The following is a 267,623-nucleotide window of genomic DNA, read 5'->3' as shown; positions in this document are numbered from 1 at the left end:
GGGTCCAGACCCACAGGTTGAGAACCACTGATCTACACACTCATCTAAGCATTCGGTTCCACTTGGCTGCAAATCCGCTGTAATCACCTGCCATCTTGATGTGGATGAAAACTGAAAGGCTTTGAACAAAATGGAAATGAATATATCTCTGAGCGAGCTGTAATGTTAGTTAACACTGCATATTTGGTGCGTTATTGTATCGTTAATCCCTACGCCTTTTCACCTCGATGTTGAAGCCAGATACGTAAAACCGAAAGTGGTTTAATTAAAAGTTTTATGTCAGCCTCCACTATTAAAGCCAGTGGTTTCCAACCTTTGTTGGATCAGGGCCCTCCTGAAAATCTCAAAATGTTTGATGGGTGGCCCGCGAGCATTTTCATGAATGGAACATAAAGTTCCTGTTTAATGGTTTCAAAGAAAACTAGAAGCAGTGCTCTTCCGAGCACAGGTCTCCACCAAGTCATGTAGATTATTGTGGCCTCCTGGTGGCTCTGTAATAGGCCAATGTGAAAAGGGTGGCATTTGTTCCTCGACCCACTGGGAATGTGTGTGAAACATTTCACGGAAATCACATGTTGCGTTTATGATTTGAGGCATTTTGGTCAAAACGGACCAATCCTGCCAAATTTGGAAGCCAATGTTAGCCAATCAGGACGGAATATGAAATATTGGACCCATCACATGAATAGAGATATAGAGATACTGTGTACCGATTTGTGTGATTTTTGGACACAATTTGGAGGAGTAATATGAAAAAATGATTTTAAGTCGGCCTCCTGGTGGCGCTAGAACAGGCCCATGTGAAAAGTGTGGGACAGAGAGAGGTTCTGAATTAGCGGGAGCGTGTCGCAGTTACTACAGTACATGTCATCTTTTCGACACCCGACACTAACCCTCACCCTAACCTTAACCTCCGTGGAGTGAGTCGCTAACCCTCCGGTCGAAATGATGGGCGTTCGCAAAAGCGAGATTTCCCCTGAATTAGCATCCAGGGAGTGTGTGTGCACAGTTTGGCAGCAACTGGGCCAACGGTGCCAGAGATGAGCTGGTAATACTGACAGACAGACGGAAGGACAGACGGACGGACACATGGACGGACGGACGGACGGACGGACGGACGGACGGACGGACAGGGTGCAAAACTTAGTCTCGGCCATGCCTTTCGGCCTGGCGGAGACAAACATGTTAAATAATTATTTTATCTTCTTACTGTAACATCAACATTAAAACTCCTTGAGCAAGTGTTACCCCAACTTCATGTCTTGGCAATTATGTGCCTATCCTCACTGCCAACCAGTGAGCCCCACAGATGGATTTGTGTCTCCATCCGGAATCAATGGGTGTACATTTATTATAATGAAATTATTGTCTTAAGAATGCAAAAAAAAATATATATATTATTGAACCATTATTGAAAAAAAGTCATTTTGTGGTGAACTACTCCTTTAAGCCCTAGTGTCTATTCCGTATAGTATGAGTGTTGCTTAATACTGAAAATCTGTTATTTTCTGGAAGCAACCGTAATGAACTGGAGTAAGTTTCATTAATCTGTTTATTAGTGTTTGGTCTATGGCCTGTTAATTGAACTCTGGAAGTGTTACAATGCAACCACACTTTACTTTATACTGTAGTCTATATGTGTACAGTACTGTATGTGTGCCGGTGGCGTAGCTAGAAGCTTATTCTTGGGAGAGACCTGGTTTAAGCCAGACACCTGTTTCAGAGACACCTGCTGTAATGAGGGTGAGAACTGAGAACACACACTTAAAGCCTTTATTTCCTTAAATTTCTACCTCAACGCACGGCCGCCTCACTCGACAACATTTCTAGGGCGACAGTTAAAATGAGTAATGATGCTGTTGTAGGCCAGTGACACTGCTAGTTCACGCTCAAATGACATCCAGGACAATATTCAGATGCACCGTTGATGAGGTGCGACTTTGGTTCTGGGGTAGGTAAACTTTGGTGATCACTTGACCATCACCCAGTGCCAGACAGTGAAAACATCTCATTAAAGGCAATAGAATAAATCTAAATTTCATGACAAAACCTAACCAAGAATGTATCGATTTAAATCTAACATTAAGGGTGAGAATCATTAAGTGTGCCACGCTTTCCTCCTTTGAGGAAAACATAGGTGGAAAGCCTCTGCGTTGTGCCATTTCCTACAGAGGAGGAAAATTTGGTGGATTTTTTTCAACTCGGTCAAGTTTTTATTTATTTATATTTTTTATTTTCTTTAATAAATCTTTATTCAAAAGTCATGACATACAAGACAGACAGTAAGACAGAAATGCTTTTCACTGGTCTTGAACCACCAACCTTTGGTTCTTTAGGCAAAATTATTTCCTCTGTTCTATAGAGCCATAGAAAGTCTACAGTGGCTAAAATTCATGTCCGGACACCATTATGAACATTTTCTGTCTTTCACTGTCCACCTAAATGAATAAAAAAAAAAAAAAAAAAACTTTTAAATTATGAAAAGAATGCTTAGGCTTCTGAATCCTATGAGATTAATAACTTTGTTGTCCCCTATAGACTTTCTATGACTCTAAAGCACAGAGGAAAGTACTTAGACCAGAGAACTAACGGTTGGTGGTTCAAGACCAGTGAAAAGCATGTTTTGTTTTGTATTGTCTTGTATGACATGACTTTTGAATAAAGATTTATTAAAAAATAAAAAATAAAAAAATAAACTTGACCAAGTTGAAAAAATCAAACCTCGGTTCGAAGTGGAGTGGTGAATCTGAGCAGCGTGCGTGCGTACATGCGTGCGTGCGTGCGTGCGTGCGTGCGTGTATGTGTGTGTGTGTGTGTTGAGTGTGCCTGGCCTGCACAAAACAGCGCCCCTCCTTTAACTAGTGTGTTGTGTGTGGCCACTCAAGGTATTGCCAGGCTACGGACACGGCCAGCCAGCCACCCAGCCACCCACCCACCCACGGACATACCCACGGACATACCTGTCTATTGGGAGTGCTTTCACCACTCCAAAAATCCACAAAACTTTCATCAATTTGATGTGCATATTTAGAATTAATCTCACCTTTAATGTTCAATGTTAATTGACACATTCTTTGTTAGGTTTGTCATCAAACAATAATGGTTAATAAAGTTGTGGTTTCCAACCCCTGGTTTAGATTAAGAACTGTATTAATTTAATTAATTACATGATAAATAATTAATGACATGCCTAAAATAGGTATGCCAGGGTTAATGTGGCTAAATGAAGCTTCACTACCCCCCTTCCCCAGCTGCAACAACATGGTAGCAAAGCTGTTTACTGAAGTTTGAACCAACTTCATTCCATTGCAATGTTATCTGTGCGATCAATAAACCTGTCAGTCACACAAATTGGCAGACAACAAATGTTCATTCCATTGTTTATTAAACAATAAGATGTCTGTTGTCACTGCGCCAAAACCAATTTAGAAACAAAAGCTAACATAAACATAAAAACCATGTGCTCCTCATAAGTTGTCATAACCTAAAGCAGGTGTCAAGAGGGTGTATGTTTAGTTTGTCTATTTGTTTGTTCGTTTGTTTCCGGGTTGTTACACTACATTAAAAAAATCTGGTGTCGAGTGTGTACGCTCAGTTTGTTTGATAGTTTTGTTGTTTGCTTTTGCATGAGTGTGCGACTGTGCGTGCATGCAACCGTGCACACCTGTGTTTTCCCGGGTATTCTCAATAGACGGGCACAATTTCAGGACAAACTAAATTAACTCAATAACTGTACACAAACTAAAGTAACACAAGAATGAAGACCTGGTCAAACATTAACAACATGGCATGTCCTCCAAATAATAAGGGTTTATGTTAGTTTGTGTGTTGGGCACATGCGCATACGACCGTGCGTATATGCAAGCATATTCGTGGGTGTGTGTGTGTGGGTGAAAGAGATCTATAGCCCCTTTCACATACAGTAGCCTGTTCAAGGTGTTCATATTGCGCCATCATTCTGCCTCTCTATTCAGTGCCACCTTTGAACTGCCAGCGGAACTGCCAGCGGATGTTGTCACAGGTGATAGGCCAACTCCCAGTGGGCGGGACTAACAAGGAAATAGGAAACAAGTGAAGGAAATAGGAATTATTTAAGGACTTGAGACGCAGCTATAGAGCCCAATCGATGTCTGTGTAAAAAGGGACAGCTGGCAGGGTGGGACAGCGATCTAAGGTCTCAAACGGCTCCCTCCTTTTCTTCTATTTCTCCTCCAGTGTATGTCTGATCACACAGACACTTTTTATCTTCATGACCCGACCCGATCCGACCCGCTATCATTATCCACGTTAACACTAGCATCCCTATTCTGGGGGTGTACATTCGGCGAAATTAGCTGATACTGATACTTAAAGGGGAGTTTCGGTCAAAAACGACTTTCCTACCTTTGAAATGATGATCCAGGAAGGCTCTGGGCTGATCCAGGTGTTGTTTTACCCAAAGCAGCATTTTGTTCATTTTTCGATTTTCTCCCCTGCACCCCACGGCTCCAAAACGGCACCTTTTGGGTCTACCCGTAATCCGGTTATTATTCTCGCTCAAAATTCACTTTTCTCGCTCGGTCTCAGTCCCTCATACTGTAGTTAGCATATCCGAGCTACATCAGCTCCTGGTCGCCGCCATGTTTGTTTACAACAAGCTCAACTCTGAACTCCCAGCCCAGGAGAGAAACACTGGGAAATCCCTAACCCGTTGGGAAACGCGCGTTCACGAGCTGCTGCTGCTGCTGCTGCTGCTCTCACAGCTCCACCTCCCTCCCCCCACAGCCTGTTACCTGTTGAGGCAGACAAGAGGCTACACCATACATCACTCTGCAGACTTTGTCGACATAGTTACATCTTTTTTCTTTGGCTAAGAGCATTTTTGTGTTTTATTGTTCGTCGCGCGTCGGGGAGTCACGCGATACAAAACGGGATTTCCCAGTGTTCTCTCCTGGGCTGGGAGTTCAGAGTTGAGCTTGTTGTAAACAAACATGGCGGCGACCAGGAGCTGATGTAGCTCGGATATGCTAACTACAGTATGAGGGACTGAGACCGAGCGAGAAAAGTGAATTTTGAGCGAGAATAATAACCAGATTACGGGTAGACCCAAAAGGTGCCGTTTTGGAGCCGTGGGGTGCAGGGGAGAAAATCGAAAAATGAACAAAATGCTGCTTTGGGTAAAACAACACCTGGATCAGCCCAGAGCCTTCCTGGATCATCATTTCAAAGGTAGGAAAGTCGTTTTTGACCGAAACTCCCCTTTAAGTTCACAACAGCCCCTGTAGCTATTCTCGACAGACAGCCTATATTTAGTGTAGACTAGAGTGATAACAGGAGAGGGCCTATAGAGGGTATGACAAAGTGAATGGCAAATTGAGTGGCAAAGTGAGTTTAACGTCGTTTAATGCAATCAGATAGGAGATGTACTGTATGGGCTGTCAAGGCCAGAAAGTAGTTTTTTTGACACAGTAGGCGTTTGACTCAGTAGGCGTTCCCGCATAACTTCTGGGTATGACGATGATGTCATTTGTGCCGGTCAACAAAGAAGAAGGTTTAAGTGGGGAAAACTAGTATTTTCGGTGGAAAAATACAAACTTTTATTTCGTGAGAAAATGTACAAGCTTCTGTGGCAACAAGAACAGTTTTAAGTAATTTAACCTAAATGAAAATACCAAGTCTAAATAAACAATACATACATATTTTGTTAAACCAAAGAAATGTGCTCTTATAAGATTTAACAATATTTATTGTTAAATCTTTAATGCTGACCTTTAATGCTGTCCTGCACCCCACCCCACCACCAGCTTGTCCTATAAAAGACAGAAAAAAGCATCCAATGGCAGAATGTCACATACACGTCTGCCACTGATTGACAGCGGTCAATTCTGGGTGTTTCTACGTGAGGTATTGATCCCTGGGTGAGATTAGTATCATTGGCTATAGGACTATAGGAGCCTCCCTGCCCTGTAGGTCCTGTGACATGCTTTGACCCCGCCACGGATACAAATGGCACATACGTCTCCTGCACCACCTCAAATGTCACCTGTCAGGACAAGAGCACGGGGAATGGGGGCAGACATACACGCAGACACACACACGCACGCACACACACACACACACACACACACACACACACACACACGCACACGCACGCACGCACGCACGCACGCACATGACCTTAAATATACAGGATCATGAGCTAGAGAACTGGGTCTTGTTAGAGAATGTTGTTTGACAGGATTCCTATTACTGCAGCATCACTGTCGTATCACTGTCTTTGTTGTGGGTTTACTCTATAATGCCCACTGCTTACAAACAATAGTGGAAGGAACTAAGTAGGCTACAATTATTCAAGTATTGTACTTTTTACACTTTTACTTTGCGCTCTGTACTCAGAGAACAAAGTGCTAAATAAACTGCCCTTACGCAAAACAAACAGCAGAGAATTAGAATAGCCGAGACGAATAATCACTTGTCAGAGTGCAGATTCAAAGACGTGGGGGGGTGGGGGGGGTCTTAAAGGAACGTACAGCAAGTACCGTAGGCTGGCAGGTACCGGTGGGAGTCTGGATGCCAAGTTGAGGATTGCGAGCGTCCCCTCTGTCTGCAGTCAGGTGGGATGACAGCGGGAGCGTGCTGCCGGGTGCAGTAGGTGGCTCTCCGGTGGCTCCGTCTGACAGCCTGTCACGGGGAGATCACTGCCACATGCCTGTCTGTCTGCAGCGCTGACGTGGCTGACCCGTCCAACATGGCCCGGGCCTGCCGGTCATGCCATCCCTGTCTGCTGACGGGACGTCCCTGACAGGTGACAAGACGCCAGAGACGTGTGCCAGACAGGGGCCAGAGCGCCCCCGCTAACGCACCTGTATAGACATCAAGATTTACTGCTGAAAGGAAGAGAGAGAGAGAGAGAGAGAGTAAAGACAGGAGAAACAAGGAGAAACAAGAGAGAGAGAGAGAGAGAGAGAGAGAGAGAGAGAGAGAGAGCGTGTGAGGGGGAGTGAGAGGGAGGGAGGGAGTGGGTGAGAGATACAGAGAGAGAGAGATAGAGAAAGGGTTGGTGGGTGAGAGAGAGTGGGAGAGAGAGGGAAACAGAGAGAGAGAGAGAGGGAGGGACTGTGTGTGAGAGAAAGAGAGAAAGATTGCATGCACAGTGTGCTAAAAGGATCACGTTTGCAAAACTCTAATGAAACAAGACAGGCTCTAATAACAGCGTTGCTTCCCTGTCCAGTCAGCTGCTGTGTGGATCTCCATATTTGTGCAAGACTGACATCATATTGGTATTGAACTCAGTACTAGGGAAAAACAACCCTTTTGGGCAAATTTGGGAGGGCCATACATGCATAAATACATGGAGGACATACTATACAGACATGATCATGCTGTTCTATACAGCTGACCCCAAGGGGTCACACTGTACAAATATGACATTCCCCTTCCAATCAGACATATCTGTCATCAATGCTTGTTTGAACTTTGAACTTAGGTGCACGCCACAGTCGATGCTCGCTACAATACCCTTTCTCAGCTCTTCCTGGCCTTTGGCTTGCGGGTGTTTGAGCGTCTGCATATGTCTCTGTGCGTGTGTGTGTGTGTGTGTGTGAGTGAGTGTCTGTGTGTGTGTTTTGTCTCTCAGTGTGTGTGTGCGCACGTACAGTAGTCACGTACACATGCGTTGTTCTTTCACAGCGTAACTCCCCTTAGATGTAGAGACAAAGGAGGCTGGCGGCTAGAGTCTGGGCTGCTGGAACATATGGGCCACGTCGTTTATCAAGTCCTCTGCTGAAGGAATGAGAGCCCGTCATCAGTGCCCGACCATTGATCCCTGTATGGACCCAGCCATTGTTTCACACGGCACCTGGTGGATGTTCTGACTGCACTTAATGGGGAAGAGGGACGAGACACAATGAGGAGACAGGCCTGATTTGGAGAGCGAGAGGGAGAGAGCGAGAGAGAGAGGGAGAGAGAAAGAGAGAGAGAGAGAGAGAGATTCAAACTTCTAGCTTACTTTTTGTTTTCTGGAGCACAAAATTTGAATGAGACATCTAAAAAAAGATCTAAGTACACAGAACCAATTTAACTCTGAGAGTGTTGACATGTTACATTTGTACACTCTGAGTTACAGGTCGACAAATTAAGGACTGAAGCCAGGATTCGTGTTTTGATTTGCTTCAGACACACGCATCCATAATTTTCCCATCTTATTTTTGTATTTCTCTTCTCGCTCATGAACAAATGTGTCAAGGCAGGAGTCGGACGAGCCCCCAAAGAAAACTGCCTTCATATAGACGTGCAGATTAAAAGCATCAAGCATGAAGCGCTGTGTCCTAAGCATGCACAAGTACAAAACAGTTACAGTTAGACGTTAAATGAAGCTCTCTCTCTCTCTCTCTCTCTCTCAAAAAAAAAGAAAGCTCTAATTTTTTTCCTCTTTTTTTGCCTGACTTTGTTAAAAGCACATTTGCTTGCTCAGCATTGTTTGTCTGCAGCAATTCATCACAGAGGCTTTGAGCTATTGATGGGCGCAGCATCCGTTAGCAGGCTCCTGTCAATGATTCACTCACTAAGCCCATCTGTCAGGCGCCCTCTGCCTCTCTCCTCCCTCCTTCCTCTCCTCCACTGCTGTTCTGCTTCATCCTCCTCTTCCTCAATGATGGATGGATCACACCCGTTGATGGCCACAAATGGCAAACATTGGACATGGGGAAGATCTGGCAGGTCAGGTGGGGATGTTGTACCGTCCTAAATTCATTCCATAATTATCGCCTCATCATCGCCAGCAACATAACCGTAAAGCCATTTACAACTGACGAGGAAGAGTGACTGTGTTTTAACTGTGGTTTCTGGTGGGGGGTGATTGGTAACTATTTGAGTATTCACTGCTTAGCCAAGGACGCTGATCAATAAATCAACTTCTCACAGGATCCATCACGTTTGTGCCATTAAAAGCTCCCAATAATGCCAATGATAAAGTGCGGCCAGCGGCTCGGTGGTGCATCGTTGCAGAGCAGAGGCGGCTGAACCGCACAGGAAGGGAATGAAGTGTCTAACTGTCCGTGTCTGGGAACAAACTTAAGGACATTGATGTGAGCACAGTTTAGTGGTGTGTGTGTTGGGGCTTCAGCGTGGAGAAGAGCTCCATCTGTAGACTGATGGGGAGAAATTCACATGGCCAGTGTACTGTAGCAATGATATTCTGGGTGGTTTTCAAAGGAGCACACTGGTGGTCTGGCATGTTTAGTACATTGATTACTGCGCACAAGTTACTGACGGAACATTTTCCAAAGCATAACGATGGTTCGATTTCCGAGGAAGCCACTGCGCAGTAAGAAAATCAGAATTCAAACGTCCTTTTGATTGATTCCAAATATTTGCCAACATAAGTTTGGAAACGTTGTAATTGCTAAGTGAAATCGAGAATTTTGTTGGGTAAATTGCTATGAATAGCCACAGCGAACCATCTGTTTCCATCTTGTTCTGTTTTCTGCATCTTTCCCTGTGACTCCTGCTGATCGATATATTATTATTAAACAACAACACCTTCTTATTCCCATATGAGATACAATAATCCATCACACAGAAATAAGACAGGAGAGTGATTCAGAGTGAGAATGGAATGTTTACTATGGAGAGAGAGTATTCAAGACAGGTACAGTACAGAATAATCAATGGTTCGTGCTCTCTCTGACAAATTATGTTTTGACATGAGTATAAGTATGGTCATTTCATCAGTCAATGGATGACGTTTCAACACAAGACAAAGAGTCCATATACAGGGTTCCTGGGAGGAGAGATGTCCTTGCTCGTGTCTGGATGACACTGAGCCTTATAAACCAAAACAATTCTCATTGTTTTCGGTACAGGCTCCAGGCAGTTGATAAGGTCTGATTTCAACCAGACGGAGACCTTGTGTTGTACTGTACATGACATTTTATGACACAGTCACTGTGCCTTCAACTTCAGGTGGTCATCAATATGTATTGATAAAAAGATGATATGAACCATAACAAAATACCTATCAATTCCACCGGCTGGTTAATATTGATCTTTTTATCAAATAGATCAACAAAAGAAAACAAAATAGGCACACAGTGGGATGAAAAATGGTTAGGGTTAGGGTTAGGGTTAAAACATTTCTTCAATAGTAAAAGGACTGTAATTATCGTTAGGGTTAGAGTTGACATGACATTAATGACAAAAATGTTATCATGTTTACACATAAATGAAATAACCCCTTGTAATCAGATTGATACGTCAAGATTAGTTGATCAGTCTTCCCCTGCAACCTGTCAGGACAGAATAAAAATAAAAAGGGGTCCATAAGTCCATAAGTCCTCGATATGATGAGGGCTAGAGACAGAGCAAAGTCCAGGGATCGAGTTGAGGTTTTGTTGGAGATGGGTTGTAGATGGGCGGAGACGGGTCGGAGATGGGTTGTAGAAGGGCGGAGACGGGTCGGAGATGGGTTGTAGAAGGGCGGAGACGGGTCGGAGATGGGCGGAGACGGGTCGAAGAGTGGAAGAGGGTTCTTTAGGTGGGTTTCAGACAGCTCAGGCCCGGGAGGCTGCAATAGCCCCCCGCTGTGATGATGGCGCGTTCGCACTGCCCTCTGGCCTCTGGTGGTTCCTTGGCACCGCCTGGCGTCCATCGGGCCTAGAGGATGACAGTGCTTGGCGGCAGATCACTTGTATTTCAACAATTTACAATCATAATTTCTCCACCTAAATGTTTTTCTTCACAGTGCATTTCCGTTACCCACCGACAACCAGAGCATAGCTCTGGTCCTGCGGTTGATTGGCTCGTGCACTGGTGACCCATCGTCTGTTGGTGGTGCCCCTTTTCACTCTCCGCCCTCTGTATTTTTTTTCTCCGCGAGTGGTGTTGTCATGGTTAGCCCTTATAGGTGTTGAGTGGCTGTAAGCCGTTCTGATAGTCTGTTTGTGTTGGGCAGAAGGATTAATGCACACAACACAAACATACTCAAAACATACAAAGTTTTAAAATCAAAAGTTTCAAAATCAAAATTAAACGTTAAACAATGAAAATCAAAGCCTAATCCAAACAATCAAGCATACTCCCCCCTCTTGACACAAGGTGTGGCAAAAATGATGTTGTTGATGTTTGGGGCTAAATGGTTAAAATAATAAAAATAAAAATACATTTTCAGACCACAGATTTATAATCTGTTCACAGTTCTTCAATTATTCAAAACTTTCAAAACAAATTAAAAATGACTTAAAATCATAAAATAGTTAAATCAGTGTCAAATGTTTCTTAATAGGCCTACCAGTAAGTCACCCAAAGAGGACCTGGGAACAGGAAGTTCCACAATCAGAATGTTGATGAAATCAGTAGAAAGGAAGACAAAACATATCTAACACTTTCTCACACATACCCGCCATGGCCATGGCACACAGTCACACGCACGCTCACGCACGCAGAGGCAGAGAGGGAGTAAAGTGTCCGAGCCTCTTCTGTAACATAGGCACTGTATGAACAGGGCCCCTTTGACATCAGAACACAGACAGAAGGTTTAAATACAAATAAAAGATAATAATAACAAAATAAATAAAATATAATTAAATGGACACCAGCCCCTAGGGAAGCAAAAAACAAAATGAACGGCTCCACCGGACATGGTGCCCCTTTCTCAACAAGACAGGAGGACAGAGAAAAACGGACAAAATCAAATGTAAATAAAACATGAGGTCAAATCCGTCCAGTCCAACCAAAATAAATAAACCTGTCATAAACCTGGAAAAACAAAACAAAATGAAATGAACAGTTGACATGAATTTATATAGTTACTGTAAGACATGATGTAATATCATGTCAAGTGGTCACCTCATGGGCTGGGTTGACCTTAATCAGTGGACAGAACACAACTGAGTTGTTGACATGATGGTGAATCTTGTTGTTGACAGCTCTTGCCGTCACCCCATGAGGATAAAGATTGTTTACTGAAATATGGTTTACCAGTGAAATATCAGACACTTGTTGCAGTGTCAAGGCTGTCGGAATCACAATGTTAGAATACCAGGATGTGTTATTAAGGAACATAGAGTGGCAAACATCCCTTTTAGGAGAAACACATAGAAACAGATTCACACAATAAGACCCATTTTGAGAGAAACAGTATGTAACAAGTCACTTGAAGTTTATAACGATCCCCACAGTTTCTCCAAATAAAATAAAACATAGGCAGAGCTAGCGCAAGCAGCAAGCGTTAAGCAGCAAGCCTAAATGCGAGCCAGCGACTCACACATACCGTACAGTACTGCACGGCCGGACAAACACACATGCACCACTGCTCATGTTCATACTGGGTTTGATTTTTCCCTTTTCTTTCACAAGGTTATCACCAGGGGAGAAAAATAGGATTAAAACACACATACATACAGTACATGTATCCATGTAGACAATTTCTCATACATTTACACACATGGGTCAGTCAGTTTAGAGGTCATCATTCAGAAGGGGGCTTCTTAGTTCTCAACACCTCAGCTGGCCTGAGATGGAATTAAAAATAATAATAAGACTAAAACAAAGACATGTAAGCATAACATAACCATAACTTCTCTCAGTAATCTGGTTAAATAAGATAGCTGAAAACCAGCTGTGTCGGTCTTATGCACTGGCCAAAACTTCCTACAGAACCAGGAAACACAATGCTGGTCTGGCGGTGAAATCCTGACTTGACTTAATTCACAACAGAAGGAGTAAGAACAACTTCTGTTGGAGTGCAACTCAGGAGACTTGACTAACTTCAGGATGAATGCAAATCTTAATAAAATGAAGTTTTGTGCTGCCAACGTAAGACCCACAGTTCCGGACCAACGGCTGTGAGGTCTTCAAAAAGCGACGAAAACAATAGACTAAAAACAACATTAAACAATAAAACTGCAGCTGTGTTAAGAGCTAGCTAGACTCTCAAGACAGCAGGTATTAATCTTTAAGTACTGGACACCTCTGTGATTTACAGTGCAAAAAGGCATGAATAGCCTATAATCAAAACTGAGAAATAGATTTAGAAAGTAAAGGTGTAGAAAACCACCTTGGAACTTTAAAGACTTAAAAAGAATAACACGACCGATTTAATGTCTGTTTTTAACAGGGCCGCAGATAAAAAGTAATTTGTAAGGCAAACCGGAACGACGAAACAACGGAATTTGGAACACATTATTTAGGACACAGGGGCCTCATGGACAAGGTTAAATCATGGATAAAAAATACGATTTATAACAACTTAAGCAAGTTTTTGTCTCATAACTATCGAAGGAAGGGTTATGAGTGTAATGAGAGACATACAGGTTTTCTTTAGTGGACAAAGGCCTGTAGTAGTAGTGAGAGCAGAGAGACTGATAAGAGATAGATTCAGGCTACTCAAGGCAATCTGTTCTGTAGCAAGTTGGATTATTTTGAAAATATTCTAGACAAATATTAGACTGTTATTTCCACTAAATTATTAGACTTTGAGACTACATTATATGAGCTTGTAGAGCTGCTATTTTCTTTCACATGGCGAGAGAGAGGGAGATAGAGAAAGACAGGAAGTAACAATATTGATTTATTTTAGGTTAATTGAGAGACAGAGAGCATATTAGAGAAAGAGAAGAGTATAAATGTTGAATTGTATAAATTCAACATTTATACAAGTTTTTGTCTCTGAGCCTTTAACTTCCTGGGCCATATTAACCTAGTCTGACAGTGTGTGAGTTGTATTAGGGTACCTGGGTGGTGTCCTGCTGTCGGCTTGCCCCTTTGCCAATTTGAGTGACATGTATGATAAAACAGTGAGCTCACGTGCCATGGTGGGGAGAAAAAAAATCCTGGGGGTTCCACCGACAGCAGGTCCAACCGTCCAATCGGTCCACTCCTTGAGAAAGTGGAGAAGGAGACATTTTAGTTCTGTCTTAACTTAAATTGTCAGATACATTTTAAACATTTGAATATTATTAGAGGCCTTCATGCCAATTATTTTACCAGAACAGAAATGGTCAAAATACGGTCTAAGAAATAACATATTGCCTCTGACTCCCCCACTCTGCTTCGCGAGGGCAAGCGGGGGAGTGAGGAGGCGTAGAGTAAACGGAGCGAATTCGGTACCAAAACAGACTCAGCTGGCCTGAGACGAAAATTAAAAAATAAAATAAAATAAGACATGTAAGCGTAAAGCATGAAGATTTCGGTCAGAACGTTCTGTTCTGGAACATAAAGGAAATCTACCAATTAAAATAACCACGCTATTTCTTATGTGATTAAGTGGCTCTAATCAGCCGTTGTTGGGTTATCGTACTGGCCGAAGAGACATTCCTTCAGAACAAAATATGTTCTGGCCCCAAATAAAAAGATTTCCGTCAGAACGTCTTGAAACAGCCGTTCTGGAGCATAAAATGAAATCTATATTGAAGTCTCGTACTGATACAAACCCAACTTGGACAAGCATTCTCCGTGGCCAAACGGCTGCTATGTCCTCAAAACATTTAACAATAAAAAGCAAACAACAAAAAGACAACAAAAAGGTACCGAATAAACGACCGATAAAATGACCATCTACTGTTATCCAAACGCAGATAGATAAGGGTTAATTTACGACGCGTGTCAAACCAAAACATAATTAGGAGTTATCTGACTCTGAACAATCATTCATTATTAATTCCAAAATTCAAAGACACGACACGTAAATGTTATAATTTAAAAGAATGTTATAAATCTGGTCCTACTGTATTTCCCCTATGTTGGGCTGGCACAGACAATAGCCTATGATAGGATGTGTCCGAGCATTTTATGTGTTTAAACAAGTGAAGGTAAAATAGACTGAGCGATACTAAAACATTATTTAGCCTTGTCCGACTCCCTGAAATATCAAAAATCAAAACAATAATTCAAACTGAGAAGCGACTCATCGCGCACAGATAACTGAAGAAAACAGTATACTTATCTTAAAATATTATTCCGGTCACCAGTGGTGCATAAAGATCCGTCCTCGGACCGTGGAGCATGCAATCAGAAAACCATGTGTCCAGCGGTCCAGTGGCGGATGTCCAAGCAGGGAATGTTATAAAATAAATTGTACTGTTGTCAAAATAATAACCTTGTCTGAAAACACAGTAAACTTCCAAACTCACAGCTGGTTCTTTTATACGTGTTGTAAAACCGACCCACCGGGGGAGAGAAAGTGCACCCACGGTCACTTGTCCATCCATCGGTCGGCCAAGATTACATCTGTATGCGGCGACGTAGGACCATTTTGATCGATATATTATTATTAAACAACAACACCTTCTTATTCCCATATGAGATACAATAATCCATCACACAGAAATAAGACAGGAGAGTGATTCAGAGTGAGAATGGAATGTTTACTATGGAGAGAGAGTATTCAAGACAGGTACAGTACAGAATGATCAATGGTTCGTGCTCTCTCTGACAAATTATGTTTTGACATGAGTATAAGTATGGTCATTTCATCAGTCAATGGATGACGTTTCAACACAAGACAAAGAGTCCATATACAGGGTTCCTGGGAGGAGAGATGTCCTTGCTCGTGTCTGGATGACACTGAGCCTTATAAACCAAAACAATTCTCATTGTTTTCGGTACAGGCTCCAGGCAGTTGATAAGGTCTGATTTCAACCAGACGGAGACCTTGTGTTGTACTGTACATGACATTTTATGACACAGTCACTGTGCCTTCAACTTCAGGTGGTCATCAATATGTATTGATAAAAAGATGATATGAACCATAACAAAATACCTATCACCTGCCACTTCCAAATCATCTCTTAGCGCATCCATAAACCTCCTCTTTGGCCTTCCTCTTCTCTTAAAATGCTCTGGATAGACAATAACATTTATTGACGGAGGTGTGCCTAAGTTCTGTGAAATGTCTCAAAAGAGCAAGGGTATAGCAACTTTAACTTTTAATTTAGACCCTTGTGTTAACTCACCCAGGGCTTTTTTTTAGCCCTGGGTGCCAATGACGTCTTTGACGTCTTTTGTGTTTTTTGTATAGAAAAAAAAAAAAAAAACATTTCAAAAAAATTCAAAAATAAATCAAAATTCATGGGTGGCACATGAACCTTGGAGCCATTTTGGCATTGCAGGCCTTTTCAATGTCAAGTGCCAAACCTCAATGTCGGGCTGGAAAGGTGTAGTCAAACATGATTGTGCCTCCTGAAATACAATTGGAGGAGTAGGGCAATGGAGGTTCACGCTACCTTCACCAGTTCCCCACCCCAGTAGGCACCCGCAAACACTGACAATTATGTTTGTTGGAGTGCCTGGCCAAGATGGAGGCACCGCTGCCAGGAAATTAACCCGGGTCTCCACCGTGGTAGGTGGGTTTTACACCTACACCACCTAGAAGGCCTACTTTTTAAAACTGGGCCAGGTGGTCTATCCTAGCCTGATACTGTATGTATGCAAAAAAGAAAAAGAAAAGATTGCATCAATCAATTTCTTCTTTGTCTGCTCTAAAGATACATCAGGAACAAGTGAAATAAGATACAGAGGGCGGACTGCCCACACAATTTGTTAAGGGTCGTCATACCCAGGGGCGTCACACTGGGGGGGAAAGTGGGACTGAGTTACTAGGGCCCAAGGTGGAGGGGCCTTAGTTATTTTATACTTTAGCTATTGAAAAATAGCAGATATTCAAGCTCACAGCTGTGAGCTTGTAGATCTTCTATTTTTGAAAAGATGTGTGCAAATCTTTGAATATACTGTATGTATTTTCTAAGCGAAAAACTAAACTAAAATGTTGCTTCTGGGGGTCCCTGGAACTAAATATTTTGAGATGGGGGAAACATAGGTTTAAAAAAAAAAAAAAACCTTAGAAGGATTTAGAAGTCGTTTATAGAATCGTGTCAAAAATATTTAAAGACCTGCACAAATGTTCACGATTTAAAAAAAATAGCAGATCTACAAGCTCGCAGCGCAGCACTCGGTGCCGCGTTGTGAGCTTGTAGATCTTCTATTTTTCAATGGTTAAAGGGGAAGACCACCCATTTTCAATATTGAACTATGTCATTAATATACCTTAGAGGAGTTGTGTGGAAATAGAAAAAAAGTTCCCCCCCTTCTGTGTTGCCTAGAACAGGAAGATTGATTTTGGGGTTTGTATTGTAAAGTACAACGGTGTGATGTCATCACGTTGTACTTTACAATACAAACCCCAAAATGGGTGGTCTTCTCCCTTCAAAGCACAAAATAATGCATAATGCGTTCCCATTCATGGAGGGCCCACAGTGAATCCTTGTACCCCAGAATTTGGAGTGACACCCCTGGTCATACCGTATCTGGTCATACCGTATCACTATTCCATCTCTACGACAGATGGGCACTTCTAGTCGTACCGAAGCCACTTGGAAACAAAGGACTATAAAGTGAGGGTGTGTGTGTGTGCGGGCGCCGCGTCTCCAGCTGTGCAGAGATCACTTCGGCTTTCACTCAGAGTGGGAGAGCGCCGGGGCCTCGTCCGTGACCCCGCTCACATCAGAGTCGACTGCTCGTGTCCTCTGTGTGCGCTGACTTGTCGCGTAGGCTGCGTCGCTCTGTCACAAGACATGTCCTGCATTTGCAGCCGCCATCGCGGGCAGCGGAGACGCGAGCGTTTGTCAGTGGATCTGACACGCATGCCACTTCAGCGGGCGACTGACAGAGGGCCACGCCACACTGTCACTTCCATGGATCTACCGCCTGAGGATAAACATGGAGGCACACACATGAACACACACACACACACACGTACACACACTGACAAACACATACACGCAACCACTCAGGGACATTTGGGTAAACAGGGGCAGAGTCTCGGCTCCGAGCAGGACGATTGACTGGCAGACTCGCTGACTGACGGACCGGTCTGCGGAGGCCGGGGCTCCGTGTCACCGCCGCTCATTGAGACGATCACCAACTGTCACATCAAACATCCAGCACTCCTCACAGGAAGGCCCGCCCTCCTCTGCTGACATGATTCTTCACAAAGATATAACTGACTGACTGGCTCAAGTACATCTGTCCAAATTATATAAATTATACTGTACAGATACAAATAAATATATATATATATATATATATATATATATATATATTAATATATATATATATATATATATATATGAAAAAACTATTCCAAATATAACATAACATATATGCCTACTGTGGGGGGTGTGTGTGTGTGTGTGTGTGTGTGTGTGTGTGTGTGTGTGTGTGTATTAACAAGAAAATAATTAAATGTTGGGGGAAGTGCTGTAAATCCTTACAGATGATGTAACACAGCATCCAAATTACCTTTCAGGTTCTTTAGGTTTCCTTCCAGTACAAACCATGCTGGTTATGGACTTACAGTGACCTCTAAAGGCTAAATGGAGAAACTACATCCACAGAAATGGCTTTATAATGTTTTTGTATTGTTGGCATCCATGGCTATCTCAAGATTTGTTTCACATACTAAAGCAGTGGTCTCAACCTGTGGGTCGGGGTCCCAACATGATTTTTTTCTTTTTTTCACAAAATAACAGTAGACAATGTTACACTGATACACCAGTATGTGCGTGCAGGCCGGCACCAGATGAACCAGACTTCTCATAAGATGCCATGGAAAAGTGGTCACAGTGGACACAAAATGCTTGCCTCTTTCTTAATCTATTTGACAATTTGGCCAATGACCAGTTATGTTATAGTTTGTCAAAGCTTCCTATACCTTGAACACCAGTCTTCACTGCTCAACAAAGCAGCTCTGCATAGCAGCAGCATAGAGTTCCTAACTTAATAGGCTTACGTCTTGAGACTCGTCTTCTCTTGCGACTTTCTTGTGACTTCTGAAAAGACAAAAGATAAATTAAGTGTAGGTAGGCCTGCCGCCTACATATGGTCACATTTAGGAGAACATGTATGGGCCCTTGCCCTTGGCTGTATAGTAGCCCTACCCTTCACCAGAATCACCACCCAAACAGTCCATGTGGTTCCCTGCTTTGTACACTGTCAAAAGTTAAGGGGAAACCTTGAAAAGTAAACGTTTGAAAACCTGTGGTTTAAAGGACTGTATGAGCCATGATTAGAACAACCTATAGATTGAAAGAGTTTCACTCTGTTACAAAATATTATTCCACATGTTGTCCTTTCCAATATTATTACTGAATTTTAAAACAAAACGTTTAAATGTTCATAGTTAATAATGTTTACATACCTGCTGGCTACTGCAGTGTGGAGAGCTGGAGTTCCATCCGAAATGAACTAAACTGTGTGGTGTGGTGGATCCGTGATGACGTGTTCTTATGTTTGAATCATGTAGCCTACATCGGCCAGACATGTCCGTCAAACAGACCGGGCGGGTATGGCACCGTGTAGTTTCTTGAGCACTTCCTCTTTTTGCATTCTTCATATGGAATGGAAATGAAATAACGTTCAGCACATTGTCATACCTGCCACCCCTCCTGTTTTAGGAAGAATTCTCCTGTTATTTGACCATGTCTCCTGTTCCATAATGTACCCCAAAACAGGAGATTTTCACCCTTTTTCATATTTGTAAGTAGCCTTAGTAGGGCTAGTAGTTTTTTCTTACCATTTCTCATTTCACACTTTTTGTGTGACAAGTAGGCTAATGTGTCAAATACCCACTGATATGCAGCCACGGCCATTATAGTCCTACTGTAGTTCCTTGGCTATTTGATATGGGGGGGGGGGGGGGGGGGGTATTTGTTCTTTTTGTTGAAAGGTGTGAGATCTATCTCTCTCTCTAAAATAAAGGCGAAACACCTGAAAAAAGTGAGTCCCATCAAGGCGAAACACCCGGAGGGGGGAAAAAAACTCATGCAAATGAGGTCCAAGTCAGCCTAGAATCTCTCGATTACAGACAGATTGGCCTTCTAGAGGTCTGACTTGGATCTCATTTGCATGAGTTTTTTTTCCTCCGGGTGTTTCACCTTGATGGGACTCACTTTTCTCCAGGTGTTTCACCTTGATGGGACTCACTTTTCTCCGGGTGTTTCGCCTTGATGGGACTCACTTTTCTCCGGGTGTTTCGTCTTGATGGGACTCACTTTTCTCCGGGTGTTTCGCCTTGATGGGACTCACTTTTCTCCGGGTGTTTCGTCTTGATGGGACTCACTTTTCTCCGGGTGTTTCGTCTTGATGGGACTCACCTTTTTCCAGGTGTTCCGCCTTGATTTTGGGACTCACTTTCTGGGGATTTTTTGGTATTTTGGGACTCACTTTTCTCCGGGTGTTTCACCTTGATGGGACTCACTTTTCTCCGGGTGTTTCGCCTTGATTTGGGACTCACTTTTTGGGGGATTTTTGGGGATTTTGGGACTCACTTTTTTCCAGGTGTTTCGCCTTGATTTTGGGACTCACTTTTTGGGGGATTTTTGGGGATTTTGGGACTCACTTTTCTCCGGGTGTTTCACCTTGATGGGACTCACTTTTCTCAGGGTGTTTTGGGACTCACCTTTTTCCAGGTGTTTTGCCTTGATTTTGGGACTCACTTTTTGGGGGATTTTGGGACTCAGTTTTCTCCGGGTGTTTCGCTTGATGGGACTCACTTTTTTCCAGGTGTTTCGCCTTGATTTTGTGACTCACTTTTTTGGGGATTTTGGGATTCACTTTTCTCCGGGTGTTTCGCCTTGATGGGACTCACTTTTTTCCAGTTTTTTCGCCTTGATTTTGGGACATACTTTTTTGGGTCGGTGGGGGTGCACGGAACTCCACAACGAGGGTCTGGGGTTCCCCCCAAAACTTCTTAACAGAAATATAATATTTACCTGTGTTCTGTTACTTTTCTTTTTACATGTTTGATACTTTTATCAGGCTTGCTTTAGCGTGGGTACAATTTCAGCCTTAAAATGCCAAATGGTGTACAGATTTGATGCAAAGTAAGACATCTGACTTCTCACCTTTAAGTCATTACTTAAGTGAATATCTGTATGATCTTGCATGCATTGCCCACACACCCCGCCTTGACCATGGCCAGATTTGAACAAACAAGGTATTCTACTTCACAGACCTCATTACTAGTCCGCTGCGCCAGCACGGCGAGGTCATCTCACAATGCTTTCTGAACTGGTTTTGAAGTTATTCTGCTGGAAATCAGTCTTTAAAGTAAGATCTTCAATGGGGCTTGAACCCACAGCCTCTGTATCATTAGCTCAGTATCCTAACTCATTAAGCTACTTGTTGCTTGAAACATAATTGTCTTTTTTCATATTAGACGAACAACAAACAAATTGTGGGAATTTCTCCTGGAGGTGTCAAACTCCCAAAATTAACCACTGGAAATTACATCTACTATGTAAAGATTTTTCTGGGGTAGGACCCCCAGACCCCCCCTTAAAGGGTGGGGCCATTGCATGCCGTCATATACGCGTGATTCCTAAACCCACCAGGATTGAGTTAAAACCCGCCTCGCGGAAACGCGAGGACTTCCAGGAGTGGCTGAAATCCCTGCCTGACACATGGAGGGTGGATAATGTCAGAGGCATGAAGACTTGTACTTGAGAAAAGCCTGCATTTGCACAATGCACAACTATTAATTTCTCACTACAGTGCTCAAAATAAACTGTGCTAAAAAAAACTTGAAACTGACTGTGCTTAATAAAGTGAAAACTTTGTAACTTTGCTAAAGAGAAAAGCGTACTGAGAAAGCTATTAATTTGTCACTACTGTGCTCAAAATAAAAACTCTTACTGATTATCAGTTAAATTGTTGGTTTGGATATGGCTTTGGGCCTATTATGCTGCGTGTATTATTGTAATGGATCAGTAGGTAGTAGGTAGACTACTTTGCACTTGAGCGAGCAGCACTAACGTTCATGGGCACTTTCCACAAGCGTAGATTGGACGGGTTTTTGGGTTTTAATAACCCAAGGGCCCCCCCTAGTGTCGAAAATAAAAATTGTTTTTAATAGGCCTAAATAAAAGAATGGGCCCATATCTACATAAATTCATACTAGGATATTATATGTATTTTGTCATTTCCAATATATTAGGGGTCCCAGGGCCCTACTTTCCTAATCTGTGGGCGGTGGGCCCCCTCACAACAGTACAAATGCTTTTATTTTAGCATTATTGACTTGAGGAAGCGCCAGCTTTTTTTCCTCCCCTGCGCTGCAAGCTGGCTATCATCAACACAAACGCGTAGTAGGGGCTATGGCTACTTATATTTCCAGGACAATTTCAAAATAAACATGTTGAATGATCGATTGTATATGAAAAAAATAAAATAAAGGCTTTTGTTTTGAAATGCGCTTCTGTGCAGAGAGGAAATGGCTTTCATAGGAAGTCCCTTTACCTCTCTGTCTTCCGTGCGTATTATGGACTCATGGTGAAATGAACAACACACTACAGGCATAAGGAATAACACCAAGACAAGACCTTGAAGACCATGTAGGCTATAAAGGCATTACACATCGTCCTCTGCTCCTCTCATCCTAACTCAACACTTGACAATGGTGAGTCGTGACTCGTGGCTATATTATATTAGAGTTAGAGTAATGATGATGGAATGGATGCTAATGCTATGCTGCCTGCTGGCTAATGTACACTGTTGTGGCTAAGTGGCTTTATTGTTTATGTCGGACTTGAGTTTTGGTGCTATAATCAAATGGTTTGCGGATTCAGAATCACAAGAATCTTAGCTTTCAAATGGTATACAGCTTGCAAAGAAATAAACCGCGGAAACCCGAATAAAACGCGATCAAATCCGCGAAAAACCGCTTCGCGCGCGTGCGTGACCCCCCCCCCCCCCCCCCGCTTCGCGCGCGTGCGTGACCTGAACTTTATTTAAACCTAATTAATCACTGCTTGTTTTCCTCATGCTTTAACTAACAACAAACAACGATACAAACAAAATATATCAAGATGCAGTTGAATTTATTGCGACCGTCGCAGTTACTATCAAAACCTCCACCGGCTATCAGTCATTCAGTCAGTCAGTCTATCCGTCACGTCACGTCACGCCACGTCACGTCACACTTTTGCCCTGCTCATATCTCCGCCACTGTTGCCCCCATCCATGACACATTTTGCACACACACTCCTTTCTCACATGGCCCTCTTCTAGCAACACCAGGAGGCCGATTCTTGCAAAACACATTTTTGGACACTGCTCCTACAGATTTTGCCCTAAAATCATGCAAGGCGGAACATAGTAAAGTCATGTCATCAACATGGATCTGTCCCATTTCCCATATTCCCTCCTGATTGGCTACCATTGCCTTCTAAAGTTTGTGTATGCGACCTGACGGACACTTATCTCCCAATTAGGGAGTCTTACTGGTTTTAGTTTTTATATATATACCGTTTGTTATGCTGTTGCTTGTCTGGATTGTTTATATGGAGTAGTTAAGAGCACAATGGAAACAAGCCTCTGGCCATTTGGCTTCTGATGAATAAATAACAAGTTAAATAGCTCACTGTGTAAATACACCTACATGATCCGAAGGTCTTTCACAGAAATCGGACACTGTGTTCATGATTTCAGGCATTATGTTCAAAACGGAGCACTCCTGCAAACTTTGGAAGTCAATCTTATTAGCCAATCATTTCGTTTAATGACCATAGAAATACTGCCTACCGATTAGTGTGATGTTTGGAAAAAATCTGTAGGATTACAGTAAAAAAAAAAAAAAGAAAAAAAAAAACACCTGTGCAAAGTGAGCAGTGCTCAATTCGCATGGTATCAAACATGACGCACGTGCATATCTCCTTGTATGGGCCGTTCTGTCCGTGACATCAGCTGTGGTGTTGTCGGTCTCTGCGTAGTTTCTATGATGTCGGTCTTGTGTGATGTTAGTCTCGTACTACGGATATAGGGACATAGGGACAGACAAAGCCAGACGTAGGAGCGGTTAGCACCACTCTAAAATGGTCACCATAACAGGCCCAAGTGGAAAGTGTGGGGCAGAAGTTCTGTGTCTGAGTATTTTCGCTTCCATCAAGCCAACGGTTTTAGCTGTTCACAGACCTACAGACTAACGGTCTAACTAATAGTCTCGGCCATGCCATTGGCCTGGTGGAGACAATGAATGAACATGGTACTGTAGATCTAATGTATCTACAAGCTCACTACACAAATATTTTTTTACAGATCTACAATTGACATATCCTTTTTTTGGTTAATCTTTTTTTATATCTAAAATTATCCACAGACAAATGGAACCATTTCCACTTCTCAATATACTCCTTTGTTGCCTCTTTTGCTGGACAATATATATGATGAAATGCATCATTTATAAAATAATATAAAGTACATTGTCAGAAATGAGAGACTTAGCCCTTTACTGTTACAGAGTTACAGAGAACAACTGTCTTAGAATAGCTGATGATGGGGTGGCCATAACTGAATGATTATAAGATAACTGAATTATTACAGATTAGAGAGCCTTGGAAGTCGCAGGTTCGATCCCTGCAATGTGCAAGACACTTAATCCCTAAATCTTCCCAGGGATGCTGCCCAATGCCAAAATATTAGGAAAACATTTATGAAAATGCCAAAATGTTTACATTTTTCTTTTTTACAAATTAAAACTCACAGAGACATGAGATACAGATATCTTGTCTTCAATACATAATATTGAGTTAAGGCCCTTTTCCACCGGCAGCGATAACGATGACGATAGCCATAAAATATCACAGCGATAATTATGCCTTCACATTGATGTCCGATAAAGTTATCGGACATCAATGTGAAGAGGCGCCAATTAACAGCCGCTCGCGCAGAGCGCACCTTGAGCTGTTTGTCAGAGACCCAGTTCCATATCACTGTGAGTGTGATCTGAGTCATCTGACCACATCGTTGTTGATCCTAACGATGTAGTTGTCGGCTATCGTTGTCTTTATCGGTGTTGGGTGGATGCTGCCGATCCACTTCAATTGAAAACCCACTTTTTTTAAATTGTTATCGTCATCGTTATCGTTGCCGGTGGAAAAGAGCCTTTACACATGATTCAATGAATATTCACATTTAGATATTCTGTTTGATTGATTTTCTTTTTTATTCAATGACACATTGAATGAATGAATTACAATCTCCATGTCAACATCTGTAGGTAAACTCCTGCTGCATTTTAACTTAGCTGTTCTATGTCAATACTGAGGAAATGGTTTATTACAAAACCAACTTGATCTCTACAACTCTATGTGGACCATTATGGTGCTTCTTATGGTGCTACAGTAGGCCTACCTGTCATTTAGGGTGCTTCCTATGGTGCTTCCCTGTCATCTATGGCAGTGGTTCCCAAACCTTTTAGCTCGAGACCCAAAAGAGAAATTAGACACTTGCCCAGGAACCAAACTAGTGAAAACAGCAGATCACAAACCCAAGTAAACCGTCTGTTTTCAGTATTTGTTTTCTAATTTATGGATTTTTTTTTCAAACATTTTGTACTTTTACTTTTGGTACTTTAAGTATATTTTGATGCCAATACTTTCGTACTTTTACTCAATTCCAGACTTTTACTTTTACCAGAATATTTCTACATTGCAGTATTGATACTTTTACTTAAGTAAAACATTTGAGTACTTTTTCCACCACTGCTCAGTGCTCACCTGTCTCTCCTCTGCAGTGCTGGCAATACTCCTGTTAGCCTGGGATCAGTAGCATTTGGGGTTATTGATCCGGTCTGGAGTGGAAACAACCTACGTTACGTCATGTTGTAGTCATACCAGACGGACTACACTTTAGCCCAGGGGTCTTCAATGTTTTCAGTCCAAGGACCCCTTAGTTGAGAGAGAGATGAAGCAAGGACCCCCACAACCTGTTAATAGATTCCATATACTGTAGTTTCATCTTTTAACAGCACAATCATCTTTGTATTTTGGATTCTTGAACCGTCAATACTTAATAAACTTGACCTTTCACTCTGTACTTAGTCTCCCCCTTTTCCCCTCTACACCAAAGCTCTTTGCCGAAAATAGCCGATCTACAAGCTCACAATGCCTCGTGCTGCGGGGCGTTGTGAGCTTGTAGATCTGCTATTTTTGGCTAAAGTTCTCAGAATATGGACGCTAGGTTTCAAGTGGTTAATATAAAATTGTGGAAAAAAGTTTCTATCACACAAAGATTTGGAGGACCCCCTATAGTAACTCTGAGGACCCCCTAGGGGTCCCGGACCCCCTGTTGAAGACCCCTGCTTTAGCCGGAACTACCAAACCGGAAACAGTTTTAAACCAAAACAATTCCCTGCGCTCAAGGGCATAATTTTAGGGCCTACCCAATAATACCCTTGATGCAGTGTAGTTTGGCTTATTTTTTGAAGAGTTTGTTTATTGGTATATCGATCTTTTAGTCCAACTCGTAGCGACTGGCAAGACTTCACTTCTCGAGCATTTAAATAGGGATTGGGGAAACAAACAGGGGGGATCAAAACAAAGCGGCGCCGCTTCTTCTGCCTGTTGCCGGTTTAGGCCACGCCTAGACCGGATCACACGGCACGTTTAAAACGAATACCAGGCCTGGTGACGCGTGGTTAAGTGGTGCCAGTCAGAAATATAAAGTTAATGAAATGGAATGAATGTAAGTAATTGTATAGTTTGCCTTTAAGTTCATGTATACAAATGACTGTGAATATTCTTGGTATTAACCAACACTGTATAAAAATGGTACTGTAGCTGCAACTACAGAAAGCTAGTTCGTAGTTTGGGCAGGCCAGTGGACAGCCAGAGGAAGAGAGAGGGTGTAGCCCATATGTTACTTACCTCTTACCTGTTCGTTTAGACCTTTGCCTGTTGTTCTTGAAAGTATTATTTTGATTTGCCGATTTATTTGGACAGTTCGTTACAGTGAATATTATTGCACTGCCTGGTTGGTGTTAGGAGAGTATTTGGTGAGAAAAAAAAACAAAAGAAAAAAAACAATTGGTTCCATTTGTACATGCTGTGATTTAAAGTAAGGAGGAAGGAGGGAGGACTGGAGTAGAGACACTACACCAGTGGTTCTCAAACGTTTTTGTCACCCCTCTAAATAACTGTTTCATCCACGGCACCCCTGAATTACATTGATACTTTATAGTGCCTTACATTCATGTTATATTATGCTACAGTACGTAAATATGTAAACCTTTTCCCCCTATATACAGTATGTCACGAGATGAACTTGAGGGATTAGGACAGTTTTAAATAAGGTTATTTAACAGTGGTTAACCACTTGAACCCAGCATCCCTATTCTGGGTGGAACATTCCCCAAAAATAGCTGATCTAGAAGCTCATCAATGCGTCCCAGCTATTTTTGGTGAAGAGATTTGATTTAGATCAAATAGGAATGCACAAAGTACAGTGAAATTCAGGTCTGTTTAATTAAGTATAGAGGGTCAAAGTAGTGATAAAAGATAAATTCCAAATATTATCAACGGTTTTCTCCGAGGCACCCCTGGCCTCACGTCACAGCACCTACTTTCACAACCCTGCTCAAGACACAGGGAAAAGGAGAGTTTTAACATATCGAGCCCCAGATATGCAGTGCACTGTGCTCTGATCACTCAGCCTGGGATGTCTGAATTATAAACATGACATCGTACAGGTTTAAATTATGTAAATGGTTACGTAATGCAAACCCTTAAAAGGGAGTGAGGATGGGGTCGAGGACTGTTAGATAATAGAAGTGTTTTTACAGGAATACTTTTTGGCAAAACGGTGCTCTGTTGAAACAAGGAGACTTGACTGACTGCAGACCTCAGCTCACCTGTAGCAAAACATGTCCTTGAAGCAAAAAAGTCACTTAAATGTATACAGACTTAGAATCTCTGTAGGAAGAAGGGGAAACATTGTTAACACTGACATATTCTTCTATGACATATACTGTAGAGGTATGACTGCATAGTTTCAGCCCTATCCAAACACCTCTGACATCCATTATGAATTTAAGTTAAATAAAAAATAGGTACTTTGTTTGGTCTAGGCTACTGGCAGTGTGTACAAGAAATGTGGCACTGATCGGTCCAGCGCTTTGCAACATTGTGAAATATAGTATTCAAGGCAGCAATTCATTATAGTCTTTCTTTTTCTAAAGTTGTATTAGGGGTTTTTATGCCTTCATTTATTGGACAGCTTGTTGACAGGAAATGGGGAGCAAAGGCTGACGGGATCGGGACTCAAACCCGCGACTCGCTGACAGGCTACACTGAGCCTGCCCGCACCGCACCGCTACGTCTGTCTGTCTGTCGGTCTGCAGACCGACAGACAGACACTCACTCCAGGAGAAAGCTGATATATAATCTCACAACGTGTTGCTTCACAATGTATTGTGAGCTGGTAGATCTGCTAGGGACAGGGGGAGCAGTTTCCTTGAGCAGGCTAAATAAAAAAAACTGTTACTGTCATACTTAGTTTATAATAATGCAGTCTAAACATAAACAAACCGAAATACCGGTAAACAAAAACCTAATCGAGCAATTTAAACAACCGGTGGCAAGCAGTGTAAGGTTCAAAGACAATGCAGTGTAGGATAATTGCTGTAAATACTGTTTCTACCATAATTCTGTGGCCTGCGACAAATAATTATATACATACATGAATATAATGGTATAATTTTGTGCACTGTCAGTTATTGAGGTCCTTGAAAAGGGGGAAATAAATGTAAATATAAATGTCATACCGGTACACATTCCAAGGAAACATAAAATAAATTGTCCAGAACATTAGCTAATATGTTTAGTTTATCAATCTGTGGTAACCAGTTTCGCTGAGCTGGTTGAGTCATCACTGTGATGTCAGAACTGGTCAGCTATATCCATATATGGAATCAGTGAGGTCAGATGTAGAGGTACAGTTTTGACCAGCTCCATATAGAGATCTAGGTGATGATCCAGTCGTCTCCATGTATGGATATCCAGGATGTGATGAGGTCAGTGTTGTGATCTTCATATCCGGAGATCCAGGTGATGATAGTCAGCAGTCTTGATTTGCAAATTAATTCTGTCTTGGCCATTGGACATCAGGGATCTCCATATACTGTATGATTGCCAGATTATGCTGTCTTGTTCAACAATGTCAGAACAGGTTCAGCTAGTAGCCAGAGGCGTTACACACTGACTTACTGACGGACAGGATGTGTCGGTTTTCATATAAACTGCGACCTACGGTCAAAACAACAATAATCATAAGTGTCCTGTTCCTCCAGAAATAAGGTTAATGAATAAAACTGTTTCAATGCGACACCGTTGTGGTGATGTCAGGGTGACCTTCTGTTTGTTCTTCTTTGCGCCGTTTCTTCAAAACTGCGGGGCGGGATCAATCCAGCCAGAGAGCGATCAATCCAGCCAGAGACCTATGGGTTCATTGAGTTCCATTTCTAGAGTTGAATGAATACAGAGGGTTTGACAACAACAACAAAAAAGGTAACGGGCGTCTTTGAAAAATTGAAAAATAATAAATAAATAAAATCACTTTGTTAGACCAGTGGTTCTCAATATGTGGGTAAGGGCCGACAGTGAAGTGGCAATTTAAGGACTTTTAACTCATACTCTGCGATCCCCGTTGAAACCGGAGATTTCCCGCTGTACCACTCTGCGATGCCCGAGGAGCCCGAAGATTTAATTAGCTTTAATCATTATGAAACGATTAAAAGTATGATCGCTGTATATAGCCGCTTCAGAGACTTTAGGCCCGCCCCCTAACTGTATCCGGTCGTATTTCCCGTTTGGACCGGATCTAGGTTTCCATATCCGGTCTGACGTCCAATCGCAGCTCCGTTCGCATAGCTTTTCATTGTAAACAAGTGAGCTGACTGCATGGCCATAGAATGGTATTTTTTCACACGTTTTATTGTCTCCACCAGCCGAAGGCTGAGGGAGAGTATGTTTTCCCCTCCGTCCGTGCGTGCGTCCGTCCGTCCGTCCGTCCGTCCGTCCGTCCGTCCGTCCGTCCGTCCGTTGGCCCGATCGCTGCCAAAGTGAGCACACACATTCCCTGGATGCCAATCTAGAACCTCTGCCCTAAATTTTTTAAATGGGCCTTTTCTAGCGCCACCTAGTGGCCGATGTTCGCAAAACACATTTCTGTGCACTACTCTTACAGATTTTGTCCAAAAATCATACAAATCGGTAGGCAGTATCTCGACAGTCATGTGATCGACACGGATCTGTCCGATTTTGCATATTCCATCCTGATTGGCTAAGATTGGCTTCCAAAGTTTGTAGGATCGAGCCGTTTGGAACAAAATGCCTCAAATCACAAACGCAAAGTGCGATTATCATGAAATCGCGCACACACGTTCCCACTAGGCCGAGGAAGAAATGCCACTTATTTTTTTTTAAATCAGCCTCATGGTGGCGCTATAACAGGCCGATTTGTGGTTTTACCTATAACTCCACCGATCAGTTTCAAACTTTGCAAGCACACTCCCTAGAAGCTAAGGATAAACCTTTGCCCTGCATTTTTCACATAAGCCTTTTATAGCGCCACCTTTGGGCCGACTTATGTAAAACACATTTTTGGATATTACTCCTTGAGATTTTATCCAAAAATCACGCAAATCGGTACACAGTATCTCTATAGTCATGTGATCAAGTCCGATCCGTCTGATATTTCATATGCCATCCTGATTGGCTAATATTAGCTTCCAAAGTTTGCCTGGTGGAGACCTGTGCTCGGAAGAGCACTGCTTCTAGTTTTTATTTTGTAGCTGTTTGATTCCTCTACCCGCCTGGCATATGATCTGCGCACATATCGTCTGCTATGTGCGCGAACGTGTCCACGTGTTACCATAGCGCACAGCTGGCTTTTTCCAATGTTTTTTCATGTAAACACTGGCGGATAAGCAGGGATACAGCGTGGCAACGGATATGTCTATTTCAATGGGGGTTTTTTTATTCGAAAGCTGTCACCGAGTCTACACGTCTACTAGATGAGTCGCGCACATATTGTGCACGATGCGTGCGCGTGCCCACGTTAAAAGGTAAGGACAATTTGGCAGCTGCTTAGTACAGCTATGTTTAAAATGGCAACAAATGGCTTCTAGCGGAAGTGCTGCGTTTAGCGGACGTTACGTTCATGGGGTGCTAGTCTGTTTACATTCCCAAGTGAAAAAACTAAAATAGATTGTAGCTCTTAACACATCTACTGCCTTTTAATCTGAAGGGATGCTTGGTGCCGCGCCGTTTCCTCCGTAGGCCTCCGCTATTATTTTGAAGGGCCGGAAGGGGGTTGTTTTTGTTTTTTTGGATTATCACTTGACGGCAACGATTACGTCATCTAGTCACATGACAGTGTGGGTCCAGAAGGGAAACATGGCTGCGCCCAGCCGAGTCTATTGTTTACAGTATGCAGACCACCCTTTGTATAAAAATGTCTCTTTTGAGTAAATTAAGTCTCTTTATGGGCCTCTCAATGGATTTACTATGGAGGACGTTCACTTTGCATGCACGCCCGATGTGCGTTGTAAACAAATCGCGGACATTACCGATGTGGGCGGGACCGGAGCGACGTACAGTAAGTAATTATACTTTTACTGTAAATACAGTAAGATTCACAGTCCTCACCGTCAACGGCACCATGATTTTAACCCTTTCAATGACGGTGAGGATTGTCAACGGCAGCAGAACTGTTAATAGGTGTAATCGCCTGAATCAATGTTTTTGTTTGTATATTATTTATTGCGAGCGCAACCGACGGAACAGGAGACGTAGACCCGATTTTTTTCCAGCGGGGAATACTTTTGCAGGGACACCCCACTGTGAAAAAAATACAACTTCCGGGAAAATTCAGCCCCACCTCCTAGAACGGTCTCTGCCTCATATCCTGACCAGGCTTTTCTCCTCACAGATGAGTAAGCCTGGCTACGCGAGGCTAGAGAAGACCAGACGAGGGCCCTGACTTACTGAAAGAAAAAAAGTCCCGCACACTGTCTTCAAATGCAAATGCATCAGGTTATCTTAAGATAACCCCCAGGTTATCAAATGAACGGTTATGCTAATACACAGAAAAGTTGTTGTATACCCATGACATATTTTTCTGTGACAGTGTGCGGGTGTTCAAGTCATTCTGCCAGAGGTTCAAACATTTCCATATACAAATATATACTATTTATTCTGCAGAACTGCACGGTTAGGGGATATCTCGGGGTCTTCTCAAATGATTGTATTTAGAAAGACTTCTCATGAATCTGGGCCAAGATTTCTTAACAATAACTGCTTTATATGGGGTTCACTTCACTCTTAGGCATACTGTAGTTCTTATGACCCAATCTGATATAATTGGGTGTTGTACCACTATATTGCCAATAGGTGGCAATATGGCTTCATGCTTAGCATGGTGACAATTTAAGCATTCATCTGACTTCATCAGCTGATATGTTAATAAAGAATAAGCAATGCTAACCACCTGCTTCAACTGTTATCAGCCAATTAAATAGCCTGTATCGTATCGAGCCAGGTGATATTAATTCAGTCAAACAGTGTGAGGAGAGCCTTCCACAGGACCTTGGTTGAGGACCAGCTTGCTGTGTTATTTCCAGCTGCTCGTTAAATATATTTATACAGCATGAGGCCTTATAAATGTGAAATGTGATAACTCCTTATGAAGCTACAGGGAATTGTAGCCATCCACTCACTCCTATCTCTTAACATGATGTATAATGCAAGCGGTAATGCCTAATTTATGTTCCGTCACAGGACAGTGTTGCGCACCGGGAATAGCCGATCTACAAGCGCACAGTGACGTGCTGTGCGCTTGTAGATCGGCTATTTCCGGCGCGCGACACCACCATACAACCAAGTATAAATCGTGCTAGTATAAAGTATAGGCAGGCTACCCATATTTCAAGTCAAGAGCATCAAGTCCACAGTGCATGCCACTCCGTCTTACGCCCCTGGTGGCTCAGTCCAATGTCACAGCTGTTTAACTCCAGTAATGCTGGCCAATTAAGCATAGCCTTCTGGGAGTGACAAGCTTTGGAGAGCATGTTGGAGACTCCCAGTAGCTCTGGTTAGAGTTTTATTTTTTTTCTTCTTCATTTTTTGGCACTAGACATGAATGATTCATCTCCTTGAGATGGACCTCTTCTCAGCACCAGCTCGTTATGCTGTGTGCTGGTAATAGCTCACTGTACGAGACAAGAACATGTGTCACAGCTCCTAACGTATGCTTTTAATCATCATACGCACTGTCAGGTGTAAGTGTAGCCAAATTAATGGTTAATATACTGTACCGTATATGTATATACAGTATATATGCCTGTCATACTGTTTATGTATTTGAGGCATATTCACGTGCCCGTTACTGTAAGTATGCTTTTAATCCTCATACGCACTGTCAGGTGTAAGTGTAGACAAATTAATGGTTAATATACTGTATCTATGTATGTCTGTCGTACTGTGTGTATTTGAGGCGTATTCACGTGTCTGTTACTGTAAATAAACTGGATTTATTCAGTCTGTGGCGGCATTAAGTCGACTACTTGATCGTGTAAATAAAGAGCAGCCTCAGCTATTTGCATTTGATGATGAAAGATAGTGTGAACTTTAAAGACGGGAGATCTGTCGATTGCAAACACGGACTCATGCAGGATGCATTTGAACAAGATTGGATCCCAGCTATTATCAAAGATATTCATTTTATTCAAAAGCAAATAGATAAAATACAAATGAAGCAAGTCGTCTTTTCTTCACATAAATTATTTCATGATGACGGTCATTGATGACAAAAGGAGAAAAATAAGAAACCAGCTCTTTCAGAGGAATTACATGAGCACTCTGTCTTATGAATGTTTTCAGATAATGAATAGTTTTGACAGAGGGCGCTTCCAAAAGTGCATCGTGTGGAATATATACTATACAGTGCAATGTCAGGTAAACACATCACATCAGTTCATTCATTGGTAAACATCTTTTATATCAAAGAGCTGAAAAGTCCCATCGATACAGAACATTTAGAGCAAACTTTAGAGCGCACGCACACACGCACAAACACACACACACACACACACACACACACACACACACACACACACACACACACACACACACACACACACACTCAGCGAGTTCAGCAAGCTCAGAGTATTTCCCATTTAATTGTCTCCCTTTGGATTTCTCAGCCATGTGATCAATGTTGCTTTTCCATAACTGTCCATGAGCAGCAGTCTTATAAGCATGATTTATACTTTTTCCTACGACGGCGTGGCGCACTGTATACCTACAAGCTCACACCGCATCGCTGATGCCACGCGTCGTGAGGTTGTACATTGTCTATTTCCGCTGCGCACTGCGGCCGTACGAGGGAGCATAAATCGCGGCCTTACCCACTCTTCTCGCAGTTGGGCTGCCCGCGGCTCTCCTTCAGTTTGTCCCGCTGGCCCTCTGCAGTATTGGAGTGGCTCGCGGGTTCTCCCCTCAGCTCGCTAACGACAGCCCGGAGGGTTCTGAACCGGTCCAGTCGGGGGCTCTCCTGCTCACCCCGTAGCCTGACCTCCGACCCCTGGGCCTCGGCGGCAGTGAGGGAGCTGAGGGAGCGCACGGCCGCCAGGCCGCCGCACCGCTGCTTCCCGGAGTGGCGCTGCCGCGGCGTGGTCATGGTGCCGGCGGCCTGCCCCTCCCCCGGCTGCTCCGTGTCCCTGATGACCTCGCACAGGTAGCGGGCCAGGTCCTGGCTGGAGAAGGACAGGCTCTTGTGGGAGCGGCGGAAGGTCAGAGGGGAGGGCAGGCTGTCCGTCTGCGAGGGGGGCCGGGCCAGCCGCAGGGCGATGGCCGCGCTGCCCGCCCCGTTGCTGCCGGCCGCCCCGCCCTTCTGGCTGCGCTCCTGCGGCGGCTTGGCCTGGGGGCAGGAGATGATGCATTGTGGGTAGCTGTAGCGAAGCGACTGCGCCGGGCTGGGCTGGAGGGAGCGCTGGAGTTCCACCATGTTGAAGGCATTCTGGAGAGAGAGAGAGAGAGAGAGAGAGAGAGAGAGAGAGAGAGAGAGAGAGAGAGAGAGAGAGAGAGAGAGAACACAGGAAGATAGAGACGGTGGTGAAGGTGTTTCCATGGATGATTGCTCTATTGAACATACTGTAATAGATTAACAGGCACACAGCCATATGTGCTAGAACAATATGTTCTCAGCTTTCGTCTTTGACATGGAATGAGGCTCATTGTCTGATGAAGAGCCACTGGAGGAAGATATGTTGGCAACAACATTGCCATTGATTGAACAAGTAATTAATTATCTGATTGTAGGTGAGGGAAACTGCTATTAGCAGCACTATTAAAGCAAATAGAGGCATTAACTAGCTATTGGTTAATTTCCAGTATTGACTCCCATCCCAGATCTCCTGGGAACCTACTTTTGATTTCAAGGCCATTTTCCTGTTTGGCAGCTGCATGAGCATTATCAAATGACTAATCAACTAATTCTGACAAAAACAAATATATGAATAGATACAAGTTGTCATATGACAGGATACTGTGGCAGAGATATCAGCTCACAACCTGAGTCGATGAAACGTGTTATGGGCTTGTAGATGTACATTGTTTTGTTCATATTGACAAAACAGCAGGCACGTGCAGAGGCTTTAGGTGCTTGGGCACCTTCCCTTTTGCCTGAAATTGCCTTTTTGCCAAAAAATGGCCTGCCCAACGTCCGTGGCCCATATCAGGACGAACATTTGACAAAATGATTATAGTTTCACTATAATAATTATTATATTTATAATTATAACTTAAATGAGCTGGCTGACATTAGTCAGTTTTAGTTTCACCTGATGCAGAGATTTCAAGTGCCCTCCCACAAACAACCTTCTTTGAGACGGCAAGAATTTCTAACAACATTTCTGGTGTGAAATGGCACGAGGGACCCCCACAAAAAGACCACCAAACGCAGAAGTGCCCTTTAGTGAGGTTTGAGCACCTGCCCACTCAGTGCTCTCTGCACTGCCCTGCAAAACAGGGACGCCAGGTTGAAAGTGGTTATGTTCTAATATAGCCTATGTGAAATAGAATGTATGACTTAGTGGACAATGTTTTCAGTTTTATCTTCACATGACAGCATATACTGTATATATGTGTGTGTGTGTGTGTGTGTGTGTGTGTGTGTGTGTGTGTGTGTGTGTGTGTGTGTGTGTGTGTGTGTGTGTGTGTGTGTGTGTGTGTGTGTGTGTGCGTGTGCGCATGGCTGCAAATGTGACAGTGAAAAGTGAATGCGCACACCGCACATCATTTTTGCACTCTGAGTGCGTGGAGTTAAAAGGGTCATTTATTTACACTCTGGAGGTTAAACTGGCTGCTGTGTGTTGGTACCTGGTCCTGCTCGCCTCCTCCCTCTTCATCATAGTTGAGCACATTTTCTCGGATGTCCTCCCACTCGCCGTGGTGCGCCGACACGTGGTACACGCCCTCCTTCAGGCCCTTGTGTCTCCTCCAGCAGGAGTACAAGAACAGGCCCAGCATCAGCACTGGGGGGCGCCAGAGAGCAGGTTAGCACAGGGGTTAGGTGAGGGGTTCAAAGCTATAAATGTATTTTCTCTTTTCTTTCTCCACTTGGGAGTGAATTAATCACAAAGTGTGAGTAGAGCGTAATGTCATGGATAATGACATATAGGTACAACCACTGTAGCTTTTTTTTGGTTGCTGTCTTTTCCTTTTACAATTTAATAATCCACCCCCATAGATCCAGTACTGTGACAAGAATAATACCCTTTGAAGTACTTCAACCCGGCATGATAATAGCTAACGGTGCCGTATGGGAGCTTCCGCCAGACTGCTCTACCTCTCCCCCCTGCCCCTGCAAGAGCCATTAGTACCACCGGCTGCACAGTTAGGACATACTAATGGAACATAGACTGAAACAAAGGCGCAACCTTTTGCACCTATTCCCTTTGATGCCGGGCTCTCCATTTCCTGTCCTATACCGAAAGACCACGGTTCCTCTGAAACCTATTAACCGGATGTGCACTTCTCCCCGGCTTAAACACAAAGCCTCTGGGTGGTGGGGGAGCCGCCGGCAGAGGGATGGCGCGCCAAGCAAAGCAGTAGCACAGAGGAATGCTCCTTAAAGCATCCACATCAATCACAGCTATTGTGTGCTAAATTATACAACATGCTGGACTGACCTTTAAAGTCCATTAATCTCAACCAATATTTTTCTCCCATCTGCCATCCCTCTATCGCTCGCTCTCGCTCTCTCTCTCTCTCTCTCTCTCTCTCTCTCTCTCTCTCTCTTTCCCATCCCTTTCTCTCTCTCTTCTTGTTCTCACTTTGCTTTCATTCTCGTTATCTCTTTAATTTGGAATTCCTCTGTCTTCCTCGTTCTGTTGCATTGGACGATCTGGGCCTCTCTCCCCCAGCTCCCCTCCCTGGCTCCGGTTCGCTCTCTCTTTTTCTGCAACCTAGTTAAGTCTCCTCGTCTGTTTCTGAGTCCCCGCCTGGCCCCTGGTTTCTGCTTTGGCTTTAGTTTTTAGTTTTTTTTTTATCATCTCTCCTGCTAGATGAGATCTATTATGCATCTCCTTAGTATCCGATTCTTTGGTAACACTTGGCACACGCATAATTGAAGAGATTTCATAGCAGCAGATGGAAAAACAACTCTTTGAGACTGAAACACACGTCAAACTGTTACAGCGATGTAAATTTTCTGATAATAATCAGTGGAGCTATTTTAGGGTGTGACTTTGCAAGAGTCTCACTCTCTCTGTGTATGTGTCTGTCTGTCTGTCTGTCTGTCACAGAAGTACCTCCACTAATTAAGTACATTTACTTAAGTACAGTTTTGAGGTATTTGTAAAACTTTAGTTACTAGTTACTTTGCAGATATAAATTGTAATATTGCAAAACATACATAAACCACTTTACCCCTATTTTATACCAAGGCTATTTGAAAATACCCAATCGTGATGTGACGCGTTGTGAGCTTGTAGATCTGCTATTTTCAAAATGTCTTTTTACTTATTTTGATGCCAACACTTTCATACTTTTACTCAAGTACATTTTGAATTCCGGACTTGTACTTGTAACAGAGTACTTCTACATTGCGGTATTGATACTGTTACTTGCATGCCCCCTGTAATCACCCCTGTCACTCATGCAAAACACGACTTGTAGATTTCGAGAACCACGTGGGAGTGGTGTGGCTTGGGTGCATCTCTCCATTCCGACATGTCTCCTTTCCGACAGACACTAACCCTATCTCTTACCCTAACCTTAACCTCTGTGGAAGTGTTGCCACTCTGACAATAAGAAGTCACTGTCAGAGTGGCGACATGTCAGAATGGAGAGAGCCCCCCCTGTGGCTTCAATGTGGATCTGGGACTGCATGTAACCAGCCTGTTTACTGCAGTCACCTAGAAAAGTGGTTTTCAACCTGTGACCCAGGGGGGGTCCCCAAATTATTTTGGGGGTCCCCAGAATCTGGGGCCCAGATGATTAACTTAAAGTGCAACGCTGTTTTCTCACTCAACAGTAAACAAACCAACATGAAGTGTAAGTGTATAGAAGGTATATGCACATTTCCTAAGTGACAATTTAAGGACTTTTTTTAACACCTCTAAAATGACAAATTAAACATTGGCCAAATTGTGAAATATTAGAGGTAGAATTTTGAAAATAGCCGATCTACATGATCACAACACCTCGCAGCGTTGAGAGCATGTAGATCTGCTATTTTCACAATGGAACCGTGTTATACAAAATGTAATACCTCAACTCTTAGTGCTCGCCAGGAAGGGGGGGTCGCGGCATGAAAAGGTTGAGAACCACTGATCTATAACAAATGATGCACGATTCCAAATTTGAACCAGTGGTGGAAAAATTAATGTGTTACGTATGTAAAAGTATCAATACTGCAATGTAGAAACACTGTTAGGGCACGGTCACACCAAAGTATGGTTGCCAGCTGATAGCGGATTCTTCCAATGCATTTCAATGGGAACAGAGCTGACTTTTTGAATCCGCTCCATTCCTGTTGAAATGCATTGGCAGAATCCGCTTATCAGCTATCATTTTAGCATAAATGTGTATTATCTTATGCTGTTCACATTAATGACTAATAAAGTATTCAATCAATGTCCACACATGCATACACACACCCACAACCACAACAATTCTCTTATAGACAACCAGCCTCCTGCAGAGCCACGGTTAAAAACCACACATTCAAAATAAATGGTTATGAAACAGCATGTTATTTCCCATAACAAAATACACAAGGCTGCAACAACAGCTGTCAGGGTATGTGTGCCACAAGGCATGCTGGGAAGCCCATCCTCTGTCCAATGCCACCCTGCTGCGATGCTACTATAATGTCTATTTACCCCTGAGGAATGCTGCACAGTAACTGCTGTTTACTAACGTTTGATTTTTCTCTCTCTTTTTCTTTCTTTTTTTCTGTCTTCCTTTCTTTCTTTCTGTCCTCTCTTAAGCCTGACTTACACTTATTTTCCTGCCGGTGTTGCATGCCTTAAATATCAGATATACAAGCTCACAACGCATCACATTCGCGGCGCATTGTGAGCTTGCAGATCTGCTATTTGCTGTGCAAGGCACCGGCACGCAACCAAGAATAACTGAGGCCTTTTAAGCAGAGAGGAGAGCGAGACTCAAAGCGTTCCTCTTGCCTCCTCATCATGGGGTCGAGACAGAGCTGTATCGATCAGCTGACCTGAACCCAGATCCCCACTGAGCCGCAGCGACTCGGCAAAAACGTCAAAAAGAATGGTGGATGAGGCGAGTGCCGGTGCCAGCCAGCGGTGGGCCGGCCCTCCCGCTCGCCTCCAGTATTACCTGCTACTGAGCGCCGTCTGCCTCCACTCACCTCCTCCGCCCATGACGCCACCCGAGCTCCTGTCAAACACAGACAGCTCTATACTCTAGTCTAGCTCCATACACAGTGCAGAGAGGGCCGTAGCGGAGATTTTTATCATTGATTTAACCTTACCTCAATACACAACCACGTAGAGATAGACACTCTACTCCTTGGGGTGTTTGTCACTGTATACTTGAACTTAACATTTACCTAGGCTATAACTACTAGCAGCATTGAGCGCCACTCTACGCTCGGGGAGCAATTAGGAGTGAAGAGAGTCTTAGGGTTAAGAGTCTTGTCTCAGGGACAAACATGGACACATTGCTGGCCTGGCCTGGAATCCTACCTGGGACAACCAGGGCCTCTGGCTTCCCAGGCGGGCTCACTAACCACTCAGTAATGGCTGCTCCCATATATGACATGTATGTATGTATCATACACCACTGGTTCTCCATGGCATCCTTACAGGTGGTCCATGGTAAAATGTTTTAAAAATAATTTCCCTTTTTTTTTGGGGGGGAAAAAGCTTGAAATCAAATGTTGACTGTTAAGAGCTTGATATACTTCATTGTGAACAGACTAGTGGCACTTACCGAAAATAACCGATCTACACGCTCAGATCGTGTTGCTGCTCATCATGTCGTGGGCTTGTAGGTCGTTTATTTTAGGTGCGCAACCATGTATGAATATAGATTTAAGATCATTAATGTTAAATCTTAAGAAGTGTTAATAAAAGCAAATGATTGTTATAACTCCTTAATATTATTCTAAAAAGATATATATTGTTGTGGGAGGTGGGGTGGGGCGGTACTTCAGGATTGTTTAACATATGATAGTAGTTCAAAAAAGTTTGAGAACCACTAAAATACACAAGTTGAAGACAAGTCCATGCAACTGGGAAAAAACTCGACAGAAGCGCATTCACACTCATGGTACGCAGCTCACCCCTACATCCTAAAACCCATGGTTCATCTAACTCAGAGAGCGTACAAATGTAACCAAATGGATCCGTACGGGTCCATTTGGTTACATTCGCACGCTCTCTGGAGTTAGATTAGCACTCACATGGGCCCTATTATGATCCAGGTCTTATGCCTTAACTTCTTTACCTTTTTTTCACTATTTTGAAAAACATTTTTAAATACTTCAAATGCTGATCTACATCTGCACGTTGTGAACTTGCAGATCAGCTATTTGAAATATTTAAAAAACAAAAACAAAATAGTAAAAGAAGGCAAAGAAGTTAAGGCATAAGGCATAAGACCTGGATCATAATAGGGCCCACAGTTTCACTGCGTAGGAGCTGTGCACTATAGCGCCTGCCGCCTGCAGCAGCTGTTGACTGGTGTTGCGTGTGCAGCCGCGTGCAGCTGGATATTAGATCAATATCAATCATGGCGGAGAACAAACATTGCACTCATTCATCAATCCATAACGCTGCCACCTTGCAGCGCTCCTGCCCACCGTGATGAGCAGGGTGTTATGGGGTTAACCCATTTAGGCCTAAAGTGCCGCGCTGCGAGCTTGTAGATCTGCTATTTTTGAAAAATCGTGAAAATTAGAATTTTTGACCCGATTCTATAAGTGTCTTTTGAATCCTTCTAAGATTTTTGGAAAAAAACCTATGTTTCTATGTCAGCAATCTGGCCAGCCATCGTCAAAGAAATGGTCCTTTTCACTTTAATGGAGCTCAGTTAGTCTGTTCTTGAGAGACTACTATGTCAGTGGTTCTCAAACTTTTTCATGTGAAGGACCCCCAAAATGATATGTATTTGGCCACGGACCCCCATCTCAAAATATCTAGTTCCAGGGACCACCCAGAAGCAAGATTTGAGTTACAAACGTTCGCTTTGAAAATACATTATATTCAAAGATTTGCACACATTTTCACGACTTTTTCAAAAATAGCAGATCTACAAGCTCGCAGCGCGGCACTCGGTGCCGCGCTGTGAGCTTGTATATCTGCTATTTTTCACTGGTTAAAGCAGTCAATAAGTCTAGGCCTAAATGGGTTTTAAGACAGCCCTGGAACAGACTGGGCACGCAGCGAGAATGGACACGCAGGGAATAGCTTTCAGGATAGCTTTGGGAGAAAGTCACATTAGCATTGAGCGGAGGTTAATTGCTACGGTAAAGCGAGATTGGAGGGAGTGAAATGTCAAGCAGAGAAATGGCATGAAATATTGAGAGGTGTCGGAGGGACAAAGACACAAGGAGAACGGCACATGATGATGATGAGACACAGACGAGACATTTGAGGAATGATTTATTTATCGTCCTTTTTTTCCAAAACAAAACAAAGATAGGCACTTCAAATGATCTGTATACAAAAAAAAAATGTACCCCCCACCCCCGTAATTGGAAAATGGATACCACAATCCAATGTCATAATAAACAGTGTGACCCTTCAGACATATTCAAGAGGACTAATGATGCACAGTCACACGTCATCTCGTGCTGAACTGGCACAATCTGGCTGCTCTGTGATGGCTTGTGTAAAACTCAATAATGGATGATCATTTTAACTTTTAATGGAGGCTGAGCCCGAGTACGAGTCCCATTTTAATTTAGCGCCCAGCCGGCAGTCCTGCACAATGCAATGTGTGAGCAGTGTGTGTGTGTGTGTGTGTGTGTGTGTGTGTGTGTGTGTGTGTGTGTGTGTGTGTGTGTGTGTGTGTGTGTGTGTGTGTGTGTGTGTGTGTGTGTGTGTGTGTGTGTGTGTGTGTGTGTGTGTGTGTGTGTGTGTGTGTGTGTGTGTGTGTGTGCGTGCGTGCGTGCGTGCGTGCGTGCGTGCGTGCGTGCGTGCGTGCGTGCGTGCGTGCGTGCGTGTGTGAGAGAGAGAGAGAGTGTGAGAGAATGAGAGAAGTGAAAGAGAGAGAGAGACCGAGTGTGTATTAATAGTAGAACAAAATGATATCTCATCACAACAACAATAAATAAATAATTGACTGTTCATTAGAATCCACAGAGTCGGAGTGATGTTAGTTCGAGGGCCAGCCATTCATCACATCAAAGTTCTGGTTTGTAAAGTTCTCCCACCTTGTTAGAAGTTGGAGGGAAGTCATTTCATGAGCTGTGAAAATGTAATAACAGTCTGCAAGAGGCCTCCATTTCCAATCCGAATTATATAACAGATTAGTTGGTGACTCTTCGTAAAAAAGGTGAAAAGCTTGAGCCTTGAATATATACCACCTCATCAGCGACAGTGGGCAAACCAGTACAGCACCTCGGATGACTGTGGCCTCCTTTTATTTTGCATGCGACGACACATGAATTTTCATGAATGATGCCCCTGCCACAAGCTTTATCATCTTTGAATTCATTATCAAATATTGAAGACCGCTTTATCAGTTTCACTCAGGGACCCAAAGTGTCAGAATAACTGATGTCGCAATACTAGCCACACACCCGGGGGGAATGTTGAGTCAGTTATGGAGGCAGGGACAGTGCAGTATTGAATCGCCCAAGCGTTTTATAAGCCTGCCTGTGACAGAGAGACTCATAAAGGCTAGCGTGGCCCCACGGAGGGAAGGTGGGAGCTTCAGACTTTACAACGCGCAAGACGCAAACACTCATGTAAGGTGAAAAGCGCGGGCGCACACACACACACACACACACGCGTGCGCACACACACGTGCGCACACACGCACGCACACACACACACACACACACACACACACACACACACGTGTGTTGGCGTGTGTGTGTTTGTGTGGGTTTCGCATCGTCAGCAGCGATACCGACACATTTAGGTTAGTTGAGGCAAAAAAAAAAAAGAATCTGGCATGGAAATAAAGATGGAAAGACAAAGGCAGACACTAGGGGCGTGAATTCAGCAGACTGTGGCATATATAAAACATATATAAAACATGTCAGAGACACATGGTGAATTAAGGCAGTGGGACAAAAAAATATTTGTGAAGCCACAACGGAACATCGCGTGTGACAGTAGTTGGGGAAGTTGGGGAACGCTGGGACGACCAAAGAAATATAAAGGATAGTATAAAGAGAGTCAACGTGGCTCGCGGGGCGCCTTAAACCTGCCTGTGAATCTTCTTCCCTTCACTCACACAGGCTTGTTCCTTGTTACCACATGAATACAGGGGTACAGAGACCACGACGCCGATGCCCCGTGGCTTGAGCCCACCGTGGCACAAGGCGAGGGATCATTAAAGCATTTCACAACGACCACACGTGATGCAGATAAAAGGGGTTAGGAATACAGAACGTAATTAAAATTAATAACAAAACAAAGCAGAGATGCCTGGAGAGAGTGAAAAATAAAAAAGAATCACAGATGAAACATCAATAGCAAAACAAAGAGGTTTTAAAGAATTTAAACATGCAGCGGCCGGAGGGGGGGACGACAAAAACCCGAAACAGAACACATGCAGGCGTGAGAGAAAGATGAAAGGAGCAAGGCTGCAGAACGTGGTCACCACAAGTAGAAGAGAACGTAGTCCACATAGCTACCTAGGAAGGCCATCACGCAGATGCTGATGGCAAACATGGAGCTGACGCTGAGGCTGCCGCCGTCCTCGTTGTGAAACATGGCCAGGGCCACCTCGCAGTGGCGTCCCCGGTAGCCCTCGCTGCAGTGACACGTGTACCTGGAGGGCGAGTGCGCCACGCACGTCCCGTGGCGGCAAGGTCTGCTAACGCACAGCGTGTACACGCACACCTTGCCCGAGGGGGTCTCTTTGGTCATGTGGCCTGGGGGACACCTGTAGCAAACAGATAGCAGAGAGATGGAGGTAGTATTGAGAAAGACAATATATGGCTGCATATCGTCACTGTCAGTCAGAAACCTCGTATCTCCAAGTTTCAAATTTGTATGTTTTTAAAGCCCTGCTTCATCATACAAGACTGTCGCACAAAGCTAGTGAAAATAGCCGATCTACAAGCACACAACGCCTCGCTATGCGAGCCATTGTGTGCTTGTAGATTGGCTATTCTCACTATTTTAGATAATTTTTAAAATGAAAGATACAAAACCTTTTTGGACATACACGGTTTCCACACAACAACAACGATATATAGAACTTTTATATTTGACCATCACTTGTAATACTTCTACAATACATTATGATATTTGGCAGCTTAGATATCCTAGATAGCAAAGATCGCCTCTAGGCCTGATAGCTATTGTTTTACAGTCTATCTTGTTATGGTTCAGTTTGTACTTGAAGCAGCTACAGTGAAACTATGATCTCTGCGCTGTGCTCTTGGCAGAACTACTGTACCACTGACCTTAGTGTTATTGTACTTCTCCCCATGATATCATGTTACATAAAGAATAGTCTCGTGTGGCCAGACTGTTGACTCCCACAATTTGCAAATGCTCCCGTCATACAGTCTGGGAGACGGAAGTTCTATTCATGAGTATACGATAAAGCAGATGTGACGCACCCGCTCCCTTGGTGCAGTAGCGGTAACAAGTCCTACTGGAAGCGTTATGTCTTCTTTCAATATTTTTTGGGCGTTATTTCGTCTTTCACTGCACTGGTGTTGTTGGTGTTACTTTCATGATGTTTTCAAATGTTTTCTTAAACTATACACGCATAACAAGAATATGCCACTCGAATGACTGTCTGTGCTTGTGCTTCTGTTATGTTTCCTATGGGACTACAGTCCCGTGCAGCAGTCACTACTTCCGTTAGGTGTAGTTCCAGACTATATATACTGTAGCATTCAGAAATTGTGGAATAGTTGTCTGGCTTCGCCAGAAAGCATAACCATTCACCACCATTGTCTCGACTCATGATCCAGAATTCCACAACCGTACTGTATGAAAACAAAAAGTTAATGAACCCCCACTGATTACAGGGCTGCACAAGCTGAGCGGAGAACTTATACAAATACCAGTAAGTGTGTGTTGTGTGTTGAACAACTTAAACCCTATTTTATACTCCATCATACAAATTGCCGATCTGTAAAAGATCATGTATTGCATATCCACTTTGAACGTTTGAGAAAATCTTAGGGGAAAGTTTTCTTTAAAAGTTTTTTTTAAAGAACCTTTGGGACACTTTTGCCTATAATGACACTCCCAAAAGAGGGACGGCAGGTTGAAAATGTGTCACTTCTTGGGGCTGTGTCACACCAGGACATAAAAGTGGAAAAATAACTGAACTGATTTCAAAGGCACTACTATATATATATGTATATAAATGTATGTATATATATATATATATATATATATATATATATATATATATATATATAAAATGCTTCTTTTTGTACAACCCAGAATATCATTCACACCTGTTGGTGCGCTTCTCTAGAGAACTTCGCCCCTCAGGCTGTGCTGTGGGCACAGAATGTGAACATCCCTGTGCGCTGAGAGAAGACAACCTGGTTCAGAGGCTTACAGTACATCTCAGTCAGGGAGGACTACATTGTAAATACTCAGTGGCCCTGTGGAGTTTAAAGAGGTAGGACAAGTGACACTTGCTGTCACTGCTCCTATACTGTGGCATGTACTGTATTCGCACAGGTTGACACCAAAGTGTATCCATTGTAACAATTAAGTTGACCTGGAAAGCAAAAATAAAATGAACATTTTGTCTGGAAAAATCTCTAATCCTAATCAGTGTGAAAGGATCCCCTGCCTGCATTGGCATTTTGTTTCCTAAACTATTAACATAATGTAAAATGATGATGTTTTAGTAACAATGGGTCTGATTCGTCAAGCACTTTACAGCCAAATTACACCCATCTGACCACTTCAAATATAGGAATACAAATTATACTATCTATAATCTCACAGCACGTTGCAGACGCATTGTGAGCTTATACTGTAGATTATTTTCACGCGTAACATTCTTTCATAGAAAACATGTTGTTTTCTATAGAAAACAACATGAATCTGAGAACATTAATCCATGTGAACTTTGGCAGAAGTTCACATTCAAGTATATCTCTATCAGAAACCATAACAGATAGAGCTATAGTACCACGTTTGGTAGGTTCAAAGTCCAAGGCCCTATACTGTATGAGGGAAAAGAATCATACTGTAGATTATTTTCAGGTGCAACATTCTTTCATAGAAGACATGTTGTTTTCTGTGGAAAAAAAATGCCTGAGAATCTGAGAACTTTAATCCATGTGACCTTTGGCATAAGTTCCCATTCAAGTATGTTTCTCTCAGAAACCATAACAGATACAGCTACATACAGTACCAGGTTTGGTAGGTTCAAAGTCCAAGGCCCTATACTGTATGAGGGAAAAGAATAATAAGACCAATAGCCTGTGCAGATGGTGGGTGGACCTGCTTTGGGGCGACTGTGTACACACACAGACAATGCCAGCGGGAAAGCCAGCAGAGAATGCCAGTGGATAGAGAGTGCTGGCTCAATGTGCGATGTTATGAAGGACTATGATTTAAGCGCATGGCAAGAAAGCAGCATACTGTACCCAGACAGGCTTTTGTTGTTGTTGTGTGTAGTCAATATAAAGCACAGAAGCTGTAATCATGTGGGAAGGAACCCTCGGTAGCACTCAGCATGCAACAGTGACAATAAGGGGGCATTTATACATGTGGCCTGACCTCTAGCCTCGATGGACAGAAGCCTCCAACACTACAGCTTGTAAAAAGGAAAGGAAAGGAAAGGAAAGGAAAGGAAAGGAAAGGAAAGGAAAGGAAGACATGATACTTTTACTTAATTGGTAGTGTAAATATTCTTTTTTTTTAAGGTTCGGGTTTTACTTGATCCTGGGCTGCCCCTGAGTGTCGAAGCGTCCTTGAGAAAGACGCTGAACCCCCTTAATTGCCCCGGATGTACAGGTTGGTGCCCTGCATGGTGTATGAATGTGTGTGTGAATGCGTCAGTGGTGGGAAAAGTACTAAAATGTCTTACTTAATTAAAAGTATCTATACTGCGACATAGATATACTCTGTTATAAGTAAAAATCCGGAATACACTTGAATAAAAGTGCTAAAGTATTGGTATCAAAATGTACAAAAGTAGAAAGTACTCATTATGCAGAATGTTTCAAAATCTCTGGAAAATAGTAGATCTGCAAGCTCACAATGTGTTGCAATGCCGAAATGGCCGAAATGAATATAGGTCTGAAGTGGTTAATGTGTGTTTTGTAATAATAATCAAAATCTACAAAGTAGAACTAATGTTTTCGAATAAGTGGTCTAGTAGTCTAGTAAATAGTACAATATTTGCCTCTGAGATGTAGTGGAGTACTCCAGTAAAGTAAAAATACCTCAAAATTGTACTTAAGTACGTTACACCACTGGCCTTGCATGAAGGCACTATGTACTAAATGCACCATTTACCATTTATAATGAATACATTTGCATAGCGAGAACTTCTTCCACCCCTGCATGAATCAAATAAAACAAAAGGCCACCCAGGTTAACATCTGCGACTGCGTGCATCAACAACTCTCTCTACAATGATATAAAGGCCAGAGATATTATAGTGTGGTACTGAACCATTACAGAAAACACAGTGAAACAATTAATAACTAATGATACACAATAGAAACAAAGGTCATCCTTGTTATGTTTCTCAAAGCCTGGACCTCATGAATATACCGTATCTATTTGAACCTCATGTTTTGGTATGATAACTGCTGTCACGTTGACTCCCTCAGTCTAAACATGTACCCACAGTATTCATTCATATTATTGCACTCAGAAATACGTGGACTCATTTTATTGCCACCGCAGGTCGCAGTTTAGTATGTGAACGGTCACAGCTTGACCGTATCTCTGTCTGTATGTCTGTCTGTCTCTAATGCCTGACTGACACTGTGGTCTATGGGTTTGTCACTCTAACATCACGCTCTGGCTTCACTGTGATGTCACACAAACAGAATCCCTTTTATGCCCATATGGAGTTCCCTGATGTCATCAATATTAAGCCCATATCTAACAGGACTTCATATGGGAATGCCCATAAATGGAGGCCACATCGGCCACATACCACATCAACAGAATCCATATATGGCCAAGACAGATGGCCAAGACAGCCCATATCTGTGTGGCTGGTTCTACAGACAGGGATATCCATGTATGGGCATAAAAGCCCAGCCAGCCCTAGGGTATGAAGTCAGATGTCATAGACATTATAGGACTTTCACATAACAAATAACTGAGTAAGCATGTTTGGGCTCTCACCGCATATCTCCATATACAGTATATGGATCTCCATATATGGGTACCAGGGGTCTCCATATATGGGTAACTTATCCGATATACATCACTGGCCAGATGCAAGGGTGAGGTCGCATGTCGCCCTGAAGCGTCTTACTAGTATGTACAGTATATTTTCACTCTACTCATATCAGGAACATACTGTATAACTCTTTCTCTCCCCCTTGTTCTGTTCTCTCTTCTATCTTTATTCTTGATTGATTGATATATTTATTGATCATTCGAAAAAACATGTGTCACACCCACCATAATCAAAAGGATAATGCAAAAAAGCTTACAACTTATTTCCATTGTGGTCCTTAGTATAATAAGGTGTGTATGAGTCATGATGTATAGTGTTGGTGAGTACATGAATGTATCTTGTAATGTATATAACGCTTTGTATGTGCTAATGTGGCCCTGGGCACATAATGAAGACGTCTCTGATGGATGCGTGCGTGCGTGCGTGCGTGCGTGCGTGCGTGCGTGCGTGTGTGCATGTGTGTACCTGGCACTCAAAGTGTGTGTGGGGAGGGGGATACATACTGTAGGTTACATCAAATGGAAATAGACTGCAATATACCATCTACAATATCGATTAATAAAATACAATTTTTCACTACCTAAACAACCTTATCTCAGCAACCTCAATACCTACTACCTACTCAGTTCCCTATTTAGAAACAGCTTCTAGTGCTGCTGAGCTAACTATTTATGGAGGACTTAAAGGTGACATATAAGCCAATAGACTTTAGGTTCTCCTAACCTTTCCTGAAAACTACAAAGGGAGCTTGTACAAAACAAAAAAAGAAAGAAAGAAAGAAAGAAAGAAAGAAAGAAACAGGAAAAATTACCCACTTTTTTATTTATTTTGTCTATCTACTATTCCTAAAACTAGTTCAGAATCTTTATTGCAGAAATTGGCTATTATTCACGTTGGATTATCTCACAAGTGATACTGTTGTGTTGAAAATGCTGGTTTGAAAGCTTGGCAGGGCGTTGAGGAAGAAATTATATGGCTGCTTATGTCTAACCTTTATATATTATTTACCATCACTTATAATGCTTCTACGTTACATAATCATATTTGGAAGCTTGTAAGAGCCTAGATGTCTCCACTATGCCTGTTAGCTATTGTTTTGGTTCAGCCCGTCTTGTTATGGTAGAGCTCGGCTAGAGTATAACTATGATCTCATCATCACTGACAGAAGTGTTATTGTACTTCTCCCCATGATATCATGTTACATAAAGCATACCATTCACCAGCTAGAATATTGTCTCCACTCCTATTTGCCTCATCGATTACTGATTGATCAAGAATTCCACAACAGCATATAGACTGATTTGCTGAGCAACACCCTGTAGAGGGCTCTGTCGCCATTAGCTGCGGTGCAAACAGTAGTGTAAAGTAACTTGTAGTCTACATTTACTTAAGTGCAATTTTAAGAATTTGTATATTTTTATAGTATACTTGAGTATTTCCCCATTTTCAATAATTTTACTTCTACTCCACCACTGGCTGCGGTTTACACTGCGGCAATGGCAGCGACATTCTGTAAAGGGGAGCGCTCAGGAAATTGGTCTATAGCCACAGTAACCAGTAATCTTGGACATGTGATGCATCTCCAGGTCGTAAACTCTGGGGACGACAGGCACGTGCACACATACTGTAGACATCAAAGGGGGCTTGAGCCCCTGCCCTTTTATCCGTCTGTAAAAAGTGCCTCCCCCGACCATGAATGCATTATTTTACTATGGTAAACAAAATGCAAATGACCCCTCTTTCCATGCCATACCTGAAGGCAGCATTCAAGAGAATTGCCTTGTCCAAACTCTTCTGAACTTGAATGCAGCATCTGATGCTGAAATAATTGCCCTCTCTGTGTAGAAATCCATGCCGTTACGCCACATCTCCAGTATTAGCCTTTATTATGCTTATAGTTTAGTGTGGTATCAAGTACCGAAAATAGCCGACCTCCAAGCTCACGATGAGTTGCAGCGCGACGCGTTGTGAGCTTGGAGGTCTGCTATTTTCTATATTTCCACTAAAAGGCCCTTTTTTAAATTGCCTCTCTAACATTCTCCATTAGCGGCGTGATCTTTAAAGCAAAAATGATACTTTCCTAGAGGTTTGGGTTGTATAGTTTCAGTTCGGGGGTTGTATCAGAGCAAAAACAACTACACTTACAGTAAACTCACCAGGTTCAGGCTCACGGTGCATGATGACACATCGTGTCCTCTGATTCTGTAAACATTTTCCCTGCCTGCATAGCGCTAACGTGTGGCTTTATCGAGGGGAAGCTCAAGAGAGGCGTTTGAAGGACATTCTTTACATACTGTGGTGCAGGTGCTGTGGGCTACAGTATATGTTACAGTACCTGCATTCAGAGTGCCTCCACAGGTCGGCACAGACGAAGGGAGGGGAGCAGTGGTGGTCTCGGCAGGCCTCTGAAGAGCAGCCCAGGGAGACTCCCTGAGAGCTGACCACCTGAAGGCCCTCGGAGGACGGCTGCCTGTCCAGGGGAACGGAGCCACCGTTCAGCCTCAGATCCCGCAGACAGCCTGAGGATGGACGAGGAGGTGTTTGTGGGTCGCCAGGGAGCGATGGAGAGAGAGAGAGAGACGGAGAGAGAGCGAGAGAGAAAAGAACAAGAGAGTGGAGAAACAGTGGTAAAAAACATCAGTGAATGTTTAATGGGGAGAGACACTTAAAGACACCAGTCCACAGGCGAGAAGTTTTATAACGTCTCTGTCGGGTGGAAACCTCATTATGTCCAAGAACTGTTACTTTTCAGGATTCAAATTCGAAAGCATCAAAAGTAGCAGATCTACAAGCTCGAACACGAGCTTGTGGATCTGCTACTTTTGCTACTCGTGTGTGATGCTTGCGACTGTAGTATGATATAGGGAGTTAATTTACAATAAAACACAAAAGGTTAGAATGTGGAGATAAGAGGTTTATGCCTGACAGCAACGATATACAGTACACACATTTACTCAATAGCAATGGTATACAAAGAAACACGCGCGCACGCACGCACACACGCTCACTGTAACAAACAAACACTCTCATACATAAGCAGCCCAAGGCTAAGACATCAGCACCGAGTTCTTTTCTCTGCAGGTTGCATTGTTAGCTGCAGTGCTTGGAGACGATGAGGTGTAACTTGTTATGTATACACTGACCGTCAGAGATGGAAGAAATACTCAAGTCTGTACAGCAGTGGTTCTCAGAGTGGGGTCCGGGGACCCCCAGGGATCCTTGAATGAATTCCAGGGGGTCCACAGCTAAATTAATCAAGTAATCCCTTAAAAAAACCCTGGTCTATACTGTATTTGTATACCTCTGTGATTTGAAAATAGCTGATCTACAGGCTCTCAACTCGTCTAAAACAATTCAGAATGAAGGAATGTGGAATATGTTTTCTCTTCATCTTCAGATGGGGGGTCCCTGGCCAAATACAGTACATCTATAGTATTGGTTCTCAAAGTTGGGTCTGTGAACCCCCAGGTCCTTAGGGGTTTCCAGGTGGTCCCTAGAACAAAAGTGGTTAACATAGCATCACAACATCTTAAACACTTTTATCTTTTATCCCTTGCACAAAACCTTTTCAGGAGGGGGTCCTCGGCCAAAGATATATCAATTTGGAGGTCCTTGGCACGAAAACGTTTGAGAACTACAGATCCACAGTATGCTACGGATCAGATCAGAGTGCCCCCCCCCCCCCCTAACCGACCCCCCCTATCCATCCCCCCCACCCCCGCAGTCCGCTGGAGACACAGGATTCACAAAAATATCTCGGGGCCACGTTGTGAACCATAAAGATGAGTGGGCGAGGGGAGCCGATGAATCATTTATCAGTCTATGAATTATGACAGGGGTGCATGTGTCAAGCTGTGAAGGTCAGGGTGATACCCATCTATCCATCCATCCATCCATCCATCCATCCATCCATCCATCCATCCATCCATCCATCCATCCCTCCCTCCATCCATCCATCCATCCATCCATCCATCCATTCACATTCACTCAAGTCATCCTTCACGCCTTCATTCAATTCTTCCATCCACTTGAGCATCGGTGTCATTTGTACACTCTCTGGAGTTTAACACGTAAAGGAGCACTTATCCCATTCAAAACCTTTACCTTATCGTCAATATAATTGGTCTTCATTAATTCTCCTTAATAAGATGCCACCATTTCACTCACTCTGGGCCTCATTGGCTATGGGCAGTGCATAAACCTGCCTATGCCCACCTGGTGTGTTGAAAGAGAAGCCATACTTGCATCAACCAAAAAACTGTTCGGATGCAGAGTGGAGGAGGAAATGTTATGAGAATGAGTGGGGACAATTACAGTATGTAAGATAAGGTTGCCCTATATACAGTAATTACTCATACAACAAATAGTGAACATACTGTAGCTGATCTACAAGCTCACAACATGTAGATTATTATTGTTTTTAGTTTTTATATTTCGAAATGTTTGCCTATAATGTCATGCTCAAAAACAGGGCAACCGGGTTGGAAGTGGTGAAATGAACATTGTATTTTCAGAGGCGTCACAGGGGGGAAAGTGGGACAGAGTTACTAGGGCCCTAGGTGGATGGGCCTTAATTATTTTATACTTTAGCTATTGAAAAATAGCAGATCTATAAGCTCACAGCGCGGCACTCGGTGCCTGCGAGCTTGTAGATCTGCTATTTTTCAACAGTTAAAGCACAAAATAATGCGTAATAATGCGTTCATGGGGGGCCCGCAGTGAATCCTTGTACCCACGGGCCGAGAATTGGGTGCGACACCCCTGGTTATTTTACCCAGGAAGCTGTGGTTGAGTCCGGCAGGGAAGGCGTTGCCGAGCATCACAACCAGTGGGTCGACGATGATCTCCTGACTCCGCCCCGGGGAGGCGGTGACCTCCCGCCTCCCGCCCCCACCGTCCAAACGCAGCGTGAACTCTCTGCCGAAGCGCTCCAGCTCCACCTCGTGCCAGTCTCCGTTGTCCAGGCGATGGCGGGGCAACGTGAGGTTGTAGTCCCCGTCTCCCAGGTTGTAGAAGACCGCCAGCACACCTCGGAACACCTGGGGACGCAAGACACACACCGTAAGCAGGACTGCAACTAGGAGATTATTTTCTGACTGTATTCTCTTGATTGCTTATTCGATGAATCATATAATCGAGAAGCTTTTCGTTTTATACCGGAGTGCCCTGGCGAGCTTGTAGGTCGGCTATTTTCAAATAGCCAACGTTTATATATTTACAGATTTAATAGGGACACAATACAGTCATTGGTCATGGAAGTGGACTTTCCAAGGAATATGGAGACGTTTTCATTTTTAAAATCGCTTCATAAGAAGGAATCAAGAATCAAAGAATCAAACTGTGGTATCTTTCTTTGCTTCCTAGATCCTATAGATGCGCCACACCAAAAAAACAAAAAACAAAACAGACTTACAAGCTATCAACCCACTGCGTCATGGCGTGTCGACAGCTTATACATCTGTTATTTTGGACACATTTATGGAGACAGCTGTGCATCAATTTCATTTCATTTTATCGAATTAATCCAGAAAACAAAGTTAAAGTTCTCAACAACCAGCAATATGTGAGTGATCATTCTCTATATCAATATAAATGTATTTCAAGGCAACACCGCTCTTTCATGCGTAGAGAGGGAAAGGGCTCAAGATTTAGGGTTTAGGAGATCCGAAATCCTCAATTAACAGGTTGCAGGTCTTCTCTTAAAGGCAATGGCATCTGGCACAGTGATTGGTTATATTATTGTAATGCCCAAACCACACCTATGCATAATTTAACGCAGGTGTTTTTAGTGATATAACAGGTGCCCAAAATAGCAACTTTTGCGCAGGAACGCCCCTTCCTAAATACTAAACCCCAAAATTGAGGATTTAGGATCCCCTAAATCCTCATTTGCGAAAATAGACCCCAATGTGTGATTGGCGTGATGTTTGGACAAAATCTGTAAGAGCAACGATATGCAACACTCGCCAACCCCCCGGGAATCACTCAGATCTAAAGGTAAATCAATATTTAGAACAGCCAATATTTGTGTACTGTACACATCAACCTTCTCCTTGCCCCCATGGCCAAGCTCCACACCATGGGCGATCGCCGACTGGGCTTTCTGCTCCACTGCCCCACTCCTGTGAAATGCCCTCCCCGACCACTTCAAAGCACCACAATCTATCCATGCTTTTAAAAATGGGCTCAAAACATACCTTTTTATCAAAGCTTTTGCTTAGTGTTTAAGTCTTTTACTCTATGCCTTGATTAGATTTGAATCTACTTTTTACCCCAAGAAGGATCTTATGATGTTGCAGAATGTGTTTTTTGTTTTTTTTGTCTTCCCTTGGTTATTTTTATGCCATTGTTTTTAAACCCTGCAGTGATTTGAAGAAAGAAAAAGAAAAAAGGTAAACTTAAAACCAATAATCTTTATTTTTATTTTATTTTGGACAACCCCAGAAGATGTGGGTATGATCTTCCACTTGTACAGTCCCTCCAGCACAGTTAGTTCTGATTTACTCCCATCAAATGTGGATACCATGAAAGATGTTTAAGTATCTTCCTGCTCATTTCTTTCCATAATGGACTATTAATGCACTCCTTCACACACTTCCTCCCACACCACATCTCTTATAATAACATTCATCTCCAACTCCCACTTCTCTTTTACATCTAGGCGTAATCCTAGTTTGAGAGACTGCAAACAAGCATTGTATCACGCACCGCATGTGTGATTTTTACACCTCTCTTTTCTTTCGTCATCTTAATTAAAAAAAGTTCCAATGGGGTCATCGGTTATTTCAAAATATCCCATTCCTTAGATAATCTCCCAATTAAAAAATCTCAGTTCAAACCAAATCTATGTTGTACTTGTGTCAGTGATTTGACAAAGTCAAAAGACAAAGTCCTTTCTCTGTTCACCTTTTGAACCTAGAATCCAATTTACTTGGTAAAAACATTGCTTGGTTAAGGTTTATGGATGAGGAGTTATGATTGGTTAAGGTTGGGTAAACTACCAGGGTAAGCCAGTCAAAAGCAGGGTTGTCTTGCCTTCGACTGTGGAAACAAGTCCACATGCATGCAAGCACACCTGCACACACACACATGTTTTTTTATTTTGCCCAAAACGCCTCCACAGCCACTTCAGTGAAGTTTACAGTGATATTTCATGCAGCAAAAATAATACTGGCCAAAAAATACAAACCTAGAGCAATGCAGAAAAATAAATAAACACTCAGGAAAACACTAATAAAACAATAACTGGTTAAAAACTCTCTTTAGGCTAAACCTTGATCACACAAGGCCCTGTAGCTCTTCCTCAGGGATGCCATGTGTTCCAGTCTGTCCCTGCAGCCTCCCTCATAAACAGGGAGTGGATCCTACCAGAGTCATCTAATCAGAGAGTTCTGCCATTGCGGGGTCAGAACTCAGAAGCAGCGCTGGTCACGTGGTTCATTGTCACTTAACCCCTCATAGACTTCAATGCATTCTGTAAACTTCCGGTTCACGGTTTGTCACTATACACCAATAGATGTGTGCATAGAAGACCTGGCCCCATGAAGTGAACAGGAGTGACGCAATGTAGGTAGGAGGCTCTGGATCCTACCACAGGACACAACACCTCGCACCTACTGTACTTCAATACCAGTAAGACTCCCTAATCGGGAGATAAGCGACCGTTGGTCGCTTATCTCCACAAATAGGCCAAAAGTTTGTTTTACCAATTATCAAGACATACGGGCAGTTGACAGTTTGCCATGGTTACTCATTGAAGTTGAATCTCCATATATGGAGATAACCTACGCATCACACTAAGTCTGACCTCACCAGTCCATATTTGGGCATGAGCAACTTATGTCTCCATATATAGAGATATGATGACATCACACAGTCCTCAGCCGATGATGTGGCGTGATGTCATACAATGCACAAACGAGCCCTACATTATAAAGGGGCAATTCTTGCCAGGAAAGAAGCATTTCTTCGACTCAGACCTTATCGCCAGGGTTGGCTTATAGCAGCTGTCGGTAGGACCATATATGGATTCTGTTAGTGTGGATCTCCTAACAGGGCATCATCTGGGATACAATCCCTTTTATGCCCATATATGGAGATCCCTAACAGAATCCCTTTCATGCCCATATATGGAGATCCCTAACAGAATCCCTTTTATGCCCATATATGGAGATCCCTAACAGCATCCCTTTTATGCCCATATATGGAGATCACTAACAGAATCCCTTTTATGCCCATATATGGAGATCCCTAACAGAATCCCTTTTATGCCCATATATGGAGATCCCTAACAGAATCCCTTGTATGCCCATATATGGAGATCCCTAACAGAATCCCTTTTATGCCCATATATGGAGATCCCTAACAGAATCCCTTTTATGCCCATATATTATGGAGAAATCCCTGCTCTGAGTATCTGACATCAGTGTGATGTCACCTGTTTATGCCCATATGGAGATCCCTGCTCTGCGTATCTGGTTGCTATGGTAAACAGTTGGTTGCTAGGGTAAAAAACATGGTTGCTATGGTAAACAGTTGGTTGCTAGGGTAAACAGTTGGTTGCTAGGGTAAAACCATGGTTGCTAAGGTGGTTGCTAACGTACACTAACAGACCAGCAACAACAGACTGTTGCCACAGCAACGTACACAAAGGTTTGTGTACACATGTGGTGTGATGTCATACTGATGCGGAGATATGAGCAGGGCAAAGGTGTGACGTGTGACGTGTGACCGACGGACGGACGGACGGACGGACGGACGGACGGCCGGTGGAGGTTTTCATAGTAAACTGCTCCCTGACGGTCGCAATAAATATTTCCAAAAATTACCCATCGCTTAAAAGTAACCTAAACATTCCTAAAATGCATTACAATTAAACAAGTACAAATTGGGGTGAAAACTCAAGGATTTAAATAATGCACCTTCCCAATCAAGGGGACTGCCATCAGCAGTGCAGTAGAGACAACTAGCAAACAATAAGTGAATACAGTCGAATGCAGCAAGTTTAAAACCATTAGTCCATTTCATGTTATAGAAAGCAGTCAGGTGTATACAGTACATGTATATAGGGCACGGACACGGCTGCCCCGTGACACTTCCTATATCAACAGAAGAGTCTGTAGTATGTATGACTACTACTGCTGTTCATCATAGTGTTACTAACTTTACATAAAGCCATAGATGAAAGTGGAGTTGTGAGTCATGTCTCTCATTGCGCCGCAGCAACACAATTTCTTTTTTTATTTATTTTAATATAGTTTTTATTGGGGGTAAGTAGCAAAGTACAACACAGGTCAAAAAGTCAGTTACCCCTTTTACATAGGAAACACAAGAAAAAACAGACAAAAAGACAAAGACAGAACAAAACAAAAAGACAAAAAAATCAGCCAAAGAGAGAACAATAAAAGTAAAAGTAGTTGTTGACAGCATCCAGGAAAGAAAACCTTAGCTAATAATATAAGCGGGATTCAGGGAAATAAAACCCAGACTGTTCTCAGGCATTTGAGGGGACACCCCGGTCACGGGCTCTGTCACAGGAGACTGACCACCTATCCAGCAGAGGCTGCCATATTTTCATAAAGAGATCGTCCTTCTTAATAATTGAGTACCGAATTCTCTCCATATGGAGCACGTTGCCCAGGTCTCTGAGCCATTGCTTGAATGAAGGGCTAGATTCAGATTTCCATTGTTGTAAAATTAGACGTTTAGCCAACAATGTGCAAAGGGAGATCGCTCGGCCTTCGGATGATTTAATAGAAGGATTGAAGGTAACATGTCCAAACATAGCCAATAGTGGATCAGGGTCAATGGTTTTTTTAAGGGCTTTTGATAGGTAATCAAAAATGAGGGACCAGTAGGAATTCAGTTTTGGGCAGAACCAGAACTGATGGGCAAGTGTGCCTGTCTCAAGTTTACATTTATCACACAAGGGAGAGGTATTAGGGTATATGGCGTGTAACCTTGACTTTGAGTAGTGTAGTCTGTGGACTACTTTGAATTGAACCAAAGTGTGTCTAGCGTTTATGGAGCTGGAGTGTATATTGCTCAGGATTGACTCCCATACATCCTCTGGAATTGGAATGTTCAAATCCTTCTCCCAGTCGATCCTAGATTTATCACTGGATGTTGGCACAGAAGCATGGAGGATGTCGTAAAAGAAGGAGACCGAGCCCTTAATGCCAGGTGTATGCAGAAGAATACTGTCTAATGTGTTATGTCTTGTTACAATTTCTTTTTTTAAGCAGAGAAGGTTAATTCTCCTGGGGGTAATTCTCCCCCTAATTAAAATGTATTCATTACATTTAGATTATCCCAGATAGTAACTCAGTTACTGAAGCAGTAACTAGTACAGTAACTATATAAAGAATTATCTTAATGCCCTACATTGCTGAGGAGTTTCCATTAGCGCTGCTAAAAAAAGAAAAACATTTCTCGAAAGAGTACATGACTGAAGCCCGACGCATTGGTTGTGGGTTACTCACGCCGAAAACAGCAGATCTACAAGCTCAAAACGCAACATGTTGTGAGCTTACAGATCGGCTACATTTGCACCGTAATTTCACAGTAAATTCACTCTGGGCTTTGCTTTGATCTGAATACAAACAACGTCAACGCAAAAGTAGGCCGGGATCCCCCGCTGAGACGGTATCCCACAGGTGACTGACATCGGTATTATTTAGTATGAACAAAAAAACACTGTGAAATTTGGGGTATTTACAGAAGATAGTGGGCGTCAAAGCTTGGCGGAAAGCTTGAAGTGTGCGGCGTGGAAACGTTAATTCATGCAGCCTATTCGGATTTGCAGCAGGGATGTTTAGCAAAGCTGCCAGACATATAACTACAGTAGTACATGGCAGACGTAGTGAGGCGCCCAGAAGGCAGGTTGTAAAAGGAACAACAATTATCTTCAGCGGGTTTAAGGATGAGCGAACACAATGGGAGGGGCTCCTAACGGCAGCTTGTACATGTCGACGCCTTAATTGGAAAGTGGGGCAGCTAGGATAATGCAATACACAGTGGAACACACTCCGTCCACCCTGCATTAACTACTAACCCCCCCATCAGTGTGTGTGTGTGTAGCTCCCGCTAGTGCACACAAACACACACACGCAAGCATGTGAGAATGCATGCACACGCGTGTATTATCGCATTATTATTGGCATTAATTACACCTTGTCATAATAACAGTGTCCTGCAGAGAAAATAGTCAGTCTACTACAAGCTCACATCAAGTCCCATCCTAACATGTTGTGAGCTTGTAGATCTGCAAACTTTGTATGTTTTTCCTCCCGCATTTTTGTCAAATCTTCGCCTATAATCACATGCCCAGCCCAGGCAGGTTCAAAGTGGTCAAGTTTGACTGGGTTTTAAATGTTAGGTCGATGCCCATTGGGAACGATTCCCATTGGGAACGATTCCCATTGGGAACGATGCCTGTTAGGAATGATGCCCGTTGGGAACGCATGCCCCTCCAGTTACTGTATACAATACCAATTGTACCCATTGTCAAACACACACCCACACACGCATGCACACATTATGTAGTGTAAATATCATTAGGTTAATGAAAATCCTACAACTGGGACTTCAGCAAATCAAATCAGATTGAAATCAAATTATGATTTTACAGATAAACCGCAGTTAAGACAATTAACTTTTGAAATGAAGCGCTCCAATGCAGCGGCATCCGTATACAAATAAAAATAAAAATAAAACACGCCTCGTTAGATAAATCGGCTCTTTCATGCAGACACCTTCCTCCGTCAAGGAGCTGTGCTATTCTTTTCACCTAATCCCTGCAAACCTTTTGTGTGAGTGGATGTGTGTGCTTATTTATTCAGCATGCACTCTAGCCCATTTCCACACTTTAAGGAAAAGCAGGGATGTGAGACAGCCCTTTAAATTAGGGTTTGTTGTTGTCTGCAGACGCACCAGGGCTGCCGCGGCGCTCAAGTGTTTCCGAGAGCTCCGAGACAGGCCGCCTGCCTGAGAACATTTCAGCGGCGAGGAGGCGAGGGTGGGAGACAGACATCAGACATTTTTCCCCCCCCACCGATTCATTCAGCTCTGGAGAGAGAGAGAGAGGCTTTCACATGAGATGCTCAGGGGTGTCACGAGGGGGGGAAAAGTGGAACTGTGTTACTAGGGCCCAAGGTGGAGGGGGCCTTAATTATGTTATACTTTAACTATTGAAAAATAGCAGATATACAAGCTCACAGCGCGGCACCGAGTGCCGCGCTGCGAGCTTGTAGATCTGCTATTTTTGAAAAGTTGTGAAATTGTGTGCAAATCTTATTTAAGCGAACATTTGTAACTCAAATTTTGCACCTGGGGGGTCCCTGGAACTAAATATTTTGAGATGGGGGTCCGTGGCCGAATACATATCATTTTGGGTTTGATCACCACTGACATAAACATAGGTTTTTCAAAAAAACCTTAGAAGGATTTGAAATATTCAAAGATTTTCACGATTTTTCAAAAATAGCAGATCTACAAGCTCGGAGCGCGGCACATATCAGCTATTTTTCAATAGTTGAAGCACAGGGGACCCACAGTGAATCCTTGTACCCAGGGCCCAGAATGTGGTGTGACACCCCTGTTCACAGCCCTCTATTTTGTACTCAATGTTACAAGACAGGCTGCTAAAGCACGTTTTCCCTGCTACAGTGCAGACTGTCATATCAGTGATGATGGAAGAAGTACTCAAGTGTTTTACTTAATGAAAAGAATCAATACTGCAATGTAGATTAATATGCTCTGTTACAAGTAGATGTCTCGTATTCAAAATGTACTTGATTGTGCAGAATGTGTACAACCGATCTACAAGCTCACAACGTGTCGCGATGCAACGAGCTGTGAGCCTGTAGAGCTGCTATTTCCACTATTTCTGAAAAGATTTCCCTTTTCAACATGGAAAACGGTTATGAAGATTATGCAAAAATAATTGTCATTATCTCAAATTATGTAATAACTGTCTAACAGGCCTACTGTAGTTCAAATATGGTTTTGGCTGGACAGCTGGCAGTTGGCTGGTTCACTGCAAAAAGAGCTTGCTGCTGAGCCATTTAGCAAGCTGGCATTCAGCCTGTCAGTCAGTCCGCCAGATGAAATATTTCATAAGCTTTCAGGAATGTGTCAGGAGGTAATGTATTCCATAGGAAAGTGGTGTTGATTGGGTGCCAACTAGCCTCGGTACACAGGCTTTTATTTTTGTTCACAGGCGCTAACAATATTGATGGAAGAAGTACTCTTTTTTTTTATTTTTACTTAACCCATTAAGACCTGAGGCCGATTCAAAATCAGTAGTTCTCACTTTTTCAAAACATATTGCTGCTGCTATGATGTGTTTTCTTTACTTGATGTTCTGTGTAAAGCACATTGAATTGCCTTTTAAATATACTATACCAGGGGTCTTCAATGTTTTCAGGCCAAGGACCCCTTAGTTGAGAGAGAGATGAAGCAGGGACCCCCCAATACCTTATCATAGATTCCTTTGACAGCACAATCATCAGTGCATTTTGGAATCATGTTAATGTGTGTTTTCAGATATTTCACCACTTGAACCGTCAATACTTAATAAACCTGACCTTTGACTCTGTACTTAGTGTGCTCTTTTTCCCCTCTACACCAAACATCTTTGCCGAAAATAGCCTGTAAATCTGCTATTTTTGGCTAAAGTTCTCAGAATATGGACTATAGGGTTCAAGTGGTTAATAGAAAGATTTGGCTGCCCCCTGTAGTAACTCTGAGGACCCCCTAAGGGTCCCAGACCCCTTGTTGAAGACCCCTGTACTATACAAATAAACTTGCCTTGCCTTGCTAAAGGAAGGTCTGATTTATTTATTATTTGTGCTACGGGTACTTACTACTTACCTGTATAATACATCATCATTTATCACTTAAAGAGATAATCTAAATCTGTAAAATAGCTAGAGTAACTAAAGCGGTCAAATAATTGTATAGTGGAGTAAAACGTTCAATTTCAAGTTCAATCAGTTTCAATTAGTATGAAAATAAAATCATAACGTTTTTAAAAATAAAATAAAGGTAAAGAAAGTTTGAGTTTGCAGATGATGCCGGCCTCCGGTCTCATAAACAACACCATAGACAGTCGAGGCTAACACGACTCTCCCAAGAGGCAGAGAAGACCGTCCTAAAGATTCATGTGAGGAAGACAGAAGCTATGATGATATGAGAAAAAACAACAAACAGAAACTCCCAATGCATCCACAGGGAGTGAACATCAAAGAAATGAACCGCTTCACATATCTGGGAAGCATACTTAGCAAAGATGGTGGATCAGACGATGACGATGGTGTCCAAAGCAGGATCAACAAGGCCAGACACGCTTTTAACAAGCTGCGACCATCTGAAACTCCAAGGAAATGAGACATGGAGAGTGATCAACATCACCACCAACAAATGTGTCAACAGATGCTTAAGACACTTCCGGGACATCAGTGGCCAATAGAATCTCAAACACCAGCCTGCTGGAGAACCAACCGAAACCACATCAGCCAGGATTTTACGTGGGGTCGGAATTGTGGATACACCCTCCGCAAACCAGCTGACAACTGAGGGAGAGCGGATACATTTTCTGGCAACGGCACCTGCCGCGACGCTGCCGTGTGGCGGCCTCCGGTCCTATTGCCAGCGTTGCAGCGCGACTGCCGGTCGTGCGGCGTTGCCTGCCGCAGCAGTTCCGCGGCAGGTGCCGTTGCCGGTGAATGCATTCGCTCCTTCACAGAGAGACTATATTTGCGGTCTCTCACCCTATCTAACCAATAGGACTAATGAGATGTCGGACTTATGGGCAGTCCCAGATCTACAAACCTGCAATGTGCTCATAGATCATAGATCTGCCATTTTCAGTATAAAAACACATAAAAAACATTTCTCTACATGCCCAAAATAGGGATGCCAGGTTGGAAGCGGTTAAGCTACAGTGTCAAAGCATGTAGCTTGAGTGAATTCCTTTTTATTAGTCTGGTTGCCCTAACAGACTATAGTCCGACTTTCTTTCTTTCCGGATAAACTTTATTTTGCCGCGCTACTCCTCCCACAGTTTTGGTGACACACATAATGTCAAATCGACCGGCTTCATCGGGACTCGTCTCCTTGCATTTTGCTATGAGATATGTTATATATAGTTTAATTTATATTAATATTCTCCATTGACTTGAATGGAAAAATGCAAAACATTTACTTTTCCCATATAAGGAGATACTGTAGCCACATGAGACTGAGACAGTCACATATCCATATATGGGCATTCCAAGATATGGGCTTAACGTTGACGACATCTCCATATATGGGCATAAAAGGGACAAGGACTGAATGGTTAGCACCACTCAAATAGGGACAAGGACTGACAAATACAGATATCCATATACGGGCAAATCCGTAAGACGGTATACATCCTCGCAGATTCCTTGTGACTCGCGTCAACCACACTTGCAATTTCCCAGAATTGCATCTTTCTAGTCTTGAAATGTGATTTTTAAATGGCTTGACACACCGGAGTTATGACCTTCGAAACTTTGGGGAGCAATCACTAGAACAACAACAACAAATACCACTAATTACTTACTCCCTTAATGGAAATGTTCTTGCAACTTTATGCAGAGTCAGAGAAACGGAGAGCCTGAAGGCTTTCTCTTACTGTCAGCTTTTCGACAGTAGAAAACAGAAACCGTTCTCCTGAAGTACCTCAACTGTCAGAGAGCGTACAGTATAGGAGTCACTCGTCACGTCTCCAAGTCTTCCAATAGTCAGTCCGTCAACTCAGCATGACTTCAAAACAGTACTGGGGGTACTAGTAGTACTACTCAATATGTTCAGGCTGTCTAAACTTCACAATGGCAGCAACAAGTCAACATGAAGATACAAACTGATGCCTGAGACTTCACTATACAAGCGCTCCAATGACATTTCCACTCCCCTTCTCTCTCCCCGCTCTCTCCTGCTGCTTGCAGTGGGGGAAAATGAATTCTTGCCATCGGCCTGTTCCCTGTTCTTTTTAACTCAAGCCTTTGTATTTCGTTGAGCAGCACTTCAAAGGCGACTCAGCGACAGCGTAGCTGGTCGTTTTGTAGCATTTGTCGCTGCTGGTGTGAACGCAGCATTAAAGGAATAGTTCACCCAAGAAAGAAATGATGTCTTTCAGTCACGGGTAGTTCTCCTTTGTAAAATATTCCTTAAAGGTAAATCCCAAATTAATACAATTGCTGTTCTAAAATGTTGATGTCATAAGTAGAGTAATACAAACGCATATTACGTCTGTCTGTGTGTGTGTGTGTGTGTGTGTGTGTGTGTGTGTGTGTGTGTGTGTGTGTGTGTGTGTGTGTGTGTGTGTGTGTGTGTGTGTGTGTGCGCGCGCGCGTGAGCGTCAGGTCATTATTATAACTCACCTCTACGCGTAGGTATTCACTCTGTGAAAGCAGGCTGAGGATGACACCAGAGGCGCCGCGCGTCCGAACTCCCACCTGGACACGAAGCTGTCGCGCCGGCAGCGACCACGGCAGCTGCAGCTGAACGTGGCTTCGCCCGTCGAAGGAAAACTCTGGGGCCGCTTGTCCATCAGAACACACACACACACACACACACACACACACACACACACACACACACACACACACACACACACACACACACACACACACACACACACACACACACACACACACACACACACACACACAGCAAATTTAATTAATGACAGTGTTCGCATGGGAAAACATGCAGAGATTGCGGATCGTGCTCGCTGTTCTGTAAAGGCAATTTATAAAAGGCATGGGTTATCCTCCTAGAAAAGGTGTAGGGACTGGAAGCACTGAGGGCGAGGCATGACAGGATTGCCTTACATCTCCCACTTGGATTGGAAGCTTAATTTGTGAGGTCCACAATAATACTAAAATATAATAACAAGTACAGTAACTCCCTGAGTTTGAATTAGTTTTCACCAAAGACTCCTTAGACATTTAAAAACATGAGCCCTTTGGCAAACATATGAGATCTACATGCTCACAAAAACACAGGATTTGAGCTTGTAGATCGGCTATTTTTGGTATAGAGATTTGGTGTAGAGTACTAGCAGATCTCGTAATGAGCCAACAAAGTATAATAGGGTTTAAGTGTTTAAAAAGTGCTGCTGTATACTTAATACAACAAATAGCCAAAATAGCCAATCTACAAGCTAAAAACTTGTCATATTGACATGTTGTGAGCTATATTTCTGCTAGGGGGCCCAGGGATCCTCAGGGTTCCTTGGGGAGTTGAGGGGTTACAGGTCTGTAACTCTGAGAGTGTACAAATAGAACCTAATGAACTGTCACAGGTCCATTTGGTTCCATTTGTACACTCTCAGAGTTATTATGGGGGTCCTTGAGAACCACCGTGTTAAACCCTTTGCAGATGTTTTTATTTCAGAAAAAAATGCCCAAAACAGGCCCACCTTGGTCACACCGCGGCCCGGTGAATCCATGCTCGCACCGGCAGCCGATGGAGCCGCGCTCCGCCAAACAGCGCCCCCTGTCGCCACAGAACGGAAGTTGCTCCCCATGGGCACAGAGGCCATCATCAAAGAGAGAGCACCCACTGGCGCTGTTGAAGGCCTCCGCTGGAGAGCCAAGGTCGTAGAGCTGGAACGCATGAATGGAGACATGAAAGCTTGAGTGGAGGAGAGGGGAAGAAACGGCACAGAGGAGCAGAGAGAGGGCGAGAGACTTTAATCACACCAGATGAAAGTGAGAGTGAATTAATCGCTAAGAAATCAACCAAAGTGCCTTTAGTTCAGACAGAGAGAGAAAGAGAGAGAGAGAAACACTGAGAATGATTGCATAATTACTTTTTGCAATCAACTTGTTTAACCTTTGAGCAACCAATACATCAATGGCAATGTCTATTCGTATGAACTTGCATTGATCAGTTCATTGTTATTTTCTTATTGTGTTTTCTTTTATTTGACACTACTTTGAACCCGAAGAACAATATAGAAATGTAATTTCTATCATGGTTAACTTAAAATAATGAATATAACAATTTGACGCTTCGATCCAATATATAATCCATAATTCATAACTTGTATTCCTCTATTGAGAAATCTATATCCTCCTGGGCTTTCTGTATTAGCTCAGCAATAGACATTTCGCCACTACTACTGTGCGTGAGACCGGGGCAGATCATGGCAGGTTGTGGTTTGCGGCTTTAACACATAATGCAGGTCCCAGCAGGTGCAGTTGACTGAGACAGAGAACAGAATGAGGTGCAGACAGGACTTAAAAGAAATAGCTGGAAGTTTTCTTGCATCAGTTGTACTGTAGCCTCAGAGAGAGAGAGAGAGAGAGAGAGAGAGAGAGAGAGAGAGAGAGAGAGAGAGAGAGAGAGAGAGAGAGAGAGAGACACTCAGGTTTTGGACCAAAGTAAAAGTAGCAACACTGTAAAAAATACTTTGTTGCAAGTAAAAGTTCCGCATTCATAATTTGACTTAAGGCAAAGTACAAAAGGTATTATTATTAGCATAAATTAGTAGGAAGCTTAAATGTGCTCATTTCAGAATCACACAGTGTATCATGTTAGAATTATTTATCATTAACTACTTAAGCCCCATTTTATACTTCACCTATTTGATATAGCATTTTAAAGGCTCACAACACGTTGCAACAGAGCTTGCTGATAGGCATTTTGAATGATCAAAATTGAAATTGGACAGAGAGAGAGAGAGAGAGAGAAAGAAAGAGAGAAATTGAGAGAAAGAGACGAGAGACAAAGAGAGTAAGAGACAGACATACAGACAGACAGACAGACAGAGACAAAGAGAAGACCGACAGAGAGAGAGAGAGAGAGAGACAGAGCCAGAGATAAAGAGAGAGACAGACAAAGAGAGAGAGAGAGAGAGGGCATGAAGCAGTGAGGGAGAGAGAGAGACATCAGCATTCAGCAGATCTTCCAGCGGCCTACGGCCTTGAGTGTGCATTTACATTCCTATTGAAGAGCAGAGCCCCTACAGCACACACTCTTCTATCCAAACAGGTCAGTGGTGAGAGAAGCTCTTACACACAACACGACACAACACAACACAACACAACACAACACAACACAACACAACACAACACAACACTCTGCTCCTGCTTCATCTGAACCCACAATGGAGCTCACAAACAGGTGTTACCCTGGCAACCTTTGTGCAGCATTCAGCTCAATACCCAAGTTGAGACAAACGTTACAAGGCTACTCCTGGTCAGGTACTGTATCACTCAGCTGCTGCAATCTGAGAACCAGGCTAATTTGTGCTTCAGGTACAGCACTGGAGAGTACATTGACACTTACAGCAGAGTGCATGCAAGGACACTTTGGTAGAGTTTCTTTCTTTCTTTCTTTCTTTCTTTCTTTCTTTCCGCAAGCATCCAAAACTACAAGTAGAAATGACAGATTGCGTTTTCTTTTTTAATCTCAATGTGTAAAAAAAGTTACAATAAAATAAATCTATAAAAAAGTCTAAAATAGTGAAAGTAGCTGATCTATATATGCTCACAAGAGTTTGCATCACAAGGCAAATCAGCTATTTTCAAAATGTAGCTTAAGTGGTTCATTTATGTTTGCGAGTTTGGGTCCCAGTTTGACAAAAACAAGTCTCTATTGGGTGCAGAGTAATCAATACCAAAAAAAAAACATTTTGGGGGGTGAACTATCCCTTTAAGCCCTGGAAATGCACTCTCCTGTCTCCGTACCTTGCTGTCCACGACCAGGTTGCGCATGCATCCGGTGAAGTGCTTGTGCTGCAGCTGTGGATATTGGTAGGATATGTTCTGCTTGACCCCGCCCAGCTGCAACACGTGACTTCCATTCAGGTGCCTGCAAGAAACCACACTCTCAGCTAGGGATGGTTCGATATGAAAATGTCATATCGCGGTTATCGTGACAAAAGAAATCGCGATTTACGATATTATCACGATAATCAAAATCCATTATCATGGGGCTGGAACATTTGCCAAAAAATAGCAGATCTACAAGCTCACAACGCGTCACAACACGTCACAACGTTGTGAGCTTGTAGATCGGCTATTTTTTGGCAAAGACTGATAGAGAGTGAAAAAAGACTGTATCAAGTACTTATAAGTACCTTTTACCAATTCTAGAGGGTTTAAATGGTACCGGATATGCAGCTTGGCAAATAAAAGGTGAATTGATCCCAGTGCATGACGGAGGACGATATCACATTATATTAAATCTCCCCGATACGATTATCGTGAGTGTTTTTTATCACGATAAACGATAATATCGCTTATCGTCTCATTCCTACTCTCAACTTCTGCACAGCAACGCTGGGGCATAGCAGTGGTGCCACTATGTATCTCCCATAGAGGTTTACACAAAGATTTACATCAATTATTTTAAGCCTAGAATCAAGCCATCCAGGATCCTGGTGAATCATGACAATAAAACCTTTGATTCTACGAAGAGGAAGAAAATAAAAACAGTTAGACGCCTGAAGGGCGAGAAGCAACCTGTCGCGCTGAAACAACAGAGACTGACAAAATATGTCCATATATGGGCATTCCAAGATATGGGCTTAATATTGATGACATCAGGGATCTCCAGATATGGGCATAAAAGGGACAAGGACAGAATTCATTTGCAAGTGTGACTCACTGGTTATCATGAGACTGACACAATATGTCCATATAGGGGCCTTGCCAGATATGGGCTTAATATTGATGACATCAGGGATCTTGGGGTCCATTTATTGTGACCGTAGGTCGCATTTAGTATAAAAACCTCCAGATCCTGTGCGTGCGTCACAGTGCACGACACCTCATCCTAGCAGAAGGGATATAGCTGACCTGTTCTGACATCACAATGATGTTGCAAATTAATTCCGTCCTTGTCTGACATCATAGAAACTATGACGTCTATGATGTTTGACATCATGCAATCCCTTTTATGCCCATATGGAGATCCTGGATGTCATCAATATTAAGCCCCTATATGGGAATTGTGTCAGTCTCTGTGGTCTATGAAGTCTAACATCTATGATGTCAGACGTCAGTCATCTCCATATTTGGAAAAATATGGCCACGTTTTGGACACATTTTGGCCAACTTAAACAACCAACCAGGTCTGTACATTTTTTTGGTCTAAGTTGATACCATGCCAAAGCGCCAGGCGGATGCGTGCACGTGCATGTGCATGTGCCCATGCAAGTTCGCCCATGTGCACGACCTGGCAAGGTCGAAGATTTACAAGCTCACAGCGTGTCACCTCGTGCCGTGCTCCGAGCTTGAACATCTGCTATCTTGGAACATTTTTGAAAATGTTTAACTCGTCCAAAACCTTCAGATGGGGGTGTGTGTCCAAATATACATTTCAACGTGGGGTTCCTTGACTTGAAATAGTTAGAGAACCACTGCTATGCTGTAGATCACTCTTCCTCAAATGTGGCTGCGTGGAGGTACTACAGGTGAGATAAATAATGATTGAATAATGTATTACGCTGATATTTGATGTTTAATAAAACATTGACAAACTTTGTGTGAACCCGCTGATGGATGTGTAAAGCTGACTAGCACAACTGGTCTGTTACTGAATAGAAAGCGCAGGCTCGGCTGCAATTGAAAATGGTGAGGGGGCACATCTCATTTTTATATATTAAAACAATATAAATTATATTTTGTTGTTGTCGAGTGGAAACCTTCTATGTCCAATACCGTTGGTTTTGTATTTATCATTTTAAAAATGATTTAAACTAGTGAAAATAGCCGATCTACAAGCACTGTAGATCTGCTATTTTCACTAGTTTTGTGCTATAGTCTTGGAAGATAAAGCAGGGCTTTACTTTACGATAAAACATGGAAATTTGAAACTCGGAGATACAAGGTTTCTGCCCGACAGTGACGATATAAAACTTAAACTGAGGGGGCAGGCTTTGCAACTGAGGGTGAAAGGCCCCCTCTGCCACCCCCATGGCGCTGGGCCTGAGAAAGCGGTAGGCGGACTTATTATGCTGTTTTGTATTGAACATAGTGACATGAAAGAAAAAACTCCCGCACACTGTCTTCGAATGCAATTAAAAGGATTTAATAGGATTGGAATAACAACGTTTCGGTCTGTTAGACTTTCATCTGGTTATTCTAAGGAACATGTTAACGTAAAATTGGACTTTTGATGTAAATATTTTCCAAGCAAAGTGTAGTTTGCATTCTGAAATCAGGAAAAAAGTTTCTGAAGACAAACGCGATTGACAAAACCTGCTGCAATAGATTCCTATGTAGCCTGAGGCTCTCAAGGTTGGTTTGGTCTACTCCTAGTTTTAAGTCATCCCTGAAGAGTTTTCAAAATACCACATGGACCTGATTTTTAACTACATTTTATATATATTTTTTTCCACTGTTTTTATGGGACCACGATGGAAATAAGACTCTGGGCTTTCTTGTGTCATCGTTTTGACTTAAATGTGAATCTTTGTTTTGTATGAAATGGAACCAAATGGACCCTAACAGATCTTTTTGGTTACATTTGTACATTCTAGCTCAGTGTCATGGTAACACTGATCATTTTACAGTGTAGATTAGGGACCCAATAGTTGTTTACTATCAGAACCGAATCCCCTGACAAACACATCACTGTGACATCACAGGTGACATCATAGTGATGTCAGATACTCAGAGCAGGGATCTCCATATATGGGCATAAAAGGGATTGTATTCCAGATGATGCCCTTTTAGGAAAACCACACTAACAGAATCCATATATGGCCAAGACAGATGGTGCAAGGGTTGCTTTTCTCCCTTAGGCGTCTTACTGGTTTTAAATGTGTAGCAATCCATGGTGAGTCATAGTTGGATATTAGACGTCTAAAACCGGGTTAGAACTGGTCTAAAAGTGTTTTTTTTTTTGTTTTTTTTGTAATGTCTATGCTAAGCTTGATTATCAGTTTTTTAAGTGTCTATATATACCATCTATATCAGGGGTGAGCAATGATGGAGAGGGACACTATATATTTCCACACTCACTCCAGAGGGCCACATTGCATTGCTGTCGGGCAGAAACCTCTTATCTCCATATTTAAGCATTTTTCGTAAATGGATGCCAGCTACTTCCTCCTTCTATGTCACACAAAAGTAGCAAAAATAGCCAAACTGCGCCTAACATTGTTATTTAACTTCAAATGTAATTAGTTATACTTATCTTTATGAACTTATATAATACATACATAATGCAAATACATTGGACATAAAAAAGACAATAACATTTTAATACAAGTCATTAAGCTACTAATATAGACTGAAGTAATTAAAGCAGGTCATGTTTGAATGTTTGGAATTGTAACAGCTGAAATCAATATACCACCAGTATTCCAATATTAAATTGCGGGCCACACTGAGTGAAGGTGGGGGCCGCATGTGGCGTCTCTGCAAAAAGCTCACTTTTAGACCAGTTATAACCCGGTTTTAGCCTAGCCGTTTAGACATATTTTAAACGTCTAATTCATGGGTTGCATTTGTAGTCATAAATGGCCATGTTGAGCACCAACACAGGTGTTTCAATTTGTCTGATTGGCATCGAACTAATGTTCTACGCCAATCAGAACACATGGCCCCTGTAGGACTACAAATGCAACTCATGAATAGCCCGAAAAATGCTCAGTGGGAAATGGGGGTCCGTGTCCTAACGCATATCAAACTGGGGGTCCTTGAAATAATAAAAAAAAAGGTTTAAAATCAGGTGTCCAGAAGGTCCAAAGATCACGCCTAGCTACCAACACTAGGAACCCACCAAAAAAGGCGTTTTTAGTTTGAGCAGAAGTTTGTCCGTGTCTGTTATCTGAAACCTGGCCAAAGTGGGATGTCTGGTCAATGAGGATGCGTCCGTGCGCAGCCTGTTATTCATTAATAACATGGAAGTGGGAAAAAGCAGTGTCAGCGTGCTTGTGGGTTTCAAGCATAAGGGTGAGGGTGTGTGAAGGTCCCCCCACGGATCCCTGTGCAAGACACTGAACCCTCAACTGCCCACCCCCACTCATCATGACTAAGCAGCCATCAGCCGAGCGAAGCTGAAACTGAATTGCTAAAGGTCTAGCTTTAACAAGACAGATTAGCATGTCTACCATGCTGGTTTGTTTGTTTGCTTTTTTGCGTGAAAACAATGTTTATAACAGGGGTCTTCAACAGGGGGTCCGGGACCCCTAGGGGCTCCTCAGAGTTACTACCTCCAAATCTTTGTGTGATAGAAGCTTTTTTTCTGCTTTTTTATATTAACCACTTGAACCCTAGCGTCCATATTCTGAGAAATTTAGCCAAAAATAGCAGATCTACAAGCTGCGAGGCGTTGTAAGCTTGTAGATCGGCTATTTTCAGCTAGCTTTGGTGTAGAGGGGAAAAGAGCAGACTAAGTACAGAGTGAAAGGTCAAGTGTTTTAAGTATTGACGGTTCAAGTGGTTAAATATCTGAAAACACAAATTTACATGATTGCAAAATACACTGATGAATTTGCTGTCAAACAATGAAACTATACGGAATCTATGAACAGGTTGTGGGGGTCCCTGCTTCATCTCTCTCTCAACTAAGGGTTCCTTGGCCTGAAGACGTTGAAGACCCCTGGTTTTTAACATGGCCCTTACTTGTCCCTGCCGGGGGTGACCCCCCTGATTTCACAGGAAGAGCGGTCCTCTGTCATGGCCCAGGCGTCCACGCCTTCCGTCTCCATAACGATGGCACTGGAGCATCGATCCAGAGTGAAGCGCACCTCCTGGAAATCACACAAGACAGGGGATGGAAAAGGAGAAACAAAAAACGAAAAGAAAAACATCTGCATCATTATCGTCAGGGGCGTCACAAGGGGGGAGTGGGACTTTAGCTTTTGAAAAATAGCTTAAGTCCCACAGAGTGCCGCGCTGTGAGCTTGTAGATCTGCAATTTTTGAAAAGTAGAACAAATTTGTGCAAATCTTTGAATATATGTATTTTTTATGCAAGCATTTCTCAAATTTTGCTTCTGAGGGGTCCCTGGAACAAAACATTTTGAGATGGGGGTCCGTGGCCAAATACATATAATTTTGGGGGTCCTACAGATCTACAAGCTCGCAGCGCGGCACGCGGTGCCGCACTGTGAGCTTGTGTATCTGCTATTTTTCAATAGTTAAAGCACACAATGTGAGTGAATCCCAACTCAACAGGTTTACTTTAGGTGACAGAAAAAGGTTAACAGAAAACAAGTTTACTTTATTAAAGGTTCTCAGACCCAGAACAATAGTCAGGTTGCTTATGGCAACCACACTAATTAAGAAACTTGAATAGGTCTGTTGATCTATTGAAAAGGGTATATAAAAACCTATATACTGTATGTTAACATATCGTCATTAAACTAGTGAAAACAGCCGATCTACAAGCACACAACGCCTCGCGGTCTGCTGTTTTCACTACCTATGCGACAGCCTTGTATGATGAAGCAGGGCTTTACTTTGCGAAAAAAAAAAAACATACAAATTTGAAACTTGGAGATAAGCGGTTTCCGCCCGACAGTGACGATATGTACAGTATGTTTCATGTTTCAGATGTCTACAGATTATAAAAGAACAGAAGCTTTCAAATGCTGTGTTTATTTGCCCTTGAATGCCAGATATTCCATAGAGAGTGTATTCTACACATGCTCATAGGGCTGATACACTACCAATGCATTGTCTACACTAACTACAACAAGCTGCTAAAAGCAACCTGTCGTGCCTGCAAGGGTGCTTTCAACATAGTGTTTTCCTCCTGAGGTCTCGATATAAATGCAAATTGTGTGCTAAATAATTCAGGTTAATTCAGACCGTCTTTTAATACATCAATGATTCTGACATAAAATCATTTTTTCCTCCATTATGTTTAATTTATTTAGATTGCGTATGACAAACCACGCGTACATGTTGGTTAAAAACAATCAAGGATAAAACGAAAAGAAATTCCAACTCATTGGAGGATGGTTTAGCCATAGATTTAATAAAAGAACTGGATGAGGTAAAAAAGATTAATGGCCAGTCTTCCCCGTGGTACTCCAGTTTCCCTTCCATGTGTAACACCTGGGATTCGAACCTGCCAAACATCTTAACCATTAACTTAGAAAAGGAATCTCCCCTTGGCCGGGGGAGATTATTAGCAGGCACGTGCACACATAGACATCAAAGGGGCCTTGAGCCCATGCCCTTTTATCTGTCAGTAAAAAGTGCCCTCTCCAGACCATAAATGCAGTTTTTACTATAGTGAAAGAAATGTAAATGCCCTCTTTCCATGCCATACCTGAAGGTGGCATTCAAGAGAATTGCCTTGTCCAAACTCTCCTGAACATCTTATGTTGAAAGAATTGCCCTCTCTATGTAGATATAGCCGTATACGCCACATCTCCGGTATTGGCTTAGTTCAGTGTGGTATCAAGCACAGAAAATAGCCGACCTCCGAGGTCGGCTATTTTCAATATTTTCACCAAAAGGCCCCTTTAGAAATGTCCCCTGCCTCTCTAACATTCTCTGCACGTCCCTGGATATTAGGCTCCTCAGGCAGAGGTTCTGAGACACTCTGCTACACGTGCCTGGCTGGATTCCTCCTTTCTATTGGCTGTCAGCCAACAGATCGCATTTATTCACGTTTGTCATGGCATTTGTGTTACGTTCTGTTGTATTTTACTGCATTTCCTTTTTTTAAAGATTTCTGTGATAAACAGAGTTCCGTTTTGTACTTTGTTTATTTCCAGTTTTATACAGTATATTATTAAGATGATATTTGCTTCTGGTGGTACTCTGGGGAAGTGCAGTGGTGTTGTTTTCATGAATGCTTTGCAGCAAAATGGGATTTATTTGTCATTCTTGTAGTGGCAAAAGAAAGTAATATTGAACTTTTGGCCGCGACTGGTGTTGAATGAGCGCACAGGGGAGCTCTCTGCACTGGCCGTGCCGCTTTGCTCGAAGGAGCCACAAACTGTCCTTGTAGCGCGGTGCAAGCCATTGGAAATAATGACCTTCGGAGTGCAGCAGTGCCCTTGTTGCATTCAGTGTGAAAGACCCTTAACTCAGTGGTTCTCGACGTCCAATTGGACCCTTGCGCGTCCGTAACTCTGAAAGTGTACAAATGGAACCAAATGGATTGGTTCCATTTGTACACTCTCTCACAGTTAAATTAACAGAGGATGTTACACTTACAGTGTAGATTGGGGGTTCCAGAAATTAAAGGGGTCATCATGACATCCAAAAAATGAAAAAAATAAATATATTTTTCTATATATATATATTTTTCTATATATATATATATATATATATATATATATATATATATATATGTTTCCTGACCTCAATTACACCACAAAAAATTAACATTCAACATTCAGTGTTTTTTCTGTAATCTGTAGTTTTTAGAATAATTAGGCTAGGAAAAGTGGGTTAATTTGCCTCTGGACGTACGCATCATCATCCAGGGGAGGTTGTAGGTTGTAGGTGAGGGTGAACGCAACAACTGAACTGGTAAATGGTAAATGGTGCATTGGAACGATACAAACACAGTGGAAAGTATCATCAATGGATGATGATGATGCGTACATCCAGAGGAAACTCACTTTTCTGAGCCTAATTATTCAAAAAACTAGAGATTACAGAAAAAACACTGTATGTTGAATGTTCATTTGGGTGTAATTGAGGTCAGGAAACGAAAAAAAAAGAAAAAAAAAAGAAATTATATATATATATATATATATATATATATATATGTATCATGACCCCTTTAAAAGAATGGTATCAAAAGGATGATCTGTGGCCTAACAACGTATATCACACTGGGGGCTCTATTAGGATCCAGGTCTTATGACTTATGCCTTAACTTCTTTGCCTTTTTTTTTACTATATAGACATATTGTTTTTAATATTTCAAATAGCTGATCTGCAAGCTCACAACGTGCAAATGTTTTTCAAAATAATAAAAAAGGCAAAGAAGTTAAGGCATAAGGCATAAGACCTGGATCATAATAGAGCCCTAGGGGTCCTTCAAAATTCAAATGGTTGAGACTCAATGCCTCATCTGATCCCCATCCTATCAGTATCAGCCCTGGTGTCCATCACACCGCTTGGCGCGGGCACGTGTTTGTTTATGCAGCAAATAAGCTCTCGAGCTCTGTTGTGTTGTCGTGCACGTGTGTGTGCGTGTGTTTTGTGAATGTCAAGAGTTAAGCTCGCAAACCGATCGACCGATCAATCAATCTCCATCTAATATCTTTTTTAAATATCTAGCTTTAATTTTATAATGGAGGTCAATGGGGCTGGGTGGGCCTCGTGCATTTTCATGTTTATTTCAATTTAATAATCAGTCACTAGATTGGGATCCGGCATGGATCAATAAAGTCCCACAGGATAAGAACTACTGTCATAGATGACTGGCGATGTCACAGGCTGGTCACATGAAGTCCCAGATGCACATTGGAGCCACGCCGTGAGGCCCAGACCAGTGGGTTGTTTGATGACAGCGATTACAGAGTCTAAACTATAGATGGCGCTGATGAGACGTGTGAGGGCGGTGAGCAAAATGACATGCTGTTCGTGTGTGTGTGTTTGTGTGTATGTGCGTGTGAGTGTGCGTTCAATATGAGTGATGTGCCGTTACGTACCATCCATTATGTATTTCTTTGTATGGGGAAAGATCAACACATCAATCTCCACATGACAAAAAATTGGTAATTTCATGTAACTATCATTTATCCTTTATCCTTTTCATGGCACAATGTCCCGTGAAAATACGAAGCCTGATTTATACTTGCCTGCGCGCAGGTGTCGCGCGCCGGAATATCTGACCTACAAGCTCACAAAGCGTCGCGCTGCCAGGCCTTGTGAGCTTGTGGATCGGACACGTACGGTGCGCGACGCACCGCGCGCATCAAAGTATAACGCAGCCTTAGAAAGGCCCACTCTGTCTTTCACCAATTTCAGTTTCCATGAAAATGTCAACTTTTAAAACGCATTCATCAGTTATTCTTCCCCCGGGGCGGGCCGTTTGTCAAGCAGCGTGAAGCGGGTTCTGAGTGTCGGAACAATAGAAATGTCAGATTCCAGCATGCAGAGGTTTTGAAGCAGCCTTTCGGAGCATTAACCCATTTAGGCCTAGAATTATTGAACGCTTTAACTATTGGAAAAATAGCAGATATACAAGCTCACAGCGCGGCACCGAGTGCCGCGCTGCGAGCTTGTAGATCTGCTATTTTTGAAAAAGTCTTGAAAATGTGTGCAAATCTTTGAATATATGTATTTTTAAAGGGAACGTTTGTAACTCAAATTTTGCATCTGGGTGGTCCCTGGAACTAAATATGTTGAGATGGGGGTCCGTGGCCAAATACATATCATTTTGGGGGTCCTTCACATGAAAAGGTTTGAGAACCACTGACATAGTAGTCTCTCAAGAACAAACTAACTGAGCTCCAGTTAAGTGAAAAGGACCTTTTCTTTGACGATGGCTGGCCAGATTGCTGACATAGAAACACAGGTTTTTCAAAAAAAAACCTTAGAAGGATTCAAAAGACACTTATAGAATCGGGTCAAAAAAATTCTAATTTTCACGATTTTTCAAAAATAGCAGATCTACAAGCTCGCAGCGCGGCACTCGGTGCCGCGCTGTGAGCTTGTATATCTGCTATTTTTCAATAGTTAAAGCATGAAATAATGATACACAACATAGTGTAACCCGTTCTGAACGGGATAAAGAGACAAAGGGGTGGTGGTGGAGGGTGGGTTTGTCTTACTCTGCTGTTGCTCTTCACATCCAGGCGGTGCCAGCGTCTGTCAGACACCCTGGCGCTGCCAGGCAGCTGCAGGACCAGCGTTCCGGAACCGTGGTTCATTTTCAGACAGGGTGTTCCTCCAATCAGCTCTGGGGAAAGGAGCGGTCGTTAACACAGGGAGCTCTGGGCAGAGTGCGGGTCGTTAGAAAAGTTTGGAGAGGGAAAATAAATAAACCAGTAAGACTCTAACAAAAAAACACAATAAAACAATTCGGCATTCTTGTGTAAATAATCATGCTTGCTTTTCTTAATTTGTTTTGTTTTTCTTCAATTTTACTTGCACTACTGTACAGAGTTAAGTGCACACAATACACAGTTTTGGAAACATTAACAACACAAATCTTGTATGGGGTTCCTGTGGTGGCGGAATCTATAGATTGCCAAAAATAAAATAAAAATTTGGCCTATTTGTGTATTCAAATAGATAAGCGACCTGGCGGTCGCTTATCTCCCGATTAGGGAGTCTTACTGGTGTATTTGTCTTCCTTCCATTCAATCGCATTGAATGTCTAATGAGACACTTTTCACACCAGTGTAAAACATTTCTAACTTGACTACAGTTGTCAGTCTAACAGCTGACTCCCCCATGCTTACTCTTTAGACCCTAAAAAAAAGCGGCTTTGCAGACAAACAAGCTTATAAGCACCACAGACTTGGCAGCACAGCTCTTGATTGCGACCATCAGGTCGCAGTTACTATCAAAACCACCACCGGCTGTCAGTCAGTCTGTCAGTCTGTCTGTCTGTCGGTCAGTCATGTCACACGTCACACGTCACACTTTTCCCCTACTCATATCTCCGCCATCGTTGCCCCGATCCATGCCAAACTTTGCACACACACTCCTTGGCTGCCAAACCACAACCTCATTTCTCACATGGCCCTCTTCTAGCGCAACCATGAGGCAGATTCTTGCAAAATAGAATTTTTGGACACTGCTCCTACAGTCCTGTCACACTGTACTGTTCTAGTGCAATGTACCACCATACCTTCAAAGCTTGATAGAACCCTACAACCCACAATCCCTGTGGCACTTAGAACGGCTGACTCGCTCCCTAGCTTCCGCCGTAGTCTGAAGACTCACCTCTTCAGACTCACCTCTTCAGACTCACCTCTTCAGACTCCACCTTAGCCCATAGCACTTAACTTGCCTATGCTCAATGACCATACATGTTTTTAGATAGCATTTTTATCTGTTCTCTCTGGTGCTTATAGCGTTTTTTTTTTTTTTTTTTTTAATAGGTCCTTGGTCTACCTACTGTATGTTCTTCTTGGATTACTATTGCTGTGCATTTGATGTATTGATATTGATGTATTCATGTATTACCTTGCTTATTGTAAATCGCTCTGGATTAAGAGCATCTGCTAAATGCCTAAATTGTAAATAGTGATGTGCGTGTTTGGCTGTAAGGACTCAATGTTAAGATGCTATAACAGCTGCGAAGTCGCACAGATGCAACCCACGTCAATAGCAAGAGGAAGGATACCAGTTCTCAGCCGAGCACACAATGACTGCTGGTTTCCGGTTAAAAAGGATTTGACATAGGGCTCAGTACCAAAACACTGACTGGACATGATCTACTTGTTAATGTTACAACAAAGTATATAATGAAAGATATGATGCAAATATGCCTCTCTGACAAAGTACATTTCAAAGTATGATTTATTTTCTGTCAACACTGTCACCAATTATATTTCTATGTTTTTCTGGTGTTTACAAGAGACTGGTGGACAACTGTGGCTTACATAGATGCTTTACTGTTCTTTGAAGCTTTTATGTTGTATGCGCTGGTGCTGTTATGATGATGAGTGACAGTGGCTCTCTCTACCACTTCAAGGAAGTGAATGTAACAGCCAGCAGGTTTACAAGTGAGTGGGAGAGACTTGTGAGAGGCTGTTGTCTTCATGTTGACAAAGACAAGGACATGTGTGTCTGACTCAGAGGAGGACAGGCATGCATCATGAATACAATAATTCAATAATAAATACAGTGTTTGGCTGTAACAGGGATTAAACAGATCAGGGGTTCGAAACCCTTTCCATGTCAAGGACTCCCAAATAGCCATAATAATTATGGCTATTTGGGAGCCAGAGCATAATTATTATGCTCTGGCTGTGGCCCATCTATTGAGAAATGAATAAATAGGGAACATAACCGATCTACAAGCTCGCATCACGATGCGTTGTGAGATTGTAGATCTACTATTTTCAAGATTTTTTCAAGATTTTTACATTTTGTCAATGAAATTCCCCAATTAAGGACACGGTTTTAAAGTCTTTAACAAGGTGAGAGTTGCAGAATCTGAAAATAGCAGATCTACAAGCATGCAGTGGCTTTAGGCTTATAGGGTTTAAGTGGTTAATAATAACATGCTTGAAACATCTCTCTCTCTCTCTCTCTCTCTCTCTCTCTCTCTCTCTCTCTCTCTCTCTCTCTCTCTCTCTTTTTCTCTTTCTCATCTCTCTCTCTGTGTGTGCAAAAATACACAAGTTACCGGAGAGTTTGTACAGTATGTACACTCATGTGCGCATGTGTGTGCATGCGTGCATGTGTGTGTTTGCACATGTTGGGGGCTCAGCATTTGTCGGGGGGGGATAAGGATAAAAGCTTGTGATCTGGGGGATCTTTATGTGGAAAGGATCCAGTCGAGGTGGATCAGGCATCTATACGGACGCCTCCTCAGGGAGGTCTTCCAGGCACGTGCAACAGACCACAGGGCAGACCAAGGATCAGGTGGCGGGATTATACTGGCCTGTGCACCAACGCCTTGGGATCCCCCAGAGTTAAAGCCAACACACGCACACGCACGCACACACACACACACACACACACACACACACACACACACACACACACACACACACACACACACACACACACACACACACACACACACACACACACACACACACACACACACACACGTGTAGTGGTGGAAAAGGTACTCACAAATGTTATTTAAGTAAAAGTCAATACTGAAACATAGAAATACTCTGTTACAAGTAAAAGCCTGGAATTCAAAATGTATTTGAGTAAAAGTATGAAAGTGTTGGCATCAAAATGTACTTAGCAAAAGTAAAAGTACAAAATGTTTGAAAATAGCAGATCTACAAGCTCACAGCGCGCCGCGATGCGACACGTTGATGCAACAGGTGAGCTTGTAGATCGGCTATTTTCAAATAGGCTTGGTATAAAATGGGGCTAAAATGGTTCATGTATGTTTTATAATATTATAATTTATATCTACAAAGTAACTAGTAACTAAAATGTTCAAATACATGTACAGTATTTTCTGGACTATAAGGCGCACCTGACTATAAGGCGCACTGTCAATGAATAGTCTATTTTCAAACTGTTTTCATATATAAGGCGCACCTGACTATAAGGCGCACATAATAGACGCTACCGTTGCGTTATGCATCAAACAGATGGAGCTGTGCTAAAGGGAATGTCAATGTCAATGAATGATCCATATATAAGGCGCACTGGACTATAAGGCGCACTGTAGTTTTTTGAGAAAATTAAAGGCTTTTAAGTGCGCCTTATAGTCCGGAAAATACGGTAGTGGAGTAAAAGTACAATATTTGAATCCAAGATGTAGTGGAGTAGAAGTAAAAGTAATGGAAATTGGAAACCCTCAAACAAAGTAAAAAAATACCTCAAAATTGTACTTGAGTATATGAACTTAATTAGAATTCTGGAAAGTAAGAGTATAATATAATTTACTTATATGTAATATGTGGCATATGTAATATGCCACATTTTACAACACTGGTTCTGCAGAGAGCAATATACTGTACATACACAGTGCACAGGCACACGGAAACAATGGGCCACATACAGTATGAGCTATGAATCAGTGAGACTGCAAACTGCAAATATTGTACATACAATACACACACAGCATGAAATAACTGTGACTATTCTTAAGGAGCAAGCACCCATTTTCAAACATAGTGTATATTCATGTAATTTATCCTCACTAACGCATGAACGTGTGCACGTGAGTGTACAGTATGCGTGTGTGTGTGTGTGTGTGTGTGTGTGTGTGTGTGTGTGTGTGTACATATGCGTGCGTGCACGTGTGAATGTGTGTGTGTGTGTGTGTGTGCGTGTGTGTGGTATGGTGGAGTTCAAAGAGTATTCATCTGGGGAAAAGAAACCTCCCATCATGTTCAGAGAAAGGAGTGTCTCTGATGTTGCTTTCAGGATTCGCTGAAAGAAGATTTGTATATCGTACATAATTAATGAAACCTGAGAGTAGGCGAACACATGATGAAATGCTTTGATTTCTGAGCAATATGGAAATGACTCCAACTAATCACAGAATTACCTGGAAATATAGGCTACAAATTGTTTTTTTAATGAGTAGACAGTTGCAAACAACCACAGATTACAACTCTTGCGAGATGTACAAATCGACCCTTATGGGTTGAATTTTATACTTATGGGTTGAATAAAATTACTCAGGATTTTGCTGTTTAGAAGTGCATGTGCACAGTTTTAAGGGCTTCATCGCTGCCGCTAGCCCGGGCAAACACCTACGGAAAGCCACTACAAAGAGACACAGAAAGAGCTTTTCCCCCTCAGTCTTGAATCTTTATTTTAGCCTGTTCCACAGTGCTGAGGTTTGTGAGTGAAATTATGTTGACGCAACATTTAGATGAGGAACGTGGAGTGAAGATGTCCTAAAGTCGAACTATTGTATGCCTGAAAAAAAAAAACCGAAAAATGCCAGATGGTGGGAACGCTGAAGCGCGATGCTCGGGCGCTGGGAAGAGGAGTGCTGCAGGGGCGTCTTTACCGGCGTAGGAAGGCCTGGCAGACAGGCGCTGCCAGCTCAAAAAGCACATTCATTGAACACGGCCTCCTACGAGTTTCACTACTACTACAACTTACTATGGTACTCCCCTCCCCAACAATGTTCATGATATCAGCTTGGTGGTCACACTTCCAACACCCCCCTCCAGTCCCCCAGGAATCAAAGCATTATGGGGCATTTCAGGGCAGCCTGTAATGACCCATTAATTCTCCAGCTTCTGACAGGCAATGAATTCTGGGATAGCACGGCTGCCCAGGGCCAAGAAGCTGTTAACGAGAGCCATTTGAATTTTTACACATTTTCTACTTATCAGTGCAATAAAACTATACGAGGAGCAACAGTTAGCACTTTCATAAATACCGTTGAAATTTGAAATGTGATTTTTAGGTGCATGCAGTCTAAGTGATATCCCGGTATTGGCCATATTACACTCTGTAAAAACACCAAATGACAGTATGCTCACTATACTTCACTCCACTAGATTTTACATAGTGTGGCTGCCATCCACATGGCTGTATCTCAATTTCTAAAATGGATTGTTCCAATCCTTGTTTGGCTGATTCCCGTGGTAAATGATTCTATAACATACACCTTATATCAGTCACAGGTGTGTTATTTGTTTCTACTCCAATTCAGCAAAGACCAGCCGAGAACCCACTGAAGTGTGCAGCTAGGGGCAATTTCCAGAAATGTAAACATGGACATATGTCCAACCGATAGAGCCGATATAATATAAACATAGTAGTCGTATAAATTAGATTTTGCTGCAGCACATTCAACATTACATCACTACATGATCAAAGTACAGTATATAAATTCAAAGGATCAATAACTTTTCTTCATATTTTCTACTGATTAATGTGGGACTTTGAGGTTTGAGGAAGGTCCTGTGTGAACGAAACATTAATGTTTAATACATTCACTGCAGAGGTGATACAGTGTGTGTGCGGAGTACGAGACCTCACCACAACTTGTTCCAAGGACTACAAGGTTATTTTAAATGCTATAGTTGTTCATCTCGGCCCACTGTGTTAATAACTAACATAAGTCATTTCACGGATGAGACTCCTTCAAAATGGTTTTGCTTTCAATCTTCAGCCCTTTGTCACTACTAAGCCTGAATAAAACATACTGTCAAATAGTTTGTTTTGGAATGGTTTGTTTCTGTTATCCCGTGGCTATTGTACACAGCAGGGTCAGCTAAGCATAAAGTAAACCATTACTCCAACCTTAGCTAGGATGCGTGGTGAGCTTCTAGATCTGCTATTTTCACAGTGCTAACCTAACTGGATATTGCTGTGCTTCTCCTGTAGCACCACAGGAGCAATGCCTCTTTTCATTTTTTCTTTTTTAAGATGACTTTTTGGGCTTTTATGCCTTTATTGATAGGACAGTTAGACTGACAAGAAATGGGGAGAGATGGGGAGTGACACGCAGCAAAGGTCGTCAGGATCGGGATTTGAACCCACAACGTGCTGTTCAGGCATCAGAGCCTATGTGGTATTATGCGCCTGGACCACTAGGCCAGCGGGCGCCCCCAGGTACCGACACCTCTTAAAGAGACTAAGAGCTCATATCCTATGTTAAAGTATCCTCTAATAGAATAGGACTACATACTGTACCATGGCTGCTGTTAAGGGCGGGCATCCAGGGCAATAGCCTCAGATTAGATGTGGAATGCTCTCACACCATCCATTAAAAGATGTGAATCACTGGTTTCTTTCATAACCGGCCTGAAAAATCGTCTATCAGGAGACCCCAAGGGGAGATAAAAGCTAATTCTCCTAGAAAGGAGGTGTCATTCACTGCTGCCATTTGTCCTTGTTCTCCTTTGTAGTGTTTTAGCCTTAATGTCTGTCTGTACCGTACATGCTGTTTACATTTCTGACTAATATTCAATCAACCATTTCTTATTAATTAAAAAAGAAATAGCCCCCAATCTCTTCATCTGTCATTCCTATCACAAATTAAGTTTGTGTCATCCATCCTCCCTGTGTCATTCCTACTCAGAAGTAGCAGATCTATTTAACGCTATTGGCTGTAGCTGCACTGCACAAGTTGTGTGGGCGAAACCACAAGCGAGAAATTGCACAAGGGTTACTGGGCTAGTCACTGTTGTTGCTGTTGTTGTCAGGGACATGCTGGGCCCCTGATTCAGCCCGGGAAAAAGAGTTGGAGAGGCCCTCATTGCGCGCTATAGAGAGATCTCTCTCTATAGCGCTGCTGCTACTCAAAGATTTGCCATTTCAGATCATGAAAAGTGACAAACCAGTGGGCCAATTACATGAGTTATATTTCGTCGTTGTCGGGTGGAAACCTTGTATGTTCAAAACCGTTTGTTTTGTATTTATCTTTTAAAAATGTTTTAAACTAGTGAAAACAGCGGATCTACAAGCACACAACGCCTCGCACCGCGAGGCGTTGTGTGCTTGTAGATCTGCTGTTTTCACTACTTTTATGTGACGGCCTTGTATGATGAAGCAGGGCTTTGCTTTGCGAAAAAATCTACAAATTTGAAACTTGGAGATACAAGGTTTCTGCCCGACAGTGACGATTTACTTTGTTGGCCGCCCAACCCCCAAAATGGAACGAAGGCCGACATTTTATTTTTAATTTTTTCCTAATGGCCGGCCTGGACCGGCCGGGAATGAACCGGCCGCTTGGGAGTTGTCCCGCTTTTCCCAATGGCCAGCACGTCCCTGGTTGTTGTTGTTGTTGTTGTTGCTGTCTGGCAAGCTAATTCAGAGGCGCCGCGCCAGACTCATTTCAGAAGTGGTGGGCTATCAATACTTGAGGGTGCCTGGGGTGTAGAGCTGTAACAGTACACTGGACAGAGGACGCCTACGCTGTTATGTACACTCAGTCAGTGGTGGAAGAAGTACTCACATTTTATACTTAAAGTGTTAGTTCGCATTTTTGGACCCAAAGCTGACTAATATAGTCGTTGCAAAGGCATTAATTGGTTGCCTGAGTCTCGTGGTCAGACATGCCCCCAAAACAAGCTGTTCTGCAGTCACAGCTGATTGCTCCTGCAAGCTAGAACGCATGGTTACAGTGGTTTACGCTAGATATTTTTTTTCTGTCAGAGTAAGAAATCAACATGGTGCGAACTTGCCATTTCCAGGGATGTCCGAAATAAGGGCATTACTGGGCCAGCCAAATCAATGGAACTAATTCTTATTCAGCAGAAAAAGTCTGACCATGGGACTCGGGCAAACAATTAATGCCTTTGCAACGACTATATTACTGGCAAGTATTTCATACATACAGCTTTTCCAAAAATGGCACTTTAAGTAAAAGTATCAATACTGCAATGAAGAAACACTCTGTTACAAGTAAGTCCAGAATTCAAAATGTACCTGAGTAAAAATACAAAAGTATTGGTATCAAAATGTACTCATTATGCATAAGTTCAAGTTTTCAAATGTGTGCAAATATTTAGAAAATAGCAAAGCGGCACATTGTGTGCTTGTAGATCGGCTATTTTCAAATGGCCGAAATGTATATAGAGCCGTTGTTAATCTAAGTTTTGTAATGATAATCCAAATAGAAACTAGTAACTAAACCTTTCAAATAAATGTAGTGGAGTAAAAGTATAATATTTGGATCAGAGATGTAGTGGAGTAGAAGTAAAAGTATTGAAAATTGGAAAAACTCCAGTAAAGTAAAAGTACCTCAAAACGGTACTTTAGTAGGCCTACAGTACTTAAGTAAATGTACTTAGTTACTTTACAATACTGAATACAGTACTACAGTACTACAGTTTGGTAGCATCCAAGAGCAAGAGAAACACAGAATGCACTCAATACAACAAGGCATAAGTTATGACCTAAGGCAGGGGTTCCAATAATAGCTTGAGGCCAATAACACTAGAGATCTCCCTGCGACCCAAACTAGTTAAAATAGCCAACCTACAGGTACAAGCTCACAACGCGTTGGGATTTGACACGCCGTGAGCTTGTAGAACTGCTATTTTAACTACTTCTTAAAAGTTTGTATTTGATGTTTTTATGGATTCTTTGAAAATGTATGACATTTTCTTGAAAAGTTTGAAATGTCTTTTTGATTTCTGTAACAGTAGTAAATACAATAAAATAGGGATATTTAATCCCAATTGGTCAGTGACCCAAAAATGGGTCCCGAAAGGTTGGGAGAAAAATGTATCCAAGGACCCTCCTCCAGACAAGGGCCATTCCTGATTGATGCCCAGAAGACAGCTCTTCTGGATATAATAGCCACCTGTTGTGGTTAAACTTAGCTTATAGCAAATTCTGCATCACAACAAATGTTTTCAGAGCTTGGTTGGCGTCATTCTGTTGATCCCTTTTATTAGCAGGACAGTAGAGAGAGGAGAAGAACACAGGAGGAGAGGGCAGAGCTGATGAGCAGCAGTGTGACACATACACTTGTGTTCATCATCATCGATGCCCTCATTTGTGGCTCCTGCTCCTGAACATAAAAAATAACTACGCTGCACGAGAACTCAAATTGCACTCACTTGTTTATTTTGATTTCATGTTGTGAAAGTCATTTCGCCTGATGAAGAGCTTTGTGGTCGATATGTTGCCCTCGTATTAACTTTGTTTGGGAGCTATAACTCGGTGTGCGGACAACATACCTCTCTTTGATGTCTGTCTTTTTATCCAGCACCTGGCCTAAATATAGACATGATTCAAATAAACATGGTGAAAATGCAAAGAAAATAAAAGTACCTGCACTTCAAAAGAGACTAGCCCAATAAAATGCTGGAGCACTCGACCATTTATGGAGAGAGATATCTGTATCTGTCTGTCTGCGTCCATTTTATGCCCATATATGGAGATCTCTGTATCTGTCTGTCTGTGTCCCTTTTATGCCTGTAAATGGAGATCACTGTATCTGTCTGTCTGTGTCCCTTTATGCCCATTATGGAGATCTCTGTATCTGTCTGTGCCTCTGACTGTGTCCCTTTTGTGCCCATGACTCAGCTGACTGCGTACGTGATGTTAGATGTAGTCCTTTTTCCAGGTATAGATATCTCTCGTAAACCAATACTTGCCATTGACAGTGCATTGTTGTACTGTCTTTCACACTTCACACATTTCTGATCAAGGAAAAGGTCCATAATACTGTAGCTTGTGGAGGCTTTGGTGGGATTTAGCCTGGTTTGTGTTTTTCGGGGTCATATGTACTGTAAGGTCAGTCTTCCCGGAGTTGCAGCAGAAACCCTTTCTCTCCTCTTTCCATACAAAGTCCCTTTTATACCCATATATGGAGATCCCTGATACCCATGCAAGTACAGTAACGGCAGGGGAAGTAGCTAAGAACGTAGGCAAAGATATTAGCTATCCGTGTGCGAAAGTTGGAGTCTGTAGAACCAACCATGTGCTATGAGACCTCTTTCATGCGATTTGGGGCCCATCAGCCTCGGCTTCAATTAGTAGTTTGGATGGGATAGTGTGTGTGTGTGTGTGTGTGTGTGCGTGCGTGCGTGCGTGCGTGCGTGCGTGCGTGCGTGCGTGCGTGCGTGCGTGCGTGCGTGCGTGCGTGCGTGCGTGCGTGCATGCATGTGTGTGTCTCTCTCACATATATTTCTCTCACTTATATTCATTTCCATCCTCAATCACTTGGTGCAATTGTCAGGTTTAAATCTGAATATTTCTGAGCTGGGCTAAGCCTCCAAAATCTCAAGATCTTAAGGCCCCTGTAATATAGGGTAATATCCTATCATAGGCTAATCCATCCTCTACAACAGAACAGCACTGCCGCCATCACATCTACTGATCACCCGCTGTCTGATCATTTGGTCTAATGTACATACACTGTCTACAACAGGAAGCATCATTATACCAACAAGCACTTAAAACTTTAGACAAGACTGCGTTCAGTTTTCATCATCGCCATTATCCTAAAGAAGTATAATCTGCTTAGCAGGGTAAAACCTCATCAAATACAAAAATGTCCGCAGAGATTATAAGATTATGTATGGTTTAACTCGCACTGCTCTCTCCTCTGTCTGCTTTCATCAACTTCAAATCGGTATCAGTAGCGGGGAGTGGGGGGTCTTTCCCTTCAGAGCAACACATCAATAGAATACAGTAGCACAGTTAATAAGAGAATCTCCATCATATTATTGATTCAACTGTAAGAAATGGCTGACTGAGGACCAACAATGTTAACACCGATACTGTTTTTCAGAGGTGGAAAGTGAGTACCTTTACTCAAGTACTGTATTAAGGTACAATTATGAGGTACTGTACTTTTACTTAAAGCAGCACTATGTATCCTGTTAATAACTACAGTATATAGCATTTTATGTACCACAAAATTATAAAGTTAAATGTTTAAGCAATAACAATCATTCTTCCATAAAAGCTTAGGCTCAGGGGGATCCCTGCTAGGGCCTTGACTGTTATACTATGTAATAGTAAGGGGAGACGATGAGTTTCATCCTGGCATTTACCAACGTACCAAACCAGAACTGCCAGTCAAAGTGAAGACTGGCCAATCACAGTGCAAAGTAGCCACTGATACCTCAAACTACAGAGTGCAGCTTTAACTTGAGTATTTCCATTTTTCAATACTTTGTACTTCTACTCCACTCCATCTCAAAGGTAAATATTGTACTTTATACTCCTCTATAATTATTTGGAAGTTAGTTAGTTACAAGTTACCGCCTACATACTTCATCCGTTATTGTAATTGGCAATTTTCTAAAGCTTTTTGACACATTTTGAAAACTAATAACTAAAAACTAGTACTTTTATTTTGGCACTTTTTATTTTGGCACTCAAGGCACATTTTAAAACTGTATGTATGTATGTATGTATGTATGTATGTATGTATGTATGTATGTATGTATGTATACACATACATACTGTATATTTTATATATACATACAGTTCTCTATATAATGATAATCATTATAGGCGATAATTTCTACATTGCCTCAATGCCCTCCTTTTAAGTAGTTACCATCATGTTACTGTTCCCAAGTTAGATGAATGTAATGGGTACAGTACTTAACGCTCGCATGAGAGCTATGATAGACTAAGCATTTGGGAATTATAAAATATGTATTTGGGACGAACAGAAACAGAAGCTAATTTAACTCTCTGCTTCAGTCACCTCTCTCTATCTCTCTCTGACTGTCTGTCTCACTCTGTCTCGAACTCTCTATGCACACAGTGTATATGAATGTAAAAATATATTGCTTAGTTGGGAATAGGTCACCTGTGTAATAGGTATACTAGTGTAATATTGTGATTGATTCTTGATTCTATGCACAAATGATCACACAGAGGATTCATCAGTCGCATATCCTCCAACACCATATCCTCCAACACCAACTAATGACTGTTATAAAATACAGTGTTATAATGTATTGAGGGGCGGCATAGCTCAGGGGTAGAGAAACCGTTATTAGAGCACGAAGGGTTGCCGAAGGGTTCCCAGTTCGAATCCGGGCTCCCCCTGAGTTAATGTCGAAGAGTCCTTGGGCAAGACTCTGAACCCCTAATTGCTCCCGGTGAGTAGGTTGGTGCCTTGCATGGTTTCCTCCGCCACCGGTGTATGAATGTGTGCGTGAATGGGTGAATGTAATGCACAATCTATGTAAAGCGCTTTGGATAAAAGCGCTATATAAATGCACCATTTACCATTGTGTAGCCTATTACCTACAGTATGGTCATGTAATAGTCCTGTATATCTACAGTAGCTGCCATGTGTTACATATATATGGCACTGTTACTCAACGTTGGGTCCATTTGGTTCCCAGCTCCCACGTGCATACAGAGTAAACACTGCAGATTGTACAGTGTAGATTGAGATCCCAGAGGAAAAAGCACCGGCTTCGACTGCTCTCTTCGCATTCAATCCGACTTTTTCACCATTTCTCAGACGTTTGAATGCAGAGAATATGCACTGGGTATCCACGGAGGAGTATCCTCCGTGGATACTTTGAAGTACGCATGCGCCGATATCTCTCGCCTTGAATATTAGTCCCCTCAGGGGAATCGAACCCAAACCGTGGGTTTGTTGCATCCGTGCTCTACTGACTGAGCTAATGAACGGATGAAGTGACTCCTTTTTTGTGCATTTATCTATGACGTGGATATCTATGACGTGGATAGTGGGGTAGATGTTGATAGTGAGGGACTGAATATTTACTATTCTGTCCATAACGGCACATAACTCGGTAACGCGGCTGAGTGGGATTGGGCGCCGTTCGCACCGCTCGTCGCGGCAACTCGGCTCGCTAGCGCTCGCCTCGGTGGCGACTCACGGGGCTCATCGGCGCCCAATACCGCGCCGCTCCGTCGGGGTCAGTGGCGTGGAGCATTACACTGGGGAACAGAGCACACTTGGCATCTGGTTCGAGGCTGGGAGTCACCTCAGGTTTTATTTTTGCGCTCCTCTGAGGTTGACCACTAGATGTCGACATTTTACTACTAATATCTCTGCATTGGTGAGTTATTGGATACTGAATATCCAAGTATCCTGGATACTTTCTGCATTGAAGAGTCTGAAAGCACGTGAATATTTCGCATTAAGTGCGTTGATATCATTAGAAGCAGGTGGGAAAAAGATGGTATTGTGTCTAAAGCAGTGGTTCTCAAAATGCGGTCCATTTGATTTTCTTTGCTCTCTTTTACTCTCCAATTTAGTTGTTATGTCAATTTTGAGCTTGTAGATCTGCTTTTTTCAAATGAGTTGTATACATTTTAAAACTTAAAATGGGACATTCTGCACTATGAGTACTGTCTACTTTTGGAACTTTAAGTAAATGTTTACAGACCTATGGCCATGTAGTCCTCGGCGTCGCCGGGCAGCAGGGTGGCGAGCGGGCCGGCGTACAGCAGTAGGCCGTCCTCCTCCTCCGTCATGAACTCTACGGAGAGATGGCTGTCGAAGCACGGCCGTACGGGCGGAAACCAGGCATAGCCGCTGCCGTGGAAACTACGCTTTGTCTGCTGGCACTCCGGACCCTCCAGCTGAGGGGGGCACCGGCACCTGTAGCACAGGGAGAAAAAGGGAAAGAAGGACTCAACTAAAGAATGGGGAGAAACAGGAAAGGTACAAATGACTTTGTTCCATTTGATCGAGATTGTACCGCAGCGCCAGTTTTCCCAAGAGGACGTAACAAGGTCCAATTTGAAACACAACAGCAGCGCATGGAAAGAAACCCTGTCAATGCAGGAAGCCAGTGGTGGAAGTGCATTTACTGTACGTACTTTGAGGTACTACAGTACCTGAGAGTGAATACCTGAATACTTTAGTTTGTGTACTCCTACTCCACATCTCAGAGGCAAGTAGTGTATTTTTTAACTGCGCTATGCTTATTTGAACACTTTAGTTACCTGTTACTTTATTATTACAAAAAAAGTAACTTAAGTCATAATGTTACTCTTTGGCTGTTCAAAAAAAGCTGATATATAAGTTCAGAACGTGTCACGATGCAACAATTTTGAAAAAATAAATAAATATAGGCTGCAGTATATGACAGATTATTCCTGCATTGCTACTTTTCATGCACGTGCACACATAGACATCAAAGTGGGCTTGAGCCCCTGCCCTTTTACCCGTCTGTAAAAAGTGTCCTCTCCAGAACACGAATGCAGTTTTCACTATGGTGAAAGAAATGCAAATGCCCTCTTTGCATGCCATACCTGAAGGCAGCGTTCAAGAGAATTGCCCCGTCCAAACCTTCCTGAACTTGAATGCAGCATCTTCTTATGTTGAAAGAATTGCCCTCTCAGTGTAGAAATCCATGCCTTACGTCACACCTGCAGTATGCACTTGATTATGCTTAGTTTAGTGTGGTCTAAAGCAGGGGTTTTCAAAGTGGGTGACGGGGCACCCTGGGGTGCCGTGACAGCAGTCCAGGGGTGCCGCGAGATCATTTGATAATATTTGGAATTCATTTGGACACTTATTTAGTATCATTTTAAACTTGAAGTACAAAGTAATTTTCAGTCAGTTCTAACCAAAATGGCTATTATCTCAACGTTTTCCACACAACATAATCACTAAAATATCTTCACTGTCGGGCAGAAAACTTCTGTATCTCCAAGTTTCAAATGCGTACGTCTTTTGGTAAAGCAAAGCCCTGATTTGCTTTACCAAGACTTTTAACAGAACTTGCTTTACCAAGACTTCGCACAAAACTAGTGAAAACAGCCGATCTACAAGCACACAACGCCTCGCGTACTAGTTTAGTACATTTTATAGATGATAAATACAAAACAAACGGTTTTGGACATACAAGGTTTCCACCCGACAACGACGATATGCTATAAATATAAGGTGCTGGGAGTGAAAATTATAATTTATGGGTGCCTCGGATTAAAAAAATATTCATGGGGTGCCCTGAGACAAAATAGTTTGGGAACCCCTGGTCTAAAGCACCGGAAATAGCCGACCTCCAAGCGTTGTGAGCTGGGAGGTCTGCTATTTTCAATATTTTCACCAAAAGGCCCTTTTAGAAACTTCAGCCCCTGCCTCTCTGCACGTCCCTGCTACTTTTACTTCAGTAAAAACATCCGAGTACGTCTTCCACCACTCGCTACAATTAACAGGTTGTCAAAGTGCACGGAGGTGTTATCTCTCCACACTGATCTCCTGCATTAACCACGAAGCCCTGCATATTCAGAATTAAACACTAATTAATCAATTAAGTGTGAACGCGGCGCTAACTGAGCTCCGTTCTTTATCTATCACACAGCTGCCTCGCCTCAGTCCTCTGGAGACGCTCCTGTCTGGCACCGACCACGTCTCTTTTGTTAGAGCTTAATTAATTCCATTTCTCTTACTATTGCATTGTGCCACCGGTCCGCCACTGCTGATTTAGTGATTTAGTCTCTCTCTCTCTCTCTCTCTCTCTCTCTCTCTCTCTCTGTCTCTGTCTCTCTCTCTGTCTCTCCACCCTCCCTCCCTCTGCTGCTTTTTCCCTCCCTCTGCTGCTTTTTAAAGGTGTTATGAAGGTGTGAGGGACACTGGGTGTCTCTGATATATCTGGGACTGACTCTCCTTTTCAGTTGCCTACTTCAATTAGTGGCGGAGTGGCCTGGCAGCTTTGCTGCTCAGTTTGCTGCGTGACGGGGTAGCTCGTCGAAAATAATAACTGATGAAAAAGGCTTAAAACCACTTACAACGTGGCTTTGGCATATTTATCATTGGTCGGGAATAAATACACTCAAACGTTACAGAAATTTTAAAAAACCCATTTCAAAGATATTCCAATAATTTTAAACAGTTTCAAACGTTTACAAATTTGCATTTTGAGCTTGCAGTCGGCATACATAGGGCTTAATCACTTCACAGCATCCCTTGTCTGGTGGGAACATTAGCCAGAAATAGCCGATCTAAAAGCTCACAACGCGTTGCGGGGGTAGAGGGAGAGATTTGGCGTAGACCAAAAGCGGTCCAAGAGAGTAGGCCACAGCTGTAACTCAAGTCCGTTTTACTAAGACTAGAGGGGTTTAAGTGGTTAAGTGGTCAAGGAGCGCCGCTATCACTGACATGACACAGGGATGAATGGAGGCTCCTCTGACCTTTATGGAACACATTTATACATGTGGCAATAGCAATAGTAAATATTAGCAATCCCCGAAACTATGTGTCGACGTCGACGCGCGGCCTGATAAGAAACAACCCTTTCAATCATGGCGGGGGTGGATGGAAAACGGACTGGGGGAGAAGGCGAGGCAGATCTCATCCCGCTCCCCGCGCTGATAATGTCAAAGCCATCTATTTTCACGCTGCGTTTCAGGAAGCCTCTCTGTGTACCCGGGGCTGTTAGGGGAGCTGTTTCTCCCCAGTGCTGTTTATTAATAATAATAATAATAATAATAATTCAGAGGAGAGTCTCCACACGTCAGGAATGCTGATCCGTGCGCACGCACAGCAAAGCGCAGCAGCCGCCCTGTGCATACATATATCCTATATCTAAGTTGTCAGGAGGAAACCTTGTATCTCCAGCTTTTTGTGTGTTTTTTTCTTCTGTAAATGAATGCCCTTAATGTCTTCATGTAAGAGTTGTGCAAAAGTAGCAGAAATATCTGAGCTCGGAAGGTGTTGTAAACTTGTAGATAGGCTATTTCCGCTACTTTTGAAAAAATAAAGCGAGTGTGAAAGTGCGGTGTTAAATAGAATATGGATGAATAAATCCATAACCAAATAAGGCTTAGAGACAGCCAAAGGACTATATCAATACATTGTTGTATTTGAAGAGAGTCAGACAAGAGGACAAAAAAGTGAGCATACCATCCCTAGTGGAAACTTTCTCTCTCTCCCAAGATGGAGGTTAGACATCAAATATATAAAAGAATACAGTATAACCGTGGAAGTCTTTGATTGGTTCACAGATCATAACAGCAAGACAGAAACAATAGGTTCTTCACTAGTAACTTTCCACTAGCCAGAACCTAAAGTATAACCCAAACATGATCTCGTGGTCAGGGTAACCACAGTCGCATTGACTTAAGTCAAACTGTAGTTCACAGAATATGATTTCAAGGTCATATGAGCCTCATACATGGATCATGCATTTATGTATCATAATCCATATCCATCATGCGGAGGTCATTCTGTCGGTGTTAATATTGAACCACTGAAAACCACTAAAAAAAGAGGTTGTGCCTAAATAAAAACGACATTGAATCCATTGGAACACGTTTTGGACGTACAAGGTTTCCACCCGTCAGGCACGATATGCAAACGCACGCATCCCAAACGCTACAACACCTACACTCTTTCATGTGACACGGGAGAGCAATGCCAATCCCCAATCTAGCAGTGCCAGGGCATGTTTTTCATACCGCTGACTGACAATATCTGATTAGATGGGCTGTTAGGGTCGTTCTGCACAGGATAGAGGCGGAAATTGGACTCTTTATGCCTGAAAGGTATTCACACGGGGGAACACACTGCATGCGTCTTATGGTGCAACATAAGGGCTTTTTTCAACAGCACGCATTTCAACTGAAGTCAATCAAATAAGGGCAGAAGAGAAAAAAAGAGGAAGAAGAAGAGTATATCAAACACCCAAAAGCATAGATAGAACGAATTTAAAAATGAATGCATAGATGTGCATAACACAGATTTATACATGTACTTCACAGCCCATTCTATAAATCATGTATAGTATATTCATGTATAGTATATTGATGCAAATTCTACATATCTGATATAAAATTATACCCCGTCTAATTCTAGTCTGTCCCTATTGCACATCCACCACTGCTGCTAAGTTTTTCCTTTTTGCTGTTAAAGTTCCATTTATACAGATGGTTCAGAGTGTGGGTCTTGCCTGTAGCTTTTAATCGTATTTCTATCCTATCTTATGTGTCTAGTTCTTTTCTATCTTGTGTGTATGTTGTATTGCTGTTGTTGCACAGTCTTGCGGACATGTTGCATCAACATTTCACTGTTTGTACCTGTATTGATTCTCTCGGAAAGGGAACCTCCCCCTCACTAACTGCCTCTATGACAAACTAAACCTCGCATGTTCAATAAAAAATCATGTCTTAACATCCACTGAGTCAACCACAATGCACCCTAGGCATGTCATAATACAGTACATAATAGACATTCTGCTAAACTAACATATCTACAGTTTTGAGCTTTTAGCTATTGATGTATGTTACAGTATATAGGGTTTACCTGTAAGCAATGGTGGAAACTAACTAAGTACATTTACTTAAGTAATGTACACAAGTACAGTTTTGAGGTATTTGTGCTTTACTTGAGTATTTCCAATTTCCATTACTTTTACTTATACTCCACTACATCTCAGAGACAAATATTGTACTTTTACTCCACTACATTAGTTTGAAAACTTGAGTTACTAGTTACTTTGTAGATTTTGATTATCATACAAAAACATTAACCAATTAACCAATTCAGCACTATAGGCTATACATTTTGGCTATTTGAAAATAGCTGATCTACGAGCTTATACTGTAGATCTGTTATTTCAAACGATTTTTAGACATTTCATACATTTGAAAGCTTGAGAAATTTGACGTTCTGTACAATGAGTACTTTTGTAATTTAAGCAAATGTTGATACCAATACTTTTGTACTTTTACATTTTGAATTCTGGACTTTTACAGTACTTGTATTTCTACATTGCAGTATTGATACTTTTTACTTTAAGTAACACATGTGAGTACTTTTTCCACCACTGCCTGCCAGTGGTTAAATGCACACTCTGTATGGTGTGTACATACTGTAGTATTCAGTTGGACTTTAAGAAGCTAGTTTCGCTAGCATACAGCAGAGGGGGGCGAAGCAGCCGTACTAATCTCACTGCCCCATATTTATTTTTAATCTGGGCATTAATGCGTGCGATCAAATTAGCATGCTGTTTCTCGCGTGATAATCTCCCCCAGGGGCCTGCGTACTTTAGGTGAAGGTTCTTATATTGATCGCAGACGTTAAGTCAACATGCAGGCTTATGTGGCCAAGGTCCCTGCTAATAACATTCATTTGAAAGTACAATATTATTCGCAGCGCAGTATACGTTTACCCTCAAATTCAATACGAAGAGTATTGAATGTAATGCTACATTCATGATTGATTTCTTCCAAATATTAATACTGATTACTTCTTAGCCGGTCCCTGTATATTTTGTATCTCTGTTCTTTTCCACTCTGACATTGGGAGTAGGACATTATATTTGAAAGTTATACCATGTAACTTTTTTTATAAAACAAATCTTAAAATTGTCCTAACTGTTAAATCGCTAAAATTTTAGAACCCCCACTCCGTTATTTTCAGCTTCTGAAGCCTTCTCTTTATATGTTTTCTACTTAGCCGTGACAGGTGCGGGATTTCCCGGCAAAATTACGTCATCACACTACCGGCCAATCACAGCGAGGGTTATACACTGCCGGCCAATCACAGCGCATCTTGAAGTGGGGTCGCCATATTTGTAGTCGCCCGTGTGTCTCTATACTCAAAAGGTAATCTCGCCTACCAGGCAGGGTGAAGGAGTCCGTTTCTCCGGAATGCCTGAACGCACAGGAACCAGGGACCCCTCTAAAGATAGCTCTCGGCGAGGTGGAGGCAGACGCGGGGGTGTGAAGGTACGAAAAACGGCCGAAAGACGCGGACGCGACCGCGGTTTGCTATAGGGCTAATGACCACTAGTTGAGCATCTTACACAGTATAGCTTTAAGAATTTGTTGTATATTTGTTGATTTCTTGGTTTGCTTTGTATTATTTGTATTTATTTTTCGATGATACTATGGACATCATAGGCACTGTGGACTCCTAAGTCACATGACCATGTTAACACAGGTGCTTTATTAAATGATTGATCACTGATTGTTTCTGATTGGTTGCTTGCACCAGTGGAAATGTTTTTAGTGTGTTTGTCAGCCATTTGTGAAATTAGCTTGAAAAAGGTCACACCACCAAAACGTTGCTCCATTATTAATAAACTTCTCTGGAACCTAGCTACAAGCGGCAGTGTGCGGGTTAATCTGTCTCCTCGACAGAACTCTCTTCAATACAAAGAGCAGAAAATCTAGCATGTTGGGACTCCCAGGAGTCCCAGGTGAGAACATTTCAGTATCACCTCATGCGGCTGTATCATTTAGAGAGGCTCCCCAGAACATGTTTTCTTATCTTCGCAGATAAATGTTCAGTGCACACAGTTCAGACTCCTCACTGGAGGAGCTATGAGTTCTAGATGTTGTCACAAGATACACATGAGGGGATGAAAGGAGAAGACATACAGACCACAGCATGTTGAACCATTTAAAGGGGCATTTCACTTTAAAACACGTCTGGGGGTAATTTTAACGTCAGGCTTTTGTGTGCACCCCGGACACTTTTTAAGTTGCTTGATTCCATATTTAGATATTAGGTATTAATTTGATCTAACATCTTAAGCCCCTTCTTCATATAATATCCTTCTAATGAAAAGAGAGACCATAATCTTTTTGTTATTTCATTTAAAATGTCTATTGTCAGAAATGAAACATAAATATCGTCACTGTCGGGCAGAAACCTTGTATCTCCAAGTTTAAAATTTTTATGTTTTTTCGTAAAGTAAAGCACTGCTTCATCATACAAGGCCGTCGCACAAAAGTAGTGAAAACAGCTGATCTACAAGCACACAACGCCTCGCGGTGCGAGGCGTTGTGTGCTTGTAGATCAGCTGTTTTCAGCTGTTTTCAGCTGTTTTCACTACTTTTGTTTTCACTAGTTTAGTTCATTTTTTAAATGATAAATACGAAATGAACGGTTTTGGACATACAAGGTTTCCACCCATCAACGACAATATCATAACATAACATTAAGATAGAAAACAAAAATATCATCAAACATGCTGTAAATATCAAACACATCATACAGTCAACATTTCCTGAAAGGAAAGTCTGACCAGAAGCATGGATACAACATAACCCCCACTGTTCATAAACATTAAAGACCAGAGGGGGATGTACAGTATGAAAAGCAGATGGAGGTATGGATCCATCCCACACACATGCCCCCCAGCAAATCCAACCCAGGGAGCTTGTACTAAAGATAATTTAATCCACTCTTTTACACCTTCTAATACATTGAAGTTAAAGGATTCGCAACAGGACTCGAGACGGTATTGGAAGGAACCAAATGTTGATGATACCCAATCCTAGTTGAGATAGAGGGAGATCCTGAGCACAAATCGTTAATTAACCTATTAAAACCGGGAAAGCATCTGTCATTTTAGATTTTTATATACTGTATATAGCAACATACTTTTTTCTGGGGGTCCCTGGCACAAAAACATTCAGACTGGGGGGTCCACGGCCACGGGAACTACTGTTTTAGAAGGCATTTTGTAGAATCAGCCTCAGGTCTTAATGGAACACTATAAGACCTGGATCGCAAGACCTGTGTCACTTTAGATTTTAACCACTTAAAACTTTAATCTACAAGATACAAGATCTACAAGCTCATAGCCGCGCTATGAACTTGTAGATCTGCTATTATTGTGAACATTTGTGCAAATCTTTGAATATAGGCCTATGTATTTTTAATGCGATCATTTTGAACTCAAATCTTTGCTTCTGGGAGTCCCTGGAACAACATATTTTGAGATGGGGGTCTGCGGCCAAATACATATACTTCTGGGGTCCTTGACATGAAAGGTTTTGAGCACCACTGATATAGAAACATACGATTTTCAGAAAACTGTTAGGATTTAGAAGACATTTTGTGGGATCGCGTGCTCGGGTCTTACGTATGCGATAAGGTCTTGCTGCGCGGTCATTATGGCGTATATGGACACGACGGGCTGATAATTCTCCGAGGTGGAGCCTCGGGGAAAAATAAAATTAAATAAAAAGATACATAAAAGTAATAATTTGACTCAAAACTAAAAACAAGTATTTCCTTGTTTACAGACGGCTGAAAGTGTTCCACAAGTGTTGCGCTGGGCGTCCCCCCACGGGTCGCCTTGGAAAACAAGGAAGTGCTGATCAAATAAATCCATTTTCTGTTACTACGTCATCTATTTCTCGCATCAAATGTTTTTAAAAACATTCTTGAGAGCAACGTTTTGTTGTAAATGACGCTGTGTGTTTGTTTACATGGCTGACATGGTGGATACGGTACTAAATTCACACAGTGCATCCTGACTGCAGCAGGTGCTCTGAGCCGTTGATGAGCAGCGGTGAATTATAGAGTGGAGCGGTCATTATACGCCTATAATTCACCGCTGATTTCAGCGCTCGACCAATCAGAATCAAGCATTCAACCAAGCAGGGTAATAATGGGTGTAAACACATGGGATGCTAACTTACACACGGATCATCGCGGTTGTATTATTTCTTCTCCACGTGAAAGAGAAGACATTCGCAGCCGTGAACAGGAGCCGCCGCACGCACGCACAATGTGCACGCAGCACGTGCACGGAGCCATCGAAAATCAAGTAAATACAATAGGAAAAAGCCTTGGCAGTTAATCAGTGGTTCTCAATCAGTGGGTCGGGACCCCCAGCCAGGGGGTCCCCAAATTATTTTGGCGGGTGGTCCCAGATAATTAACTTAATGTGACTCTAAAATTACAAAATGAAACATTGGCCAAATTCTCAAATATTAGAGACAGAAATTTTGAAAATAGACGATCTACATGCTCACAACGCCTTGCAACACGAGGTATTGTGAGTATGTAGATCTGCTATTTTCACAATAAAACCATGTTATACAAAATATAATGCCTCAACTCTTAGTGCTCGTCAGGGTGGGGGGGGTCCCCAGTTAAAATATGATTATTTTGGGGGTCGCGGCCTGAAAAGGTTTAGAACCACTGATCTACACCAGGCAGTAAGACTCCCTAATCGGGAGATAAGTGACCGTCAGGTAGGGTTGTTCGATTAATCGATTTTTAATCGTAACCCGGTTTTTTTCCTTTGGAAGATTTAAAAAAATGGAAATCGTAAAATCGATTTTCACTTTAATTAGGGAAATTCTTACTCATTGGAGCCTTGCACGCGCAAAAAGTACACAGCCCCGTCCTCCTAAAGCAGGACGACAAGGTCCGACACCAAATTAATACTACTTTCTATCTGATGTGTAATTTCTTTGATGCGCGTTTAGCGCACGTCAGACTGAGCAGAGTTCACCAGCGCACTGCGCTCACTCGCGATGGTTCAAGCAGCAAACAGAACAAAACGCTGCTGAGCTGGTAAACTTACTTACTTGTTGTAGTTTGAAAGAAGCTTATTAATTCTGTGTTACCCACCTACTGACTGTAGTCTACTCCTAGTCCTACTGTCCCTGTCACTGTGTTAATTTTGCGTCGGGAAGCGAAGCGCTTCGCCTCCGTTTACAATCAGTCAACATCTCCGTGCATGAGTGGTGCAGGGCAGGGGCGTAGCCAGGAATTACATTTTGGTAGGCGAAATGCCTACCAAAATGCCTCACCAGCCTCCAAGAGCTGGCTTGTTTTGGCTGTTTTGTCACTCACTATTGATAATGAAACACTAAGGACGCTAAGTTGTATGTGATTGTTGCACAACTAAAGTTATTATTATTAATACCCTTATTGTTTTATTGCATTTTGCTATTTGGCTATATAAAAAAAATCAAAAAATGAAACAATAATGAAAAAAAAAACATTTCCTTGCATTTTTTAAATGAAAACAAAATAGTTGAAACAATGTATTATTCTTTTAACAAAAAATCGAAATCGAAATCGAAAATCGGGATTTCAGAGAAAATAATCGAGATTTTATTTTTTGGCCATATCGAACAACCCTACCGTCAGGTCACATGTATATGTTACAGTTAGATTGGGTAACTCAGTTAGATCGTGGTAAGAGCACTCGTTTTGTCGTTCACCACACACCCCTACCACCACCTGGATCAATTCACTTTGATAGTCTCTTATCAGCGCACCTGTGTAATTCTGCATAATCACCATGAGATGGCGACAACAGCCATTCACTTGTGTAGTCGCTCGTTTGCGACCCCTCTTTCTTCGTTTATCTACTAGCCTAGCTCAGCTGTGTTTAGCCATTGGCTTACTATGCCTAACTCTAACCCTAACCCTAACCTCAGTAAAACTATGCCTAACCCTAACCCTAACCTCCGCGGGGTGAGGCGCTATCATTCCTGCCGACGCTACGTTGTCGTTGTCGTGGATCAAAGCGACCGCTTGTTCCGCCCCGCGCCGCACGACGAGCGCTCCGGTTCTCGATCTAACTGATTCTCGAACTAGCGGTGACATATACACCGCTTTGCGTGATTTTAGGGCAAAATCTGTAGGAGCAGCGTCCAAAAATGTACTATGGCACTCCAAGTGTTAAACACGGCCCCGCCCAGCCCTCCAGTACCTGTATCCACTCTGAGTGTCGACGCAGGTTCCTCCGTGGAGGCAGGGGTTGACGGGGTGGGACGCACACGGCTGGTGGAGCAGCTCCCGCGCGGCGCAGCCGCACACGGCCGAGGTGGAGGCCGTCAGCGCCACCAGGGAGAAGCTCCCGCCGTCCAGCAGGGTGGGCGCGTCGCCCACGCTCAGCCAAGTGGAGCAGCCTCCGGCGGCCCGGCAGTCGGCGCGCGCACACTCGTCCACCTGCACCTGGCTCACGTTCACGCGCAGGATGGACTGCAGCTGTGGAGACATCATTATCTCATCATCACCACATGCGGTGAAATAATAGGCTTTCTCCAGCACACTGGAGATAACACACAGATACGGATACTTTCACACACTGTGCACACACACACTAGGGAGGGCATCACTGGGCAGATATATTACTCAAAATCACGATTATTTGAAACTTCTGCCCCGATTACGATTAATGGAACCATTACTGTATGTGAACATAAAATGAAATGGTATAGCAGTTTGGTTATTTTAGCTATTTGAGTTTTAAGTTCTGTTACATTGCTTTGTCGATTCCTTCATATAACTAACTAACTAAATATATATATATATATATATATATATATATATAAACATGCTTCTTCATTAATTGGTTATAGGCTTAAGCTGGTCATTGGTTCTATTATCGGTTTAATTTATTTTCGATTGATTGCTACTGATATACAGTATACAGATTATTTTATATTACATGAATTACATAAATATTACAAATCTTTTGCTGGGGACCCCCTGGAACCCCCTCCAGGACCCCTGAGGTTCCGCGGTCCGCACTTTGAGAACCACTGCTAACCAACCCAAAGAACCACTGACAAACCTGAATGTCTGAGTACGTGTAGTTCTACACTTTAATAACAGATATCTGTTCTGTTAAAGGAGTAGTAATGATCTTTTTTCTATTGATTACTCACGCCATGGAGACTTGAGTTCAATAATATTTTTAGTTTTTTGTCGCATTCCTAAGACAATAATTTGATTACAGTAAATTTACCCCCGTTGATTCCGGATCTGGAACGAAAAAAAAGAAAGAAAAAAAAAAAAGTAATTTTGGGGGTGAACGTTGTTGGTGAATCAACTGTGTTATGAGTAATAAAGTGAATCAACTTGTGGCAGTTACATATATACTGTATATATCGATTAGCTTATCGCCGCTAGCTTAGTGGAAACCAGATGAATCTGCCAGTGCAGATAGTCTACACAGTGATATTAGTCTGGCCATGCCCGGCTATATCATCGCTTGGGGGCAGACACCTTGTCCAAAACCTTTCCTTTTTTATTATTATTTAAAAAAATAATCACTCTGTGAGCTTAAAAGCCCTATTTTAAACTTTGTTGTATGAATCGATGATGCCACACATGGCAAAGTTAACTTTTTTATGTTATATATATATATATATATATATATATATATTCTATTTTCACAATGTTTTAAAAAGTGTTGAAGATGGTTAAATGCACAGTGATAGCAGCAGTGTTATCGCAAGGTAACAAGTTCAGCGAGACAGTGAATGGAGAATGACAAGAGCGGATGGATTGCAGGAGAATTGAGGGTGGATGTACACCATGGTGTAAGAGAGAGGAGGTGGAGGATAGACACCAGATAAAAGAAGAGTGATGCAAGCACACCACAGGGGGGCAGGGCTTAAGCACACAAGCAGTTGGTGGTAAAACGAAAAAAGAGCAGATAAAATTCCAGTTATCACCCAGCCTCCCCCCCCAGGCTCCTCAATGTATCACTTGATGTACGAGCCCAGATCTCTATCTACAAGAAGAGTGCTTCCATGCCGCCGTTACTCAACCTGTGGTCCGCAGACCACTAGTGGTCCATGGCGTAATTACAGGTGGTCAATGGGAAAATGTTTTAAAGGGTTTAATATGTATTATAGGGCACTTGTTAAATGTATCAAAAACATGATTCCATAGTATTCATAATGTTAAGAGGCGTAAAGTGGGCAATAAAAACTTGTCATGAAATATTTACAGGTTAAGGGCTTGGTATATTATGTTTATTATTAAAATGTTATTTATTTAATTGCACGTGGTGTTGCGCACCAACATTAGCCGATCTACAAGTTCACAATGCGTCGCAGTGCGATGCATTGTGAGCTGGTAGATCGTCTAATTTCGGTGTGTGTGATATAGGCACACAACAAAGTATAAATCTTGCTTTGAGATTAATGTTAAATATGAATAAAACAAATATTTATAAATGTCTTCTTTTAAACTATTTATGACATATAGCTACTGTATATACCGTATAGCTGTGGGGAGGTGAGGTGGGGTGGTCCTGGGGGGATAGACGGATGTAAAAGAAAATCAAGGTTGAGAACCCACTGCTCTTTCATGCTAACCTCCTTTTTACGCACGGCGAGGGTTCCGTGCAGCTTCTCCGGCCGCATGTACCCCGTGTCGGCGAACACGGAGAAGTGAATGTCCAGGGTCTTCTCCCCCGTGTCCGCGATGCTGAAAATGTTCACGCTCGCCGGTCTGACGGACAGGGATTCAGCCAGGAAATCCCACAGGGCCTCCAGCCGACTCTTCCCCCGGACGTGCAGGTCGATAAACTCCCGGGCCGTGATGCCTGGCGGGAGATAAAGAGGGGAGGAGGGGGGGTGAGGGGGGTGAGGGCAGACAGTGACAGCTAAAGGAGTTGATCAAAGGCTGCTCGGTTACGGATTCCGTTGGCCTATCATCGTCTGCCTGCTCGCTCATTGATCCTCATTGTTCCTGAGCTGATTCCTGTCCGCGAGGTGAGCGAGTCATGAGACATTTATAAACAGTGGTGGGAAGTAATTAAACTACATTTACTCAAGTACCGTACCTAGGCTATAAGTGCAATTCCGAGGTACATGTACTTTATTTTTGAGTATTTCCATCTTTCGACACTTTATTCTAATCCAATGGTTCTCAAACTTTGAAATTTGAAGGTCTCCCGGCTCTCCCCTTTAACTTTGACAGTGTACAAATGTTACCAAATGGACCTGTTGTAGGGTCCATTTGGTTTCATTTGTACACTGTCAAAGTTACAGACTTGTAAGGGTCAATTTAGACCCCCATAAAGGAACCCCTGAGAGTCCCTGAAATCCACTTTGGGAACCTACTAATCTATGCCATTACTTCTCAGAGGCAATCTCAGATGCTTCGTACTGTGCAACAATTATTTTGAAAACTTACTGCAGATTTACAGTAGATCTGTTATTACAAAGCATACATTAACCACTTGAGACCTATTTTGTATTTCAGCTATTTGAGGAGAACTGATAGATAAATAATAGGAGGATCACATACGTGTGCTCACTTTCACTGAGCCCACAATAATCTGAGTACCACCTCTGTCATGAGACATTTAAAAAGCATCTTTTATTTCCCTGCCCAGAACAATTTTGCATCTGACGTGTGAGAGATGTTCATGACCTTGCAATCAATCAGATTTGTGGTGCCACCCTCCAATAAATATCCTGAAGGTTGGAGAAAGGCATCTTTAATCTCCACAAGGGACCGGCTTAGAGTCAGAGGTAGCCGTAATAGCCTTCAACTCCAGCCTTTTAAATGTCAAGGGCCTGAATGTGACACCTCCAAAATTGACCTTTACTGGGACTTTTCCAAGAGAGATAGATGTACAACTTGAAGCAACCAATATAAACTTTACAGTTTAAAAAGAATACGAAAGACAATAATAGCACCAGTGGGGTGCGGAAATTCTCGCCTTGACAATGACTCGAAGTGCTAGATAAAGCGAGCATAAAAGAATTCTCCCGAAAGCCTATCATTTCAGCCTTGAACGCTTTGACAGGCTGATAATCATCCAATGACAAAGTATCAATTAATCCACGGCTGTGACAGATGCTGTTGTCTCTCTGTATCAGTCGCCGGAAGACAGAGCCGCCATAAAGCCTGAGTTACATGCGCGGGTGTTGCGTATACGAGAAATAGCCAATCTACAAACCCTCAAGTTGTGAGCTTGCACTGCAGATCTGCGAGTTTCAGTGTGTAGGAGCCGCTCGCTCACTAAATTTAAATGCCGGCTTAACAGCGGTGCAAGATGAATGCTCAATGTGGGTGGACAGGCAACTGTAACATGGGAAATCAAATGGAAAAAAGTAATTATTTTTTATAGCTTTTCAAACAGCCAGAAGCAGAGGCTGCTTGGTGCATGGCTAAGTAGTCAAAACAACTATCGTCCAGCGGCCAAACCACAGACACATTGTCATGAAACACAGATAATAAGCATATCGTCGCTGTCGGGCAGAGACCTTCTCTCCTCCATATTTCAACTTTATATCGTCGTTGTCGTTTTGCATTTATTATTTTAAAAATGATTTAAACTAGTGAAAATAGCCGATCTACAAAAGCACACAACGCCTCGCACCACAAGGCGTTGTGTGCTTGTAGATCTGCTGTTTTCACTACCTGTGCGACGGCCTTGTATGATGAAGCAGGGCTTTACTTAGTGAAAAAAATTACAAAAGTGAAACTTGGAGATACAATTTCTGCCCGACAATGACGATATGTTTTTTTCTCTCTATAACCCATTAAGACTCGAGGCTGATTCTACAAATGCCTTCTAAATCAGTAGTTCTCAAACTTCTTCGTGCCAAGAGCCACCAAAATGATGTGTATTTTGGCCATGGACTCCCCATCTGGAAATGTTTTGTGCCAGCGACCCCCAAAAGGTAACATGTCATTAGGTCGAACAGACTTTGGATCGACCACCAAACTCTAACCCAAACCCTAATCCTAACCTCAGTAAAACTATGCCTAAACCTAACCCTAACCCTAACCCTAACCTCAGTAACCGTGACGCGGGTGATTATCTAACCTGCCGACGCTTGCGGGTGATTATCTAACCTGCCGACGCTGTTCGACCCAACGGGAGTTTGACCTATGGGTTAGTCCCCCGCCCGGAAGAGAAATAAATTCAAAAACAGCAGATGTACAAGCTTGCAGCGCGGCACAAAGTGATGCTCCGTGAGCTTCTATATCTGCTATTTTGGAATAGCCAACACACAGAATAAACTGTGGATGAAGGGGTTAAGAGGCTAAAATGGGTTAACATTTTTAAGTTAATACCCTACTGCAACACGTTAACACCGTGATGTGTTGTGAGCTTGTAGATCAGTTATTCTTGCTATTTCAGAAACAAAGTGGTCAAGAAACGAAGTGGTCAAGTCTGTGGTCTAAAGCCACCGTTTCCCAAACGGGTCGGGGGACCCATGTTTAGGTTGTGGACAAATTTGTATGGGTTGAGAGTAAACATCTCCTTTTTATAGTTTCCTACATTTAAATAAAATACTTTCTATTCTACTAAGAAGTAGTGAAAGGGAAGCGACGTGTTGTGACCTTATACAGTAGATCTGCTATTTTCACTAGTTTGGGTCCCAGGCAAACTTTCTCTTTTGGTTGTGAACTCAAGTCTCCATGGCATGTCATTTTGGGGGTTGAACTACTCCTTTAAGCTCAAACACTGGTCTGATTAGCCTGTATGAATATTTCACCTATGAAAAGTATTTAACAAGAACTCATGACTAAATAATAACTATATTGGATTCCATTTCCTGATAAATAAATGTACCGTTGTACAGTGGTGGTATACATGTGAAATATGTGAAATATACGTGTCACATTAGTAGTACCAGTGAAACGCAGTGAGCCCGAGGACAGGATGGCCTTCTCCTCCAGCTCTCGGACGTGAACTCGGACCCCCGAGATCACGTCGGGCCACACCCCGTCGGACACGCCCACCCTCAACCAGTAGCTTCCCACCGGGGTGTTCTGATGAATGGTGAGCGCTCCAGAGCTCTGGTTTAGGCTGAAGTACCTGGGGGGGAGACAGAGAGAGACAGAGAGAGACAGAGCGAGACAGAAAGAGAGAGGTGAGAGACAGAGAGGATGGATGGAGGGAGAGTGAGAGAAATATAGAGACAGTGAGAGACAGACAGACAGACAGAGTGAGAGAAAGAGGGGGCTGTAAGTGACAGCTTCAATGGAAGAAAAGTAAAACCAAACACATTCATTTTTTAGCTTCTGTTCAAAGAATAAACGATATGACAGATGGTAGAGAGACAAGAGTAAATTAGCGAGAGGTACCAAGTTACTATATTTATATATATATTAGGGATGGGACGATATGAAAATGTCATATCAGGATTATTGTGACAACAGAAATCGTGATTTACGATATTATCGCGATAATCAAAATCCATTATTCTGGGGCGGAACATTTGCCAAAAAATAGCAGATCTACAAGCTCACAACGCGTCGCAACGTGTTGTGATTGTGGATCGGCTATTTTTTTGGCCAAGACATTTGATAGAGAGTAAAAAAAGACTATTTCAAGTACCTATATTATAAGGGCCTTTTACCAATTATAGAGGATTTAAACTATACCGGATATGCAGCTCGGCAAATAAAAAGTGAATTGATCCCAGTGCATGATGGAGGACATATCACGATATATTAAATCTCCACGATGCGATTATCATGAGTGTTTTTTATCACGATAAACGATAATATCGTTTATCGTCCCATCCCTAATATATATATATATATATATATATATATATATATATATATATATATATATATACTGTATATACAGTATATGTTTGTGTGTGTGTGTGTGTGTGTGTGTGTGTGTGTGTGTGTATACAGTATACACACGCATACTGTATATATATATTTGTGTGTGTGTGTGTGCGCGCGCTGCGCATGCGTGCGTGCGTAACTGTGTAACTGTGTATATATGTATAAGAAAGGAGAAAGGAGAACAATTCTACGGTGTGGACACTTCTGTGGCTCCAACAAAAGGGCTCGATAGTTGTCATAGTAACTGTCAGAACTTGTGATATGAATAAAACAAATATGCAATTGGCATGGCTAATCTGATCTCTCAGAGTGTGAATACTGAGCGGGCTTGCAGCGAGGTCCCTGGCAGACCCTCCGCCTCAGCTGCGTCGGCACGGACAGACACTTTCATGGCCGGAACCGCAGCGGCGCACCGCTAGATTGCCCCGTCTGTTTGAATTCTGATTTCAATCTCCCGATAAGCGGGCCGCGCAGTGATTAAATTTCCCCCAGAAAGTGTTCTGCTCGTCACAGGCCTGGGACTTTTACACTTGAAGACCTGACGATGGAGCTTGTCAAGGAACGGACGTCTGGGATGGAGCGATATCGACTGAATGACCCGAAGCCTTTTCTGCGCCGCAATATTATAGCTTCACTTTCACATAAATGGTTAACGATTTTCTATAGACCAGGTTGGAATGTTTTGTAAACAAACGTGTAGAGCGGAATGTCCAGGTAGAATGGATATCTATGGATATCTTTATTAGCTACGTCTAGTTTGTGGAACAAATTCATATTTTTCTACTAGTCAATTAGCAATATCTTAACCCATTTAGTGCTCCAGAAATGAACGGGTTAACATGTCCAGCGTGCCTCCCGCAGGCTGCATCCACGACCGTTGTCTTATTTTGAAGGCCAGAAGTCCATAGCGTAAACACTTCCGGTTTGACGTCATGACGTCATTCACCGGAAGCGATCGTCATCAACATGCGGTTGTGTAATGGCCGATCGATGCCTTTCAACATGTGTTTTATTAGCGAGAATCTAATGCCATCCTTGGCTTTAAAAGTGTTGTTTCGAGATAATGGACATTAAAGATGAGATTCCCCGTCGGCCTACATGTTAAGGGATTACTATTTTGTGCACGTGCATCCGTGATGATGATGAATCAGCGAGTCCAATCGTGCCAATCGTTTCCAACGGACCCTCGGGTAAGAACGCCAGCGTTACTCTATATACAGTACTTTTCGCGAGTATACTCGGGATCGGCACTCTAAATACTTGAGTATTTTTCACGAGTATACTCGGGATCGGCTAGAAATGAGTTAAGTGTTCTGTTCTTCCAGAAATATGGTTAACGAATAATACTGCTCCATATAATAATAATAATACCCGCCGGCATTATTTAATTGGAAAATAGATTTTTCAGTTGTGGTGATCCGATGATGATTTGGTCTATTGCAGGGGTCTTCAACAAGGGGTCCGGGACCCCTAGGGGGTCCTCCCGGCTCCTCCGAGTTACTACAGGGGGGCCTCTACATTTTTGTGTGATAGGAACATTTTGTTTTAGTTTATTAATTTGTTTATTTTGTTAACAATTGAACCTTAGCATCCCTATTCTGAGGAGAACAGTATAGCAGAAAATAGCCGATCTAGACCAGTGGTTCACAACCTTTTCAGGCCATGACCGCCAAAATAATTGGGGACCCCTCCACCCTGACGAGCACTAAGAGTTGAGGCATTACATATTGTATAACAGATCTACATGCTCACAACGCCTCGCAACGCTCACAATTTCTGCCTCCAATATTTGAGAATTTGGCCAATGTTTAACTTGTCATTTTAGAGGTATTAAAAAGTACTTTAATTCTCACTTTATATACCCTCCATACACTTAAACGTTATGTTGGTTTGTTTACTTTTGAGAAAACAATGTTTCACATTAAGCTAATCATGGGGATCCCCCAAAATAATTTGGGGTCCCGACCCTAGACTAGAGTGAGGTTGTAGATCGGTTATTTTTGGCAAAGCGTTTTAGTGTAGAGTGGGGGAAAGAGCAGACCAAGTACAGAGCCAAAGATCAAGTTTACAAATATTGAGTGTTTAAGTGGTTAAATACACATTAACATTATGAATCCAACATAAAAAGAGAAACATTAATATCCACAACACTGACTACAGTGTTGTCAAACAAGTCTATGGAGCTATATCAATCTATGAAAGAGTTAAATCTGTGGGGGTCCCTGCTTCATCTCTCTCTTTCAGCTAAGGGGTGCTTGGCCTGAAAAACATTGAAGACCCCTTGGTCTATTGTATTATTGTATGCATATTGTATAGAATTAGCACATGTTTGTACAGTATGTTTATTTTCTTGTTTGTGTTTTCATGAGTCGTCCATATGGCTGTTAATGTTTGTATTTTAATGTAGTTTTACCCACAGCCAACTACAGTATATAAGTTTTCATTTTTCAACTATATTTCAGTGGGCCAGTGCGACCTGTTATAATTTATTCATTGTGTTTTCATTTTTATCATCTGCTGCTGGCATGAACCACAGAGAAATTGTTCCTCTTCCAACTCTCTCTCTCTCATCTTTCCAACTGCCCAAAGGAATAACTTTATACGTAGCAGTAGCAAGGGGCTGGTTTACCTTTTACTCTTGGAAATAACTTATCGTTGTGCAACAGGCTTATTGAGTTATGGCCTCTCCTACCTTTGAACTTCTCTTCAAGGTGACCAGACGTCCTGAAAAACGTCGGGAGAGTCCCTAATTATGAGCTGTCCCTAAAGCTTCATTTATTCTCTCATGTAAATAGCAGATCTATAAACTCACAACGTGTAGGATCTGCAATGCGTTTTTGAGCTTGTAGATTGGCTATTTTCGGCCTGCAAACACGACCAAGTACAGCATAGAATGGGCACAGTACCAACAGCTGACAGCTGTGTCGTGGTTGTTGCAGGGTTAATGGTAATCACACCTGGCAATGTGTGATTATTATACAGTATTATATCGTTGTTGTCGGGTGGAAACCTTGTATGTCCAATACCGTTTGTTTTGTATTTATCATTTAAAAAATGATTTAAACTAGTGAAAACAGCCGATCTACACACAACGCCTCGCACCGCAAGGCGTTGTGTGCTTGTAGATCTGCTGTTTTGCAACAGCCTTGCATGGTGAAGCAGGGCTTTACTTTGCGAAAAAATGTACAAATTTGAAACTTGGAGATACAAGGTTTCTGCCCGACAGTGACGATATGGTGCTCAGTGAAGTGTGTTTAGTGCTGAATGTCATCCCATCAGGTAGTGACTGTGGTCCGTGTGAAAATCCTGGAAAGTGGAGATATTTGACTAAATACATGTTTCCTTACTACATGACAAGAGATGAACGCCTGCCTGTCACTGACTAATTAATGATTGCGTGACTACACAGAGCATGACCAATAGAATGCTGCGTAGGGTGAATCGCCCCCATCATGGAATATGAGAGTGTTCTATTAGAGGAGGAAAAAATCCTAAAAAAGAGCCTTAGTTTTTGAGGTACCCCTACCCGGGGTAGAACAAAACGCGACATAGTTTTTTCATATCTTTAGGATGTCCCCTTCATGAAATGGATTGTCCCAAGTTTTACTTTGACTGCAAAAGTCATGAAATTGATCCATGAAGGGACTCATCACATAGGCAAAAAAACGCCTATCCTGAAAGATGGAGTTCCAAGTCAATCCTTTGTCATTTTCTACCTGCAGGTTGTTTTTACCTCATACTTGCACAGATGGTCCACAGGTAGTGTCCTTACATCCCAGAACAATCAGAATGCAAAAATATGGTTCTGTTTTGAATCTGCAGCCTTTTATATAAGGACTTTCTATAGGCGGAAATTACATTTCTAAGGAATGTTCCCCTGTAAGTCTGGTGATAATCTTCTATAAGGGGTAGAACAAAACGCGACATAGTTTTTTCATATCTTTAGGATGTCCCCTTCATGAAATGCACTGTCCCGAGTTTTACTTTTACTGCCAAAGTCATGAAATTGTTCCATGAAGGGACTCACCACATACTGTAGGCAAAAATCGCCTACCCTGACAGATGGGGTTCCAATTCAATCCTTTGTTATTTTCTACCTGCGGGTTGCTTTTACCTCATACTTGCACAGATGGTCTACAAGTAGTGTCCTTACATCCCAGAACAATCAGAATGCAAAAATATGGTTCTGTTTTGAATCTGCAGCCTTTAATATAAGGACTTTCTATAGGCGGAAATGACATTCCTAAGGAAGAATCCCCTGTGATCCTGGAGATAATCTTCTATAAGGGGTAGTACAAACCCTGACAGTGTTTTTACTTGTCCTCTTCATGAAATGGATGGTCAGTAGTTTTACTTTTACTGCAGAAGTCATGAAATTGATCCATAAAGGTACCCACCATAAAAAAGCCTACCCTGAAAGATGGAGTTCCAAGTCAATCCTTTGTCATTTTCTACCTGCTGGTTGTTTCATCTCATATTGCACAGATGGTCTACAGGTAGTGTCCCTACATCCCAAGGGGGAGGCTCTCTCCATTCCGACATGTCGCCACTCCGAAATGGACTTCTTATTGTCGGAGTGGCGACACTCCCATGGGCCTAAGGTTTAGGGTTAGGGGTAGAGATAGGGTTAGTGTCGGAATGCAGACATGTCGGAAAGGAGACATGTCGGAGTGGAGAGATGCACCCATCCCAAGGCCTAATTCTCTTCACCTCAAAAGCAGCAAACATATTGTTCTATAAGCAGTCTATGGTATTATTAAATGCAGTACATTATATATGTAAGCCTATATTCAGTAGAATACACTACACTTTGTGCGCCATTCTTAATGCCAAATAATCAGCAGCCTTTTCTCATTTTCATTTATTTCTTTTTCAATCAACAACTATTTTGAGCAGTGTAAGGGAGACTGACCAATGTTTGATTATTTGGCATGCAGTAAGCCAAAGATTCTCAGATCCTGAAGTTCATGAATGTGCTTCGCCAGCTTGTTGAAAGCTGTATTATTGCTTATTCTGAACAGGCTGCTTGTTGCATTGCATCCAGTCAATGCGTGCCATGCTGGAAGACTCTCACACAAAGCCACTCCCAATGTATTTGTAATATCAGACATTGGGATGTATCGTTGTCTATCCCATGACCAGCATGCATGAAAATGGCAGCTATTCCAAGGAGTTGTTGACTGACATAGTAGGCGAGCAACACAAGTATATCCACAGTACTGTACATATAAATTAGGTCAGGGTCTGAGAACCTTTGGCTTGACAGATAGTCTACCAGAGGCTTCAGGATGTTCAAGACAATATGCCCTCACTCTCTATGGCCTAAAAAAGAAGGCAAAGGGCCAGGTGTGTTCTAGTCTTGATGAGCTCCGTTGTATTCTTGCATCAACGACAGACATGCCAGTCTCACACCTGCCTCCCACTGAGGATATTTTTGAATGTTCAACAGGCTATGTACCAAACTGGTACACAGTATATGGTGCCACAATCATGTCCCCAAACCCCTTTTGTGGAATCCAGTTGGGAAGGGTTGGATGCTAAAGGATACATCACTAAAGCCTGTCCTGTTCAAAAAATAGCCTGCACCAAGCAGTAAGAGACCTCACCCAACTCTACTGCTATGATAAGGATTGTTGCAGTCAAAGTAGTACGTGCCTCAATGTCTCTCTGTGGGATTGTGTTGTACATAATATTGCTCCTGTATTTACAGTACATTGCCTGTAAACTAAAATAAACAAGAAATGACACAATCCTTTTATACCAGCTTGTGCCTTGTGGACCAGCCTTGACTGTAGAGCATTGTAGTGGCCCTTGGTTGTAATCCACTGGGAACTGAATTCCTTCTTACCGTTTATATTATAATAATATATACCATCATACCATATTTATTACCATAACATAAATAGTAAGATTGAATTCAATTAATCCATTGACCAGCCATTGACCAATAGATACACAGCCGATTACGTCACGAACAAACTCCTGACAAAATGATGTCTGAATTTGGGAGATCACAGCTTTGTATCCATTGACCAGCTTTGCAAATTGGTCAGTCCCCCTCACACTCAAATTAATTGTTGATATGAAAATATTGAAAAAGAAATAAACGAAATAAATTAAAATGAGAAAAAGCTGCTGTTTGATTATTTGGCATGCAGTAAGAATGGCACACATATATAGAAAAACTCCTGATTCACAATACAAGCATATTATGACATTCTTCTGGTTTATTTTGGTTGTTGGTGTATTCCCTATTGACAATCTGAATGGAGTTTGTTAATTTGTATTGATAATGAGCACCTTATCGATCCTGCTTATTGACCCATGGGCTTTTATCGAGCCCACTGTTGAGCGCTTTATAATATTTTGTGGGAAGATGTGAGATGTGAGATTCTGAACAGAACTGGTATCGTTTTGCATTGGCCAGTTGTTGTGAGTCTGAGTTTGTCTATGAGGATGAGAATTGACAAAAGTAAAAAATATTGTCATTTAATATCTTTAGAAAATCATTCATTAGTGTGCAGTAAGTGTTAAATGGCTATATATTATGAATAGTACTGTAACAATGTATTAATCGCCTCTTGTCTTGATTATTTAAACATGATGTCATGGGCCGCTATGCTTAATAACAAGCTTGATAAGCCCAAAGCTTATTGATACCAGGATATCAAGTTTGTAGTAGGCCCTTGTTTCCAGCTCCTTCCCTACCAGTAAGTGGAAATGGTGTATGATTAACTTGTGGGGATATTTCTGCCCTTTCTTGGTAAATCACTTTTTTGCATTCTGATTATTTTGGGATTTAAGGACGCTACCTGTAGACCATCTGTGCAAGAATGAGGTAAAAACAACCAGCAATAGAAAATTACAAAGGATTGACTTGGAACTCCATCTTTCAGGGTAGGCATATTTTTTGCCTATGTGGTGAGTCCCTTCATGGATCAATTTCATGACTTTTGCAGTAAAAGCAAAACTACTGACCATCCATTTCATGAAGAGGACAAGTAAAAGTTATGAAAAAACTTTGTCATAGTTTGTACTACCCCTTATAGAAGGATTACAGGGGAATTTTCCTTAGGAATGTCATTTCCGCCTATAGAAGGTCCTTATATAAAAGGCAGCAGATTCAAAACAGAACCATATTTTTGCATTCTGATTGTTCTGGGATGTAAGGACACTACCTGTAGACCTTCTGTGCAAGTATGAGGTGAAAACAACCTGCAGGTAGAAAATGACAAAGGTTTGACTTGGAACTCCATCTTTCAGGATAGGCGTTTTTTTGCTTATGTGGTGAGTCCCTTCATGGATCAATTTCATGACTTTTGCAGTAAAAGCAAAACTCGGGACAATCCATTTCATGAAAGGGACATCCTAAAGATATGAAAAAACTATGTCGCGTTTTGTTCTACCCCGGGTAGGGGTATGGTCAACTTCTGGCCTATTTTTTCCTCTACTATATGGCTGTATAATCCAATTCATACAATGTATGGAATATACAGTATCAGCCATTCTAGGGCTACAGTATAGAATATACAGTATCAGCCATTCTAGGGCTACAGGCGTGTACACAACACATGCTCTTTTTTTCTGTCTGTCTGTCTGTCTGTCTGTCTGTCTGTCTGTCTGTCTGTCTGTCCCAAAATGGTGAACTCCTTGAGGGAATTTCATGACATTTGGCACAAGCAGGTTTAGTTCAAAGGTCATTACATTCCTTCACTATATCATCCTATGAAATGAAAAAACTGTCAGTCTGTCTGTCTGTCTGTCTGTCTGTCTGTCCTCCTCAGTGGGTTTAGCGACCGGGCTAAACCTGCATACTGGCATTACCCATTGCCCATTATGAGGAAGCTGTTTAACTTTTCCCACATGTAAGTGGTTTATTTGCATTTTCGCCACGGGCTATAGGATCTGTAATCGCATGCTTGGTCCCATAGCCCAGACAGATGGTGGGTGGAAAACTCACGGGAGAAGTGCCAGGGTTAATTGAACGGCAGGTGTTTCCTATTGTTTAATTGTGCTCTCCTCTATACATATTACACGCACGCACACACGCACACGCACACGCACACAGCCAGCAGAGAAAACCACCAGAGAGAGAGAGAGAGAGAGAGAGAGAGAGAGACAGAGAGAGAGAGAGAGAGAGGGAGAGAGAGTGAGAGACAGAGAGAGAGAGGACGAGAAAAAACATTGTATATAGGCCTATCCCTGCTTTGCCTACACGTAACCTTGATGCATGAAAACGGTTACACTCTTTTCACCTGTACATATTTTGTTCCGATTGTATTGTATTGTATTGTATTGTATTGTATTGTATTGTATTGTATTGTGTACACTTCTGCTTTGGCAATGTAAACATATGTTTTCTCATGCCAATAAAGCCTTTGAATTGAATTGAATTGAGAGAGAGAGAGAGAGAGAGAGAGAGAGAGAGAGAGAGAGAGAGAGAGAGAGAGATATGGCTCAACATGCATAGTACTTTGATTTAAACAGCAAACAATAGACCTACTGTAGCAAGGCTATTGTTGTTCATACATGGGTGTTTTATCAATAAAGGGCAGAGCTTTAATTACAAAATGGTCTGATCAATTCGGCATGCTAGTGACATGCTAGCGCACCGTGTGTGTGCTCAGTGTAGTGAGTGGGCGGTGACGTTGTAGAGTGCACTAAGTGTGGCTTATTTACGAAGTTAAGGAACAGCGCTTTTTCAGTCTGAACCCTGAAGGAAAACACTCAAGGAAAAGCAGCAGTTGCTATAAACGTAACGTTGCTATTGAAAGGTAATTTAATTCATAACATTGGCCAACCTGCTGTTAGTTTACACGTTGTTGATGCATGTTACAATAAAGCCCAAATTTGGACCTATCAAGCCGCAAATGGTGCATTTTGTTATCATTCCTACGCCATATTGAGAAGCGCTCAAGACACCGCCATGAAAATCAACCAATCAATCATCGCACTGAGTGCACCGAATAAACGAACAATCAACATGGCACACCAGTGCGTAGAGTGCGCATTTCCGAACGCACCCATAATGTATGTAAGAGGGAGAGGGTGGGGTGGTGGGGGGGAAAGGTTGAGAGAAGCACTGATTCATACAGTTACAGTATGTGGCTCATTGCATTTCCCACCTTCATGAGGGTATGGACTAGTCTAGTACTATTATGAGTCTGGACAAGCCTCATTCCCGGCCGTTTCTCATCTATTGGCATCAAAATGTACTTACCAAAAGTAAAAGTACATGTTTGCAAATAGCAGATCTACAAGTACACAACGCGTCGTGATGCAACACGTTGTGAGCTTGTAGATCGTCTATTTTCAAACAGCCTGGGTATAAAATAGGGCTAAATTGGTTTATGTATGTTACAGTATATAATATTATAATGTATATCTGCAAAGTAACTAGTAACGTAAAGTAAAGTTCTCAAATAAATGTAGTGGAGTAAAAGTACATTATTTGGATCCGAGATGTAGTGGAGTAAAAGTATTGGAAATTGGAAATACTCAAGTAAAATACAAATACCACAAAATTGTACTTAAGTACAGTACTTATCTACTGAGTTACTTTACACCACTAAGCCTGGTTATGACCTAAAGCAGAGCGTGTCTATCTGTCTATAGCAGTGGTTCTCAAACATGTTTTGGCTCCGGGCACCACCGCTGTAAACAACTAGGGCTGCAAGCGAACCTTCGGGGATTCGAACGTTCGTTCATTACGTTGGCAATCGAAGTTCGAAATTAATGGGTTCAGGTTTTTTTCTTTTTTTTTTCTTCTTTTTTTTACACGAAAAATAATTATCAGAATGTCATAGGCCTATTCAGAATATCACAGTAGTAGAGATAGCCAAATACGAAATAAGTTAGGCCTACCGGTAAACAATAACAGTTAATAGTGACAGCTTGGAGCGATCAAGGACCGTCCTCCGCTCCAATTCCGCTCCTGTTTGGGGCCGCGAACCATTACAGCGCCTCGCTGACACACGCTTGTTGACAGTAAGAGTGAGAGCAGCTGAGCTGGGCAGAGACAGACGTGTGTGTGCTCTGAACAGCGAACACCCAGCCATCCACGCACCCAAAGATTAAACAGCCTTTCTCCTAAGCATGAGCAAAGATGGATTTCATTGCAACCCCCTAAAGGATCTATAATGCGATTTGATTTCTGGGGTTGTTACATCGAGACCAGTTTAGCCCGAACGCTACGCGCTCCGACGCAGTCACCAAGTCTAATCATCATCCGTGCAACTCCGCTATACATTGAGCCTGTTCGTCAACAAACTGCGCAACATTTTCTCCGATTGGGTTGGATTTTCCAAGTGTTAGCCTAGGTGTTAATGCGGCCACGCATCCACGCGTTTTCAATGGATAAAAGCGCATTTAAAACATTTCCTACACTGTTTTAGCTGGTTAAAGGTACAGTACGTTCGATGGTTCGAACGTTCGAACGTTCGGTTTTTATTCAATTGAACGAACCATCTAAGGTTCGATGGTCCGTTCGGAAAATCCCCCCGAAGTTCGAATCCCTAAAACAGGGCTAGATTACAGCCCTATAAACAACCTTTTGATCCATAGCACCCCTGAATCACATTACGGTACGTACTTTTGTAAATCTTTCCCCCTAAGATACAGTTTGTCTTGAGAAATGTCCGAATGTCCGTTCCCATTATAGGATGTGTTTCTACTTGACGTTTAACCCCAGTATCCCAGTCTGAGTGGAAACATTTGCCAAAAATCTACAATCATCTACAAGCTCACAGCGCGCCGTGAGCTTGTGGATCTTCTATGTTTGGCAAAGAGATTTGGTGTAGACTGAAAAAGAGCGCGCCAACTCAGGTCTGTTTTACCAAGTCAAACATGATCAAAGTATTCTGCGGCACCCCTGAACATGCATCAAGGCACTCTAAGGCACTTTGAGAAACCCTGGTCTATAGGGCGGGACTTCCGTCGTATGCACTTCCCCCTGGAAACGGTCTTGTGCAACCAATCACAACATGGGTGTCATGAACAGGGAACGTAATCATGTCTCAGAGATCTGTAAAGCCTCGATCAGCCTAACTTCCTTGGGCGGTATTTCCACTAAATTCCAATACTCCCGTTTAGACACTCAACCGGCTAGGTCTCGCCCAGTAGAGTCTGGAGTCTGGACAGACACAAATGTTAAGTGCAACTGGTTGGCAGAGGCAGACAACCGCGATACTGTATTTCTAGTTGATTTCTATAGCCTTGTGTAGATGAAGATAGCAGGAGTTGCAGCCGTGAAGACAGGGGTAAGTGCCGATAGTCATAGAGAAGATAGTCTCGGCTGGCCAGACTGTTGCCTCGCACAATATTCAAATGCTTCCAGTCATACAGTCGGGAGCACAGAATAATCTGATCATGAGATCAATCACTTCCATTTCATCTTTACAGTCGCACAAATCTGTATTCTAATATAAATCTAAATCATCTAAGCATATCGTCATTGTCGGTGAAAACCCTATATGTCCAAAACCGTTAGTTTTGCATTTTTCATTTAAAAAATGATTTAAACTAGTGAAAACAGCCGATCTATGCGAAAGAACATACAAATTTGAAACTTGGAGATACGAGGTTTCCACCCGACAATGACAATATGTAGCTTGCTGCTCAGAAGAAAATAATAATCTGGAGGTGTAGTTCCAGACTCACCACCATACTGATAATTAATACTAATATAATTATAAAACAAAATAATAGCTGAACATGATTACACAGAATACACACTGTATGCACACCACAGTGACTGTGTATTTTTTCCCATTTGACATTTGACTTAATGAATGCAAATGTAATAGTTTTGACTTTCATGCGGTGTTCAGCGTGAGACGAGTTCACCAGCACACGCTCGCCCCGGCACAGCTGCATGACACTGTTTACACAGGAAATGTTTAAAATATTAAAGTTCAGCAAACATGCAGTGTTTTGGAAGTAATGAGAACATGGACACTTGGATTTACTCTGTGGTGAGTTTTATAAACAGAATTCTGATAGAGGTTTGCTGTTTTCTTCTGTTACTTTCTTCAGTTCATCAGGTATTCTCTTTGTTTTTTTGTGTTCTTCCTTCACCATGAAGGAATGCTACAAAAACCAAAATGTTCCATGAATTCAAGGTTTCACAGAGTGAGTGAGTAATTGATTGAAATAAAGCCATTTTGGGAGGGTGAAGTATTACTTTATGTGTGGCTGTGGGTTTTTATAAATATTTGACCAATGAAGAGTATTAACAAACTATAGCAGTGCTCTTCCGAGCACAGGTCTCCACCAGGCCAGGTGTCCTGGTGGCGCTATAATCTTAGACCTTTCATGGCAGTCGGACTGCATGCATGATTTGAGGCATTGTGTTCTTTTTTCCTTTTCCTGAAAAATAACGGTTTTGGACATACAAGGTTTCCAACAGGCTGTACACTCTGAGACTTGATGGCTGTATGGTTTTAAGCCAGTGCTTCCCAAGCTTTTTAATTTCAAGGACCCCCGGTTTGATATATATATAAATCCATAGACCGCCATAACTCTGACAGTGAACGAATTGACCCATAAGGGTCCATTTGTACACTGTCAGAGTTACAGTACAGCCCCATAAGGGTCCATTTGTTTCCTAACCATCAATCATTTAGCTGGGGGCCACCTAACCCTCAAGGACCACTGAGGGTCCCCGCACCCCACTTTGAGAACCACTGTTTTAAGCTAGCGATCGTGCTCTAAAATTGGTGTTACAGGTTCAGTGCAGGTCAGCATTTCAGTATGGACTAAATGGTCAATTTCGAACGACGCATGGCACTAGAGTATGTGTCTCATGACGTTCTGACTTTTTGAGCATTCATACTGGCCTCAGGGAGTGCTGATATGTTTGAATAGCAGAGCGTTCCTACTTGGATGCACGAGTCTCCAAGGTATAGGTCTTGTTATCCCAGTCGTCAGGATCAGGGGCGTACACCTTCCCCAGCGCCGCAGTGGCCAGCCGTCCTGTTCAAGGTAAAACACACGCGCACACACACACACACACACACACACGCACACACACACACGCGCACACACACGCACACACACGCACACACACGCACACACACACACGCACACGCACGCACACACACACCTGAGTATAAAATATAGCGAAAATCTCTAACCCCAACCAATAAACCCTCCAAACGCCTAATCCTAACCCTAAACCCAGCCTGTATGTTCCTAAATGTAGCAAATCATACTTCACCTTAAAAACAACAATGTCTCTGGTGAGGACCAGGAAAATGGTTTTCACAAATGTCCATTTCTCTAATTCTACTATATCAAGTAGTATCAAGTAGGGGGGGGGGGGAGCCAGCACACAATAAATGTCCTTTTCATGGATTTCAACCTAAAACGTCTTCCTAACAGGTCTTTTCTATAAGCTGAGGAAGACCTGTTAGGTTGACACGCGTCCGTTGCTCTGTCCGTGGAGAAGTAAATGAAACTCTGAAAACTACATTTATAGGGCATACTTTAGCAGTGGGAGTTTTTGTAATTTGTAATTTTTGTAAATCTCTATGGGAAAAATGAACGGCCGATTGGCACCAGAAAACCACACCCACTGCTATGCCCTATTGGGGTCTTCAATGTTCTCAGGCCAAGGACCCCTTAACTGAGAGAGAGATTAAGCCGGGACCCCCTCTACATATTATATAAATGCGTTATGCAGATTTTGTTTGACAACACTGTCATCAGTCTATGTTGGATTCGTATTAATGTTTTTTCAGACATTTAGCCACTTAAATCGTCAATACTTAGTAAACTTGACCTTTCACTCTGTACTTGGTATGCTCTTTTTTACCTCTACAACAAACCCCTTTGTTGAAAATAGCCGATCTACAAGCTCTCAACGCCTCGCGCTGCTTGTAGATCTGCTATTTTTACGCTAAAGTTCTCCTCAGAATAGGGATGCAAGGGTTCAAGGGTTTTTCATTGAAAATAATTATCCTATCACACAAGGATTTGGTGGCCCCCCTGTAGTAACTCTGAGGACCCCCTAGGGGTCCCGGACCCCCTGTTGAAGACCCCCGCCCTATTGTGTGCTGGCTGTTTTCTCAGTTTCATGATGCTGTTGAGCCATGCAGCACCTTTGTTTAATCTGGAGTGTAGGCGGGCATTCTGCTTTGCAGCGCTTCCTCTACTTCTACTCTAGCATACCTGTACGAACGTTCGGCCCTCACAAGTATAGCAACACGCTGCGCACCCAAAGAAAGACACATCCTTTCCCATACGAAATTCCGCTGATGGCAACATTTATCTTTCAGCCACTTCAGTGTTTTTTTTCCCCCTTATCTTGCATTCTCACGTTCTGTTCTAGTTATTACTGTACCTTGGTTGGAGCCTCCCGCCGCCTGAGTGGAACAGACTCTCTGCTCCACTTCACAGAGCGTGGGGGCTTAAGGAAGTCGGCCTATCTCTGACTCTATGGATTATGTTATTATCGACCCACTGTGCCAGAATACGGCAGCTGGGTAAACAACAGCAGCCCGGATGAGTCACGGTTGCCGGTGTTTACCACAATTACCCAAAAAAACTGCGCCGTGTGGCACGACCGCGCAATCAAAACGCTAACGAGCCCAAAACACCTGACCGGCTTACCCTGAGGGCGATACGCACGCCAAAAAAAGAAAAGAAAGTCGTAAACAACCCATGGTGCTCGTTATAATGTTCAGTTCAATTATCTTTTAGGGCGATAGGCAGGGTTTTTTGGCAACTTCTGCAGAGGGCTACGGAGAAGATGGCACACGTACACAAGCATTAGCATAAGAAAACTTTGATACTTTATAATGGGGGAGGCCGATTATGAATTCGACACGATGCTGCTGCACAGGATGAAAACTTTTCCTCCCACAGCGATGCCATTAATCCCATAACACCCTCCCAACCCCTCCCACCTCCCACGCCCTCGCTCCTTCATGGTCTGTCAGCGGTGCAGAGCCTCGTCGCAGGAAGAAAAGCAGACGGGGTGTAATAATAGTGCTGTGGTTTTCCCAGTGCAGTCACTATAGAATAACATAGTGTACAGAAGACCTGACGTCAGAGCCATGCTCCGTGGCCCACGGGAACATGATTATCTTCTCTTTCTAAACCCATGTTTGACCGTTTTTAAACTCATATGAGAACTGTGTTCGAAAACAAAGAACAAAAAAAACCAGACTCTGTGTCGTTTATGATAGCGTTTCTGTCAGGGCAGACTCTCCATATTTTAAGTGACGTCCATAGAAGGAAGCATTAGCTCAGTCCGTTGTTCTCCCCAGGTTGGCAGAGGGAGTGTAGCGCCAGGGTTACCAGACATTCACTCTAACCTAACGCGGACAGTTTAGTGTAGGCAGATGGGCGGGCGCGGCGAGTCTCTCCGCAAGTCTCCAACCAATAGCATGTGTTCTCCTCCCCCCACCCCCCTCTGCTCCTCTGCTCAGCGCAGAGAACGCTGCTGCGTCATGACGTCAACGAATTCGGTGCGACGCTCTCTGCACTCTGATTGGTTAGGGAAATTCGACACTTCCTACAACAGTGATCATAACGCGATCGCCCAGGCTTCTTTTTCTTCCGATCGCCAAAAGAAGACTGGGTTTCCGAGGCTACCGGACAATTGACATGGGGTGAGAAAAATCGTGGAATAAAAAATTAAAAAATATGAGCAAGTAGGGCGTTAAAGGAGCTATAGTCAACTTTTTCATTGTAGGTGTACATCCTAGTCTACAGACTAGGATGTAAACAAAGTACGGGCCCTGTAAATGTAAACAAAGGGCCAAAATGATTATTTTATCATTATTTTACGCTTTTTGTGGTCATTTTTTAATTGAAACACATATATGAAGCTTATTTTTTTATAAAATATTTTCGAAACATTATTTTTATTTTAGCATCCGTTTTTCAAGAAAAAGTTGACTATAGCTCCTTTAATTTACAAAAATAAAAAAGAAATATAGCTGCAAGCAGCGATAAAGTGGCCAAGGCAGAAAAAGCAGGAAAGCAAAAAGGCATCAAGGGAACGCAAAGAAGACATCAAAGAAAAACTAGAAGCAGTGTTCTTCCGAACAGGACTCCGGCAGGTCAGGTAGGTTTTTTTTGGCCTAGTGGTGACTCTATAATAGGCCAAAGTGAATGTTAACATCAACTCAACCCGATGTGGGGTTTGAACCGACAACCATCCGTATACCAGGCACAGGCACTGACCACTACACTACGGCAGTCACACATAATGGACCTGTCATTTAAAAAAGAAAAAGAAAAGAAAAAAGAAAAATTTTCAAGTAATGTACTTGACGCCTTCTTTCAAAATGATATAGCGCCCCCCTTTGGCCAATTGGGGTAAGATTGGTTTCAGTGATATTTGGACTTACCCTCTACAGTAGTTCATCATGAAAATGTTACTTTGCATGTATGTTTTAGAGGCAGAAGAATAATTTGCATAAAACTTGCAATATTCATTGAATTATTAAAAAAGCATGTTTAAATTTAAAAAAAATCCGATCTGACAGATCTTTAGATATTGGTCCAAAGTTCATGTAAAAAAAGTTCCGTGCACGTGACGCAAAAGTTCCGGAATAAAAGCGAGTTTAAGTGTTTTACAAACTGCTCAAAATGGCAGAAAATCTAAGGACGGAGCGTACTTAACAAAGACACGGATGGCTTCCGCTTGAGTCAAGGCACGCGTGTAACCAAGTTGCATGTCTTTAAACAAAATGAGGCATGACTTATGCCCCTTTAAAGTTTGAGTTTTCAAACGCTTCGTATAGCGCCCCCCTTTGGCCAATTCGAGTAAGATTGCTTTCAGTGATATTTGGACTAACCCTCGACATATTTGCCAAATGCCATGAACGTGTCACTTTGCATGTATGATTTAGAGGCAGAAGAATAATTTGCATAAAACTGCAACATTGAGTGAATTATTAAAAAATAATGTTTCGCTTTAAAAGAAATCCGGCCGCTGTGCGATGACCGCATTGGTCCAAAGTTCATGTAAAAAAAGGTTTTGCGCACGTTACGCGAAAATCCCAGGAGGAGATAGATTTTGACTGTTTTTCATATAATTCAAAATTGTGGGAGAAGTAAAGGTCAGAGGTCAAAAGTCAGAGCATAAAAGTTGTTTGGCATGAGGAGACGCATAAGTGTATACAGGTTTCATTGCTGTACCTGAAACAGGGCATGAGCTACACCAGTTCAAAGTTGGCATTGTTCAAAGGCTTCCTACAGCGCCACCCTTTGGCCGATTGTTGCGAGCTTCGCGTTTTAGCCATTTGGCATAGTCCTCTGCCATACTGCCGAGTTTCGTAAAAAGCGACTGCACGATCTAGCCGCTAGAGAAAAAGTGGCGGAAGAAGGAGATGAAGTCCAATAACAATGAGTGGCCAAGGCATTGCCACTTCGTGGCCTTGGCCACTAATTAGAATAATGGACATACTGTCTGAGGTTTCTGCCCGACAGCAAATGATTCCTCAGCAGTGTGTGTTATTATTTATTTTGATTGATCAACCACCTCAGCAGCCTCACCTTTGCGGCTGTGGACATACACGTCTTTCTCCCCCGCCTGGTGAGCGTTGTCGTTCTGGTCCCCGATGGTGATGGTGAGCGTGCTGGTGACCGTCATGGGCGGGCGGCCGCTGTCGCTGAGGACCAGCGGCAGGTGGAACTCCCTCTGTCTCTCCCTGTCGAACCTCCTCAGGGCCGTCAGCGTGGCCGAGCCGTTCCCATGGTCCCGCAGGTGGAAGTCTGCAAGGAGAGGTAGCCAGCACACTCCTTCTCAAACTATGACATTTGAAGGTCTACCCTTAACTTTGACAGTGACAAAGTTACAGACTTAGACTCCCATAAAGGAATGTAGAGAGTCCCTGAAATCTACTTTGATAACCACTGAGCTAGAACTAGAACCAAATAACCAAAACTGCAATAGATTTGTTATTTGTTATTTAACTGGCATGAAACGAGAGACTCTTGCACACCTACAAAAGCGACAGGTGCGTCGAGGAGAGACCAAACAATGGTTCGGTAAACGGAATAAGAAAGAACTCCACGCACACCGTCTTCAAAGGCAAAAAAGTGGAAGGGCCTGATGAAGGTCTGCTGTAAATAAGACCGAAACATTGTGATTCCCTATTAAATCCCCTTTTTTGCATTTGAAGACGGTGTGAGCTATAGCTAAGCTATCACCTTTTTAGGTGAAAACAAGTGGAGGCCATCATAGTCACGGTGAAGTGGAGTAAAGTAAAAGTATTGGAAATACTCTAATAAAGTACCTAATTGTACTTGATACAGACTACAGTACTCAAGTAAATGTACTTAGTTACTTTACAACACTGCCTCTGGTTCATATGCGCAACCCCCGCCCACTTCCTGAAGCATGGAATTTGGGCAGCAATGGTAGCCGGCTGGCCGTGTATCATTTAATGGTAAAACAATATGGTGGACATGGCAGTGGTTGTTATGTTGTGCTTCAAGTGACATTCGAGACGCTTCATGTAAGCTACTATTTTATTTCGCCTGTTTCTTCCGTTCCGTCTTCCGTGTCTCTTCTCCCAAGAGAATCCCAGAGGCCAGAGCCACGCTCTATCTTCTCTCTCTCTCAGGCCCGCTGCGCTGTTTCATAAACTGCCAATGAAAGCAAGAGGAGCAAGAGGACCGCCCACCCAGCTTCAAGACCAATGAGTGAACAGGGTGAAACGGGGTTCTGACGGATAGTAAAAACAGGGAATATGTGTTTGCGGGGTTTGCAGTGATAGCTCTACATAGCGGCTAACGACGTGATGTTGTAGTTTTCTGACTTAAGAAAACTACACCGCGGTGATAGCTTATTATACCCCACCTTGGACTATGATTGACCCTTAAGAACCATGGGAGTGCGGTGGAGACAGTGTATAAGGACCTTGGGAGTGCGGTGGAGACAGTGTATAAGGACCTTGGGAGTGCGGTGGAGACAGTGTATAAGGACCTTGGGAGTGAGGTGGAGACAGTGTATAAGGACCTTGGGAGTGAGGTGGAGACAGTGTATAAGGACCTTGGGAGTGAGGTGGAGACAGTGTATAAGGACCTTGGGAGTGTGGTGGAGACAGTGTATAAGGACCTTGGGAGTGTGGTGGAGACAGACAGTGTATAAGGACCTTGGGAGTGCGGTGGAGACAGACAGTGTATAAGGACCTTGGGAGTGCGGTGGAGACAGTGTATAAGGACCTTGGGAGTGCGGTGGAGACAGTGTATAAGGACCTTGGGAGTGTGGTGGAGACAGTGTATAAGGACCTTGAGAGTGTGGTGGAGACAGTGTATAAGGACCTTGGGAGTGTGGTGGAGACAGTGTATAAGGACCTTGGGAGTGTGGTGGAGACAGACAGTGTATAAGGACCTTGGGAGTGCGGTGGAGACAGTGTACAAGGACCTTGGGAGTGCGGTGGAGACAGTGTACAAGGACCTTGGGAGTGCGGTGGAGACAGTGTACAAGGACCTTGGGAGTGCGGTGGAGACAGTGTATAAGAACCATGGGAGTGCGGTGGAGACAGTGTATAAGGACCTTGGGAGTGCGGTGGAGACAGGGCCAGGGAGAAGGGAGGCCCGTGCTCGGGGGAGTCTCTGTCCACAACGTGCAGCAGGGTGGAGGTCTGGTTGAGCTGCACCACGTGGGGTGCTGGGCTGTTCTCCCACAGCACGGGGGAGTACGGAGCCTCCAGCTCGGGGCCGTTGTCGTTCACGTCCAGCAGCAGCAGGTGTAGCGTGACGCTGCCGCTCAGGGCCGGCGTGCCGCGGTCCACAGCCACGATCACCAGCTCGTACCTGCAGGTTTGTTGTTACCATTAGGGATGGGACGATAAGCGATATTATCGTTTATCGTGATAAAAAACACTCAGGATAATCGTATTGTGGCGATTTAATTTATCGTGATATCGTCCTCCATCACGCACTGGGATCAATTCACCTTTTATTTGCAGAGCTGCATATCCGGTACTAATTAAACCCTCTATAATTGGTAAAAGGTACTTACAGTATAATATACAGACTTGATACGGTCTTTTTTTCACTCTATATCAAATGTCTTTGCCAAAACATTTCCGATCTACAAGCTCACAACGTGGAGCGTTGTGCCGCCCCAGGATAATGGATTTTGATTATCGCGATAATATCGTAAATCGCGATTTCTTTTTTCACAATTATTGTGATATGAAATGTTCATATCGTCTCATCCCTAGTCACCAACACCACCATGTTTTAGTTTTGACGAGTAACTATTGTATAAGAATGTTTGCGATCGACAATTGAATTGCGTTTTTGACATTGGAACATATGAATGCAAATTGCATTTGTGTTTGTCTTTTATGGCTTTGTGAACACAAAGAACAGGACAATGACTAGTATCAATATACACAATACATAATGTACTACAGCCAAAACAGGACTTGCATTTAACCATTTTATACTTTAGAAAATGTCCCAAAATAGCCAAAGTAAAAAATAAATAAATGAATAGTGAAAGTAGACAATCTACAAGCTTCGCGATGCGGAATGTTGTGAGCTTGTAGAGCGGCTATTTTAGCAATTTATACATATACAAAATAATTGCAATAATCTCCGATCAGGCGATTATGTAATAATAATGACAGGCTTACTACTCATACCCTGTCAAGGTCTCGCGGTCGAGGGGCCTGGCGACCGTAACCACGCCGGCTCGGTTGACAGTAAAGTGTCCGTAGGGGTCGGACTCGGGCGAGACGCTGTACAGGACGTCACCGTTCAGCCCCGCGTCCGAGTCGCTGGCCACCACCTGTAGAGGGGCAACAGTTAAACCAATCAATTTGATTGATCATTAATAATAATGGATAATTGATTTGAATTAAAAACTATGGACTTTGGGGAAATAAAATGTAAAGGTAGGGAAAGTGACATTTTTAGTTTTTTGTTAGAAATGTAAAGCACTATACTGAAAGTAATCATTGCTATAGAGTGTTTGTTCAGTCACACTTCAGAGTTTTTGAGTGTTCCAGTTCCAATTTCTTTGTGTCATTAATTTCACTTGTTCACTTTTCACTTTCACTGTACTGATGAAATCTTATGATGATTGAATAAAATTGGTCTGGAAAAAAAGCCTTTTCTGTTTAATAAAGAGCTGCAGAGAGACTCAGGGATAGAACACTATGTACAGTTAGCAATCAGTGCTACCAGAATATGATAGTAGTTATTTAATTTTTACCAGAGAAAATCACTTGCCCTACCTTTAAATGTTCTGTTTTTTCTTGACTATGAAAAAAGCAAAAATAGCCGATCTACAATTTCACAATAACTTTGTCCATGTGATGCATTGTGAGCTTGTAGATCTGCTATTTTTGCTATTTTCGTGCAACATCATTATAGAACGGTTAAGTATGAAATAGGGCTAAATCAAACTAATCGATTTAGTCAATTATAGGCTAGAAATGTTCACAGCGACTCGTCGATAAAAAATGAACCTCCTTTGTAAGCACCTGGATGACACTGGTCCCCACAGCCACGTCCTCGGGCAGAGGGGGCAGCAGGTGGGAGGCGGGGGTGAAGACGGGGGCGTTGTCGTTGTCGTCCTCCACCAGCACCACACAGTGGATGAGGCTGGAGAAGTCCGAGTCCTCCACCCTGATGGAGAGGTTGAAGCGCTGCTCGCCCGCCTTCTCGTAGTCCAGCTTCTTCTTCAGCCTCAGGGTGGCGCTCTGCTCTGTCCGGTGCTTGGACATGTAGAACCTCTGCTCGGGGTCACCTGCAGGGGGCGCAGCAGTTAATCGGCACTCATCTATTTAATCGATTATAACAATTAACAATCGATGATGGGTCATAAAACATTTCCGATAATCAATAACTTTTACAAAATAATTGATTGATAATCGAGCCCTATTTTGAGCATGTCATTATAAGCACTATTTTCAATGTTCTTGCATCACACTGTTGTGCGACGGGTGCGTGTTATTGTTCCGTTTCGCATTCTTCCGTCGTTGCGTTCGTCTGACTCTCGACATTACTAACCCTATCCATAACAGCATGCATAGCCACGTAGTCGGATTAACGAGACGTCGGATTGACACGTGCACCCCTTGTGTGACAAAGTTTGACATAATGCTTAAATGGGTTAACGTATTCGCTGATATATCGGTATATATTAAAAAAAATGCTTCTCGATTATCCAAATAATTGCAAAATGTAATGGATTAAGGTTCTCAAACCTTTTTAGGCCGTGACCCCCAAAATAAACATATTTGAACTGGGGACCCCCACCCTGACAAGCACTTGGAATTGTAGGTATTACATTTAATGTGACTCGGTTCCACAGATAAATATTGTGAAAATAGCAGATCTACATGCTCACAATGCCTCGCAACACGAGGCGTTGTGAGAATGTAGATCGGCTATTTTCACAATGTTCGCCTCTTGCTTACTTAATATTTGACAGTTTGTCCAGTTTGGTATTAAAACGGTCTTGAAAGTCCTTAAATTGTCACTTTATAAATGTGCCGATAACCTGTAACACTTATACTCTGTGTTGGTTTAAATGACATTAAGCTAATCATCTGGGGACCCCAGAAAATAATTTGGAGACCCCACTTGGGGTCCCGAGTCCCGACCCCAAGTTTGAGAACCACTGGATTAAACAATCTCTGTCTCAGACTGTCGGTGGTCGTCACCTGCCACCACAGAGAAGGCCAGCTGTCCGTAGGCGCCGCTGTCCAGATCCACGGCGCTCAGCTCCAGGATGGGGGTGTCGGGGAGGTCGCTCTCGGACACGCGGGCCCCGCACCACTCCTCTCGGAACCTGGGCACGTGGTCGTTGATGTCCGTCACCACCACCGTGGCGGTGGCCGTGCCCGTCATGCCCCCGCCGTCCTGGGCCTCCACCACCAGCCGATGGCTCTCCGCCACCTCCCGGTCCAGGCCCTCCGCAGCCACCGATATGGTGCCCGTGCTGGCGTCGATGTTGAACAGTCCTGCGTCGCCCTCTGCGCTGCGGGCGTTCTCCGTGATGCGGTAGGTGAGGATGGCGTTCTGGCCGACCGCCGCGTCGTCCAGGTCCACCGCTGTCAGTTTACAGTGCAGGCATTTAGCTCTCATACAGAGTGACTTAATAGTGTTTATCGAACACTAGTTAATGAACAAAGAAAATCAAGTGTGCAGAAAGAACTGTGCAGGGCCTCAAAGAGGCTAGGACACCAGGTAAATAATGAACCTAGCATTTGTCTAAACATGGAACCATAGGATACCAGGGAGTCAATGAACTGATCTCTGTCTATCTGTCTAAATTACATGGAACTAATAGCAGGAAATCAATGAACATAGCATACAGTAGGTCTATGGAACTATAAGATACAGTACCAGGTAATCAATGGACCTAGCATGTGTCTAAACATTCAACAGGGGGTCTGGGACCCCTAGGGGGTCCTCAAAGTTACTACCGGTGCTCCGCCAAATCTGACTAGCCACTTGAACCCTTGCATCACTAATCTGAGGGGAACATTAACCAAAAATAGCAGATCTACAAGCACACAATGCCTCGTGCTGTGAGGTGTAGTGAGCAGGTAGATTGGCTATTTTGGCAAAGAGGTTTGGTGTAGATGGAGGAAAAAGCAGGCTGAGAACAGAGTGAAAGGTCAAGTTTACGAAGTATTGACGGTTTAAGTGGTTAAATGTCTGAAAGGTCTATGAAGCTATGAAATATGTGAAAAAGTCTCTCATCTCTCTCTCTGCTATATGGGGTCTTTGGGATTGAAAAACGGAAGGCGTCTAAATGACAGGCTGCCGTTACCCGTCATCTCCATGACGAAGGTCCCAGGAGGGGAGTCCTCAGCCACGCTGCCGTGACACCCGTCTGGCACGCAGGGGAAGGCGGGCGCGTTGTCGTTGATGTCCCACACGTTGATGATGACGTCGGTGAAGCCGGTGAGCCCGTCGCCCTCCTCGTCGGTGGCCATGACCACGAAGCGCCAGACGGCGCGCTCCTCGCGGTCCATGGTCCGCTGGGCGTACATCTCCCCGCTCAGGTCGTTGATCATGAACTGGGACTCAGCGCCCTGGCCGTGGATGGAGTAGCGGATGGCGCCCTGGTCGGCGTCCTTGTCTGGGTCGGTGGCGGTCACCTGCAGGGATGAAATCGTCAAACCTCATCTTAGAAATGCCACAGCTTTCCCAGGTATTTCGCCAGGGGGGACAGGGTTTTGAGGTTGATGGTTTAGGCATTATTTCTGTGAGGTTAGGGTTGTGCATAGTGTTTGTGATATAATAACAACAACATGACATTGACTTCAGTAAAATTATGCATAAAACCTAACCTTATGCATAAGAGAAAATGTGAGAAAATAAAATTTAAAGTAACATCGGAATTTATCCCTAAATGAGATTCGAACCGGCGAAACAGTGGGAACGTCAGACTAAATGTATTTGTATGTTATTCTCATATGGACCTGTCTGATGTGTCAGAAATAAAGTTCTCATTCATTCATTAAAGGCCTGTCCATAGTATCTCCGAAATGTTCGGAGATGTTGGACTTTCCGACGAGCAAATTTTCGAACTCTAATTCGGTCTATTGCTTTTCAGAAGTCGCAAGGGACATAATTTTATGGTCGAAAAGGACCAAAGTATGGACAGTCTAATGACGAACTCAATACGCCACCGAAACGGACAGCAGAGGGAGGCTATGGATGTAATGTGTCAGCGTTCACTGCTGTGAACCGTGAAAGAACAACAGCCTGTGCGTTGTTGACATTGCTCTCAGAATGCTCAGAATGTATCTCTCCCGTGTCTCGAGTTGCAGGGAAAGATTAAAAATAGAATGGGAAGTGCATCGATTCATGAGAACAGACTGAACCATCCAACTTGTCCATTGATACATCAATTGGATTTTCCCGACATTATAAATTAAGGACTTGGCCTTAAAAGAAAGCACTAATCAATCATATTGGTAAATCAGCTATACAACGTGCAGCGCAATAACGTTAATTTATTAGGCAGCGCTGACAGGCAGCATTTCTTTCTGAGAGAATTTGACAGCACAACTGACAGTGTGTAGTGCAGTGTGGGAGGGCTTGCAATGACAAGCTCAAATTTCCCTGTGATAACCGCCTGTAATAATTGCAAAGCACATTAGTAATTCTGATTGTGTCTAATAAACCATGTTGTCTATCGATGCATGCGCGCGTTACGTATATTACACATGCCCTCTGTCTGCTGGTGTTTGGGACACGCAGGCACAGACACAGGAGAAGAGGGGTGGAGGATAAATTGGTCACAAAAAGTAGGGAAAACCGTTTTCCGCAGTGAGACTCGATCCCACAAACTAGTGGGAAAAATGGATTGAGGAACACGGGTCGGTAAGCCACCTCCCACTATCTGCAGCTCGACTGTTGACCAAGAGAAGTACCAAGAGAAATCAATGGAGGGGTGTCATTGACTATTGTACTGAATTCAGGAAAGCTGTAGTAAATACATGTAAAAAAGGTTTAAGCGCAAGCCGGGGCGAAACACAAAGGAAAAAGGGAATCCCGTTTCTCAACGTGGGTTCCGGGGACCACCAGGGGGTGTCCAAACGGACGTTTACTGGTCTGTAACTCTGAGAGTGTCCTGCTGGAACCAAATGAACCCGTTATAAGGGTCCATTTGGACCCGTATTTGAACCTGTTAGATAGGTCCATTTGGTTCCATCTGGACACTCTCAGAGTTCAACTGTAGATTGGGGTCCCTGAGTTTTAAAATGTGGGGTACGTGGCCTAATGCATATCAAACTGGCGGTCCTTGAAATTAAAAAGGTTGAAAATCACGGATGTGGAACTTTTAATCCACCCACGTGGTGAACACACTGACACCATCCAACGCACATGGTAAGCACTGGAACTGCTTATCCACCCAGAGAGTAAATACTGGAACTTTTTTTTATTCACCCCCAAAGTCCAAAATCCACTGGTGTAAAGTAACTAAGTACTTTTAATTAAGTACTGTACTTAAGTACAGTTTTGAGGTATTTGTACTTACACTTGAGTATATTTTCCAATACTTTTACTTACTCCACTACATCTCGGATCCAAATATTGTACTTTTACTCCACTACAATTATTTGATAACTTTAGTTATTACTAGTTACTTTGCAGACATACATTATAATATTATAAAACATACATAAACCATTTTAGCCCTATTTCATACTTAGGCTGTTTGAAAATAGCCGATCTACAAGCTCACAACGCGACGCGTTGTGAGCTTGTAGATCTGCTATTTTCAAACATTTAGTACTTTTACTTTTGGTACTTTAAGTACATTTTGATGCCAATACTTTCATACTTTTACTCAAGTAAATTTTGAATTCTGGACATTTACTTGTAGTTACATCTACAGTAGTGATACTTTTTGATACTTGATACTTTTACTTAACTACAAAATGTGAGTACTTTTTCCACCTCTGCCAAAATCCTCACGCAGGATTTTATTTTGCAGTCAAAACGTGGCCACAGGAAATGCACACTTCTTCTAGGCTGGCAAACTTCAGATGCACTTTTAAACAGGAAGCGCTGTGTCACTGTTGACTCACACAATGCTCAGATGCTTCCATCATACAGTCGGTGCAAAGGAAGCAAGCGCTGGAAATTATTCAGGGGTAAAAAGCAGAGCAGAGCTTTTAGATCTGCTACTTTTAATGCTTTTGTGTGATGCTCAGCTGTAGTGCGATCATGTAGGGCATTCATTTACGAAAAAACACAGAATATGGATAATAAGGAGCACTCGAAAAATAACGAAGGAGAGGACGTAATATCAAGGTACTTTATTCATGTTTAAACCTGAATAAAGTACCTTGATTTTATGTCCTGTATTTTTCGAGTGCTCGGATCGCTCCTCTTTTTCAAGTTTTGATTCCCGTTGATCCTAGAGGCACCAACCTACATTTTAACAAAATGTGTAGCTGCATTGAGCACCTAGTTGATCTCTCTTTCACTGTATAATTATAGTTATACTGTCATGTACAGTACAGTACAGTACAGTACAGTACAGTACAGTACAGTACAGTACAGTACAGTGCTGCAATGGGCCAGTAATATTCATAGTGAAGGGACATTATTCATTTCTATAACAGAATACTAGCGCTCACAGAACTGTCCTTTATATTTATATATTTAAGTTGGCATGATAGACTGCCTAGCACAACATGCGCATATTGGTGTGGAGGCTTCATCAGCATTGTATCATTATTCATTTGCCCGTTGGGATATTGTGGTTATTGGCACGGCTCGTGTGTCTCTTGGCCAATCACACTGTGCAGCTGGCTCTTGTAATGAACCGCATGTCACAAAAAAACTATAAATAAACTGTAGCATCTATTTGTCCGACTAGATAGTAATTAATAAAGACAACACAGCATTTGTTTGCTGTTTTTATATCCATATTCTCATTTAGAGTGAGGCGTCCTGATATATTACGTTTTTTTTTTTCCCCCTCAATATTGGGGCACCTCATCTTGCTTTATGATTTGCATAATCACCACTCAGCACATTACTTTCCCCTACCTATTAAACTCTTAAGCATTATAGCCAAGTTGTTCTCAACACCCTCAAATGAATATCCTTACCTTGTATCTCCACATTTCTGCTTTTTTTTAAGTTGTAATGCGGTACTTCATTGAAAAAGAAGAGTGAAAATAGCAAATCTACAAGCTCACAACGTACCGTAGTCACATCACGACACAATGTGAGCTTTTAGATCTGCTATTTTTTTAACTACTTCTTTTTCCTTCTTTTTTTTTGTGTGTGTGTGTGTGTGTGTGTGTGTGTGTGTGTGTGTGTGTGTGTGTGCGTGCGTGCGTGCGTGCGTGCGTGCGTGCGTGCGTGCGTGCGTGCGTGCGTGCGTGTGTGTGTGTGCCAATGGCCCCTTTCCTCCCATATGGCTTCTGATTGCATTCCAGGTGTCTTTAATTTGCTTCTAAACGTTGTTGAAAGTCTACGCTAAATCCACCACAGTGGCAGCGTAGCCTCGTAAGGCCTGTAAGTCTGGGGAAAGCCTGGCACTCTGTAAAAGAAAGTGCGGATCTGGAATGACTACAATACTGCAATGTGTTCCCTGTAACTGCAGAGATTAAAAACCGCTTTACTGAATTAACTTTGCCATATGAAAAACGAAGTCACTTTACAGGCGAGACTTTATTAGCCACTTAGGGCCCTATACAGTATACTTCATTGAGTGGAGTCCCCCAGAGGTCTATACTAGACCCCCTCTTGTTTTCCCTCCATAGTCTACTCTACACCAAACCTCTTTGCCGAAAATAGCTAATTTAATTGGCAAGCTTGCAATGTGTTACTGTACGTTGCGATACCTTTTGAATTTGTAGATCAGCTTTTTTTTAAGGTTCGCCCCAGAATAGAGACGCTACGGTTCGTGAAGTTAAAAACGTAAGCCCTACTTTGTCGGACCCGTACGACAAATAGTGAAACATCTTTGCCAAAATACAGTAGCTTGTAGTTGTGAGCAGTTTTGCTCTTTTGTGGTTGAATTCAAACGTAAAGGTTTTTTAAAAGGCTTCCTACCCAATTCAAATATAATCGCCGGCCCCTGAATGCAATAGAAGAGAAGATTAATTACACATACAGCAGATCCATGTAAAAAAGAACAACAACCGCAAAGCCAACTCACTTGTAGCACAAACACAGGCGACCCGTCCAGCTCCTCTGTGACTGAGCCATAATACTCATTCATGGAGAACACGGGCGCTTCATCGTTCTTGTTCACCACGTTGACCACCACCGCCGCGTAGTCTTCCCACTTGCCGTCCGAGGCCAGCACCAGCAGCTTGTACCTCTTCTGGCGCTCGTAGTCCAGCGGCTGGGCGATGAAGATAGTGCCCACCTCGGGCTCCATGTCAAAAACGCCACCGGTGTTGCCAGACGTGATCTGGTAGCGCAGCTTAGCGTTGGCCCCTGGAGAGGTGGGTGCCCGGGAAATAATGCATAATGGGAGAATGTGAATTTCAATGAGTAATTTAACGCTGTAAACCAATTTGCCTTATAGGGGTAATAAAGCTAGTGAAATGGAAACAGAAACTTGATTAGAGCGACATTATGAGACTGTTAAGTAGCAGCAGCTTTCCTCCAACCCCACAATACCACCTCCCTACATATAGAACCTATTCAGAGAGACTCCATGGCATTGGCATTCTTTTAGTTATTAAGAGCACTGCAGTGCTGTACCGTTGTTGCTCTCAAACATTTCTATGTCAAGGACACCCACATTGCCATGGACGTCCATTTGAAAAGATGTTGTGCCTAAGATTTGTCAAGATTTGTCAACATTCTTTCAAAAACATGTTAAAGATAGTCGGCTCATTTCGAATAGCCGAAAAATAACATAGAGCTTACTGTAAGTGTTTAAACGGTTTACAGTTTTTCTGGGGACCTCCTGAAAGCGCCTCCAGGACCCCACTTGGTAAGCCGGTGTTGGAAGCCATACTGTATGAACAATATGAATAATTTATTATTAGGCCGAAGGAGTAAACCTCACCGGCTAAACCTACAGTAAGCCTGATATAAACATCCTGGAATGGTGTGCTGGTGCCGAGTTACACAAGGGTATTAAACCTCACTTCTTCAAAGACCTCAGCCTTGGCTTTCATGTTCCCCTTACTCCATTTGATTACTTAATTAAATGGAAACGGTGTACCTTATCACCGCAAAACTTAATCAGACACTATACACTAATTAAACAAAGAGTGAAAAACAGAGCAGAGGTGTACAAAGCCGTAAAGCAGGTGCTCTGCTACGGTCCTTGGGGTGTTGTCTAGTGGTTCTCAACCTGTGGGCTGAGGACCACTGGTGGGTAGGGATGCAGTTTGTACATTTTTATTGATAATGAGCACTTTATCGATCCTGCTTATTGAGCCAGGTTTTTATCGAGCCCACTATTGAGCGTTTTCTATTTGTGAGGATGTGATGGATGTGAACATCTTTTTACCTGACTTGCCCAAAATAAGTGCGTCGGGTTGAAAGTTACTTTCACTATAATTTCACCAGCTAGAAGGTAATCCAATGAGAAAATGTACTGTATATAAGAATGACTATTCAGATCATAGGTTTCTCTCTCCCCACTTACAGCATAGACAGTTGTAGAATGCTGTACTTAATAATCTAATCTAACAATAAGACTCTTTTGAGTGGTGCTAACCGCTCCTACGTATGTCTTTTTTTCTTTTCAATTGTATTTTTCATTGTAAAAAAGTTGCCCCCTATTTATAAAAATAAATAGAAAAAGTAATTGAACGCATAAGGACGATATCAGTCACCAGAACCAAGGACGGTTGTTTTCAATGAATTAATCATGGTTAAAATGGAGTTTATGAAGTTACAATGGGTTTGTAGGAAGTTAAAATGAATATCAAATATCTAAATATTCCATCAAGCAAGTTAAAAAACGGTCTGGGGTGCTCAAAAAAACAAGAGTAGACGTTAAAATGACCTCAAACATGTTTGCAGGAGTCCTGGACATGAACATGTTTGAGCAGCACCCCTACAGCAAAGAGGGAGTGGATATCTGGATGTTTTATCAGTGCTGTCCCCATGGAGACCACCTAATCTGGCTATCACGGGGAGTAAATAATCTCCTGGAATCTACAGTCGACCCTTTTCAATTGGCCGCCGGTTTGGGGTGCAGTCACTTCAATCCTGTGTAAATACTCTAATCTGGTGCTATTAACACAGCCAGCCCTAGCAGGCAAAGTGCTCCCTACGTCCCTGTGGGATCTGACAGGCTTACAGCAGGGTAGATCTTTTTTTTTTTTAAAACAAGACAGATGGAGTTTACGCCTGATTTCTACTTAATGGCCTCAAAATAATGAGAAGTAGAAGTAAAGTTAGTCATGCAAATGATTTGAGTAGAGTAAGAAAGTTTAGGAAAAATGCAACTCAAGAGCTGTGTTTAAATAATCAGAACGTAATTGAAATGTCTAAAATAAAAAAATGATAAGTGATGGTGGACAAGGAATAAAAAATAAATATACAGACGGGTTTCTTGTTTACAAACATTGAGACTAAATGCACAGCTGACTGTATCATGTAATCAATTCCTACCAATCCCCAAACCTGTTGTTTTGGGGAGCGCTGGTTTCATTGGCTAATTTTGGTACCGACCCTGCGCACGCATCCAGTTCAGTAAATGGTAAATGGTGCATTTATATAGCGCTTTTAATCCAAATCGCTTTACATAGATTGTGCATTACATTCACCCATTCACACACACATTCATACACCGGTGGCGGAGGAAGCCATGCAAGGCACCACCTACTCACCGGAGGCAATTAGGGGTTCAGAGTCTTGCCCAAGGACCCTTCGACTATCAGTGTAACGTGGACCAGAAACCCGTCCATATATAAATGGCTGATGTCTCACTGAGCGAATTAAACAAATGTGCAAATAATACAAAATGGTAGACAAATCATTTGGGGAAACGTGTTATTTTAACCTTAAATGAATATAAATATAAACATATAAAACAGTAAAATAAAAATAAATAGAAATTCTTCACAATGTTCTTGAGTAAAAGTAAAAGGTATGTTGCATAAAAACTGCATTTTTTTTGGTTAGTAGTACAATTAATTCAAAATGTTACTAAACTATGTAACTGAGCAAAATGCAACTAATTACTACCCACCTCTGCAAAGTATAAATCAGGCTCTTTAGCCTCTCAGGCGTAAGTGCTACAGTATAAGTTTAGTGTTGTGCTTTCTCCACTGCTATTCATCATTGGTTCTGCAGTGTGGCCTAAGCCTCACCCCACCTCAACATAAATACTTGATTAAAACCCATTTAGGCCTAGAATTATTTAATGCTTTAACCAGTGAAAAAATAGCAGATAAACAAGCTCACAGCGCGGCACCGAGTGCCGCGCTGCGAGCTTGTAGATCTGCTATTTTTGAAAAAGTCGTGAAAATGTGTGCAAATCTTTGAATATATGTATTTTTAAAGCGAACATTTTAACTAAAATTTTGCTTCTGGGGGGTCCCTGGAACAAAATATTTTGAGATGGGGGTCCGTGGCCAAATAAATATCATTTTGGGGGTCCTTCAAATGAAAAGGTTTGAGAACCACCATTAAAGTGAAAAGGACCTTTTCTTTGACGATGGCTAGCCAGATTGCTGACATAGAAACATACGTTTTTCAAAAAATCTTCGGATTCAAAAGACACTTATAGACTTGGGTCAAAATTCAAATTTTCACGATTTTTCAAAAATAGCAGATCTACAAGCTCGCAGCGCGGCACTCGGTGCCGCGCTGTGAGCTTGTATATCTGCTATTTTTCAATAGTTAAAGCATAAAATAATGATACACAATACTGTGTACCCGTTCTGAATTGATTAACAGCCCCCACCATGGCTGATGAAGTGGTCTTACTGTAGGGCCACACGGCTGTACAGGGGATGAGCGAGTACTTTATCACGCAGATCCCGCCCGCGGCCCACCCACCGCGTTGTTCTGTTCTCAAACATATGCACGGTGTGCATTATCATGCAATAAGCACATGGATGCTCTCCTAGACCCTGCACTCAGCTCTGCATGATTTAAGCTCAAGAGTAAGTGATGTTTTTTTTTTTTGTTAAAACAAAAGTTTAATTTTTTTTAGTTTTTTGTTAGAAAGTTATAGCTCTTATTATGCTGATCTGTACTGATCACAGTCTGTGTTTGTTCAGTATGGGTCTCCAGTGTCTCTCCAGAACTTTAGTAAAAGAAAAAAAAAAGAACTAAATGCATCCAATACATCATCCAATCAGTAGAGAGCATCCTTTTATCAGCGTCCCAGTTCCAATTGTGTCTGCCCACCCCCTCTCCCACGTTTGTCTCATACTTTCCAATTTCACTTCTTCCTATCCTGTACTGTATTCACTATCCAGTATACTGTAAATGGGAAATGGTGCATTTATATAGCGCTCTTTTATGCTAGGCTTTACATAGATTGTGCAGTACATTCACCCATTCACACACACATTCATAGAATACACCGTTGGCGGAGGAAACCATGCAAGGCACCAACCTGCACATCGGGAGCAATTAGGGGTTCCAAGTTTTACTCAAGGACACTTCGAACACTAACTCTGGGAGAGACCAGGATTGAACTGGGAACCTTGTGGTTCCCATCCGGCCGCTCTACAGGCCACTCTATACCCCTGAGCCACTGCCGCCCCATGCCCCCTTCCGCCTGCCTCCTGAACTGTGGCAGTGCTGGGAAATCTAAATGATTGACTGACATTTAGTACCTTTTCTAGTGTCACTCCCAGAGAGAGAGAGAGAGAGAGAGAGAGAGAGAGAGAGAGAGAGAGAGAGAGAGAGAGAGAGAGAGAGAGAGAGAGAGAAACGGATGTGGAATATGAAATCTTGAAACTTTTTAGAGGTTTTAGAGAGGTGTAAAGAATTTTACATTGTCCATCGCGACATGAGACCAGATCTGGGTATTTGTATATACATTTTATCATGATATGGAAAAAGTGTTGACTATTCCTGGTATAGTCATAACCTTCATAAATGGCAAAACATTTTCATAAATACAGTACAGAAAATAGACAAGCTGATGTGAGCTTGTGAATCAGCTAGTTTCGCTTTTGGTCACTTTTTGAAAAGCTGAAATGAAAATTTATATTAGCACCACAATATGAGATTATCGCCACAATATAGATATCAGGCTATTTGTTCAAAAGCATTGTGTGATAGTTGACATTGTCGCTGTCGGGTGCAAACCTCATACGTCCAAAACTGTTACTTTTTTGGATTCAAATAAGGAAAATAGCAAAAGTAGCAGTGGATCTGCTACTTTTTTTAATTTTTATACAGTGTATACTGAGGACGGAGGTGAGGCCTGCTTGCCCGTATTGTTATGCAAAGCAGCCAGTAGGGGGAATGAATGATGATAATAAATAATGATAATGAATACCTACTCCTCCCGCGGGGGAAATTCAGATATCGCAGCCCAACCCAGCTGCTTTTTTTTATCAGCTTTAACCCAGCTGAACTCAACCCAGTGATGCCCACAAGGAGCGCAAGGGGGAAGGGGAGCAGTGGTAGCTGGAGTGGGGAATCGTACCTGCGACCTCTGGGGCCTCCGGAGTCCTAGGTGTGGACACTAACCACTCAGCCACCACTGCTCAATAAATGAAGCGTGGACCACGCCGTCACACATCTTGACGGCGCGCATGCACGCGTGCATGTGGGGGGCACGTGCGTGTAGCTTGAAAAGAATGGGGACGTCGTACCTCTGCGCTCCTACGGCATCTCACCCCTGGCCATAGGCGATTCTAGCCTCTTCTAGCAAGGGGTGCAAGACAGGCTGGTTTCCTCATGCACTTCGCAAGCGCGTGCGGAAATCTTCGGGTTTTGTACGGTTTATCCTGTTGTTTTAACAGGTTTCTAAGGTTTCTTTTTTACCTAATTGTAACACTATATAGTACTGACTGCACTTGTAGGTATTTGTACTTTACTTGAGAAGCCTATGTCCAATTTTCCAGGATCTATCTACTCCATTACATCTCGGATCCAAATATTGTATTTTTACTCAACTATTTATCTTAAAACTGTGGTTACTACTTACTTTGCAGATATAAATTATAATATCATAAAACATATTATAACTTTTATAATAAGTACTTTCACTTCAAGAAATTCAAGTACTTTTTCCACCACTGGAAATGTGTTGCCGTTGTGGAAGCTTGCAATGACTTTATGAAGTTTTTCAACCCCCCTGGCGGACAGGGGGTGCAAGTGCACCCTTTGCACCCGCCTTTGCATATTGCCTATAGCAGCCCTATTAGGTTCTCCTTCCCTGGCAGGGCCCAACATGTGAGCAAGAGGCTCCTTGGTATTCTGTAGCGTCATCAGCAGGCTCATGTACCTTCATCCTCGTCGTTAGCGCTGACGGTGACGACCGTCATGCCCACATCTGCATTCTCGTCCACGCCGACCTCATACAGCCGCTGAGCGAACACCGGCTTGTTGTCGTTGACGTCGCTGATGAAGACCCGCACATATGCTGTGTCTGCACGAATGACAGCACAGCACACAAATGTGACATCTAGATACACACACACGCACGCACACACGCACGCACGCTCTCACACACACACACACGCACGCACGCACGCACGCAAGCACGCACGCACGCACGCACGCACGCACGCACGCACGCACGCACGCACGCACGCACGCACACACGCACACACGCACACACGCACACACACACACGCACACACGCACACACGTACACATACACGCACACGACACACGCACCCTTCCCATCTGTTCGCGAACACCCAGATCCATTGTCACTCGTCAGTGGGAAGATGCACTTAACCTGACGCAATATGTCTCATTGGCATGGAAATCAGGAATAGAATTATTCGCAAGAGGTGCTGTAAATTACATAAATTATTCATTTTTTTTGGGGTACGCTTTTTATTGTTTTAGCATGGAGAACCATTTTTTTGGTGCCAAGAACAGCAGTAATGGAGCTACGGCTCTTTAACAAGCTGCTTTTTTGCTATAAAGTAGACAAAGAGCCACTCAGAAGGTTAAATATGTATGAGTTGACTGGTTTTTATGTGTTATGGATTCCCTCGTTACGCTATGTGTTTCTTTAGCTGGAGAAAATATGTTTTTTTGGCTCAAAGAGCTAATTTGGAGTCACTGTAGTAACACGGAATGGTTGAATGTGCAAAATACGGCTCAATTTTCGCTTCTCTCCCCATTTCCCCGCCTTATTGGCGTGTCCCAGGGGCAAAAGCGCAGAGACAGGTAATGTTTGCAGAGGAGATGAGCCCGTCTGCAGTGGAAGATACCGGTACGTGGAACAAGGCGAAGCCAAGGCTCATTGCAAATGCTAAGCAGCCCCGGCTATCCCAGGAGAAGAGGCTTTGCCGCTATGGAACGCTACCGTAACGCTATACCGTAACCCCTAATACCCTCCCTTCACAAACACCCGCTGAGGGGCAAAGTGTGAATACAAACATCCCATTACGTCACCCTAGATCTGGCCAGAGGCTTTTAAAAACCCATTTAGGCCTAGAATTATTGAATGCTTTAACCAGTGGAAAATAGCAGATATACAAGCTCACAGCGCGGCACCGAGTGCCGCGCTGCGAGCTTGTAGATCTGCTATTTTTGTAAAAAGTCGTGAAGATGTGTGCAAATCTTTGAATATTATGTATTTTCAAAGCAAACGTTTGTAACTCATATTTTGCTTCTGGGTGGTCCCTGGAACAAAATATTTTGAGATGGGGGTCCGTGGCCAAATAAATATCATTTTGGGGGTCCTTCACATGAAAAGGTTTGAGAACCACTGACATAGTCGTCTCTCAAGAACGGACTAACTGAGCTCCATTTAAGTGAAAAGGACCTTTTCTTTGACGATGGCGAGCCAGATCGCTGACATAGAAACATAGGTTTTTCAAAAAACCTTAGAAGGATTCAAAAGACACTTATAGAATCGGGTCAAAATCGATTTTTCAAAAATAGCAGATATACAAGCTCGCAGCGCGGCACTCGGTGCCGCGCTGTGAGCTTGTATATCTGCTATTTTTCAATAGTTAAAGCATAAAATAATGATACACAAAATGTGTATCCGTTCTGAATGGGTTAACACGACCGACATGTCACAATGAGCGTGCGATAGGCAAACGCATGGACCCTGATGGCTGAAGGAAATTTACGGTGGAAACGCATAAAGGGCTTGTTGTGGGAATCCGTGGCAGAGCTATGCTGTTTGGTCATGGTCGTGGAATGAATCAAATTAAGATTCACTTTTCAAAGTCTATCCCTGGGTGCAAAACCAATGTAATGTGATGACTGTTTTAAACGCTGCGCACAGACCAAGAAATCCTTGCATGTATTCGGTTCTCTGCACTGCCCGTGGGGACCGAGAGAAAAGAACAATGCTACTCGCTGTGAATGAAGACATTGCATCTCCAGGTCACCTCAAAGTCGACTAAAATAAAATATCTTTTGGAATAATAATTATAATTACAATTAAAATGGGAGACTGATGAAGTAAATCTAAACCACTTAAAAGCTTGACCGGAGTCCCCGAGGGGTCTTCACTAGCGCCCATTCTTTTTGCCGTCCACACCAACATCTCTTCACTGGAAATAGTCCAATATCTCACTTATTTCCCCAATTGTTCCTTTAAATAATTTGTAATTTTCACCACAATGGCGCCGGGTTCAAAGTGGTTAAGTCTGCCTGTGAGTTTTATAAATATTTAACCAATGAACAGAGCTAGTAAATAAATAATAACTATGTTGGATCCATTGGAACACGGGTTCTTCTTTCCCCCATTTCCTGAACAGTAATGGTTTTGGACACATTTTTTTGCCCTTTTACTCCCCAATGTAGTTATTATGCCAATTGAATCCTCCCCAGTCCCCACACACATTGTTGCATGTTGTCACTGCTGTTGTATGCTACTGGCTCACCTGCCAGTCCTACTCCTCCCGCCTAACAATCCATGCTGACAGGTGCCGCCCCAGACCGTAGCAGTAGGTGCGATGTCTAATATCACCCGCCCCACCCGCCCCTGAACGAAATAGCGTTTGTGTGTAGACGCTCCACAAAGCCGGATGGTATGAACCCATAGCTATAAAACACTAGATACCTCATCCGCCTCTGCAGTTCATTGGAGCGATGTGTAACAACTGGAGTCCGGACGTCCGGGAAAAAACAAGGGACCGCTGCCAGTCAAGTGACTACTGGCCAATCACAGCGCGTCTTTTCCGTGACTTATCAATTCAATAGAGACACACGGGCGCCTACAAATTCACGCCCACAATTGAGACAGCGGCCCCACTTCGGGTAAGGGAGAATGGTGTACTGCAAGCCAGCCCATAGAAAGTCATTGAATTCAATTGTGGTTAGCCTACTATTAAAATAATCCTACATGACCTGAAGACTATGTTGATTTAAATAAAAATATATTTCCAAATGTATGGACTGACTCTACCAACATATCTTCTTGTTTTCTCAATAAATGATGTGTGTCACATTAATTTGCCACTTGAACGGATTACCCATAATGTTAACAGAGTAGAGGGGACAGAGCAGACAGAGAACCTGTCGCTTTTCAGTGACATCACTGTCTTTACTGCTATGCATTTACGAGAATATCTACAGAGTGAATTCTCCAGGTTAGAATTCATCAAAACATTACTTGCAAGAAGCAAGATGCGTTAATTTCCCAAAATAAATAGCCTAATTATACATGAGAGACAAGTGTATCTGGGTTTCGAAAACCTCAATGGATGCGTCCATGACGTGTGTACCATTCCAAAGCTAGCACTTTTGACTCACTGTTGAAGTATATTATAGTATGTTGTGGGTTGTGGGTCGCATTTGCAATGGCACTTATATCACATTAAAAAGGAAAATCAAACAAATGGGACACATTATTAGAACACAAATAAAATCCCTACAACCTCCATATTCAACCAGTGAAATTACTGTATTTTACGATGCCTCTCATTGACAGCTGCACACCATTCTCCCTTACCCGAAGTGGGGCCGCTGTCACAATAGGGGGCATGAATTTGTAGGAGCCCGTGTGTCTCTATTTAACAGAGCTTTATTGGCATGTTGCCATCCAGTTCCTGATGTTGCACTGCTCAGCTGTTTTTACAGGCTGCATACGAAAAGACCCACCCCCACCTGCCTCTAATTGGCCTGCGTGACGCACGTGGAAGCGATGCACATGGATTCCCTCGGTCCCCCGATGCATATGCACCAGAGCCGAAGGAGGCGTCTACCTTTCTATGCAGTGGAGGTATGTATAAAACGACCAGTTCTAACCTGAGTTGGGTTGTTTATTCTTGCCGGGACGGGCCGACTCCTGGCCGTCCTCTGACTGTACCTCCAGCAAATAGGAGCTGCGGGCCTCGCGGTCAAACACCGCCTCCGTGTGGATGGTGCCGAACTCTGGGTCAATGCGGAACAGCTGGTGGTCCCCGCTGCTGTCGCTCAGGAGCGAGTATGTGATCTGTGGAGCACATTAGAGACTTAAACCCCATATGGTTGAGCGGAGACTCTCAGGGCTCTATACCAGTGGTTCCAAAACACTGGGTCAGGACCCATCTGTGGGTGGCGGACACATTTTTATGGGTCCATTAATCTTAATCGTTTCCTACATTTTATCATAACATTTTCAAAAAACATTCCCCAAAAATGTAAGATTTTCATGAATAAAAAAAAAATATATATATAATGATTTTTTAAAGTCATAGGAAGTAGTGGAAATAGCCGATCTACATTGGGTCCCGGGCAAACGTCTAAATTCTATTTTGGGTCTCGACCTGAAAAGTTTGGGAACTACTGCTCTATACTACTGTAGTATATATCTGTGGGCCGGACATAGAGTTGAAAATAGCTGAGTTACAAGCTTGTAGAATCAGACTTCATTGTAACATCACGGGTTTACATGAGTAAAGAAGTGGGTGAAATTATTTTTCATGCAAGCTTATAGTTTTCAGGAAAGGAAGGGGGGGGGGGGCAGAGAGAGGAAGAACAAAGATTAAAACACAGGAAAGAAACTGGTCAAAAGAAATATCAAAGATATGAGCATTTATGCATATAGCATGAAAATGTACACAAAGATATTTAGTGTAGTGCAAGAACAGGAGGGTGCCTAGTATAGAGTCCTGGGGGACTCGGGTCAAATACGCAACGCATCTAGGGCTTAAGTGGTTGAAAAAAAGGTATTTCCAGGCAATAATCTAGCAGAAGCTGGGAAAATGAAAGCCTTTCTTTCATTTTGTCATTGTTCTGGCTTCTCTCCGTGCCAGATCAATAAGCCATCACACAGATGCCATGGCACGGCTCCCAAAACGACCATATCCAGTATGATAACTGTGAATCACCAGCTTCCACATACTAGTAGCATCCATGGAATGATCATCTAACTCAGGGGTCTTCAACAAGGGGCCCGGGACCCCTAGGGGGTCCTCAGAGTTACTAGAGGAGGGGGACGCCAAATCTTTGTGTGATTGGATATTCTTTTTTTACATTAAGCACTTGAACTAGAATTCTGAGGGGAAATACAAGCTCGAGAGCTTGTAGATCGGCTATTTTCGGCAAAGAGATGTAGAGGGGAAAAAGAGCAGACAAAGCAGACAAAGCAGTCAAAGTACAGAGTGATAAGTCAGGCTTACTATGTATTGACGGTTTAAGTGGTTTAATGTCTGAAAATACACATTAACATGCTCTTATTTGACATGAATTTCAGCTATCAGTAAAAACGCCTAGCTCTTTCAGTGTTTAATGTGATATAGCAAAGCATAAATGCAAACATTTACCATATATCATATGAATTGTTTGGAATTAATACAAAGTCAATGTATGATGATGATTTGTTAAGTTAAAATTTAATAAACCAAATATCCCCCGGGTCAAAATGACCCGCGAACAGAACGAAGGTGAAGTGAATATGAACAGAACTTAAGGGTTAAAAGTGGAAAAAGTAACTAATTAACAAGCTCAAAACGTATTGCGATGCAATGCATTGTTACCTTGTAGATCTGCTGTAATTGCTATTTTTGAGCGGTGGTCACACCGTCTCCATTGCGTGGCCGTGTGTGTGTGTGTGTGTGTGTGTGTGTGTGTGTCTGTCTGTATGTAGCCTGAGGAATGTGTAGCCTGAGGAATGTGTAGCCTGAGGAATGTGTAGCCTGAGTGACCAGAGAGGTTGAGCATCAACTGCAATACACACACACACACACAGGCACCCCCCCCCCCCCCCCCACCACCACCGCTCAGTTCACACGGGTGTGATTTTTATTATATATATAGTATATAAGGCTTATGTGGTTTAGATGATGAAAGGTTATTTGCATACTGCCGTTTACACACTGATCTCAGATGCAGATCATGCAGTGTCTATGTGTAGACACACAAACACACCACAGTACAAACCTGTCCATTAAGACCCAGGTCCTTATCATGAGCAGAAACGTGGAGGACAACGGTACCAATCTGAGCTCCCTCGGTCACTGAAGCCTCGTAGATAGAAGACGTGAAAAACGGCACGTTGTCATTGACGTCTTATAGGGAAGAGACAAAGAAATATTATACCACCACAAACACAAACCTTAAAGCTGCCACTCATTTGTGACTCCTATTTATTTTAACCAATCTATAGTTGAAAAATATTTGAAAACCGCAAAACAAAGGGTATTTCTCAAATATAGTATATCATATAATTAAATATTCAAATCCATTTTTTACACATAATCAAATGTTTTATGCTCATGGTTCACCAGGAGCCTGGATGGCTTGGTTCCAAGCTTAAAATAATGAATATAAATATTTTCGGAAACCTCTTTGGCAGAAATGAATAGGCTTTTGATCCCAAAATGGCCGCCACTGCTATGCCCTATCCCAGGGTTCCCCAATTAGTTTTCCCCAAGGGCCAAATTATGTCTAGGATACCAAGCCGAGGGCCACGACATTGCAGGGGGCGACGGTGGCGTTCCCACTACTTCAGCGACGGTTCAGATATGGTCGTTGTCGGGTGAAAATCTTGTATGTCCAAAACCGTTCGTTTTGCATTTATCATTTTAAAAATGATTTAAACTAGTGAAAACAGCCGAGCACACAACGTGTACAAGCACACAACGTGTACAAGCACACAACGTGTACAAGCACACAACGCCTCGCGGGTGCGAGGCGTTGTGTGCTTGTAGATCTGCTGTTTTCACTACTTTTGTGCAACGGCCTTGTTTGATGAAGCAGAGCTTTACTTTGCGAAAGAACGTACACATTTTGAGATACAGGTTTTCCAACCGACAACAACGATATACTAGTGTTGTTGCTCCTCTTATACCACCATTATTACTGGGGTTGGTGGGGGCCAGACAGTAGACCCCCGCGGGCCGCCTATTGGGGAACCCTGCCCTATCCTATACCTCCCCAGCCCTGTTGAATGACCGGCAGATGTTTGGTCTCCCACAAGAGATACCCAGGGGGCACACGTCAGTCCTACGTCTCACTACTCCGACTACGTGGCTACGTGTGTGGTTAGGGTTAGGGTTAGCGATAGGGTTAGTAATGGGGAGAGTCGGAGGAACGCAACTTCGGAGTAATGCGTGTCGGAACGATGACACGCACCGCGAGGTCGCATGTCGCCCTGAGGCGTCTTACTAGTAACTTTGGCTATTTGTAAATAGCCGATCAACAAGCTCATAATGTGATGCATTGTGAACTTGTAGATCTGCTATTTTCAAAATATATATACATTTTTTTAAGATAACTCGTGGAACGGGACATTCAGCATAATGAGTGCTTTTACTGCCAATACATTTGCAGTTATACTCAAGTAAATTTTGATTACTGGAATTTTACTTGTTAACAGAGTGTTTCTTCATTGCAGTATTGATACTTTTACTTAGGCTTTCCCACCACTGCCTACCTGTAACGTTGACGTAAACGGTGGTGAACGTACTGCCTACCTGTAACGTTGACGTAAACGGTGGTGAACGCGGCCAGCGGGACCGCCGCCACATTCTGAGCCCGAACCCGCAGCGAGAAAAAGGGCGTGGTCTCGTAGTCCAGCGGCTCGGACACCAGGATGGAGGCGGAGCCGTCGTCCCGGTTGGGGGACAGGTAGAAGCGGACCGGCATGTTGGTCTCTGGGACCATGCCGTCCTCCAGGTTGTAGGTGACTCTGGGGTCCCCCAGCTGAGAGGTGGCTTTGATCGTCTGAAAGAGGCCACAATGTCGCTCGGTTATTATTTTCTTAAAGGAGTAGTTAACCCAAAAAATTACACACCCCATGAAGACTTGAATTCATGGAGATTTTTTTGTTTTGTTTTTGTCGTAATTCCAAATTCATCCAATCAGAAGCGAGAAGACTTTTTTTTTTACTCACATTTTAATCACTTTCAATTTTAGTTGTTTATCCTTTATCCTGTATGAGTTCTCTCTCCTGAATTGGGTGACATTTTTGTCCCGATCTGATTTTTTATCCCCTGTTTACTAAAGGCTGCATGGAGAGAAGGGGAGACCCTGCAACAAGACTAAATTATTACGTAATGGAGAACTATAATAACACTTTAAAATCATTTTCATCACCTTTAACTTAAATAATAATAATAATAATAATAATTTGATTTCTATTCTTCCTCTACATCAACTATTTAGCCGGGGACCCCCTGGAAACCTCTTCAAGGACCCCCGGGGTGATGTCGGACCCCATGTTGAGAACCAAGCGCTACAGGAGATGTTTGAGTAAGATCGTTTTCATTTAGTCTCCAAGAAAAGATCAGAATTAAGGCTAAGCAGAGTTGACCTTCTTGACTGAAGCCGAGCCAGACCGTTAAGTACAACTGAACTGAAAATCAGACCGTGTCAACTGGGAGCTCATTATCCTCTTCTAAATAGCCGACGGTGCTAGTATGTCCTTGCCAAAAAATCTACCGTACATGAGCGCCATCTGCTTTCCCTCTAGTTTAAAGCCATGCTGTGCAGAGAGCGACAGATTGCACCACAAGTCATCTCAAGCGTTAATATGGAAGAATAATAGACGTTAATGTACCGGTCTCGTCCTCTAGGGCAGGGGTTCCCAAACCTTTTTGTCTCAGGGCACTCCATAAATATCTTTTTAATCCGAGGCACCCCTACATTGCGATGCGAGGCGTTGTGTGCTTGTAGATCGGCTGTTTTCACTAGTTTTGTAATTTGTGCGACGGTCTCGTATGATGAAGTAGGGCTATGCTTTACCAAAAGACGTAAACATTTGAAACTTGGAGATACAAGGTTTCTGCCCGACAGTGACGATATTTTAGTGATTATGTTGCGAGGAAAACGTTCAGATAATAGCCATTTTGGTAAGAACTGACTGAAAATAACTTTGTACTTCAAGTTTAAAATGATACTAAATATTTTTTCAAGTGTCCAAATAAATTCCAAATATTATCAAATGATCTTGCGGCACCCCTGGACTGCTGTCACGGCACCCCAGGGTGCCCTGTCACCCACTTTGAAAACCCCTGCCCTAGGGGGCTGCGGTCAGATTAGATGTACAGTATGAGAAAATAAATCGGCCGTCTCTACATTAGAATAACTTGAACTTGTTGTATTGTCTTTGAAAAGCACATTGTATGCACGTACATAACAAAGAATTTGTGTCATTTGTCTATCCTTTGTCACATGACAATTGTGCAATATTTTAGCTGATTATGTCAGAAACATCAAGGTTCAAGGGTACTTCATTATGCACATGTTTATGCGCATGTATTTAAACATACAATATACATTTCCTGAGGGTTATCTACAGTAATTAGGTTAGGGGGAGTGGTTAGGGTTGGATTTAACCAACTAATGTTCACACCCATTAACTAGCTCTGAAAGTTGTGAGAAAAAACATTGTCCTTGACAGTTTTTTTCTCACTTTAAATAAGTACATCTTCAACTATTTTCAGTTGTCAATGTATGACACAACCATCTGCACGATTTACAATCTACACTTTTATAATCTGTGGAAAAAACTGAAAAAAGACAGTGCTGACATAAAGCACAGAGCGTGCGATTCCATTTGAGGATTTAAGTTGTTGTTGATGTTGATGTACATACCACTTCAGATGGTCTGAAATGGCCATATACAGGATGGATGATCATAGTCTTAAAAAAAATCTGACGGCCATAAAACTGCATTTGTACACGGGTCACGTTTTGAATGTTAAGATTGGAACAGAATGCTTCTAACGTGTACAGTACTTTGAGCACAAAGACAACATGCAGTGACTGTAACACAGCTCAAACATTATAGCACACACGCATGCACCACAAAGCGGTGGAGGAAACATTTTTGAAACATTTTGACAAAAATGTCATGACATTCTGCATAAAGAGTTACATTTGGTACTTTGAAAGAGGTGGTGCCATAGTTTTGCACTTTTTTTCTGTTTTGTAAGTGTCTATGGAGTTATCATTACTGTAATAGACCCACAGGTGTGGTTATAATGCAAAAAATGTCTTCCCTGTGTATTGTTAGTTACTTCCTGAATCAAAAGGCCCAGCTGAAAAACACTGAGTTAATGTCATCATAGAATCATTCCCTTCCCTTTTACCATTGTAGGTGTGGCTAATTTCAGCTGGTTCACCACCCACCTGACAACCAGGCATACTTAATTAACTGGTTGGTGTGGCCACATAAAAACATAATTTTAAACTTCACACAAGGATTTATTTTAATAAAGGACTAGTGCATTTCTACATTGTAGTATTGCAGTGGTTCTCAACCTTTTCAGGCCATGACCCTGCAGTAGATTAGAGTTTATCATGATTGATTATGTATGACGTTATAGAGAGGATCATGTATTCATTGATTATATTAATATCTAGGTCTGTATGATGATACTAATACCTAGTTAGATAGTTAGGAGTCGAGAAGTCTTCAGTAGGCCTCAGTAACTATTGTTTTGGTAAAGCCTATCTTGTTATGGTACAGCTCGTTCCAGAGGCCTTGAAGCCACACAGTATAACTCTAGTGTTTGACCATTCTTCTTGGCAGAACTCTTTTACCACTGACCAGAGTGTTAATTGTACTTCTGTCCATGATATCATGTTATATAAACTTGACCACACCACCACCTAATATAATTGTCTTGTCTCCTCATTTTCTCATGATGATTTGATTGATCTGAATTCCACCACAACCCCCCAAAATAGAGCCGAGGCATTACATTCTGTTTGACTCGCTTCCACAGATAAATATACGGTAGATGTGCTATTTTCAAAAATGTCTTACTTGGCAATTTGGACAGAGTTTGACTGTTTTGATTACTTATTTTAATGTATTCATTATTTATTAATGTATTCATTATTGTATTTTATTTTACATTTTAATTAAAAGGCTCTTAGAAGGTTAAATTGTCACTTTAGAAACATGTGCAGATACTCTGTATACATTTATTCTGTATACAGTATAAAGTGTATCGTACCGCTATGGGTGTGTCTCTGGCGGTGTTCTCAGCGATGACCACATGGTAGCTCTCTCTCTCCCACTGAGGCGGCTGGTTCTTGACGTTGGTGATGGTGACCGCCAGCTCCACAGACGTGCTGCGGTTTCCCCCGTCTGTGGCGATGATGTCCCTGGTGATGTAGGTCCTCTGCAAAGAAACGGCACAAGCTATTAGTTCCTAAAGTGGGTTCTCAAAGTGGGGTCCCCAGGGGGTCCGCAAAATAATTCACAGGGGGGGGGGGGTTGTAGGATGTAGGAGTGGATAGCACCGCTTAAAAAAAAGAAGGAAACAGATTGTGGAAAGATGTATTCCAAGCCAAGTGACCGATGGCCTCGCGTGACAACAAACCATACATGAGCTGTTGAGGGGAGGAGCAAACCAAGCAATCCCCACCATCCCTGACATACGAGGGACAAAGCCTGCTCGTAAGTGTTCCCATACAGTACAAAGGCATTCCCATTGATGGGCCGTTCAGTAAGCACCTGCACACTGCGTGCAGACACACCCTTCTCTTTCCTTGCGATAACAACAATAAAAGTGTGGTCTTAAAAGTTTATGAAGACATGCTTGTCATACAGCAATACAGGCACATGTTTTGCAATGCCTGACCTGAGGAAAATGCTTTGCTATAGCTATAATAGAGCCGCTGGGACATTGAGCTTTTATTGAGAAACAGTATTTTGATCTGGAATTCAGGTGATGTAGAACATCTAGCATTCACAACACACCCATACAAGTCTGTGTTATTTCTTTACCCCTTTCAAGTTTCTTTAAAGTTTTCTTAAAAGAAACTTGATATTAAAACTCCAGTCACACACTAAAGCCTAATGTGAGTGACTCATACTAATACTCTTTGCTAACTGTTAATGTCAGCATTCAATTACTGAGACTTAACCTTTCATCTATCAACTGAAATATGCTATCCAAGCAAATAATTGCATCAAACAATTGTATTACTGTAGCACAACATTCAATAATAAATCAAATAAAAAACTATACTGTACTTCTTTCTTTTCGTATTATTTATTTCGAGGATAGTTCTGAAGAACTACAAAGAGATAGCAGAGAGATAATTAGAAAACTTCAAACCCTTAACTATTTATCCTTTTTTAACAATAGTCTATGCATCTTATAAAAGATTCTGAAAGGAGGAATGATCTATTGGCATGCTGAAAGACAATCCTAAACTACGCTATCTACATTTTAAGCAACCTTTCCTTTAGAAAGTAGAACTGTTTGTCAGATTATAAAAAAACAAAACAAAAAACAACAAGGACTCCCCAATGGGTAGCCATGACTGTTGTACACAAGAAACCCAATTTCATTTGTAGTCAAAGGGACAAATCATCAGTACACCAAATATTTGTTGAAGTGCCCTGGATGAAAGTCAACTTTCCCTAAAATAAACGTGCACAACAGGAAAGGCATTGTCATATAATGCCTTCCAATGATCTGTGTGTAAGTCTGACCAGAAATGTCTTCTAATTGGGCATTGTAGATCAAAGCAGTAAGATCTAATAATAGCTTCTCTAGATAATAATAGACTTCTAGAGAAAGTCTGAGGAAGAGCTTGTTATGCTCCAAATGTCAAGTCAATTCATTAAATCAGTGCTTCTCAAAGTGGGTCCGGTACCCCAAGATGTCCTTTAGGAGGTTCAAGGGGGTCCCCAGCCAGGGGTGTCACAAGGGGGGGAAAGTGGGACTGAGTTACTAGGGCCCATGGTGGAGGGGCTTAATTATTTTATACTTTAGCTATTGAAAAATAGCAGATATACAAGCTCATATCAGTACTGTAGTTATATACATGTATTTACCAGTAAGAAGCTTAAGGGCGACAAGCGACTTGGCCCAAACCGTGCCATGTCTTGGCCATCTGGCCAGTGATGTATATCGGACCAGTTACCCATATATGGAGATCCATGTACCGTATATAGAGATGCTGTGAGACCCCACACATGCTAAGCACCTGCAGTTATTCATGCTACTCAGTTATTCGTTATGTGAAGGTCCTATGACGTCTATGACATCTGACATCATACATACAATCCCTTTTTATGCCCATATATGGAGATCACTGTCTGTAGAACCAGCCACACAGATATGGGCTGTCTTCCTCCAAATATGGGCATTCCCATATGAAGTCCTGTTAGATATGGGCTTGATATTGATGACATCAGGGATCTCCATATTAGTGTGGTTCCCCTGACATCACAGTGATGTCAGAGCATGATGTCAGAGTGCCAAACCATAGACCGTAAAAAAGCGTACACAGACATAGACGTGCCGTTTCTCATACTAAACTGCGACCTACAGTCGCAATTACTACAACCTACAGTCCACTGTGCTGTAATAGCACCTCTCTCTCTCTCTCTCTCTCTCTCTCTCTCTCTCTCTCTCTCTCTCTCTCTCTCTCTCTCTCTCTCTCTCTCTCTCATCTCTCGTCATCTCTCTCTCTCTCTCTCTCTCTCTCTTCTCTCTCTCTCTCTCTCTCTCTCATTCTGAGTTTCTGTTAGTATTTGGGTATAATACTTCAGGACCAGATGGTGCTTAAACTTTGCTGTAGGCCCAAGCGGGTGGTCAAGAATAAATTGCAGGTGGTACGATTGATGAAAGCACTGTGGGACAGTGGGAGTGGGTGTGAAAATGGCCAGAAAGCTGGAGGGAATAGGACAAAGAAAAAGTCCCTGCTCTGATACATATACCGCCTTCCTCCTTTGGGACGTGCAAGGTTTTAAATCTGACTCTCTCCAAATGAACCTGGAAATAATTGTATCCCACTCAGAGAATTGTTTTGGGATTTCTGCAAGGCGAGCTTGAAACAAAAACTAAAAAAGGAGTCTTGGGACGGGAGAATGTTCTTTTTTACAGATTCTATGCTTTGTGAGACTCATGAAAGGATTGCAGTGCATATAAATATATATATACGGTATATATACATACATATCTGATTCAAGGGCGCAAATCTCAAATCATGGATTTGCGCCCTTGATCTGATTCTATTTTGATCAAGGGGATCATGATTAATCTTGCCAATGTGGAAACAACTTTATCAGTAAAACTTTACATTTCAGTGGGGGTTGATCCCATTTTTAACTAGAAGCAGTGCTCTTCCGAGCACAGGTCTCCGCCAGTCGAGTTGTTGGTTGTGGGTGTGCATTGTTTGGTATGAGTGATCATCGAGGTGTGTACAGTAAATAGATGTCAATCTTAGCCAAACGAAGATAGAATATGAAAAATCTGACTGATCCATCAACATCACATGACCAAAAATATAATGTGTACCGATTTGTGTGATATTTAGATAAAATGTGAAGGACTAATATAAAAACAATGTTTCACATAATTCGACCTCCTGGTGGCGTTATAAAAGGCAGATTAGAAAAATGCAGGCCAGACTCTGCCTGTTAAAGCGTCACCATGAGGCTGATTTGAACATTTCCAAGTGGCATTTCTTCCTCAGTGGGAAATGTGCGTACACAGTTTCACTGTAAATCGGAAATCGTCACACACTTCATGATTTGAGTCATTTTGTTCAAAACAGAGCACCTCTGCAAACTTTGAAAGACAATCTTAGCCAATCAGGATTGAATATGAGAAATCTGAAAGACCAGTTTTCGTTTAATGACTATAGAGATACTGTGTACTGATTTACGTGATTTTTGGACAACATCTATGGGGATACTGTCTAAAAATGTGTTTTGCACAAATGTGCCTCCTGTTGCACAATAACAGGCCCGTGAGAAACATGTGGTGCAGAGGTTCTGCTCTGGGAGTGTGTGTGCAGTTTCGCTGCCATTGTGCCAACGGTGCCAGAGATTAGCTGTTCACAGACGGACACAAGGGATGGACTGACATAGTCTCAGCCATGCCTTTGGGCTTGGTGGAGACAATTAAATGCATCTTGTAGTTGTTTTGGTTGTGTAGGTCTATGGTTTAATGTCATAATCACAGTTTCTCTGAACATTTTGTTCATATGCCCAGTATGCAAGCTCAAACAGAAAGTGGTTCACTCAAATATATTCCAAACAAATACCAAAAACAATTCATGCCCATTCATGGGCATGAATTGTGGTGAGTTTGTTTTATCCATTGGGCAATGTGTTCTAAAGCTCTACAAAGCTCAGTGGTGCCAGTATGCATCCTTTTAATCTGAGCTTCTGTTCTCTTCTTGCCACCTGCAGGGTCTTTCCATTTCTATCAAAAACTGTACAAGAACCTGGAAGCATGTTCATTTTGGACTTTTATTTGGGGTTTGCTAGTTCTTTTTTATACATTTTATTTATTGTTGTGTATTATTGGTCAGCTGTCACCTACATTGCAACGATCACTCAACCGTGTAGATTTACACATACAACATCCAGAGAAGCAAAACCATTTCGCAGCCAGCAGTCAACCCATGCAGCTCTTATCTTTTCTGGTGTTCAACCTCCCTACATTTTCAGATCTCCCCCTTTTGTGTTTCCCATCTTCGCTGGCTTCTGGTTGCTGCCTGCATCCTATTCAAACCACTGCTGTCTGCGTGAAAACTCAGCTCTTCTGACTCCACGCTCTAGCACCCCTCATTCTTTTATCAATTCCCGACAGATGCTAGTTATACAGTGGAGATGTATGTTGGATACTTGGTTACAAGATAGACATACTGTCTGCTTGTCCACAATGCTAAGAATGTTATTCCTATTACTGTCATGTTTGAAACTATACAGTAATGTTTGGGAACTATCGTCATGTTTGAAACTATGAAATAGTGTTGGAACTATGCAGTAGTGTTTGGACCAAGCGTTACTTTTGCATTCTTCTTGTGCAGAACCAAATAGCTCTGGGTTTAATGCTCACCTGGTATCAAAATGACTTTGTAGCACTCCATTGTTTTCTTTGCAGTCTACTTACGTGACCATTTACCCTGTTGTTTGTTGACTAGTGTTCGTGCTGTTTACTACTCTGATCTTACATTTGTCACTCTAGAAAAGAGCATCTGCTAAATGCTTCAATTGCAAATAGTGTGCCTTGTTTGAATTTAACAGTGTCCAACACCTACCTATTTATTTTTTCTATCCTGGCAGTTGGGTTATTGACTGCTCTTTTCTTTCTTAGGACATTCCTATTAGTATTTTGGAGCAAGTACAACTATTTTCCAAAGACTGAATTCAGAAAACAAAGATTCTAATCTGTGTGAAGTCCCTTGAGCGGTTCCATTCACGGTGACTGAATGGCTGACTTTATGTATCGATTCATTCATTGATTCACCCGATCAATCATTCTACCTTTCTTTGTTCAGGACTTTTTAACATAGATGTTACAATGCTCTTTGAAGCAGAATAGTGAAGAGTGAAATTAATAATCATGCAAACAAACAAGGTTTGTTTGTTGGATAGCATTCATTGATGTTTGATGTATTTACCAAACTATAGTTGTTATTATACTGAGATATTAAAATTAGATGCATGATGTTGCATACAGTACACACCACCAGTGACGTTGACAGGTTTTGTCACAAAACGAGTCAAGTCATTAATTGGTTTTGTATCAAACCAGGTATTTACAGTACATAACAGTATTTACAGTACATAACCACTCCAAATTATATGGTCATGTGTACTGTATGCTTTTGTCAAAAAAATCTATCAATCAACTGAACTGCAGAGAGTAAGACACTCAATATTGTGCAATGAAAATAATCTGTAATAGCAGTTTATGTCCCTGCATGATTAAAAAACACACTTTTTTAATACACACAAATAAACACACAAATAGCTCAGCAACAAACACAATAACAAATATAGGCTTGAAGGTTGGTTACCAGTTACCACTGCATACTATTGACTATTGAGTCACTGTGTGTTTGCCACAGGGGTAAAGTTTGTTGGCCTTCGTGCTGCCCTTAGTGGTGGGGACCCCCAGACAACTGCCTGGTTGTCCTGCTGGGAATGAGCCATTTTCAACGGAACCAAAGCTAGGCATGAGCAATAGCAAGGCATGAGCACCGCCTGTCGTCAGGCTGGTCTTAGACTTCTTTGGACCCACAGTAGAGGTCTTCGGGTAGGCCAGAGGTAGCCTGATACTTCAGTCCGCACATCACCACCCCCTGCTGGTGGGTGGTGTGTAGTGTGGACTGAACCCGGAGATATTTTAATCTATTTCAAGCGCGCCCAAAGAGCGGGCGCATTGAATGGGCCAATCAGGGTTGTATGCTTGGGGCACGTGGTTTGGCTGCTCCGGTCCCAGCCCCCTCCAAACAGAGCTCTTCTGCCCACGTCAGAGCAGTGTAGGCCCACGTGAGATTCACTAGTGGACTCTGATTGGTGTCCTCTGCCCACGTGAGAGTCTAGTGGACTCTGATTGGTCCGTGAAAACTGTCATGGCGGAGTCAGACTCGACTCGAATTCTTTTAATAAACTATATAATAGTGCCGTTTCATTACGTTTTAATACCATTTTGCACTAACGTAAACATGCAGTCATATAATATGTTATGAGAAATAACGTATTTTTGCAATGACACGCCACGTCGCCGTCGGAGGCTCTAAGCGTGTGTGTGTGTGTGTGTGTGTGTGTGTGTGTATGTGTGTGTGTGTGTGTGTGTGTGTGTGTGTGTGTGTGTGTGTGTGTGTGTGTGTGTGGGTGACGTCAATAGGCTTTACCCCGCCCCCGGCGAAGTAGAATCTCCGTCCCCAGTTTCAGACTCTCTCCCGAAGTGAAACGTAGTGATGAGTCTGGACGCTTGCAGTCAGGCTAGGCCAGAGGGGGTCCACCCTATGTTCCCCAGGTTCTATGTTCCCCACAGGTTAATATGCATTCACCAGCGTTAGTTTTACTGAGGTTAAGTTTAGGGTTAAGGTTAGGTTTAGGTGGTAATTGGGGAACATAGAACCTGGAGAACACAGAACCTGGGGAACATAGGTACGGTCCCGGTCAGAGAACCAAAATTACCCGGGATCCGACCCGGCACCGAGCCAGGTCCATTCACAATCACAAGTACGTCGGAGCTGGGTCGGAGCCGCTACCGTATGCCCCGGGTCCCAGGTCTCTGACAGTGAGATCGGCGGTTCCATTGATACCCGAATGGACCCGGAGATTGGCTGTTACAGCTGTCAATCACCCCGGCACCCCCCTTTTTTTCTCCTCCGGTCATTGAGAGGCAAGCTGCCTTGCTGCGTCACGTGACTTGTCAGGAACTAGTGGCGCTACTTTTAATGATAAACAAAACAATATGCTCTGCTGTGACATAAATTAACAGTGGATTAGCATTAACAATGGCAAAAGAAAATGTGGATTTATGTTTCCTGTCCGCATTGATTGACTGGTCTACTCTGGGAAATACGTTAATGACCAGGGGCAAGCAGCAAGAAATAAAAAGTCCTATTTAATGATAATATACATCTCTTCATAATACCAGTGTCGGTTTACCTTATGAGGATTATGCGGTCGACAAACGCTGACATTTTGCACTGACTTTAGTTTTTTGTGTTTTTCTTGCACCTTAACCAACGTCTATATAGTAGTCTATCACGTACAGTATCTGCTGCTATGCTCAAACACCTTACTTTTTTTCAGTGGTACTAACCGCTCCTACATCGTTCTTTGTCTGACTTTCTGTCTGTCTGTCTGTCTGTCTGTATGTATGTATGTCCATACCACACTTGGCTCATTGGCCAAGCTTCGCGGGACGCTTAATGAAATTAACCCATTTTGGGAGGGACCCCCTTTTGGGGTTTTTTAACTTTCAAGACGGGAACCTGTCTTGAACATTTTCAGAAAACCCGGCCTCAGTCCTGAATGGCTTAACTCATAAAAGGCACCGCTCACTTCACACTGGGTATGATTTTTTTTCTATGGAAATAACAAAAACAATAGAACTTGCACAAAGACTAATTTCACCCACTTTTTTTTAATTCTTTAAACCTGTGATGTGACAATAAAGCTACAAAAGCTACAAAAGAAGTTGAGTTGGCTTCTACTTCTTTTCAGCAATCCGATGATGCAGTGAAGCATCAATCAATCACATGTTTTTGTTTCCCCCATTTCCAGTCCCTTTCTTTCTCCACACAATTCCTGCTTGTAATGTAACTGTCAGCCAGCTCCCTGTTCTTTATAAGCCAAGCCATTATTATTTTCCCTTATATTCTTCTCGCTCGTCACTCCCACACATTGCTATTGTGAACGAAGCATCGGATCTTGGTGACAAGCTGTGATCAGAAGGATTACATTTCGTTGCTGTTGGGTGGAAACCCTGTATGTCCAAAACCGTTCTTTTTTTATTAAATTAAAAACATTTTAATATAATAAGATTCTGGATTTTATCTAGAAGCTCATGCCGCGAGTCTGCGACACATTGTGAGCTTCTAGATCTGCAATTTTCACGACTTTTCTGCGACACTTTTGCATGATGAAGTAGGGCATTACTTTATGATAAACAAAAAAGGTTATGGTTGTAGGGAGATACAAGGTTTCTAACCCGACAGCAAAGATTTAGTCTTGCCAGAGCCTGGGGTGAGCGCTGAGTACCGTCTCTCTACAGGTGTGACAATCCCTCCATCCCATTCCTTCTGGCTGACATATGAGTCAACCTGCTGGCAGTGGTGGAATGCAACTACAAGTACATTTACTCAGGTACTGCACGTTAGCACAATTTTGATGTACTTTTACTTTACGTATTTCCATTTGTACTTTTTGCTCCATTACAATAATTTGAAAACTATGATGGAGCTGGCACAAAAACTAATTTCACCCACTGTTTTACACCTGTAAACCCGTGATGTGACAATGAAGCTGAATCTGGTTCTTTGCATATTTAGATTAACATTACAAAACATGCATCTTAGCCATTACTGTGTCTTGCCCCCACAGATTGTGTGCGCACGAGCGTGTGCGGGCGTGTGTGTGTGTGTGTGTGTGTGTGTGTGTGTGTGTGTGTGTGTGTGTGTGTGTGTGTGCGTGCGTGCGTGCGTGTGCACGCGTAAGGGAGAGGGGGGGTCTGTTTGAACTAGTTCAAACATTTTACACAAAATCTTGCTTTGATGTCTGCCAAGTCTGCCTGTATGTTCTCAATTCAATATTGGTTGTGGGCTTATAGATGAGCCATTTATGCTATTTGTTGTAGAAGTTAAGGCTTAATTGGTTCACATTTGTGGAAAAACATAACTGCGTGTGTGCACGTGTGGGGGGGTCTCAGATTTTATTAGATGTAAGGAAAAAATACATTATTTGAATGAATCATATGCCACAGGCTTCTCTGCCTTTTCTATACAGTGTGTGAACACATCTGCCAAGTCCAGGCTCTTCATGAGTAAAATATTGTATCTAAGATCAGTAAACTAATATTCAACTAATATCTTGCATTATCTAGTATTGTGTATTCTGGTTCAAATAAATATCCATTGTGTAGTGTTCCTCCATGGAGTGCTCTGAGGCTGGAGTAGAGTGTTTACACAAGACACCAACTGAGGAAGGGAAAAGAAGGCTGAATGAACTCTTCGAGAGACAGAAAATAATGGCAGAAAATATGCATTTAGTAAAATGTCTCCGATTTCCCACGAGATTGCATGTGATTGCATGCGGTAAATGCACAAATGGTAATGTGTAAAATAAAATAAAATGTGTATATTAATTATGTTAAAACAGTTGAATAGAAAATATAATGCTGTAAGTGTTAGGCCGCTGCCGTATTTATGCACCCGCTTGTAATGAATCCATAAAAAACATCAATGACTTTTTATCAGATGTCAGAGAAAGTTTAATGATGCCGGACATTGGGACCGGCAGTTTAATATCCTAGAGTGACCTCTGCTACTGACTGCCTTTACTCACCTCAAAATCTAAATGAGTCACCCCTTGAAGCCTTGAATAGATGGGTAATTTTTTTAGCTGTCACATTCATTGTGGTGAATGAGGAATCCAAAAATGAAGAGAATACTTGATGCAGGCCCAGGGCCAGCAGAGTATCGACGAGGGGGCTAAAAGGGGTGACATAATGCAAAGCATTCCAAGTATTATACTTTTGTTTTTAAATAGCCTATGCAGCCATTTGTGGCACAAACCAATAGGGGTTAACAACAGCACTATATCAGAAGTGTAAAAACTCCCACAGTGAAATCCAAGAGTCCGTATCCAGTCAAATCCTCATTACTTGAAAATGCATTCTTGCTCCAACTAGTGTTTTTAAAAATCACTTTCGGGGGAAAACAGGCTCATGCACAAATTATGCAGTTGGCTAGCGCGTGCATGTGAACTCAACTTGCGTTGAAACACAAACACACACACGTTCATTCCTTGTTTTTCAACACTTGAAGTCTTTTACATGTAAAGTTTGACGGAAAATGCAGTGTTTTGGAATTAATGAGGATGATAAGGAGACACTTGGATTATACTGAGGGTGTTAAATCGTTTTTTTCCGTTGTTAATCTTCAACCCTTATTTTCTTCAGTTCATTAAGTATATTCTCTGTTTGTGGATTCCTCATTCACTATCTAAGGTAGGAGAATGCAACACAAACACAAAACCTGCATGAATTCAAGGTTTCAGAGGGTGAGTAATTGATAGAAGAAAAGGTCATTTTGGGGGTGAAGTACCTTATTACTTTAAGGAGCAGTACTGCTTCTTGGGACTGCTAGCGAGGGCTTTTACACTCTCAGGGCCATAGACTGTTTGGGGGCAGGGACCTTGGCACGAGGCAGGCAATGGGCAGGCAAATTGACAATTCCCAGGACACAGCTGCGAGTTTTGTGTTTTGGGGACCCGCCATAATGTTATTGTCACTTTGGTTGGTGCACCAAAATCACATAAACCCACTTTATGTTATGCTTGTCTGTTTCACTTTGATATGAATCCCTCAAGCTGGGAAAAAAATATGTTATACATACGCAAACGCGCGCACACGCACGCACGCACGCACGCATGCACGCACGCATGCACACGCACACACACACACACACACACACACACACACACACACACACACAATCGGAATACTGATATATTATTGACATAACAACATGACCCGCTTTAATTACTTCAGTTTATAATAGAAGTAGTTGAATGACTACTAGTATATTAAAATGTTAGTCTTTTTTATGTAGTTGTATTTAAGTTCATAAAGTTAACATAAGTAAACTAAATGCTTTTGAAATTAAATCAAAATGTTACTTTTCAGGATTCCGATTCAAAAGTAGCAAAAATAGCAGATCTACAAGCTCAAAACGTGTCACAGCACGCCACGTTATGAGCTTGTAGATCGGCTATTTTTGGCTACTCTTACTGGAGATGAGTTTTTTGCTCCACAGTAACAATATGCTATGTGGCCCACTGGAGTGAGTGTGGAAATATAGTGGCCCTCTCTATCATCTATGTTGCCCACCCCACTCTGGACCCATTTTGGGTCATGGACCCCTTTTTTATTGGTCGTGAGTAATTACAAAAAGCCTTTTCCAAATGCTTTCAACAAGTATTTAAAAATTGTGAAGATGCATAATCTCACAACACGTTGCAATGCAATGTGTGGACACATTAGCTTGTAGATCAGCTATTTTTTATTGAGGAGTGCTAACCGCTCCTACATCGGGCTTTGTTTGTATGTATGTACAGTATGTCCATCCCACACTCATTGGCTAAGCTTCAGAGGACACTTAAAGAAACTAGAAATGCAGTTCCTAGAGAAACTGCGTGGGCTCGCTGAAATTCTGAAAACATCACAAAGTATATTATGGGCAGTACAAAAAGTACACATCCAAATTTTGTGACGCCATGCACAGGTGTAGAATATATACAGTATAGTGTAGAAAACGAGAAAAATGAAAGCAAAGATAACTGTGTAAAGCTGAAGTTTTAACGAAATTTGGAGTTCAAAGAATGTGGACTAGTTTTAAGTGCCAAACAATGTGGATGGCAGTAATATAAATGGTAAGACAAAATTCATTTCCCATAGGAATTCACTCTTTTCTCTTTTCTCAAAAATCTCAAAAAGTATAAAAAAAGAAAAAAAAGAAAATACAAGCAATGATAAATATGTAAAGCTGAACAAGTTGAAGTTTGAACGAAATTTGTAGCTCAAAAACAAAACACTAGTTTTAGGTGCCAAAAAATGTGGGTGTGACAACTAAGTGAGCTATAGCAAGCCCACAATTAACTCATAAAAGGCACAGCTCACTTCACGCTGGGTGTGCTTTTTAAAAAGTGGTTGGTGGGGGGGATCCCTCCCGTGAAGACACAGAATTTCTCTTTTGGGTCTCAAGCTGAAATAGCTGATCTATTCTAACCCATGTCACCACTTCACAGTGGGTACCAGAGCATGTGAGCGGAGTGCGAGCGGAGCGGGCCGTTTTTGACGTGAGCGAGCAACTTTTCAAATGGGTCTGAGCGGCTTTGGAGCGAGGATTTTCCTCCGCTCCGTTCCTCCGCATGTTTCCAACAAAACAGAGCCGTGCACTCGTGCAGTAGGCTACTAGTGGCAGTGAAGCCATGTCGGCACCGCGGAGACGGAGAGGAGAACAGACAGAGAATTCCCTATCACGATTTCACTCAAGTCAAATGTATCTAAATTTATATCATCCACACACCTAGGCTATGTTTATTGCGACCGTCAGGGAGCAGTTTACTATGAAAACCTCCACCGGCCGTCCGTCCGTCCGTCCGTCCGTCCGTCCGTCCGTCCGTCCGTCCGTCACACGTCACACGTCACACCTTTGCCCTGCTCATATCTCCGCATCAGTATGACATCACACCACATGTGTACACAAACCTTTGTGTACGTTGCTGTGGCAACAGTCTGTTGTTGCTGGTCTGTTAGTGTACGTTAGCAACCACCTTAGCAACCATGGTTTTACCCTAGCAACCAACTGTTTACCCTAGCAACTAACTGTTTACCATAGCAACCATGTTTTTTTACCCTAGCAACCAACTGTTTACCATAGCAACCAGATACGCAGAGCAGGGATCTCCATATATGGGCATAAACAGGTGACATCACACTGATGTCAGATACTCAGAGCAGGGATTTCTCCATAATATATGGGCATAAAAGGGAGTCTGTTAGGGATCTCCATATATGGGCATAAAAGGGATTCTGTTAGGGATCTCCATATATGGGCATACAAGGGATTCTGTTAGGGATCTCCATATATGGGCATAAAAGGGATTCTGTTAGGGATCTCCATATATGGGCATAAAAGGGATTCTGTTAGGGATCTCCATATATGGGCATAAAAGGGATTCTGTTAGGGATCTCCATATATGGGCATAAAAGGGATTCTGTTAGGGATCTCCATATATGGGCATAAAAGGGGTTCTGTTAGCTGTTAGTGATCTCCATATATGGGCATAAAAGGGATGCTGTTAGGGATCTCCATATATGGGCATAAAAGGGATTCTGTTAGGGATCTCCATATATGGGCATGAAAGGGATTCTGTTAGGGATCTCCATATATGGGCATAAAAGGGATTGTATCCCAGATGATGCCCTGTTAGGAGATCCACACTAACAGAATCCATATATGGTCCTACCGACAGCTGCTATAAGCCAACCCTGGCGATAAGGTCTGAGTCGAAGAAATGCTTCTTTCCTGGCAAGAATTGCCCCTTTATACTGTAGGGCTCGTTTGTGTATTGTATGACATCACGCCACATCATCGGCTGAGGACTGTGTGATGTCATCATATCTCCATATATGGAGACATAAGTTGCTCATGCCCAAATATGGGCTGGTGAGGTCAGACTTAGTGTGATGCATAGGTTATCTCCATATATGGAGATTCAACTTCAATGAGTAACCATGGCAAACTGTCAACTGCCCGTATGTCTTGATAATTGGTAAAACAAACTTTTGGCCTATTTGTGGAGATAAGCGACCAACGGTCGCTTATCTCCCGATTAGGGAGTCTTACTGGTAATAAATAGCCTAGTAAAGCCTACCTACCTTGTGCCAGTTAAGTTATCAGCAGCCAGTCAACGGATACGATTTGAAAATCAAGTGAGACTGATTTGGCTGAATGAAAAACACACGCCACGAGTCGCCTCCCTCTCTCGGTTGTGGTGATTAATCAATAACCAACTGGATTTAATATTGCCCGTCTTATTAAAAAATACAATGTCTTAGATGGCGTCTTTTGTAACAGTAAGGCAGGTTTCCATCAAGCCGAGGCTCACGTGTTGGGAACACTTGTTGTGGCAAAGCAAAGGAGAAAGTGTTTCGCATATGGTAGCAAAATACTTTTTTTATTTTGGCTGCTGACTCTGATTGATGACCCTGAGCGGAGCGTGGAGCGAGCGTGGAGCGAGCGCGGAGCGAGCGCGGAGCGAGAAATGCGAAAATCAAGGTGAGCGACGGAGCGGCGGGGCGGAGCGGCGCGGTGGCCGACCAGAGCGACGAGCGAGCGGGACGAGAGCCCTCTGGAGCGCGGATTTCGTTCCCGCTCCACTCCGCTCACATGCTCTGGTGGGTACCATTTACCCAAAATAGAGCCCTTAGTCTTGTTGCATTTGACTGAGCGAGTTCCTAAATTCTAAGTAGGTTAACTTGACAGGACGTAGCTAACTTCTACAACAGTCAAAACAGATTCAGGGCTATGGAATGCGGTCATCTGGTCCTATTTGTCATTTATATTCCCCAAGGTGTCAGTAAAATGTTTAATTAGTTCCCCCCTTGCCTACAGGATAGCGAGAAGAGACAGGTGGTACAGAGAGACGGGGTGACATGTCACACGTCACTGGGACAGAATTTAATTGTGGCTGTTGTCGACAAACGGTATAGTCTGAGTCGTGGCCCCAAGTTTGAACAAGTCGGTTGTTTTCTTCAAGAAAGTTTGCATGGGCGCTCAGTTGTTATAGAGGTAAAGTACCTGCCCACCACCGCAAAGTCTGGGGGTTCGTATCCACCACAGTACGGTTTGGTGGGCGTCTACATCAGGGGTGGGCAACTTTGATGATGGAAACGGAGAGGGCCACTACATTTCCACACTCACTCCAAGGAGCCACATACATGCTTATCTGCACTCTCAGGAATACAATTAAATTATTATTCAGCGACAGCGTAACATTTTTATTTATTTGTATGTACGTATTTGTATATATATATATATATATATATATATATATATATATATATATATATATACCGTAATTGCTGGACTATAAGCCGCACCTGAATGTAAGCCGCGCCAGCTAAATTTTGAACAAAAAACAAATATTTACATAGGCCGCACCTGCTTCCCGCTAGAGTGCCCCTGGTGGCCATTAGCTGTATAAATCTATATATAAGCCGCACCGTTGTACAGTATAAGCCGCAGGGTTCAAAACATGGACTGAATTGGAATCCTGAATTGATGCATTTGTATGTTCTTATGTTAACTTTATGAACTTAAAATGGACATAACAAAATACAATACAATTATAATACTAGTCATTAAGCTACGAATATAGACTGAAGTAATTAAAGCGGTTAATTTTTCCATGTTTTGAATTGTAACATCAGTATTCCAATATCAACCTGCAGGCCGCAATAATGGGCCGCCAGTTGCCTATGTATGATGTATGGTATATACAAAGAGTTGTGTCACAGTCACTACGTTTGTGGGCCAATGAACTGAATGCAGATGGCACAACTCTCTCTATCTCAATGGCTCTGGGCGTCATAGTGGCCACAAATCTAATATTAATATAAACTGTACAGTTGCTGACAAAACTGCAGACTCAAAAGCCAAACCCATGACCGTTTTTGTGCTAACTTTGGAAGCAAGTGGACAACTGGTCTGCTACAGTAGGAGAAGCATTGTGGACACACACACAAAATCCAAAATCCTAAGAAGATGTTGCAGGAAGTTAATATATGAAATCTATTCCATACAGATCACATGGACGACATTACATTTTTCAGAACAGCAGCAAAAATCTATATAGCTAGTTTCTGTGTCATCCGTCATCTTTAAGAGCTGTTGACAAAACCTCTTAAAGATGACAATCCTGCTACCCATGAAGCACAAGACAGCATTTTAGATACATAGTAAGTAGATCATGAATTCAGTCATGCAAAATGTGTGCATATATATATACAGTATATATATATATATATACACATATAAACATACCGGTACATACATACACACATACGCACGCACGCACGCACGCACGCACGCACGCACGCACGCACGCACGCACGCACGCACACACGCACGCACGCACGCACACACACACACACACACACATACACAGTATGCCACTCTCATTTCACTGTCATTAGCACTGTAATTAAAAACACGCCTCTGTCAAGGAACAAAAGAACACGGTTTCTATTTCCTAGTAAAGTATTGAAATTTAAGATCAAATGGCTTTGGATTCTCTCTGCTGTGGTATTGTTTTTACTCAGGCAGTAACTGTTTCACAGAAGAGCTACTGCATTGAGCGCCTATTATTTGAGGAACTGTTGCAAGAAGTTATTAGGTTAAATGCATTCCTTACAGCTCACATGAAGGACTATTTCCAAATTGCACTGCAGGAATCTGTGTTGCTACTTCCTATGTCTCACCCATCATCTTTAAGAGGTTTTGACAAATCCTGCATATTTTATCATACTCAATAATACAAAACAAAATGAGTTCTAAGAAATAAGTCACATGAACCTCAGCTAAAACACTTTCCCGTTTCGTAGGTAAACATTTGGGAGAATATTCTTTAACTTGCATGTCTAGTCTACATAAGACAGCCTTCATGGAAGACTCATATTAAGCTGTGATTCAAAACAAATCTGCCAGTGCAGTCAGTGTTTAAGAATGTTACAAATGCAAATAAACCTTCACACAGGCTTAAAATACACACAGCGTATTGTAAATGTAAACCCACCGCACATACAGTACTGTCAGCTTAATAACATCAAAAGCTCAAAAAAACTAATGTCACACTGACAGAAAACTGCATTCAGTCCAATAAATCAATGCAACGTGACCTACTTCTAGTATCTCAGTGAAAAACACTTTGATGGACAAAGGACACACAGCTAGTGCTAAATTATACAAGAAGCTACTCTTGCAGAGATATTTATGCATAATTGTAAAGAAATGGTCTTTCCACATTCCTCAATAGGAACTTTTACAGACATACTTTAATTATCCAGCTACTATGTCTTTTTCCAGGATGGCTGATATTGACCTGCAATGACCTCTATGGGTAGGTTTATCCTCTTAAAGACATTGTGCCGTGATATCCCCCCCCACAACATAATCATCAGGTATTATGATTATACTTGGAGGAAGATTTTTTTCAAAAAAGTGTACAGAAAGTGTAAAAATTGCAGTCTTCAGTAGCCTACATTACAACGGCATTGTAAGGACTCTCGACTTTCACACCTTCTATTTAGATTCAGGGACAATCATTAAGCCATCAACGAACTGTCAACAACTCATGATTTGAGAGGAGAGAGAGAAGTGGGTGTGTGTTTGTGTGTTTGTTTGTGTGTGTGTGTGTGTGTGTGTGTGTGTGTGTGTGTGTGTGTGTGTGTGTGTGTGTGTGCGTGCGTGCGTGCGTGCGTGCGTGCGTGCGTGTAAAACAACACCATGTCATAATCAACATCTTAACAAGCTGCACTGCAAATTGCTCATAAAATTACAATATGACAGTCTGCAATTACCAACTAATGACCAAATCACCTTCCTAATTCACCTGAAAGGTGCATAAGCACTGTTACTACCCGCCATGTGTTTTGTACATTGTTCCTGGGTATAATTAAATGCATTCCATGCATGCGTACAGTATACTGTACTGTAGCTAATGACAGTATCAGTATGCTAAACCTGGTCAGATTGACCAGGTTTCTACATTTTATCTACTGTTTTTGAATGGCTCAGAGATTGTATATATGAAAATGTCAGTTCCAGGACATTAAAATCGTACATTGTGGATTAATGAATAGCCTAGGATTAAAGTTATACTATGTAACTTTTTTAATAAAACAAATCTTAAAATTGTCCTAACTATTAAATCGCTAAAGTTTTAGAACACCCACTCCGTTAATTTCAGCCCCAAAAGCCTTTTCTTTATATGTTTTCTACTGAGCTGTGTGGCCATGAGGGGGGTTGCATTTCCCGGCCCAATCACAGCGCGGATCATACACTGCCGGCCAATCACACATTATCACAGCTCGTCTTGCCGTCTTCTCAGGAAGTAGCTTGCCTCAACATAAAAACGGCATTTACTCTGGTGTAGGAGTCCGTATCTCCGGAATGCCTGGACGCACGGGAACCAGGGACCCCTCTAAAGATGCATCTCGGCGAGGTGCAGGCGGACGCGGTGGTATGAGGCCCGGTCCGCGGCGAGAAACGGAAGAAAAAAGCAGACGCGACCGCGGTTTGATATACCGCTACTGACCACAAGCAATTTACACAGTATAGCTTTAACATATCAGCATCCGATAAAGACCCCCTCGAAAACGAGATGCTGCATCTCAAGGGGTTCAACCTTCTAATAAAGGTACATTGATCGGTACAAAGACATTTGACATACTGTACACTGTGGGTGGTTAATAATGAAGGAATATTGACCATCGTGGTTGACCCTTGACCTCTGACTGACCTGTGATATGGGCTGGTTAACGTACACCCAGCCGGTGACCGGGTTGACCCGCAGGTACTCAGGTTGCTCCAGGGACATGGAGTAGGTGACAGCAGCGTTGGTGCCAAAGTCGTCGTCGTGTGCCGCCACGCGCAGGAAACTGGTGCCGATCATAGTGTCTTCTCTGAGGAAGTCTGGAAGCAGGGGCGTCACAAGGGGGGGGACTGAGTTACTCTGGCCCAAGGTGGAGGGGCCTTAATTATTTTATACTTTAGCTATTGAAAAATAGCAGATATACAAGCTCACAGCGCGGCACCAAGTGCCGCTCTGCTTGTAGATCTGCTATTTTTGAAAAGTTGTGAAAATCTGTGCAAATCTTTGAATATATGTATTTTTAAGCGAACATTAATTTTGTAACTAAAATTTTGCCTCTAGGGGGTCCCTGGAACTAAATATTTTGAGATAGGGGTCTGTGGCCAAATACATATAATTTTGGGGGTCCTTCACATGAAAAAGTTTGAGCACCACTGACATGGAAACATACGTTTTTCACGATTTCTCAAAAATAGCAGATCTACAAGCTCGCAGTGCGGCACTCGGTGCCGCACTGTGAGCTTGTATATCTGCTATTTTTCAATGGTTAAAGCACAAAATAATGCATTCCCAGTCTAAATGGGTTAAACCCCCTCCCCCTATAAAGAACATTCATGGGGGGCCCACAGTGAATCCATGTACCCAGGGCCCAGAATTTGGTGTGTCACCCCTGTCTGGAAGGCAGAGTGACAGGAGCACATCATGGCTCAATTGTATTATATTATCTCCACAAAAGAGAAGACGTTTGCCAGAGCTGATGATAACCATGAAGATCAATCTCTTATCAGATAATGAACGATGGATGTACGAGATAACGGCTGATATGCGAGATGAAGCTCATGATGTTATCTATTAGCTGTATGAAAAGGCTCACAGTATTCACAATAAAATGTTCAGTGTTTATTCATTCATTTGTACCTCTGAGGTGTACTGTATGTATTAAAGGTGCGGAGGTAAATGAGCTGTAATTCAATTCAATTACATTTGATTAAAGTGTCAAATCACAACAAGTTGTTTCAAGACACTTTACATGTAGAGTAGAGAACCCTACCTTGTCCCTCCCTGAGAAACCAATGAAAAACTAGACTGGAAGAAACGTCAGGCAGACCCAGTACAGTAGTAGGTGATGTATGTGTTTGTTAAAATGAGTGTTTAACAGCTCTATATTCTGACAATCATTGCTACAGAGTGTTTGTTCAGTAAAGGGTGTCTCTCCAGCTCTTTAGTGAGCAGAAAATACATTTTCAGATCGGGAATAAGGTAAAAAACACTGGTAACCACGCACTGGCTACAGAATTAATTAATTATATATACCCTACAGAATTAATTAATTATTATATACCCCACATAATTAATTATTGATATACCCGGCAATAGATGTGTTAAATAAGGGACCTGTCTTTTAGTTTCCATATAAGGGATGATTCCTTATTTCCAGGGACGGCTGGCAGCCCATATGCGGAGAGCAGGGTTCAGATCCAGGGTATAGGACATAGGTTACGTAATGCAGCTTTAAATAAATGAAAACTCCTTGTTCAGCACTTACACTCATAGCGCAGGTTCTCAAACTTTGGGCTGTTATCGTTCTGGTCCAGGATTTGGACATGGAGCTGACAGATGCCGATGAGCGGCTCCTCCGCCCAGTCGGTGGCCGTTACAGTGATGGAGTACTCCCTCTGACGCTCCCTGTCGAAACGCCTGGCCGTCACGATCACACCTGGAAAGTACAGAACAATTTTGAAGTACTTTTACTTTACTTCTATCCAGAGCCAGACCGATATAATTTGTAATCACAGACTCATTTTACTTTACTTCTATCCAGAGCCAGACCGATATAATTTGTAATCACAAACTCAGTTGGAATCACATTTACGATCAAAATTTACCAAAGTGCTGGTACACGAAACGAAGACATCAGCAAGAAAGTATGCAAGTGCAACACGTCAAACGTCACATACAACGAACAGATCAAGACATAAACTAGAAAGATGCATTTGGAAATTGCAAATGTGGTTGCCACGACGCAAGTCACACTTGCAAATTAATTCCGTCTTACCATTTGAATTTTCCCCATTCAAGTCAATATATTGATCTCTGTGTCAGTCCTTGTCCCTTTTATGCCCATATATGGAGATCCCCGATGTCATAAATATTAAGCCCATTTCTAACATAGAAAGGCAGGCTGTTCCAAAACCCAGGAGCAGCAGCCGCAAAGACGCGGTCACCCCTACTGTTCAGCCCGGGTTTGGGAACCTCTAAGCCAGTGTTTCTCAAACTTTTAAATTTCAAGGTCTTTCCTTAACTCTGACAGTGTACAAATGGAACCAAATGGACCCATAAGGGTCAATTTAAAGTAACCTACAGCGTCCCTGGAATCCACTTTGAGAACCACTGCTCTAAGCAACTTCTCGGCTGACCTCAGTGCTCTGTGTGGGTGTAAGGCTCCAAAACGTCAGACAAGTGTAAAGGGGCCAGAACGTGCAAAGATTTGTGAGTAAATAAAATATGTTTAAAATCTATTTGTCAACCTGGCGCCCCTATTTTTATTATATTCAGACAGGTTTTCCAAAATAACTGATTTACAAGGTCACAAAACCTGTCACAACGCAGCATCAAACCAAAAAACATGACATTGGTCAGTTGCACGCTCTGTCCCCCCCCCCCCCCCCCCCCCGACCACTGTAAAAAAAAGCATACTGTAATTCAACCCACCCTATTTTGTTGTTCCCTCTGCTTTCTCAATATATTGACCGCCCCCAACAAAAACAAACTCACCAACATCAAAAATCATTGTCCTTCCTTCACCCAAACCCTCAGATATGAACAACAGAGCCGTCACACGTCTAGCACTGACAGACAAATCACCCCCTCAATCATCACTTCACAATACTGCCATCTGGAAGGAGATATTGAACTTTGAGACAGGAAAAATGTTGCTATAGCAGGAGTATTGTCCACTCAGCCACTGCAGCATTAAACAAACGGCATCGCTGATATGTTACAAGTTAGGAAGTATAATAATAATGAATTTAATTTTTATAGCTCTTTTCTAAGTACAGTAGGTCTACTCATAGCGCTTTACAATGGTTCATTCATTCATACATTGGGAGATGAATGGATGTATTTTTGGATGTATCTATGTATTGTCTTTACTGCATGTTGGGCAACTTGGGCTGTATGCTACAGTACTGTTCCTTTGTGTGAAAACAAATATCCCACTGGGACAACAAAGACTAAACGCACTACAAATGATTGATGGCTTTATTGCTTTGTGGATTTGGATTATTATTTCAAAACAGGTACATTAAATAATAAATGATGATGTATTATTATAGGTTAAGCTACCCAGTAGAACTTAACATAATTAAAATTAACCCTACATTTTACCAAGTGCAACATTAAAGTGATGAACACATGAATGCACTACTAATTATAATACAATAATATGGTTATGTAAATGAACCATTCTGCATAATCAGTATTTCTTACGTCTGATGCTATATGGTATATTTTTATGACAATGCTTTTCTTTAGTTTTTGAACACAGAACTTTTCCCTTTACAAAAAAAAGAATACTTCTTCCAGCACTGCAATGAAGCCCTTCTTCTATCAAATCAAATTATCCATCCATAAATAAATGAACAAGGCAAGCAAACAAGCTATTTCATACTATATTTGTCCACAAAACCCGCAGTAAATTGCCTATTACATGCTAAGATTAGGTACTTTGTGGAGAGAAAATGAGCCTGCCAATATTTTAATGACTGAAAAAACACCATTGTCTATCAAGCATTCATTCATAATTAACAGTCTGTGTATAGGGATAGCTCAACCACCCTTTAGCGGTTTTAAATTAAATAATTAGTGGACTCAGATTAAGTATGACATGTCCTTCGATTTCTAGCTTTCCCTGTCATGTTACTGAGAGTAGCATTTGGAATTCAGTAAAATATTAAATTTATCTTTGAGTGAAATGCCATGAGACACCCTCCACTCAAGAGAAATTTCCACTACTTCAGAATATTTGCATTAAACATTGAACATGTCATCTTAGTTAGTCCATCTCTCTGGTGTGATTTGACATACAGTATATTATGATCTGAACACTACGCACCAGACTCATGGGAAGTCAATAATAGTAGGCCGACGTGTAATATGATGTGGTTTGATCTGTTAATTATCCAGCCAGGTCGATAGGGCAGGAGGCGGATATTATGCCTTTGATGGCAGAGATCTGCACACTGAGAACTAAAGGCCCTTTTCTACTTCATTATCCTTTATTTCGATAGAAATGTGAAGACAGACAAGTTCAGCAGGGCGGAAATGCATGCAACACACGTCTAAAGGCGGATTTCAACCCGAGACCTTGTGTTCATGAGGGCAACGGATTCAACGGTCTATTGACTTCAATAAAACTTTAATAATGGTCCCTGTCCAACAGCTTCTGGTTTAATATAAGGCTACATTTGTTAATAATTTATAGTTTTATAGTGAAGCTTCAACTCTATACAGTTTACATATATAGATCTACAAGCTCATTGCGATGTGACACAACGTAGGTTTGTAGATCTCTATTTTCAAAATATATATTTTTTTAACATTATTTTGTAATATTTTTTCAACATCTTACAATAAATAGAATCTCTGTATGTATGTTCGTCTGTTATTCACGTATCTCGATAACCGTCTGAACGACTTCAAACTCCACATGTGCATCGCCAACGACCTGAGGGAGTCAAGTGCACAGCGTCGAGTCGGTCATATAAGCAGTTGTCCAGAACCGCGATCGAAACCTTAAAGCCATATACAGATTCTTCTAAAAAAAATGTATTGTGGAAAAGTTCATTTTTCTTCCGTAATATAATGCAAACTTTCATATTCTCGATTAATTGCGCATAAGTGAAATATTTAAAACCTATTTTTGTTTTAATCTCATAATTATGGCATAAAATCTCAAATATTAGAATATCACACGATACCACAAAAAATATATATGTATAACGCATAAATATTTAATCAATGGGGCGTGGCATGGAGGTGATCAGCCTATGGCACTGTTGAGGAGTTATGGAAGCCCGGGTTGAGAAGCCGTAAGCTCATTTGTATTGTTGAGTCTAGTGTCTCACACCTTCTTCTTGAGAATACAACATAGATTCTCTGTGGGGTTCAGGTCAGGCCAGTTGGCTGGTCAGTTAAGCGCAGTAATACCATGGTCAGTACACCAATTACTATTAGTTTTGACACTGTGGGCAGGTGCCAAGTCCTGCTGGAAAAGGATATCGGCATCTTCATAAAGCGTGTCAACATGCCGAAGGCAGCACATAGTGCTCTAAAATATCCTGATAGATGGCTGTGTTGACTCTGGACTTGATAAAACACAGTGGACCAACACCAGCAGATGGCATGGCACCCAAAATCATGAATGACAGTGAAAACCTTTCCACAATATTGTACTTTTTTGAGAAGGATCTATATAGGCATAAAATGGAGATCCGGTTGTCCAGAACCGCCAATCCGGTGGACAGATGGGTCCAAAAAGAAATGGATAACACTGCAGATCCCCACAGGGCATGCCTGACACATAAATCTGCATACCGGATTATGGGCATAAATAAAACATTGCATAACTGGGTGAGTATAGGCCGGCACCGGTCTAGTTTTAACAATACAAAATCGTATATGGGCATTCCTGGATAAAAAAAAAAGTATGAAGGAGGTCCATGCCCAAAATGATGTTCATCTTAACTGCCACGTGACGAGTTTGACAAGTTATAAAGGCTGTCGAGTTTGACAAGTTCATTGTGTTATATCATTTAATTGAAAAGAATCCCAGTTTGTTTACTTCCGGTTTAGGCCGGAAGCAGGAAACCGATTCTCCATTCACTTCAATGTTAAGCCATGGAAGAAACAGTCCTTTTCTCTGATTCATGTCCCTGTCAGTCCGCACCCTATCATGTGATGCTAATTTAGTATCTTGTAGCTCTGGCCTAGTAGGACATATGAAGCTTTCATTTAATTTCTTTCTTTTCTTTAAAAAAGGTTTTAAAAGTCCTTAAATTGACACTTTAAAATCATGTGGGGACCCCCGTGAGGGTCCTCCTGACCCACAGGTTGAGGACCACTGATGTCATAAGGGACATGTCCTACCTGTGTCGGGGTGAACTCGGAAGGCGGGCGTGGCACTGTCTCTGTGCATCAAGCCATATTTGACTTTTCCGTTTGCGCCTTCGTCCGCGTCGGCAGCGTGCACCTGCAACACCAACGTTCCGGCAGGCTGGTTCTCCAACACGGCGGCCTGCTCGCCATACTGCTGACACTGTAGGAGTGGGATGGAGGGATGGATGGAGGGGGGAGAGGCAGAGGAGAGAATGGGGGATGGACAAAGATAGAGATGTAGAGAGACATGTTAAGCACATTTCATGCAATTCTTTGCCCAAAAGTACGAAAATAGACAATCTATAAGCTCACAACAACATTCTTAGAAACGTTTGAAGAATTATGCCCATAATGAAATCAAAAACACTGGGCCAGGAAGAGGTTAATGAGTGTGAAAGAGACTGAAAAAGAGAATAAGAAAGAGAGGAGAAAGACAGAGAATGAGAGAGAGGACAGAGGAGGGCGTGGGGTAACAGACAGAAGAGAGAGCGAGAGAGAGAGAGAGAGAGAGCGAGAGAGAGAGAGAGAGAGAGAGAGAGAGAGAGAGAGAGAGAGAGAGAGTGAGAGAGAGAGAGGGGACGAGAGGAGTTGAAGTTAATGTTACATTAATGAGAACAGAGCTCACAGGGGAGGTATGAGAACAAACTAATCAAGTGTAGGGCTACTACACTGCAGTAGCCTATACAGCTGTGTGTACAACTATAGAACCATGAATAATTCAATTGGTTTCTTTTTGAAGGCCTGGCTGTGTCTCAGCCAGGAATTCAAACCGCTCCCCGGACCCAAAAAGGCCCAGGAAACAGAGGTCTCTGGAGCCCAACTGCTTTTTATAATCAGGTACACACTGGGTTCTCTCAGCAGCAGGACCAACGCCTTGCTAGTGCCTTGCTGCTAACAAGCGTTCCAAACAGGGTGTCTGAAAATACCTAAAAAAAAGCAATTTGTCGGCTCCACAGGGCGGGCACGCGGGGTGGGGAGGGCTTGGCGCGCTTGGCAGTAAACGGAAAAGTTTCTAAGTACATAAATGTGAATGACTCCACTGTGCTGTGACGGCTCTGATCTCCTGTAAAGATGAAACAGCTCACGGAGCAGATGTCTCCTCTCTAGTTGAGTGGTGGGTTCATAACACCCATAAACGTCTTCAAAAACCACAGCGTTGGCTGTGGACGTCCGCAGAATCAAAGATGAGATGCAGTACAGTACTTAGACGTCAAAGATCATGCTGTCAAGAGGGATAGCTTCAAATTCCTAAGGAGCACCATTTATTCATGTCTTCAATGGGGTGAGAAAGTGAAGCCATGTTGTGCAGAAAACCCACCGACTCGTCTTGCGACAACGCAAAAAGTTTCATGTGTCAGAGGCAGGGAAGTGATTCCCCCATCGCAGTGTGGTATCCCAACTGCTCAGCCGGTGACACCAAGGAGCTGCTATATCCGTGAGAACAAAATGCGTGAAACACCCACGTGAAGTCTGTTTTAACGCCTAGTCCCTGCCTATTTCAGACAACTGCGAGCTTCTGTCTTGCCACACTGCTGCAGCAGCAAAGTTGAACTTTTCTCGACTTTGCAGCTCCGCCTCCTGCCACAGTGGGGTTAGATGGTAGTCTAACACAGACTAAGACGATGCATAGAACCTCGCCGCTGTCTCAGAACGCGGAAGCTGAATGCTGCTCCTGGTGTGAATTTGGAGTAACGTAGTAAAAGCAGCATCAGAGATCATAACCCAGCAAGCCAAATGACCTCATGATGACGTTATGATAACGTCCTCCGGTGACTCCGGTGACGTTCAGAACTAGGCCAGATCAAAGCCCATATGGGGATGATCTTGACGTCATTACCAGGCATCATATGGACTATAGGATAATTGTTATTGTTTGTAATGTTAGTTGATATATGAGCATATAAGGTTATATTCTGTGACATATTTGACTAGTTATGATATTTATCTGGCCTCGATCGGACCCTCTCTAATTAATCGACGTCCGTTCTCGTGGGCAGGATTTATGTTGGTTGAAATCAGGTGATATTCTAGGCCAGATCTGACTAGTCATGGTTTGACTTGATCTGGCTCCAATCGAGACAGCACTGATTGGTACAGGTCCTGACTCCATGTATGGGCATAAAACGGATGTCCTATATACAGTACATGGATCTCCATATATGGGTAACTGGTCCGATATACATCACTGGCCAGATGGCCAAGAATTGGCGCGACCTCGCCCTTTAGGGTGAGGTCGCATGTCGCCCTAAGGCGTCTTACTAGTATACAGCCTCCAGAGCGCTTTAAAATGTGCAAATATTTACCCATTCACACACACATTCACACAAACCAATAGCAGTTAGGGGTTCAGTGTCTTGCTCAAGGACAGTTCGACACTAACCCAGGGGGAGCCAGCTGCAGTACCTCCTGCAACTGACAATAATTCCCTCTCATCCAGACATTGCACTTTTTATCAGCCTTTCTTCAGGAACGAGTTTAGAACCAGAGTCACCTTTACTGGCACATCACAGGTTTACAGGTGTAAAGAAGCAGAGGAAAGTAATTTTTATGCAAACTCTGTAGTTTTTGTTATGTTTCAGAATGAGAAAAGGCAAAGATGATAAATCAAACAGTCTTTTTCTCCTTGTTCTCTCAGACCTACTATTTCTCTAACAACTCACATCCTGAAGCCCAAACCACGAGACATGTAACACGTGATTTATACTTAATTTGTACTCACAAGCTCAGTGAGCTTGTAGATTGGCTATTTTCGGTGCATGGCGTGACACAATGCTTAACCCATTATAAATCAGGCATAAAGGTCCTTAACTCCTCATCGTCACTTCAGGATGTGAACATAACTGCAGCCCGCTGTCGGCACTGTGTGTTTTTGCACCAGAAGTGTTTTTTCATGTTTATGCTAATGTGTGTTTGTATTGCCTTGTTTTGTCTATCCCGAGCATACACCAAGACAAAGTCCAATCAATGTTTCATTGAAATGCTAATAAATTATTAAATTTCAATCCTCATACCACTGTTGTATATTTGATGTTTGTACTCTTATTATTGTACCACTTCATTGCCTTAAAAGCTTCACTTGAAAATCAAATAAACAAAGTTTAAAAAAAAGAAAAAGAAATGCTAATAAATTATTGAATGTCGAATCTTGACCCTGAAATTATAATTGTCTCTTATTTCTTCCATGACACAGTTCTGGCAGAATGCCCATACATGCATGTGCGTGCGGCACTGGAGTAGTCAGGTAAGGTCGTCAATAACCATGTGCTCTTGGATGGAAAGGGTATTCGATCAATCACAACATGAACATCTATTTTAAAAAATCTTTAAAATACAGTATTTAATTTCCATTTCTGCTAAGCAGCTATAGCTACTGTATATAGGCTTCGACAAAGGCGGTTTCCAGGAGGAGTTATTTACTGTATACAAGACTGCACATGCAACACAGAAGTGTTGCTTTATTTTCCCAAGTCATTTTCAGAGACACAACAAAGTCTACACAACAAAGTATAAATCAGGCTTTAGGAGGGGGACGGCAGCCCCCTTGCAGTATAATTGAGGACAGCCTAGCAGTCCCGGGCCCCCTGTTGAAGACCCCTGCTTTGGAGGAAACATTTGAAATTTGTGGGAGACAAAACATCTGCCCTCGGCAGATTACCTACTGTACGCAGAACAATATATCGATATCGTATCGTTATCTCTGTATGACCATGCGTAATATTATATCAATATGGCAAAAGGCAACAATATGGGCCATAATCGCCCATACCCTTGCCTTTTGCGATCACTGAGTGATTTGGCAAACGAGAGTAGACACTTAAAAAAAAAGGAAAAGGAAAGTAAGCATTTTACTTTTGGTCAGAGAAATTAAACTGACTTCAAATAACAACTGTGGGAATCCAATAGCACTTAAATTCAAGAGTGATATTGACTTGTTAGTATGCTGTTTTTTGAATAATGCTTAGTTTTCACTAAAAATATTGAATATGAAATCTGTACATTAATATCATAATATTCTATCGATATCTAAATATTTGACATAAATACAGTGATATGACATTTTGTTCATATCGTGCAGTCGAAGTCTTCTGGTAGGTACGAAACCAGAAATTACCCAGGATCCGACCCAGCAACGAGCCGGGTCTGGGTCCATTCACAAGAAGTGACTTCGGTGCCGGTTCGGAGCCACTACCGTATGTCCCGGGTCCCGGTTCTCTGACAATGTGATCGGTGGTTCCCGAGTGGAGCCAACAATTGGAAAGAAAGCGACATGTAAACAAAGATCACGCCCAGGGCGACGTTTAGGTAAGAAAGAAGACTTATCCAACTCTTAATAATAAGGTCGGCATTCGGTCATTTTGGGGCCACAGGTTTTGTACGGGTACGGTCCGACATCTCTCGGTGCTGCTTGGGTGGGTATACAGTATACAGTAGTAATTTCTAAAAATAGAATAATATTTCTAATAATAGAATAATAATAATCAATTTTTCGGGGGTCCATTTGGGTACGGGTAGGTCAAATTGGACCCGTGAAGACCTCTATTGTGCAGCCCTACTACGCAGTGATATTAGTCTGGCTGTGGACCCCCCATTTGTAAATGATTTGTGCCAGGGACCCTCAAGATGTTTCAAAAATGTTCCACAAATAGCAGATATAAAAGCTCACAGCACAGCACAAACCAATCACGACATGAACATGTATTTTAAAATATTTGTTTAAATGTATATAAGCCGGATAGGCTTCGACAAATTAAATCCTAAGAGTTTTCTGAAAAACTATATACTGAAATCTAAAATGTCCTGTTTAATGGTTTAATTGTCAATACAATCGGTGGTGTTCTGGCTTGGATCAATGGAACGAACGTAGTATGCCGTAAGTGGCTATTTATCGGTACTAGATTTAAAACAACTTTTTCAATGTTTTAAAGAAATAAATACCATAACATATATTTTTTTTTTACAAAAAATGTTTAAATGTTATATATAATATATATATGTTGGAAAAGACAGTCCACTGACTGAGAATGGTTTCAGAGATTGTGAAGAGCACAGCTATAGAAAACGTGGACAATTTAAGTCCCAGCTGTGTCTCAGCACTGGAAGAAGAGGCCCCAGAAGAGCTGGTCTCTGGAGCCCTACTGCTGTTGAGAATCACATTCACACCAGGGTTCTGTCAGAGGAAGGACAACCAGAGAGCAAAACAATAAGGGAAGGTATAGGAATGAAGGAAGGTTAAAGTCCCTGTAAAGGAAATTCAATGATCCCATTTATACCTGTTGCCACCTATACGTTGTTATACCTATTAGAGAGTTCTGCCAATGCAGGGTCAGAAACAGCGCCGGTCACGTCGTTCGTGGAAATGTCACTTTTCCCTCATAGACTCCAATGGATTCTGTAAACTTCCGGTTCGCGCTTTGTCACTATTCATCAATGGGTGTGTATGTAGAAAACCTGGCCCCATGAAGTGAACAGGAGGTGACACGACTCTCTCTAATACAAGGCTCTGAGTGTGTCATCAAGTGATGACTTCAGCTTCGCCCCTACTAGAAAGCGAGTTAAATAGCAGCAGGCATCTTCGTTTGCACAGCATTGCAACAGCTGCTCCTCAAGCTCCTTGCAAAACGCAGGCTCTAAGAGCAAGCTTAATGTAATGTGCTACTCCATTAAAAAAAATATTCTTATATGTTTATGATGTAAGTACATTTCATACATTTTTAAAAAATATTTCTTTGGCCTTTTTTTTCTCCTTCGTTTTTTAAGAAATGGGATTTAGGGATTAAAAACACTTCAGTGATCCGGGGGGAGGGGAGGGGGGGGGGGGGGGTTTAAGGTCATAGTTCTATTAAATGAAGATACAGTAAGGTTGAATAGGGTGAAAGAAACAGAGAATGGAGAGCACGGGAGAGTCAATGAGAGACAGAGATGTGAAATAATATCAGAGAAAGAGCAGCAAAGGGAAAATAAAAAGGTTCCTGGGAGAAGATATGGCCTGTAGGAAATTACTCACAAGATAACGCAATATCACACATAAGGTCACGGCGGCCTGGAATAATGGTTCCGAGGCATGGCTTGATATTTAAATCCACCACGTTTCCAACGCCTCCCAGTCCATTACAGTTCACCAGTGAATATACTGTATCTTCTGCTGATGTTCCCCTCATTAAGGAGGAAGTTAATTAAACAGGTGTAGCATATTGTGATGATATTGCATCTTTTCATTTTTTTCCCTCCCCGCATCCCCAGGGAGCAGCTAAAGATAGAGATAGAGGGTGAGGAGACTAATCACAACTCATGGGAAAACAGAGGGAGGAGGAAGAGAGGCCAAGGAGAGGAAGAGAGACCATGCATGCGGGCAAAAAAGGATGAATGGAGAAGAATATTAAGCTGGAGAGGAAGATTAGGGAGGATGGGAGTGATAGACAGAGGAAGAGTTGGAGAGGGAGGGATATTCAGGTTTATTTTAGTGGTGTAAAGTAACTGGTTACATTTACTAAAGTATACTGTACTTATAATACTAAGGTATACTGTACTTATAATACTATAAAACATACATTAACAACTTTAGCCCTATTTTATACCCAGGCTATTTGAAAATAGCAGATCTACAAGCTCAATATAATGTAACAAAAAGACAATGGGGGAGGGGTAGTTGCGACCGTAGGTCGCAGTTACTTTTACACTCTCATACTATCCAAACCTCCACCAGCCGTCAGTCTGTCCGTCCGTCCGTCCGTCCGTCCGTCCGTCCGTCCGTCCGTCCGTCCTTCCTTCCTTCCTTCCCTCCGTCACGTCACTCGTCACACGTCACACTTTCCCCCTACTCATATCTCCGCCACCGTTGCCCCGATCCATGCCAAAATTTCCACACAAACTCCTTGCCTGCCAAACTACAACCTCCAAGGACCCCCGGAGCTCCAGGGACCCCCAGGTCCTGGGGGACCCCCAGGTGTAAAAAATGACCAAATGTGCAAAAATGACCAAATGACCACCCCAACGGGGCTGCTCAAGGGGAATTCCCGGGGACCACCGACTCCTGGTGCTCCAGAACGGATGCAAAAGTGGTGGCGCCCCCAGTGGAGTACCCCCTCCACTGGAGCTCACATAAAATGCCTTAACTCGGGCTAGGAGCGACCGGGAGAGCCGGGGTTGGTACCTATTCGTCCGCCTCGGCGGCGCGGAGACCCCACCCCTCATTTCTCACATGGCCCTCTTCTAGCGCCACCATGAGGCCGATTCTTGCAAAACACATTTTTGGACACTGCTCCTACAATTTTTGCCCTAAAATCACGCAAATCGGTACACAGTATCTCTACACTCATGTCATCAACTTGGATCTGTCCCATATAGCGCCACCTTCAGGCCGATTTTTTAAAACACATTTTTGGACACTGCTCCTACAGATTTTGCCCTAAAATCACGCAAATCGCTACACAGTATGTCTACACTCATGTCATCAACATGGACCTGTCCCATATAGCGCCACCATCAGACCGTTTTTTTCCAACACATTTTTTGGACACTGCTCCTACAGATTTTGCCCTAAAATCACGCAAATCGGTACACAGTATGTCTACACTCATCTCATCAACATGGATCTGTCCCATTTAGCGCCACCTTCAGGCCGATTTTTTTAAACACATTTTTGGACACTGCTCCTACAGATTTTGCCCTAAAATCACACAAATCGCACAGTATCTCTACAGTCATGTAATCAAAACGCATCTGTCCCATCTAGCGCCACCATCAGGACGATTTTGGTAAAACAAACTTTTGGCCTATTTGTGTTGGTCGCTTATCTCCCGATTAGGGAGTCTTACTGGTACTGTAGCTGTGATTTATAGATGTGCAGTAAGGAATCCATGAATACACATATCATCGCTGTTGGGTGGAAACCTTGCATGTCCAAAACAAGTAACATTTCAGTAAATGGAAAAAACAACTTGTGATCGAACGGATCCCAGTGTAGTTATTCCTTATCATAAGCTCATATATACTTTTCTTGGTCAAATATTCATAAAACCCACAGAGAGACTTGAACAAGTTCACTTGATGTTATTCCATCCGTTAACCAGTCGTAGAGGAGAAGAAGAAAAAAAGTCAATTTCTAGAGCTTAGTAGCTCAACTCCGTGGAGATGTCTCCGCCATTATGGAAACAAAAAATGATAATTGTCGAGCGATACAAATAAACGATAGCGTAATGCCCCACCGCTCGTGGTCGGAGCTGCTGTGGAATTGAGATGAAAATAATAATAAATAATAATATGTACAGCTCGTTCTGGGACATCATAACATCAGATTAAGGTAATAAAACGGCTAGTCCGGAATTCTCCTGTAAAAAAAAAGCAGAAATAGCTAAAATAGCAAATCTACAATCTTACAGCATGCATTTTGATTGATTGATTGATTGATTGATTGTGTAAGAGCCATTTGAGCCATTTGCCTATTAATGATGTCACTGAAGTTGGAACATGGTCACGCCCTAATTGCCTATTACCAATTGTCTATTTAACATGCTCTGTAATGAGGCACAGGTGTTGTTGATGTTAGAGGCACACAGTTCTTTGACTGTGTGTGTGACTGAGGCTGGTGATACATGTTTGTTTATTTCTTGTATTAGCTGAAGTATAGGACTTATAGCAACAAAGAATAAATGACATTTATGTTGAACCTTATTGGAAGGCTTGGACATCAGTTCTTGGGACACATCACACGTCTGAACTTGATCTTGAGCGTCAGCAACCAGTAGCACCCATAGTTATAGGGACTTTGGGCACTACATTAAGTCAAAGAACTGCCTCGTTTCAAGAGATGACTGTTTATTGGGAAGCAGTCAAACCAGGAGGCTGTTTGGGACACGCACGCATAGGGCGTGTGTGAGCTTGGAGTGGACGGAGGGTCTGCGGCCGGCAAAGAGGGCAGCCGCCAGCCAGTCTACAACTTCTGCTGTTGGGAGATGATCGATTGCCACCCGGAGCAATAGGGGCGCTTACCGGGAGACCACAGCATCAGGCAGCAGAGATCAGTGGAACCGGACCAGGTGGAGGACGCTGACCTACTGGTTACGGTATTGTTTGTACAGCGGCGCACTGGGCGCTGGCTGCGACACAAGCTTGGCCTTTAAAATGAGTGCACAGCCACATTCTGCTGCTGCACACTAAACTAAACTTGAATCCATTGAGCTGGTAACAAACGCCTTAAAAGACTTTGCGCGTTAAGGCGTGTTGTTTTGGATAAGACTTTTGCACTTCACTTATCGCACAGAACAATTGATTTATGCAAACTCCTGCTGAGCATCAAAATGACTATGAGGTTGGACTTGAGTTTGGTGGGGCAATGGGAAAGCTGTGAAACTGATAAACTGAATTGGTTGTTGAAACAAAAAGAAGAGATTGTTGACATGGCAAGTGACTATGAATATGCGAATGAGGTCGATGGTAGATTTTGCACATTCATGGCTGTGTATAACGAAACCAAAAGCACTCATGTGGTGATGTTGGGTTTTTTGCCTGTGTCAACTAAACACCAAATATGGTACAGAAAAATAATGTTGAGTTTTGATTGTTTTATTGCTGAAATGAACAGGTGGATTTATGGTCCAAGTTGCAATGTTTCTGATGTTTATGCAAACTATGCTAAATCCACAAGTGCTGCTGCACTAAAAGAAGTGCACACAGAAGTGCACGCTTTGAGTGAGCAAGCTGAGGCTCAGAGGGCCCAGAGTGAGCAAGCTGAGGCTCTGCGGAGCAAACGAGAGATGCAGGAGGTACAAGATGCTCTCTGCACCTTTACTGAAGAACCAGCTGAGGAGGACAACCTGAACAGAGTGGTGAAGGAGCCACTCAGTATGGGGTCAGCTGTTGAAGAGGAGCCCAGGCTGAGCAGAGTGGTGGACGAGCCACTCATTATGGCAGAGCAGCATCATCCATCCTTTGCTGCAGCTCCACGGCCCGAGACCACCAGCCCCGGTGTCGCTGCACGGCCCGAGACCACCAGCCCCGGTGTCGCTGCACGGCCCGAGACCACCAGCCCCGGTGTCGCTGCACGGCCCGAGACCACCAGCCCCGGCATCGCTGCACGGCCCGAGACCACCAGCCCCAGCGTCACTGCACGGCCCGAGACCACCAGCCCCAGCGTCACTGCACGGCCTGAGACCACCAGCCCCGGCGTCGCTGCTCCACGACCCGAGACCACCGGCTCCAGCGTCGCTGAGTATGCGGTTAAGGCTTCCGAGGAGCAGAGCGGCATGTACCTGGCTGTGGTTAAGAAGGCTCTGGCTACTGGTAAGAAAGCTGTGAAAACCAAGAAGCCTGCTGCCATGCAGGTAACAGCTAAAAGCTCCAGCAGGAGAAGGAAACGAAAATGGCAGAGCCAGAGAAAGAGGAGGAAGAAAGAAAGATGGCGGTGCCAAAGAAAGAGGAAGAAAGAACGATGGGAGAGTTCAAGAAAAAAAAGGGTCAAAGTCTATTGGTGAAAAGAGCCACAGACAAACTGTATCATGGCCAACGCTGCGACGAGCACAGCAGCACAGGGAGAGACTTGGTCAGTATGTCTGGTGGCTAAAATGATGCCCATCCACTAGTTGGAGACTTTTTTGTCTTTTTGTGAAAGTACAAATGTAAATCTTTGAGTTTGGTTTGTGCACTTATAGATATTGCCAAAGTTGTTTATTGGCTTGTATTTTGATTTTGTTTATTATGGCTCTTTGTATTTTTTGTTTTTGAATTGCATGTCTCCCGCCATTTGCAATTGGGGGCGGGTGTAAGAGCCATTTGAGCCATTTGCCTATTAATGATGTCACTGAAGTTGGAACATGGTCACGCCCTAATTGCCTATTACCAATTGTCTATTTAACATGCTCTGTAATGAGGCACAGGTGTTGTTGATGTTAGAGGCACACAGTTCTTTGACTGTGTGTGTGACTGAGGCTGGTGATACATGTTTGTTTATTTCTTGTATTAGCTGAAGTATAGGACTTATAGCAACAAAGAATAAATGACATTTATGTTGAACCTTATTGGAAGGCTTGGACATCAGTTCTTGGGACACATCACACGTCTGAACTTGATCTTGAGCGTCAGCAACCAGTAGCACCCATAGTTATAGGGACTTTGGGCACTACAGATTGATTGAATTCTTTATTTGTCAGAAATGTATAAAGCATGTGGTACAGTAAGACATTAAAGCTAAAAGGATGACACAAAAAAAAGACCTGGGATTTGTTTCCATTGTGGTCCTCAACGACACCTTGTGAGCTTGTAGATCGTCTATTTTCCACTATTTCGCCCAACACTGTTGTACCACAAAGTAGGGCATTAATTCACTGGGTGGAATAGTTGAAATACAGAAATACAAGGTTTCTGCCCGACAACAGACATTTACATTCAGTATTTACAGACTTGACGATGGTGTGTTTCTGTACACGCAGTCATGGATGTGATGTGTATAGGGAGCACTGCATAGGGTGCAACCCTGTATTGAGGGTAATAGTGAGAGTGTTATAGGTGTGACTGCTTCAACCTGACCACCTGTGGTCTGTCTAACAAGAAATCCTGGGGCCCAGTCACACACCGCTGGGTTCAATACAAGGTCAGCCAGTTAGCTGGCCAGCCTGGTGGGATATTATGGTGTTAAAGGCCGAGCTCTAGTCAATAAACAACAGCCTAAAATATCTCCCTTCTCTCTTGTTGCCAAGCTGTGAGTGGGTGGCATGCAGAGCCTGGGAGTTCATTCCACTTGGCTGTTGTAAATACAGATTTAAATTCCGCTGGGGTAATCACCTGGTCCTTGTCCAGTACAGTGGGAGAAAGCCAAGTCTCAGAAAGACGTATATAATCAGATTTTCATCTCATCCATTTTGTTCTTGATCAATTGAACGTTAGTCAGCATTATGGGGGCAGCATAGCTCAGGGGTAGAGAAACTGGTATTAGAGCACGAAGGGTATAAATCCCGAAGGGTTCCCAGTTCGAATCCGGGCTCCCCCTGAGTTAATGTCGAAGGGTCCTTGGGCAAGACTCTGAACCCCTAATTGCCTCCGGTGAGTAGGTTGGTGCCTTGCATGGCTTCCTCCGCCATCGGTGTATGAATGTGTGTGTGAATGGGTGAATGTAATGCACAATCTATGTAAAGCGCTTTGGATTAAAAGCGCTATACCAGTAAGACTCCCTAATCGGCCTCCACAAATAGGCCAAAAGTTTGTTTTACCAATTATCAAGACATACGGGCAGTTGACAGTTTGCCATGGTTACTCATTGAAGTTGAATCTCCATATATGGAGATAACCTACGCATCACACTAAGTCTGACCTCACCAGCCCATATTTGGGCATGAGCAACTTATGTCTCCATATATGGAGATATGATGACATCACACAGTCCTCAGCCGATGATGTGGCGTGATGTCATACAATACACAAACGAGCCCTACAGTATAAAGGGGCAATTCTTGCCAGGAAAGAAGCATTTCTTCGACTCAGACCTTATCGCCAGGGTTGGCTTATAGCAGCTGTCGGTAGGACCATATATGGATTCTGTTAGTGTGGATCTCCTAACAGGGCATCATCTGGGATACAATCCCTTTTATGCCCATATATGGAGATCCCTAACAGAATCCCTTTCATGCCCATATATGGAGATCCCTAACAGAATCCCTTTTATGCCCATATATTTACCATTTACCATTTATTATGCATAGTGGTGGGCGATGTGGTCTGGACTTTAGCCACTGTCATAATGCTGACCTTCTTTACTTCTCCGCTGGCCACAAAGACGTGGATTGGAGATCAGAAACCCAGTAAATCTGATGCCCAAAAGTGCATTACAGTCGTATATGATCACTGCCGATGCCGAAAGGATAAAACAAAACAAAAAATAGAGTATAAACAAAAGAATAACTAAATAAAAGCACAGTATTAGCTGACTTGATCTGTTTCAAATCCAGTTAGGAAGGACGTAGAGATAGACAGTGACTCTATTACTATAGATGGGGAATATGAGGCACAATCACTGCATCACGCATTCAACCATACTTTCAATCTGGCATGTGATGATGAGAGATTGTAGATTGGCATGACACACGCCGCATCATGGACAATGCACAAAGCACTATATCGCCATCATATGACAAAGTACAAATAAGGCTATATAATCGGTAAAACCTTGGCTTATATTGTCTTCATGCTCTGCCTCTGTGAGTGAGCAACCGGAAGGAGCCATTCCAATTCCATTCAATAAAAACAACAAAAAGCAACAGAGGAAAACATTCCAACACACACTTGTCTTTTGGATGCCGAAACTACAGCTAAAGCTCACCTTCTCAAATATGGGTTTGTTGTTGTTGACGTCGTCGACCCCAACGATGACCCGTGCGGTGGACGAGAGGGGGTGGGCCCCGCCAGAAGCATTGTCATCGGTGGCCGTCACATTTAGGACGTACTCCAGACCTTGGAGCTTGGGCGGAGGAGTGGAGCGCAGACGAATCAACCCTGCAAAGACCACAGAGCCATAATTAACCACACACTAAACGAAAAAGCTGCTAAATATAGTACCAAGTAGGTGGAACCTCTTTTGGTGTTATATACAACCTATGATTGCTAGATATCACCTTTTAAATGGTGCTATATAGAACCATTAGAGGTGCCTAAAACTAAGCTGAAGAAACAGTACAGAACCTCAAGAACCATAAGTAAAAAAGTAAGCCTTGCCGAGCCATGTGACATTGTGACCCATAGGGCATAGCTCCTGTTTCTGTAGCGTGAGGTGGCTTGATATACAAGTACATCCCCTGTACATGACGCTAGTATGTCGCAGGGACTTAATCCAACCCCCAATCCAACCCTTGATGCGTCCCATTTTGGTATGACACAGCCAGGGAATCGACCTCCCAATCTCAGGGCGGACACTCTAACCACAAGGCCTCTGAGCTGGTTTCTAAAGAACCAAACAGGGCATTTCTTCTAGATCCAAGGGTCCCATGGGTATATTTGTCTCACCCATACATAAATAGAAATATCAGTGTGGCATGTTCCACAAGACTGTTAATAACAATACAATATATCAAGATAAATATGAGATAATTCTAGAATATAATGAAACAAAAAAGGGGGAAAAATATAAAATATAAAGTTAAGGTTAAAGTACAGCAGGTTCTTTGTACAATGGCAAATAGCACCTCATCCTCCCCAAAGAACCACTGACCATGCACTTAACCACCATTGTTTTCTTTGCGTTCCTCTGAAATGGGGAAGTAGTGTTGCTAGAATCCTGCCGCTAACAAGCGTTCCAAGCAGGGTATTTCAAAATAACTCTAAAAGAGCATTTTGCAGGCTCCACAGGGGGGAGTTAAGAGTAAACTGAAAAGTTGCTAAGTACATACACATTTTAATAGCTCTTATGTTGTGGCACAGTTCTTCCATCATGCACACATTTACTGAACAGGTAATAGCAGAATGCTTTTTCTCTGCCTCGTATTGAAGGCATAGGTCAGTAGTTCTCAAAAGTGGGAAGTTCCATGAGGGGGAACTTCCAAATGGACGCTTACAGGTCTGCTACTTTGAGAGTGTACAAATGTAACCTAAAAGTACACTCTGCTCTCATAGTTATGAAATGAAAACGTTTGAGAACCACTGGCATAGGCGATGCAGTACATGTTCAATGCATTGTGAGCTTGTGGGGGTGCCTTGCGTCAGAAGTTAGCCAGGCTCAGCAGATGCCTATTGCTTGCCACTCTCCCCCTCGCTGTGTCTTTTTGTACGTGAGATTGAGATAAAAGGGCCCTTCCTGTCAACAGTACACAGAACATCACAGGCTTGCGGGACGAGCAAGAAGCAGCCTGTGATGTGGGGAAGCCCACCTAGGCAAGAGAACACGCACGTGTTTGTTTCATTCCCCAGTTGTGTTCCTATTCATCACTTTCAGTGCTCCTGATTAAAGACTATACCAGCATGCTACACCCAGAAGCAAGCACCTCACACCCCATCTTACTTGTGATCTTGGCCGCTCGCAGGGGGGAGGGGAGATTGGGGCCCATGGCTCCCTAATGACAAAGCGCGGGGAAGACAACGCAGTGCCGCCGTGCCGAAACAAGCGGGCGCTCGGGAAGTGTACGCCGTAGCTTAAATGTCAACCTTGTTTACAAACGCGACACGAACTGTAGCGGTTACTCAATGAGCCAGCGTTCTTCCTTGGAACTGGGGAGCCACACGGCGGGCTTCTTCGCCGCACACGGGGGATAATAGCCCACAGCATCGCAGCTACACAAACGTTGAACTACACAAAAGACAGAGGGGGTTGGTGGCTGTATGCAGACTGTAGATTGTGAGCGATGATAGAGCAGTTCTTTGTGAAATTGAATTGAAAGGCTTGGTTGACAAATGTCATAGCGCCTGACACATTTCTTGCATGGTTTCAGATCAAAGGCTGAATAGGAAAAGATAAACTGGAGCCAAACCGAACCCAGGAAGCTCAGAGCAACGTTCCTCGCTCTGTAATATGCAGGCAAAACACTAAACACAAATGATAATAAAAAACAAATATGAACACAATAATGGAAATCAATTGATGGTAAATGATGGTGCATTAACGTATAGTATAGGGGTATGCCAAAAAATCTATTCATTCAAATGTCGTGATTTTTAATGCCACGATCGGCGCCATAGGTATCGAGTTCAGATTGAATTGGAAGGTAAGTGAATTTTTCCACCCCTATTACAGTATATACAGGTAAAACCTTTATCCAAAGTGCTTTAGAATGTGCATAAAATCCACCATTCACACACACACACACACACACACACACACACACACACACACACACACACACATACACACACACACACACACACACACACACACACACACACACACACACACACACACACACACACACACACACACACACAAACAGCATAAGGACACTAACAGTTACCCAGGGGGAAGCCAGCGATCGAACCAGGAACCTGTCTCGATTCCCATACCACCGCTTTTCCTCCTGAGCCACTGACGCCCACAGGGCCACATTAACGCATGGGCTCACGGGGTGTGTGTGTGTGTGTGTGCGTGTGCGTGTGCGTGTGCGCGTGTGCGTGTGCGTGTGTGCGTGTGCGCGTGCGCGTGCGCGTGTGCGTGTGTGTGCGTGTGCGCGCGTGCATGTTCAGAACAGTCAGACATCACAGTCATGATGTAATCCCAAAACACATGTCAACATAAATAACCAAATGAACACCATTACTGACACATATGCTTCTATAACATAATCCCACATGGAATATCCCATATTCAAATTATGACATAAACACCATCATAACAAACACATTTCCTTCACACCCAGGTGCATCCAGGGAAATCAACATAGCGATCTTCAGCATTCAGAGCAGAGAGAGCTACTGATTTTTTTTTTTACTACTTTAGAAACCTAATTTTCACAACTTTTAATCATTCAAATTTGGCTGCTTGGCTAATCACATTATCCTTGTGTGTAGAGCAACAAAGTGGGAATACATTTTGCTTTACAGGGTCTTTAAACCCTGGTTGTAGCCCCAAGCAGTCTAAACCCCACTGTGGCCCTATTTAAATTACCGCTTTTAATAACATTATAGCAAGTCTGTGCTACCAGCCATTTCTGTGGCTTGGATTCCTCCGACACTCAAGGTGGACTCATGCTACAAAATAATCCGGGTGAATTTAGGTCGGGATGAGAAAAAGACACAAGACACGCAAGTTCAACATGTAGTGAAAATCAGTGAGTAACTACACGCACTTCATGTACAATTATGAGGTATTTGTACTTTACTGGAATTATTTCCAATACTTCTACTGCACTACATCTTGGATCCAATTATTGTACCTTTACTCCACTAAATTTATTTGAAAACTTTAGTTACTAGTTACTTTATACAGTAGATTATTATTACAAAACATACATTAACCACTTTTCTGTTTTTGATGAATCTATCATGGTTAAAATGGAGTTTGAAGTTACAATGGGTGTGTATGGGGAGGCGTCTTGCAGGAGGAGGGCCTGATAACATTTACACCAAATGTCTAAATATTGAATTAAGCAAATTAAAAACTGTTCAGGGTGTTCCTAAAAGCCTGATTAGATGATCAAATTACTAAAAGTTTATTTGAAAGTGAAATAAGTAAAAATTGTGAGTACTTTTTCCACCACTGCCTACTAGGCTGGGTGCTGGATCAAAAGTTCAACATGCAGTGAAAATAAAAGAAATCCGCGCACCAGTATAATACTCCCGTTGGCAGAATTGATTTGGTAACGTTTCGTAGCCACCAGGCTCTGCCTCAGACCTTGTAGGGAACATCCACCATTCTGTTCTTGCCTGATCGGTAGCGATTATCTGGAAAGATTATCTTGTAGTGTGAGAATTGAATTGGATGATTAGTTTGAAGGAATATCTGTCGATTAGAGTGAACGGAAGGCCTGACTGGAGAATGAACAACTTGAACTCTAGCGGCCATATTCTGGGTGCAAACATTTGGTGAAAATAGCTCATCTACAAGCAGTGGAGTGTTCTAGACTTTTTTTGAGGGCATACTATAATCTATGATCCGCAGCTATTCGTGTGGCCAGCACATACGCCAGTGCATAATGCCTCTATCAGATACGCTACTTTGAAAGGTTCACAAGGGCTTACTCTTTTTAAAAAAAATGTCTTCACAGCATACTCCGTATATCCACATGACAGGTAGAACACAGCACTGTCTACAAGCGCAAGCTGCAAGCTATTTTCTGCAAAGATAGTTGGTTAATCAGGAAAGATTTGCATAGAGCCCTGGAGGACTCCGGTCTACAAAGTATATCAGGTTTATCCTCTGGATTCGGCCATGTCAGCCCTGAAAAAAGTCATTTTGTATTTTAAATTAAAACAAAATGCCAGATGCCTGCAGGAGAATAAGTGGTTAAGAAGTATCACCTTTCTGGCTGTCGATCACGAAGTTTCCCTCTTCATTGCCAGCTGTTATTGTGTAGATAATTCCATCGCCATCTGGGTCCTTAGCAAGTACAGTGGCAACCAGGGTGTTGGGGCCAGCGTCCTCGGAAACGAACGTCCGGTATCTGGAAAGAGACAATAATATGATTGTTATTAAAAACACACACACAAACACAGACTTACGAACACCCGCACGCACACATACCAATGCACAGAAAGGAGGCAACTGCATCAATCACACGGTTCAAAGCATGAGCACGGCTGATTAGACTTATGACTGTGTCTTTGCCTGTCACCGTGATTTAAGCTGTCCTCTTAGCCCGGCCAGGCCAAAGACAAACGGTAATGTCTGCTGCAGGGGTGTTGAAGTCATCGAACTAACGGTTCTTCTGCAGACACCGGCCCACTCTGGACCATTTGATCCACTGCCTTTTAAAGTGTCAACAGTGATTTGCACGCCGCGTGGTATCGAGGCACCCGGCGAGTCACAAGAGACTAATATACCACAAGTGGGGTGTGTGTGTGTGTGTGTGTGTGTGTGTGTGTGTGTGTGTGTGTGTGTGTGTGTGTGTGTGTGTGTGTGTGTGTGTGTGTGTGTGTGTGTGTGTGTGTGTTGCGTGGTACAAAGGAGCGGAGGCGGAACTCCTCCGTGACTAACGGAGGACGGAAAGATGAAGAAAAACGGCGAAACAGCAGGGAAAAAATAGCGAGACAAGAGGAATATGAGCAATGTGGATGGGAAAGTGTGGCACTGAAACTGACAGTAACTGTGGTGTGTGTGTGTGTGTGTGTGTGTGTGTGTGTGTGTGTGTGTGTGTGTGTGTGTGTGTGTGTGTGCGTGTGTGTGTGCGCGTGCGTGCGTGCGTGCGTGCGTGCGTGCGTCAGACAGACAGACAGACAGACAGACGGACAGATAGACAGACAGACAGACAGAGACCAAGAGAGAGGAGCAGAGGAGAGTGCAGTTTCTGAGAGAGCTGGAGTTGATTCGTCAGCAATTCTCTTCCCCTGCAAGATCTGAGATGCCATTCTGTTCCTGTGCGCGCACACATCATGCGTTCAGTCTGTTTGTGTGTGTGCGCGTGCGCATGTGTGTGTCTGTGTGTGTGTCTGTGAGTGTGTGTGTCTGTGTGATCGTGTGTCTGCGCGCGCATGTGTGTGCGTGTGTGTGTGTGCGTCTAGAGTGAAGAGTCAAGAGGTGATTGATGGTTTACAGAGGGACGCAGATGGGTGATTCATCTCCGCCAGCGGTGGCAGTCTCTCTTTGCAACATGAGTGACCTGCAATCTGTCACCCGGCTCAGAGGCCAGCACCCTGTACGGGACAAGACGGATGCACCCCCACCCCCACCCCCACCACCAAAAAGCACCGCCAAACAACATCTCAGTGAACTGTGAAGGAGCGCTCAAACACACCTCTTGTCTGCCTCTTGTCTGCCTCTTTTCCGCCTGCGTCGTCTGACGACTCGCCTCTATGGCTCTCTCTGTCTGTCCCCCCACCCACCCGTCTGCTGCGAGTTGTGCGGAGCCAGGCACATCGGACAAACACACCCCACTCTCGCAAGTGTATGTCGATCAATCTTGCTCTGGGAGTTAGTGAATGTTCACAATGTCCACCTTAAAAAGAAAGTGCTGTGCTGTTTTGGTGACACGCCTTTTCTTCATTGTCACTGAATAAGCTGGGCCAGTGGTTTTCAAAGTGGGGCCCAGAGACGCCTGGGGGTCCCCAGCCAAGGTAGTCAATACAGCATCGCTATCATTTTAAACGCTTTATCCATTCATATGATAGCCATTCAAAAATAGCAGAACCACAAGATCACAGCGCATCACTTCGCTCTGCTCTGTACATCTGCTATTTTTGAACAATTATGAAGATAAATGTTTGGAATGTTTGGAATAATCTTTAATTTGTTTAACATAAATCTTCTCTTCTGGGGGTCCCTGGCACAAAACCTTTTCAGATGGTGGTCCGCGGCCAAATACATTTTGGGGGTCCTTGACTTGACAAAGTTTGAGAAGCACTGATCGAGGCAACCCCTTCATAAAAGGTAGAACAGTGTGAACCCTTATTGAGTCAATGTTGTTACGCCCGATCTGTACTTCTTAACACGGCGGCATCACATGCAGAGAATTGCAATTCTACAAGCGCTGCATCCACAACACAATGTGAGCTTGTAGATCCGATACTTCCAGCGAGCTGCTGTATGGCGTCGTGCGACGGGGGGGAAACAATCTGGCACTAGGCGTGGCGCTATTCGCCTGCTGCGGCCTACTTGGACGTCTCTCACGTACCTGTAGGTGGGCTATTTTTGGTCCTGCTGTGCTCTAATATCCTTAAAGCATCTCTGTATCTCTGTGAACGGTGGTGACAAACCCAAATCTACAGTACATGGCATCTAACGTACCGGTAAGTGCTGTGGCTGTTGACAGCATTTGTCTGCCTGCCACTGCATTCCTGTGTATCTAAACACCAGTCCTGTCACTTTGTCATGTGGAGTGGTAGAACGTGCATTTACTCAAGTACTGTATACTTAACTACAATGTTGAGGTACATTTACTTGAGTATTTAAATTTTTCTACCCCACTACAAAATCTCAGAGGCAGATGTTTTACTACAATTGTTTGACAGCTTTAGTTACCATTATTTTGTATTTTGTGTATAGTCCTCAAGTCACAGGTAACCTCGCATCACCAGACTTTCCACCGCAGAGGAAAGCCTGTAATTCATTCTAAACCGAGCCGTGGTTCTGGTGGTTGTTTCCGTTGACGTCGCATAATGCAAATCAATGGATTTATTCTCGCTAGTCTCGCTACGAGTTAGTATAAAAGATGAACATACCAAACGATTATTATACCAAAAGAAAAAAAAAAGTTTACACCAAATTAAACCAAAACAAGGGGAATCATTTTGGAGTTGCACTGCACCGGTGGTTCCGGCCGCCTGATGACTACCAAATGACGTAGAAAATACAGATTTTATATCCACTCCCGACCGGATCTGAAACACAAAAATGGTATTGATCGCAAGTCACAGGAGTTGCTCAGACTTGTTATTTCCAGGTTAGGAAAGGAATTAAATCCTTTTTTTTTATCATAAGCTGAACTGAAAAGTAATTCATGCTTTCATTTCATCACATTTGGATTTCTGTAACTCCTTATACTCCAACATCTGTAAAATAAAATAAAAAAGCCATTTCCTGCCTCCAACTGTATAAAATTATGCTCCAGACTACTAACTAACTCTAAGAAACATGATCACATTACAATCAGTGAAGCTGCACTTCACTAGCCTGGTATCAGATATTAGTCTGGACTCGCGAGCAGAATTTTCATTTCCAAGGGATGGGTAAAAAAAATGGCTGGATTGTTTTTTTGCATTTTCCCATTCAAATCAATACAATTTAAACTATATAACGTATCTCTTAGCAAAATGCACCCAGACGTGAAGCCGGTCGATGTGACATATGGCCCAAGTGCGTGCCACCAAAACTGTGGGATCTGGAAAAATCCCACACACTGCTCTTTGCTCAGCAGCATCAGTTTTTATTCAGATTGACAGACGTTTCAGTCCCTGGATGATTTTACTGACAACCTTACTGACAATTATTTTATACTTTAGCTATCAAAAACAGCAGATATACAAGCTCACAGCGCGGCATCGAGTGCAGCGCTGCACAGGGGCGTCATTTGGGCCTCTAGGGTGTTGCCTTGGCAACACCCTAGCATTTCTGAGCATTTAGGGAAAAAAAGTAAGTCTCTAGCCCATTCCTGTCAAGAGTTATGATTTTTTAAAGAATTAACCAACTGCTCACTGGAGTCTAGGTTTTACACAGAGACCAGGTGGCGACAATTGAGTTGATTGATTGGAATGTTAAGTGATCAGCTCTCTCTCTCGTCTCTCTCTCTGGTTGTCTGGCTATGAATATACCTGTACATACCTGCAATATCTGAACTGTACTCAAAGATTAAATTAATGATGTTAAGAAAATAACTTATTTTTTCAAAATTTTGAAAAATAATTAAAAATGGGTTTAAAATGTAAAAATATCAGTTTTAAGTATTATTAGGCTATTCACTGATATTCCCTTATTGTTATTAAAATAATTATTGTCCTGCATCAAACAAAATGTTTTGTAGCCATTTAGAAATTATAGCAGAGATTATCAAATGGTTTATTCTTATTGGCACTTCTTAAACAAATATCTCTTGTACCAAATTTCTTGCTGCAACTGTGATACCAATATTGAAAGGGCAAATGTCAAACTAAGCCTGAGTATTGTTTCTAATAATAAAAAATAATATAAAAACTGTATGTGTGTTTCGCTGCATGCCAAATATTCACTATACAGCTATCTGCATCTCCTTGTTAGACTGTTGTGTGGGGAATAAACACCCGAAACTGAAATAAAAAACACCCAAAACCCGTCATTCTTCACGCGCGTGGACAAACTACATTCCTTGCAACACCCTAGATATTGGTCAGATTACGCCTCTGCTGCAACCTTGTAGATCTGCTATTTTTGAAAAATGGTGAAAATGTTTGCAAATCTTTGAATCTATATTTTTCAAAGCAAACTTTTGTAACTCCAATCTCTGCTTCTGGGGGTCCCTGGAACAACATATTTTGAGATGGGGGTCAATGGCCAAATACATGTAATTTTGGGGCTCCTTGAAATGAAGAGGTTTGAGAACCACTGATTTAAAAGAAGGATTTAGAAGACATTTATAGAATCGGGTTAAAAAACTTGCACAAACGTTGACAATTTTTTTTAAATGGCAGATCTACAAGCTCGCTGTGAGCTTGTATATCTGCTATTTTTCAATAGTTAAACCATAAAATAATGGTTAAAGTGGTTAAAATCTAAAGCGACAAAGACGGGTTAAAGCCCAGTACGGACTGGCCCCCAGCAACATCAAAGACATGCTGACCTCCTATGAGGCTGGGCTCTGCCTTAGATCCTCAGGTAAGGCTCTCCTGGAAGTCCCCATGTCTTGCCTCATTACCCAGGGTGATCAGGCTCAGTCCGGGCACCCAGGTTCTGGAATGCCCTGCCCTGCCCTGAGGATCTGAGGCTAGCAAAAGACTTCTTTTAAATCACTCCTGAAAACAAACTTTTATAAAACACTTTTTTAGTGGTTTTCCTTTTATAAGCTTTTGTGTTAATGTTTTTAAATTTTATTTTCTTGTCCGCTATCTTCGTTTTGGGTTACCCATTGATTTTATTAGCGGTTATAACTCTTATGGTTATTGTGCTGCTCTTCTATCTTGTTCTGTAAAGCAAGCATTTGTAACCTTGTTTGGAAGAGCACTATATCCACATAAATTCATTATCATTATCATAGATTAAAACATACATTAAACACTTAAATCCGATACATGGCGTAGCCTACTTTTACCTTTGTACTGTACGTACAGTATCAACATTTTGATGCCAATACCTTTGTATTTTTTCACTCAAGTAGAGTTTTAGATAGAGGCCTTCTTCCCCGCCCGGTCATGTTTTTCGATGTTGTTTGTCTGGATTGTTATTTGGCAGCTGTACACTGCCACTTCCCCACCTGTCCGTCTCCCAAGCCTTGTCCGCCCACCGAGACTGAAACGTTACAGCTCAAACACGGGCGGCTGGCAGAGAGGTTTGCCACCGCCGCGGTGAAGGCCTCTGACACATGACTGACAGGACAAGGGGCCGACTCAATTGGGGGAGTAAAGGCAGCGGTCAGAGTGACAGGTAACTGCCCGCCCTTTCAGTCTGCGCTGCCAAAACACGCTGTCTGACACGCACAGGATTGCATCCCCTGCCTTCTTTTATCAAGCAATCAGACTTTTGAACAAGGACCAAGTGAAAATGTTTCTCTTTGATGCATACATACACGTACGCACGCGCGCACACACACCCTCAAAAACACCCTCAAAAAATGTATATGTGCTCACCAAGTAGAAAAAGAACATGTTAGCATCGAGTCTACGACAGATAGTAATTCAGAAAGATTTTGAGCTAAAGCAGATCATCTTTTATTTCTATTCTATTCTATTTTATTCTGTTTTTATTTATTGGCCTGCAAGTCTGAAGAGCCAAAAATGTATATGGCCCTTCTTTTTACTGTAAAGTATTTATAAGTCGTGACACTAAAGTCTTTCTGATTCATTCACGGCACAATTTATGAAAAGGCAGAGAATGCACAATATTTTTCTCTGACTATATTGCACAGCCGGAGCCATTAGTGAACCGTCAAGGGAACGCTGTGTTAGCAGCATTGCTATACACTGCCGGAACAAAGCGTCACAGTGGGTTTGTGGCTGATTTATGCGAGTAACATTATTGTATTGATGTCAGATGACTGTGATTAACACCTCTAGTCAAATGTATTGAGTTGCCCTTTAAAGACCCGTGTTACAGCAGTGGCTGATTGGCACAGACAGAAAAGACTTGGCCTCCTCCCAGTAGGGCTGGGCGATACTGACAGATTCAAAATATCACAATGTGTGTGATCAAATTGGATCAAACAGGTAGTGGCATTCATTTTTGAACAGTCAAATATGTAAATATGTTCGGAAAATGGTATCAGGTCGTCGTAATGCTGCCCTACCAAAATGAAGCAATAAGCACAAGAGGCGAGTGGTTACCTGGTATTTTACAACGGCTGAGAGGCGTAGGGAGACACGAGGCGCAGCCGAGTGTCTACAACCCTCTTAGCCGGCGTAAAATACAGGTAACCACAAGCCTCGCATGGCTTATTGCTTTTCTAAAACAGTTACGAAAATAAATTTGTCAAACATAGCGAAAATATCAGATATACAAGTTCCTAACACGTTGCCATGCGATGTGTTGTGAGCTTGTAGATCGGCTATCTCCGATATATTATACAGTAGGCTACTATAATATTACAATAATTTACAATATCTAATCTCATGTAAAAGAATTTACAATAAATGGATTTATATACCTCCCTGTCCTCCCATTACATGTCATATGAACTGCCTGCACAGTGTGATGTACAACAACAACCTGCACACTGCATAATATGTGCATAATGTAAACACCTGCATGACTGCTCCTGGTGTGAGTGTTTTAATTACTATGTGTGAGATGCAGCCTCTATTCTGTAAACCCTGAATCAGCGATGCAAACTTAATAATCCCCAAACTCAACCTGACACTCAACTCCACCCCTGCACGCACACAATCACACACACGAACGCACGCACACACAATTTTGGCCTAATCATAGCGCTACTGTCTTTATGACTGGCCAGATCGTCCCATATTTGCATAATAGAACAGCAATTTGTATGCTGAGTGTATTTTAGTGTGCACAGGGGTCTCGGTGTGGGTCTGCGGTTCATAATACTCGGTTTGCATTTTATATAATTAATAGGTAAAGTGTCTCTTAGTATAATAACCACAAGTTCACACAGAGCAAATTGAGATGAAGTGCTGTTTCATTTTAAAGGCTTTCTGCAGGTCCAATGGAGCTAACTCTCTCTCTCGCTGCCATTTTCACATCTTGATGATATAGTCCACGCTAAACTTTGTCTTTAGGCTAAAGATTTCAGAGATAATTTTTCTACCCAGCTGTTATAGGGTCTGCTTATTGTCGCTGCCAGGTAGATATCTTGGATCTCCATCTATACTATAATTTTGCGAATGTCTGTCTGAGTGAGTGAGTGTCTGTCTGTCTGAAACAGCGTTTCTCCTCAGTGGCTGGAGCAATTGATCTGAAATCGCATCACCATTAGCATATGAACACACCTGACATAACTGTGAAGCCCGTTTGTCACTTTCACAAATCGTATGCTGTATATTAGCATTTTTATGGTGTATCTACTATCTATTCTGCATCTAGCTTGAGGCATATCTATTCTGCATCTAGCAGGAGGCAACATGTTTAACCAGCTCTCTCTGTGTGTGTGTGTGTGTGTGTGTGTGCGCAGGCGGGTGGGCGGGTGGGCGGGGGGGGGGGGGGGGGGGTGTAGCCATTAAACGAAACAGGTATTTCTTACATTGATGCTCCTACATATTATCATGCAAGCACCAGTTAAAGTTACTTTCCATCCCTCATATACTGTATGCACAGTGCACATCCCATAACCCACACACTGCACATCATTTTGGAGCTCATATCTTTGAACGGGTAAGGGCTATTTCATATAATTGCATAATGACAAGTTGTGATCTTGTAGAAGAGATATATTCGCTATTCCAAAAAAGAAGGTAGATCGTGGTTACAGTCTGTCTGTGGTTTATGATAACGAAGCTGATGATAAGCGTATGTACCGGTAGCAATGCTGTCTGCGGTAGCAGAGCAGTGAAAAGAGACGGAAGTGAGTCCATCAGGCGCTTATATAGTCCCGGGGGTGGGATCTATAAAAGTTTGATGGACATACCCTCCCGACCAATCGCGTACGGTTTATGCGCAGTAGCTCTGTTGTTGCGCTAGGGCATACATGGGCCGCCAATGTGGCCCTCAGGTTAATATCGGAATACTGATATATTATTGATTTCAGTTGTTTAATTCCAAACATGCAAACATGGTCCGCTTTAATTAATTCAGTCTATATTATATGTTTTTTATTATATCAAAACAGTAGCACTGCGACACGTTTTGAGCTTGTAGATCGTCTATTTTTGCTATTTTTGACTGTATGTGCAATGTGGCCCTCTGGAGTGAATGTGAAAATATAGTGGCCCTCTCCATCATCAAAGTTGCCCGCCCCTGCGCTAGGGGGTGCGAATATGCCATGGGGAATACCTTCCGAGAGAAACGAAGAGAAACACAGGTTCTTTTTTCCATTTCCGTATAGTAACATACATTTGTGGACATACTGTACAAGGGTTCCATCCGTCAGCGAGAATACTTGTAGCACTAAAATATCACAATATCTATTAGGCCTATCCATACATTTACTTGCATAATGGGGTATGCATTTACCTTGACGTCACCTCTGTAATTTAGTTCATGAATCAGGCACTATTATCCAAACGTTTTCTTTAGACTGCTTCAGAAAATCTGACAGTATACTATGCCTACACCTACAGTACCTACCTACAGGCTATTTTCTCCATTTCAACATATATCTTTTTGGACATTCAAGGATTCCATCCACCAGCGACGACACTTGTAGCACTAAAATATCACCTTAAGTAGATAGCAGGAAGAAGTAATCACACAATGTGCAATGTGGTCGAGGAGAGAATAATGAGAGGTTTCACTCGCTCAACATAATTGACTTATGCCAGGATTTCAATCTCCAATGAATGAGAGCTAAAATAAGGGAAATTCGTATCACTTTTTATAGTTGCCCTTGATAATTTAACACCTTGACTAGGCTGTTGATTGAAACTGTTTTAGTATTCAGTGAGAGCTGAAGAGGTAATATACTCCTATCTCAAAGTTTAATTAGCTGGCATTTGATATTAAGGCAGTATTTTCACGGTTGACAATTATGTCAATGTTCTGCTTGACCTCCATTATCGGGGGGATGGCTGTGGTGTTCTCTGAAAGACACATACTGTAGGGGTGGTCTTCAACTGTCTGGTCCAAGGGGTGGGCGTTGGGATTGTGGGAAATCAGTGACTCTCAAACTTTTTAATTTCAAAATTAGGCATGACATTTTGGCATGTATTACTGTAGGTCAGCAGTTCTCAACGTGGGGTCTGTGGACCCCCAGGGGACCTTAAGGGGGTTCCAGGGTTGAAATCACTTTAACCACTTAACCCTATTTTATACTTCGGTTATTTGAAATCTCATCTTATTGCGACTGTAGGTCGCAGTTATATATGAAAACCGGCACATCTTGACCGCGTATACGCATATCCGCGTATCTCTGTAGGTAACGACTGACATTGGGGTTCTATGGGTTTGTCGCTCTGACATCATGCTCTGACATCACTGTGATGTCAGGGGAACCTCTAAGGCTGTAGGAGCCTGGGAAAAACACCACATTGTGCATTCCTATGGGATGATGTCATTAGACAGCACTCTACACTAGTCTGGATCATTTGCGATTCTAGGACACCCATGTGCGTCTTTTGACAGCACCAGTGGGCAGATCAGGGCGATGCAGAAGATTTGACTACTGGCAGTCAATGTGTTAATTGCCTGTTTTATACTTTGTTGTATGACAGTGTTGTGCCAAAAAATGCCAATCTACAAGCTCACAACAATGCATCAACAACATTGAATATTTTTCGCTTAATGTCATGTTCAAAATAGTGAGGCCAGGTTAAAAGTTATGTTTGTCTATGGGTTTTATAAATATTTAGTATTAACTTTGTGACAAAAAAGAGCGTATTATAATTACATAGGAACAGGGTTTTTCTTCTTTTTCTTTTCATTTCCTTTACAGTAACAGTTTTGGACATACAATATTTCCACCTGATGAATAGCGAAAATAGCTGACCTACAAGCTCATAACGCATCACAAAGTGACACGTGAGCTACGTCACTTGCACGTGCACACACTCACGTATACACGTGAGTGCAGCTCAAACAACTAGTCAAAGGCTCTCAACTATTGGAGTGGCACTCCACCACACCCCACCTCCAGTACACCCCTGAGTGTGTGCGTACTGCGTATTGACAGTCCAATGATGATCTAATTGAGCTCTATCCTGCACCTTTCCGCTTTCATTTCCACAGTTTCCCAGTGGACACTTAATTAAGAGAGTTGTTTGGTTAAACACATATTTAGAATGAGGTTATTTAAGTGTCTGCTCTAAGACCAGAAACCTAATAGCAAGTATTGGTACTCAACCCTAGTTTTCTTGTCAAAGTATAGATACTCCTGGTCAAATATTACTCCACTACAAGTGAACATTGTGCAAGTGAACAGTACTTGAGTTAAAGTACTGGGATACTTGTTTTTGTTTTAATGGGAGGAGAATGATGGAGGCTCTATGTTCTCCCAATGAGGGCTCCTCACTGGCAAGCAGAGGCAACACAGAAATGTGAGGGGATGATTTACTGTAATTGCCACAACTCAACTGAGAGAAAAAAAGGGATTTAAAAAAATGACTACTCTTAATCAGTGGTTTTAAAACTTTTTGTACCCATGGCAGATCAATGGAAAAGTCAAAATGTCAAAGCACATCTGTATTCATGGCAAACATGTTCACTTAATTACATATTTTTGTGTGCACATCTTGTACCTGTATTTAGGGCCAGGTGCTGGACATCAAGGCAAGAATCAAGGAGAAGAAGGTTAAAAATCCGTATTATTATTATTATGTTATCATATCACATTTGCCTGATGAAGACCCTCTAATTATAAGGTCGAAACGTTGCGCCATTAAAAAAAAAAAAAAAAAAAAAAAAAAAACGTTTTGGGAGCTTAAACCAGTGTGGAGATGTTTTACCTACATTTTTAGGGTATAGAATTTAACTCTGTATTGGGAACTGAATACCGGTACACACAAAATACTGTATAGCAAAAATATGATAATGTTGTTATCCCAAGACACAGCTGGACTTGTCTCGTGAGGACACACCAGTGTGCCTCGGCATGCTGTTTGGGAACCACTGATCTCTAAAAAATAAAAACTAGTTAGTAGATAGAGAAATGCCCTCACATTGGCTGGGAGAATTCCGGCGGCTCGTCGTTGACGTTTGCCATCCTCAGACGCACTGTGGCGGTGCCCGAGTGAGGCTCCTCCCCGCTGTCCACCGCCATGACCACAAACTCATACAGGTGGTTGGGCCTCTCGTAGTCCAACCGGCCTGCCGGGAAGATGGTCCCGTGGGCCGAGATGCTGAAGTCTGGGCTCAGCGTGTAGTACGTCAACTCAGCGTTCAACCCCGAGTCACAGTCACTGGCCAATACTGTCGGGACAGAACCAAAAGAAGAGAAAATGAGGAGAGAGAGGGAGATAAAGACGGAGATTCTTTTTTATTCGCCACGTTCAGAAATATGCACTAATTGTCTCCACCAGCCTCATGGTGGCGCTATAACAGGCCGATTTGTGGTTTTACCTCCACCGATCAGTTTCAAACTTTGTAAGCGCACTCCCTAGAGGCTAAGGATAAACCTTTGCCCTGCATTTTTCACATCAGCCTTTTATAGCGCCACCTTTGGGCCGACTTATGTAAAACACATTTTTGGATATTACTCCTTGAGATTTTATCCAAAAATCACGCAAATCGGTACACAGTATCTCTATAGTCATGTGATCAAGTCCGATCCGTCTGATATTTCATATTCCATCCTGATTGGCTAATATTAGCTTCCAAGGTTTGCAGGATTGCTCAGTTTTTGAACAAAATGCCTCAAATCATCAACGCAGCTTGCGATTACCGTGACATTTGCCACACATATTCCCACTAGGTCAAGGAACAAATGCTACCTTTTTCACATTGGCCTGTTATAGCGCCACCAGCAGGTAGACTTTAGCAAAACACATTTTTGGAACACAATGCTTCAAATCATGCATGCAGCGTCCGATTGCCATGAAAGATCTAAGGTGAAGAACATATGCCACCCTTTTTACATTGGCCTATTATACAGTAGCACCACCAGGACGCACGGCCTGGTGGAAGAGCACTGCTTCTAGTTAGAATTAATTTTAAAAGATGAAAATGGAAAAATAATTGATTATCATCTACTCTGACATTTTGTAAATGAACTGATATCGGAGTGCTCTATCACATCAAAAGCAGAGCGGAGCAGATTTTCATACCATTTCCGAAGGCACCCTATTGTTTATTTTGCAGTTTGTTTACCAGCTCGGGTTGAAAACTACAGTCGATTAAAACCATGGTTTGTTTCCTAAACACTGGCAAGGAAGGTGACTTTAGTGATGTGCCTGGAGATTTCCACAACCCGAGGGCCTTTATATTTGATGAAAATTGATGGTTTGTAGTATGACAGAAAATAAATAGGAAGTATTTTTTCTGCCTTGTTGAGTAGGAGTGGATGTCAGAAGAATAGAAAAAAAGGATCTACACTATATGAACAGTAAGACAGATTTCTTGTTTACACTTTGGTACATTTAAACATAAATATGATTTAAATGCATTAACCTTATACGTTGACAGCACTGAATATTTACTAAAAGTAGGATCAGATGGCTCGTTTCTGCTCGACAGAATAATCATTCTCAAAAATCTCTTCTGAATAACGAGTAGCCCATATGATAATACAGTAATAAAACTATAATCAAGTGAGAAGAGAGATGAACCAGAGGTCAGACCTCCATACCAAGGAAGGTCAAGTTTCAAAATTGTTAGTTATAGTTACATCTCATGCACAGGTACATAAGAGTGGAACTTATTTTTATTAGTTTGACTTCCTTCAGATAACGTACTGTAGCAGCATGGGTAATAATACTAATAGTAAAGAAACAGAAAAGCCAAGCGAGAAAAACAAGAGCAAAATAAAATGAAATTAATACAATGTATAGTATATGCATAGAATATTCTATACACCATCTGCATTCATCACTAGCAGCCACAGTTTCTCATAAGACACCACAGTACATTCTACTGTATATACCAGTAAGACTCCCTAATCGGGAGATAAGCGACCGTTGGTCGCTTATCTCCTGTCACACTGCTGACATCAGTATGACATCACACCGTACACAAATGACCCTTATATAAGACCGGCATTATCTACCGACAGATTAGTAACAAGATGTCAAAATCATTGAAGGTTTACCCTACTAACCAACTGTTTACCATAGCAACCATGTTTTTTACCTTAGCAACCAACTGTTTACCCTAGCAACCAACTGTTTACCACAGCAACCATGTATTTTTTTACCCTAGCAACCAACTGTTTACCCTAGCAACCAATTGTTTACCATAGCAACCAATATTTAAGTGCAGACTCTGGTGCAACATTATTGAGTGTCATTGGTGAGCTATGCCACATATCCAATGTCAAACATATTTATTACACTAGCAATATATATTTATTTTTCGAGTTTAAACGGTCATCTATAATAATAGTCCACAAGATCCAACCATGTTATGATACATGGACAATTTCTCAACCATTTATAAATATTCTAGAGACATCTTTGGGGTATGATTTGTTTATGTTGTTTTTTTATATATTGACAGTAAAAATATTCATTTGAAACCATTTAAAAACAACAGACAATTCATCATTCCCAATCACACATTCTATCAAAGTTTTGAAATCTCTTTGTGAGGCAAAGAACAAAGAACCAAGGATGGAACCCCCATAAGATTTTCTACTCCTCAGATAAACAACCATTGATAGAAAAACAAATTGTTTTCTGTCCTCTATAGCCAGGGACAACCACAGGAGAGCAACATCCAGCACACCTTTATCTAAATAAGAGTTTTATGATTGACAGAATCAAATGCTTTGGCTAAATCTAAGAAAACACCAAGAACACATTTCTTGTCATCTAAAGCAGAAGTGATATTGTTGACAAGCTGCAGCAGAGCTAGTTCAGCTGAGAATGTCTTTCAAACGCCATACTGATGGTTGTAGAGCATGTTGTTTGCAACTAAGTGATGTGTGGCTCTTGAATAACACTGAGGAAGATCAATTGGTCGAAACACATCTGTTGTTTCTGTCCGTGAGAGGTAAATAAACCATGTGAAAAGGACATTCATCGTGTGCTGGCTATTTCTTCATTTTCATGTCATTATCCAGCCATGCACCTTAAAGACTTCTATGTAAACTGGAGGATTTACAGGCTTTATTGCAGTCATTTCTCTTGGTTCTTGAATAAACACAATTCTCCACAATTTCAGAAAAGAATATGGCTAATATAACTGCAGTATAATCACCTGGTATAAGAAAGTGATATAACTTTAGCAATTCTTAATTCATGAGGGATAACACTAGATTGCAAGGATAAACCAAAAATATGAATTGGATGGATGAATAATATAATCTATCATTTCTTCAATAAAACTGCTTTAAAACGACTAAAGACGAAACCCCACGCTTCATTACCATTGGGTGGAAAAAACAAACAAAAAAACTGCAGAGTGGTGAAACTGACCTTTTATCAAACTGTGGGTATCAAACTGCCAGTGAAAACCAATATTAAAAACGCCCTCCCCCCATCCCCCCCCCCCCCCCCCCATATGCACACACACAAACAACCCCCCTAGAAAAATCATTAAAACCATTAGGTATCTCTCTCTATTTTTTTGTCTTTTTCTTTTTTGCGCTTCCAGTCAGACAATATTAGGGATTGGAGCTTTACACAGGGAAGTTTGCACAGCTCATGTGCTTGCTGCGTTGTGTCATGCAGCTGCTGCCCCTTCTAGGAACTGCTGCCTCCACCTGCAGCAGGGGTGGTGGAGCAGCTGCTCACCCCCTGCACCACTCCAGCTACAACCTGCTCCTCCTCCTCCACCTGCACCTGTTGTTGTGTTACTACATGTATGTACAATGGGGGTGGATAGGCTCTGTGCATAACTGTAGTCCCAGGTTTACAGAAGGTGGCACTGGTTCCCAAACACTGGGTCAGGAACCCATTTGTGGGTCGCAGACACATTTTTATGAGTCCCTTTATTTTTTTGTTTCCAACAATTTGTTTTTAATTATTATTATTATTATTATTAAGACACTCACATTCACACACATTCACACACATACCACCTGCACATGCCTATTTAAAGTAATAATCTATCTATAAATGCGAGAAGTCTCTGCGTGTCTGTCTGTAATCCGCGTATCTCGAGAACCGTTCGTCCCACCGGCTTCAGATTCGGCACGCGCGTTCCCCGCCGCGGCGCGGAGTGCAGTGTCGGGCCTCGACCCGACCCGACGCGCTGTTTTCCCGAACCGGCGCGAAACGTACGGAATCTCCTTATGCAGGGCTGATTGTTGACATCAGGCTGTTCCGGAGGAAATCGGCGCAAGCGCTGACTCATTGTGACATCACATCATAAAAGGCTCTGAGATCACGTACGCCACATGAGTCAACAAAAATGCCATGGTTACGTATTCTGATGTTCCTATATGGGCATAAAAGGACACAGGCAAACATATGGTCAAAACGGCTCTTATGACAACAGGTATAATGGGGTTTGCATTAAAGGGTGGGGCATTCATTCCCTATTTCAAATTCGGCACGCGCGTTCCCCGCCGCAGCAGGTAGTGCAGTGCCCAGCCTCGACCCGATCCGATACGCGATTTTCTGGAACCAGCACGAAAGGTTCGGATTCTGATGTCTGACATCAGGGTTTTCCGGAACCGGCACTGTGTCTGCATAGATCTCCATTTATGGGCATAAAATGGATGCAGACAGACAGATACGGATATCTCCATATATGAGCATAAATGGACACAGGCAAACAAATGGTCAAAGATCTCCATATATGGGCATAAAATGGACGCAAAAAGATAGATACAGATATCTCCATATATGGGCATAAATGGACACAGGCAAACAGATGGTCAAAACGGGTCCTATGACAACAGGTATAATGGGGTTTGCATTAAAGGGGGAACCAGCACTGTGTCTGCAACACAGTCGGAGGCACAGACAGATACAGAGATCTCCATAATGGGCATAAAGGGACACAGACAAACAGATACAGAGATCTCCATATATGGGCATGAAATGGATGCAGACAGACAGATACAGATATCTCCATATATGAGCATAAATGGACACAGGCAAACAGATGGTCAATACAGGTCCTACAGAGATCTCCATATATGGGCATAAAATGGACGTAGACAGATAGATATCCCCATATATGGGCATAAATGGACACACGCAAACAGATGGTCAAAACAGATCCTATGACAACAGGTATAATGGGGTTTGCATTAAAGGGCGGGGCATTCATCCCCTATTTACCATGTTCCCGAGTTGGCCAGGGCGCCGACTAGACGCTCGGCCGCCCGAAGGGCGCCCGAGCTTCTAGTATTAATAATAATACATAGTTCCCATACATTATTTACAAAAACATTATTTAACCATATGGTTATTACATTAGATAGTTATTTCCATGGTATTCATATACATCTCCCACAGCTGTTCAAAATCACTCTGTCTACCCCAAACTTTATATGTCAACCTCTCCAGCCTGACAGAGTTCATGAGCTCCCTATGCCACATCCTCAATGTTGGGGCTTCAACACTTTTCCAGCATAATGCCACAGCTCTTTTAGCTTGGAGAAGTCCAAAGTCAAAGATTTTAGTTTGCTTTGCTGAATGTATAAAGTTCCTTGGGACATACTGACATACACTTTGTGACTTTTTTATTATTAAGAAATTCCATAAATTAGAACACAAAGGTTTAAGAAGTAGTGAAAATCAAAATAGCCGATCTACTGTACAAGCAAAGCGACGCGTTGTGAGCTTATAGATCAACAGATCTGCTGTTTTCACTAGCTTGGGTCCCGGTCCAAATGTCTAATTTCTCTTTTGGGTCACATAAGCTAAAAGGTTTGGGAACCACTGGCAATACAGTATACCTGTTTCCTGTTTCTGTTCAGGTTTTCCATAGCTTTGTTTGACTGTCTCAGCAGCCCGCGCATTATTATGAAATCAGGGTTCCCACACATCTTTACCAATTAATTTCCAAAACATTTCCAATATTTTTCCAGAATATTTAACCAGATTTCCAGGACTATATAACAATAATTCAGCTCAATAACGAGTCGCTTACTCCTATGCGCAATGCCCAAAGACAGGTAGTGTATGCCAGTGGTTCTCAACCTTTTCAGGCCGTGACCCCCGAAATAATCATATTTGAACGGCACCCTGACGAGCACTAAGAGTAGAGGAATTTTGTATAACACGGTTTTATTGTGAAAATAGCCGATCTACATGCTCACAACGCCTCGCGTTGCGAGGCGTTGTGAGCATGTAGATCTGCTATTTTCACAATTTCTGCCTCTACTATTTGACAATTTGGCCAATGTTGAATTTGTCATTTCAGAGTTATTAACAAAATCAATAACCAAAGACAATGCATAGCCATTTTTTCCAGGACCTTCCAGGACCCTTGATCAATTCCCAAACTTTTCCAGTACTGGAAAAATATTTTTCTAATTTCAAAATATTTCCAGGAAGTTCGTGACCGTGGGAACCCTGTGAAATGCATTATGAAGGTGCCATGTGTTTCTGGTTGGAATCTGCTGCTGAGCCAATCAAACAAAGCATGGGAAAGTGAACCGAAAACAGGAAACGGGTGTGACCGCCTCCTGAAAAGCCTGGGACTACAGTTAGCTACAGTTAGGTATAGAGCATATTCAGAAGACCTTTGGTAGGAGATGCAGTGTGCTCCCTCAGAGAACCCAAGATCAGACCCGTTAATCGCCAGACCAAATAACGTATTGCAATTTTATAGTCAACTCATGAGTTGTTCTGACTAACAATTCTATCAATGAAATCCAACTGTTTTATACAGAGTGGACGGAGCCACACTATGTGTCATCTATTCTGGCACTAATCTCTAATCAAAGTATTAACCCTGATGCTAAAAGATCAGTCTACAAGCTCACAGTGTCATGCCTTGCGAGCTTGTAGATCAGACATTTTCTCAATTTTTAACTTTGTTGATTTTTAAGATTTAAAATATATTTCAAATTTGGAAAATTGAAACTTTATCTAGCCTATAATATATCAATGTATTAATGACTAAATTTTAACCAAATCTTCACAATGCATGGGACTTTTTATATTCTGACTTATTACTAATTCCCAGAGAAGTCATAGTCATTCTTCCTTGAACAGTACCAAAGTAAAAGTAAGTCATCTTCCATGGATAACTTATGATCTTACAAGTATTCTCAGGCACAGAGATAATACATTGGGCCACATTCAAGTCCAAGGATCCTGCTGACTGGAAAATGTACTGACAGTTGAAAAATAACGAGCAAAACTATGCCAAAACCGCGCAATCATTAAAAAGAATCTCTAGCTCATGACTTAAAAAAATTCTAAACAATCTTGGAATGAAGTCAAAACTGTAATGAATGTATCTCATAAAACTTTATCTAATCAGATAAGAGTTAACATGATCCACTTTTAGTCGCTCAAGCATTAAATCAGCACTTCTTCTCTGCCCATTCTGCCATAATGACTCATCGTTCTATTGGTGATGTTTTTAACAATGTTCTGTCTGCCCGGCTGCAGGTTTCTAAATTAAATTCTCGCTTCCATCACTTGCTTCCTTTCCTTGCATCCTAGTCCCTCCCTCTGAGGTTGCATGGAGGAAACGATGTGAGGAGAGAGGAACCAAAGAAATGTTGCTTAGAGAAGTGGAGATAGTTAGAGATGTTAAGCAACCTCCTTTTCCAGTGTTGGGGTAACGGCATTAGAAAAGTAACGTGTTACTGTAATGTATTACCGAATTGCGGTAAGGACTAATATAACGCAATACTAAAGAATCTAACCAAGTTTGAAGTGAGCGGTGGTGCATGTGTGTGTGTGTGTGTGTGTGCGTGCGTGTGTGTGAGACGCAACAGCGCCAATTTAGACAATATTTATGTATGGAACAGAGTCAAACTAAATGTAATGCCTAAACTCCTACAATTCCAAGTGCTTGTCAGGGTGGGGGGTCCTCGGTTCAAATATGATTATTTTGGGGGGTCCCCAGTTCAAATATGATTATTTTGGGGGGTCACGTTCTGAAAAGGTTGACACTGTGCTAAAAGAACCACATTGACAGCGGTTTCACCATGCAGTGTTACTGTAAGTCAACAAGGAGACTATTTTAGGAAAATCAATTTCTAATCACCGGTGCAACAGAGAAAGATATCTTGCCAATTGAACTAGTTTACTGTACATCATGACTAATGTAACTACATGACTCAAACCTCTAACAAAGTGTTATTGCTTCATTGTTTCCATTGATTTTTTTGTAAATTAATACATACAACTACTTCATCAAACAAAAGTGTCGAACACAAAAGTAGAGAAAATCTCCAGGCTGACAACTCATCGTATAGGTCTGCAAATTTCACTATTTTTGTATGTAACAATAATAAAAAGGAACGGTTTTACACATACAAGGTTTCCACCCAACAGTGACAATAATGTAAATTAACAGGTAGTTTCCATTATTTGCTGTTCTGTCACGTACTGTAGTGCTTTACTTTGCCTCAATTCCTAATGCATAACATAAAACTTCCCATCATAAAACAATGTGTTGTTAAGTCAATTTGCCAATATGGGATTACGCTGATGTTGTATATCAGGCTGCATCCAAAACTAATTTTCTTGCTGGCAATATACTGTAGTTTATGATAGACCGTGCAGGTTTGTTCTGGGTTGTACTTTCACAACTCATCATATAGGATGTATTAAAATATTAACTTGCCCTCTCCCATCATAAGAAGACAACAACATTGGCTGCTGTTTTTTTTATAGACATTTCAATTATCTTTACCATTTAAAACAGTTTATTTATCTTCCAATTATCAAGAAACAGTAAAACCATTATGTTTAAAGCTCCGTCTGATTGGAATAATGTATAAATAAAAGATCCATATCATCATTCCAATGCTCTGCTTGGCGTATGATATTCTGATTATATATTATAGTTTGATGATTTTTTTTTCTTCACATTTGGCATTTAAATATATTTGTTATAGTTAACCACATGAACCCCAGCATCTTATCTTGTACCGGTAGATCATCTATTTTTGGCCAAGTGATTGGAAACAAACTATGAGCCTAGTAGGTATACTGTACATCTCAATGGGTCTTTCCCAACGCATCTTTAATCTAAACCCTTAAGTTCTGTTCGGGTCATTTTGACGCGTTTTACATTTTCATTTGAAAGAAAAAGGTAGAAGTTACATTTGTTTCCACCTGAAACTCACTGGCCTTAAAGATTCTTCTGTGATTAACATGTAAACTAAATATTGTTGCACTACACCCATGCTACACCCTCTCAAATTCTTTTGACCCTCTAATTCTGTTCGCGGGTCATTTTGACCCGGGGGATATTTTGTTTAAAAAAACAATACTTATATAAATTCTAACTTAACAAATCATCATCATACATTGACTTTGTCTCAATTCCAAACAATATGATATACAGTATATGGTAAAATAAATAGTGAACTTAGAGTTGAAGCATCTAGCAAGAGAAAGCGCTGTTCAGTGTATTCTACAATAATAGACAGGAAGAGGAGGTGCAAGAAGCTCATCCGTGCCTCACATGCAGTCGTGTTTGTTTGTTTTCCTAGTGTACCGGTATACGTATAAGTGTACATTCATATGTATGTGAGGTTCATGTGTGTTCACATGTTCACATGTGTGTTCAGATCTTATTTTACATGAATTTCAGCTATCAGTAAAAACACCTATAGCTCTTTCAGTGTTTAATGTGATATAGCAAATGCAAACATTTACCATATATATCATATGAATTGTTGATTTATTAAGTAAAAATTTGGAGTATTGTTTTTGAAACCAAATATCCCTCGGGTCAAAATGACCCGCAAACAGAACCAAGGTGAAGTGAATCCGAACAAAACTTAAGGGACCAATCATTTGTCAAAATGATCTGATGAGCTGCAGTAGTTGATGAATGTATGTAATGCATATGTATGTAAAACACATTCTAATGTGTGTGCATATGTTTGTATAACATATTTTCATGTGTGTGCATATTTAATTAGATCAGGGGTCTTCAATGTTTTCAGACCAAGGACCCCTTAGCTGAGAGAGAGATGAAGCAGGGACCCTCTCTCTACATATTGTATAAATGTGTTTGTTTAACAGTGATCAGTCTACTGTATGTTGCATTCGTGTTAATGTGTTTTTTCAGACATTTAACTACTTAAATCGTTGATACTTAAACTTGACCTTTCACTCTGTACTTGGTCTGCTCTTTTTTACCTCTACACCAAAGCCGAAAATAGCCGATCTACAAGCTCTCAACGCCTCGCAGCTGTAGATCTGCTATTTTTGGCTAAAGTTCTCCTCAGAATAGGTATGAAAGGATTAAAGTTGTTAATTTAAAATAATTATACCACTGTATCACACAAAGATTTGGCCGCCCCCCTGTAGTAACTCTGAGGACCCCTATAGGGGTCCCGGACTCCCTGTTGAAGACCCCTGAATTAGATCATATGCGTTGGTACTGCAGCTGCAATTAGCAGCAGCCATACGGCACACGGCCGTATGGCTACCCGGTATACTGGCATCTTTGACAGGTAACGCTACAAAAGGTACACAATACAACTAATGAGCTGCTGCACATTCTGTGCCCAGAGCCTTTTGAAAATTGAGTTATTTTCCCTGAGGCTCAGAGCAAATATTTGCTTCCAAAGTGTGATAAGAGTTCTAAAAACATAAAAAAAAGAAAAATGATAATTTAAAAAAATGTTGCATCCATACCGTCACCCACGGTTGTGGAGTTAATTAGACTGCAGTTTGTTGTTTAGTATATTTTACATATAATGTAGAATTACCTGTGTCAACAAAGTATGGGCTGTTGCGAATATAGCATTCTTTTTAGATGTATGTTTACTGTTTGATTTCCATGTTTTCAAATACAGATTGGGTGCATCAATGAATTATTCTTCATGTTTGTATCATGTGACTGACTGCGTAACATAATTATTTATGGTCTTTTAGGCTACCTACTATAGCTCCTTTATCTGTTAGAACTACATAACAATATAATAAGAATGAGCTGTATTTGTATAACACCTTTCAAAACAGTGTTACAAAGTGCTTCGCAGAATTGAGGCGATGAAACAAAAACACAAGAGATTTAGATGAAATAAAATAATAAAGTTAAAAGGGTTGGGGAATAAAAGAGTGTTTTCAGTAAAGATTTGAGATGAGACACAAGCAGTGGCGGTTGGTATGTATATTGCGCTCTAGGCGAGGTAGTATAGCGCCGCCCTATGGCCGCGCGAAGCGCGGCCCCTCAACGGCGCCGCAAAGCGGCGCCGGAAAAATCGGTTATTTGCGGGCAAATTATGCATTTTTTCAAGTTATTTGCGGGCAAATTATGCATTTTTTCAAGTTATTTGCGGGCAAATTGTGCGGTTCGGTTCTACACGGCGGCAGAACCATTTTGGGCTTAATATAATAGGGTTTATAAAAGCATGATCTGACTGTCTTAGTCTTACCTTGGGCTGGTCAGGAGGAAATGGTTCTTTCACAGTCACGCACAGTGAGACAAAGTCCTGGCTGATAGAGCCTGAGGTTTGTGTTTTGTAGAGGAAGTCAGGTACAAAATGATCCTCTCCATGTGATGTTTCAGGGCAAGCAGCTATATTATAATATCTACCGGTAGTCACGTCCATAGTAGTGAAGAGCTCGAACTCCATGCTTTATTTTTAACAGATGTTGTTTTCAATTTCAATACTGGCGCGTGAATATGACATCACATCAGGAGGGGAGGGGGGGGGGGGGCTGCCTGGAGCTGCCAGCCTCTATCACTACCACCAGGGGGTGTTGTTGTATTCGGTCTGAGTGGACTGTTGATCTTACGTCTGCTCTGCAGGGCCGTCACTTTACTTTTTTTTTTCTTTTTCTTCTTCTGGCGCCCCCGCAAAGTGGCGCCCTGTGCAATGGCCCCGCTAGCCCCCCCTGCCGGCCGCCCCTGGACACAAGACTCTGCAAGCATGATCTCCTCTTGTTGTTAGGCAGCGCTTTGGAATGACCAGTAGAGCGTTGTCTTACTGGTCAAAGCTCCCAGAATTCAGTCCAAAACCAAACCAGGGAATCACCAATGTCTAAAAGAAAATGGATACTACAATACGATATCATCATCACAATATCATGATCTGGTTTTATTTGGTCTAAAGATACTGTGGTATTATTTGATTTTGTCAATATCACCCATTAGCTATTTAAAAAAAATAGTTTGAATAAAACTGGTGACATAATTATACTTTGTCAACCGTCTGTTGTAAGGAAAAAAAGTTTGGACAACTTTTGGAGCAAATAATGTGGTGTAGCTGAGAATTTGCCTTTCATTAAAACGACACCGTAGATACATTTGCAGGCGTAGATCTCACTACCTCAGCACATTCTGCTGATGGGAATACCTCTGCAGAGAGCGGTGTGTGCTTTAACAGGACTATAGTATGAATGATAATCCCAGAACAGTCGTGTTTAATACAGATAAGTCTGCATGGACACATTCATACATCACATATCGTCGCTGTCAGGCAGAAACGTTGTACAGTATGTCCAAAATGGTTACTTTTCAGAAATGGGGGGGAAAAAGAACCTGTTCCAATGGATCTAATGTAGTTATTATGGTCCCATCCTAATTTACAGTACACTTTAAGACAGAATAAGACATAATAAAGCCATAATAAGAAATAATGTGTTGGTAATTAGAACTAATATGTTTTATTAGACAGAAACAAAGACAGAATAGCAGAAAGAGCGGATACATTCTCTGGCACCCGCACCTGCAGTAGTAAGACCGGCGGCCACCGCACAGACCGACAGGTCCCGTCGCGGTAAACTGCGGGTCCGTGCGGTGGTGGCTGCCGCGGCAGTTACCAGCGCTGCCGGTCCTACAGGTACCTACCGTTCCGTGAGGCGACCGCCGGTCCTACTGCAGGTGCCGGTGCCAGAGAATGTATCCGCTCTTTCTGCTATTCTGTCTTTGTTTCTGTCCAATAAAACATATTAGTTCTAATTACCAAAACATTATTTCTTATTATGGCTTTATTATGTCTTATTCTGCATTAAAGTGTACTGCAAATTAGGATGGGACCGTTATTATTTAGTGACAAGCTCTTGTTAATACGTTTCATTAGTTCAATATTAATAAAACTATGAATGATCGTCTTCTTCTCTCATTGCGTGCACTTGGGCTTGTTGTTGCATAGAGGTATAATATAATAGAGGGCGGACTGCCCCACCCTCAGCTATTCATTTCAATGCAAATTGCTCAGATTGGCCAAGATAAGTAGGCCAATTTTGCGGGAGTCTTGAGCACCAAGCAGGCGCACTAGGGTACGCAGTAGCATTAGCATTAGCATACGCACGTGCAGAAATGTTTTAACTACTATCCAAGGTTTGACCACCTTGGTGAAGGCTGCTTCAATGCTCTACTGTGGTTCTGGGGGCTTCGTTTGTGGTCTGTTGGTTGGTGCACCCGTATGATCGGTACGCCTGAAACTAGTCCAGTGAAAAAGGTTCTGTAGTGCAAAAACTAAGCGTGATGCGATAAAAATGCATACATTTTTGATTGCTTTATTTTTCTGTAATTAATTAATCAAAATTAATCTGTTAAAGTCCCAGCCCTAATTATTTATTTTCTTTTTTCCAATACTAGCCAATCTAAAAGCTCAAGCTGTTTTGTTTTTTGTTCGTTTTTTGGACTATAGTACGACAACGTACGGCATTAATTTTTAATATACCGGTGGTTTAAGATACAAGGTTTCTGCTTCACAGCGATATCAAGTCTGAACAAAACAAAGCCTAACAATCAACATCTCTGTTGATGGTTTTCCATATTGCCTTTGTGTATGTGTGACCTTGACTGTGACCTTTACCATTGGTCACGTCAACCCAAAACTTAAAGGGTAATTTAAAAACCTTGAATGGGAAATGTACATCATTTACATCACTATGCATCTACTCAGACCTTTGTGTGCACCCCAGAGGTAGCTTGATTCAATGTTTAGATATTTTAATATTCATTTGATGTCACTGCTTCTGGAGACTGATATTGTCCTTCTAATGAATGGGGAGACCTTCATTCTTCCTTCAGTTATTTCATTTTTAAAGTCTAAGAAAGAGACAATGACCCACTTTTTTTTTAGTGCAAGACACAATATTAACATAATGAAATGACTAATGAAAAATGAAGGTCTTACTTAAAAGTTGTCTGGGGTGCACACCAAAGTAGACCCCAGAAGTGTTTTAAAGTCCCACTTTAATAATCTCATTCGCACCGACGTTTGAAGAAAAAGCTCACTGAATAGTCAGATTGTTATAGTTGTGCAATGTTTTAACCACTGTAGTATGTATTATTGGTCCCCTGAACTCCTCACTTTGATGCCATGTCAGGGCATTGCGGGCATTGCAGAGTATAGCCTACTAATTTACTACTTATTTTGTAGTGAAACTATTAAACTGATGTGGTGGCAGTGTCCCACCTGCTCTAAATGATGCACAACATGTTGGTTAAAAAGTGATTGTGTTAAAAGGACCAGTTTCATGTTGGCAGTGGCCTAAGTTGTATATTATGTATTTCATTTTAATATGAAATAAATGTTATCTTTTGTCAATTATGGTGTCTTCACTGAGCCCCCAACCCAATTAAAGTTCTATTAAATGAACCTCCTTTTAATGTTAAGCATTGATTGGCTTGTTGGTTTTAATACAACTGGCGTATTCGAGTAATGTGTACTGTACATGTATTTAGTAACGCCTATTTGAGCCTGGGTGTAACACATCCATTCTCAAATTAGTTTGTACACAGACAGATCTTGACCATGACCATTTCAACCCAAAAAAAAATATTACTTTCAACCTTATTTTGGTTGAAAACTAATCCAACCCAATACTGAATTACTTCAACCTTTTTTGACCATGGCTTCATGGACAACACATTATGATTTCTTACAAGCTTTAAGAGAGGTTCTCAACCAGTGGTCCTTGAAGGGGTTCCAGGTGGTCCCCTGCTAAATGATGAAGAGTTTGTAACCAATTGGACCCTTATTATATCTTTAACTCTTGAGAGTAAAATGATAGTCTACACAATTAGAGAATGTAGAAGAATTGTTATTTTGATCAACGTTTGCCTGTGTTGTCTCTCCTATGGTACCACATCAATACAGCATGGAATTGGGGACAAAATCTTATCCAACGACAACAAAATCTTAGTTAAAAAAAAAAGGTTTGGGATCTGAGAGGCTAAATCTCATCAAATGGTGAATAACTAATGCACCTTAATGTGAAAAGGGTTGAAAACCACTGCTCTGTTGCATCGCAACCAGGCCTGGAATTTCATCATTTTAGGGGCAAGGCCACTTGGCCTTTGGTGTTGTCCATTTTTGAGGGCACAAAGGCTAATGCCAGGGCAAGAAGGCCATCAAATAAAACAATGGACTAAAAAGATTTTAGTCCATTGAAATTTTTTGTTGAATTTAAGGGTTAGGGTAGGGATGATAACCTAAATCTACAGTGAAATAGATAAATGATGGTATTTACAATCTGAACCATGCTCAGCCCTGCACGAATCAAAGCCACTGGATTGGTTTAAAGATGGGGAGTTAAGATTTCAGAATCTTAACAAAAGACACTGGTGTCTACATGACAAGAAAGAGACACTGGTGTCTACTGTCTACTGTCTACATATTGACAAGAAAGAGGAGAAAGTGGTACAGGGTATTAAGGCCACTGTGGCCTCAGGTCATGCCATTGGTTTGAGGGGCACACGGCCAAACTGAGGGGCAACGCGGCCATAGCCTTCATGGCCTCCATGAAATTCCTGCCCTCGCGACCATTGTGAGCCTGCAGATCAGCTACTTTTGCTTGACAATCTTGTACGACGAAGTAGTACTAGGGCATTAACTGATGAAAAAAAAAACATAAAGCGATGATATGAACCCTATATATTTAGTTGTCAGGAGTCCCCCCGGAGTCCCCCAGAGCTCAATAATAGTCTTTCTCCTCGACACTAAATAATCTTCTGTGAGAATCGCCGATATATATGCTCACTCACAATGCGTTGCGGTGCTACAGGTTGTCAGCTTGTAGATCGTTGTTTTGCCACCAAATGTTCAACCCAGAATAAGGACAAGGTTGATGTGTTTACACTAATGTTTTATTCACAAAAAAAAAAGTTATGGATTATAAGCTTTAAGTGATTAGTCATCTGTTCGGCACAGCCTGCAGATCTTTCTCGCCAAGTTTGATGAAAATGTGGCCATCCATTCCCAGACGCACAGACAGACAGATAGCAGCAATTAGAATACCCCGCCTCGCATCGCTGTAGGCCGGGTAACATGGTATCGTATAGTCTCTTTTTAGTCCTCTATTTATACTGTAATTGGGACCCTGAATGGCGCCTTTCAGTATGCAAAGAGCTTGTTGAAAGGAATTCAATTTTGAACTGTCTTTCCATTGAAATGGAAATGGGGAGCTGTTATATTTCTATAGAAGACAATAATGGTGTTCTCTGCTTAAAGGAAATGGATGATGGATGTGAATTATGGTGTCATGGGGAGGCTCACCCTGCAGCAGAGAGGTTGCCGTGGTTACGGTCTCTGGGACGCCGTCCACGCTGTAGATGGACTGGAGGAATTCTGGGACGCAGTCGTTCTCGTCCGTTAACGACACCTGGACCTGGTTAGTGGAGGAGGGGAGAGGAGAGGAGAGGAGAGGAGAGGAGAGGAGAGAGTTGGAGTCGATAGTTGATGAAAAGACATGAGGACAGGAGAGGAGAGGATGGGTGGGGAGCGGAGGAGAGGAGAGGAGAGGGTAGGAGAGGTAAAGAGGAGAGTAGAGAAGAGAAGCGTCGAGACGAGATGAGGAGAGGTGAAGACAGGGATATACAATTAGAGTGATTTTAATAACCCTTAAGTCTAGGAGACAGCCACAGGTAATTCTCTGTACAGGAGGCTGACCTCAAGCTAAATTGCACTTCATATTTCCACAGCTTGCCAGTCCGATGCACATTTTATCTTCCACTTCATGTTTTTTTCGTGAGTCAAAAATAGAAACGTTCTGAGCGTGTGTGTGCTCGGATGTGTGTGTTTTCAACAAAGGGCCCATAGCCACCCTGTGCCCTATAATCTCCCTGTCAGCACCATGCGTACAGTGGGAGATGACAGCAGAGTAATAGTCCTGAAATACCTGGGATCGGTTTACCCAGCAGCCCCAGAGTCACCATGTCCAAAATTCACAGCACGGAGCTGAGCACAAATAGATCCCTTTTCCCCTCTAAATCTCTGGGGTGAAATAAAAGCAAGCTGAGTGCGAGCTATCTTGTTTGTTTGAAATAAAAGCAAGACATCGTGAAGACTGACTAAGAAAATCTCTAAATTAAGAATTTAAAATGATACTGGATGTCCATGTTTCACTGGAAAACGGTCCTTAGTGAATGAAGTTTTGATTAGCAGCTCCTGTGCCAAGTTCCTGAGTTTCTTCCGTAGTTACAGAGCCTGAAACAAATGCGTGTAACAAAATTCTAAACAAAAAACTAAATAAAATGTTGTATGCAATATTCTTTTGACAGATCAACTTCTTTTCTTTTAGAAATATTCATGGAAATTGTTTTATTAATTATGTTTTTTAATATTGCTGAGTGTTTTTTTATTATACATTTTCTATGGTGAGTCAAATAACACCTGTGCAGATCCACCATAGTTCACTAGTAGAGAAGACAGAGAGGAATATTTGGGGAACGCTAGGCTAATCAATGGCTTGTACTCCTTTTCAAGTTTTCTGTGTTTTTCAGAGACTGGGGAGACATTGAACTAAAGATCAAACTGTTACCGTGGTAACAGACTTGGGACCCAAAACAAAACAAAACAAAACCAAAATGCATGCACACAGAGCGCTTCTATATCCGCTCTAGACCTGAGGCTGGACTCACACAGCTGCGTGAAACATCTTCTCCGTATTGCCTGAGAATGGCCACTGGGGGCGCCGTACTAATGCATTGTCAATGGAAGGTTGTTTGGTTTTTTTGTCGTTGCCGTGTCTCTAGCTCAACCGCAGCCTGTCTTTTGGCCAAGAGACACGGCAACGACAAAACACCAAACAACCTTCCATTGACAATGCATTAGTACGGCGCCCCCAGTGGCCATTCTCAGGCGATACGGAGAAGATGTTTCACGCAAATGTCTGTACAGCGCCTGATAGCTCAACAAACTGCAAAGCTAAATGATCCCGGTCTACTGCCAAAGAAAACTAAACTTCTCGGTCCTCCGAAGACAGACAACAGATCATCATGGCCTGGTTGACACATCTGCAGCAGCTGAAATGCATGTGCAAAGTAACAGTAGTAGTAGTGTGCCTGGTGATAAATACTGTTGCAGATAGCTGGTCCTTTGAAAGAAATCTGGAAGAAATTGCACTTTGTGTCTCCAGTCTGTTTTGTAAGCTCTTAAAATCATCCATTCAGGATTTTGGGGGATTGTCGGGCTGCTGGTTCTTCAAGTCCTTGTCATTGTGTGTGTGTGTGTGTGTGTGTGTGTGTGTGTGTGTGTGTGTGTGTGTGTGTGTGTGTGTGTGTGTGTGTGTGTGTGCGTGTGCGTGTGCGTGTGTGTGTGTGTGTGTGTGTGTGCGTGTGTGTCATGTCATATGCACACTAGCACTGACGCATACACGGTTGTCATAACTACCAGTACATGCAACATCTTACAATAGAGATGACATCAGACTTAAGGCAAAACAACACAAGAAATACATCTTGCCCCCGTATTTCACCATGGACTGTATTATTACGGGACAAAGGGGTGTCTCACCAGTTCTCGACTTGCTAAAAGATATTGGCAACTATTACAGTACTGTTAGTAAACAAAATTTGCAATACACATGCTTTCAATTACTTTTACCTGGTCAATGCATAGCTTTACATATAGTAACAAAATATGTTTGTTTGTTTGTGTGCTTTTGTTACCACTTTCACCAAGCATTTAAAATGTTTGTTACAGGTTTAAGCATTAATTTGTTCTTCCTGCAATGTTTGACATGGCACCGCCCAGAATGTATGCCCTTATGTGATTCATTTTCATTTTCTGAGTATCTGTACTTTACTTGAGAGTATTTTTTAGTTTTGGATACTTAGGACTTGCACTCCACATTTCACTAGCTTTCAAAGACAAACTACTGATCTTTTGAATCAGATAAAGTACATTATGAATTAACCACTTAAGCTCTAATACAGCAAAAAATTCAGATCTACAAGCTCACACCACATCGCAACAAGATGTAGTATCTATACAGTTCTTTGACTGAACTAGGGTTGAGGACTTTGTCCATCAGTGCTTACAGATATTATGGTACAGTATACTGTTGGCAGGCAGGTAGCACCGAGAAGGGGATTGCTCACAGTGCTAGTTTATATTAGTTTGAGAGTTAACGTTTTCTCTTATCATCCATTAAAGGGCTTTGCACACAGACGCGTTTTCTCCGCACGGAAAAAACAGACGATTTAAAACAATGATTCTCTATGACCTCATGCACACCTGCCCCGAATTTGCCATGCGGCAAGTGGCTGCGGCTGTGCGTTTTTTCCCCGATCGAACTCAGTTCGATTCATGCGTCTTGTCGCATGCTGTAAAAACTCATTGACTCGTTTTATGACTCCTTTTTGGATCCGCAGCGTGGATTCCGCACAGCCTTGCACACCAAATCCAATGCGTTATAATCACGCAGCAAACGGAAATAAACGCAACGGTCCTGTGTGCAAAGCCCTTAACTTGATGTTTTTGCTTGTATTTTAAGTTCATGTATTTAGGGCAAGCAGCCAAGCACTGTAAATAAATGAGCAACCATCATCCAGTGCATCCTGAGTCCAGTGGAGGAAAGTACATTTACTCAAGTAAGGACAATTAATTAATTATGAACATATACATTACTTGAATATCTACATTCTTCAATACTTTATACTTCTTCCACCACTGCCTGAGTCTGCCTTCCCACCTCCTTTAAACTTTAAAAGCAGTGGAAGTCAGTCACCTCAGCAAGGCCCCCCCCAATCAACGCACTCAACATGAAATTAACAGCAATTATACCACACAGTTAGACTTAGATCGGACCTCACGTTGTGATAAGGTGAGAGACATCATAATGATGGTGATTATCTCCCAATTTAGCTTCATCTTCGTAGTGGCTACCATGTAGCTGTTAATAACAGTGTCGTTCTGATTTATTTGCTGTCTAACGAGAATAATCAATTTTAAGAAAAGAAAGATTATCTGGAACATTTGGATTTTTTTAAAACAGTAGCATAAATTGTTTAAGTCTAATAGGGTTGCAACAATCAGACTGATAAATGTAGTTGTTTATAAAAAATGTATTAGACTTTTTTTTCATGTTGATTAGATGATAAACTTGATATATAAAAATCGATAGTTGCATCTTTGTGACAACCAGTATCACATGGTATAGAATTAGCTCTTGTGTATTAATAATAATAATAATAATGAATTGCATTTTTATAGCGCTTTTCTAAGCAAGTTGCGAACTCAAAGCGCTTACAATGGTCCATTCATTCATACATTGGGAGGTGAAGCGGCGAACAGTCAACGCCAGCGTCCTCACTTCCCACATTCACACACCAATGGTGGCAACTGACAAGCTAACACCATTGGAGGCAACGCAGGGTTCAGTGTCTTGCCCAAGGACACTTCGACATGTAGACAGGAGTAGCTGGGATGTGAACCGCCGACCCACGGATCATTGGCCACCCCACTCTACTTCCTGAGCCACAGCCGCCCTATGTATTGCTGCTTTAGGCCTACATTCATTCACATGCCTTACATTCACTCAGTAAGCAATCTGGGAACCCATCATCAAAGAAAGGGCGACGCCCACTCGGTCTGTCATCATTGACTCTGTCTCGAGAGATTGCTCAGTAAGCCATTTGACTGGCAAGTGACAGGACACCTTTGAAATGTCTTCAAAAGAAGAGGAAATACCGCAAATTGAATGATGAAAATATATTTTGTTTTTCTTGTTAATTTTTTTTTTCTTTTTTTTGCAACAAAATACTGTAACCTTTGAAGTAATCGATTTAGAAAAATATGTATATTTTTTCATATATTCATTCATATATTCATATTTCAGAGACTGGCATCTAGTCAAAGAAGGCATCTTTTCCGGGGGATAATGCGAGTACTATGCGGTGGTAAGATGAAGCTGGCTATCAGAGAACTCAGCTAGAGAGGCGTGAGATTCCTTTCATTTGGATTTGGCAACCATATGGGATTTTTTTTCCCAGACTGACTTAATATATACAGTATAGGATCACAGCTGAACCTCAGCTCAACTTGGCTTACCTGATAGACGTGACAAAATACAGTATGACTCATCTTTACACTGTTCCTCTGTGTGTGTGTGTGTGTGTGTGTGTGTGTGTGTGTGTGTGTGTGTGTGCGTGTGCGTGTGCGTGTGTGTGTGTGTGTGTGTGTGTGTGTGTGTGTGTGTGTGTGTGCCTGCAAGGTGCTGTATGCCTGCCTGTCTATTGTACCGTATCTATCCATTTATTTCACTTCATCTTTGATCCATATATAGACCAGTGGTTTTCAACCAACTGGTCTGTGGTCCATTCCAGGGACTCTGTGGGTTCCTTTAGGGGGGTCTAAATGGACTCATACAAGTCTGTAACTCTGACAGTGTTCCATTTGTACACTGTCAGAATTAAACGAGCGAGAAACCCCGCCTCTTTATTTGTTTAATCAGAATTCAGAATATGAAAAGAAATCTATAATGTAGCCTGGAGTGGTTTCTAAAATGTAGGAGTGGTTTCTAAAATGTAGGAGTGGTTATCTGCAGTTGTATAAGCCACCTCAAGCCGAAATAATGGTACGCCGAGAGCAAATATGTAATGAGTGGCGCCAAATATTTATTTTCTACTCAAACTGGAAGCACACAGAAATAGCTACAGAGACAGCAGAAAGCCCTGAATCCACAAGCCTATGGGCAAATTGAACCATATCATTGCTCCCTATCACAAGTGACTCATTGATATAATATATATTTATAGAAAAAAGTTTTTTTGGGTTTCATGACTCTTTAAGGGGAGACCTTGAAATTTGAAAGTTGGAGAAACACTGTTTCACACTAACCTCTATGGCAGTGCTCAGGCCGCTGGGGTCCTCGCTGGCCCTCACCATCAGCAGGTACCTCCGCTGGTCACTCTCATAGTCCAGGGCTCTGGTCAGGCTGATCTCTCCCGTCTCTGGCTGGATGCTGAACAGGCTGCTGGGATTGATCAGCAGGCTGTAGCTGAGCGACAGCTTCTGGAAGGAGATGGCAAACACCACCAGGAAGCTGCAGGAAACAAAGGAGGGAGGATTTGATTGTCTGGCAGAAACCTTGTCTAGAACCTTATTTCAACTTCCTGTAAATTAATTTGTCATCCTACGGTGTCACACAAAAGTAGCGGTGCGTTTTAACTTCGGGCAACAGCGGGACTCGGCAACTACATTGGTGATAGCAGGCGATGAGGTGATGGTGGAAAAGTGGGCGGAGGAACGTTGCCCATATTTTGGACGACATAGTCAGTGTTAGCCAATTAAAGGGTGGTTAAAGCGGCACTATGCAACTTTGTTTTAATAACTGGAATAGACTGTTGCATGTATACACTGCAAAAAGCAACCTCATGGTGGCGCTAGAAGAGGGGCATGTGAGAAATCAGGGGCGGAGCCGCTGAGGTCAGGGGCGTCACAAGGGGAAGAAAAGTGGGACTGAGTTACTAGGGCCCAAGGTGGAGGGGCCTTAATTATTTTATACTTTAGCTATTGAAAAATAGCAGATCTACAAGCGAGCTTGTAGATCTGCTCTTTTTAAAAAGTCGTGAAAATGTGTGCAAATCTTTGTATATATTAATTTTTTCAGCAAACATTTGTAACTCAAATTTTGTTTCTGGGGGGTCCCTGGAACGAAATATTTTGAGATGGCGGTCTGTGGCCAAATACCGTAAATTCCCTTATAGAAACCCGGGCTATTATTTGTCTCAAGAGTTGCGGGCACCAGGCTTTTATTGAAAGCAGGCTTGTATAAGAGAGAAGGCTAATATTCCTATTTTTCAAAAAGATCGGAATGAATAAATCAACATTTTGTGTCAGTTTGAACCCAGTAAAATGTACAGGGTTCATTTATTACAGTTGAATTATTGCAAATTAAATACATATGAATTCAACAACTTAAAACAAATATGGCCTATTGAATATCCTAATAAAAGGTAATATAATGTCTTCAGTTGCATAATTGCACATTTATGGCCGAATTCTATTATTAATATTAGGCCTGCAATTCGTTTTTGGATAAGTCACTTACATTTTAGCAAAACACACACACACACACACACACACACACACACACACACACACACACACACACACACACACACACACACACACACACACACACACACACACACACACACACACACACACACACACACACACACACACACAGCTGGTGTCAATTATCTTGCGCTATAGGCTGCTCTGCAGGCTACAGGGCTAATGTAAGACCCTCTGACATGTGTGGAACTGTGGATTCTACTAGTTTGGATAATTCCAGCAGCAATTTAGCAAAGCTTGGTTACACTACAGGTAGGCTATTTCTTCTTTTCTACTTGTCTTGAGACGGGGGATGGGGGTAGGGGGGCAGCGAGGAATGCTGTTTGGAGAGAGTGATCGAGACGTGCTCTGCTCTCCTCCGTTCAGCACAGAGGCTGTGCTGCGTGTGTCTGTCTGTGCTGCTTTATATATCTCCTAACCGTGTTCCGCTGTTTCCTGGACTAGGCTATGCTTCACCGTATCACCGGTTTCTTATAGTAAACAGCGATGGAGACATTACAAAAAGAAAAAGAAAGAATGGAGGCTTTTATTGGAGCGTCGGCTTTTAATTGCTTGTTTCAATTGTGCACCCGGAAATTAAAGAAGGTCCGTTTTTTTATTGAATACAGGACATTATTAGAGAATTTACGCTACCTATCATTTTGGGGGTCCTTGATATGAAAACGTTTGAGCACCAATGCCATAGAAACATAGTTTTTTCAAAAAACCTTAGAAGGATTTGAAATATTCAAAGACTTCCACAAATTTTGTATGATTTGTCAAAAAATAGCAGATCTACAAGCTTGTAGCGTGGCACTCGGTGCCGCGCTGTGAGCTTGTATATCTGCTATGTTTCAATAGTTAAAGCACAAAATAACGCGTAATAATGCATTCCCGGTCTAAATGGGTTAAACCCCTCCCCCTATGAAGAACATTCATGGGGGGCCCGCAGTGAATCCTTGTACCCAGGGCCCAGAATGTGGTGTGACACCCCTGGCGGAGGTTGTGGTTTGCCAGCCAAGGAGCGTGTGTGTAAAGTTTGGCATGGATAGGAGCAACGGTGCTGAAAATATGAGTAGGGCCAAAAGACAGGCTGGCGGAGGGACAGCCGGTGGAGGTTTTCATAGTAACTGTGCGACCTGACAGTCGCAATTAACTCAATGGGAAAAATGGCAGCACGTGCCACAGGATACCCGGGTTCAAATCCGTGGTAGAAGAGGAAAGTTACATAGTGCAGCTTTAATTGTGTCTGTGGGTTTCATAAATATTAAAATAATTAAAGTATCAACAAGAGCTTGTGACTAAATAATACATTGGATCCATCGGAAAACAAAAGTTATTATTTCTAAATTTTTCTTGAAAAGTAACAGACATACAATGTTTCAATCCGACAGCGAAGAAATATTTGACACGCGCCGACACTGACTGAAGATCGATCAAAACGCCTCGAACCAGAAATATGCTGCACTCGTCAGCTCTCTGAAGCATTTTTTTTAAATCCAGTCCAATATGTTCTGAATCCAAATCGAGCCGTTGTTGTTCTTTTGTCAATACTGTGCTAAAAGGGAAATCAGATGTGGCCTAAAGGTGAACCCTTTTACACGCGCCCGCCGCCCGGTCAATGCACTCTAATACAGTTTTCGCCAATTGTAGGATCCCTTTGGGCCGCAGACCCATTTCTATATCAAGTTTTTTAACCAATCCTAAGCAAAAGGAAAAAAGAAAAACTTTTGCCACATGCTGTGAAACAGATGATAAATAGACGATAAATAGACAAGAAAGTAAAGTGACGTTTGCTCCTTTTGATGATTGGCCGACACAGCACGTGACCTCGTCTCCTGGAAACCTCTTCTGCTGGAACAAGGCCACTCGAGTGCCTTTCACAGTTCTCTAAAAAGATCCCGTTGGATCAAGAACCAAAGTGTTACATTGTTGCATTTTTTATTAGGTCTGGTTTGTGTATACGACGGCCTGTGTTAGGTCCGGAGGGCACTTGCCCTTGTATTTGATGAGGAGAGTGTGCAGTGCTGCCAGATAATAATAATAATAAACCTTTATTTCTATAGCACCTTTCAAACTCAAGTTACAAAGTGCTTTACAAGAGGAACATAGAACATCAAAGGACAAAAAACAAAAAACAAAACATACACACAAGAGGTTATAAGGATTAAAAACAATGCAGAAAATTAATGCATGGAAATAATTACAAAGCTTGTGTAAGGTAGGATACAAATACATAAAAGTGGAATTAGGGATTAAAAGCTAGTCTATAAAAATGTGTTTTAAGGAGAGATTTAAAACGGGGGACTGACTCAGCGAGGCGAATCTCGAGGGGCAGGGCATTCCAAAGGGAGGGGGCTCTAAAAACAAAGGCCATATGTCCTTTGGTGGTATAATGACCTGTAGGAGTGTCCAGGAGTGCTTTATTAGCGGATCTTAGTGAACGTGAGGGCACGTAATCCGTCACAAGATCTGAAATATATGCTGCAGGTAAGGCCCATCCTGGCCTTACAAGTAATAAGGAGGATTTTAAAATTGATTCTGAACTCAACTGGGAGCCAATGCAGAGATGCTAGAATGGGTGTAATGTGATCATATTTTCTGGTACCAGTTAAAAGACGGGCTGCTGCATTTTGAACTAATTGGAGACTATGGATAGATTTTTTTGAAAGACATGTATATAATGAGTTACAGTAATAGAGACGGGAGAAAATGAAGGCATGGACTACTTTTGACAGATCGGAAGGGGTTAGGAATGATTTGATTTGAGAAATATTTCTTAAGTGATAAAATGAAGATTGAATGACCTTTTTTATGTGTTGTTGTAGGCTGAGTTCTGGGTCGAAAGTTACACCGAGGTTTCTAACTGTGGTTTTAAGGTTGGGAAGTAATGGGCCGAGGTTTAATTCGATCTGGGCTCTGGCGAGGGGGGGGCCAAACACCAAAACTTCTGATTTGTTTTCATTTAATTGGAGGAAATTGTTATGCATCCAGTTTTTTATGTCGGTTATGCAGTTATGGAGGGTGGCTAGTCTGTCTGTATTGTCCGGGGTTATTGGTAAGTAAAGTTGAGTGTCGTCTGCGTAACAATGAAATTGAATGTTATGGCTACGGATTATGTCCCCCAGTGGGAGCATATACAAAGAAAACAGGATAGGGCCGAGGATCGAGCCCTGCGGGACACCACAATGTAAAGGGGCTACGGATGAAGATGCATCACCGATAGCGACGGAGAAACATCTGCCACTTAAATATGATCTAAACCATTTGAGGGCCATACCCGAAATGCCCACAACAGTCTCCAATCGACTGATGAGGACCGCATGGTCGATGGTGTCGAACGCGGCCGTTAGGTCGAGCAAGACCAGGATAGAGCAATTGCCAGACCCAGTGGATAATAGCAGATCATTGGACACCTTTAGGAGCGCTGTTTCCGTGCTATGCATGGAGCGAAAACCTGACTGGAACGTTTCAAAAATTGAGTTTGCACTCAGGTGGGTTATTAATTGATTAAAAACTATCTTTTCGAGAACCTATGATAAAAAGGGTAGTTTTGAGATAGGCCTGTAGTTATTTGTAGTGGATGGATCTAGGTTTGGTTTTTTAAGCAGGGGGGTGACTATGGCAGATGTACAATAGTGATCATATTTGTACGATAATTTGACCCTCAGTACGATCAATAATTCCCCAAATCCCCAAATATACGATAATTTCACCATATCACAAATAAGAGCATCAATTCACTCAATTCCCTGGCTGCTGATTCGGGATTTGGCTTTGCTTCTCAAAATAAGTCAGGAAATCAGTCAATCTGACCCCAGATCTGTACTTGGAGGCATTAAAAACACCGGTCGGTCGCGTCTTTCCAGTCCAGTATCAGGCTTTTATTTGTGTAAGCTCCGGACGTTGCCTGCCTCCACGCAGCATATGTGATGTGTTTTTTTCACATAGGAGTCTCAAACAAGGTTGTTTCTTACACTAAATACACATTTTTTGGTGAAATTACTTATTTACGCGTGTGATTTCTCTTTTTTGGCTGTGTACAATAGTTTTCTTTCAAATACGATAATTCTAAGCCTCCGGTACGATAATTCAACATCTCCCATCTGGCAACAGTGAGAGTGTGGAAATCAGACATGGGAGAAGACCTCAAGAGGCGGCTGTTTGTAGCTACAGTGCTGGAGTCAGTACTGCTGCCTGGGGCTGAGACATGGACCCTCACCGCACAAAAACAAAGAGCCCTGGATGGGTCACAGACAGAAGTCAGAGAGAGAAGGATGAGGCTGGCCGGGCACTGCGTCAGACACCCAGAGCTAGAGGCAAGCAAACTATGGGAGCCAACCAAGGGCACAGCCAGGAAAGGCAAGAAGCGCACCACCTACACAGATGCACTGTGGCGCGAGATCTTGGCTGGCAACACTGTAGAGCTCAAGACCCTGATGTTAGATAGGAGAGTGTGGAGGGCAGCGATCCAGGAGTCCCTAGTCGGTGTTGGCTAAACTAAACCACACTCTGGCATCGCATCGTTAGCAACCAAAATTTGTAAACAAATGGCACGTGCTCGAACAGGCACGTTCATAGCATTAAAGGGAAAATCACTTCATTGTCATAGCCACTGGAGGAAGTAAATAGAATGAGGTCTGTATTAATCTTGGAGAAAGTGGAGATATTTTACTAAATGCAGATTTTCTGCCAGTATTTTCTGTCTCTCGAACAGTTCGAGTAAATGCTGTAAACTTTAGGCCAAACGTGACATGATCCAACTCGTAATTGTACTTGATCACTCTGTGAGAGATGAATAACGTTAGGCACTGAACTACTAAAATGTGTGTGAACACACAGCAAATTTCTGTCAACATTAATTCACATACTGTGTAGAAACGGCAGAGAAGCCTGTGGCATATGATTTATTCAAATCATTTCTTGTTTTCAAGAATCTTGAGATCTACTTAAAAATGTCCCTCACCCCACATTTCTTTCCAGAAATGTTCAAAAACTGTTCATTTAGACACTTCAGCTCAGGATTAACCAAAACCATTTATTCAGATTAACCAATTACCATTTATTGCAATTATATTGTGAGCTTGTAGAGTTGCTCTTTTGCACTATATTATTGAAATACTGTTGCGCTCAAGGGATTCATTCATAATGCACTTTTGTAAGTCTGGGTCCCATTGAGACATCACATTTCTCTTCGGAGTCTCGGGCTGAAAAAGTTTGCCAGCCCCTGCTGTGTAGTGTACTAATGCAAGCTTATTAAACTGCTAAATTTATTTCTTTGTTTTTGTGAGTTTGTTTTTGTGGAATGTTTGCTTTAGCCCGACTCTGCTTGAATACATTTGATCCGGGGTATTTACGCTTGTTTGCTCTCCATTGCTAAAATTAGGATTCATTAACATTTGAAGTGTGCTTGTTTGTAGGTCGACACAAGTAATTGTGCAAATTAGCCTGGGTGTGAGTGTGTGTGTGCTTGCGTGTGTGTGTGTGTTTGTGTGCGTGTACTGTAGGCGTGCGTGCGTGCGTGCGTGCGTGCGTGCGTGCGTGCGTGCGTGCGTGCGTGCGTGCGTGCGCGCGCGTGTGCGTTGGCATGCTAATGAATGAAGTCTGTGAAATGTTTGTGGATTCAGAAGGCTATATAAGCACACTGTTATATAATGTGTGAACATGTGTACATACAGTACAACATGTGTACTGCATGTAGTCAGTGGTACATTTACTACATTTACTACAACAAGTACATTTACTCGAGTACAATTTTGAGGTCATATATACTTTTACTCCACTACATGCAAATATTGTACTTTTTACTCCACTACACTTCTTTTTGATCATCATAACAAAGACATACTATACCAGTAAGAGGCCCTAAGGGCTGGGCGAGGTTGCGCCCATGGGCACGTGCACGCATCCGCCTGGGTGACAGCAGACTACTTGGCGAGCCCTGGCGTTTGGCATGAGACCAACTTTCCCTCTGCGTCCTAAAATAAATATTGTCACTTTGGCTACAGTGTGTGCGGCTGCTTCTTTGTCTTTTAAAGACTATTAATGGGATCAACTTGGACCACAAACATGCAAAAGCCCTGGTTGGTTCCTTAAGTAGGCCAAAATGTGGCTGTATTTTCCCAAATATGAAGATGAAGAAAGAGGAAGAGGTGTCACACACTGTGACGCACATGGGCTTAATATTGATCAGGGATCTCCATATGTGGGCAAAAAATGTACAAGGACGGAATTAATTTGCAAGATCATTGTGATGTCAGAACAGGTCAGCTACAGTATATCCTTCTGCCGAGCTGGGATGAGGTGTCATTGTGATGTCAGAAGAGTGACGGACGGCATCAAAAGTCATCAACAAACTATACTTTAAAAAAACTGGTCAAACATTGGCCAAATTGCCAATAATAATAAATATAAATTATTATGAAAATAGCCGATCTACAAGCTCACAACGACGTGCGTTGCGAGGCGTTGTGAGCCGAGTCAAACTGAATTGCAAGCCTCAACACCTACAATTCCAGAGGGGGAGCCTAGTTCAAATGTGATTAATATTATTATTATTTTTTTTTTTTTTGGGGGGGGGGGGGGGGCTTGAAACACGGCCTGAAAAGGCAGAGGACCAGTGAAACCAGGTAGACTTACGGCTGCCCCTCCGGCGTGTTCTCCGGTATGGAGACGGCGTACGTGGTGTTGGTGAACTGGGGAGCCCTGGCCCCGGCCACCACCGACAGCATGGCGGGCGCGCTGCGGCCGCCCAGGCCGTCCAGGGCCACCACGCTCAGCAGGTACTCTCTGTCCCGCTGCAGCAGCAGGCCCGTGGTCACCACCTGGCCCGTCTGCTGGTCCACCGCAAAGCAGCCGTCTCCGCCTGGACGCACAGGAGGATGACACAGTCAGGTCACTACCAGTGGTGGGAAAAGTACTCAAATGTTTTTTCAGGGTTCCCCAATTAGTTTTCCCCAAGGGCCGAATTATGTCTAGGGTACCAAGCCGAGGGCCACAACATTGCAGGGGGCGACGGTGGCGTTCCCGCTACTCCAACGACAGTTCAGATATCGTCGTTGTCGGGTGAACATCTTGTATGTCCAAAACCGTTTGTTTTGCATTTGTCATTTTAAAAATGATTTAAACTAGTGAAAACAGCAGATCTACAAGCACACAACGCCTCGGTGCAAGGCGTTGTGTGCTTGTAGATCTGCTGTTTTCACTAGTTTTGTGCGACAGCCTTGTAATGATTTGCGAAAGAACGTACAAATTTGGAGATACAAGATTTCCACCCGACAACAACGATATACTAGTGTTGTTGCTGCTCTTATACCACCATTATTACTGGGGTTGGTGTGGGCCAGACAGTGGCCCGCGGGCTGCCTATTGGGGAACCCTGCAATACTGCAATGTAGAAATAGTAAAAGTAGTATGCAGAATGTCATGACACAGGCGAGTCACTACAAACACCAACACAACACAGCACAAGTCAGTATGTATATCTATCTATCCAGTGGTGTAAAGTAACTAAGTACATTTACTCAAGTACTGTACTTGAGTACAATTTTGAGGTATTTTTTACTTTACTTACTTTCACCAATTTTCTGTACTTGTACTTAAATAATAATAATAATAATAACTTGCATTTATATAGCGCCTTTCATAAACCCAAGGCGCTTTTACTTCTACTCCACTACATCCCGGAGGAAAATATTGTACATTTACTCCACAACAATTATATGATTTATATTTCAGTATTGATATAGGCTACTTAAGTGAAAAATGTGAATACTCTCTCTCTCTCTCTCTCTCTCCCTCTCTCTCTCTCTCTCTCTCTCTCTCTGTGTTTCGCAAGGTAGGAATATTTTGGACACTCAAAATGTAAATGCTGTCTTTCTGAGCGTCTCCTCCGCTCCGGCATAAACAGACTGTGCCCTCGCTCATTGTTTGCATTTTCTCCAGACAGTCATTGTTATTTACCCGGGCAGTGAGGAGATCCCCCCCCCCCCCCTGCATGTCTCCTATGACACACTGTTATCACCTCACTGGGAGGTGTTTCACAGGGGAAATGTAACATCCACGGAGGTTCACGCCATCCCTCAGTGATACTTTTTTTTATTTCAAGGACCCTCAGTTTGACGGGCATTAGGCCACGGATCCCCATTTGATATGTATGTAACCTTTATTTAACCAGAAGAAAACACATTGAGGTTCTCTTTGATAATCATTATTATTTTCTTTTTAATGTCTGGAACTCATGTCTACGCTGTTAAGTTCCCCGAGTTTATTTAACTCTGCGAGTGTACAAAAGAATTCAAATGGACCCATAAGTGTCCATTTTGAATCCATGTGTATACTTTTAGAGTTATAGGCCTGTAAGGGTCCTCAGGCCCCGGTGGTCCCGGAACCCTAATGTTGAGAACCAAGGCGCTCTCTCCCCCATACCCTATAAACCCCACAAACAGCTTGCCTCCGATCAACCAGTCACTACTAGTTCAGCAGAGAGAGAAAGAAGCATAACCAAACGTTCATACAGCAGCTCCCATGCAAAAAGTTTACGTGTATTTATTTAAAACCATATGTTGTGAAAGCATTGTCTTCATCAGGGGTGAGCGCAGCTGGCGCGGCCAGCCTCCCACCCACTGCAAACAACGCTTCTCCAGTTCAACAGAGCACCCAGCTAGAGCCGGAGGCACCGCTGCCCGCAAATGAACCTGGGTCTCTGCGGTGGTGGGCGAGGGATTTAAACACACACGCATACACATGCATACACACGCATAAACACACATGCACACGCACACACATTCTTTCACTCTAAATTCATTTTGGACTGTTGGAGGGAGGTCATGTCGAACCACTGAAAAAGCATTTAAGTTTATAATGGACCAGCCGATGCTACTGGTATGTAAGTAACTTTTCACACAAATGGTAAAGTATTAAACACTTACCCTACAATATACAGGCTATACAATCCCTATGAACTTAAACCCTAAGTATACAAAGTCCCAATGCATCACGTTGAGCTACAATTTTCACTGGTGTCACGGTCCGCAGACCTTGGACATTGACTGTCTGCATTATGTTTTGGACACATTATGTTGTTTCTGTCATTCAGTATATTCTCTACAGTATGTGTCTGGTATTACTGCTCTGTTGGGTTTTGGTTACTGTTTTTGCCGTGTTGATCTGTATCTTATTGTGTTGTTCTGTGTCTTCCTGTCTGCCCCTGTAGTTCTGAACCTGCCTTGTCTCACCTCCCTCTGATTAGTTGGGTTTCTTCCTGTGTCCTCTTAGCTCCCCAGCCTATATCCCAGTGTTGATTGTCAGTTGTGTTGTCTATTTATATGCCCCTGTTTTTTCAGTTCTCTGTTGAAAAAAAGCTCTAACTGACCAAAAGGTCGACAACCTGACCAACTCAAGGGAGCTTTCATGAGGGTACATGTCATCATAACAGTACGCACACAACATTATACTGTATAGTGACATCAAACAATCTATCATCAACAATGAATCAAGCTGATATTAAACAAGAATGTTGATGTACCAGATAACGCCATCATCTACCTGCTAAACAGAGCCTACAGTAAACCTGTTCTTTCAACACCAACCAACCACACCACACCAGGCTAGCTGAGAAGCAGTCTGTGATGCAGGTGGATCATGACCTGGTGGCCTGGATCACAAACTATTATGTACAGCAGGGGTCTTCAACAAGGGGTCCGGGAGTGGGACCCCTAGGGGGTCCTCAGAGTTACTACAGGGGGTCCTCCAAATCTTTGTGTGATAGGAACTTGTTTTTTTCCCCCTTGCTTATATTAACCATTTGAACCCTAGCGTCCATACCCTGAGATCTTTACCCAAAAATAGCAGATCTACAAGCTCCCAACGCCTCGTGCTGCGAGGCGTTGTGAGCTTGTAGATTGGCTATTTTTGGCAAAGAGGTTTTGTGTAGAGGGGAAAAAGAGCAGACTAAGTACATAGTGAAAGGTCAAGTTTATTAAGTATTGACGGTTTAAGTGGTTAGATATCTGAAAAAATTGACATGAATCGAAAATACACGGATTATTGTGCTGTCAAATGATGAAACTATATGGAAAAGATGTTTTGGGGGTCCCTGCTCCATCTCTCTCTCAACTAAGGGGTCCTTGGGCTGAAAACGTTGAAGACCCCTGATGTACAGTATGTCAGACTGCGGGGAAGCTTCTCAGAGGTGCTGGTGAGCAGCACATGTCCCCCAAGGTACCGTGCTGTCACATTTCCTCTTCACCCTCTACACTGCCGACTTCCATGTCAACTTGGAAACCTGTCAAGTTTGGAGGTTCTCAGATGACACCGTCATTTTCAGCTGAATCACAAATTATAACAACATGGATGAACACAATGCCCTAGTGGAGAGCTTCATAGAGTGGAGAGGAGATTAAAAACACTTCAGCTCAATGTAGGCAGGACCAAGGAGCTGGTGGTGCACTACTGGCAGAACTAGAGACCCCCTAGCACCATCAACACAAGTGACACTATCAACCTGAACAAGCTGCTGAAAAAGGGTGCCTCAGTTGCTATAGCTAAACAGGAGTGGAGGGGAGAACGTGGAGGCAGCTGGAGGCCAGTAGCCTGGCAGTGCCAGACTGACTCACCTGTTCCTCTGCGGTATCACCACGGAGGAACATATGAGTGAATCCACGTCATCAGTCTTTCAATGCCAGGACAGGACACCCTCCATAAGGAGATACCGTAGAAGGGGCCAGAGTTGCTGAGCAGCAGCAGGCACTGTCAGATTCAATCCCCAGGCAAAGGGACTGACTTGGATGCTCCTCTGTCTAATATTGAGCATATAATATACAGTGTGTGTCATTGCTAGTAAGTATGAAAAACACCAAAAGAATGAAAAAGTTCTAAGTATCTAATAAAGGAAATTACCCCAGATACTCTAAAGTGGGACAAATATGTGCATATATTAAGGACAAAACCACAGTACGTAAATTGGAGGAATCGTGATCACTATTCTGGTGCAGATAATATTTCATGTTGATATGTCACGACTCCTTCAATGTCTTTAATATTATGCACATATTTGTCCCACTTTAGACTATCTGGGTTAATTTCCTTTATTGGATACCTAACTTTTCTGTTCTTTTTGCTTTTTTTATATTGTGTGCTGTCGGGCAGAAAACTAAACTAAAGTTTTCTCTGGAAGTTTTGGACATTCTGAAGGTTTCCACCCCTGATATACACTTTGTAATAACCAGTGGTGGAAAAGTACTCACATTTTTGAGTACTTTAAAATACTGCGATGTAGCTAGAAATAGTTAACAAGTTAGAGTCCGGAATTAAAAATATACTTGAGTAAAAGTACAAATCATGCGGCAAATGTCACTGTTTGTTGCAGAAATGAAACAGAATTTCTTTCATACCAAGCTTCACCAAATTAACCACACATTTTCTTGGAAGTCATTCAAAATGGTTTCAATATTCCATACTGTTTGCCTGTAATTGACATGGACATTTAATTGACATTGACATTTAGCGGGAGGGGCCTATATCTTACCAAAAAGGGCATAATATGATTCATGCAACATCCAATCAACCACAAACTAGAATCACATGTTGAAAACACTTTCACTTCTGCCCATAAAGAGCACCACAAATGTCAAAAATGGTATGTCCTAGAAATGCTTTATTCCACCCACAGCTTCCTCAGGTCCTGGTGGCTACAACTCAGGACTTACAAAGCCCTGGATAAGATATGCTCTCCACAGAGCGTTCCTTTTTATGATTGATGATATGACATGACAGGACAGGACATGTGCTTACTGTCATCATGACCATTGCATCTTGATGAAGGTTATTTAGAAATGCCGTGCATCCATAAAGGCTTTTTATTTATTCAACAGAACAGTGTGACCTTGAATATATTTTAAGTTCTCCTGAAATACTCTACAAGGAAAGATATATATTGTGATAGTAGTCATTGCTATCCCAAATCACAGTATAGTGTGTTTGTATTTGTTCAGCAACATGAGTCCCTGTCTCTCCAACTCTTTTGTAAACCGAAAATGCATTTACTATTTTGGGATAAATGGAATTCATGCAGGATACAGGATAAACAAATGAAATTTGAAGTGATGACTCAAAGAAGTGAGCAGAACATTGGCATTACCCTACCATTACACTCCTTTATTTCTTTTGTTTCAACCATCTCAAAAAGCATCTGATTCTTGCGCTTGTACGCAGCGCTCCTATATCCTGTAATGCAGGGGTCTTCAATAGGGGGTCTGGGACCCCCAGAGGGTCAGAGTTACTGCATCCCTTTTCTAAGGGGAACATTGGCTGAAAATAGCCGATCTACAAACCTTGTAGATCGGCTATTTTCGGCAAGGAAGGTTTGGAGTAGGGGGGGAAAAAGAGCAGACCAAGTACCCGTTTTCTAAATATTGAGGATTTAAGTGGTTAACTGTCTGAAAATACACATTAACATGAATCCCAACACAACACTACACAAGTCCAGTGTTCAATGAACGATCGTTCATGAACACGTTCATATTTTGGGCAAACGTGAACTGAACGTTCTTTGTTTTCGCTTGATGAACGATATTGTTGAACGCGTTCATTCTGACGCCCGTGAACGGCGTTTGTCGGAGTTCGGCGGCCGTTCATGCGGCCGTCCGCGCCTCCACGGTCGTCTGTCCTCTCGTCTCTCTTTTCATTCACATGTTCCAACAATAGCACGCACTGCACACAGCTCCTCGCGAACGTTGCGGTGCTGTCTTCAGCTGGGTGCTTCATCACATGAAGCACGGTGAATCTCCTCCTCGTTACGTCTCGCAGTCGCAACTCGCAAGTAAAGCCTGACTAATTTGTCGTATGTGTGTTGCACAGCGAAAATAGCTGATCTGCAAGCTCACAACGCGTCGCATCCACGAGACAACGTGAGCTTGTAGATCAGCTATTTTAACCAACACGGAAACATGCTGTGCGCGAGGTTTAGAAACGTCTGCCTTCAGCCCTTCACAATAAGGGTGCAGGAAGACTGGGCACTGCAGTGGGCACCTAAATATTGTGGGCACCTCAATGTTAAGTTGGATGAAATTATTGCTGTGTGTGGTTCTATATGGGCTGTGTCAATAATTTTGACAAATAATTAAATTATTGCTGTGTGTGGTTCTATATGGGCTGTGTCAATAATTTTGACAAATAATAGCTTGCAGCAACGTCTAAACCTTTTTTTTTTTAATAGACAAAAGTATAAAAATATTATAGTTAAAAAAAATAACTAAAAATAACTAAGTTAGTTCATTTTGGGGAATCATGAACTTTAGTTCAAAATGTAGAATTATGAACTATGAAATGAACTAGTTTTGAACTTGAACTAGTTCATTTTGAAAGTGAACTTTCCCAACACTGCACACGTCTATGAATCCATCTGTGAACTCTATGAAAATGTTCCATCTGTAACATAGTTTTATACAATATGTAGTGGGGCCCCTGCTTCATCTCTCCCTCAGCTAGGGGGTCCTTGGCCTTAGAAAAGTTGAAGACCCCTGCTGATGTTTAACAACATCATGATCATACTGAATGATGCATTCCATAATACATTGACCGACCAGGGTATACAGGCAGACAGAGCAGAAACATTGACATTCGCAGAGAGGTTCATAGGTGGAGAGTTTATTCCTCTGTCACTAAATATTCTGTCTTGTCCACCAATCAACATAACACACGCGGCTCTGAATGTCCTTCACGGTAAATATTTTAAGGAGGTCACGGCAGTATAAGCCAGACAAACTGGGGATTGAATAATTTAAATGTGATCGTTCTTCCTTTTTGTTAGAGAGAGAGAGAGAGTTTTTCGGGGCCTTAGTTAGATAATTGAAAGAGAGAGTCGGAAAAATAATGGCAGACTCAGAAAAAAACAGGGGACGTTACGATGTCGTGGATCGATCGAAAAAACAGATCACAGAGGGGACTACTTTTTTATTTGCATCAAATATTAACCCATTTAGGCCTAGGATTATTGAATGCTTTAACCAGTGAAAAATAGCAGATATACAAGCTCACAGCGCGGCACCGAGTGCCGCGCTGCAAGCTTGTAGATCTGCTATTTTTGAAAAAGTCGTGAAAATGTGTGCAAATCTTTCAATATGTATTTTTAAAGCGAACGTTTGTAACTCAAAATTTGCTTCTTGGGGGTCCCTGGAACTAAATATTTTGAGATGGGGGTCCGTGGACAAATATATATCATTTTGGGGGTCCTTCACATGAAAAGGTTTGAGAACCACTGACAGTAGTCTCTCAAGAACAGACTAACTGAGCTCCAGTTAAGTGAAAAGGACATTTTCTTTGACGATGACTGGCCAGATTGCTGACATAGAAACATAGGCTTTTCAAAAAGACACTTGTAGAATCGGGTCAAAATTCTAATTTTCACGATTTTTCAAAAATAGCAGATCTACAAGGTCGCAGCACGGCACTCGGTGCCGCGCTGTGAGCTTGTGTATCTGCTATTTTTCAATAGTTAAAGCATAAAATAATTGCGACCGTCAGGGAGCAGTTTACTACCAGTAAGACTCCCTAATCGGGAGATAAGCGACCGTTGGTCGCTTATCTCCACAAATAGGCCAAAAGTTTGTTTTACCAATTATCAAGACATACGGGCAGTTGACAGTTTGCCATGGTTACTCATTGAAGTTGAATCTCCATATGGAGATAACCTACGCATCACACTAAGTCTGACCTCACCAGCCCATATTTGGGCATGAGCAACTTATGTCTCCATATATGGAGATATGATGACATCACACAGTCCTCAGCCGATGATGTGGCGTGATGTCATACCATTTCTTGGTCTTCTGGCCAGTGATGTATATCGGACCATTTAACCATATATGGAGACATCTGGTACATTATCTACCGACAGATTAGTAACAAGATGTCAAAATCATTGAAGGTTTACCCTACTAACCAACTGTTTACCATAGCAACCATGTTTTTTACCTTAGCAACCAACTGTTTACCCTAGCAACCAACTTTTTACCACAGCAACCATGTTTTTTTTACCCTAGCAACCAACTGTTTACCCTAGCAACCAATTGTTTACCATAGCAACCATGTTTTCTTACCCTAGCAACCAACTGTTTACCCTAGCAACCAACTGTTTACCATAGCAACCATGTTTTTTACAGGGCCTGGGATTGATGACATCAGAAATCTCCATATATGGGCATGAAAGGGATTTTGTTTCTGGAAATATGTCTGTGGGGTGCCACATTTGGAATAAAACACTTACATCACACATCTGGATATCCATACAGCCCATCTAGTTTGCCTGTGTCCATTTATGCCCATATATCTGATGACATTGGGACAATGATCTCCATATATGGGCATAAAACTTATGTTAATTAGTAAAGCCTGGGGATCTCCATATATGGGCATGAGGGGTACCCTAAAAGGGCATCATCTGGGAATAGCAAATATAGTTATCCTAGAAAGTGAAAATCTTACATCAAAGGCCATAACTACCTACCTACCACCATACTGCATTCCTCATTAAACTACCTACCAGTAAGATGCCTAAGGGAGAAAAGCAAAGGGCGAGGTTGCACCATTTCTTGGTCTTCTGGCCAGTGATGTATATCGGACCATTTAACCATATATGGAGACATCTGGTACCCAAAGATATTCACAGATATGGGCTTAATATTGATGACATAAGGGATCTCCATATATGGGCGTAAAAGGGATTTGGTTCCCCTGGCATCACAGGGATCTCCATATATGGGCATAAAATGGATTTGGTTACCCTGGCAACACGGGGATCTCCATATCTCCATATATGGGCATAAAAGGGATTTGGTTCCCCTGGCATCACAGGGATCTCCATATATGGGCATAAAAGGGATTTGGTTCCCCTGACATTACAGTGATGTCAGTGGCTGGTTCTACAGAGGGGATCTCCATTTATGGGCATAAAAGGGAATGTATGTATGATGATGTCAGATATCATAGACGTCATAGGACTTTCACATAACGAATAACTGAGTAAGCATGTAAACCCGTAAAATCTATATTTGGGCATGGCTGATTTATGACCTCATCATGATGACACGAGCAAACACAGCTGAATTGTATAAATGATCAGTGCAGAAACCAACAGAAGTATTTGACCAAGACTCTTCGATTTAAACATCAACAAAGGTGTGACGTTTGTTGATGGTCACGTGTGACGTGTGACGGACGGACAGACGGACGGACGGACGGACGGACGGCCGGTGGAGGTTTTCATAGTAAACTGCTCCCTGACGGTCGCAATGAAAACCTCCACCGGCCGTCCGTCCGTCCGTCCGTCCGTCCGTCCGTCACACGTCACACGTCACACCTTTGCCCTGCTCATATCTCCGCATCAGTATGACATCACACCACATGTGTACACAAACCTTTGTGTACGTTGCTGTGGCAACAGTCTGTTGTTGCTGGTCTGTTAGTGTACGTTAGCAACCACCTTAGCAACCATGGTTTTACCCTAGCAACCAACTGTTTACCCTAGCAACCAACTGTTTACCATAGCAACCATGTTTTTTACCCTAGCAACCAACTGTTTAACATAGCAACCAGATACGCAGAGCAGGGATTTCTCCATAATATATGGGCATAAAAGGGATTCTGTTAGGGATCTCCATATATGGGCATAAAAGGGATTCTGTTAGGGATCTCCATATATGGGCATACAAGGGATTCTGTTAGGGATCTCCATATATGGGCATAAAAGGGATTCTGTTAGGGATCTCCATATATGGGCATAAAAGGGATTCTGTTAGGGATCTCCATATATGGGCATAAAAGGGATTCTGTTAGGGATCTCCATATATGGGCATAAAAGGGATTCTGTTAGGGATCTCCATATATGGGCATAAAAGGGATTCTGTTAGCTGTTAGTGATCTCCATATATGGGCATAAAAGGGATGCTGTTAGGGATCTCCATATATGGGCATGAAAGGGATTCTGTTAGGGATCTCCATATATGGGCATAAAAGGGATTGTATCCCAGATGATGCCCTGTTAGGAGATCCACACTAACAGAATCCATATATGGTCCTACCGACAGCTGCTATAAGCCAACCCTGGCGATAAGGTCTGAGTCGAAGAAATGCTTCTTTCCCGGCAAGAATTGCCCCTTTATACTGTAGGGCTCGTTTGTGTATTGTATGACATCACGCCACATCATCGGCTGAGGACTGTGTGATGTCATCATATCTCCATATATGGAGACATAAGTTGCTCATGCCCAAATATGGGCTGGTGAGGTCAGACTTAGTGTGATGCGTAGGTTATCTCCATATATGGAGATTCAACTTCAATGAGTAACCATGGCAAACTGTCAACTGCCCGTATGTCTTGATAATTGGTAAAACAAATTTTTTGGCCTATTTGTGGAGATAAGCGACCAACGGTCGCTTATCTCCCGATTAGGGAGTCTTACTGGTGATATACACAATAATGTGTACCCGTTCCAAATGGGTTGTTAATTCAACTCTGCAATATACCACCCCCCCATCCCCCAACTCACCCCAACCTGTACCCCCGAACATGTAGTGGAGAGACATCTAGTGCTAGAGTTCACTAAGCTGAACATGACTGTGTGTGTGTGTGTGTGTGTGTGTACATGTGTGCGTGCGTGCGTGCATGCGTGCGTAGGTGTGTGTGTGTGTGTGTGTGTGTGTGTGTGTGTGTGTGTGTGTGTGTGTGTGTGTGTGTGTGTGTGTGTGTGTGTGTGTGTGTGTGTGGCAAGCAGGCAGGCACATGAGTCCATGAATACATGATCATCACAAGCTCCGGTTGTACGTGCTTGTGCGTGTGTGAGTTAGGGCTGGGCATTTAATTGGATATATATTGAAAGTAAGCCATATTTAGAACCAAAATTGAACTCACTGTAATCATCCTCCTGTAGGAATAATTAAGAAGGGTTTTTTCTGATAATTTTTTCAAATGACTATATATAAACAAACTATATATTTTTTTTAATTAATTGATTATTTGATTATTCTGCTTTGTTGTACAATGGTGTCGTTCAAAAACAGCTGATCTGCAAGCTCACAATGCGCCGCATAGATCTGCTAATTTCACAAAACTTGAACGATAATCGAGGTAATTCGAAAGGTAAAGGTAATAATCGTGCCGTTGATTTTACGTCATATCCACCCAGCCCCATAATAATGTGTGGAGTGCAACTGCAAATCCTCACCGTCAGACAGGAAGTACTCCACCTCTCCGCTGCTGCCCTGGTCTCCGTCCCGCGCGTGCAGCTGGTAGACGGCCGTGCCCGGGGCCGCCTTGGGGGACACCACGGTCAGGTAGGGGTACGGCTCCATGCTCCACTCCGGCACGTTGTCGTTGACATCGCTGATCTCCAGCCTCACCTTGTTCAGGTACCAGTCAGGGCCTGGGGGGACACCACAGAACAATGGTGTGACAGGGGGTTGTGCATACCGGGAGGTGACAGCTGTCATGTAAACGTAGCGGGGAGAAGGATGACAAGTCGGAGACGAGAGGTACGCTGCAGAGAGGGTCCCGTTCCCCCCCATTCCCCCTTTTCTGTCAATCTTCCCTGCAAAAAGTATCGATAGGCAGAAAAGGAAAACAATATAATGAGAACCACGAAATACCACACACATACACCTGACACCTCACCAAATTAGGCACCCACTGGTCCAGCGGTTTGAGATTAGGACACACAGACACATATAATGAATATAATGAACCCATTTTGGCGCTTTTAATTGGTGATGCTGGGCTTTTGATTGTTGCCAATAAAGTATTCTATTCTATTCTACACACAGACACTCGCTCACCGACCCTCTTATAGACGGCTAACCTCCAGTAGCCTATAGAGCCACACCATAAAAGAAAATGATATAATAATAATAATAATCATAATTCAGCCTCATGGAAATAACGATGTTTCACCTTCATCTAATGCAGCATAGAACTGATGCAAACACAACAGCACATTCGCAACGTGCTGGAAAAAGTGAACTGGGCTTATATTTTAGAAGGTCACATATACTTTAACTCCATTAAGAGCTGGCGTCAAGTATTCTAACTGACATCTTGTAGGTGGAAATTTTCCAATACATTCAACGTTTTTCTACAATCTACATAATCTATAGGAATTATGTGGTTAATAGATAGAACATACAACAAGGTTTCCAACAGTAAACAAAAACAAATATAATCTCCAGATCCACAAAATCCCATTAATTAAAAAAAATGGGTCCACTCTTTTCCTAATTAAAAATGTTAGGCTCATTCTTTTCCTTATCTGGCACTATTTAGAAATTGTCTTTAAAAGTTTTATTGACACAGAGATAAATTAACTTTTAAATGTGACTAATTTCCAGCCAGAGAGTCTGAAGCCAATTGTAAAACAACAGTGCCGTATGTCAAAAATAGCCAAGTTCTTCTCAAGGGTGCTGTGATGATAAAATGTGGAATTCATCAATATCACTTCAGTTAAACAACTCTATGCTTGGTATAAAACAGACCTGAGTTGCACTGTACTTTTTCCAACTAGCCCTACTCTCTTCACCAAAAATGAAGAGAGTAGGGCTCTCTTCATTTTTTGTGTGTGCACATGCATGCACACACAATTTTTGTATAGGCTATAAAAAAACATTGCTATTATGCCTTTTTAGCATGCCCCCCCCCAACAAAAAAGAGAGAGAGAGAGAGAGAAAGAGAGAGAGAGAGAGAGAGAGAGAGAGAGAGAGCTAAAAAAGAAAGACAAAATAAAGCTACCTGACAAAAGCAGAGCAAACTAGAATGCTATTTGGCCCTAAACAGAGAATACACAGTGGCAGAATACCTGAGCAAGGTGACAGACCCAAAACAAAGAAAAATCTTGGCTAGGTACAGACTCAGTGAGCAGTCTTGCTATTGAGAAAGGCTGCCATAGGCATACCTGGCTCCCTAGAGAAAACATACTTTGCACCCACTGCACACAAAATGAAGTGGAAACTGAACTACACTTCCTAACCGCCTGCCCACTGAACCAAGACATCAGAGACACATACTTCCCACAGATCATAACCACACAAGGAGAGTTTGAAAACATGACCAATGATGAAAAGCTCCCATACCTGCTGGGTTAAGTACGACAATGTGCAAACACGGCAGCAAGATTTGTAAGCTGCTGTGATAGGAGAAGGATATCAAATGGAACACAACCACCTTAAAGACTACCGATCATACATACATTTCATCCATACATGAAAACTGTTCCACCCCTTCAAATTGTACATATTGTATTTTTATTGTATTATATATATTGATTATAGTGTACTGTGTACACTTCTGCTTTGGCAATGTAAACATATGTTTTATCGTGCCAATAAAGCCCTTTGAATTGAATTGAATTGAGAGAGAGAGAGAGAGAGAGAGAGAGAGAGAGAGAGAGAATTTACATATTGTGCATTATAATTAGTCATGTTAATCATAATTAACATGATAAACCCAATCAGATGGCCTCTCTACCCACTATACACTGTATAAACTAAACACCCCTGTCTTCTTGTCTTCTCTCTGCCCTTGGTTTGCTGTCTCTAACTGACCTATCTGAAATAAAGCACGACATGCCAAAAATAAATCTTGAGGGGAAGAAAAAGAACCTAGCTCTGATACGTAATTTAGGGAAAGTGGGGCTTACCCTTCACGGAGGTCCTTTAGTGCAACAAAAATAAATAGGTCACCAATATGTGACAGGAGCAGCAACATCAATGAAAATGTTACATATATATTTCACCTTTTAAATTTTATACTGTACTAATTCAGTCTGTGCATGGGTTTTATAAATATGGAACCAAGACCTTGGCTTGGAGCCATTGGAAAACAAGTTTCTTCTTTGCCTGAAAAGTTAAAGGACAACTTTGTTTTTTTACAACAAGGGTTCATATTTTAGATTGTAATTAAAGTAAATAAAAGATGACTGTTAAGATGTTTTAGTTTAATCCTTTCTATCGTTTTAGAGATTTTAATGATTTTGATTTCAGTGGCTGGGGGTATGCGTACAAGTGGCTAAATGTATTTTTACACACAATAAGCCCATTCCCAAGATGCACTGCGATCTTTCATGGGCAGATGTGACTTATGGGGGCTAGTAGTTACTGTAAATAGTAATAAAGAAATCGCTTGCTTATTGGGTATAAAAATACCGGTACATATTTTGCCACGCATGCCCCCATGCACCCACTGAAATCAAAATCGCTCAACGTGCTAAAACAATAGAACAAAGTAAATGAAAACATTTTAACACTCACCTTTTCTTTTCTAAAATATGAACCCTTTAAGGTTTTGGTCATACAAGGTTTCCCCGGTATGCGACAGCCACAATATGAAGACAGCTACAAGATGTTCTGACTGGAACCAGTTTGAACTACAGCTTACAGAATGTTTTCATGTTTCGTCCTGAAAATTGCAATTTCTGCGGGGCTTTTTTTTATACACATCATACTGTACTTTAGTCAACAAATCAATAATGTTTGGAGTTTCTTACAGCACAACAATCCTTCCATTGTCTGAAATGCTGAAGATGTGAACAGCTGCTCAGAACAAGAGTAGTATAGCATAACGTAACAAAAGCAGTTTTGTCCTCAGCTACCTCCGGCCAGACACCAATCTCAGATGCTTTGTGTGGAGAAAGGCAGGCATCTCATTGGCTGACTGACGTGACAAAAAGTTCAGCTGTATTTGTCACATCGCAAGTTTGACACCAAGTATGCCATGCAAGATTCCTGATAGAAAATAAATGAATACATACATCAATATATTAAATAAATGTTCTAGTGTGGGAGTGAAGCTGTTGTTGGGGTTACATCAGTATTCTCCCCACACATCACACATGTGTTGTACGGCCCCTAAAATCATTGTCCCTCCTACACCTAAAACTCTCAGATATGAACAACAGAGCCGTCACACGTCTAGCACTCACAATAGCAACTGACAGCAATCACCCCCTCAATCATCACTTCACAATACTGCCATCTGGACAGACATATAGAACTTTGAGATGGGGAAAAAACATAACTTTAGCGGGAGCTTTGTCCACTCTACCATTGCAGCATTGAACACATTGTGTATATGTATATGGTTATATATACCACTGCATTGTCTGAAAGGAAGAAAAAAAAAGTTTTTCTCTTATGTACCTGTACAAAAGACGTAACAATAAAGTACAACCTTGAACATTGTGTGTTTCTTATGGGTTTCTATGTTGAACACGGTGTGAATACACATATCGCCAGGGACATTAAAGTGACAAGTCTAACAACTATAATCAATGTGGTTAAACAAAAACCTAGCACTTATTTTTAATTGAACTTCACATGAAAGAGGAAGCGAGGAGTTGATCTTGTAATGTAATTTTATGATATGATAGATAGCATGATTATCTATCTATAAATGCGACAAATCTCTGTCTGTCTGTTTGTTTGTTTGTAATCCGCGTATCTCGAGAACCGTTCGTCCCACCGGCTTCAGATTCGGCACGCGCGTTCCCCGCCGCCGCGCGGAGTGCAGTGCCGGGCCTCGACCCGACCCGACTCGCGGTTTTCCGAAACCGGCGCGAAACGTTCGGAATCTCCTTATGCGGAGCTGATTGTTGACATCAGGCTGTTCCGGAGGAAGCGCTGACTCATTGTGACATCACTTCATAAAAGGCTCTGACATCACGTACGCCACATGAGTCAACAAAAAATCTCTGTGAATGTTTCTTCCCACGTTCTCCATATATGGGCATAAAATGAATGCCTGTATGCGGAACTGATGTCTGACATCAGAGTTCTCCGCAACCAGTACTGTGTGTGCAGAGATCTCCATATATGGGCATAAGGGGTATGGGCATAAAATGAATCCCCGAATGCGGAGCTGATGTCTGACATCAGAGTTTTCCGCAACCGGTACTGTGTGTGCAGAGATCTCCATATATGGGCATAAGGGGACAATGGCAAACAGATGGTCAAAACGGGTCCTATGACAACAGGTATATTGGGGTTTGCATTAAAGGGTGGGGACAAAGGCTAACAGAAGGCAAACAGATGGTCCAAACGGGTCCTATGACAACAGGTATATTGGGGTTTGCATTAAAGGGTGGGGACAAAGGCTAACAGATGGTCAAAACGGGTCCTATGCCAACAGGTATATTGGGGTTTGCATTAAAGGGTGGGGCAGGCATAAAATGGACGCAAATAGACAGATATCTCCATATATGGGCATATGGGCATAAAATGGACCCAGAAATAAGGGGACAATGGCAAACAGATGGTCAAAACGGGTCCTATGACAACAGGTATATTGGGGTTTGCATTAAAGGGTGGGGACAAAGGCTAACAGAAGGCAAACAGATGGTCCAAACGGGTCCTATGACAACAGGTATATTGGGGTTTGCATTAAAGGGTGGGGCAGGCATAAAATGGACGCAAATAGACAGATATCTCCATGGGCATATGGGCATAAAATGGACCCAGAACTATATCTGCAGTTATCTCCATATATGGACATAAAATGGACGCCGACAGACAGACAGATACAGATATCTCCATATATGGGCATAAATGGACACAGGCAAACAGATGGTCAAAACGGGTCCTATGACAACAGGTATAATGGGGTTTGCATTAAAGGGCGGGGCATTCATTCTCTATTTACATCGTTCCCGAGTTGGCCAGGTCGCCGACTAGACGCTGGGCCGCCCGAAGGGCGGCCCAGCTTCTAGTATAGTACAATTATCTGACATGATTTAACCACAGTGGTGGGAATCCCCTGTGAAATCAAATAACAGGCAAAACCTGACTAGATATTGAAGTATTATTTTCCAATTTCTGATATTTAGGTGAATTATATTATGAAGTAATGGTTTAACCACTTAAAACCCTATATTAGATTAGAGCGGGCGCTTGTGTTCCCAGTTTGATCCCGGGTTCCCCCAGAGTTAGTGTGGAAGTGTCCTTGAGCAAGACACCAAACCCCTAATTGCTCCTGATGAGGCGTTGGGCGAATGTACAGTAATGCACATTGTAAAGCTCCTTGGATAAATGCACCATATAAATGCAACATTTACCATTTATATACTTATTTGAAAGCCAGTTGATCTGATATTTTTGCCGAAGCAGCCAAGCAGGATGCTATAGGGTTCAAGGGGTTAAATCACACCCAAATGGATAACAACCCAAGGTTCTACTGAAGTTCAACGGTACCTTAACCACCTACTCTATAACGGTGTCGTATTGTCGAAAATAAACAAATGTGAAATTATTGACCTACAACTCTCCGCCTAAAATAGGAGGGCCAGGTTGAGAGTGTTTAAAGCAGCAGTTTACCACATGATAAATGACTGTGGGGGCTGGGAGGCTTGGGTTGTCCCAGCTTGCATGGTGGAGGCTGCTGGAAGTGACGTGATCCCCCCGCCGGCAGCAGGGATTCCATCCAGGCTTCCAGACACCACAGGCTCCGGTGGGACGAGTCTCCCAGACTCAGGTTTCATCCGCCCAGGCTGTCTAAAGCCACCTTGATCTTTCCTCCCCCAGGAGTCTCCTGGCTGGCTGTCACCTGGCTGTCACCTGCACGCAGGCTCGCCCGGAGAGAATAAGAAGATTCCCGTAATCCAATTAGTAACTCTGGTGCCATGAGACAGCAGTATATGGCGGTGAGAGAGGAGAACGCGAGCACCGACTGTCGCGTGATGGTGGCACGCAGTGGAAAATAGCAGACCTATAAGCTCAAGGCGTGGGTCTGCTATTTCCGCCGCTCGACGCCGTCGTGTGAATAAGTATGACTCGGGCTCTATTGGACTACACAGTCTGTTGTGTGGATCTCTTTAAGTGGCCTGTATTTCTATAGAGCCTTTATCCAAAGCGCTTTACAAATGTTCATCCATTCACAAACACACATTTCTACACTGAGGAGCAGTTAGGGGTTCAGCGTCTTGCTCTCAAGGACATGAAGACAGAGGCAGCCGGGTGTACATGGCTGTTGTTACTATTGATCATTGCTGTCGGGTGGAAACCTTGCATGTCCAAGACCGTTCTTTTTTCATTATTATTATAGAAACATTTCAAAGTTGTGAAAATAGCCAATCCACTGTATAAGCTCACACAACGCATCGAGACTGGGTATGAGCTTGTAGATCTGCTATTTTCTCTACTTTTGTGCATATGATGAAATACAGCGTGGAGGAGGGGACATAAAAAGTTGAAATATGGAGATGCAAGGTTTCTACCTGACAGCAATGGTATTCTGTATTCCGTTTTTTTTCCTTCTATCAGGAACATTATTTGATTGATTACTTTATTCATATTTCTTCTATCTCTATTCTTGCTCCCTTTCCAGAAACGACTAATTAGCTTTACTCACAACTAAAGGACCTTCACACTCTTCTTTACACTTGTAAACATTTGATGTGACAATAAAGCTATAATAGTCTCTCGCAGCCGGCAAGAAAGCACACTAAGAAAGTTGTGAACGCACTTGCCAACAAATGTCCAAAAATGTCCAGGACCTGATATTTTTGTCCTCGGAAAGCTTTATTCTGGTCAACAACTCTCAGAGAAGAGAACTAAGTCACTGTTTGTACAGGCAGTCGTTGTGATCTTGTGTCAACATGGGATGAAGGAATACCAGTAGAGCTGCCAACAGAATGAGCACCAAGAGATTATGTCCTCAGAAGCCATCTGCCTCACCTCAGAAAATATCCTCCTCCTCCACACACACACACACGCGCGCACACGCAGGCGTGCTTGCCCGTACACACACACGCACACGCACACGCGCACGCGCACGCGCACGCGCACACACACACACACACACACACACAAGCACACGCAAAGTTTTGAAAACTTTTGAGGACAATGCATAGATTGATATATTGATTTGCCGATGCCGATCCCAATCAATTACATGTCCAACATTTGCCCCCAAATGTAGGCTGAACCCCCATTAGGCAACATACGGATTGTGTGTGTTAGACATGCCCGCTACATACAGCACGTGCTGCTTGATCCTCAGCCTACAGCAACAGTAATAGCTTCACTAGCTGATTGTGTCACGACACACTCGAGCTCTAACTAAACCGCTCTTGCCAAATGTACCATCACATCGTCTGGGTACCTGTGTTAGCAATAGAGCCCGACCAATGCCCGATTTTTGGGTCTAATGCTCGTCTCAGATTTCAATTAAATTTTCATTTAAAATGTTCAACAGTTTGCGATTATCCATCCCGCCGCGGGTGAATATCTAACCTGCCGCGATGCTTCGGTCCCGCTGTGGGTGAAAATCTAACCCTCCGCGATGCTCCGTCCCGCCGCGGAAGAATATCTAACCCTCCGCGAATCCGCAATACTCCGGTCCGCCGCGGATGCCATGGGACGGGACGGGGCCATGAGAAGAACTCGCCTTTCTGTCCTACACACTGTAAAGCAAGCTTGCTTTAAGCCAAGAGGCTTGCTAGAGGCATGAAACCATGAAGCTTCCATAGGGAATGAATTGGACGACGCCCTCCACCCCCCTCATCCCCCAAGGAGTGACAGGGCTTATGTGAACGCAGCCTGAGATACTTGTACGTACAATGGTGTCACATTGTGAAAATAAACAAATGTGAAATTATTATTAAAATTATTAACTTTGAACCCATGAGGGTTCAAAGCTTTGACATTGATTTTCACACCGTCTCACACAATAATGTGTGGAGACAGGCAGGCATCTCAGTGGCAACGACAAAGGAAAAGCAAAGTCTCCCAAACTTCGATTGATTTCCTGTATCTGTGTAACGTGGGTAACCGCCCCCAAAGGAGACCAGAAGTAGGTCGCGAGTCTCTTAATTCCAAATGAGATGTGAAGGGGGATGGGACAGGGCGAGGAAACCATTTTTTGCCCACTTAGGAGGCCAATTTTGCTCGCCATTTTTCCAACTAGTGCTGAGGCGCGTGGGATTGGCTATCTTGGTATATTATAATGATCTTTGTCAGGAGATGGTCAATGTGACAACAAGTTTTTTTTTTTTGTCACAACTCCCGACACCATCTATAAAGGAGTGGGTGGAATAATTTTGTGCAAGATTCCGTCAACTGCGCTTCCATTGTTAAATGGAATAAAGCATTTCAACATGGCTCAAATGCAAATCAACAGACAATGTTTATTGTTTAAACATCTGGGTTTGAAAGCAGGAGACAGATGCTAAGAGATGCCCTGCTATATCGTTTCCACGGCCATATGCTCCACATAGGCGCATTTCGGGGGAGAAACAGAAGGTGTTGCACTCATGACTGGTGTTCATAGCTGCAACACAATCGCAGTAAACTATGTGACAGCTCCTAAAAGGATTGTTAGAGGGATAATAACGGAGGGATGAAGAAGCTAGAGGGGAGAATTAATCTAGCTTTCTTCCCGAAGCTTTTGCATTGCTCTGCGGAGAGGGGGGGGTGGGAGTTCTGACACAGAGCACAGATAGCTCATTTGGATAAATGGCCACTGCGTCACAGGGCCAGAGAAACTAATCAATGTTTCGGCACTATCTTCTAAAATGTCAACAGTGCCAGTGTATGCAACGGTTAAGGCAGCGCACCCTGCTCTGTAAAGGGAATGATTCGTTCCTGATGCATAATAAGTGGGGATAACGTTTCTATTCTGAGCTAGAAGCACTTAATCAACAAGAAACCAAATAGCACTGGTGGAAGATGTGCTCAGATACCACAATTGCGGTAAGTAAAAGGCCTCCATTCAATATGTTACTTACAGTAGTAAAAGAACAAAAGCAATGAGGAAATATACTTAAAGTATCTATCATAAAAGTGTGCATTATGTAGAACGTCAATTATTTTTTCCAAATTATTATTTTTCCCGAGTACTATTTGCCACTGAGATGTATTGAGTAGAAGTATAAAACAAGATTAAGAGGGGTCCCATCAAAATGGACAAACTTCAAGCACACTCAAGCAAGGACTTAGTTAATAAGCCTTTCATATGATGACAGGGCTGCTACCTGCTACATATTAAAAACAATAAAATGCCACTAGACGCCTCAGGGCGTGGCTATAGAGTTGTCACCCAGTGAACTCTAAGAAGCACTCGGCTCGCCTTTGTTCTTAGAAGTATCACAAACTAATAGAAATACTCAAGTACAGTAATACTTAAGTTACATTCCGCCAATTTTGAGGCATAGTTGAGGCATAATAAGTGGGGATAATGTCTCTATTCTGAGCCAGAAGCACTTCAACACAATCAACAAGAAACCAAAGCTGCACCACTTAACACTAGTTGACGATCGCGTTCTTTTGTGGGGAGTGGGGCAGGTCGCGTGGCGTGCCTCCTGCTTGCCGGTGTCTTTCCTCGCCATGTCTCCGCGGTAATGGCAACGATGATTTTACAAGGCCCCCTTTAATTAGCTCGTTACATAGAAACTAATCAGAGCCAAGGCAGATAATTAGCGCCCATCAGCCCTAGAATAGTAATGAAGAATGTACCATTCCAACTGGTGTGTGTGTGTGCACAAATGCGTGCGTGCGTGCACGTGTGTATCCATGCAGCTTGTGGCATGAATCCTACCTGATCTCCCAGCAGTCGTTTTTCATTCATTCAGTCTACTCCTGCCAGGTGGGAAATATTAAACTACCATACCGGAGGCTTAAAATTATCCGATGTTGAGAGACAATTATCATACGCAGCCAGAAAAGAGAAGGCACAGGTGTAATGTGCAGAATTATCATATTATTATTATACATTATTGTAGAGTGACATATTATTATTATACATTATTGTAGAGTGACAATCAAATTAAAATAGCAAACCTACAAGCTCGAAACCCTTACATTAGATCACCTTTAGACATTTATTGATCCTACATTATAGCGTAGCCTATAGAGTGAAAGAGGGTACAAATATGATAAATATCATGCACCTGGCAATGCTGCTACGCTCATTTGTTTTCCTGTCATTCCAGATCCGGACATTCCCACATCAATATGACATCACATAATTCACTTCAACTGGGTTTCCCAACCCATTTCCCCTCAACTGCAACGTATTTCCTCATTATTCTCACAGTATATTAACTACTGTAGCTTCTCCAGCTGTACATTTGCTTTTATTTTTTTGCTTTTTACCCCAATCCACTCATTATGAGATGTATTCCTCCCCACACACATTTCTGTGTGTTGTATCCTACTGACTCATCTGCTAGTGAGGAGCCCCAACTGGGAAGACGTACAGCCTCCATCCTATTCCTCCCACTGAACACTCCCTGCTGAGTTGCCTACTGCCTACCCAGGGTACGTGCAGTGACAAATATCACCCTACTGGACCGGCTTCCGGTGGTGGGAAGCTACTTTTACCACTGCACCCAAGCGCCATCAGATTGTCTTTTACAATTTTGAATCACGTTAAGCTTTCCAGCAGTCAATTCCTATCGGAACTTCTGCTTAATTCCCTGCCGGTTAAAGTTGGCCGCATACTTCCAAACCTCTTCTGAGGACCATACATTTTTATGTATATGCCGGGGAGAGAGATGGGGGGATGACACGCAGCAAAGGTCATCAGGACCGGGACACGAACCTGCGACGCTGCAAGGGCTGGATTACTGTACCAGCCTAGGTGCCTGGACCACTACCCTGTGGCCCAGGCCGTCATGGACTATGATAATGGGAACTGACAACAGGTACTACGGGTATTGCATAACCACTGGTTCTCGTCATGTCCAGGGACCACCATGGGACCAAATGGGTCTGAAACAGATCTGAAACTCTGAGAGTCAGTGTACAAGAGTTTGTTGTACACTGACTCTCAGAGTTAAATTAACACTGTGGTTTGGCAGTGTAGATTGGGGTCCCAGAGATAACCAATTGTACACTCTCTGATTTACAGATCTGTAAGGGTCCTTTTGGAATCAACTTTATTGCCGCATCACAGGTTTACAGCATCATTCCTAATGGGAATCGTTCCCAGTGGGCATCGTCCCAACGGGCATCATTCCCAACGGGCATCGTTCCCAGTAATTATGTTTCAATGTGTTTCAATGTGTCTTGCTAAGCAGTGGTGGAAAGTAACTAAGTACATTTACTCAAGTATTGTACTTAAGTACTATTTTTAGGTACTTTTACTAAAAAATAAATGGGCTCAGGGGCCAATTTGATACATGGACTTGGGAGGGCCGGTGGGCAAACTGGCAACTTTCTAATTCCCAGACATAAAGAATGATGCAGCCTTATTTATGCAGTATGTGCCTGGTTCATCTCCTGATGGTGCTCCTCGCCTTTTGACTGGATTAAACACAGTGAACTTTGAATTCTAGTAATACTCTGTTGTGCCCGTCGGCTCTTACCTGTTCTGCGTCAGCGAGCATAAAGCGCACATCTGCAAGCCTGTGTATATGTGTGTCGTTTTTCTCTGATGCGCAAGCGAGTTAAATAAAGAATTGGCTGCGAAAAGACGCCCCAGGAGAGCAGAAACTCTTTTCCCTGCCTCACCTGACGGGAGACGAAAGAGGAGATCATAAATTATAACAGCGGCTGCATGTTCAAAGTTAAATAGGCTTCCTATGCTGAAGTCTAGATCAAAAGCAGCTCTAGTTTGGACTTTTTGCCGTCCCTAAAGGATAAGGGCATCCACTGGCTAATAATAAGGCATGGTTAAAGAGTTGTACACAGTGTGCAGCATAGGCCTGTCACACTTATTACATAATCGCCTACTGTAATTGCAATTATTTGAGATAACCACAATTTTTTTTCGCATAATCGTTTCCATTTTCAAATGTTCATATATATCTTTTTTTTTTTTAATCTAAATATATGAATATACAATCTATATCTACATCATATATGTTCTCAAGCTTGTAAATTGTCTATTTCCTTTTTTTCCCCCCATTTTTTCAGTTTTTTTTTTTTCAGTTTGAAAGTATAAAGTTGTTAAATATGTAAATCCTTCCTTTGTACATTTCAGCTATTTGTCATATCTGTCCTGTGCCATTTTTGTTTGCAAAGACTAAAAGCACCAAACACACATTTTTATTTATATGTTGCCAAAAACACAATTAAAACAAAATTTATACATTATTTATGTGACAATTAATAGTCAAGTTAAAATGTCGTGATTGGTACAGCCCTGCTGCGCGGCATGTCTGTGCAGTGCAGCATGCACGTGGGCACTGGGCAGTATGCATGCATGTGTTCTGTATCCCTGCATGCCGTTCTGTTGATCACTCCTGTTAATCCTCTCGTTGGGGTATACTGTAGCTATATAAAGCTGCTAAGTGGCTTGTCGGTGCAAAAAATAAAGTTGTCTCAAGAGCTGATGTGCACATAGAGTCACTGGCAACCGTACAAGGACACAGACGGTGGGACTACACCAAGCCGTTTCGCGCGCGTCAGTGCGTATGCGTGCGTATGCGGGGCGCGCGCGCGTATGTGCGTTTTGGATAGATCCAATGTATGTCAGTTCAGCAGGCTACACCAGGCGTACGGATAGCGCGAACCACGGATACGCATTCCCTAAAAATAGGATCGGTTCTATTTTTTAAGCACGCCTATGCGTTTTGTACACAGACTATCTGGTCTTCCTCACATATACTCCCTCCTTGGTGTAGCCTGGAGCGTTTACGCATACGCGAGCCTCTTCACGGACAGTACGCGCGTATGTGCACATTTTTTGGTGTAGTCCCACCGTCATGTGCGCTTTGTGCGCGTGTGTGCGTGTGTGTGTGTGTGTGTGTGTGTGGGAAGGCAATGGGGATGCAAGAGGAGCAGAGCGATACAAACATATAGCATCATGTCGTTACCGTCAGGCAGGAACATTGTATACCTTGTATCTATTTTTAGTGTTTTTCTTTTTTATTAATTAATGCTCTATATTTCATACGTTGTCGTAAGACAGTGGCGTGCGAGAGCAACGAAAATAGCAGATCTGCTGTAAGGCTTTGAAACATTCTGTAATAAAAAAGAAAAAGCAAAGAGAGAGATTAACAATGACTGACCCCAAGTAGAGACGCCAGGTGGAAAATGGTGGCAAACGTTTAACTGAAGAACGAAATTAAAGCCGCTTGCGTGTGACGTACGTACGTACGTACGTAGTGGAGGTTTGGGATATACAAGTTCTCTGCCCAACAGCAACGACGCGGACGATATCTTTATCTATTGCAGTCGGGCAGAAACCTCTTATCTCCATATTTAAACTTTTTTTTTTCTCGTGAATGAAGGCCCTACTTAATCACAGAGGTGTCAATTAGGTATGGCAGGGTATGGCAGCTGCCATACCTTGGCTACAGAGAAATAAAAGAAAATGTACTTCTTAAAATAAATTCATTGTGCCTGTCTTGCACGTGTGTGAAGGCGCGCGTGCAAGATACCAGTCATATTGCCATACCTTAGCTTTTGCTGAACTGACGCCACTGCTTGATCATACCACAGAGTGACACGAAAGCATCAAAAGTAGCAGATCCACAAACTTGATATCTGCTACTTTTGATCAGTGGTGTAGCCAGCGTGGAGGTGGACAGGCGCTTGCCTACCCAGGTGTGATCTGATCTCCCCTAAATAAAAAATAAATAAAAACACTAGGAACCCCCAACTCAACTTGCTCGTCCAGTTCCTTGTCCATTCATGCGCAGGCAGCAAGTCACCACTGTATCCATTCAATAGAGCTTACATGGGCAACTGGCGGCCCGGGGGCCACATGCGGCCCCACCTTCACTTAATGCGGCCCACAGGTTAATACCGGAATACTGATATATTACTGATTTCAGCTGTTACAATTCCAAAAATGACCTGCTTTATTTCCGTCAGTCAATATTAGTAGCTTAATGAAAAGTATAGTAGTATTAAAATGTATTTTTTTATGTCCAATGTATTTGTATTTAGGTTCATAAAGTTAACATGACTATATAACTTGCATTTGAAATTAGATAAAAATGTTACATTTCAGGATTCCAATTCAAAAACAAAAAAAGAATATTCAGGATTCCAATTCCCGCTGCAATGCGTTTTGAGCTTGTAGATCTGCTATTTTTGCTTCTTTTGTATGAGATACTAGAATGACAAAGTAGGATGTAGCAATATGCAATGTGGCCCTCTGGAGTGAAGGTGGAAATATAGTGGCCCTCGCCATCATCAAACTTGCCCACCCCTGCAATAGAGTGACACTCATAGGGATGCAACTTCTGCTTTTGTCTTCATGGAGTGGGAGGGGAGGGGGGTTTGGGACAGAATCTAATTCCATGAATACGCCCCTGCTTTTGATGCGTTTGAATTCTGAATCCCAAAAAGCAACAGTTTTGGACATATGAGGTTTCCACCCCACACAGTGCAGATGCACAGATAGAAAGAGAAGGGGTGGGGGTGGAGGAGGGGGGGTTTACTGCATGATGCATTGCAGACAATCTAAAAAGCTCATTATAGAGACACACAAAGCAGTACAACGTCAACGCCACGGCATATTGTAAGACCTAACCCTCTCCGCTCTCTCCGCGCATGATGTGGTGCAAGGGGAAGAAAACATGCTACACCAGAAAATTGAGCTGGAGGGCATAATTAACGTCAGGCGTTCGCCCTATGTATCCCTTGTTGCACTTCCTTCGCCCAATGAGGGGAGAAATTAAGATACAAATATTTCCACGCGTGAGCTAAATGAATACAAATTGCATCTGCGAGCACGGGCGTCGATGACCCCGAGTGAGTCATGAAGTATCAGCAATGTTTTATTTAAGCAATGAGCGAAGGTGAATATCTGCTCAATGGGGAGAGAATTAAAATACAGTGGTAGGAATTTTCTATTTTCAAAGCGCTTACTCTCGAATGCATACAACACACACAAATACACACAGACAGACACACACTCCTAAGCAGCAGGGAGTGAAAGCATCGGTAGAGAAAAGTCAGATCTGTGTGCGTTGCACACACACACAGGGGCGTCACACTGGGGGGGAAAGTGGGACTGAGTTACTAGGGCCCAAGGTGGAGGGGCCCTAGTAACTTTAGCTATTGAAAAGTAGCAGATCTACAAGCTCACAGCGCGGCACCGAGTGCCGCGCTGCAAGCTTGTAGATCTGCTATTTTTGAAAAGTCATGAAAATGTGTGCAAATCTTTGAATATATGTATTTTTTAAGCGAACATTTG

The 267,623-nt window shown here is 42.4% G+C and overlaps 1 protein-coding gene across 2 annotated transcripts; it reads right to left on the bottom strand.

The window, feature by feature from the left end:
• Positions 1-33,572: 33,572 nt before the first annotated feature.
• LOC308294749 (neural-cadherin-like) lies at positions 33,573-242,786 on the bottom strand. Of its 2 annotated transcripts, XM_080737570.1 has the most exons (38): positions 242,737-242,786; positions 240,140-240,365; positions 232,280-232,484; positions 226,715-226,826; positions 210,165-210,414; positions 198,579-198,721; positions 193,963-194,135; positions 180,648-180,816; positions 176,047-176,217; positions 174,429-174,601; positions 155,863-156,030; positions 152,371-152,620; positions 150,836-150,963; positions 148,721-148,907; positions 144,780-144,923; positions 138,549-138,832; positions 133,686-134,016; positions 132,571-132,960; positions 131,386-131,651; positions 130,543-130,688; positions 129,444-129,703; positions 128,970-129,002; positions 127,436-127,654; positions 122,806-122,899; positions 108,976-109,160; positions 105,694-105,923; positions 103,293-103,570; positions 92,259-92,473; positions 78,624-78,751; positions 73,496-73,623; positions 68,606-68,729; positions 66,331-66,517; positions 65,288-65,448; positions 53,653-53,917; positions 51,214-51,397; positions 44,158-44,408; positions 36,186-36,340; positions 33,573-34,824 (listed from the first exon to the last, which is right to left on the bottom strand). In XM_080737570.1, the coding sequence occupies exons 2-38, from the start codon at positions 240,229-240,231 to the stop codon at positions 34,210-34,212; spliced, it is 7,494 nt and encodes a 2,497-aa protein (XP_080593696.1). In that variant the 5' UTR covers positions 240,232-240,365; positions 242,737-242,786; the 3' UTR covers positions 33,573-34,209. The 2 variants fall into 2 exon arrangements, with proteins under 2 accessions (XP_080593696.1, XP_080593697.1); XM_080737571.1 differs by lacking the exon at positions 128,970-129,002.
• Between the last annotated feature and the right edge of the window lie 24,837 nt (positions 242,787-267,623).

This window comes from Nannobrachium achirus (genome assembly GCF_963921795.1).
Source record: "Nannobrachium achirus genome assembly, chromosome: 11".
Taxonomy (NCBI): Eukaryota; Metazoa; Chordata; class Actinopteri; order Myctophiformes; family Myctophidae; genus Nannobrachium; species Nannobrachium achirus.
This window is presented reverse-complemented; position numbering and strand designations above follow the sequence as displayed.

Excerpts from the sequence above, each read along its gene's own strand:
- LOC308294749 (XM_080737570.1), bottom strand. The coding sequence starts at position 240,231 with ATGCTGTCGGTGGTGGCCGGGGCCAGGGCTCCCCAGTTCACCAACACC. Across the intron at positions 109,161-122,805 it reads TTGGAGACTCGTGCATCCAA|GTACTTCAGCCTAAACCAGA; the intron begins GTAGGAACGCTC and ends TCTCCCCCCCAG. Across the intron at positions 78,752-92,258 it reads CGAGGACTACATGGCCATAG|AGCTGATTGGAGGAACACCC; the intron begins GTCTGTAAACAT and ends TCCTTTCCCCAG.